This window comes from Gymnogyps californianus, chromosome 3 (genome assembly GCF_018139145.2).
Source record: "Gymnogyps californianus isolate 813 chromosome 3, ASM1813914v2, whole genome shotgun sequence".
NCBI classification, from domain to species: Eukaryota; Metazoa; Chordata; class Aves; order Accipitriformes; family Cathartidae; genus Gymnogyps; species Gymnogyps californianus.
In genome coordinates, this window is record NC_059473.1 from 8818354 (window position 1) to 9106711 (window position 288358).

The window sequence follows — 288358 nt, forward strand, 5'->3', positions numbered from 1 at the left end:
AAAGAAACCCCACCCTCATTTAATTTTGCTGCATAATGGATCTGAGTGAGACGCTTCATACAACAAGAAACACGCCATTTGGTTTTGAGACTTCAGGAAACATCATGAAAAATATTCACCAGAACTGGGAGCCTGATGCTTTTATGCAAAGGGTCCCGTCCGATCCCTCCCGGCCAGCCATTCCCAGGCTGTTACTCAACGAAGGCGAAGGGACAAGCTGCTGCCCAGCCACAAGAAGGGTTTGGGGTTTCTCCGGTGAGGCAAGCGCTCAGCCCCACGGAGGTTCTTTCTGCACCTCCTAACCCTCAAGTGGTCCCTAATGTCCCTCGCAGTGGCCAGAGAAGACCACCCTGGGCACTAATAATATACCCCAAATGCCCCAGCCCCACTCACTGCGTCAGGGCAATGCACTTTCTTGCCATCACATGAAGCCGAGTGCTGTGCATGGGGAGCGGGTCCTGGATTGCCAAGGTAACACGCTGTCATCAGCCTGCAAATCCTTCCCAGCAACACTTTTATATCCCAAGCCATGTTTTTATTTAGCACCAAGAATGAACCCGTCTCCCAGCCGCCTTTCCCCACCGCAGAAGCCAAAGTTCAGCCAAAGGGCCACAAGATACAGCTACACAACAGAGGAAACACCACAAAGGAGTATGTTTGAGCAACATGATAGTTAGTGAATACTCTCTAATTATGCCGACAAGAGAGACAAAAAGCACATACCAGCTGACACTTGGCTGCATCTCCGCTGTGCTAACTGGCTGCAATTAATGAGATGGCGGCACTGAAGCTAGAAAGAACCCAAGCCAGAACGGAACCTCACTGATTAATTAAAAACTAAGAGAGACCCAGAAGAAAATCTCCCCCCACTCCATCCACTCTGCAGCCAGCCTTGGAAAAGCTTGCCAGGGGAGGGGCAGGAGAAATCTGAAAGGAAAGCAAGCCCCAAAATTCAAAGCGATGCTTCAAAACTGGCCAAAGAACTCACAGGTTGTCCATCAACTTCATGCAAATCATAAAACCCAGTGGCAGGTGGCCAGTGATGGCCTGAAAATGAATAGCGCATCCACGCTGTTAACATTGTAGGAGACAACTTGCATAGATTTATGCTCTGCTAATGTTTGTAAGGTGTTGCAAAGCAGTGAGGATCGATAATACCTTTGATGAGCCAAGAGCTGGAGCAGGTTGGGACCTGTGCAGAGAGTAAGAAGGATCCATAAGGGAGAAGCGGCACACAGCCAGCATAGCTTCCCAGCTTCACCAAAACCCTTGTCCTGTGAGAAGCAAACCCTTGGCCGGGAGCTGGGATACAGAGGAGGATGAGCAGCCTTAGCTCAGCTCTGATTCTTATCAGGTCCTTTACTGAATCAAACCCAAAAAGAACCATAAACCAGAAAGGAACGTAACATAAATGGCATTGAACTGTCACACAAATTGTCTCCCAGAAAATATTAGGGTCTGATCCAAGGCTCAGCAGTCAGTGGTCATCTTTTCACTGTTTCCAACAGCCTTTGGATCTGATCACTGTGTAACGTATCTTGTTCATTTCTTGCCAACACAGAAAGCTATAAAAAAGCCAAGAGAAATCCATTCGTTTTAAACAACAATAGGGCAATAATGCTCACTGACTTCACAGCTGTTGCAGAGACTAGTAGTATTTTCAGTGCATTAAAAGACATAAAGCCTGTTTTAACCACAAAGTACTACTAGTAAAAATACTCGGACATCAGAAATAATTTGCATTTGTATAACTCTAACCTCTTTCAGCTCAGACATTAAGGTCCCAACCTCCTTAGTATGTCAGATTCATACAGGAGTCGTATATACATATATATGTCAATATATATGTAGAAAAAATATACATATTACAAAAGAAACCAAAATCCTAACCAACTAGTCAAAGCTCTCCTGTATTAAAAGATAATGGCTTGATTTCCTCCTCAATTTGCACTAGTACAAATGCAGTAACTAATCACCCACTCACTGAGTGAGCCCTGGTTGCATATTGAGTGTATCTTATTGCCTGTCCTGGGATAACCACATCACACAAATTTAGGTGCATGTGTGTGTGCCTGGGGGCAGGAAGGCATCCAGATGAGAACAGAACTAAACAATGGTTTCATCTCCTGCCTCTTTTCCTCTTTCACCGCGTTGGCACCGCCACACAGCCTAACAGCTCTGTGCTCTGTCCTGTATCAGGCTTGGGAAGGCGGAGGAGAGCAGTTTGGGGTGCAGGGGGAACACAAGTAGGGTAACCACACTTTGCTGGGTCACTTCAGCTCATGCAGCTGTTGCCACGCACAAATAGGCTCTGCAAGGGGGATATACGCTGTATGCGTTGGCTGATGTACACCTCAGATAGGTAAAATTAAAGGGTCACTAAGGTAAGCATTAATGCGCCCAACGCCCCCAGTAAGATGCCCTGCAAACCTTTGGCAGTTGGAGATCTCCAGGCTGGCGGGGCAGCAGATGTGGAGCTTGGCACTACTGTCTCGCTTGACCTGCAGCCTGCGGTGCAAGAGCTCTGGTCACCACGGAAATGATGGACCAGCATCTTTTTTCCACATACGTGGGCCGGAAAAAAAGCAAATTCTGACATTAGAGTTCATTTTTTCATAAGTCAGTCAAAATTCATCCTCTGTATGGTTTGACTATGCAGTCCACTTTCACCCAGTATGCACCACTTCAGCTTATCCCACCTAATTTATTAACAGAATTAGTATAAAGATTTACACAATCTTCAGAAGACTTTCTGCCATAAACTTAATTTGCCTTCTGTGTCACTCATGGGAAATCAAGGACTGAGATAATCAATGAAGTTCACAGGACTTCCTGAATCAAAAAAGTCTTGAGAGAACAGACTTTCTGTGTCAGGATGCACTTAGGTGTTAATTCAGGCAAATACATTATTTTCTTCAATCGTGCTAACCCACACGCTCGGTGATAATAACCTTCATGTTAGATTGCTTTGACCCATCACCACTGCTCAGGATTTGGAGAACGATAGATTCCAGTCCTGGCTTTTTGCCACATCAAATAAAATGAAAAAGCAATTTATACAGCCTCTTGGAGGAAAATGACAGCGCTCAAAGGAAAGGTGCTCAAGATATAATTTAATTTAGGTGTGATGAGCTTCACACATCTCTCCTGGGTAAGTCAGTCAATGAAGTTTCCATCTCATCCATTAGATGGGTTAGACTATTTCAAACTTTTTTTTTCGACTCTTACAGAGCAGGCCAGGAGATAAGGTCAAAGATATTAATAAAGATGGTTAAAACAACGTAACACCTAAAAAAATTGTGAGGTACCATCAGCCTGGGGCACATCCAGAGGGATTCTGTACCAGAGACCAACCGAGATTTCCAAAGAGCTGAGAGGTGCCATTGATGCAAGGGAGCTGGAGGTGGGCTCCTTCACCACCCCCAGGATCTGCTCCCCTTTTGCTGACTCTCTACCGGATGCCACTTCATGCTTTCATAGCCTTCCTCAGCTTGGTGCAGCCCTTCTCACGTAACTGCGGGATCTGGAAGCAGATATGTACAGTCGGTATGAGGGGAACAGGCCAGAGTTGTATAAGAAAGCACCTGAAGCCAAGGCGTAGCAGTGACTATATATCTCATATTCATATATGACGCAAAGATACTGCTGTCAGCTGCAGGCTTTTATATACTGAAGTACTTCTGGTCGGCGCGTGGACTGTGGCCAACTCTGTGAACAGGAGAAAGGACACAAAACGCATGGGGCAAAACAACAACAGACACCATTAACTTCTCTTTCTTCAGGGTTAGAGCAGTAGAATACAAATAAAATATATTTCGTTTGTATTTAGGTCCCCACCCACCATTTCTGCTTCCTCCTGCTGGCCCCTCCAACACGAATGCTGCCTTTACTCGATGTGAAGTTCAGTATATACCTGTATCCTTACAGGGACCAGTGTCTGAACAGGGGGGAGAAAAAAAGCATCCCAGCAAAGCCCACTTGTGATTACTGCTGCCAGAGGAGGCCCATATAAAATGTTTGCTCAGCTAATAAATCTTTCCTTGCAACAAAATGCCTCGAAAGTGTAGAAGCAAAACAGCAATTTGACCCTGTTGAGATCCTCCATGGCAGTAGGTGACAGTAAAATATGAGGTGCTACCTCGTTCTTCACCTTTCCCCGTCTCCTCCGCCCACAGGGGACTCTGCAGCTTCTCTGTATCTTGCGATATTGAGCTGAAGATAAGGTCTGCTTGGGGAGGATGAATAATTAATGGTAAGCGCTTAGTGCAAACATTTCCGTGCAGCTCTTGCATTGGGCGTTAATCAATCAGTTCCCTGATCTCCAATTGCCACATCAGCTGGGGTTTTCCCTCTTTGTATGAATGCAAGGCTGACATCGCTCCAGTCCCTGCTTGTTGTGTTTTTACAGCTGGAATCAAAAGAAATCCAACCTGTTCAGTGCAGATGAACTTAAAAAGAGACAAGGAGGCAGCAAGGTTAGCTACTGTCAGCTTATGTGTGGAGAGAAAGAAGACAGTTTGGGGGGGGGGAAAAGAGGGATGTTATTCAAAGAGATTTCGGAGAAAGAGAGAAACGGGTGGAGCAGACAAAATGAGAAAGCACCTGTTATAGTGGGGGAAAAGCGGTAACATCACCAAGGTACCAGGAGTGCCTTGGAAAGCAGCCTCCCTTGGCCGAAAATGCCATTTTGAGAAAGACACTTGGAGAATTAGAAAACCAGGAAGGGTAAGTAAAGCCTCTGCTGCAAAAGCGTACTTGGGAAATTTGAGCATATGCTACCCAGTGATAAACATCCCTCAGCATGCAGCGAATTAACTGAGGAGCTCGCTACACCCAGACACTTAATTAACCAAACTCTGGACAAGCCACTTAGGGTGGATAACAGAGCAGAGCGGCCTAAACACGGCAGTAACTGACAAAGCACCTTGCTACAAGAGAGGGGTCACCGAACGCTATGGGTCATTGCTGGGCCAGCGCCGCAGGCTCTTTGCCATGGATTGGAAGGTAGCAGGACCGGCAGGTGAAAGGGGAAAGGTGCCTGGGTGGTTTCTGCCCAGGACACTGCACTGCCAGAGCCCTGAAGTAGAAAAGCTTGTACCTGGTTTTGAAAGCGAGCAAGTGATAAAAGGCTTTCCAATGCTCTGCATGATCAGAGCCCAAACTAGAGCGAGCTAAGTCTAGAGCTCGCAGACTAACGTCCCTTCAGGATGAGACAGGTCAATAGGCAAAGGTCTGAAAGCTCCTTCCCACACCTCTGCTGGCACAAATGGGCTTTTCTCCTCATCTCACTCGGCCTCCAGCAACTTCCAGGTCTTCCAGTTGTATATTTAAGACAGCCTTTGCTCTGTCAGTCCCTGGCAAGGGCCAAAGGTCAAGCACTTCCTCTGGCTGGTCCATGCCACACTGGGAAACCCAAACATAGTAAAGAAATAGGACTTGAAGACTCATAGCAAGCAAAAATTCATGTCCCCTCTTTGAATTTCAGGGCCATTATCTGACTGAATCAAATTGCAGTGCAGTTTGGTTAAGTAATTAATTTCTTCACATGCACACAAAATAAGAAAGAAAACGCTACTGATATCCTGGGTTTCAGGAGGCTCGAGGGATTGCCTGTTCTCCATCCCACTGGTTGGTGTTCAACGCTTCAGCCATGAGCTTGGCTATCCCCATGCTCTGGGGAAGTGTTACATTCTCACAAACACGATTTTCTCCTATTTATATTCTTAGGAACAACCTAGAATTCTAAAAAGCCAATCCGCCAAGTGTCCAGAGGGGCAACAAATGCCTGCCTAGAGGCGTGCAGCATTCCTCAAAGATTCTGGCAATTTCCCAGGAGATAGTGACTAAACAAATTCAGCCTTTCATCTGCAGCCTCCAGTTAAATCGCCTTCAACACGTAAACTTGGGAAAGCAGCCTGTAGTCTTATCTTCCTTGTTTTTCCACAGCAGGCTCAGCTACGCAGCAAAGCAAAGCCCTCTTTCAGAAGTACCTGTCCTAAACCAAGAACTTGGCTTCAAAACCTCCATATTCCTGCAAGGGAGGAGATTCTGACCATGTCGGCTTTGGAGCTGGGTCAACTTCTTGGAAGATTCAGCTTCAGCTTCCAGGCTTACCTGCACTTACCGCTGCAATCTCTCTAAGGTGTAACAAGGACAAGACTTGGGTCAAACCCTTAAGCTCCTAAATGAAAGTCATTTAGGACCCCATAATAAACTCCTGGAGAAGATCTCTAATTTTTTAAGAACTTTAAAGAAAAACCTCACAGGCTAATTAAGCCTCCCCTCCTGAGCTCTCTGACTTCTGATTTTTATCAGTCCCCGTGCTGGATTCCTCGCTGTGCATGTTAATGGTCTTCTCGCGAAAGTGTGGTTAATTCTCTTGACACTAATTCCAAAGCATTATTTTTGAGTTAAACGTACATAACTGCAATAATGAGATGATCTAAGAAACTGAAAAAATAAAAAGGCAACCTAAAGAAAGCCTAGCTGATACAACAGGACAGGAGAAAATATAAATGTCTGTAATGGTTTCCAATCCTGGCAGTGTGAATGCCGCTGCAGTGATTTACAGTCCTGCTGTACAGAGCAAGGACACGGTTACATCCCCGGAGGTAAGCAACACCGACAGCACAGCCGTGAAAAATCTTAGCTCCTGTCCGCAGGGCAAAGAAGGGATTCAGAGCGTCTCAATAAACCTAAGTCAGGTTTCTGACCAAATCATTAGGAAATATTAAGAGGAACGCATTCGCCTTCCTCCACACGCCTCCCAGCGCCAAGGCTAGCGTGACAAGGTGGACACAGACCGTGGCACTGCGCTTCTAGCGGGACAGCAAAGCCTTTTACCACCCTCACACTTAATAGCACTGATTCGGTGTTCACACCGCCTGCACAGACACATCCCTTCTCCTTTTCTTGTCTCAGAGTCATTTGCATGGGCTTTTCAAGCACCAGCATCGCTTATTTTTCAGACCCTCCTAATTTTGCTTTTAGGTGAAAGGCTTGGCTGCGCTGTCAATCCCACTTTCATTCCTGTGGTCCTGGTGAGGGAAACCTGCTGCATTTTAATAGGCTCAGGTAAATCTTCCAAAGTCTGAGGATTTTATCAACTTCTGCGCTTCATCTGCTCACTGATCTCACCCTTTCATGTCATCCCATTCATTCGCTGGGAGGAGAACTCCAGCCTTCAACTCTGCTGCTCCCATCTTTCCCGCGGCTGTGCCGCTTGCTCTGCTGTTTTCTCTAATCTGATTTGGTTAGTGATATTGTTCACCTCGGATGTGTGGGCAAATCACAGCTTAATCTCAGCAGATAAAGGGAGGTTTGCCCAGCTCCCACCGTCTCTGCCTTGTGCTTTTATCCAGGAGGAGGTTCAGAGAGGCGCAGAGAGGCGGTAATCGGAGCGCTCTCCCGAGTTGATTTTGCAGACTGAATCTGCTTTAATTATGCTCGCACATGAATTAAATATCACCCCTTCCCCCAAGCACATCCTGGGCTCGGTTTGCCAGGTGGGTGTGGGGAGCGAGCGCAGCCGATTACAGCTGTGACTCACATTCGGTTGCAAAGGGATACACCTTGCACTCCTGCAAAACCTTTGCACGCAACTCCCTGTTGCATGCACAGTTATTAATGGCCTTGCATTTCCATGGTGGAGCACACATACAGGCACACACATGAACCCAGCCCTGGGAGCATAAGTAATGTATTCAAACATACACACATGTTGTTCTTTGTTTTTTAAAAGCATGTTCTCATAAATCAGTTTGGTTTCTTTCATATGCTCGGAGGCGGGTTGATTCTAAGCATAATCCTAAAACCTGACAAACATACTTCATATTTCTCAAACACATGCTCAGAGCATCGCTGCATAAATCCCCCGGCAGCTTCCCAGTGCATATTTCCCTTATCCCCTCCCCAGTGCCTGTATCTGGGACACTTGAGGGACAGGTGGAGGCAACAGGGTTTGCTCAACAGACATAATATCCATAGGGAAAGTAAGATATGAACTGCAAATCAGAGGCTTTATCAATATAGAGGTGGATCATAGCATTAAACGGGAAGAACTAGAAAACCTTGAGGAGCTGGGAAAAATTGAAGTGGAATGAAGCTCAATATTGCAGAGAGAGGGTCACACATTTGGGGATTATTGAAACATTTACTCTGTTGGGGGTGCACAAGGCGAGTGGGTGTTGGGGGCTGGTAACGCAAAGCAAAAGACGACAAGATTTTGGCAAGGGTGCTCTGCTGAACCACCATCAGCTCATGGCTATGCAGGAGGGAAATTTCCTCCTAAATGGTCATAGGAAAAATATTTACAGTGGAGTCAGAGATGCCAATATCAGTGTACAAGCAACTGGTGCTACACTTACCATACAGCAGTGAGATTTCTGGGGTATATTGCTTAGCTCTTACTACTGCTGTGAGCTTGTCTGCCCTATAAATTATCTCTCAGTGGAAAATTATGCCTGCTTTTTCTGAGCAAGTGGGGAAAGGAGAGCTACGTGATGAGACGCTAAGAGAGTCTGGCCGGGGGATTAGCTGCGAGGCTGGGTTTGCTCGCTTCCAAGCCTTCCTGGGCCAGCTAATTCATGGTGACCACCCCAACCTCCCCTAATAGGTGCTTATTCATACACAAATGTGAACATGGAAGCTCTCTTTAGAGTTTACATAGAAAAAGACAGGAACAAAAAAAAGGCTGGTTTTGTGCAGTTTGATTTAGTCCAGCCCGATCAAGACAAGAGGTGAGTTCCGAGTGCTTCCAGCTGAAAGGCTCTGAGGCACAGGGAAGGCATTGCCAATCCATCCTAACGTATCAGCTGAAGAAAGGCAGAGGCTTTCACCAACACCGACTGGTTGTGCAGTCACTGGTCCTTTGAGCGTCCTTTGACTGCGGAGCCCACTCCTCGCCTCAGCACACAGAGAAAGCTCATGGCAAAGACAAGAACAATCCTGCATCACCCTCTGCCATGTACCGCCAGCATTTCCCCAAATTTCTCTTGCAAATAACATTTTATTCCTATATATGCTTACCTCGAAGCAGCTTGGCACTACTCAAGCAAAGATCATTTTTAAAAGCTAGCAGAAGAAAGGCACTCTGTTTTGCTTCCAAGCTGGGTATATTCTTGAAGACCTATGAGCTAATTCAGCTGGGGAATACATGGAGCTGCTCTGCTTCCTGGGGGATTTTCTTGCTAGGTTTTCTTAATATCACCTCTCAGTTGTCAGTTCTTTTCTGTACACATGCCCTTCTCTAGATTAACTTTCGGGCAGGTGAAGTCTCCAGCCAGATAATTTTGTGGTGAAATCACTGGATGTTGCAGGTTTCTATAGATCCCAGTGAGAGCAACGCGTACGTACAGCCCATCACTCATGGAGAAGTGAGACAGAATTAAGAAAAATCACCATAGAAAAACGAGACCGAATTAGCCGAAATTCACAGTAACAATCTATCACAAGTATATCACAAGGGACAGAGTTTCACATCTGAAAGGGCTTTTCAATCCACATCTGAAGGGTAGTATATAAATGCTACAGGTTATTTAAGTCAACCTTTCAAGTAGTATAAATTGGTGAGTCAGCCCCAATATTAATCATGAGATAAATGTTAAGTCAACCCGAGTTCTTTTTGTTGGGTTTTTGAGCCTGCAGGGTCACATTTGTGACCATTTTTCTTAAGTCATGAGGACTAAAGAAAAAAATAAAATGCTTTTTTGATGAAAGCTGATATTCACAGAGAACTGAAGAATTCCCAATGCTGGGGTGTTTTGTAACCCCCAACACCATGAGACACGCAGCAGGAGCTCACAGCACCGAAACCGCTACAAGGCTGCGTCTCTACTCGCAGGCAGAGCCCTCTCACCTTGGACTGCTTCTTTCAGAAATGCTCTTCTGTAAGATCTCATGCCATTCCCTTTGAATGCTCACTAGTCAACCTTAGGTTTGTGCGGTATACCATGATAACTAAATGCAGCTGGGTTTTTTTTCTCCCCAGAAAGCAGCTTTTTAACAAGAGCATAATAAATTATTTACAAGATAACAACAAAGCAAATTCATTCTTAGATACATACTCAAACATACAGAAAAGGAACTCTTTGAGCATAGTGAGTGTTGGTATGAATCACCCTTCTCCGCAGCCATTTAATTACTCCAGGATTAGGAGTGCATAAGCTATGGTCTGCACTTTTATTAATGAAAACATCCATTATTATTCTTTTATGTGGAGCAGTGGAGCACCTGGAGGCCTTCTGCAGCTGAGCCCTTTATGCTTGCACTCAGGCTTAGGAAAAATATACCCTCAAACACCTTTGGATCATGACAGATTTGACTGCTAGTGATCTTGGTCTAATCATAAAGCAACTTTGAAATACTATATATTTAAAAAAAAAAAAAAAAAAAAGTCCTGCAGGAAACTGGCTTTGGGCACATTTGAGTGATAGGGGTGAACGTGTCTTGCTGAGAAACAGCACTTTGAAGTCGCTCCCAACTGGATAATGAACGATTAAAAGAACAAATGAGTTAAGCCAAGTAAAATGCATGGGTGTGCCCACAGCACCCTTCATCTCGGGAGCACACTGACTTTGTAAGACTATTTCAAAAGGGAGGTAGCATCTCCATGCAAAGGAGCGCTATATACCAGATCTGCACAGCACCTGACTACTGACAGTGCTCAAAAAAGCCCACGTCAGCTTGCAACCAAAACGCTGCGCTGCCTGACAAACTCAATGCCAGATGGATGACATGCATCAGATACGTAGCCCTAGGTTAGGAGATGCATCGTGTTCAGGTAGGAAAAAGGCACCTAAAGACTCATCTCAGCCTCATGGGCACTACGTGGGAAGTATCACGACATCTGATACCACTTGCCTAATGGAAGAAAGGTTTAGCCCAAGCCCTTCTCCTGTCCCTCAACACCAAGAGGTGCTTTTCCAGGTGGTGCTGCAGAGCAGCAAACAGGGACACTCTCTGGTCCCCAGTTTAACTGTTCTGTTAATTCCCATCTCCCTTGCAAGGCTGTCACCAATGTGGTAATTGCCGTTGCATCCTATTTCCAGGCGGTGCATCGCGCACCCAGCTCTGTGCCTGCATGATGGCAGTGCTGGGAAGGCTTCTGGGCTTCTCTTTCCACCCCACGCAGGTAGGGCAAAGCCATAGCTCATTCCCCTCAGGGCAATCAGGGAAGGGATTTCCACTTGGGAAAACCTCCCTGAGTTACACAGCCCCTGATGGGGCAACCTATGCAGCACCCCGAATAGATAATTAATTACACCAGAGGAAAGACAGACACTGCTCAGACATATGGGCTTTTCTTTTTTAAAATCAAGGGGACTGCAGTAAGGGGGGGGGGAAAGAACTGAGGACAGAAATGGTAAATAATGCCTGCTGAGCCCCTCTGAGCTGTGTTGATGACACCCAGGAGCTAAGAGATTCCCGAGTCACCTGCAGAAATGCCGCCCGAGAGAAAAGCACAGACAGGAACCAAAAGCAAAGATGTTTAGCCCAAGAGGAACTGGATGCAAGCTACAGGCACGCCAATCTGAAAAGCATCCCTTGAAAAAGGGTACCAACGGCTAAATCCTCTATTTTCAATTTGACATCCCAACTTCCAAGTGAGAGCGTGTCCAGAAAAACACCACACTGAACTTAGAGCAACGGAGGAGCCGTAGAAGCCCACGACATCCATTTTTTAGCTCTGGACATTACTGTGCAACTGTGAGCAGCAGCAGGGGAGGTTTAAGGAGATGGCATAATGCTTGTTTGCAGAACTTTTATTGCTAATTGACATTCCTGCAGAAGTCCCCAGACAGTCGCAGGCAGCGCTGGTTGGCTGGGCCATGGAAAGCAGTCTAACGCCGCATCCTGTGTGGTACAAAATGGGGGCTATATTTCTGACGGAGACTCCAGCAAAGAAGTAATGGATATAAACATGCCCAAATGTGCTAAATCTGAGCAAAGGCACTTGTAGCCAATCTTTGTTCAAACAATATGATTGTCTTACAAATTGCATACTTCCTTCAATTTCCACATTTATTGTGAGATGAGCTAAATCCCTCAGGGACCATCAAAGCATCTCATTTAAGAAATATCAACATATAAAAAGGAAAGCTTCCCTTTCAACCAGCAAGAACAGCTTCAGAAGCTCATGAAGGGCTTTTTCTGGTTTTGTTATTCTCTGCGTTTAGCTCATCCATCTAGGGAAGTAACAAGGTGTGAAGACAAACTTTGCAATCGCAGAGGAACATTGCTAATGATTTCCCTTTCAACTGCTTGCTCAGCTTTACCTTTGCTAGAAAGGATTACCTGTTGCTGACAAAAGGTGTCATCTCCACTCAAATTAATTGCACTCACATTAATTACTGGCATGGACCAAGGCTCACTATGTGTAACATTATTTCAATGCATTAAATCTAACAAGCTTTAAGTAGAGCTTGCTGTAATGGGACAGCACATGGTTCTTCCAGTTAGATATAGAATTGCTGACCCTGTTATTCACAACCAAATAATCCTTTTAGTGTGACTCGAACCATGATGGTTGGGTTTTCAAGCCTTTTCTCTCTCATTACTTCTTCTCCTTTTATGTCCGCTTTTCCTCCCCTCCATCATGGAACATCATGGCATGTTGCCCCGAGCTTTATTAGGTGACTTGTGGCAGCCCATTTCCCAGCTAAGAGCCCTGCAGGAGCAACGCTCTGCTCTGCTGAAATTGCATCCCCTAACATACGCCACTTTCAGGATTATATTTCCCCACAGCACACAGCAAGTGCCTCAGACTCCATAAAACATCATAGCGCTGCTGACTTCGACTGAGCCCCAGCAGCAGGCGCAGGCTGAGGATTTGAGTCAGCCTCGACAGTCCTGCTGACAATTTTGCCGATGCAATGAGGACAACAAACCTGTCCAGCTACCAAAGCGTCCAAGCAAATTCGTGTATGTCGTGCTGGTTGCAGCCTTCGGCTGACACACATCAGCCTTAGGAAGGATGAGCCGGCGCCATGCCAAGAGGGAGGCGACCACAATTTGGTCTCCAAGGTTTCCTAACGCTGGAGGTGGGGTTAGTGCTAGCCGTGCCATCAGTAAATTTTTACTTGGTTCAGCACCTGCTTAATTAGCTATGAAAGAACATGACAAGTGGAGATAAGAAATCTAAGAGAACCTGTACCTTAAACACTTCACTCTATCCGTAGCCAAACTCGACACTGCAGCGGTGTAGCAAGAGTTCGTTTGCCACCAGCCCGAGGGAGCATGCCGAGCCAAAGCCCTGCAGGAGGTACTCCCCTTCCCAGCGAGGTTCAACCCGGAGATCAGAAGAGCAGAGAGAAGGAATCAGCTTTCCTCATCTCCAGCTGCACTCTGCTTTTAGAGGCACAGCACCACTGAGCCCGGCCAAAGCTCTTTACAGGCTAAACCAGCAGTCCTGAGCCTAAGAGCAATGCTTACAGAGGGGTTTAAAAGGACTTCTTCCACTAGAGCTGAGCTCGATGTTTGGTAGGACAAAACCAAGAGCTGAGTTCACGGCAGGCAGATTATCTTCCAAACAGGGAGCTTGTAAACTTAAATGATTTCTCATATAGCCACAGGGCAAGACATGGGGATTAGACTAAACAGCTTGGCATTTTCTCTTCTCATCTTTTTCTATCTTAATGAGTCATTAACTTGCAGTGCCAAAAGTATGGCTGGCCATTGTCAGACACCCTGCGGGGACCCTGCCTCTGGCCGCGTCCTGGGCCGTCTCACCACTGGGAGCTGAGCAGGACACAACCGCGTGGCTGCTCTGCAGAGCCCCAGACTCCAAACACAACCACGGGGCGCTCCCACTCGTGGTTCTGAGCAAAACCCATCCATACACAGCTCTTCCTAGGACCAGTCCCGGAGAACAGTTAATAAAACAAAAAGCCAAGCCTGCCATCTTTATGCAGGGCTTACTAAGGCAAAGCTCTCTTACATACCATATGTTCTGAAAGGTCTGGGGTGTCTCACAAGTACAAGCCTCCCCAAGCCCCCAGGAGAAGACATCTGTGGGGCGGAAGGAAGCTGGCAGGATCTGCTCCGCACCCCCCATGATCCCCCGTGAGCTTCTTCCCCTGCGCTGCCACCAGAAGTCCAAAAAAACCCAAACCCCCCAACGCCCAACCCCACATCACTCAGTTGCTTTGTAATGTCCATGCAGCCCCGTTACAAAAGGTTTTGTCAATACACTGGTAAGTAGCAAGAAGGTTAAATTAGTTCAGTTCATACATATTTAAGTACCACGACCTGCATTATCAAGCTCAGGCTCAAAATATTTGTAATGGCACAATTAGCCTCAGGCACATTATCTCACTAGTATCAGCAACTGTATGTATTTATTTACAAATGATACAGGGGGGAATTAAATGTTGCTGTCGCTGTTGTCAGGGAAACAATCTACTTCTAAATTTTTAATTTTTTAATTTAAAATGTTGTATTCTAAGCAGGGATAGTCATTAAAATTGTATGAGGAAAAGGGGAAAAAACCCCTGGTGTATCTACCTATGGTGGAATTGATGTACACTGTAATTACAGCAGGTTACGGAGGCAAAAAAATGTAGCTTTCATGTACGACCACAGTTATGAATGTTTCCGCACATTACTTACGATTACTGTTGCTTAAGAAGGAGAAAATAATTTATTCTGTATGTGTAAATCCTTGGCAAAAATTGCAGGTCGGAATACATAATTTACCTTGTGTACTGCAATTTTTATGTAAATACTAGGATCATCACCATAAAAATGGTTGCTCAGTAGAGATAGATTTATAATGATATAAATGGTAATTTTTGTAGTCAAATTTAATAACTAATATCCTAATTTAGTACTTTCACAGAATTGGTGGTACTGGGAACGCACTCTCCTTGAGCAAATACCTTCTAAAGCCTCCACGGTAGAGATGGACTAGCAGATCTGTTGGGAAAATTTCTGCAGTATCTTGTCAATTTCTGTAGAAGAAAAACCAGGCGACGGTAAGAGGCAAACAGCATATTTTGAATAACATAAGGCAAGACTGCCAGTCTTCAGCCTTACGGACCTTAGAATTACTTGTAATAAGTGTTTCACCAAGAAGAAACAATGCATGTAAATCTTTTTTTGAGCCCACTCCTCCAACAACCTGAATGCCTGAAGATTTACCATCCTCTGCAAATCTAAACTCACTCGCCCGTTCCCTCCCCTCCCCTGCCCATCTCCCTGTTACCTCACATTCACATTTTGCCTTTTAAACGACTGTGTTATTTGTGTGGCCAGAAAACAATGCTGTTCCCAGTCCGTACCTGAGCGGTGCGGGGAACGAGCCAAATCACGTTGTGGAGCTGGGAGCAGGGGCGGGCAGCGCTCATCCCAGGGCTGCCTGCATCCTCGGGGTCCTCCTCGCCGTCTGGCCACGGCTCTCGCTCCCATCCCACGCGCCGCAGGGAAGGAGCGTTTGGTGATGGAGTCAGATGGAAAGCTCTTTTTTTTGCTCCCTGGGCTATTTGCGTTACCTGAGCTAATAGCTGGCGAGGAGGGGCTCTCCGGGGTAACCCACGCGTCTGCAGAAATCCTGGCTTTGATTTCTCAAACATGTAAACCATCTGTCGGCAGCTTCAGCGCTGGGAACAGGGGCCAGGGGATGCCTTGGAGCCCTCCTCCACTCTCATGTCCTGGCATGGCCCTCTGGAGCATCCACGTGCCCTTACCGAGAGCAGCGCCTGTGCTCGTCCCGGCGGTCCCATGTACACGCAGTCACGCAGCTGGACTGGCTTTTGGGGGAAACGTGCCCGGAGCCTAGAGATTTGCGACACAGCTCGGCCAAACCCAACAGCCCTCCTACAGGCAGCCACTCCAGACCAGTCTGCCCAGTCCGCTCCAGCCCCCATGGTGCCACGGGTACCACACACACCATCCCACCACAGCTGCACTGAGATTAGAAACCCAGAGGAATTTTTTATAATTAACAGTTGGTTTTGCCCCAAGGCCTGTTAACATGGGATGCATCTCTCTCTAATTACTGCTGGTTTCCACTCCCAGGCCCTTTATTAATTTTCGTTTACAGCTATGAAGTTGTTTGGTTTTCTCCCAAGTCTCTCCTCGAATAAAAGACCTAATAACACCAGTTCTTGGACATTTTTGTGGCAGGGTTAGTAAGTCACAGCACTAGCTGTGATTCTGTAGATTTAACCCCTTGGTGTCAATAGGTTCCCAGCTTCAGTGACTTCCATTTGATGGAGTTGGAAAACCCTTGACGTTTTGCACCAAGGGGTTAAATTTGAAAAGGGATGAGAGTTCAGTTTCAGTTACAAGCTTAGGTTTAATAATAAGGGAATGAAAAATTTAGGTTACCTGGAGACCAACCAGAGTGTAAAATTGTCCTTGAAGGTGCATTTCTATGCGAAGGTGAAAACAGGGGGGTTTGAACGCCATAAAGCTGGAAGAACAGAAAGGAAATACAAAAACAAATGGGTACTTCAGCTTTCTCCCAAAATCTCCCCCAAATCTCTGGCAATATGTAAGGGCACAGTAAAAAAATTACACCAAGGGAGCGAAAAGGGATCAACACAACACATGCATTTAATCTCCAAAACAACTGCAACTGAAACGTGATTTACTTTAAAAAGGGCTTGGGCAAAGGAACCAGAGGAACTGAATGTCATTGGAAACCCACAGAGAAACCAGAGAGCAGCTCCTTCGCCGCAACTTGTGGGAACTCGTAGGAAGTAAACAGTGAGTCCTGAGCTTCGTCAGGCAGGTTAACCTGGGGAAGGGGTGTTAGACTTGGCTCCTGAGGTGCCCAAGTGGCACCAGCACCTTTCTTGGTCCCCTTCTGCCTCTACCCTCTTGCCACCACTAGTTTCCTGCATTTTGAATGGGCACATACGACAAGAAGGAAAGTTGCCACCTGAACAGCGAATATTGGCCAAAGTGCAGACAAATCACAGGCTCACAAAACAAATGAGTTACTGTAAGTTCAGTGTATCTCCAAGGAGAGAGATACTGACCACGAAATTTCCAGCAGAGAGCTCTGTGCAGTCTCAATAACCACAGCCCAACCCCCTCCTACCTGGATAATAAATCACTCAACCCAAGAAAGTCCTGTTCTCACTGATTTTCCAGAATATCATCGACGCAGTTTCATTTACCAGCCTTGTCAAGTTCTTGCTGGAAAGGTACTACAACAGCCTTCATAATGGTATCGCGAAAATTATTACATGCCTTTCGTCCTGCAATGTGCAGGTGTTAATAAAGCAGCCAAAACTTGCCCTGTAAAATCTCATCCCAAATTTAAAGGCCAGACTACTTAGTACGAATTTCAAATGCCACCCTTGATTTAATTCACGAAGAATGGAATACATGTTGCCAATACACCCTAACAGAGTCCCAGTTAAGACTGCAAGCCTCTCAGCATTTCTCACTGACACACTAAAACCTCGCTCCACCACTACAAGAGAATGGAGGAAGTGAAATCCTCTTGCATATGAGATGAGCTGTGCTGAAGGATGCTCTCATTTGCTGGTGGACTTGCCACATTTGAGCAATTCTGGTTCCATTCAGTAGATAATGCTATGCAAATGTTATTGTTACCACAGATCAAGAAATTTGTGATACATGTTTTTAGAACAAGCACTTGGTTTTGTTTGGTTTGTTTTTTTAATTTTCTTGCAATTTTTCTGGCATGCTTCCATTCTCCATCGCCTTTCCTAACAACACCCAGTGCTACTCACACAACAGATAAAGCCAAAGTCTGGCATATAATTAAGATGTTAAGAGGTAACTTCATCTGGACACATAAACCTGAGCACCTGCTTATGAAAGCAGGTGCCAGAATCAATACACTCAGGCAGCTTGGAAGCTTGTCCAAGACTCTCATTTCACACGCTGTTGAGCAACCTTTTCGTGTCGGAGCACAGAGGGCGTCTGCCGTACCTTCTGTAAGCGCTTGCTTCCCAGAACTGGCAATTTCTTTTATCCACACTGCACTAATGAACATTCCCAAGCTCAAAACCGGACAGATTGGAATACAGGACAAACTGAGATACGTATCTAATTGCTCACACAGTCTTATGCTAACCTTTCAGAGGGCTGTATTGCCCCTACATTGTCCAGCACTCTTCCCCTGTTGCTCAGCTCTAAAATGATGAGAATTAGAGATGGTTATGGATGGCAATGTACCACGGCTCGTTTTTTCAGTAGTAGAACATTATCTTGTCTCCTGTTGAACTCAATGGAACAACAGTGATTTGACACACAGATGGTTTCAGATTCAGCATAAAAGACAACCGTGATGCAGAAGTCCTGAAAACACACTGAGATTTCCCAGGTCACACAATAATAATAATCTCTTCCCCCCCCGCCATTTTTGAGATTCTGATTTCTGATGTAGTTCACAATACCAAAAAGCAAGAACATTGATTTTTGCAGAACGAGACTAAAACCTGGTTTTAATCTGTGATCTCTGATCCATATCTTAAGGAAAAACAGATTACCGTAGAGGCAACCCCTGTCTCAAGGCAACATTAAAACAGGTTAACATGAAGAAAATACACTGTCGGGCAAGGATGGTAACAAAAGGCAGAATCCCACAAAGACCTCCTGACCTAAACACAGAGGTATCATTAAGTAGAAGGCTCCCTCTCCTCGAACACATTGTTTGAAGAAAGGCTCATGTCAAATGTTAATTACAATGGAAAAGAATATAGGAATGATCATGAAAAAGTACAATAATGCTCCCAAAAGCTGTAGCATATGAGACCTTTGAAGGTTCAGAAGTTCAAAATATGTAAAAAGATCAAAAACTCGTGTTCTACTTTGCTAGATCAGAAGATGATAACTACCTCTTTTCAAATAATAAAGGGTTTTCTTTTTCTTCAACTCTTCCCAGCACATTCTTCTAAACCATCTGTAAAACAAGAAAACAGAAAGGAAATAATCGAAAACTTATGAAGAATGAGAATAAGCCATTCGGACAAAACTGTTACGAGAAGATAGAAGAAGCTATCAAAAGAAACCGAGAAGGACTTTGAAAAAGTCTGTAGACTTTTTTCTTAAACCTATTTCTTTTTCTAAGACCGATTTCTTAAAAACAACAACAAAAACGCTGCCAAAACTCTGTGTGAGCACACAAGCTGTGCTACGGGGAGCTGACACTTCAGTTGTCAGCATGACATCGGAGAAAAATGTCAGTGTTTATAAAGAAAATAAAGCTATAAAAAAGAACATAGAAACAGGGCTTCCCATGCTACCGCTAGCATTTTTTGCTGCTAAGGCTTATTACGCACTGGAGACATGAGGCTAAAGCCTCTAGTCCAAAATCTTGCCTCCATTTTCTCAAACATTAATGTGATCCCTTAATAAGGCTTCCCCCCCCACACGCTCCTTTTAAAATTGTTTTAAAACTCAATCTTAAGACAACAAAAGAACAGTATCTTTTGTGATCTGGTATTTTTGTCCAGTTGGACAAGCTCTTTTACTGATTTAACCACAGTAGACAGGACAGCATCATGGAAGTTTACCTATTTCCCACAAAAAAGCATATTCAGGTCACAGCTCACTTTCCCTACCTGTTTTGTTTTGGGCTTTCTTTTCTGATTAACTTTGTTGTCATTGTTTTGACAAAAATGCATCCACAATAGCATTCTGGTCTGCAACCAATTACAATGAAACACTCTCTTAAAATAATAAAACAACAATTAAAAAAAAAAAGTGGCAGGATCCAGTATATAAAAAATTCACTTCACAGGTCCGCCAAGAAAATACATCCGGACTTCAGCCCTTTAACTGGATCTCAGGGCCTATGCAACTCCATAGATCTTCGTCGCTCATGAAGACTTTCCTGCAAAGGAACATCTTCTATTCCCCATGACCAGGTTGGAAGCCAACAAATTTTTGCTTTTCAGCTTATCAAACTTTTTTTTTCCCCCCAGGATCTAATAAAACACAGAGAAAACAAACCCGGGGTGGACATAAGAACCTTCCTAAGTTAAAAATAATTCATTTCTTCCAATTTTGGGGCTTCAGTGAGCTGGCAGCATACAAAATTTCAAGCTTTATCACAGTGTGGTACAAACGTATTTCTTATTCTCATATACAGGATAGGTCGCATGGACAGTAGACAGGAAATTCTGCAATAGCTTTTAAAGGCCCACTGATTAAACTGGAAAGATTGGGTCCGATTGTCTGGAGCAACACATTTAGTGTCCCACTTTTTTTCTTTTTTTTTTTTTTTAAATGTACGTATTTCAGTTCCTCATTTTATTTGCAACAACCGCAAGAACTTGAAGTAACCAGCCAAGCTCTACACAGGTGGTATTTTTCCCTCACATTTTTAGGGCAATTCCGAAGACCCTCATCTCTAACATCATCTCCAACAGCGGCAGCTGAGCATCGGTTTTAGGACTGACCCTGCGGGCTCTCAGGACCTCACTGTGGAGTGAGGGGACTAGCAGGAGCCATTTAGCGTCAGGGCTTTGGGGGCTGTTCTACCTCTTTCCTACGAGAAGCAGCATATTCAGAGGAAAAGCACTTCCAGTTAAAGGAGTGGAGGGTCAAGACCAACAAGAAGGCTTTGCCCAAAGGTTTTTTGCATCTTGATCAAGTTGTCATGCAGAAAAATAGCCTAGCACCATCTCCAGTGTGCCTTTTGGCCTTTTTTGTGCATCCCTGCTGATGAAAAATTGCTGTAGGGTCAGCAAGGATATGAGCCAAATGGTTTGGTGACTTAAAATGGAGGCACAACTTCAGTTGCATAGGTAAGAACGATGGCCCCAGTATAGTAAAGCACTTAAATACACACTTCACTTGAAATATATATAGTCCTGATACAGAAGTCAAGGTTTCGTTTAAGGACTTCACTGATGCAAAGCCCACAAGCCAAATTACAGAGGCACTTTGAAAAAAACAAAACAAAACTGTACCAGCCCTGGAAATAACTTTCACAATGTTTTTGACAGTGACAATATTTTGAAAATAAAATTCATGGAGAATTCTAGAGCCTGAGGATATCTTCACAGAAACGCAGTTGGAACATCTTGAAAATGGCTAATAATTTCAACATGCATCTCAGCTTCTATTGAAAATTTCTTATGAAGTCTGGGTTTAAAGACTGTAGGTTATAAAGAGCCATCATACTTCTTACTGATGAAATTATTAAAAGATGCCTCTTAGTCTAGCCTAAGCTTGCAGTCATTGATTAAACTCTGGATACCATTGAAAGATAGATGAGAAGGTGGGAAAAGCTGGTAGCCTGGGGTTGTGGTCCTAATTGCATGCTTACACTTGCATTTCTGTAGCTTTTAACTTGATGACATTTTAAATGGAGTGATTAATCGGCCTTTACTTTGTTATTTGCAATGTACACATTTAACGCTGCAGGCCAAAAACTAGCCAACATAAATTAGCCACCTTATTGGCAGGTTTATACCACTAGAGCATCTGGTCCTCCCTGAATTAATTTGTACTGTAGACAGGAACCGAGTACATGCCTTCTTTTAAATTCATGTGAAAAATACAAATATTCATATTTTTCACTCGACTTAACTGTCTGTCTAGTTGTGTTTTTCTTAAACAGGTTTTCCAAATCCAAAGTGACACGAAGCACGGGACTTACCTCTGGGAGTCCTGCGCGCTCAACCCTTCTCACAGACTAGCATTTACTCTGCGGCACGACGGAGTTTTCCTTGTCAGGCTCTGTGCTGCTTGCCACAGGAAAGCGCTTGGCACCACGGGTGGTTTTCCAGGTAGGACATCTGCAGAAACCGGGTTTGTGCAGCAGATAAAGCAGCTTGCCATTTCTTGGCCTGCCAGGTCCTTTCACAGAAGTGGCACACAGGAATAATGCTCTACAGTTATGTAAAATTCATTTCTTAAAGCTCTGAAGCATTAATTCTTTATCATACTGCATTGCAATGAGGTAGGAGGGGGAGCAGGCCAAGGGGGAAGGAGAAACAGAAAAGGCACTCTGGTTTTGAAGTGAGATTTAGGGTCAAATACGAAAACTAGCAATACCACGCCTAATTTCTGCCTCTGAAGCACTCATATGGGCATCAGGGTAATACAGCCAAGTGAAGTTACCAATCTCCCATTAACGTGTGAAGCAACATCAAACTCCAGTTACTCAGCTCACCGTAGGAACCCAGCAAGCACCCAACCTCCACTTTCTGATTCAGGAAGCACAAGCAAAGCCCAACGGTGGGGTGAAGAAGGAAGGGAGGACACGGGCTCCTGGTCAGGGGGATGATGTGTGCACAGAAAGGCCCCGGGAGAGATCAGAGAGGTGCAATACAGGCACAGGGCACGGTAAGGATCATGAGGTCGGGTCCCTGTCGGTGATGAAGCGCAGGTGAAGTTAGCACTCCAGTGCAGAAGTGCACGAGGGAGACTGGGAACGGCTGGCACATGGTGTAAAACCAGTTTGGGAATCAACAGGTTTGACTGGAACGCTTAGCTTAAAAACCTGGCTCCCAACTGAAGGTATTCAGGTACCTAAGTCAGATAGAGTCAGATACAGTCAGACATATCCAAAGACATTAACGTCTACCCTGCTGATAATAGGGCTCCGGTGGTTTAGAAATTTTACCCTAACTTTTGTCATCACTGAAATGAATCAAAATAATAAAAAATTTAAGTGATCCATCAAAATTTAAATGATCCATTCTAATTTTTTTTTTTTTTTAATTAGAAATGCTTATTGTAGCAGGCTAGGCTTAGTAATGGAACCCAATTATCTTTATACATCATATTAAACGTAAAACATTGCTGTTCCTGTAATTTAGGTCATGAAATAAAAATGTCACCAGTGTTGTTACTTTAGGTTTTAATAATCATTTTCTACAACATGAAATAGTTTGATTACCAAGACCTACCGGTGGTGGCAACTCACAAATAATGCTTCACACTCCCAACAAATGGCACACAAAACTTACCTTTCATTATGCATTTTAATAACTGAAGTTGTTCAATTCTGATTTTTATACAACCAATTATATATTAACACGTACACGTACTCAGTTCCAGTCACAGTGTATATATATTTTTGGATCCGCAGCAATATAAAATGAGTTCTACCTGTATATACATGTGCAAGTCTGAATGAGTCCTGAGTAATTTTAAAGTACTATTAGTCAAATCCTGTAAATTTTAACTGATGCAAATAAAACTCAGGTTTTACAGTGTTATGCTATTGTGAAGAAGCTATTTTTCAAAAAAAAAGAAATATAGCACTTTGCATTAGCTTTATGCATAGCTATGAGCTCTGTACAGTGCAGAGTATCCACTTACAGTCTGGGTAATTAGAAAATCTGAAAAGATGCTGACCGCATTCTTCGGTAACTATTGCTTCCTCTGCTTCTTAATTAATGGCGAGTGATTCGTTCTGCTTCAAAACAACCAAGTGTGGAAGACTTTTACAGGGTTTAAATTATATTCTTTCTGCTGCATATATTTTTGTAAACATTCAAGTTACCCAGGCCCTTTAATTCTTCTGAGGAAAACTATACAATTATACAATGAAATAGTTAAAGCGTGTGTCTGGGAGGGAAAAAAGAAACAACAGTGGAGTATGAGCGTTACCTTAAACACCACAGTATGCTATAAGGAAACAAAAGAGGAAGTGTTCTTTAAGGAACAGCTTGGACAGAAACCAAAAGGCTGCTCAGAAACCCTCTGTCAGCATGACACACCGCCACGGTAAACACGAGATGCTCTTGCACCACCAGAACAAATTGTCTGAGCAAATGGGAAGGAAGCACTCCCGCTAAGGAGCGGATCCAAACACAGCACGAGAGTCAGAATCTTTGTACAGTATTAACAGAGCAACTTACACAAAAATGTCTGTATACCCCATGCCAGGAAAATGCAGGCACTAATATGAGAGCTGGTAAAGGACACAGGCTAGCGTCAGGGCGTAGCTGTCTTTAAATGGAGTTGTTTTGATGCAGCTTCCCAGGTATGGAGGAAGGTACCCTTTTTCCTTCCCCCCATTTCTCTCGCACCGCAAAACTGAAGGCACCACTCCGACTGCTCTCCACCAGCAGAAGGGTCCTGGCCCAAAAGTTAGCTGGTCCCATGGCTGCTATAGTCAAAAACGCCTTTCCTGAAGAAGGGTGAGAATTCGCAGATGGTGTGTTTTGACAGAGTTAGCCCCACTTTATCAATGTGCAGTGGAGACGATGGAGATTTCAGCATTGCAGAGAAAAAGCTCCTGAGGTATTTCTGTGGAAGAGAATGAAAAATGTCATGAGGTTTACTTGATCAAATTGATTACGACCACTTTGAAGAATTAAATGAACAGCAGTATAAAAAAAAAGAAACAAGATCTTCATGGACTGTGAAAAGTCCTTTTAATAACCATCAGCATTTAAATCCATCCATAAAACAGGTCTACTGAAATGTTTGCATTAAGCTCAGGAAAAGCAGGAAAGAAGTATTTTCCACTTTCTTCCCCTGCCAAGCTTAGTAACTGTTTTATTCTGTGCTTGTGTGATGCTTGCTGGTTTAGTCTGTAGTCGTGTAATGCTTTCTGCTAATCGTGACCTGCTAATACTGCTGTCTAGCATTACCAAACACTATAGCAGGTGCAAACCTCCAATGTATTCTGCGGGAATTTCACTACATATGGACACAAAAGGACTTCAGAAATCTTTCCCTCATCAAGACTCCACAATCCTTGCATCGAAAAGGATTTGTTTTGATCAAGGCCATCTGCACAAAGACTGCATGACTTCCATATTGTCTCAGAACCCACCAGCATCTTTTCACTGAGCTGCCCTCTAAATTTTTTTTTTTTTTTTTAAGTCTTACACATAAGAAGCGTTCCCCTTCCCAAAAGTTAATATTCATCAACCGCTGTGCAACTTGCATCCATTTGTATCTAGAGAAATGGTGACAGATGTACATTAACACAAAGTTAGTTTTCACAAACCTGATGGGGTTTCCTTCACATATGGGTTGAATTATTATAAACATTGAGCATGATTTAATAAGTCATATTTATAACTTCTGAATGAAACACAGTAGGTATAATGTTGATCAGACCGGTGCTAAAGAAGTACCCAATGTCACTGAAACAGCTGTAAGGGAGATCTCATCTGGAGCACAGGGATAAACTCCTTTACTCTGCTATAGCCTGACCACAGAAAAAGATAACTCGAGAAATTATTCACAAAACTCGGACGCAGTGGGAAATATATCTGCAAGACAGAACAGCACAATCTCCTCTGAAGACCACAAGCTTTAGTTATTTGAATGCAGCAGCTTTTGGGTCATGGAAGCGGGTCCATGTTCGGGAAGCAGTCCTAATTATTCACTCTTCTCAAGGAGAATTCCTCTATAGTATAACAACCTGTTATCTATTTAAGTGCCTTGGAAACCAGCTGTATTAATGTCACAGAAAAGCAGGATAACAAAAAACAACAACAAAAAGCAGCTGACAGACACATAAGCTATTCTTTTGGCAGGACTGGTGAATTTTCTTTTTATATTCAGATCTCCCACAGGTTGTATTAATGTTCATGAAAAAAAAATTTCATTACAAAAATGCCTTCAAGATGAATTCCAACAGACTAAGAGGTAATTTAAAGTGAGCAACAGATGTCATATCAGCATTTGTCATAATTAGCTCACAAAGTAGGGCCTTTTAAAAAAAGTTCCAATCTAGTAATGCCTGAAGGATGAATACGGTAGAAAATCAAATGTAAAACATGGCATCCTGTTAGAGTTTTAGCACTGTGCTGAAAAGTTACTACAGTAATTCCAGTTTATGGCTACTGAAGGCTCAAAGCTACCAAAATTTCTCACCGGAGACATTACAAGGCCTATTGTGTTCACCTTGGTATGTATGGTCAGATAACTGACTGTCATGCCTTTCCTGTGGAGCCGTTATTCATTGTTTTGGCATGATAGGCCTAATGGCGGAGCAAAAAATCCCTCTGCTATAAGCGTATGCTTATCTGACAGGGAAACACTAGGAACAGTAGGTACACTTATTTTCCCAGATCTGCGCACAGGAGTTGCTAAGCGAATATCACAGATTCTTTGAACATGAAAAAGATCCTTGGGAAAATGGTAACAAGCAGACCCTACCAGATTATGATGGAATTCATTTTGTACGAAGGTTTCCAGCCATATGGCTTGGCATTGTGTGCTCTTCAACAACCACTTCTGAGCAAATTAGCCCTCTTTTAAATCCCATATCTGCATTTGCCCTTGTTTGCAATGCTGATGTGTTAGCATAGCACAGAGCTGATGTGCCCTTGACACAAAGAAGCTGTTGCTTCAATGAAATAAAGGCTGCTCTGCCCAGATATGCTGGCTAGGAGTTAAGTCCCATAGCGAGGGAAACTGTGATTGTTGGCAGAAGTGTTTGCTCACACCACAAGCATACGCCTCGATTAAAAAGCTGTGGCTAGGCAGTAAGGGGGAAGATCGTTCTGTCCTGTTGGCTGCAACGGGGATGACGAAGCGGAAGAAAGTGGTAGGAGAAAAGGAAGAGTGCTCCTTATCAGTGTGCGGAAAGATGCTTCCCAAATTCAGATGGGATAGGGAGAGGATGAAGGTCACAGTAAGCTGAGAGAGGGGCAGGAACACATCAACACCAAGTGCCAGAGAGATGATGGAAAGAAAATTTTCTTAGAGATCCAGAAGGGACTCGACATGGACTTTGTTGCAACCCAGGAGGCCGCTGCAAGCTGCTGGAGTGGGAGCAAGGCTAGATGAAAGGAGCTTCTCTGTCAGGACTTGGTGGGCAGAGGGAGAGTTGTTTTCAAAGCTTTTATATTAAATCCATTTCCAGCAGCAGATACGATTTTTCTCTATTTACAGAATAGTGTTATTTGTGCTGAGTTAAAACTAGGTGGGAAGCACTCTGGTATCTTTTGATGTGCTCGTTCAGAAAAAAATTTCTTAGCAGAGACTGGCAAGCTCAGGGTGCCTTCATAGCAACATATCTAAATTTTATACAAATTAGTGTTGTGAATTCCTACCAGCACTTCACCGATAGCATCTAAATCATCGTCCCTAGTATGCAAAGCACTATGTTATAGCAATCCTACTTTTGCTAGGTTTGCATGATTACCTTGGAAAGAAAAAACTAGGTAACTGCTACAAATATTCCAAGAGACTTGGTTTTATTACTCATTTTCGTTCGTTAGCCTTTCAAAACTCTAGCCATTTGTTCTGGATTATTTAGTCTGGTAATCAGTGTTCCTCCAAATGCACTTAGGAGTTTCATTTCACTAATAGCGTTCAACCTGCTATGTTGCTGGTTTGCTGGAAAATATCCTAATTATAAATTTGTAAACGTCCCAATGTGAGGGCACAGGACCCCGGCACTGTAACAGGGATGTAAAATGGGTAACTTACACATCAATCATGTTGGTTGCTCAGTCTAAACATACATTCAGGAACACCAGTTTAGAGAATGGAAATACTCTTCACATGTACAAAACATTTAAAGATAGAAAGCCAGGTTAAAAAAAAAATCCAAAATAGGAGAAGTAGTGGTTTTGCCCTCTTGGTACGCATTACAACCTTCATGACCTTTAACTTAAAATTTATGACAGCCGTATCTGCAAGTTTTAACTTTGCATTCCAAGGGTTTGCAAGTGAAACGAGACTGGAGAAAGTGTTGTGAGGCCCGAAGGTTTTTCTTTACTTACCAGTTTGAGTAGCTTTCCCTCCCTTTTAATTATGTGAATAGCAAAATGACAACCACTTTAAAAGCTTGTTAAAAATCATTTTAATAGGGTTCACCTTTTTAGCAGTAGGCCAGCTTTCATCTCGTGCTTGATCCATCGGCACAGCAAAGTAATTCTAATGATTTTTGCACTACTTCGTGATGTGGGGACCTCATAATTTTATACATTTTAATATAAATCCGTAACTTAATTTAAAGTTATTAAAGTTATTACAATCAAAAAGCTTTCTGGAATGTGAAAGTGTTCTTATCATCCTTTCAATTGTGGCATATTAAAGAGGAATTCAGTTCAATGACATTGTTCTCATAATCCATTAGAAACAGCAACAGCCTCAGAGACCAATAGCAGAGCTTAGCAAGAATTGGATTTTTTCATTAAACTTTGGTGTGCTTAAAAACTCATCAACTCTGGTACTTCCAGAAAGTGAAGAAACTTTGAGCTTTCTCTCTCCTACTGCTGTTTCTAGCAATTTCCTCAAAAAAGTCAGTGTTTTAAATTCTTTAAATATAACACTTTACAATTAACATTATAAATATCACCTGCTAATATCTGACAGAGCTGAAAGCACCACAAACTTTAATAAGATAAAGCCCCTTAGAAGGCTTTGGGGATTTTTGAAACAATAGCCTTTCTTCTTTGAAACAATACCCCCCTTTCAACACCTACACATCAACGTGACAGTCAAAAACTTTACCACAAGGTCACAGAAGGTCATCGGTGGCAGAGGCAGGACTAATTAACTTGCTCATCCACCTTCTAACGTTGGCCTCTCTCTCCCTTTAATATAGATGCTAGTTTCTCTCAGCACCAATCACATAATTATTCTGTTGACTACTGTTAAGTGCTGCAAGCTTTAAATCAAATCTTGATTTGAATTATTCATAGAGCAAAGCATACGCAGGTATCAACAGTCGTTTTCTATAGGATAGGAATCTGATTACAAAAAAAAAGAGACAGATTGAAGCATATTCCCTGATTCTGAAAAGCCACATTATGCTGCAATTAGGTATTTGCAAAGTAAGATCTTCCGAGGAAGACTGCCCAAAATAAGCAGACAGGAACATGCTTCGCTTCCAATCTGTGATCACAAAAATAAGGATCTGTTTAGAAGACAACGCAGACAAAGGGAGCCTGCTGTAATGCAGAAATGTGTAATGCAGATGGGAGTGCATCTTCTGCCTTTGTCTCCTAGAAAGAAATTGTTGGGCATATGCAAAGGAAAATAAACATTTGGGGATCCTCTCCCAAATTAACCAACTTTCTCTATTTTGGACCTTTCCATTGGTGTCTTGAAGAGAAAGAAATGACTTCCAGGGTGGTTTTTCAAATATGAAACACTGCAGAAATGCCAGCTATCGTCACTAACTACAGTCTCTACTGACAAAAAAAAAAAGCTCAGCTTAAATGGCACTGACAGACGACGGTGCCCCACAGAGACTTCAGGCTGGCAAAGGGCCCTGTCTGGGGTGATGCTATATACAGAATCTGATGAGAAGAGATCGTACGTCTTCCCAAGAAAAATAGGATTCAAACTTCTCATTGGATCTGCTTCTTCCTTGTGTTTTTTTCTTACTGGCAAAAGTCAGAGGGAATTAACACGCTGTATGGGGAGGTAGGCTGGGGTCGCAGCCTGTGATACCACTGGGAGAGCACAGAAGACAGGAACCCTTAGGGAAAGGGCTACAAGCTAAGCTAGCTCTGCCTCATCCGGGACACGCACCACATCTCAAACATCACGCAGGACTGGGTTATTTGGGGCAGATGCAGAGGACAAGAAAAGCCATTAGCCACAACAGAAGAAGTTTCTTTGTGAACCGAGTTCCAAGTGGTCAGGCTCTCTTGTGCCAAACATCCCAACATTACACAGCGAGGGGTATTCAAGCTGTCCAAACCAAGGCGTTTCGTCCAGGCAGTGGTCCCAACAGGCTCCTCTTGCGGTCTGCAAGGATAGCTCAGCCCTCCATGTCACGATTCGGTTCAACACAGTTAAGCTTCCGCCCTGTGCCTGCCACTAAAACCATCTCCCCTTCCCTTGGGGACCACCTGAGGCTAAACTGGCTGATTAGGAGTGAGTAATTGCCAGTATAATGTTCTGATAGCTCTCTAAAAGTAGTTTCAGATCTATTTCTGGATTTATTAAATTTGAGCAAAACAGGGAAAGAATTGGCAGATAGCAAGAATATAAAATACGAGGTGGCATTGCTTTGGAGTACAGCAGCTTGAAAGGATGGGGGACCGTACACAGACTATGACTAATATCTTCACCTCCAGCCATTCAAGATTAGGATCAGCTCTCCACTCACCAGATATAACTAGCTCAGAAACATTTTGGTCTTCTGTGGGGTTTTCTTTTTATTTTATTTTTTTTAATAACGAAAACATGAGGCTTCAATTCTTTTCCCCAACACCTTGACATATTGCAAGATATCATAAAGCAGATCTGAGCAGAATATGTGAGCAGGACAGCATGTGATATTCAATATCTCAAGTGATATTTCAGGCCCTTCGGGAAGTACCTAATGTCACCTCTGGATCCGTACACATTTATCTCCTGCACACACCCTTAGGTCATTACGGGCAGCTGTGATTTCATAGCAATGAGAAAAAGACTTACTGCCTGGGAGACTACCTGGTGCCTGAAGGATCTTATTTCTGTGAAAAATTTGGAGAGAAAGCTTCTAAAATTATGACATGATCACCTGGGCTGATATCTTTTGCAGAAACACCAGGATGGCTGGGTTCTCCTTACAAAAAACTACAGTATTAGACACTGTCAAAGTTTTGCAAAGCTTCCTTGAGGAGTCAGAGGTAACAAACGCCTCCAGAACACGTCTATGCCATAGGTACCAGAGACCTTGCTCTGGTCGCACACGACTTGTGTGAGCGCAAAGAGATTTTTCAGGAGAATAAAGGCAGATTCACATGTTTGAAAATGACAAGTCACCACCACGTTAGTCGTAATATTAAAGCGGGGGGTTATTTGCTTCAGATTGGCAGACATTAATTAGGGTCGAGGCTGGATTAACTGGCTTCACATTACACAAGCCAAGAATAAAGGATTGACTCGTTTTAATCAAATCCTTCCTGTTCACTTTGATTAGGCCTAATCAGAAGCAAGGCTGTTTACAGATAATGCCTAGTAGTCACCAAATAAATAAATAAATAAATAAAATCAAGAACTTCCCAATCAGTATCACCTTACATGATCTTTCCATCCAAAACAAATTCTACATATAGCCAGGCACAACACACATCGCCGGCTCTCCCGAAGCACACCTATGTTGAACTTCCAGCTGTCTCACCGACAGACTTTGCCTGCACGAACGTCCTCTTTACAATGGAGGAAAGCGAGCCTGACACCGCAGGAACCAGTACTGCTGAGGATGCAGCAGCTAGGCACAGCTTTGGGGGGAGCAGAGCGTTTGCTGCAGGGTCCAGCTGCCTGTGCCGTGGGCTGGCTATGTTTCCTAAGAAACCAGGATTTACGGGTTTCCCTTAATAGAAATAATACAAGTATGGCAAATTATGCTAGGTTGGGGTTTTTTAATTTACTAGTAAATAATATCTTGCCAATCCGACTGTGATACACATATGTAAACTCTTAACTTGTTAGACTGAACTTGTTTGCTAAGGAGCTAGATAGGAGGAGATGGGGTTGAAAGCTCCTACCAAAAATGTAATGTAGCTCTCTTGTTAGTGAACAGATTTACCTATATAGCTCCCAAATGTTAACATGGCTGTAAATGCTGGATCTATAAAAACAGAATTTTACTTTGATAGCAAAGAATTTAGCCTTTGCTTTTGTTGGAGCTACAAAACCGAACTATGGAGACTTGTGTTCTTGCCACTGCAGTGGCACTAACACTGCAGCAGTCTGTGTTGGTGGTGGACTTAACCCAAAGAGAGAGAGAAGCAGCAATACCATACACACCACTCCTTTGGGCATGTTTAGAGGTACCTAAATGACTTTGGAACTAAGCATGTAAGAATCAAGCTCTTTAAGCAGCTAAATTCCATTAAAAAAACAGGACTTACATCTTTAGCCCCTTGGGAAACTCTCCCTATGTTTTTTATGCACAGTGTAATGCAGATTCCTTGAATCAGGGTTAGTTTCCTCCACAGCTATACAGGTGAAAGCAGATTTTACCACTACATCTCCTGAAGTGCTTGAGCGCCACTAAAATTTAATTTTACCCAGGGTGGTACTGAAATTTACTTGAATTCATACACCTTTTCGAATTTTCGTAATGTACAAGCATTCTGAGAGATGCCAGTTATGATTCAAGGTGAAATTGCTCTCCTAGGTTTTCAAAATCCAAACTATTCATTATAGCTATTTAGAGCATTTTTCTGTGCAAGTCTAATGGCATGAGCACATTATGTTGAATTACTATTATGCTGCATCAATTGAATTAACCTCTAAAGTCAGTCTACAACCCAAATTACAATCTTATTCTGCCTGAAATTCATTTAAAATCCACAGGACTTAATATTTCTTACAATGCCTGAATGCTAAAAGCCTATATTCATTGGCTGTAAGTAGCTCCAATGAAAACTGAATTGTAGGCTGGCAGGCAAAAAAAAAAAAAAAAAAAGAAAAAAAAAAAAGGGCAGCAAGGTTGATTTACACCCTGATAGGGCAGCACCCTATGATTTACAGGTGCTTTATCAGTATGAGTCCTCTTTTGGAAGTGAATGGCCATATTAAGAGAGATCAAAACAGACCTGACTAGTGAAGGAAACCAATCTTTTCTCCGGAGCACAAGTCAAAACAAGTCCTGTCAAAACCTATTCAGAAAGAACAACAGGATTGAATTTACCACGCACCCCTGGGCCAGCAGCGACAGCGTGTCATCTGCTGGAGTGGCCTTGGCAAACAGCTACCAAACCACTTGACATGCATCACCCTCTACCTCCTTTGGTGAAATCAGATGCCGGAGGATGACTGATACGCTTGCTTTGAAAAGGGATAGCATCGAGTTCAACCCAGCGTCCTTGGTTGAGTGCTCCCTTTATTCATCTGCTCACATCTGAATGTGGAGAGCCATTATTGGAGACCGATAAAGGTAAACAACTTCAAAACTTGATTTGTAGGAGGATGTTTGTAAATTTATTCTGAACTGACAGCAAAACACATTAGGAAGTAGAGCTAAACTGGAGTTCAAACTATATGCTGTCACATATTCTGAACTTAGTAAATCATGATAAACGTACCTCCTTATTTTCTGATACTCTGAAATCTCTAAAAAGGAAAGAAAAAAAAAGGCCTCCGAATTGCACATCCTATTTAATTCTTCAGTTGTAACGGAGATAAACATTTTATCACAAAAGATCCAGTTTTTGAGGTAGGGATCTGAAGTTATACACCTAAAGAAACACCAGAATTATTGTAAAGGGGTATGTATATTATGTAAAGTTACCTCTTTAGCAAGAAGCAAACTCTGCAAAACAGGGTTTCAGACCTGATCTTGAATTAGGCACTGAGTTTGAGCAAATGAGACCAAGGGGCTGCTTACGCTCACTGTTCCTTCTGTATCCAGTAGCCTGTTGGACCAGAGCTTAAAATTAACTCACCCAGAAAATGACCCCAGGCTTTCACTCCTTCTGAACAACCATCTTTATTGTCTATTGCTATTGTAAGAATAACGTCTTGCATTTGCTGTGGGCCTGGCTGAGCGTCTACGGTATTTAATCAAAGTAACATTTTATTGGTATGGGATCAACTGCTGATGTACACAAAGTCCCGATTTCTACTTATTTGTATCTAGTGACTGTAATCAATAAGTAAAATTAATTTTATTTATTCACTTTTTGAAGCCAACAGGGCCTCACATGAGAAGCAGCACCACCCAAAAAAAGATGAAATGCTTCACTGCTGAGAGCTGCTACAACTCCTCTTTGAGGGCTGCCGCTTCAAAGAAGAAAAGCCAGGTGCCTTGGATAGCCCCGATGATGCACTGAAGGCTGGGAACCTGACGTGTGAAATTGCTCTCAGACGGCTAACTGCAAAGTCTTACTGTCTGCAGGCAAGGCAAGACTTTAGCGTTGTTGCTGAAAAGCAGTTATTTTTGTTCTTAAATTTTTTAAACCGTTACTAGAGGTTATGAAAGGCACTTGGTGCAGTCTAACTATACCTAATCTAGAAAATGATCCGAGACATGGATTTCACGTAACTGATATTCACAACATGACCCAACCACACATGCTCTTCTCTTGTCTTTGTGGATGTGTCTATGCTCTTTCCTTCTGTGCTCCCGTTGCACCCCTATTCCTCTAGTGGGAAATTAAAACCATCACTCCAAGATGCTGCATTCTGTAGTTCAGACTATGGGTATGAAACAATCTTCTCTAGGATTATCAGATACTGACATTTGCAGCGGTTTACTTTTGCACTAGCAGGCATACCTGGCGTGCATTCATGTCTGTAACAAAAGGAAAAGCTTCCTTTTACCTTTCAATGATTATCAAATGTATTCTGAATGCTTTCCGAAGTCCATCTCACCGAGATGCTTCTAGGAACAGTATTTACAACCACCCTGTCAGAGGCAAACATTCAACCTGCAAGAGTCAGGCTGGTGAGCAGCTGGCTCTAAAGCTCTTCTTAAAAAGCTTTGGTATTAGGGATGTTGTTGTAAGCTGATACTGGAGTCTAATAATTTCCTTTTAATAATCACTTTGAACAGACACGTAATCAGTAGCTTTGAAGGGTCTTTGTGACTGGCATCAGAGTCAGGAAAAAAATCAAACATAAATGCTAACTCTGACCCCACTCGACAGGGGTTTTGCAATAGAAACATCAATTCACCTGTAACTAGCATGAAGCAGGGCTCAGTTAAATATATTAAGGGATGGGGCTGTGAAACAAAGGCTGGTGGGATGTATTCATGAAGTTCATACTGAATATTCAGATGATGAATCATCTAAAATCTCATTAAAATGTGTCTGCCCTCATAACTTCAAGGAAAACCTGAAGAAATGAGGTCTCAGACAGACTCAAACATTCTGTTTGCCCAAATTTGTCAACAAATATTTTGAGATTTTTTTTCCTCAGATGTTTCTTTTGGTGATTGCCACCAAGGTGTTAATTCTGAAACTAATAACACATTTAAATAACAAGAGTGAATTCAAGTTCAAGGAAAGGTGCTATTCCCATTATTTCACGTCTTCCTTAAGAATGAGATTCCTGGAGCCATGCAAAACCAACAGAATCTCACTTTTAAAGGGGAAAGTCGGAGTGGTTAGCTTTAGAGCCCTATACCAAAAAAAACCCTAGAAATTATCACCTCCAAAGGAACTCAAGTGAGAATACAAACTAAAAAAAAAAACCAAAGCATTTGGCTTTTAAGTTAAAGAATCTTATTTTGGAAGCGTAATTTTGACTGTAGGTAACAGCAATATTTTAGTCAGTTCAGTGTCTACGATGCTTTGCCCAGCCAGTTCTACAGATTCAAGAGCAAAATTGAATTATGCAGTTCATACAAGATTTATTTCTGCCTCTTGCATTAACACCTATCATTGAAAACCTCATCATCATACATTAGGAAGTGAGGAGGTTAAGGACAATTGTATTATTAATTTTAAATAAATTGAGTGTGTCTATCTTTTAAAGAGGTTCAAAGTACCAAGAAAAAAGAAGAGCAGAGACAATGCCAGGAAGATGTATGTGCTCCTACAAAACTTGACGTAGGCTCGCCTTACCATACTGTTACAGGTTGACTTTCTTTCATTCCCTGAGCTCTGTAAGTACAGCAAAAGGAAACACACGACTTCTACCGACCGTTGAGCTATCGGTGCATCCCCGATCAGGGATTTTGCTTGTTCCCCTTTGCTGTCCACAAACAAACCTGAGGAAATGCAGCAGTGGGAATAGGGAACAGGAAACAGGGAACAGAGACAAGGAGACAGGCTGAGGCTTGGGGGAGTTTTAGTTTTCCTTTAAGGAACAACATGTTGGGATTTTGTCAGCATAACAATTGTTTTTTCCTAAGCACATTGGTGACAGCAAGAGCAGAAAAGAAAGCCTAGTGGGTCTATAACTGCAAGGCTTCTGACCAAGGAGTCAAGAAACACAACTCGATCTGCTATGTCAGCTTAGACTCCTGCCCAGCTTTTCCGGCTGCACAACGGGAAAATGGGGCTGCTAATAATCTTCATTACTACAACAAAGCATGAGTCTAAGAGAAGAAGAAAAATAATCAGGGGAATGATATGATACAGAAATGCAGTATCCAAAGAAGCTGGGATTTCAGGAAAACTTTTTTACTGTCATCCACAGATCTAGCAACTCACCAAGGAATAAAAGATATTTTGCAGTTAAAATGGGAACAGATACCTTCACTGAATCACGTATCCCTTGTGACATGGGTTTCCTTTGCAAAGTTTTTGCTTAAAAAAATAAAAAAAGGAATATACATCATCTGATTTCATTTAAAAAAAGGATCCTATACTCTTATCTACTGATTTCTAATTGCATGAAAGGATAGATACACACTAACTTCTATTCATTAACTTTAATCAAAAGAATTCTTGGCTGTTTCATTTAAGGTGGATTTAATCAAGCAAGGTTGGCTCTGAAATTACAGTCTTTAGACTGCAGAACAATTAGAGTTTTGCCCTGCAACAGGTCCCTGATGAAATACTAAATTAATAGATTGCAATAGGGCATTTTGGATAGGTAAATTTAAATATAATTTAAGTGTTTCTCTTAAGATGTATAGGCGAAACCTTTGTGCAAACTTGCACGTTATTTTTCCAAACCTCTATGGAAATGTAAGATATTGCTCAAAAGACTTATATTATACCAACAAACACCAAAGCAAAAGTGTTTACATTGCAATGACATATCACGCTGGAGATCAAAGACTTCTCCTCAGGTTCATCTCACACAAAAATAGTACACATAATGTGCTTTCCTACCAACAAGGTATTGGGAAGCTTTTGGTTATTAAGCATTTGTACCAGCTAGGATAAATAAAAAAACTTAATGTTTTACATAAACTTTGCATTTATTGTGATTTTAAATCATAATCGTCATAATTTGGGGCTCTCTGGAGTCTTTTACTCCAAGTAATTTCATCTCCATTATGATGAAATATGCCCACTTCTAATCTCAAACTGAAATAAGGTAACTCTACATGACAATCTTAAAACAAAGCAAACCCTACAGCCAGCCCCCCTGATTCTAGTTGCCTTGAAAGGTACCACAAACCCCTCTGTTGTCCTCAGCACTTCTGCTGCTGTGGCACGAATCCAAGAGGTGATGCCTAGGAAAAAACCAAACTCTTCCTAAACTGTCCCACAAAGGATGTTTTGGACAAGTCTTTTTATAATTAGGTGCAAGGAAAATTTCCCTGACTAAAGCCAAAGTGAGTCAAATAAAATAACAGTTTAGATATCTGCACTAGAACCAGCTCTCTGATTGTTGTACGTTTAGTTAATTGGAAGAGTAGTTTTGCCCCTACAATGACTCCCAGTCGATCTGCTTCATTTTCCTAGATCAGACTGAGAGCTGCAATTTAGTTTTGATGTAAAGAAAAGAGCCCGAAAGGCCATTTCAGTAACCAACTGCTAATTCCAGCAAATACTCTAGTCAGGCTGTTTGACTGAAACAACAGCTTAAGTTGTCTTATCCCTCACACAGGTGTACATTGGAGTTTGAATGTTAATTTGTTATGTGCATACTTAAAAAAGAAAAAAATGTAAATTAGGAAAAGAAACTGCTGTTGCTTAGAGATGACCTGCGGAAAGCACTGGACTAGCCAAATTTGTACTGCCCCGCTTCAATCCAAAAAGTTCAGGAAAAACAATGTGAAGCCACAGCCTATTCAAGATGTATAAATACCTAATGTAAAAACTGGAAGAGCAGAGTAACTTCTTTGTCATCCACCACCAGGATGACAGCTCTACTAATGATCTTGCAATACAGAATATTTGTTCAGAAAACTTACCAGACTGATATTTGTCAGGCTGTCATCTATTTTTAGTCAACAAAATCAGCTCAGACATTGCATAAGAATATACATTTTTGTTGGCCTGGAAGCTGGGCTTTGCTTTTTCTAAAAATGCTGTATTAGCTCATTAGCTCTTGACTAACCATGTGGAACAATCAAATAAGCTTTTATACCATACTACAGCTATAACAACACATCACCTGCAAGGCTTGAAAGAGATTGCAAAGGGTTTTCAGCAAATCAAGGTACAGGATCAGGTATGAAAGTCAACTGAATACAAGCCATGTTTCTGCTTGTTACCAAGATCTAACGCCCTCCCCTTTTACCTGATCAAATTCCCAGGTGAGAAACGCGCTATGGTCAAAAGGCCAAGAAACCACACCCCTTACACAGGCAATCCATCCATTTACTACTTTCCAGTTAGCCCACTGAAGTGTGCTCAAGCTTCATACCAGATTGAAAGCCACGAGGCAGTAACAGCCAGTATTTTAAATAGAACTGGCGCCTGTGCCATCTTCCACTATCGCACTTTTTCTGCCTGCCAAATACTTTCCCAGCATAACTCAAGATGTGCTTTGAGCCTTCAAAGCATTATGTGACTTTGGAAGCCATCATTACTTAGGTGGTTTCTCTCACTCTTCACCAAGGAGGCTGCAGCTAGGTTAGCTGAAACTCTCCAGCCGTTGGCAAAGCCAGAGCAAACCACTGCAAACTATGTAGAGAAAAGAAAATACCACGATTAGAGATCCAGACATGAGGGGGTTTTGATCAGCTTGTTGCATGCAATTCCTCATGGCAAGCATGGTAACATTTGCTTGGCTCCTTGTCCTCTTTACCTAGCTTTTCCTTAGCCACAGGGGATCTTCAGTTTCTCCAACACTGAGTGATTTGTCAGGATTATTGAGTGGCATGGCCAAGCGTGCTATCTGGCATATAGCAAAACATATTCATGTGAACAGTGGTCGTATATTATTATTATTATTGTTTGCAAAATATATAGGTAATAAATTTTTAATGACTTAATTTTGTTAAAATAGATACAATTTAATTTTAAGCTAAAAACTGGCTATACAGAGAGCTGTAAGTACTATATGACCATGATCAAAGCATCACTATACACAGAAGTTTTAACATGTAGAAACATTACAATAAAATATGTTAGTAAATCAATGAAAGGTCAGAAAGATTAAGGGATTCAATTTCTTACTGGTACAAAAATATGCAAATTGAGTACTAGACTGGAACGTGGCCATGCCTTTATGCCCTCTATAGAGGACATGAAACAAAAAAAATAGATTACATTTTGCGCTATATGTAAGACAGCCTCACATCAAAAGTCAGTGGAAGGATATTTTGTTGGTAGATCAAAGAAAAGGTGAAGTATGTAGAAAAAAAAATTCAAAACATGCAAGAAAAGATTCCAGTTGGAAGCAATCTACTTTTATATTCATTTCTCTAAAGCTCGACTTAATGGTCCTTTAGCTCTACAAAGAATATAATTCTTAATGACTTGCATGATCAGGTAATCCCCATGTGGCTACAATATAGTTGCGGGGTGTATGGTTTAGTCTTTGTTCACTCCTGCTCTTCTTTCCTAAAACCCCACCTCCTGCCCCTGGGCTACAATAACACATGCATTAATAGAGAAATATAAAGACTTAACGTGTGATAGGAGTCAAAATTATGCCATCCACATGGCACTGCAGAACAAGCAAAAAAACCCAAACCCTCATAAACTCAGTAACCTTGTGTCCACAATAGAATTAATTTTCAAAATTAATTGAAAGAAATAATACATTCAGAAAGCTGGGTTACAAAATAAAGCTCAAAGATGCCTAAATATCGCTTTCCTTCTGTCATGAGATATTTGGATATAGTAACTATGATAAAATAGTAAATCTTCAGCTAGCAAATTGCATTTAAAGTAGCAATATTTTTTTTAATCTTGTCTTGCACAGAGACCATCTGTCTACAGTGAACACTTACCTCACCCACAACCTTTCCCCTTTAAATAAATGTACCTCCTATGAATATCTCTAAAGAGATGCTTTTTTTCCTAGACTAGGATTATTTTTTTTTTTTAAGGCATGTTTCATTACTTTGCAATCTACTGCTGCCATCTCCTGTGTTAAATGAGGCAGCAAGTAACTTCATACTTACAAGCAGACTATTTAACTTTGACCATATGGGAATGGTTTCTGTTGGTCAAGCAGAGAATACTCCACCTAAATACACCACAGAAGCCTGTTAAAAAGTTGGCATTACCTCTAAGTGGCTCCGTCGTTCTGCAATCACTCGTTCATCCTTGTTTCCAAAGAGCTTCTTTGGAGGGAATTCTAAAGTGGCAAGCTGGAAGACATTAAAGGATGAATCGGCATCAGAAGTGACAAGCTCAAATGAGAAAATTCTCTTTAAACTACGAAGCAACCGGGAAGAAGAAAATGCCAAATATTCATGAGCTACACTATATGCTATTAGCAAATATCACATTATACATTTCTACTGACGTTATTACGATCAGGTCTGTAGTACCGCTAAGATAACAATGCATTTTATCATAAATGAGTGACAGAAAGCAAATTTAGGAATTAGACTGCCACTGTTTGCCCACTTAAAGATTACAAAGTTGCAAACTGAATCTGATGTGATAGCACCAACTAAGAAGTAAGAAATATCTCTTCAGGAATTCTGTGTGTCTTAAAAGATTGCATTCAGTCTCTTAAAAACTGTGGTCTCCAACCGTACTGTCATGTAATTTGTTTGTCTTTTCTTATGTTGTATCGTAAATGTAAGATCATTGGATCTAAGAACTATCACTGAAGGTATGCTGTGGAAGATGGCATTGCTGGACTCCAGCTGACACCTAGGCTGGACTTGAGTGACCCTTCATTGTGCCTTGAACTATGACATCTTACTTCACAGTGGGAACAGGCTAAGAGCATGGATGTACGCTGCAATGGTAGCTAAGATGATGGGAAGTGAGACTTCTTGAGCTGTAACCCAGCTGTAGCTCAACCACATTCAAATGTGTGTCCACGCTGGAAGCTCATAGCTTTAATTTCTGAAAAGAATCCACGGGAGCAGGCAAAATCCCATTTATCACACTGAAAGTGAAAACAAGGCAGCGGCACAACTCCTAAAAACAACTATTCAGATCTGTCCTTTTAGGAGTTCTTCCACAGAGGCGTTCAAAGCTATCTTCTAATTTCTTTTTCATCCTGTAGGAACTGTGACAAGTTACACTGGTAAGGGAGAGAGCGAGGGAACTGTCTTCCTTTCTTGTACACCAGCTAATAAAATGCTTGAACAAATTCCAGCCAGCTGTATCTGGAAAACACACAAAAGACTCAAGAGTTGGTAACAAGTACCGATGAACTTGGTCTGCTAAGCCACTGCTGCTGGGAACGATGCACAAGAAAGCAAGTCCTCTCCACGTAGTTTGTGTTTGCACTTGAAGACACATCAAAACCAATTGCTTCCTAGCTCTCACTGTATGAGCCAGAAATATGCAACCTCCCATTGGCATTGCTGGAGTTGTTGTGCAGGCGAAAGCCCTGTGTAAAAATGCCTCCTGCATGAACTCCCCTGGCTATTTGATGATATTGAACTAATAAACAAGATGCATCATCTTCTAGCATATCAGCACATACAGGAGGACTGTAGAGAATTTATGGCTGGTTACAAGGAGCAGCAATATACTGAATTAAATGAGGAGCTTCATTATTAACATTGAATGTAAGCATCTTTAAAATACAGAGGAATTCTGCAATACAAATAATTTATTCCCATTCTCTGGTTCAACTCTAACTCGGACAATTTTAAGGCAATGCCCAGACATCTTCAAATGAGCGATATCAAGTGATGTGGGGCACCAGAGGAGATGGAAGAGATGTCTGCTCTGCATCAGTGTCGCCAGCACGCCCCAATTATATTCCTCAAATTTCTCCAACCATATTCTTCTCGGTGTTCCTGCTTCTTCATGCTGGCAGGACAAGGAGTACACAGCCAAACAGTATCCTATAATTACATCCTTGGGACTTATTTTCACTGCATTACGTGCTTCTTAACCTATACAGGATTATAAGTGCTAATATTTTCAAGGACTTCAAAATCCCACCCCTGCAGAAACTGTATTTTATTAAATACTACTGCATCATGTCACTGCCAGAAACAAGCAAGGTAAAACAACTACCACCACAATCCCCTCCTGGCCCTAGGGAGATTGTTTTTATATTTATTTTCTAATAAATACTTTCATTATAGAATTTTAAAGTAGTGTTTGTTAAAAAACAATTTGCACAAATAAAAAAACCCTACTGCTACAATGTCCTCAGACACACTCTGTAGAGTCAAAGCAAGGTATTACAGCTAAAATCAGGAATGACTTCTTTATGTAAATTAAGTTTGATTTTAACAGGCATTTGGGGACTGATTCTACAAAACTTTGGGATGGGCAAGTTATTTTCCTAATCTGTTAACTTTCTGGATACATCTTAGAAGAAAAACAGTTGCATTTTCTAAAGCCAGTAAGTTTTGCTAAACTTACTCAAACCGAAGTAGCTACTCACATAGTTTTAACATTTCTTAACTCCCAAAACACTACAATGCACAAATCTTTGAAACAAAGCCAATGAAAGTCCATTATTACAGTCATGAATTTCATATGCAAGAGAAAGGCGTCAGCCAGTGAACTTGGCTCTGAAATGTTCGAAGTCACAACATGTACCTAAACGAAAAACCTGATTTCATTGCTGGTCAAGACCTGGATCTGAATACTTTGGACTTAGAGAACTATATTAACAAAAATCTTCATCCAGATCAGAACAGCAATGTGCCGAACTATACTTGGCACGCATATATACGTTACTTATGTTTGTAATACACGCGTGTACAGAATATACCTATACATACACACGTTACTTGGAAGAATTTTGCATCCTGCAGAGGGTACGTTATAAAGGACTGATCATCTACTGCAGTCACCATCTCTACGGGGCTGGATGCAGAAGGCGCAAAACCTTGGGCCTGCTGGAACATTTCTGTGGTGTCCCACTCTTTCCCAAGGGTCCCTGGGATCCTCTTTTAGCCAAATGATTGGCAGATGTCCATCTCACAAATAAAAAAATGGAGACCATTTCTGTCACACAACGGATGACCACCCAGCTATATGACAGAAAAATCTCCAGCCATGGATTTCACCGTCATTTCAGCAACTCTTGGAAACCCTGAATTATTCCAATGTGTTCTACCCCACTACATGCCAAGAGTCTAATCCCCACCAAAATGAAAAAAAGAAGAGACTTGAGTTTCAGGCTGTCCAAACACTTAATGCAGACATGACAGCACCAGTTTCCACCCAGTTCACAGCTTGAAAATCATCTTTGCAACATGAGAACTAGAACCATTCATGCGGCAATGTGAATTATGCAGTCCTCTATGTGACTGTGGAATTTCACCGTAATAGGAAGCTGGACCATTGTAGTATATTTATATAAAAATACAATATTAGTATATTTACCAGAGGTAGTGTGCTTATATATAAACACAGCATTGATCTCTATCACTCTGACTTACAAAGTTACTCCTTTAGTGAGGGGAAAAATACGTTGGTGCAAGAGTTCCACAAATATGCAGAGTGACAATAAAATGTTCTCATCTTGTCATAATTTTGGTTTATAAAAAAAAGAAGAGAAAAAAAGCCCAGCAATACAAATATACTGAAGTAATGATAAATGTTACGATAATTGTCTATAAAGATCCTCTGTCCTGATGTATCATTTGACATACAGACTCTGAATGTAATTGTATGCGATTCAGAAACGAAACGAGTCGAGAGAATTTTGAGATTTAAAATACCTTACCCATTTAAGCCAAATTGCAGTAGCAAATATTTCAATAAATTCATTAAATTTTGTTATTAGTAGTGCTACAATGCCTTTAAGAAACTGCACAGTAACTTCAGATGAGATTACCACTGCTACATGTTAATGCACACAGCACAGTATGTGACTGAGCCGCATTTGTTCTGTCACTTAAATATGTAAGAGATCTGCAGGTGTAGATTTTGCATCGAGATGTTTGCCTTGGCTCAAACACTATAAGAGTATTTCACACTATCCAGATTCAGAAGTATAAATTATTCTTTTAGAATTAAATGGCTGTGTACCATCTGGCTCAAATTAATTCTTCAAGGGTCACACCTTGACCACGAGACAAGCGTTTTGCAGCAATACAAGGCATAGCAGTCGGATTCTACAGGTAACAAGGTAAATTATTGTACTTTCCTGAAATTTCTGAAGCATGCCCCTCCTCTCCCTGTCCCCCTTGTTGCAGTGGCAGTGAAAGCGTCTGGCAGTCAGTCTTTTTCGGCGGGGATGTTTTGTCGGTTTTTAGGGCTGCTGATGAGCTGATATGTTTTCTGTCAGGGGAAATTAAGAGGCATATTCCCCAGCCTGACAGAAAGAGTGAGCTCGAATGATTTCCTGAGAAGCTTCTGCATGCAGCATGCAAGATTTCTAATTTTTATTTTGGCTGCAGAAGCCTTTCCCTACTATACATAATTATAGCATTGCTGCAATACAAACTCCATTACATACGTACGAGTGTGCACACGCATGCATACACATACCACGGGCAGGGCTCGGACTACTCTTAGACCAAAATGCAAAGCCAGATAATATTTTAAAATAGTACGGAGACACCTCAAGACTGCATATCAGCATTCCTAATGTCTTTTAGGCATTAAACTTTTTACAGTTAATGACGTTTATCCTATCCGGCAATTGTTGCTAGGCAGTAGCAGTCTTAGGGAGAGACAAACAGTCATTTGCAATTTACTCCCTAATTTCTTTATAATAAATAAAAGCTGTGTTTTATTTCTGGGTCTTGTATTACTTGGGGGCATGTTATTTGTCTGTGTCTCAGCAACCGTATCTGTAAGAAACTATACTTACCTACCACGATACAGTATTTGTGAGATTAGTGTGATCAAGCTTAGACAGTACTAGGTCCAGTCCTCAAGGGGAAGGTGCTTCATACCTAGGAAGTATTATTCTACTAAATTTTAAACAGCTTAATGGATTCCTATACTTCTCTCACCTTTCAGCCAGGTGACTGGTTTTAACAAGGTTATCGGCAGGTGTTTAATGCTGGTAAGAGTAGATGGCAGAATAGTAAGTGACCCTTTTTTCAGTCACCTATTTTATCTTACATACAACTCTTTGACCTTGAGATTCACCTGCTTCTGGAAACAGCATATATCCAACAACATCTACATGGAAGCATACTCTTTTAAAGTGAAACCATCCATCTTCATAGCCTTCAACTACTGAGCCCCAGGAAGAGATGCAAATTTGGACACTGGCCTTTTGGAAGCCAAAAGAGTGCAAATGAAGGCTCCAATACCACGAAAGGCTCTGCCTGGGACGGGGTGCACTCTCATTTCAAGACCTTTAGAAAACGAAGCCGTCTGCATTTGAAGGGTGTCCTTTAAATTCTATCATATTCAGTTGGAGACTCTTCACTGACATTAATTGAAGTTTGCTAGGGACCTGCTGGATTTAATTCAGTTCAGGGGTTTTATGGTACAGTGGAACATAACGTGTTAATAAAAAGTCTTGTACAGTGCTTCGCAGATGATATTTCAATATATAGTGGACCAAAGTAAAATACCACATAATACAGTCATGTAGGCTTGTCACTTCTGAAGCGTGAAATTGTTCGAAGTGTTATGCTCCCTAAACATTAAAAAAAGTGCCATTTTCCAACATCAAGCAAAAATCTACAGGATTGAAACATCTCATTATTTCTGGTGGGTAAAATCTATGTTTTAGTGCCTACAATATGGTAAAAGATTTTTTTTTTTTAAGAAGAAAAACAGGGCAGACATTGATGGAGGCTGAGTCATCTTTAATCTTTCATCCCAAATTCTCTTTGTACTTCAATGTTTTGATATATTTAAATGGGGGGGAAAAGGGGAAAAAAGAAAATTAAGGAAATGCCAACTATTAAATTAAAAAGTCAAGTCTTCTTTAACGCTCATGTTACTTTTACAACTCTGAATTTTCTCATTTTTCAAAGGGCATGTCTGACTTTTGATCCTTTGTACCAGAAATCTCTGTCACAGATGAGAAAAATCAAAGAGAAGAGTGTGGCACAGTTTTACAGCCGGTGTGGCTGCACCTGACTTGATTTGGCAGAGAGTAATGAAAGAAAAAACTGTCCTACTTTTAGTTTTTGAAGTTTAAACAAAGTAACTTAAGCCTCAACTTCTCAAGATGTACTAAGACTCCCAGACTCTAAAGAAATTGGACAAAAGCTGTATTCTTAACTAGGAACTTGCACTATATATTTAGGGATTTGACAACAAGGTAAAAAAACAAAACAAACCAAAACAACTTCTATATTTTTACTAGTATTTTGCCTGAAATAAACCTCCTATTCTACACAATTTCATAAGAGAGCCTTAGGCAAAGGGGAAAAGTTAACACTTAATGAACAGATACAAGGCTACTTTGTAAATTCTGAAAAAAAAAATCAAATAAGGATCAAAGATAAATCATTTGAACATATACTATCCACTAAAAAAGAAACTAACAAAATAACTTTAAAAGCACCTAAGTCACATTTCCAGGCAATATAGCTCAAACTATTTAAAGTTCAAATGATGTTTTCCCAAATATGAGTGAATAAAACCCTAAACTTATTCTCCTTTAAAAAAAAAAATAACATAGTCCTCCGTCATGTAAACCCTGCAGTGCTTCCCCGATACATATGCTATAGGTAAGTGATGCCCTCAGAGGACTTTCCATTATCAACTAATCGAGGAGAGGGAATATCCAGGAGATTATTTTCTGGATATTCAGTTTGTCACCTACTTTTCTTCTTCCATTTCTAATATTCTCTCATTACTTCTTTTTTCCATCTCTTCCAACGTTCTCCCCCACTCTCCAGCTTCCCGGCTTGTCTCTATTTTATTGCTATGCTTCGCCCCCCAACCCCCCATGACCTACCTAATTCTTTTTCTTACTCCACTGTCCGTTTGCCGTATCATATTTCCTGTTCCCGCACCGTCCTCCCTACTATCTGCCAGAAGGGAGAGGGATTTTATATTCTCAGAGGCAGGATATCCGAGCAACTAAGGATCAGCTAAAGTTCTGAGGTGGACCCTTGTCAACCTTCTAATGTAGTGAACTCCTTGGAGAAGACTGAACAGCTTTTAAACAGCAACAAAAGCCACAATTTATTATAACAAACAAACAAGGATAATTAATCTCCTAAACCAAGGAAAACCCAAGTGACCAGGGAACAGAACTGGAAAAAGGTTATACGTAACCTTCCTCCTATGCACAGGGTCCCTGCAGAGGATTCTCCGCAGAAGGTCGCTGATACCAGCCTAACACAGTCAGTTCTTCACCAGCTTTGAGGGAAGCAGACTCTGCTCCAGCCCCTCTGCTCCCCAGGTCTTTGCAGTGTTTCTGAGACCCGAAGAACTGCTCTAGGCTCATCCCTGCTGTCTCTCAGTTCCTCCATCAGAGCTGCAGGCTGCCAGCTTTCTGTTGTTGTCTCTCCTCGCTGCTACAGGCTGCAGTGCCTGGATCTCGCTCAAACGTACACAAAGGAACGAGCATCCCCCTCCTTCCTTGAGGGAATCTACTCTGAAAAATCCTAAATAAATCGGTCAGCAAATATCTCCCTTCTGACAAATACAAGAGAGACGATATTGCAGAGTGATATACTGGAGTTTTGTTTTTTGAGGGTTTTGGGGTTAGTTTTTTTCCTGGTATCTCCTGAATACAATTTATGCCACCGCTTGGTTTCCCGTCCCTTTAAAGCACAGCCTTTTCTCAGAGAGGAAACTGTTTTGCCCCATGTACATGAGAACACTCTTTTCTTGCTGTTCTCCATCCTTTTTGCTCTGTGCCAAAGGTTTACCTGCCCAAAGAACTGGTTTAACCTTTGCATTTCTGGCTGGCAGGAGCAACTCCTGGTTTGCATGTTGCTTTTTGTCTGGCCCCTAGCGCAGGCAGCCCGGTGAGCCAGGTCTACTTTATCCCCTCCAGAACACATCTCATTGAGGGCAGAGTGTATTGGAGATCCTGCTAGGTTAACCTGCTGGGCAAGCAATTCTGCAACTTCCCTGCTGTACTCAGACTGGCTACAATTCCTTGCCTTTTTCCTACTTACCTCTCTGGAGCATCACTCATATAAATAGGTACCTCCTCTACACCATTCCCCTGCAATACTGGCACTACGACATGCCAAGAAGCACAAGCAATTACATCTCCACCCATAAATATGTGCAGTTTTGTTGCGAGTCCCCTCAACGTCTGGATGCTGTGACTAACCCCCACAGATCATCTTCTCTGGATTCACCAATACAAAAGCATCTTCTCAGGATGCACAAGTTCTCGCAGCTCTGCTGTCTCTAATTCTGGGTAACTCTCTTTGAACTTTTAAGATCTTCCTGGCATGCTTGCCAGTTACCTTCCTCAAATACAGGTATAACTGTTTCTCCAAAGAACATTTCAACTTCATCTGTCACTGAAGAGGGATAAGAACACAAAAAAGAAATTTTCCTCCTGTGAACCTCCCTGAAACCTCCCTGTGACGACACAAAATTAGCAAGCAGGATTGGATACCAAAGATTTCTCTCTCGCATTTCACTAACTGTGCCTCACTGCCTTTGAATTGTGTCCATCTGCCTATCAAACAATCATCTGTAATTATCAAAAAGGTTTGAGAGTTCTCATATCCAAGTTTCTCCTTTAAACAAGCAGGCTGACCTAGACTCAGTATGCATTTTTGGAGCTATGGTGAGATGCGGAGGCCACTGTTTATTGCATTATTGTAACTCCATTTAGTCTGCCTCTTGCTATTGAGAAAAATCAAATGAGCTGCAGCCAAAGAAGCTACCTTGCATTACAGGGGTGTTTTTCTTTTCCTTAAAGCAATTTCTAGACTAGTCAGAATAATAACATACCAAAATAGAGCCATAAACAATGGTCAATATAATATTTAACAAACTACTTCATCGTTTTGTTCATTAAAAGCAGTACAATAGCATTTAAATACAGAATAACTACAAAAATGAACGATAGGATGTATCAAAGTTCACGCAAACCTTTCACAGTTCTATAAAATTATGCAGCTTTCGGATTTTAATCTCTCTTATGAAAACCAGAAACTAATATAGCCAGGGCATCTTTCTAAATATAAACCACTACCTGCATAGCTCAGGATTATCAACTAAGGAAAGAGGGACAAAAATTGGCCCAAATGACAAAGAAAATATATTTAAGTTCTCCATGCAGGCTGTAGAAAGGCAGAATAAGATGGTTCAGAAACAGCATACACCAACCCAAAGGATATAATTATCTTACCTGTAAACCACTCAAAAACAAATACAAAAAATTAAATATGATTCGTAGATGTATTTGGAAAATAAGCATGAAAAAATTGGAACGTACCATGTCCTTGCAACCTTGATTTTGCTCCCTTGTTCATCTATCCCTTGCCCCAACATAGAAGTCTCTGGGGGAAAAATACCAGTACCACGTGGCAGACCATGGTCTAAGACAAGGGTACGTGCTGACCTAGAAATCTATGGACAAGTTTAACACATATTCTCTACGCTTTTAGCTCGTGATTTTGCAAACTAAACATTAATTTTTTTCATATAGTCTCAGGTCATGGTGCTCGGTTATTGCTTTAAAGAAATGGCAACAACTGCTGGGTTTGCAAGGTCATGTCTTCAAAGCTCAGCACTTTAATCAATCTTCATCAACGCGCGGCTCAAATCCCACTTCTCAAAAAGAAGGTAAAAAAGGAGTTTTATGGTGCTTTCTGTGGGGTTTATTTTCCTTTCAAAAATGATTTGGGATTTGATTCATTATCTTCCCACTGGGATTTCTAGCAAGGTTAAGGAAGTGTCCCTGCAATAGTACAAGGCGGGCCACACAGCAGACACCATCTTTGCTGTGGCTGCGTACAGCCTTGCCCCACTCCACACCGTGTTACTGCTGATGCCACGTTGGCTATCAGGCCACTTCGATTGCACTCCGAGAAGTCACAATACCGTCTGACTTAAGCAACAGTAATAGGTTTAGAGAGGAGAATTCACCATAGCAGTTTTAACAGCTCTTCCCAAAAAGATTTGCTTGTTGCATACAAGCTCATCTCAGTGACATCTGGCAGCATTTATGAAACATCCCCGTCTCATGTGGCCAACTGATGCCATAAATTTCAGTCACCCTTGCCTTTGAGAAATGCTAATAATGAAAACTCATCAAAGAGCAGCAATAATTTCTACCGCTGACTAGATGGATGCCTTTCTGACTACTCAAAATTAATGGCAGATCTCAGGGTCTTAAAGAACAGCTGTCACAGAGAAATACACCTGCAAACAAATACGCAGTATGCCTCTAAGTTTGATTTGTTATAGATATAAAGCGGCACTCTCACAACAAACTGGGCTGATTACAAGGAGAAGTTAGCTAGCCTTCTGTGTCATTTGAAATGATAAAACCAAAGAAACCACAGTACAAGTATGCAAATGGGAAGCTTAAAAGGAACTAACAGTCCCCCCTCCAACAGTAAGTGATTGATAGTCACATAGGTTATACATAAATTTTCACCTATGTCTGGTCTTACAGACATTATAGAACTAGCTGCTTTATCACAGGATTAAAAACTAGCTGTAAGCCTCATACAAATTTGGTATTTTCCTCCCACTATCACTGTTGTCACTAGGGAAAGCTTAAAGTGACAAATAACTAATTAAATATAATAAACTTAAAAGATACATTTTCAGGAGCTTGCTTGGCAAAGGATTTTGAATCTGCAGGACAGAAAAAGCAACTATGGGGACCAGAAAGATCACTGTTACTATCAGTTTCACGAGCAATACCCTATTTAGTACTGCTCTTGAGATCCTACAGTCATGGTGGTGGGTGAGAATAGATATCTGTTTCCAAGTATAATAAAATTTTTTGATCAAGCACTTGAAGATAAATGCTTAGAAAGCAAGATCCATGTATATACTACATATACATGGAAAACTCAAAGACACGCTCAATTAAAACGCCATTGTATCGAAGTCAACATCATTATTTGGGGCAGGGGAGAAAACAGGGATGTGTGTAACTATTGCAAGTATTTGGGTTTGGATTACACGTCAGTAATTTCACAATTACTGTCTGTCAGGTGCTTTCTAGAAGGTTATAATATTTCTGTCCCCAACAAGCACTACATCACTGAGTCCGTGTACGAGTGATGCTCCACCTACACAAGTTATAGTAACCCAGGAAAGCAGGGGAAAGCTAAAAGACCACATGAATGATTTTTTTTTTTTTTTTTTACAGCATCCTTACAATGAGTTATAGCACATAAGAGCCTTCGGGTACAATCAGAATGGAAATTATGCTACTCTACATACGTAAATAAACCCCTGCAATACAGTAGTTTGCAATTTCTTTAACAATACTGGTACTATTCAAAAATTGAACTGAACTTAAAAGTAAATGTATTCTTATTTATTCCCTGATTTAAAAAAAAATTGGAATTAGAATTGAATGTACAGTGAGTAATTTAAGGATTTAAAATACTGCTAAAGCTTTGCTGTAATTTTTTCCAAAAAAGACATAGCAAGACTAGGACATGCAGTGTTCAGATGCAGTTTTGAAAGAAATTCAAAGTATTTCATAGAAAATACAGAGCGTACACTCAAACAGCCTCAGAGCGCCCACATTGCCAACAGCACTGCACAACACAAATCATTAAAGTATCATTAATACCCAGTAGCACCTACAACTAAGTATGACAGAAATTAATAGATTTAATACAGAAGAAACTGGCCAAACAGAACCGTAGCTTTGATTCTTTTTATCATTCACAGCATCATAAGCATTTACAGATAACCATGAATTAATTGAATGCTTTAACACTGGCTCCCTGGCACCCATGAAAAGTGTGCTTTTTCATCTCACTCACACTCACATCACCAACATCCCCATAACGAATTTTCTTTTTCCAACATGGCCAGACACTATTATTCCTGGCTTTGGTTCTGAAATATGCCCTACAGTAAACTGGACAACATCCTCCACTTTCAGTCTTCTCCTCTTGACATTTTCAATTCAATACCTGCAGCTCAATATTTTTCCTGAAAGCCACTGCTTCTTTATGTTTATTTTCATATTAAACCACAAGAGATTGTATTTTATTGATTTTTGTCATGCACGGATGTCTAATAAATTTTACTGCTTGGGCTTTCTTGCTTTGGGCTCTGTAGTGGGATAGACAATTCTCTCTTGTAAGATGGAGCCTTCTGTATGTTCTCTGTTGCAGAGACAGATGGTAAAAGACCCTTCCAGATTTATTTTTTTTAATGTATTTACATTATAGCAGTCAAGAAAATATCCTGAGAGCCTTACGGGAAGATCTCATTGTGAATACAAAATCAAAGGCTTTTAGAAACTATACTATCAGCTGCACAGGTCTGAGAAATTTGTTTTCTTCCTTTCTTCTAAAGTCAACCCATTTTTAATTAAGAAACACTATTATTTTCACCATATCATGTCTGAAAGCTCATTAGCAGGAACATGATAAACTAATATTTATAAAGGACCCTTAGATAAAAAGCGTCTCTTGTAGATTGGAACACTGCTAACCATAAGGTTGGTTTTGGTGGGCGTTTTTTTGGTTTGGGGTTTTTTTAAAGCAAATTCACCATTTAACCGACCTAACTTACATTAAAAAGGGGGATATTTACAACAGAACACTGCAGTTACAATTCGTGGCTCTCAATGTTTCACTAGTAATTGGTCTCTCTCAGATGGACCCTGGACCGGGCTCGTCACCTCACCTTGCCAGCTGATCCCTGACTGTCAACCAGAGTGGTTACTATCACCGTCCTGGCCCTGCTAAGGCACTGCTGGACTATCCCCTGGCCACCGAGGTCCCCACTGCGACCTGTGCTGCAGCCACCCTCAGCTCCCAGCTTGTCTTCCCTTGTGGAACAGCCCCGACCTTGCTGCTCCCTGGCAGCTGTGTAGGATCCTCCAGTGGGAAGTTCGGGGCAGGAGACTCACCTCAGATGCTTTGAAATGCCATGTGAAGGCATTGATCTCTCTATAGTAAATGCAAATGGGGCCTGTGAAGCACGGTTCCTTGTCTCCGATTTCACCTTTACACCCCAACAACTGTTGTCAAATACAGAGGCAGAAGACTGTTTTTCAGGAGCTTTTCCTTCTTGCAGACTACATCAATCTTATCTGAATGGGGCCTCCATCAGTTAACAGTCATCTGTATCTCAATCCCATTTAGATAAGAAGTCACTCATTTGCTTAATACAGCAATGCCAAAATAAACAGCTGAATATTCTTACCGCGCTGCAAAATCTGCAACCTATATTTCCCTGTTCATCCTCCCAGTGATTCCAAAGAGAGGACAACCCTGTAATATTCTGCTCAGAAGCTGCCACGTGAAGCTCAAGAGAAGCTTGGTATAATTTTCCAGATTAGGCAGTGAATAAAGTTTATCATCACAGCTTCACATCTGCAGTTGTGTCAGTAATACCGTCTAAATGTGTAAGGAAAAAATGCAACAGGCAGCATTTTGCTCCCATCTATGCTATTTGTTCAAAATTAACCTGGGCATTTTCACAAAAACTAGATTTAGAGCTGGGTCATCATATCCTAAATCAACTGAAACCAAAGGATTCTACTTGAAAAGTCTACTTAATCTAGCAGCATATCCCTGACCACCACAGTGAGAACAAGTTGTTCTTCACAAAACCCTTAGAAGACAGCAAGACTGTGAATAACAGCTAATGATTAATGGAGCACAAGTCTTAAAGTCCTCCAAAGCAAGGCAACCATTAAAAAAAGAAAAAAATAGCAAAAACTCCAATCCTCCCCTTCACTTTCACTAAGCAGAAAGAAAATAGAGACAAAGGGTTGCAGCCTAAGGCATTCCCAAGTCAGGAGCAGCTAAGAAACGGCTGAACCTCAGTGAGCACCTAAACCTCAAGTTAATTGTCTAGGAATTGTTCTTCTCAGAGGCATTCCTCTCTCGCAGATAGCTATTATCCATTTGAAACTATTTTACTGATAAAACAACATGAATATTTTGATATCATGCAAATTCACTAGATAATTGAGCAGAGCCTTGAAAATCAGATTATCAAATAATCAAAGCAATTATTCTGTCAAATGGTTCATGAATTATGAGATGAAGGACTCACCCCTCTCCAAATGCTTCTTTTTTCAATTTCTACATCACTAATGTATAAGACTTTTGCACAGCACAATCAATGAAACCTGGCATTTGATGTCTGCCTGCAGGTTAATCTTGTCTCGTGCTGAATTTATCAGAAGACCTAGAAAGCTAATGGTATTTTCCCAGAGAACCATTTGGAAATTCACAGGTTTCATTAGCTGCTCAGGTCAGACCAAAAAAAACCAGGTCTCATCATCGACCAAAACACAGGAGGCAGGAAAAGGAAGGAGAGACAGAAACTGTATTTTTGCAGAATCACTTGTACCAAGCCAAGAACACTGTGCTGCACAAATCTAGTACTCGAAACAACAATAATCACAAATTAATCCCAAAGCCAGGCTTTCACAAGGCTCTTATACATTCAGATTCAGTTTTATGATAAGAAATTCACACACCTAATTCATTTTCCCACTAGAAATAGATTGGGAATTGCGTATTACGCTAGAAGCAAATACACCAGGGGATTTGCTGTGTCTGAGATGCTCCAGTCCTGGTTAGCAACTATGAATTCAGAGGGACCACATGGAATAAATACACTTCCCCATAATCAGACTTGCACTGAACTATATGATATGGTTAGCAGCGATGTTTTTCACACTTTACTTACGGGAACAAATTCTCCTGTTCATTTGCAGACTGATGTACTGAGCAAAGTCCTAAAATTTCTTTTAAAATTAGCAGCAGCCGTAAGTCTCATGCTGCAGAAAGGCCAGATGAAGCATTGAAGGATTTACCTCTTAAATCACTTCTGTAGCTAGTGGCAAACTAAAGCTGATATGAAGCACTACGTATATAAACCTGCAGGCTTTCAGAATGCTCTGAACATAAAATAATTAGGAACGGGAGCTGGAAACGTGTATGTGACAAAATATGCTTCCTGTGTATGTACTTCCTGGCTGTTACAGGTGACAAGAATATGGATGTTAACATTATCTATACCATAATTACTGTAATTTGTACTAAATAAAGGTGAAGGCTATAATCACGTTTGTATAATAGTATTATAAGGTTTACAAACAGATATGTCTTCTAAAAACTACTACTTTATTTTTCTTTCAATATTTATGGAAAGATACATTACTAAGGCTAGCAAAGTTCCAGGCTAGAAAGTAAAAATTAAGGTCTGCCATTAGTTTAGGATTTATATTTCAAAAACTATTTTCTAAATGTTTTTCTATATACTTATAATTCTGCCAGAGGTATTATTTTAATACACATCATGGCATTTGCTAGTTACAAGCACATCAATGTTGCATACAATTTTCATTTTAATCTGTGCCCAAATATACAGTTTCCGGGGGGGAAAAAAAAAAAAAAAAAAAAGCTTTTAGACTGTTTATGCATTCTTGGTGTTTGTCCTAAGGTTGTCATATTAAATTTGTTACTCCTATTATGTTGTTCCATTGTATAAAAAAAAGCTACAGTACATATTCTTGATTATTTAAAAAAAAAAAATAAAAAATCCAAATTCGCTAGTTAATATCCAGAAACATCCTTCCAGTCCAGGCAGAACACATCAACAAGTTTATTTCTTCACTGGATCAAATTTTCAAATACAGAAATAAATCTCAAAATCTTGTCATAGACTATGCTCACTAAGGGTCATGCAGTTCCTAGAGGCTGAAAGAACCTGAATTAAGAATCCATATACAGACAAACCTAAACTTTCTAAAATAATGAGATAGCATTTGTAGCAAGATTTGTACCATCATGTTCGTTACTATATGCTACACCCTGCTCTCTCTAGTACATGTAACCCATGATTTTTAATTGCTTCTTAGTCACAAGAGTTTCTAAACATCAATCTCAACCATCATTGAACTTGTGAATGGATTGGGACTTCGGTCACCGCAGGATCAAGGCTTTGGCATAAGCATTGCAGGTTTCAGAACAAACTCATTTAAAATATTGTCTTAGAAGTTTTTAGTTAGTTACTTACAGCTATAGTGCTTTACACTACTTACAATTGAACACTAGAAGCATCCAAATGTCCAGAATTTCGCGTTCAATGTGAGCATACTACCTAAATCTTATATATTCATTAAATATACAGTCACTGATGCCAGTAAATGAGAAAATCCAATGGTAAAACCAGCAGAGCTTCAGGCCGGCCAGCTCTGATGCAACAAGCTTTTGACTTCTGCTGCCAAAGCAACTCCTAAGCTCCAGGAGCTCACTAGTTACATGGCAACTGGCTCACCAGCCCTGCAAACCAAGTACCTCAAAGTTATTGCTTCCTCATCCTTTTCCCTTTCAAAGTAATCCCAGGAGATTTACATAAATTTTACATTTAATGAAACGCTACAGCTGCACAGTTACAAACCAGAATCAGAGCAGTCAGACAGCCAAGATCCCAGCCGAAATGCTGCCCTAAGTGCTCTGCACAAGTCTGCTGCCTTACTGTTTCTGGTTTAATTTCTCTACTTGTATTCTTCCTTAGGAGGGAGAACTCTGCATCTCTGATAAGACTTTAAAAAATAATTTAATAATTATATAAATACACAGAAATTGCCTAATTATCCTTGAGACTATTGGGGGGGGGGGGGAGAATAAAAATCCCCAAATCTCCACCAACCATGTCTTGAAAGTTAGTCAAAAATCGCATTTCTGGGTCAGTGATCCTGGACAGCGATCCTGGAGAGAATCTCCTCCAGAATCCAAGGCTGCTCTCCTAAAATTAATGGCTTCACCTCAAACTCATCCCCTCACCATTATCTGTGCCAGCATTTCGTGTTGAAGATTTCTTCCACTTATTACTTATCAAGAGCACCAGATGTATGGACTACTTAAGAAGAAAATGGAGATCCTTCCCTGGCAGTCACTCAAAAGAGGAATATGGAGGCAAAAGAAAAGGACAGTGAGATCAGTCAGTGGTGGTTACGTGAACAGTTCATGCCTCTTCATTCATCATTACAGAGCTGAATTACTCCTAAACAATAAGTAGTACTAGTAAAGAGTCTAAAAAGAACTTAAGAAAGGATTACAGAACTGGTGTCTGTTCTATTTTAAAAGCAAACATATATATAATATATTGGGTGGTCGCGGGCAGTATGGATGGATGAAACAAGAACTGGCTTCACTGAGATACAAAACATTTCCTGTCTCTCTTGTCTGAGATGCAAAATACTCCCAGTAAAAAATGGACAGACTACTTTTGAGTTTTGAAAAATGTTAAATATTTAAAAAGATTTTTTAAATAAGCTTGCAACAGATGTTTTGAATTCAATATATTTTCAAAAACATTCACATACTATTTCTGAAAAACTTGAGAAATATTTTCTGCTCTAAGTTTCATGCAATTCTTACAGGTATGCAAAGCAAAGAGCAGCTTGTGAACTCCTTCAGTTGACAAGAGCCTCGAGTTCACTCCAACAGAATGATACTCTGTCAAACAAAGAGATTTCTGATAAGCAGAGGATATTATCTTCAGAAATAAAAAGAAGGAATATATAACTCTCATTGACACTACTGATGAGAGCCTTTCCTCCAGAACACTATACTAAAAAAAAAAAAAAAAAAAAAAAGGAAGCCAGACAGCATTGTTTCCTAACGGCTATAAAATACAATCTTAACTGTCCCATACTTAATGTACCTGAAAAACCCTGTCATCCAAGCAACAGTCTCTAATCCTCCAAGATTCATGATATTGATGTGTTACTGCAATATATCGTGCGCACTCATTTCCCTGGTGGGAAGAGCAGATGGGGGTAGAGGCAGATCACATGGTAACTTTGGCTTGAAGGTTTAAGTTTACGTAGACGTTCCTTCTGTTTCAGATATGGATATTATGCATCCATTCAGTCATGTAAGACGACAAAAACCAGACCGGCGGAAGGGGAAGCTGGCTCAATTACGACCTAAAATTCTTTAAAAATTATAAACGGTCCTTTTGTGCTTTAGACTGTGAAAGATACAAATAGGTATTTATATACAGACCTCCATACATCAAATACAAATACACAAATTCTTACATTCTGTTAAATAAGCTAGAAGTCAATAGCTTTGGCACTCCTGCAGAAATCTTGCCTACACACATATGTCCTTATCTCCATGAATGAATCTATAAATGCAAGCATACCTTTTAGCTTCTCCTTGGCAGCTCTCTATGGACTTACTAATATTTTAAGTCGAGAATCACTATTAGTAATAAAAATGCCTCAATAGTAGGTGCTTCTCTTAACACCATGTAGAGATTTTTTTGCACACGGAAAGAGGTTTCAAGAAGACTGACAGGCAACTCCACAAGCAGAGCCTACAGCGAAAGCCCCACAAAACCTGGTCTAGATACCTGGATGCAAGTAGGAATTAAGGACATCCACATGCATGAGAGACTTCATAAACTTTGGGTTTGGGTAGGGAAAGAAAAATATACAACTGTTCCTCTGCTCTCCTTTGAAACAGGGAAGAGACAAGAAAGTGGCAAGGAGAGCACTGGCCATTACAACAGTGCATCACTCACACTTGCTGAACTAACAGAGATGGGAGAGTGAGTTTTCCCTCACAGCAAGACGGGGATCAGGAAGGGAAGGTTTACTGCAGAAACCAGCAGCCCAGTAATATTTCAAAACCATGAACTGATACAAAAAGATGAAGGAGGAGGGAAAAAAGGAGAATCTTACTCCGAAAGTTTTCACTTCTCTATTAAAGAGCCCATTTGCTCCTGTTTCTGACTAATGACAAACAAAAAGTATATTCATTACAGAGACTACTGCAACTGAAAGCCAAGTATGGTCTTAATTAAAATTCCAAAAATACTAAGAGAGTCATTAACAATCTAGCAGCGTAAGAAAGCTGAAGCCGGGCAAATGACAATCATGTAGACCTAAAAAAACCAGACACTGTAAAATGCTTGGTATTTATCTGCCACTGGCACAATCTCACCCTGCTGCAGTTTCTTCAGTCTTTCAAAATTTGCATGTGACACATTTCAATTAGATATCCAGTTGTCAGCAGCCACTTAATTACATTCGAAGAAATGGGCAGGTATATAAAATATATGCCATATTGTAAGACTGGAAGACATTAGATAGTTTCTGCTTCTGAAAGAGATACTCTTTTTTAAAAAAAAAAAAAAAAAAAAAAAAAACACCAAAACCTTCCTAATAAATCAGTTTGCCAATACATTCCTTCGGGAATTCAGTGGCAGCAACGTGAAATGCAAGATCATCAAATTATTAAAATATTGATGTAGTAACTCAGAGCTGAGCAACTAATGAGCTGTAAAGTTCACTTCTAAAAGCAGGACACTCATACATTAAACACGTCCACAGTATTTTCGCTGTTCATTATAAATATTAATTTAGAGTTGGAAGGTGAACTATGCAAAATAAAATTCAACTCTGATGGATTCTGATAACATTGCTTTTAAGGATCAAGTTTCTTTGGAATAATATACAGTAACTAAGGATGCAACTTTGCCAAGTTTGGTATTAAAATGCATTTTAGCATCATGGTGAATCCCAAATTAGGTCAATGACAGCTGAGCAGAAGCAGACAGATGATTTTCAATTTACCATACAAACTGAACTCCTACTCACGTTGCAAAACTAATCCAAAATTACCATAATTAAGACTATTTTAAATAAAGGTAAAAATCTGGGAAGCCATCGATCATTCACATACGTAACCCTGATAATGAAATTCCTTCAAAGAAAGCAAACACCAAATCTTTACTACAGCACACGATATGTGTTTCATCCATCACAATGTGCTCTTCCCCTCTGATAAACAAGGACACAGTAGTTTGTAGAAATGCTGACAAGTAGGAGAAACCAACTGCCCATTAGCTAGGTTTCTTCTGCCCACAAACTTGCCATTTTCTTGTGGTGCCCTAAGTCTCAAAGCAGGAGTGGACACAACAGCCTGTACTATGTAAAATAGAGAAGACAACATCAGTGCTGCAAGGGTTTCCAAAACAGATACTTAAGTGACAATACCTATCTAAAAGCAGTAGATGACATGATCAAACGCTTATCTCGCTTCTCCTGAACTTTTGTGTGCTTTGTACTTAGCAAAGATACGCATACTTGAACCTCACTGATAATTTATTGAACTTTGTTGTGAAGCGGAGGCTCAATAAAGGCTGGAAGAAAATACAACTAAAGCTATAGATCTATTGTTTCAGAAAGTAACATGACTAAACATTTCTTTCAAGTATATTAGAAGCCAAAACACGTTACTATGTTTCTCCAAAGAGTATCACATTTTAGGGAAAGTTATATTGGCAAACTTGTAAGACTTGGTATTTGCCCTGACTTACAAAAATTGTTGAGAAGGGAACAAATAACTTAATAAAATATACTATAATGCGTTTCATATGTGGAAATTAGAAATTTATTCATCTGCATAGTTAAACCAATATTCCCGTTAATGTACTATATGTGAATCTCAATAAGTTTACCTAAGACACTGACATATGGCAACACAGAAGTGTCAATAAGAAACAAACTGGCACATTAAACTAGAGAATGTATTGACCTTGCAAGCGTGGCCGCAAACAGAGGGAAGAAGGTAAAAAAAAAAAAAAAAAAAAGGCAGCAAAAGAAAACCGCCTATAAGATACCTATAAAGTGAGTGGTGTAGAGAATGGAAAATATAGATAAAATCCACAGGAAAAACATGAACTATTAACTACAACAAAAACAACTTCAGCTGGGAAGACTCCAAGATGAAGAAAACTATGTACCTTTGCTCTAGGCTGGGATTTTTTCTCAGTTGTATGCTCTGGGATGCTGGACTTTATTTTGACCTAGTAATACCACTCCTATGTTCTCAGGGTTCTTCAAAACAAACAAACAAAAAACAAAAAACCCCCCACTCCCTCCTGTAACACTGAAAAAGTCTGAATTTGTACTGTGAATCACAAATGCTTGATTGAAAAAGGTGACATTAATATGCTGCAGCACATGGGACATTTTAATAGTGGTTTTAAGAACATCGGATTCCTCCTGTATCTGATTACTACATACAAGAAAGAAGTTGATCTCCCTCTGACATAACTGTAAAAGCCAAATTCAATTGGTCCTCAATGTACTGTCAGGACCGATAACGGACTCTGAAAAAGACTACTCAAACACATTTTCCTAAATGGGGAAGATCATTCTGCAGAGGGATTCAGGTGGCCCTTTTCTATTTCAACTGGATGACTGTCTAGCTGTTTTTTCAAGAGTTAGATGCAATTAGGATATTACTGTTGACAGACGATAACTCTAACATCCAAGAGGAAATGGCAATTCATTCAAACCAAAAATATGATACTGATGTTCATTCACAAGTAATATTTTTAAAGGCATTTGTGGAAAGACACCATTTCAATTTTCCATTCAAAACTAATTTTTACCTTTAAAAATTTTCTGAAAAATCAGAAAAGATGACCTAATTTTCTTTTTCTTTTCTCTCTTTTTTTTTTAAAAAAAGCCCTTTTCCTTAGATATTTGGTGCGTGGTAGTTTCAATTTCTGGTTTTCATACTGTTTTGGAATGGGAATGATCTTAAGACCCAGAATCTCCACAAAACACTGATCTACATATTTTACTCTTTAAAACTCAAGGTTGTTCCATGTTCAATTAGTTTTTAGCTTAAAGAATATGTCAATGAAGACCAAGAAAGCATTTGTAAACTATTGCATTTCTCTCTTTCTTGAACATATTAATGTTTTTTAATGTATTGCTCATGAATATATGGCCCAGGATTCTTTACTTGTGCCAACTCTCAAATCAGGATCACTTCCATTGCTTGAATGATATATTTCTTCTAATATCCAAAGGCACAAGTAGAAAGGAAGCAAAATATTAATAAGTAAAAGTTAGATGTGGAAACCAAGAACTGTAATTCTACAAACGCTCACTCCAATGAACTAAAGCTCTGTCAGGCACAGCTCCTCATATCCTGAATGCCCAGAGTCTCTGAGGTGGTCAGAAAGATCAATTTTCCATTTTGCAGAAACCTGGAAGCCACTATTACAAAGGGTATCTGTGGAACAACACTGCTCTTTTAAATGAGGAGCTGTCAGGATGACATGATCTGACTGCAAGTATCTTGCAATGAACAAAACAGCAACCTCCAGGGAACGATGCCAGTCAGTAGTAAAGGGAATTAATGGCTAGAGGCAACAGACAGAGTCACAGTTTCACTGCAACATCCATCCTGTATCCAGCAGCCTTGGAGCTTTAAACTGCTGAAGGGCTTGCCAATCTTACTGGAAGCATATGGCCGAGACGAATAGTAGAACAGTTTGGGCTGGAAGGGACCTTTAAAGGTCATCTCGTCCAAAACCCCTTGCGATGAGCAGGGACATCTTCAACTAGATCAGGTTGCTCACAGACCTGTCCGACCTGACCTTGAATGTTTCCAGGGATGGGGCATCTACCACCTCTCTGGGCAACCTGTGCCAGTGTTTCACCACCCTCATTGTAAAAAATTTCTTCCTTCTATCTAGTCTAAATCTACCCTCTTCTAGTTTAAAACCATCACCCCTTGTCCTATTGCAACAGGCCCTGCTAAAAAGTTTGTCCCCATCTTTCTTATAAGCCCCTTTTAGGTATTGAAAGGCTGCAATAAGGTTTCCCCGGAGCCTCCTCTTCTCCAGGCTGAATAACCCCAACTCTCTCAGCCTTTCCTCATAGGAACACCTCATAGGAGAGGTGTTCCATCCCTCTGATCGTTTTCCCTTTGATCCCTCCTCCGGACCCGCTCCAACAGGTCCATGTCTTTCCTGTGCTAAGGGCTCCAGAGCCGGACGCAGTACTCCAGGTGCAGGTCTCATCAGAGCGGAGCAGAGGGGCAGAATCACCTCCCTCGACCTGCTGGCCACGCTTCTTTTGACGCAGCCCAGGATACGGTCGGCCTTCTGGGCTGCGAGCGCACGTTGCCGCCTCACGTCCGGCTTTTCATCCACCAGTACCCCCAGGCCCTTCTCGGCAGGGCTGCTCTCGATCCCTTCATGCCCCAGCCTGTATTGATACCGGGGCTTGCCCTGACCCAGGTGCAGGACCCTGCAGCACTTGGCCTTGTTGAACCTCATGAGGTTCACAGGGGCCCGCTTCTCAAGCTTGTCCAGGTCCCTCTGGATGGCATCCTGTCCCTCAGGCATGTCAACCGCACCACTCAGCCTGGTGTCGTCTGCAAATTTGCTGAGGGTGCACTGGATCCCACTGTCTATGTCATTGATGAAGATATGAAACAGTACTCATCCCAACATGGACCCCTGAGGGACACCACTTGTCACCGATCTCCATCTGGACATTGAGCCATTGACCGCTACCCTCTGGATGCGACCATCCAACCACTTCCTCATCCACTGAACAGTCCACCCATCAAATCCATCTCTCTCCAATTTAGAGAGAAGGATGTTGTGGGGGACCGTGTCAAAGTCCTTACAGAAGTCCAGATAGATGACGTCCATAGCTCTTCCCTTGTCCACTGATGTAGTCACACCATCACAGAAGGCCACTAGGTTGGTCAGGCAGGACTTGCCCTTGGTGAAGCCATGCAGGCTGTCTCAAATCACCTCCCTTTTTAAGCAAACACCTTTCAAAAACCTTATTTTCAAGTCTCTGCCTCCGCCCTTTTCTGCAAAAGAAGTTTTACCATAACTTACCTCTGGGTACTTCAGTTTTAAAGTTCTATGCATTTCTCGAAAACGACTGTACCGCCTGAATACTGTCCATGTGTCATCCAGGACTGTTATCTATATCAGACAATATAAAAAGAAGAAACAGAAGTAAAACCACACAACGCACAACACTAAAAACCATGCAGTATACAAGGTTATCAAATTAAAACGGGCAATTCTTAGTTCCCTTAAATCTGCAAGCTTTTATAGGCTTACTTAATTTTTCTTTCATTACAGTGACAGAACTGTATTTAATAAGGAGCACTGATTGCAAAGCAAAAAAACTGAACACGTTTATTCCTTATTCCGGAGTGGTTTGACAAGGCTGTAAACACATTAAAATATCCCCAATCCCCAGTCATTCCTTGGTGCAGCTCTGCAGCTCTCAGCATTACAATCAGTGGGTGTTCCATTAACGAACGAGTAACATCCAGCACAAGTGTAGCGTAGCCTCTCTATACATTCATAGAAATGTATATTCTCATATACTCACACACATATACATAGATATACACAATTAATAAATACACGTTCCTCGGACACAGAGAGTTCATTACCACGTAAAAAGGGATTCCTATTTGTAGGGTAAAAAAATTACATATGCCAGCTTTCAGTAGAAGATACTCCTTTAAAATACTCCTGGTCTGTGTCATCAATATGTTGATGAACATCCCGTTTATACAGGAAGTTTCATTAAAATCAACAGAATTACTCCTGTGAATAAAGCGCATAGCAACAGGAGCTAAGAGGGAGGGTAAGCCAACCTTACCATCAGTTATTCACAAAATCCTCACTGGAACTGAGAAACCAACAAAAATTTCAGGGAAAGAAAATTTTTCACTGTCTGAAATTAGGTGAAATGAAAGACATTTGTAAGTGGGTCATAAAAGTGCTGAGACTGGAGCCTTTGATTTTACAACCAAGTCTTTCTGTAGCTCTGGTGATCCAAGGCTACCAAGAAGCAATGCTGCAGGGAGAGGTGGGCATTCTTCTACATCGACTACTACAGCTGGAGAAAGCCATCTGGCATTGCCTAAACCTGAAAAGACTGTTGCTTTTTTAATCTAACAGGCCTAATACATGATATTACCTCCGCCTAGCTATGATTTTATGCACGAAGATCAAAAATAAGCATTTTCATAGAACACACTTCACAAAGACAGGGACTTTTTAATCTTAAAGTGACTCCTAAAATTAACAAGGAGTTCCCTCACTATTGAGCGTATCAGAAAGTTACGGAGGCAAAGAAAGTTGCAATGGAGCAGGATAACAGAGTAGGAGAAAAAGAAACCAGAGCAATAAAGTCAGGGGAAGTCAGCATCCAAGCACCATTGTTGACAACTGCTACCTCACGCTCGCAACAAACTCATCTCTGGCCCACCCTTCCCCATCCCGGCTGCCTTTGCTGCTGTATACAGAACAGGAAAACTGGGGGAAGTGTTTTGGAAACCAAAAATTACTGTGTGTCTTATGACATCAGGAACCCGGTTTTGGGTTTGGTTTTTTTTTTTTTCCTATTTTTACCTCTATTTTTAACTAAAATATGTAAGTAAAAAAACCCCTAGCCTTCTCAAAACTTTTCACAAACCTTAAAACATAGGTTCTTCTAGCACATCTCCACAATGCAAATTCATTTTTTCTGATAAAATTCATCTGTCATGTCACCAATAAGCTTGACTACTACTATTAGGACGCCTGCATGATGGACTATATTCTCTCAATACATTGTTAACAGTGGCTCAAACTTTATAAATCAGGTGAATGGATTTAACATGCATAGGCAGGTTTAACTAAAAAAGTAACTATTCAGGAATATGCATGTTACACTGATCTCAATTAACCAATTAACCATTTTGTTCTGAATAATTACTTTAAAGTAAAGGGCTTTGTGATTTCAATGTTCAAGTAACCTTTAGAGTGTAGCGGGTAATCATAAAATAAAGATGTTACTCATTCCTGCTTTCTTTTTGCTTTAATTCTGTATTTTAATATTTCTGAGTCGTGAAATTTTGCTGTGATAATTTCATTTGTACACGATCTTTATTCAGAAGTGACCTCTTTTTTCCCCTAAGATTTTCACAGAAGCATGCCTTTAGGGGAGCAACCCAGCACAAAGCATCCAGGACTCTTCCAGCTACACAGCCTGGGGAAGAGCGTGTATGTCAGCTTGCCAGTGATGTTGATGGCTGTGCATCTGACAGCTGTCCAGGTGATAGGGTGGTACCAAACTTACCCAAATCAAATTGCCCACAGCCAATTATTTATTAGCTTTCTTCTACAAAGTTTAACAAACAACTTGTTAGAGACGGACAGGAAGAAAAACAGCAAAGCCATATATCTGTGCTGCCTAAAAACTGAAGCATTTTCTCTAGAGTGTTCTCCGGTGGCTTGGCTTGACCTGACTTGCTCCCTGTCATCCTCTTCGTTTACTTTCCTAATTCTTGTAATGAAACTAGCAGGTAATGCATTGCAAAATGTTATTGTTGTTACTGCTGGTGTTATTGGAAAATTAATTTCAAAGCTAAACAAAATCTTAATCGGTCCCCAAAGCTCAACAATAACGTCATTAGGACAGACAGGATCAAAATCCACTCATATAAAGAGGAGCATTACAGTGCACCTAGCACAGCAATAGCATTTCTACAACAGGGCCTTTTACTCCTACAGCTGATCTAACCAGTTTGGGCTGGGATTCTTTTCCCCTATTTAAAAAAAGCTGTATGACAGACTATATACAGTCTGTAAGTATGGGACGGGGACATTTGCAGATCTTTTGAACAAAACACACGAAAAAGCCAGTTTTGAAAGAATATCAAACAGGATAAATAACATGAGAGAACTCAGAACAACAAGGGAAAGCTGAATAAAAACGAGAAGGCTTATCTACAACTTCTCCTCTTGTCAGAGGATCCCCTGTAGGGCTGTGCCCGATTCCAGGCTTTGCTTCCATCGCTTGCTCTCAGGAGACCCTGCGTGCCTTGATGTGAGCTGGAGTTCCCCCTTCCCTGCTGCCTCACTGCTCCTTCTGCCCTCCATCGGTACTGTCTGCAACCACAGGCACTGCCTGTAACAGATGCCAACAGTCTCATCGATGCAAAAGCTCTTCCCACATGCTGTTTCTAGCACAGCCTTGTCTGAATATTCTGCGTATCACAACAACATGAAAGGAAGGGGAGAATACAAGAATAGTTTTCTGGTATTCTAATTCAGCTCTAACGTAAGTATGTTTAGACCTGATTAAGTTACTACTGTTTCATCATGTCTTTAAAGACAACATATAAAACCGTCGCTCAAATGGAAGGTTTTTTTGGAAACGCATCTATTCATACTAAATACTTAATAGCAGACCAGCACAAACAGCTCCGTGACATCTCTTGCTGCAAAAGGAGAAGGTGCTATCTTAACTCTAACGGAGTATGGTTTTGTTTCTATTTTGAACTCTCTCCAACAGGTTCTCATGGGAGCCACTCAACATCTTAAAGTAGGATCTGTATCCAGTGGAAGAACCTGAGCGGACAGACCATCTTGCTGGCCCATTGCCAAATGTTACATATGTCCAGATGGACAAGATGCTGAACCTGCACTAAAAGAAAATCTTTTTGGATGGTATGTTAGTGTTGAAAGACTTATGAACTGACCGTGATGCTGCCAAGAAAAGTGGAACTCACTCTCTTTTGGCATATAAAGGAAATAACCTTTGCTATTGCATGTCACCAAAATAAATTTATATTTATATATTTGTTTGTACACAGAAATTTGTTACATTTGTTCCTCTATACAGCAATATGCCAGGACTTAACTACAAATACTATGACTAGAAACATCTGCTGAAGAAAATATTTCTGAGATACCTAGGATTCAAAGGTTTACAATTCAACCCAATTATCCCTTGTCCCTTTGTGAGATTTCAAAGTGCCGTTATGCGCAAATAGGTCAGCTACCCATTTTCCCAAGAGCAAGAGGAACTTTGGTGAAGAAAGCTTATTTGGGAGTTGGCAAAGGAAATGAGATTAACAACACCCCAGCCACTCCCCAAGACTGACACATGTTCTGGTATCAGATCACCTGAAAATAAACTTCAACAAAGTAAAGTAAGGCTGAAATAAGGAATTATTTCAACAGCTGACATTGTATCCTGACCATCAAGAAGGGATGAAATAAACAGGTACACGTTCTCTCCTCCCTGCCCTGTCTTCCTACTTTCCTGATTTTTAAGGCAAAAAAAAAAAAAAAAAAAAAAAAAATCACTATACCATGTATCTTGATTTCCCATAGAATAAAAGTAACAGCAGCTGAAGATTAACACAGATCAAATTAGAGCTGGGAGCTCTGCAGGGGAAAGGTTTAAAATAGAAAAGTTTGTGGAAGGTCTGTGGATTGTAGCTTGGAGCCAAACCCTGACCACAGCAAAAGCAGCCCACTGTGACATAGAGACCTGGAGGCAAAGGAAAAAGCATAAACAGTTGATGGGTTTGTGTAAGGGAATGACTGTAAGAAACATCCCAAAGACAGCCAAACTAAGGTCCATAGGAGCTTCAATAAAAATATTTAGTGCTCCAAGGAAGTTGACAGCAACGGAATACAATTATTAAAGTGATAGGCCATTCCCTACCCCATATGTCATCCATTTCTTTGCTTTGAACTTCATCAAAGCAGCTATTTAAGCAGCAGTTTGTTTCAGAGGCAGCCTAGAAATGGCACAGGAGACAGAGAAAAGATGGTACTGGCAAGTATGACAGAAGAGAACAGCCATTCCATATACACCACTCTTAGCCAGAGCATTCGCTCATTCCATGCCATTACTGAGGTCAGGTTGCAAGCCTTGCTTCTCACAGAAACAAAATACAAGCAACAGAACTGCTGGAGCCCAGTTTCATATGCATTTGTATCTCTCCTTGATATATCCTCCTGTTCTTTCCTGGTTACGAATCCCACTCCTTTCCAACATTTTTCTTCTATTACATTTCCTTCCAGGTAAGTCCAAGTCTTCCTGCACATACTCTTTAGCTGTCCCTTCATCCTAAGATCTTGCAGCTGCTTACATGGCTTTTAGAGATGAAGGGAGAATACTTGGAAAAGAAATCCACCAACTTACTAAAAAGAGAAAATACCTTTTTACTGTATTTACCTTCACTAACCATTACCCAGTTTAGTAAATCCTGTGTGCTGAAAACAGCTGGCAGCTAGAACAGTCCTTGGGGAAGTTTTGTATGCGCTTACTCTTCTCCCAGCGTCTCTACGGCTCTGGGCTTTCACTGGCTCCAGGAAAGTCAAAGTTCAAAAGGCAAAAGGAAGTGTTCCTCCACAAATTGTGCCATATGTTTCGAGGTGAAAATGTAATTAGTTCAAACAGAGCTAAGACTGCCCATCTTAATAAAAGCCTTTGTAAAAGAGAATGTGAGCATAGTTCAAAAATGGTTCTGCACACCGTGAGGGCAGGTCACTCCTCCAACTTACACCAGCTAACGAAGCATCTGGCAGTACATTCGGTGAAGAAGGCTGCCAATTCTGTCTTTGATGCCATGTATATCAGTTATGCTACATGTCCACATGCACTGAGAGCACATTTCCAATTAGACTTCACATCTTGCTTTGAAAAAACACTGGCTTAGTACCAGAGGAAACATAATGTATATTTCTGCATTTTTTCCAGCATTTCTGCACAGAAGATCAACTGAGGAAGCCACTAGAAAAAACAGGGTGGAAAGAATCAGAACAAAGAGAGCCTGAAACGAATCAAGCCTTTGTTGTGGATATGTGCAAAATACTTTAATTATGCTTTCATTACTACAGGTAAATATTTCAAGTCTAATCATTTTCTATACCTGACACTTGCGTCTCAATAAAGGGCTTTCCTATAACCAATATGCATTTAATCCTCATCTCTGCAGCACTTTCAACTGAATTATTTGACTTTGGATCTGGAACTGTTCACCCCAAGTGTCTGACCACCAACCTCCTGTGTACAATCAATCCACTTGGAAAATACTTATCTTTATAGTGTCCCGTATTGTGCATGCCTTCTCACAACCTCTCTTATTTAACAGTACTGAGGCCGCTTAGACAACAGAAAGAGAACCAAAAATTGCACTTAGTGGAACAAAAGCTACATTTCATTGGTGTTAGTAAGGTGATTTCTGGAATCTGCAGATCCTCAGGTGCATTTCCAGCTGCCGTTTCCATCTTCGCTAACTGTGACGCTGTCACAGTGAACGCCGACGGTTGGACAGAGCAAACTAGGAACTATTTGGTTTTAAACAAAAGGCATTGTTCTATTATTATTGTTACTATGATGCTACTGTTGTACAAATGCAAGCAACATGTGTACAGAGACTCCAAACATTAAGGAGAAGCAACTGAAAAGCACTTACCTTTATTTCAAACTCATAGTGTTCATCCTTTCCCTGCCCACACAGGACGTAGCGTGGAATACTAATTTTAATTGGGTCCTTTAGATCGTCTGGATTTGCTCCCAGTGAACGACAGACCATCCGCTTTCATGTGCATACCAAATAGGGAGAACAAAGGAAAACCAAAATCACTACATAAGGAAAAAAAGAGAAGAACTTCACTAAAAATGAGAAAGTGTTCTTGGCCAGAAGAGCAGGGAAAGAGAGCATGGAGGAGGCAGAAATTACTTCTAAAATGAAGGAATTACTTGAAACCAAAGTGGATCTCCTTTTATAAGCAAGCGCTAGCATTTTGTTATGCATGAAAAAATTAAGGTGAAGTGTCTTCAAAAATTTTGCTTTTTCTTTGAAAAGGCATTTTCAGCTTGGATATCAAAAACAAGGGAAAGCAGAAGACTTTGTATTAACCCTTTTAAAAAAAAAAATAAATATATTAATCAAGCCATCACAGCCGTATTTTTTGTATGTCTTTATATAACAAACCTGTTTACAATATCATGCAAAGCTGCAGGGGATCTAGGCAATTCAGAAAGCTCTTAGACTTTAAAAATCCAAACTCGTTTTATAATTAAGGTAAAAATAACATAGCAGTCCACTGTCAGAACAGTTTCCTACTATTTTCTTTATATCATATTTAAATGATAAATTAGAAGTTAAATCAATTAACAGAAAACTCAACTGTGATAAATTTGCATGGTCTGGACAAAACGATCTAAAAAGGTATTTGTAATGAGGGCACATTCCCCTGACTAACAGCCAGATGGAATCTGTAACTCTGAAGTTACATCAAAAATAAAATATTTTTGCAACTGAAAAGATTAATGCTTTGCAGTGACTGTGTCCAAAAGTAGCCTAAGCATTTACAGTGAATAAGTATGGAAACTGCCTTTTAGGAAGTCCTCCACTTTCTCAATTGAATGTATTTGATCTGAAAACCTTAATGAACTTGTACTTAAAAAATAACAGCACCGTGACAAATATAAGTTAACACTAACAAAAAAGATTGAAAAACTATCACTTTAAAGTTACAACCATGTTATATATTCAGTGATGCTATCCATCACTTGATCTGTAACTGTATTCTCAACATTCATTTTCAATCCTTTAGCAACTACCACGAGACACGTTGCTTGGTCAAAATTCTTCAATCTTGACCAACATATCTCCAAACATGAACACGGCTCACACTTCTGCTCACTGACACTTGGCTTCTTTGTAGCAGCTCCTGATGACTTCCAGTACATGTGATACTGTGTAGCAGCTGGAGGGAAGTTTGAAACTCATTCATAAACACCTCTCTAAATGCTGCCTGTTACAGAGAGCTTTTCGGCAGCCTCACCTGGCTCTCCAGAAGGGGAGGCTGTTATTTCATTACCAGTCCATTATAAATGCCAATGTCATTTCCCTTAACATTAGCATTAAGAGTAGTGAAAAAGAAAATACAAAGAAAGTGAATTTTAGTTCCAATTAACTGACTTTATCTAGAAGGTGTTTTCCGCAAACTTTCTTTTTTTTGTGAAAATATAAAAAAGTTTGTGTTTGAATGGAAAAATATTTTTAGTGATCTTTGTTTACACAACAAATATTTTCTCCTCTCCATTTTGCCCTTCTTTCTCTTCTCCCCACGTTACTAGCTTTTCAACTAAAACTCATTTCTGGAGCGCAGAAAATGTAAGCAATTCTTTCCTTAGGGGAAAGACGAGTTCATTGCCTTGACAACAATATCATCTGTTTTAAAACAACAATAAAACCATGAAGTTATTCTTACAGCCACATCTGTCAACACGTAATTTATTGGTAGTTATTTCCAGAGAACTATTACAAATAGCTAATAGTCAGAGAGGAAAATAATCTCAAATGCAAAGTGTTGTGAAAAACGCGCCCTAATACATTAAATAATGTTTTGATACTCATAAACATCGATCATTATGTTATGTTTAATTTACAGTAGAATAAAAGATATTGCTGTGAAGTAATTTTTTCATAAAAGTGCAGAATATTCAACGAGTTAGATTTGGAAACAAACACAAGAGGAAAATCATGTTATTGGGAACATGAGATGCACAAACATTTAACTTTGGGGTATAATCTGAAAAGGAATGAGTTGCAGAAATTGTTGTCCTTTAACAGCCTTGATTAAGACAGTCCTCCCACATAGTGCCACTCAATGTTAACTTTCGGCAAGGCTCAGAAGAAGTGCCTTGGTGATGTCAATGAGGGAGCCACTCTTGAACTGGACTGACACAAGGTTACGCTCCAACTCATAACTACTCTGTCTACTCCATATTCTGTGAGATATTTGTGTATACTTTTTTCATTAAAAACAAAAACCATACCTCAAAATAACGTGACACATTTTGCTCATCTTTGGACTTCCTTAAGGTAGGAGAAAGTTTTGTTATGATTAAAAAACATAATTCTCCAAACCAGTGTTCATCCTTCCAGACGTAACTTCCTCATCCAATGCAACTTACTACTTTTTAAATCCTACGTGAGTTACGTTATCATGTCTTAACATATGGTAAGAACAAATGGGAAATGGTCTTATACTAGTAGAGAGACTGAAGTCTAACTCTGTCTAGTGGAAGATTGCACCTCTACTGGCAATATGCTTACAGAATTTAGAATTTCAGATTAGATACCACTGGTTTTTCTGCCAAGGACCATCTTCCTCAAACAAGGCAGATGGCACATTCAAGCAACAGGATTCAAAAGGTATTCAGCTCCCTTTACAAGGGAAGAAACAAAAGATGGGAGACAACAGCTTATTTATTATTTGAACATCTGACAGGGGTAACAGGCAAAGAATAACCTTGTACTAAGCTAAAGGCAAGCCTCAACTACTGGAAACCCTTTACTAATGTTCAATAGTTCCATTATTTCTTGGAATTTAATATTAAAGAGACTATAAGAGATGCAATCTCACAGCATCAACAACCCCATTAGTAAGCAAGCCGAAAAAGAGGAAAGTTAGGCCAGGCACATTACCTGGAGAGAACTCTAGAGTTAAACTTACTCCATCCGTCAGGCAGTATCCCCAGTTGCTAACTATCCATTTAACAGCATGACAAACATGTACACAGATGATAAACCCCAAAACGTTTGTCTTACCGCAGGTATAGTAGCATGACCAAAGGTCAAAATGCTATTTAAAGCACAATCAATGTCTGTTTACACCCTTTAACCAGGTTCATTTTCACATCACATTTTCCTTAAACACTCACATCAAAGGAACATAGAGACTTATTCTATTGCAGGGGAGTACAAGTTAACTACTTGGACAAAATAAATAGAAATGACTTAACGCCATGCTTTGCTTGCCTGCAAGAAAAGGAAGGAAGGGGGAATCTAAAAAGAGTATTGGATGTTATCTGCATTTTTCTTGTTCTGTTTCACTGCTTCCACGTAGCCTACACTCTCTTGGCTCTAGGCAAAGGGGGCAAACCCAGGGAAAAAGAGACATAGCAAATCCATCAATTCCTGGTAACTCAGCCAACACGCTTCGAATAAGGCAAACACAACTCCTTTTGCACTTGTGACAAACTTTAATGCAAGAGTGCAACAATCCTTAATGCAAAACTCCGAAGCAGAAGAGAATTGTCCATGCTATTCTTCCCACAATTGTAAGTATAAAAGCTATAAACATCCTTAGCACTAAGAGCATACAGTGAATGTACCATAGGAACCTAAATGCACCTTACAGTTCAGACAAAAAAAATATTGCTGATGTTTTGAAATATTGAGATCAAGGGCATGAAACAGATGAGAAGCAGGAGAAACAAAGATACTTAGAAAGATTAAGGAAAAGGCAATCCAGGAGGAATGGAGAAGGCATTAATGAAGACAGATAGGAGATGGAGGGAGCCAGAAACAACAGCCAAAATGGAAATCAGAAGACACAGTTGTAATTATAGTTTTGATCCACCTACTACATAAAAGATAGAAACATTTAATTTCCTCACTTTCCCAAGGAAATTTATGTACAGCAGTATTGCCTTACAGGCTCAAAGGACTCTTCTGCCTATTGATTAAAAAAAAAAAAAAAAAGGATTTTATCAATATTCATTAGCCTCTTATTTTGAATGTATCTAAACGTATTTGGATTTCAACACCTAGTCAGATGCATAATTAGCCAAATGGCTTCTTCACTTGAACCGAATGTTAATTTCCAGATTTCTGAAGGGATATGCAAACTGCTTTGAAAAATTGATGGGATGACTGTCAGTTGAGTATTTATTTCTTTTTCACAGTATTTCGAAAAACCAATTCCTGAATCAGATCCAAACTTGCTCCTTCTAGAAAACACAAGCTCAATTTTTGTGAAATTCTCTTTGTCTGGCAAAACTACACATCGGATATCATTCAAACTGTACAACTGAAGGCTGTCAAATTGCGATCGCTGGCACGAAGCATCCAAAAAGTTAGGTGCAGGATAAAAGACATTATTTTCCCTTAAGAGACCTATATGAGTAGTTGTAAGAACTAGAGATCTATACACAGTCTGCTTAGCACAGTCTGTTTTCACTGTGGTATATAGCAGTACATGAACGTCACCTAATGAAGGTTTAATACATCCCATATTTTCATGGAGTAAGTAAACCAGATCAGCTAAGACAGTTCTGAATTTACAGGACAATCGTACTCCATTTGAAAAAACTACATCATTTACTTCTGATGTCCAGTCAAGTGAAATCCGCATCAAATCATCTTTCAAGAGCTGGTGATTTAAATAAACAGCATCATCCATTGTAGAAATCAAAACGCTCATTATGTCATGGCAGATTCTTTGAGTGAAGTGTCTGTTATAGGTAAATATTGTGACTAAGCCATCTTCAGCAGAACACAGAAGACTAATACTCTGTCCAGCAAAGCCAACTTGAATCTCCTTTATCGTGACGAGGGGAACCTCAGGAAACATTGCCAAGGAACCGTGGCAGACGTCTTGCTTGACTGATGAAACAACAACATACAGAACGGAGCTGAACAAAAGCAAGCAAGCAGGTTCTGGATCAGGTTTTTTGCAATTGCCAACAGCGAGCCAATATATACCTTTCAATTCCTCCATTTTAATACAAATTTGAGGTAAGGCACAGGTCAAAAATTCCAGCACTTCTTCCAGAGAACAGACCTGAAGCTTCAAAAAGACATCAGGGAAATGCACAAATTTCTGTCTTAAGACAAGACTGCTTTCCAGCTCTTCATTTTCACAACAGCATGCAAATCCTTCAGAGGGCTTTCTCGCACAGGCATCGGAGATTCCTGTGCTTACATACATCGTGATAGCCTCTTGCACAGGGGATGATTCAGGCTGAATGACATTTTCAGTATGAGCTTTGGCGTCATCAGTAGAGAGGGACATGTCTTGATTCATATCTGACTTGAACAATCCTTTTACTTGCAAGTTTCTTATAAAGGGCAGATTTTTTATTAATGATACCGCTTGTGCACATCTCTCGCTCCTGTCACACAAACTTCCAAACTCCTTAATTTGTTTAGAAATGACCGTACTGTTGAGCAGCTGACTACTGGTATCTTTGTAAAGGCAGGAAAGCTTACTGAAAAGATATCCCAAACCATAAGTGTGTCCTGGTCTCACATCAAAACGAGAAGCTATTGACTTAAAAGAAATCAAATCAGAGGCTTTTTGTGTTGGAAGCTGAGAATTACTCGACTGGTCTTCAATTGTTGGGTGCACTGTCTTAAATGGGCTGTTTTCTTTACAAGTTATTATTTCAGAATGCACATTAGACGGAGAAAAGAGAAGGCACGATATGCTGTTAAAGCCAGCCTGCTCATTAGCACCCATTAAGGATCCTACAGGAGACAGCTGTTTCAAGTGGGAACAATCAGATTCAGTTCTTGAGCTGTCACAATCCAGAGAAGTAATTATTTTATCGTCAAAATGATTGAAATTTTCAACCTTACAGAGCGAATAAGCCACATTATTTAAGTCATGACTTTGTAAAGAAGTAGATAAAACATTCTGATAAGGAACATTCTTACTCTTTAAAGTATTAATATTTTTAGAGTTAATTAAACTACTTTCAATGTCACAACGACAAGCAAAGCTCTCCTGTTCTGAAATACTCCTTTCATTCTCAAATGCCTTGTCTGACGTAAAAGGGGAGGAGATTCTTCCAGAACGGGAAAATAAGTGCCACATCTCTGTACATTCCTTTTGTCTTTTATGGTCTCTTACTCCTGCGTTTTCTCCACACAACTCAGAAGCACAAATGCCATCTTTAGACATAAATGGAAAGCCATAACGTGGCTGCCACTGTTGACTTTTCTGTCAAAAATTTCAAAAGAAGAAAATAGAAACGTCTTTATAAAACCTTCCGATTTGAACATTTCTTAAATTGAGGATTGATTTTGATTAGGTTTGTACAATCATTCAAAATTGGTACAATCATTGCAGAATCTCTCAAAATTAGAGAGAGAAAATCCAACAGAAGTGATTTGAGGTCTGATTCAGGAATGGTTGATCTTCCCAGCCCACCACTGCTTTTTCTTTGTACAGTATCCATTTCACTTGGTTTATATTTGCTTTACGCGAAAACCACGGGAAAGTCAAAGGGCGACGCAGAAATTTATAAGCCCTTTAGTATTTTTCCACACACGCACAAAAAAGTAATCCTATACTATCTAAGATAGCACAAAAAGTCCAACACAGTTTAAAAATAACAGTGTAAAAGTCAAAAAAAGTCCAAGTTAGAAGCGTTGCAGCCCTCCTACTATTGAGGTCTAAATCCATAAAGGTATTTAGGATTTACTCACCAAGACAAGTAATTAACCATAGTTCAAGCAAAAGTTAGGCAACCAAATACAGTGGGAGAGGTCTAAGACTCAGTTTAAAAATACATGTATGAATCACAGAATCGTTTAGGTTGGAAAAGACCTTTAAGATCATCAAGTCTAACTGTTAACCTAACACTGCCAAGTCCGTCACTAGACCATGTCCTTAAGTGCCACATCTACGCATCTTTTAAATACTTCCAGGGATGGTGACTCAACCCACTTCCCTGGGCAGCCTGTTCCAGGGCTTGACAACCCTTCCGGTGAAGAAATTTTTCCCAATATCCAATCTAAACCTCCCCTGGCGCAACTTGAGGCCATTTCCTCCCTTCCTATCACTTGTTACCTGGGGAAAGAGACAGACACCCACCTCGCTACAACCTCCTTTCAAGGTAGTTGTAGAGACCGATAAGGTCTCCCCTGAGCTTCCCTTTCTCCAGACTAAACAACCCCAGTTCCCTCAGCCACTCCTCCTAAGACCTGTTCTCTAGACCCTTCATCAGTTTCGTTGCTCCTCTTTGGACACGCTCTAGCACCTCAATGTCTTTCTCGTAGTGAGGGGCCCAAAACTGAACACAGAATTCATGGCATCGGCAAATTTGCCCGATGCTAATTGCTAATATTATAGACACCCTTAGAGTAGTTCATTGTGAGTCAAAAATGTGAAGTGGTATTCTGAATTCAGACAATCTCTCCTCATTAAATGCTTTTACCCTCTGAAAATCAGGAAAGGGATACTGTTCCAAATTAAGAATCATGACAAAACAAGGAAGAAAGATCCACAATAACACCACACCTTTCCTTTTAAATAAGGAAAAAGCTATGCCCAATCTGAAAAAAAATCACTTTAATTCCAGCTGGCAAAACGCATTGCTATCTCTATTAGCCATTAATCTTTCTGTGAATTCAAAATTCTAATTATGCAGCTAAACATTAAGAAATTTAATTACAGGGCATGCCATAATTTAAGACAACCATTTCATTCTGACAAATTATGACCTACCTCATACTTCAGCTTGCGTTGAACAGTGCCATTATTAAGCCTCTCATTATCCTAAGAACAAAAAAGGTACAAGTAATTATTAAAAAGAGTGCCTTTCTTGTATAAGTTCATTTAAAAGTATTCATAGGAAGAGACGTTCTTTTTAATAGCCAAAAATAACTATTTTCTTATTGATATTTATTAAACCACTGGCTGAGAAGTCAATCCACCCAGTCTTTGGGTTAATTAGGTCACCAGTTTTTAAATGAGCATTTGTTTGCAAGTATAAACAATTACCATTCTTCTGGACAGAGTTTTACCAATGTATTTTACAGACATAAAATGAAGATTTTTATTTTATCTGCAAGCTTCCTATTGCCATCTACACACTCTTCCCTGAAAAAAATGTAATACAACACAAAACAGCCACTGGAAAAAAAAAAGACGATCAAAATCTAAAACTGATATCTCTGTTTTCCTGTTTCCTTTTTTGGTAAATTAAAATTAAATAAACATAGGAAAACATGAAAATTATTGAACAAAACTAAATCAGTGGTTACACACGGTGCATTGAAGGTCAGGATTTCTTACCCATGTCTCCTCACCTTTAAACTTTCTGTAGACCAGGACAGGCTAACATCGTTATCCTCAGCTTTATGATGAATATTCTGGAGCCTTCTCTGCACTTCTTGTTCAATAAAGGCATTTATCCTTCAAGATACAGAAGGGGGGGGGGGGGGGGGGGGGAAGTATATTCTTAGATAAAAATAAAGACAGGCAAGACATCAAGAAAGGGCTCTTTGAAATGAACCCTAAGTACCGCACAGCTCTTAACTGGCAGGCTTAACGTTAGACCAGTTTTATCCCTCCTTAAGGAACATGGACTTTTAAGCAAGTGTTCATTTAGCAGGCAAAGGTTAACAATTTGTTATCACAATTAGACAATTTAATGGACCACAGGTTAAGCCACTGCTATGCGTACAGCTCTACATACGAGTGGCAGTGAGGGTAAGAGCAATGAAGAAGAGATAGAAGGCTGGGGTTGCATCTTCAGTTACTTAACGGTTTGCTTTTATCACTTTTGCGATATCGGCAACTTGGGGTAACAAAACATTTGGTCTTCAAACAGAAGGAGTGTTCCAAGAGTCGATACTAACAACTGCATGTATAAGTGTAAAAATAACAGAGATGCAACAGATTTTAAGTGATACCAGGCAGCTGCCCTATTAAAAAAGGCTTAAGAAAACTTCATTTACTTTGTTGCTTTAAGTGTATATAAAGCAATACCATATAGACAAGTAACTGTAAACACAAAAACAATTTAAATACATTTTAGCCTACAGTTTCCCAACCCTCTATGCTAAAACACACTGCACAGGAGCAACACATTAGGCCGTTGTTTATTTAAAGTAAAATACAGAAAATTGATTTTATTTCCAGACTAGTCTTTAAGCGCAATTACAGTATTTAATTAAAATCCAACCCTGGCAGAACCATCTTTCAAAATATTTCTTTTCTAAAGCTATTATTTGCATTCCTACCAAAACATTGCAGAAATGCAGGTTACCTACCTATCATCAACTAGCGGAGCAGCAGGTGGCTGTGGCTTTGTTGGGCTGGTAGGGGAAGTGGTATGGGAGAGTCTCTCTTCTAACGTTCCATGATTTCCTTTCTGACCACCATCACCCTCGTATATTTTTTGCTTCAGCTGCTGAATTTCCTGGTCCAGGCTACAAAGAGATCTTAAAATGTAATTCGTTCTGGTTTAGAGTTGATTCTCATAATTCTTATGGGAAGCACCGTACTTACACTGGGATACATGTATGTAAGATTGTAGGTATGAATATTGATGAAGATATAAAAATCATAATGTTCTTCAAGCATATTTAGATAGGAAGATAAAGACAGCTCAAAACCACATTACAACAGCAGTATTAAGTTAAATAAAACAACTTCAATAACTTCCAATGCAAAAGGTATCTAACTCAGCACATTAAATATTAATTCAGAAGACTTAACCTATCTATTAGGATCACTTGAATAAACTTTCCTCACTACAGAACTCTATCAATGACCTCAGTTATTAGCTTCCAATGTGAAGTAAATGAATAAATGGGGGGGGAGAAATTAAAAACTCAAAATACAGCACTAATCCAAAAAAACAAAGGCAACCTAAAACAATGATGTGGCTAATAAAATCTTTAAATTGTGTACTATACATATAAATCTCATTTTCCAGTTATTCCTTTGGTCTGTATATATATTTTTGAAAATCTACTTAGAAAATAAAACATGTAGTATTTATTTTATATATACCTAATAAATCATCTTTTGAAATGGAAACCTCCTCGCTTTCTTTAACAAATAATTTCATACCAGCCAGATTTATGCACAGAAGAGAAAATGTAAAATTGGATACTGCATTTTTGACTGAAAATGCCTGAGGCATCTAGTATAAAATAAGAAGCACTTCTTGCAATATTTATCACTTAGTCAAATTAAACTATATTATAACAAAGTAATCTGCAGAAACACTTTTCACTTGTAATGTAGCTGAGATTAGATTAGTAACACAGTAATAATCTTCCCCGTTTCCATTACAATTTTTGTCTCTAAAGGTAATTGTTCTTCTAGAGGTTACTTGAAAATTAAAGAATAAAAGAAAAGAAGTTCCTGCAAAAGCAGGGGATACTATGCAAAGTTGGGATTCTACCACTTATCCTACAATTGCATACATCTAAATTGAAGTACAACGCTACAACTACTTTATTCCATCCTGGAGGTTAAAACAGAAAATTAAAGAGATGACGGATGCTGAGGCTTAGGCTGGAGTAAAAGCAGGCTGAATTGTTACTTAATTTTTAGAGCACTTTTTGCAGCACTGCCAGAAGCCATCTGTTTCTTTTGATTAGCAGCAAAACAATCTTGCATCCTGAGGGAAAGTGGAGAGGAAATGGCTGATGGATATAGGAGAGTGTTTGCATCTATGGAAAATCAATTTAACCACAAAAATCAGACTTACATTAAAGGAACAAAGCTTATCTCTTGATTTGTAAACATCCTACTATCAAGAGATATCACTTCCTATAGCTATAAACTCATCCAGCTGTGTGATGCATCCACCATTAAGTACAGTAAACTGCACCTTGCCACTTGTGAGCGATACATCCCATTGTCTCAAAGACGACTCTAAAGTTGCTTTATGTTCATTCTATTGCCACAAACCTCTGCCAGTAAAGACAAAACGTGTATGCATTATTCCAGTATAAGTTAACTTCAAATTATCGTTTTGGGGGTCATCCCTGTAGGTGAAAGAATTTGAGCTAACGTATTATTCAAACTGGAAAAAACATTTTATCCAGTTACGATGGACTCATACAGCATTTCAAATGAATATTGCATTTAAACATTTTCAGAGAGTTAACACTGATCTGAAGCAGAGCACATCATCATATAATGGTATCTACATAAACAATAAGAAACATACACAATTCATATGCTTACTATAGTACCCAAGACATTGTGTACTGTGAAGTGTAAACTCAAACACAAGAGCAATAAGCAGTCTGCAACATTTAACACGCTATCGTGTATCTTAAGATTTTCTTCTGCCTCAACATTCATAAAAACATTCTGAATGGAACTATTCAGGCCCCTGGGCGATTCACTGAAAGACTTCAAAGTTTTATTTAGTTTGTGCAAAAGGACTTTAAAATAAACAAGAAGAAAACCAAGGGGGGGGGGGGAGGGAAGAGAGACCTTTTCACTTCCTTGGTATCTTTTCCAAACCTCAGTCTTCTAGCCGACAACATATTTTTTTCACTTATCACACAACCCAGCAATCTCTTGAGGGCTAAGCTGTCTATTTTTGTGGAAACTCCAGTTGTTTATAGCTGACTTTAGTCAAGTGAGATGCTTAGTGTAGAAAACAAGATTTTATGTTCAAGACAATTATGAAAAATAATGGCAATATACACAACAAAATGATAAATCAGTATTGAAAATGCTTAACTAAAATCCACACAACGTAGCTCTAAATGTTGAAAAAGTGACCTCTACACAGGGCATAGAAAGGAACTATTCTGTTAATGGTTTAAAAGGAAAAGGATACAGAAGAGCTCTTCAATTTGGCTATAGGCAAGGGTTTTTTTAGGTGTTTTTCTAATCAAGCATCTGTTTGAAGGGCTTATGAAAGAAGTCATATAATTAGCGGAACATTAAAAAACCAAATGGCAAATCCTACCTCAAGAAAAAACACTTCATTGTTTCACCAATAATCACAGGTTTTAAAGCTCTAGTATTAGCAAATCAGACAACACACTTAATAATGGCAATTTTGCCCTTTTTCCATACTGCATGGATTAAATGCATTAATCCAGTGGATTTTTGCTCAGGCCAAAAATAAAACAAAAGATTTTTTCCTCTTCTTCCACATAGAAAGATCCTTCCTTACCTGAATCACTTTCCTCTGAGCCTCCCATACTTAGGCTGAATGTTATGCTACCAGATATCATGTGTATAACTGATGACATTGCTTCCGTACCTAAAAGGGTTTGCCATCACACAGGGCTGTATTAAGGCCTCTGTATATTTTCCAATAAGCTTAAAAATCACCATCAAATTTTACATGGATATATGGCTAGTCTATTTTATTTAGCCCTGAAACCAATAACAAAAAATTAAACATTACATCTGTTTACTTTGAATACCAGAAGTGTTCAGCACATCATCAGCTGAGAGACAGTTGGCAGTCTACGGTAACTATCAAGTCTCCAAATCTTGAACAAACATCTAGCTTGTTACTAATAAAGAAACAAAATGTTATACATTGATATTTTAAGAGAAAAAAGTTGTTAGACAGTACATGTTTTTGTAAGGGCAGAACATAAGGTTGGCTGAGCTTTCTAAATAGGTAAAACAATTTATTTAAGTACTGTGACGGCTAATGCAAATACTATATGGCTGAGGATGGGATAAGATGGGGTAAGTATCCGAACAAAACAGAAATGAATGACTGAGCAAGAACCCTTTAAAAAGCAATACAGAGTTTCAATTCTGGGTAAACTACTTGAAATTCATCAAGAGACTCAAACACTGGGACTCAGAACAAGTCGCTCTCTCAACATCTAAGGTATAAAATTATTCACTTTTTGTGGATAGGTTCTAATAAATGGAAGGTACCACAACACGTACCGTTCTCGGTCTTGTTCGAGGGCTTTCTGCTCAGCTTCTAGACTAGCCTGCAGACCTGCCTGTTCGCTGCAGCTGTTGTTCAAGGTGGCAAGCTTCTGTTTCTGCTCTTCAATTTCAAAGTCTATCGTCGAACGACGTTGCAAAGCTGAGTGCCTCCTTTCTAACTTTGCAACAGCTTGCTCCAGCGCCTCTCTCTGCTGTTTTTCCCTTGATTCAAGGATTTCTTTTTCCTTTTTCCGAACCTTTTCTTCCTGACGAGCTACATTGGCTGTGAATTCAAAGGTTTCTTGAAGCTGCTGCAGCTGATTTGTGCTAGCTCTATACTGGGCGAGCTGTTCCTCTTTTTCTTCTATTTCTTTCTCTATTTGATAGAGAGTATTATCTAACCCTAACAAGCCCCTGTCAAGGACTTCAGAAGCTCTTTGTTTTTCTTCCAGCAGAGCTGGCAAATGATTACTCTTCAGGTACTCAAGCTGGCGTACTTTAGATTGGAGCCTGTACTCTGCTGGCTTTATCTTGTCAACTTCTTCAGCCTTGAGTACAGCATCCACAAAGTTTTCATCATCTCTCTTGAGATTTAAATGTTCTTCGTGTGCAAATTTTAAGTGTTCCAGAGCTCTTTTTTCATCTGTTATTTCCTTTTCTAGGTGATCCATTTGTTGAACTAAATCTTTTTCCAAAATAGTCAACTGTTCCAGTTGTTTCCTTTTAAACTCTACAAAATCATGCTGTGCTTTTTCTAACTCTTCGTGGTTTTCATCACCTTCAGATCGGGCTTCCTTGACTTTCAAAAGAGATTCTCTAATATCTTCAAGATCTCTTTTCTCTTCTTCAACTCTTTGTACATCCCCTCTCTTCAGGAGCTCTATCATGACCTGCTTCTCTCGAAGCTGTTCTTCTAGATGAGCCACCAGCATCACCTGCTCCCTTTCTTGTTCTTCGAGTCTCTTTTTTTCTGATTCCAGCTTAATATACTGTTCATCTTTTTCCTTTTTAAGCTTTTCTAGTTCACGGAAAATCTGCATTTTCTCTGCTTTTTCATTATGATTAAGTTCCTGTAGTCGCTGCAACTCCTCTTTGACCCGGGCAAAAATTTCTTCCTGCTGCTTTTTCTTTTGAAGCTCTATCTCCTGTTGTTCCCGTAATCTCTCTTCTTCAAATTTTTCTTTTTCAGCCAGCAAATCCTTTAACCTGCTCTCAATGTGAACACTCCTCCGTTTCAGACTCTCTTCCTGTTTTCGAATTTGCAGCTGTACTATTTCTGTTTCTTTGCGCTGTGACTCTACTTCTTGCTGCATTCTTACAAGTTCTGCTTTGTCAGATCTTTGTTTTTCTTCCATCTCTTCTATTTGTTTCCTACAGTAAAACATTTACATGCAATATTTCAAACTTTTCTTTCTTTCCAAAAGACAACATATCCCTTAGAAGTTAAAAAGGTTTGGACAAGGATTTTGCAGAATATATAATGGTTTCTTTTTTTAAGTTTTGTTCTGCCACAGGTTAAGATCTTACATTGCTTGGAAGTGACTCAATGCATGAGACAAATGGTAAAGAGATTCATATAGTCTATTTCAACATAAAAAGTTGTGGATATATGAAATTACAGGAAGACATGTTATATAGTATTTATGTTAGCAGAAAATTAGACTGTATTAGTTCTGTCAAATCCAATAAAAATATTGATAGAACACATCAGTGCACACAGGGAAGCATAAATATATGTATTTTTATGTATACACACATTCTCATATACAAAACTTGTATAAAAGGACTTTATTCGAAATTTGCCTCACCAAATTTAAGCCAACAGATGAATTAAAACAATGTCTTCTCTTTAGGTGAACCTAACTGGATTATTGATAAACAGGATTATAAACTTAGGAACAGATGTATTTGAGAGAGAAATTACTTTAAGACAAATTATTATGTCCTGTGCAGTCTCTCTTTTAAAGGTTCTAGTGGATTCCATATGAGGACAGACCGAGACTTGAGGGTCACCATTATCCCCATAATACAGTCGCTTGAATACATGTAGAGACAACCTCCAAGTCAGTTGGTTATTTTGCAAGAAGTTAAAGTCAGATAGATTAAAGCACAAGCAAAGCAACTTCAGCGCAATCTGAATTCAAACCCTATCAACATAACAAAGAGGATAAATATCAATGATTCTGTTGCATCATTTTCTGAATAACATCTAATGCTTTGGAGTTTCAAGGGTCTTCTGAGTTTACTTAACTTAGTCCAGCTATATAAACAGCTCTTTCAAAATGGAGCAAGCAGTCTAAAGCTGAGATGGCAGAAAGTGTGTTTCAGCTTATGAATCTAATCAATGCTGTGATCTGCAACAAGGTGAGAGCTATTACTTCTAAAATCTTAGCAGGTACGATGAGCCAGAACAGCCAGCTCAGTTTGCCAGCTGACGGCAATACTGTCTTTTGTACTTCAAACTGATTTCTAAATAACATTCTGATAAGTATGACTGGTATGCCCATACCAGCACTACAGTTATATTTAACAGAAGCAGAGTTTATAGCATTAGTTTTTCCAATTAAGATTCATTCCAAAGGCAACTAAATCATAAAAAAGGTCTGAATAAAGAATATAATTTGCCATCTTTTAAAATAATACCATGAAAATTAAGAGCAAGAGTAATATTACATTTGTATGATCTACCATCCTCGTACCTTTCTGTTTGTTATTTCCTTTGCTAAAGATCGCATTTAGCTACAATTCAGCTTGTCTATCTGTTACTAATCAATAAGAACGAACACTTCAAGATAAGAACCAAAATCTTCACAGAAGATAAAACAAGATAAAATTATTTATATCAGGATCCTCTGCTTGCTGAGTAACACCGTGATTCCAAATTATATCATTTAAATGAGTCTACAGTGTGCATGTATATTCACACACATATACATAAAGACCACAGAGAATAATGTTACCTTTTACTTTCTAATTTTTCAAGCTCCTCTCGTTGTTGTCTCTCAAATTCTAGCCTGATTAAAAAAAAGAACACAGTAAAAAGGTTATTATTTCCTGAATATCACAAAAAATAGGAAGATATGACGCAATTCAGTGTCTGTTTAGAAGATTATAACAATGGTACAAATCAGAAGTTTTATAAAACTACTGTCTACAATAACAGAAAATATTTCCTTCATTAGGGGTTACAAATTAGGTATCATGCTGTCTGACGCGCGCACAAACAGAAAAGTAAATGAATTTCTGCGGAAAAAAAAAAGAACTATTTAAAAAGTAAAGTTAAACAACACAGATAAACAATTAGCATAGCCTCTGCAAGTTAACTACACGCGGACATGGCAATCAATACATAAAAACTGAATTTCTCTACCTTAGACAGATTGGTCCTTTTACAGGGAAAAGACTGCCATGGGAGGCAGAGGGAAACAGAGAGATCAATTAAGAAAGGAATTGATAGAAAAAACATATTAGTGGTACAGAATATTTTCAAGTCAACAACAGTTTGTTTTATTAGAGGTTAAATTGGTTAGATTCATAGAACATTCGTCACATTACTATTCAAAAGTAAAATTTAAATAAATGTTCTTTCCAAACATGTTTTTCAAATGTCAGTGATAGTTAAATTGATGCTCATCTTCCTATGGTTTATTAACTTGGCCACTTCTGAGAAGTGAAAGAGCTACAAAACTACGCTACAGCATGCTCGTAGCTCTTCCTTTTCCTCCCAAGGGAAAAAAAAAAAAAACCAAACCACAAAACCAAAAACCACCACCACACCAAACATTACTATGATGTCATCAGCGGGGTTGAAAAACCTCAAATTCCTGCAAAATGAAACATTCAAGCACAGAACACAATCCAAATCCATTCATCTAAAATATTTTGAGGTTTTAATGTATTTAGTTTGATAAGGTTCTGAATAATTATGGGACAGTATTTTATGTCATTTTTAATATCAGCTTTTACTACAGTTGCACAGAAGTCCTTCTCTTTAATTTCCTTTGAAAGTTTTATATTTTTTAAGGAAGTTTCTCAAAATAAATATTTTATTTTAAATATTAAACCTATATATAGACTAAAATATTCAACCAAATACACAAATATCCAGTTATTTCAGACCTGCTACAGCTTAAGAAGTTTGCAGGTCAGTGAGATAGGTTCACAAACACTGAAAAAATGAAGACTGCACCACAAGTTAACTTACAGTATGTGAGAAACTGCAGTTTAAGATGTCATGACCACAATTATATAATCAAGTTTTTTAAAAATAAGGTATGTTTAATATTTCTTTCTAAAATCATACAAATGCCTATTAGAAAAAGGAATTGCCCTTGGAAACATGCAAAAAAATACACCAATAATCTAATGTTTATAAAGCAATTTAAGTGAACTTTGATTCCTACATGCTCAAGAAGCATCTTTAACCACTGCAATAGTGGAGAAAAACTGGTTTTACAAATTTCATTTTTCTCTATTTCTCACAAATTCGTTTTAAAAAAAATGCCTTCTACAACTTCTAAGAGATTAGCAAATGTAGATTTTTATACACAACTCCAGACATCCAGAGTCTTCATGTAAATGTCTCACCAAGAGCCCCTTCACGTTTGCATTAAGACTATGTCTAGGACAGGCACTATCTCAACATTACAGCACAAGGAGAGATGACAACAACTTAGTATTTTTAATTTGATTACAATTTCTGTTGCAGCAATGCAAAATCCACAAAGTTATGCAAAAGAACAAAAAGCAATCTGAAGGGACCTTCAGAAAGCAAAAGCTTAATTCAATTGTTACCATGAGCTTCCTCCCCCTCCCCCCCCCCTTTTTTTTTTAAGCTATATCTCAAAAAGTGCTTGCTTTGGCTATGGTCTACTACCTCTGGAATTCATAGCTGTTAGTTATCACTTCTTACCTAGGGCTTGGCTGACAAATGCCACTATATTCATCGTTACTTCAGTCCAAAATAATATAGACCCTGGGGAATATAGCTCTGGTCTGTGGAAATGCAGATGTCCGTTGGGCGCTGTCAGATGTAGACCATCTTTGCTTAGACAGTTGGCAAAGATGATTTCCAAGTATTCCCATGCTTGGTTAGGCCATAATGAAGTAAAACATTTCAGATTGGCTAACATAATGTGCAAAACCCAGAGCAAAAATCTTTGGATATTTTAACTGTCCTATAAAACACATAATTTGGCAAACACATTTTATATAAGTATAAAGATGGTAACTAGCTTTTGATTGAGATCTGATACAAGGGAAATGAGCCATCACAGCAATCAGTCTGATATAAAAACAGGTCAGCGGTGAAAACTCCGGGATTTTCTCTTTGAGGATGTCCCTCTAATACCTTCAACAGTGGTGTCACGACAATCAGTTTTACCTTACACTGAAATGAAGCTGGTGGTGCTCAAAAGGTTGTTCAGGAAAGAGGAATGAACTATGCAGAAGTGGTTCTTTCTTCAGTGAAAATGGCTATTTCCCAAACCCAAATATGAATCATCATCAACACCCCAATCAACAGCTTCCAAACGCTACACCTAGCTGTTTTAAAAATGCACGTTTAATGCATTTTAGACAAGTAAATACTCCTATGAAGAGAAGGGCTAACACAGCCTGGTGTTTTGCTGCTACGTAGATTCGGTGGTGCCTAAGAAGGTCTGAGCTCCACTGAAGGCTCTCCTACCAAGGGGTTATCTAATCTCTCTCAAAGGCGCTCACGCTGCAGCCCTTATTTCTGCAGGGGTAACAACGATGCCTGTCTTCCTTAGCTAGCTGCCTAGTTTCTCAATATATTTAGGAATTCACCACTTCTGAGACCATTACCTCTGCAATATTTGCTTCAAACTGGTTATGGGCTCAAAGTTATTTCAGGACAGGAGAGAATCTGGGGAGGCAGGACAGGCGGTCAATGATTGCGGATACGTTGTTTCTTTAAGAAGCTAGTAAAAAAAAAATCTCAGCATCACCAAAAAAAAAAAAAAATCAACAGCTATAACAAATCACTGCCAGTTTTACAAAGCACAGATACAAGACTGATTTTTTCCGGTTTAGTCTATCCATAATAAAAATCTTTTTCACATAACCTCTATTTCCTTTATTAATGTGAGCACTACTGTGAATAGGAAAAAATATTAGCTTGAAATTAAAAAGAAAGAAACATACAGATATTAAAGACTAGAATCCACTCTTTCTTCTTTTGTAGATCTACCACAAAGGACCTTAATCTGATCAGTATTGAATTAAAGAGACACCATTTTCCTGGAAAACGTGGCATATGTAGTGATAAGAGCAGTGTAGATAAGCTGCAGAGAAAGGAAGTCAGTTCTGCTAGCACTGTACTACAATAGCTTCATTTACACAGCACAAAAGTTCGATCTGGTACTACATCTGTTAGGAAAGACTGAGTACTGGCAGGACTACAAAGATGTTACAATGCTGTTCTGTAGCCCAATTTATGAGATTAATTTAAAAAACAAAACAAAAAACCCCATGCTAAATCCATGACAAGACCAAGGTTATTCATGAGTGGTTTTAGAGTTACAGTATAATGTAGCTTACAAAAGGCCCACAAATGAAATCTTCAGCATAAATCTATGTGCAAAATTCTATTTTATCCAAAGCTTATTATCCGAAGCAGTGTTCCATGACACCAGATTAAAGACAGAGACTCGGAAGAAGCAGAACAAAGAATTTTGCATGTTAAGCCAAAATTTTATGCAACTATCTCCACATATGGGAAATCAACAGCCAAACAAAAAACACACATACAACAAAAGCCACACACAAAGACCACCCATCTGCAAACACAAAGATAACACTGATTTTCACATGGGAAAGATACAGATACAGTAAGCAAGAACCATCATTTATCTGCTTTCACAACAACTGAAGGTAATACCCCACAGGCTCTTCTGCCATTGATTGCTAAAGATACTAGATCTTACAAGCTGTTTATTGCAACCTATAGAACTTGCAAATTTAGCTACCAGTCTTTAGGTTATCAACAGTGAAACTGGAAGAAAAGGTGGTCTTGAAAGTACTAAATTAACAATAGGCAGAATGCTAGTCAGCTCCAGAAGTCGGACAAAACACAAACAAACAAGAAAACCCACCAGAGGGCCAGCTACTGAATCTAGATCTACACTGCTGGTGGGCAGTATACCATTATGTCATGAGAAACTGATACTATAATCTATTGTAATAAAGGGTCATACCAAAGGACCACATCCTACATTATTCCTGCTGGGGGTGGGGGGGGTGGGGGGGAAATCCAAACCAAATTTAGTGTAGGATATTCTTTTCCATCTGCACTTTTCCAGGAAGCGAGATGCTTCTTCCACCTAATGTCTTGGGTACAATTACCCTGCCTTTGATACCCAGAGATCAGACTTATTGAATGTTTTACCCAGGCTGAACACTCAGAAGAATAACCACTGCAGCACTGTACCTGCTAAGCAGCATTCCTAGCTGGAAGTACAGGCTCAAGCATTCTGCAAGCCGTCTAACTCTTTACGACTACGATGCCATTGGCTTTGAATTATTACTAAGGCCTAAATGCCTGGGGTCTGTTTTATTCAAAACATATTCTTTTCTTTAACTTACATTTACCCCAGCCACTTGTTCCCCTTAAAGTAACACTTTCTGCAGAATCACCTGTTTGGGACAAGCTCACCACATGATCAGAAAAACTCCAGTGCTGCCACAAAGGAGGAGATGGAAAGAAAACAGTGTCAGCATCAACATAAATAAATTTAAAATTCTCATGGAACCCCAGCCTAAGCTGAAAAGCTGCTCTTGCCAAATGGCTGTCCATAAAGATGCACCAATTATGGAAGATGCTTTCTTCTACCGATTTGTAAGACCAGGGCTCAGTTAAACTGCCGTGCAAACTTCAGATCCTACCTTCTCTTTGCAGCAGTCATAAAAGCAGTAAAAACAGTCACATTTGAAGTTTGTTGGGTGTGGAGTTTGGTTTTTGTTTTTTTTTAAATCGCTGAGCTATTAGCGATAGTGCAGACCCGCCTCAGCACTGCATAGGCAATATGTATTATTAGGTATGGCATCTATTGTTTTAAACATTGTTAAAGCATCTGAAGATGGGGTAAGAGTTTAAATTATGAATACACAACCATTGGGACCGGTACTGTTTCATATCTTCATCAATAACATAGACAGTGGGATCCAGTGCACCCTCAGCAAATTTGCAGACGACACCAGGCTGAGTGGTGCGGTTGACATGCCTGAGGGACAGGATGCCATCCAGAGGGACCTGGACAAGCTTGAGAAGTGGGCCCGTGTGAACCTCATGAGGTTCAACAAGGCCAAGTGCTGCAGGGTCCTGCACCTGGGTCAGGGCAAGCCCCGGTATCAATACAGGCTGGGGCATGAAGGGATCGAGAGCAGCCCTGCCGAGAAGGGCTTGAGGGTACCGGTGGATGAAAAGCCGGACGTGAGGCGGCAACGTGCGCTCGCAGCCCAGAAGGCCGACCGTATCCTGGGCTGCGTCAAAAGAAGCGTGGCCAGCAGGTCGAGGGAGGTGATTCTGCCCCTCTCCTCCGCTCTGATGAGACCTGCACCTGGAGTACTGCGTCCGGCTCTGGAGCCCTTAGCACAGGAAAGACGTGGACCTGTTGGAGCAGGTCCAGAGGAGGGATCAAAGGGAAAACGATCAGAGGGATGGAACACCTCTCCTATGAGGTGTTCCTATGAGGAAAGGCTGAGAGAGTTGGGGTTATTCAGCCTGGAGAAGAGGAGGCTCCGGGGAAACCTTATTGCAGCCTTTCAATACCTAAAAGGGGCTTATAAGAAAGATGGGGACAAACTTTTTAGCAGGGCCTGTTGCAATAGGACAAGGGGTGACGGTTTTAAACTAAAAGAGGGTAGATTTAGACTAGATAGAAGGAAGAAATTTTTTACATTGAGGGTGGTGAAACACCGGCACAGGTTGCCCAGAGAGGTGGTAGATGCCCCATCCCTGGAAACATTCAAGGTCAGGTCAGACAGGTCTGTGAGCAACCTGATTTAGTTGAAGATGTCCCTGCTCATCGCAAGGGGTTTTGGACAAGATGACCTTTAAAGGTCCATTCCAGCCCAAACTATTCTATGATCCTATGATTCATGAGCTTCCTTGCTTAGAAAAACCTATGTACATAACAGTGACTATGTAACAACCTCAGATAGGTTTTATTGCTCACTAACAAGTGACAGTCATGCAGACCTGCATTCCTCCTGTAGTGTAATCCTTAAGCATAATCCCTTCTTGCGTTTACAAATCAAGCAGGACAAAATATCTATTCCTGCAAGTCAGTTCACAAAGATTAATTGAATGCAGACTAGCAGGAGAATATCAATAATTAACCCTCTGCTCATAGTTTACAGTCTAATAAAACACAGGCATGGAAGTGTTCAGGAATATAAAGAGTATTTCACCTAATCTTATCGTCAATTTCAACAGCAACAATGCTCTGGTAATCATACCCGAGAAAGGAAAATAAAAGTTACAAGAAGTGTTACACAGGAAAAATGGCAGCATTTCTAAAAACTGCTGCATGCATTGATAATTTAGTTATATTATTCATACTGTTCGATTTCCAGGAAAGCAAGGCAAGATGTTTGAAGAACTGATAAGCAAAAAAGAAGCTATATTCCACAAAACACACCAGGGAAAAAGAAGAATTTGCTGCAATCTGCTCCATCAGAGACAATCAAGTAACTCTCCAGACTTTCTCTCTCTCTCTTTTTTTTTCTTTTTTTTTTTTTTAAACAAGGGTTACAGGAAAAATCCTCTCTCTAAGACACGATTTTGCATTATCTGAAGGCAGTACGAACTCCTTGGGCAGGGAAATCATTCTTAAGCCCACCTTCAACTGGGCCTTGCCCATGACATTATATTTTGCCGCAAGTCTGAAAGACTAAAAGTAAGGCAATGCTGGAAATAATCTGTCCTACTCTATGCTGACTGCAAAGTCAAGGTCAGTACTGTGCAGTATGATGTAATTATTCATAACAGTATTGTAGCAGAGTAACATTATTAGTCAGGGAAAAGCCCATGGTAGCTGATCAATAACCAGAGGCAACAAACAACAGCCAGGAACTTTCTCCAGCCCACAGAAAATATAATACTAGCAACTGTCACTAGAAGCTTTTAGATCGAACTATTTGAAAAGGTAAAGAAACAGAAAAATATACATATACTTTTCTGATCGTCTCTTTCATCTGCCTGAAAAAAAAGATGTAATTCATCAGCAACTAGCTCACTATCTTGAGATCTCTGTAAGTACTCAGTAGCAGAAGAGCAACAGTTACATTTGAAGCAATGTTATTACACATACTCTATATTTAAGACATTGTTTAACTTGAAGTTGTTATTACCTGTCCAATCTTCCTCAATTCTAATGGATAAAGAGCAACTCCACAGTAAAACTCGGGAATAAAGCTGCGCTATCCAAGCCTATAATTCAATTTACAGCCATTTTTTCAAAAAGCGCATAGGTGGTTAAAGTGCCTCATCTCACACTCAATTCAAAACCCAGGCACTAGCTATTGAAAAAAAAAAAATTAGAACAAAACACCATCAATTCTCTGTAAGTCACTTTAAGAACACTGGTGAAAACATTAAAAACAGCTTCTCTACAATAAGCAGTCTATGTCATTGTTACTGTATACTAAAACTGTTTTCCGCATCCTAACTTGGCCACCTACTAGGACGTATATAGGTGAGAATACATGACATTCATTTCCCAGCCTTTTTATGCTTGTATTGGTATTATATAAACCCAAGAAACCTTAATTTTCATTTTACAACGTATTTTTCTCAGGAAAAATAGTTAACTTTTAATTCTGAAGAAAGCATAAACGTAAAATTTGCCACGTGATTATTGTGCTGAACTACCTTGGTTACAATGCAAATGTTGTCTCCCAGACTCCAGGTACTACAACTTTCTTTGTGTCAGATCTATCCCTGTGGCTGTTTGCTGGTGCAGTTACACTTCTTGCATTTGAGCAGAGAAATCCCAGGTAAAAGCAAGTTTTAAGCAGGATGGAAAGCTCCTCGGTGTCCCTTCACCCCATTTTCTAGCATGGACCAGTTCAAATAACATTTCTGAAAAGTTCTGGCTTCATTCGGAAGCCCATTATTCAACAAGGATAACCTGAGAACAACATATTTTCTATTACTGCCATTTGGAACATTCAAACTGCTAAAATGAAGAACGGTTGGAATTTTAACAACCGCGTTTTAGAATATACTCACCCTGGATTATAAAGCATAACCGCTGACAGGTTCTCACAAGATTTTGAAAGATCTGTCATAGACAAGCTGAAGGAAGACAGCAGTCCACTCTAACAACAGACCATAAAATAAATGTATTAGACAAACACTGATGTGCTTACAAACTCTTACTTTGTTTCACTTGATGAAATATTAACTAAAGTATGTGAAGCAAATAAAAAAAAAGTGTTCTACAACAATCAAGGTATACCTATATTAGCAAGAAAATTGTGAAAAGGTTTGAATTTACCAAACACTGATTTACTCTACCTTTCTTTTCTCCCTTAGCTTAGCAGCTTCTTTGGGGTGGTTAAAGCGAAACATATTGGTTCTTCCAAGTAATATAACAGCACCTGATGAGAAAAACACACACCATTCACGGACGACATTCTGTACCTGAAAATGCCACGTAATTTTTCAGACACACAATATGTAAGCAAAGACTTCCATTAAGCAAGAACAAAATGAAAATGCATTTTGACAATTCAAGTGTACAACTACCTTCCTACTCTTAAACTTCTACTCTACTACTTTAAAAAAAAAAAAAAACAAAAAACAACCCACACATGTTCACACACACAAAGGTCAATCATGTTCATGCAGTTCAGTTAAAGAATAAATCTAGGTAGAGGAAGCAGTGGAAGCAGCTGCCCCAATTTGATCTATACACTGTTCAAGGGTGCTACACTGGAAGCCACCAGTAGGTACCAGCTACAATGGGAACATCCATAAATGTGACTAAGAACAAACCTGTCCATCCACTACTGATCGCAGGCAGGTTTGAATCCACCTACACTGAAAGGTCCAGATCTCCATAATTTGTACTCTCACTTACCTTTTTCTTCTCTATGTGGAACAACACTGAAGTTTATCATCACTCAAAACAGGATTATTAGACTTTTATACCCAATAGCTATTTTCTAAGGGAAGAACCTTGAATAATTCATATTGCTCAATGCACATCCATTACTGTATTTAATCATTTAAGGTACAGGTCACAAATAATGAGATTCTGGGCAATTCTTATCGTATTTTAAAGACAATGGCACCAAGATTAATACTTTCCTACTAAGAAATATATTGTCAGTGATGTCTCACTACTGTCATAACATGGAAGTCTTCCAAGTTAACCACCACAAAATCAAGCATTTATCCCTCAGTTGGTATGAGGCATTTTCAAAAAGAAAAAAGGACTCCACTACACTCACGGTATGAAAAAATTGCACTGAGACTGTTCACTACAAACAAATTCTTACCATCTGAGAATGAAATGCTGTCCTTAATAAGGAACACCCCTCTTAAAATTAGCTTAATTAGGAATATCAACCCAAATAAGGTCATCCAGTCTTGGCAAATGAACGGCAAAAACTACTATAGTCACAACATTGCTTCTTGCTGTCTACACAACACCTTAATTTTGGACCATACGAACTGTTTACCTCAGTCTGATCTTAAAAAGAATTACCTTTCATAAATCTGTACGTAGGTTTGTATTGCAAAGTCATTTTGATACCACCTCTAATTTATATGATGACCTTTCCTTTGAGAAGCGCGCTGGGCATACTTTTTATGTAAGCACATTAAAAGGGATCTCTGACAGTCATGACTGCTGTAGCGAAAGGGCTAAAACTGGTTTTAGTCTACCACGGCTTCATATGCTCACAGTTGTCCCAAACATTTATCTGTTCCACTCTTGCTGGCTACCCGGAGGAAGATTTTGTGACAGTGAGGATTTCTACGAAATTCCTTCAGTTGCTTTCAAATGAAGACAAAAATAATTAATAGGAAACATTTTTGGCCACTTTACTAGGTGGAAGCAACTTAAATAAATTAATCAAAATCAGAATGAATACAGTTATAGATATGTGTCCCTAACTTCATGAATTTAAAGGAAAACAGGAAAGAGAAGCTTAACAGCAAGCACATGACAGTCAAACCCAGATGGCGGATCATATGAACAACTCCTAGGTTTCTTTTTTAGTACTTCTCTGAATCCTATGATCATTTTTGTACTATTGTATTATTAAGGAAAAACTCTACAATCTTAATTTCCACTTGACAGAACTTAGATAAGCATCAACATCAAAGCCTCTTTAGGAAAAAAAAGTCTGGACAAAACCATGCAGTCAAATATTGCCTAAGCACCGGGTTCGATTGTCCGCTGTTGTACAATGCAGCTCTCCATCAGAATGTAAGTATGCAAAGTGCAGCATAAATGTCATCATGGAAACATAACTGGATTTGCTGTGGGGTTTGCTTCCCATTTATTTACTGTAAGCAACAATTCTTATTCTCCTTGAATGTTAAATGGCAAAGAAAAAAGGTTTGTCAAATACATCAACAGTACTAAGAACAACAACAACAAAAACTAAGCAAATTCTTTATCATTTGTGGAGCTCTGATCTCGCAATTTAACTGGTTGACTCCAACACATAAATGACCAAAGAGCGGGGGGGGGGGGGGGGGGGGGGGGGGGGGGGGGGGGGGGGGGGGGGGGATAAAAAAAAAAATATATATATAAAAAAATAAAAGAAGAATGCCTGTTGTATGTCATCAAGCATCTCTGACCTACACAGAGCAATATTTTGGAACTATGCAAACAAATGTATCTATAATTAAGATCTTACCAACTTCTAAAAGTCACTTTTTTTTTTTTTTAATTAACAAACTATAAAAAACAAGCAGTGGGAGGTTACATTAAGTACAGAAGGGCTGGCAGTTTGGCCTAAAAAACTGAAAACTTGGTTTAAGTTGAGGATATATTTAAGGTAAAGGACAAACTCTAATTGTGAATATTAATTCAGTTACCTCTAGAAATCCTACCATATGTTCTTAAGAATAAAAAATATTGTAGTAAGTTACATTTACGCAAAAAGGACACATTAGCCAGAATTCACAAATACTGGAAGTAATCTGTAGAAGGAAGTGGTAATTAATTACTATGCCTCTTTTTTTTTTAAACTCCATGACAGTCTAAAAACTTAACACATTTTCAAATGAACAATTACTAATGATGAACGGAAACATTTAAATATATCAGCAGTTAATCAGCGTTACCTAAAGTGCATATTTAAGGAGGCTGGCACTTCACGCTGTGAGACTAAATGCTAACACAGCTAGGATACATGGATTGTGCACGAGTCGTTAAACCAGTTATTTCATCAGTTTTGCCCACCTGATGTCATAGCTGCCACCTTTCTCAGACTCAGTCTGGTTACACAGTCTACAGGTCAGCTTATGGAGCTGTTTTTTACAAATTTAGTAACTCTAAGCAACCCTTTCCCCTTCTTTTGAGTTGCAAATTTCTTTGGACAGAAATTTGGGAGGCAAAAAGTCATGTTTCCACTCTTCACAGTACAAAAATCAAGTTGTTACATATGCCCGGAAGAGGGAAATAGCATCCAAACTCCTACTTTCTTCTGAGGCACATCAAACCTTTACTGCCTTTGAAACGCAGTAGGCTAAAGTAAAGATGAGTCATTGCAACTCATTTTTTATTGTTTACAGTGTTATTTGCCATTAATGTCAATGTTTCTGTTGCTAACAATTTATCAATGGGATTTACTCAAACATAAGACAAAGGGGGCTGGGCTTTCTTTTTTTCCCCCCAGTATCTGTAACAGAAACAAGTGCATATGCCTCTCATTTTGCATGAAGAAATAGACACTTTACAAAATCAATGTCCCCTCTCTACACCAAAACTCCTTACTTTCTGAAAGCAGACTTTTGAAGCACTTTTTTGAGTTCAGAAAAGATGCAAGGCTTTCCTTGTGTCACAGCCTCGCTCCTAAACACGTCTTCAGCTCATTGCTAAATGGGAAGATATTCTGGGTGCTCCTGGAAGGTAAAACATCCCAAACTTCTGCTGCAGCACCCACCAGCTTGTTAGCCAGTCCTTTCCAGGCCAACACAATACACCTTTATTCCCAGCTGTCCCGGCTGCTTTTTCATTTCCAGATTTTAAAGCTTTTATATTAAAATTATAATTCTCTAAACTTCCTCCATAAGGGTTAGCCTCCCTCTTTTTGTCATTTCCCTACAGCTGCAGTGAACAGATACTCCAGCTGAATCTCCCGCTATACAAGAGAATTTGGCAACAGAGCGTTAAGTAGGACCGGTCTGAAGCTTGGGGAGGGGACAGGAGTGTCTCTGATATTATTTTAGTCCTATATTCTTTTTCTTAATATTACAGCAATCGAAGCAATCTTGCATGGAGTTCACTTTATGTATAAACATTGAACAAAATCAAAGGGTAACTATCAAATCATACTCAAGATTATGAAGTGGCTTAAATTAGTAAAGAATTCTCTTTCCACCACATGGCAATTCTTTGACAGAACAAAAACTCCATGGCTCTCCTCATGGTTTTGGGCTGTAGTTGAGAAGACATAGAATTAAAATGAATTGAATGAAACAATAACCCCTTTATATACACACAGATTTTTTTTTCAGTGCTGTTGCCAGAAAGAAACAAAGATGCTGTACCAAAAATTACACTGTGCTGGGTAATACCTTGGTTTAGGTGCGTGGCCTCTGTAATCTGAATACCATTCACAGAACACTGCGCTCCATTCAGTGGTATTAGATTCACAGTACCGTTGAGATTTTCAAAGATGCAATGCTCACTTTCCAAATCAAGGCCATGAAGAACTAAATACAAAGATTAAATAACATAATTAGTGTCTTAACTACTAGTAAGATTAGCATACTGATATCAATTTATTAAGGACATATTGCACTACATATCTGAGAGTATCTTTTCTCTTTATTCTGAACAATATTTTTTTCCTTCCTTCACATCCTGCACGCCTTAAGCGTCGACACTGTTTATTGTTTTATTGTAGTGGAAAAAGAAGTGTGTTGGGTTGCTTGGGTTTTTTTCATGTAATGTTCTTTCCGCCTGTGTTTTAGCACCAGATTAGTAAATGCTTCTTTCCTTCTGATAGCAAACAGGAAAGTAAAATTTACATATTTGTAGAGACAAGGGTTTTTTGACTGGTTTCCGGGAAATAATGAAAGCTTCTTGACCTTAAAGCAACCATGCTTAAATCTGAAAAGACAGGATATAATCTGTGACTGTAGACTAACAAGGATGGCTAAAATAAGGTTCTTATGTTCTATTATATTCAGGCCTTTTATCAATCAGTTATGCTACTTTCTGCCTCTTCTTCAACTAATGTATGATTATCTCTACCTGTATTGTTTAATACCACAAAGCAACGCAAGGTTACTAGTTTAATGAAATTTATATAGAATTTTTAATCCAGGCATCTTTTGACCCACAAAAATATACCAAACTAAGTTATTTGACTCTCAGTCTCTCACCTCAGAATAAAAGGATGCAGTTTATTTAACGAAACTGCCTGCAAGCAACATATGTGACGGGGCAGTCCAGGTCTGGCAGTTAGTTGCTTTGATAAGAAGTGAATATCAGTACAAGAAGCCCACCTACTTTTTATCAACTTCCAGAATTTTCTTCAACTCAAATCTAAAGTCCAAAGACTGCTTTAGGTATAACAATATAACAATACTGTCATTATACAAAGGTTAAGAGAATGACTGTGCAGTAATTGTGACAGGTGCTGTATGAAAAAGGATGGTATTTTTACATGATGCTATTTCAAAAGAAGCAAGAAATAAATTAGTAACAAGTACATGAATATGAATAAATTTTAAGCCCATAAACTATTCTAGAAGTCATGCTCCTTGAAGCAAATCCCACGTAATTCAGCTCTCAAATTTTCTAGAAATTAAAATATGCAAGAACATAAAGACAACTAACTGAAAAAGGGAAAAAAATTATGAAGCTTTGTTCACATATTGGGATGTCAGAAGAAGGAAAAACAACTGAAGAAAGAACGTAAAAAAATGCCGAATTCCATACCAATATCCTGTTCTGTCACAGCATCTTCTCTGCCAACATATGTTTGGCCCTCCTAATTAAGAGAGAAACACACATTGTTTTCAGTTGAAATCTCCCTTCCTCCTCCACAAAGATATGTTATCCTTCCACTTTCTCAGAGTAACCTGAACGAAATATATGTTTAAACATAAATGAAGAAAAAAAATCGGGTAGCATTTTTAGAATGCTTTCACAGTCATTATTATACAATATTATTAGCAAATTCAAGTTTCAACTTTCCTGATGCAAGTTTGTAGTTTTGAGGCAATTAACCTAGATTTGGATTTCAAGTCAAGCTTTACAATGAGACAAACGAAAAACCAATATACATGGGTAGGAATATTAAACATCTATCTCTGGCTAACCAGTTGACCCTCAGGATAAACCTAAACAGTAAATTAACAGATATTGTAATTGAATCAGTTGCAACCTCTTAAGAGCTTTCCTTACTCTAGCAGAGAAACATAATGAGCTTTTCTTACTATGCTGGAGGAATGTAATGAGCACTATATTTAGATAGCAAATTAATACTACAATTTGTCTACTGAAAAAAAAAAAAAAAAATCACAAGGCATATAAAGGCTATGGAAACACAGACGTGTATTTACCTTCAAGTGGTACAAGATGATACCAGTACTGAGCAGATCATCATCAATGCCAATGAGATGAGGCAGTTCAGAATCTAACACAACACCTATCCCTTCTTTCCTCAGAGCCAAGGTTTGTTCCTGTAAAGGACAGAAGCCTATTTATTAGGATATGCAAGAAATACCGCTCTTCCTTCTCTTTCTAAACCAAGTTTGATGTAACTTATTCTTTGTAATATCACCCCCAAAAAAGCTTTTTTTTTTTTTTTTTTTTTTTTTTTAATGTTTTTCTACATTTTCAATGCGATTGTTGTATTTCCATTGAGCATTCCAAGCTTGCTGTTCAGGAAATCTGTGAAGGTGTTATTTGAAAGAAACCAGACAAACAGCTGAATTATACCAGATAAGGAAGATCAATCAAGAGTATAACAAGGCAATGTTGTCTAAAAGCAAGCTACGTACCACCTTGCATAAACGTAAGGAGAATTTAAAACTCCTCAGAATTCAGTATGGCTAAGGTACAGAAAACTGAAAACTCTTTGGCAATCCTTTAAATAAATTGAACTTTGCACAATAAAAACCCCAGACATTTGAAAACTCGGTAAGCCTAAGCAGTTAAAACATCATCCAATGTAAGGGAAGCACTGACAACAGTAAATAAATATAGGAAATATTTGTGGCATATAATTTCAATTCTTCAAAATTCCTTTGGGCCACATTGTACAGCCACCTGTAGGACGAAGCACCATTCAGCAGGACTACAAGCGGGACACTTCAACCTTGCATAAAATATCACGCGACGTAGTACTGATCAGGCAGTCTATGCAATAAATAAGAAATTAATTGTAGCTTTGAAATAAGTTTTAGTATTTATGAAGTTTATTTTTCAAGTTGAAACCAAATCCTATTGGTTTCTAGGCCTGGAAGATAACAGCAACAGAGACTGTGAATGTGTACACACACCGCCTTTCAAAATGAATGCATTTTTCTACGTAAAACAGCTAAGCCCTTACAAGCCAAGGAAGACTAACAACCCAGGAAGGAGAGGCAACATCAGCAAGTATCGCTTCTGTGTATTATAAGGCGCACACTTTTCTCCTGGTGCTAGTAAACACGGAAAATAAGGTTTCTGACAGCAGCGTGACTACTCCTTTTCCAAGTCATCAATATGCTTTCTCTGGAGCCAACCAAAACACTACACTGTTTGTAAGAAAAAACAACAGATAGATTGTTAATTTTCCCAAGTACAGCAACTTGCAAATCTGAAGGAAGAAAACAGATGTCATATCTCATTTCCCTGCACAGTACACAACATCATCAATATTGATACTGTTTAAAAAGTTCTAAGTATGGATACACCTGGGCAAGACAAGATAAAGACACAACATACAAAAGACACTGCAAAACAAAACCGGGAAATCCCACTCTGGTCATTGATGAATTAAAAAGTTCTCAAGCATTCAGAAAGCAAGAAAGCAGCTGTGATTCATGTTGCCCTGGAGCTCTCTGACATTCAAACTGCACCCAGCTATTCCTTGGTATTATAAAAGTGTCACCTCATAAAACCAAAAAACACAGCTTAAATTATCGTTCGAGTGAAAAAGTAATTTCAGTCAAAGATACTTATCACGTATTAAATACTTATTGAGTGGCATCTACTGTTATACATAATCTATAATGTTCCCTGAAGACTTAAAACACTGAGGACTGGTGGCCGTTTACACAACTCCTGGCACCTTCGGCCCAATGGAACTGATAAAATATTAAGAGCTGAACACTTTTTCCCCAGCATAACAAAGCGTTTGCCAACATCCCTGACTGAGAAAAAACCAGACATCCCAGGAGGCAAAGAAATTATCACTGGGTGAGAAAAATATCTCACAAATAATTAAGAATAAAGGAAAAAATCCTTCTTCAATTTCCAGTCTTTAATACTTTACACATTTTTACTATATTCAGAAATAAAGCATGTAAAATTGTGATTTTAAATTGATGTGTTGCTTATTTATTCAGATCTAAAATTAAAGAACACAAATTAATTGAGTTTCTAAACCCCTATTTTGTAAATGACTACCATTCACACACAGAATGCATCCTGTTGATAAAAGCATTATAATAAATGCAGCGGACAGTAGCTGCGATTAACTATAATATTTTTTCTTTAATACTTGCTGTAAATTAGCTTTTATCTTCAGATACGTAATTAAGATTCAGGATTTTTAGTAAATTGTATCTGCAGTAACTGCTAAACTTTAATTGTTTGGCTTAAAATTTAATTCCAGATTCAAAAGCTTCTGCAAGGATGCCTCCAAACGCCAAACTGTGCCCCTTTTGCCCCAAACCGAAATCACAGAAACCTCATCAACAATAGATCTTTATTACTCTGTTCTCCCACAGTGAGAGAAAGAGAAGAAAAAGGCCAGAAGGAAGTAGCCAAATTGCCTCTCTTTCATCCTCGACGGCGTAGGAAGGATGTTTCTGAAGGAGGACGGACCTCTTTTGAAATAAATTGAAGGTCTGTAAGCTATTATAAGGCAGAGAAATTATTAGGTTTGAGCCATGATTTGATTCACTTTCATTTGTGCAACACAATTTTAAGAAGCAGTGAATCCATAAGTCAAATGACAAGAGCAGGAAAGGTCACTGTCCCCATTAAAAAAACACTAATTCAGCAAATGTACAAAAACCTCAACGTACAGTTTAAGAAAGCTGCATGTACTGCAGGCATCTTAGCTTGAATTATCCTTGAACAGAAAAGCCTACACATACTCCCTCCGTATTTAAGATGCGTTCATAAACTGTGGAATATAAAGAAAGCCAAGTATTATCCACAAAGGAGCACTCCAGTTAATATAAATGGCTACTGTGTGAGGAGAAAAGAAAAAAAAAAAAACCAACACAACAAGGTTTTCTGGTCTTCTTCTTTAGGAGCCACTAGATCAAATAGGCTCATTTGAAGAGTAGAAACTCAGAAAGTAATTCTGAGTCAGTACATAAGAAAACACTTCTTGAGTCAAAGTTAAAATAAGGGGATTATATTGTATATTTAAATGATGGTCTCTCTGAATTCAGCTCTGACTCGGCAGTCAGAAATATCCTGATACAGTAAATTCATTAATACTTCTGAGAGAGATATAAGAGCTACCGTGAAATCTCATTCCTTCTGCACTGATGTAGCAGCCTTCTTACTCCAGCTACAGGAGGCATCACGCTCGCAGGCTCTCGGCCTGCTGGGGGACTTCAATCACCCCGACATCTGCTGGAAAAGTAGCATGACAAGCTGTAGGCAATCCAGGAGACTCCTGGAGCGCATCGAGGATAAATTCTTAAGCCAGGTAATAGACAGCCCTAGAAAAGGGGTTGCGATACTGGACCTGATGGTCACCAACGCAAGTGAGCTAATCGGTGATGTCAAGATTAGAGGCAGCCTGGGCTACAGTGATCAGGCACCGGTGGAGTTCGCAGTCCTGATGTATATGGGTCAGGCAAAGAGTAAAGTCAGGACCTGGAATCTTAGGAAAGCAAAATTCCAGCTGTTCAAGGAGTTAGTCAATAGGACCCTGTCGTGGTTTAACCCCAGCCAGCAACTGAGCACCATGCAGCTGCTCCCTCGCTCCCCTCCCCTGCTCCCAGTGGGATGGGGAGGAGAATCGGGAAAGAAGGTAGAACTTGTGGGTTGAGATCAGAACGGTTTAATAACTAAAGTAAAATATAATACTAACAATAATGAAATATAATAATAATAGTAATGAAAAGGAATATAAAAAAATAAAAAAGAAGAGGGAAAAAAAAAGAAAAAAAAAACCCAGTGATGCCCAATGCAATTGGTCACCACCCGCTGACCGATGCCTGAGCCGCAATCCGCACCTCCTGGCCAACTCCCCCCTGTTTATATACTGGGCATGATGTTTCATGGTATGGAATATCCCTTTGGCTAGTTCAAGTCAGCTGTCCTGGCTGCGCTCCCTCCCAGCTTCTTGCACACCTGCTTGCTGGCAGAGCATGGGAAACTGAAAAAATCCTTGGCTTAAGATAAGCACTACTTAGCAACAACTACAACATCAGTGCGTTATCAACAGTATTCTCACACTAAATGCAAAACACAGCACTGTACCAGCTACTAAGAAGAGAATTAACTCTATCCCAGCTGAAACCAGGACAGAGCCCCTGGGAAACTGTCCTCAGGAGAAGGGAGCGGAACAGAGCTGACAGATCTTGCAATGGGGGGTCGGACTAGGTGACCTTTAAAGGTCCCTTCCAACCCAACCTATTCTATGATTAAGTTTGCTGTATTAACCGATATAGAGGCATCTCCAAGCTCGCAGCTAAGATATGTTCCAGCAGTTTAGCAACAAAATGTTTGTGTAAAGAACTTATTTGAGCCTATGAGTTAATCAATCTTTACCATATACAACTGCCCATGATAAAGAACATCTTTATGATATATAGGATTTCTTTAAATGTATTTATATACATACAAACACACACGAAAATGGAACCACGCAGGTTTACTTTTTTAGCCAACAGCATATTGAATTAAATTTAAAAAAGAAAATGAGCCCAAAAGACATCTGTAACATTCCTTGACCAATCCACCAGTAGAGCGAAAACATATGCTGCTACTGGCCCAGCACATATTAAAAAGTACATGTAATTAGCACACTGCCCTTTTAATGAACAGAACCTCTTGGAGGAGTTTAATTTCTGTCACACTTTCCAATGCAAAAACTCAATTCTTTTATTTACATATTGAACGGTTAGCTGCTGGCACACAGTCTTGAGAATACAACGTGCAGACGCTTTCAGTAAAACATAACATTATGCTGGCTAAGTAAATTGTCCAACTGTCTATATTTAAATTATGCAAAAACATATAATACCAAATTAAAGAAATTATGGGTAAAAATGTGCAACGGCAAAAGTCTTTGCATTAATATTTAACTAGACTATACTAGAGCAGATTCTTATGCTAACAGGTACTTAGGGTGCATTTGATTTCATTGAAAATATGCTATTATATCCCAAGTTCACAAAAATGCCTGAAGATACTCAGTGGCCCAGCACTAACACTAAGCTCTCTATAAAATATATAGATGTAAACTGTACACAGGGGAAGTTCTTAATTCTAAATTAGTTTTCCTCCAGTTATGTATTCAGTACACTTTGTGTTCCCCTTAAATCACTGGAAACAAATGTTTCATACCTACAGCAAAAAACATTCCACACTACTCAGAATTCAAAGGCACCTAAAAATGTTGATTTCCAAACCCAGCAGATACACGGCATTAAAGAGGCTATGCAAACAGAATAAGAAATATGGATGAAGCAGCCTCAGTTGGTCACTCCATAATCAAGGCGGGTGAAAAACCCAGGACTTCACTCACTGAAGTCAGAAATTTATATATTTTCCATTCCAGAATGGTGAAAGATTAGGTGACTTAAAATTACAGTTCCATTGCAGAAGTTTTGGACAAATCCAGGAAGCTGAGGTTTGTACTACTGAATTACAACAAAAAAAGATATACCTATACCAGGCAAACCCAGTTCATGCATGTGTGCTCTAAGAGGGCTACACTGCTCTTGCATTTCCAGAGTTACTCCTTTCAAAAAAGAGAAAACGAGGCGTAACTGCAGGGCAGGACCATGATGAATGTGTTCAAAACCTGAGCGAGGGAATTCCCAAACAAGCAGTGCTCACTTGCTGTTTCTTATACAAGGGAGTAGAAAAGAAAATTATTCAGCAGGAGTTCAAAACCAAAACGCAACCCCTTGTTAAAATGAAGGACACTGCAGACATCAATAATTTACATAGATGCAAGAAATGAACTGGAGAAATGGCGAGAAAAGGAAAGGAGGTACTTGTGGAAAAAGGCTCAGGGTATCCATCACCTGTGGTTCCGTAACTCCAAGAACCGCAGACACAGAAAGCATGGGAAGTTTTCTGGGGAAGGATTGCTATCCGCTTGCCCTCTTTTATATTCCAAAATCCAGTACTGTTGAATAAACCCTGCTTCACCTACAGGGGTATTTAATCTGAGCCAGTATAATTTTTCTTTAACAAGGGCACAAAGGATAAGAATGTTTGAAGTTTGATTTAAAACCAGATTTCCTAGTGTCTTAATTTATATTATCAGTAAATATACCTTAGATATTTGTATTATCAATACAAATTCTCAGTCTCTTTGACTCCTGCTAATTCTTCACTTTAAAAAATTCTTACAGCAATGAGTTCTTTAGATACTATGCATAAAAATCAACATAAGAAAACATTTCTCATTCACATTTACTGCTTTTTTGAGACAATGAATTGCTTTGACACCCTAACTAAATCATCCAATAATCAGGAACTCAGATCAACAAAATATTATCTTATTGTATGCATCATCTGTGCATTCCACAGCAGTCTAATTTATCTTTAGAGTTACAAAATTTTCCAGATATGTCATTGGGATATGTGAGGCTTTTGTTATTCCTGTATCAACCTCCATACAGTGGTACATTTATGCATTTATCCACACTAATCAAATAGTCTTGTGAAACATGAAAGCTTCTAGTGCAAATGAAAAAATACTGTTTATCATCATGTTTCCCCTCCTTCTTTTTCTTTTTAAAGAGGGGAATATTTTGCCTACTTAGGTAAGACAGATGATCCTCCAGCATGCAATTCCCTTCTTATGTAAGCTTTAAATACGTTGTTTGCAAATACATTAAATTCCATATTGCATTGGTAAACAATAACTGTCCTTCATGAAAACACCTCTCTAACTTTGGTCTCGGACTTCAACTTGCACGCAATTCTGCATGACTCATGGAATTGTTAAAGCCTCAAGTCTGATGCAAAACCCGCAAAGCATTTCTATTGTGTGTTCTTTGATGTTTGAGCAAATGTTTGCAAAACAGCAGCCTGTGACTAAGTCAAAAGTCTACATAAGAGCTCTGACAAAAGCTAGTCTTGTAAACTCAGCTATGCAACAAGATCATGACCCTTGTACAAAACAGCTGTAGACCATGGCCCAGTTCCACCTCTACATTATTTCTTTTCCCTTCTAAATACAAACTTTCTAACTGTTATTTTCCACTCAAAGCTTATTCCCATTATTTGGGTGGTACAGTCCTAATGTTTGGAGATGTTTCTAATAGATTAAAAATAGCAGGATTTAAGAGGAAAACACTGCAGAGAGACTTCTGTTCCTATTTACAGAAATTATCTGAATAATTTTAGATATAATTCTTCTGAAAGAAAAGTGCTACATAAACAGATGGATGACTATTCTGAATTTTCAACTGCATTGCATGCTAATTATTATATTTATAAAGAAGACACAGCCAACTATTGAAGTTGCACTCACAATATTAAGAGGCAAGCATACTAAAAATTTAGTAAAAGTTGCTAGTCAGCCCTACAAAGCACAAGAAAGCTTACTCGATTAGTTCGTAATTTAAGCAAAATTTCAGGAATTTTACCTCTGCTTAAAATGCCAGCAACGTTTCTCCTACCTGAGGGGAAAGAACTGAAAGTGACCTCCTATGTTACCAAGTGCAGTTCCCAAATACCATAATAAATCATTTAATAGATTACACTCAGGCTCTCATCCATTATATAAATGTAAATTTTTTTCAAACGTTTGGTCTGAACTTACTAATAGTCAGTTCATACTTCTGTGTTTTGCATCACTATTGACATTCAGCTGAAATAATTATATTTCTTCCCCAGCATTTATTCACTGATACAGTTACTGACAGCAGGCGTATCCACTCTCCTTACTGTGGTGACACCAGGTCAAACTCCAAGCATCTCCTTTCATATGACCGGGCTCGCCATACCCTGGCATTTAACGCATCCTCTCTCAAGGTCATCTTCCTCAACCTTGATGACTTACATGCCACGTTCCCACTGTATATGCAATTTTGCCAGCACCAGGTACAATGGCACCCTATTTTCCACTCACTGCACAAAACACCTATCTGATCCTTCCAAGATTCATTTGTCTTTCTTGCGGGCATACTGTCTCATGACAGTAAAGTCTCATGCCATCCTCCTCCCCTTCCATGGTGTATTAAGTTCTTATTAGTCCCAATGCTTTTGCACTGCAAACTATTTATCATCAATCACCCTTCTATTATTCTAATCCTTAGAGCCATCCCATCCTCTGTGAGATGCTCTGCTAGACAAATTACGTCTCCCAGCTTTAATATCTAACTTCACCAGTTAACACACCTAAAGAAATCACTAAACATGATCAAGCCCAAAAATGAGCTCCAACACCACCTCCCAAAAAACCCACTACTACCAACTTCCCTCCCCACACCACTGCTTCCATCACATCCTCTGTATAACTCTTTTTATTTTATTTAAATTCTAATCTCCACACTACCTAAAAAAGGAAATAGTTTCCTATGTGTCCCATGGTCACATGCCTTATCAACATCCACAGAGATGAGAACCAGTCCTACAGCTGTTTCTAGCAGGGATCACTGACGGACAGAACCAGATCCAGCACATACTGAGCAGACAAACCAGGACCAGCTAGCTTTTGAAACGATCACAGACTACAGACATCATCATAAATATTAATTAAACAGGAAATTACTATTTAAAAAACAACTGATTTACAGGGAAGAAGGTAGTTATGATTGCTCCAATTTTTGAAAGACATACGGCAGAAAAAAATATACCATTTTAAAGAAGCCTTCACGAGAAAAGCATTCCTTAAAATTAAAGCCTTCTTACTAGTTCAGCAAATATAAGCCATGCAGGAAGCAATATTAGTCAAGGTTTTGAGTCCCTCCACAATTGACTTCAGCATAATGAACATAGGTCAGAGTAGCAATTCCGAATTTAACATTTGCATTTAGCTTTAAATGTTTATTTCCGCTAGGTAGTATTTTAGCAGACTATTTTTCTTTCATTTCATTTTGAGAACAGAGTTTATCGTGACTTTTCTGGTAATTGACGAAGGTATAATCACCTTACTTTTTTCCCCAGAAATAATGTGCTAGGTTTTACTAGGTCAGTGACAGCAAATACGAGTTGTCAAGTTTTCAATGCAAATTAAAGGACCATTAAAAGGTCAGAAATCGCAAAAAATATACTCCCTTTGATCTCAAGGCAAACATTTGAGGATGCTACAGAAAGACAGAATAAAGTGCCCTTTAAAAACTATCAGTTTGATTTTGTGTACCCAAAGCATAAAATAATTGGTGCTTTAAGCTGGCACAAATGGCATTAGCAACTGGTTGTACGTCAGGAAGTGACTAGGATTGTTGATACTCTTCTTTTGTAAAGCTGATAAACTCGGTTGGGAAACCAAACTTTTCTTAGCAACTACACACATCTTCCCTTAACTCAAATTCCAGTGAAATAAACCCTATCTAAAACCAAACTCAAATTGTATCATTAACACTATACAAGATACATATATGTACATATAAATATAAATAAAAACTGTATACATACACATAGTATACTGTCAATTGATTTGAATTCTCTAAATTGCAGCATTTTCAGTACAATGATTGAAAGCCAGGAGAAGAGACACAGGAAATGCCCATGCCCTTTAATTACATTTAATGAAACTACAGTTTATTTCACAATTTTAACAATGAAATAAAAACGAACAAGTCATCATAATTTGCAATAGCCCAATATAGTAATTTAACTGCTTTAAAGAACAGCATAAGGGGACGCCAAATGCTTGAACTGTAATCGTAACAGAAGGACCTCAATTTTAATTAGAAACAATAATGAATCACATGTATAGATGCCAAACAAGATCAAAGCATCCATGAAAAAAAAAAAAAAGTAGGTCAAACAAAGAGGATAAACGCACATAAAATAAGGGGAAAGGGCAAGATGACAGGAGCATAATTCACAAAACATAGTCACAATAAACAAGTATTATTTGTATCAAAGGGAAGTGTCCTTTAAAAATTAATTAAATAAAAACAACCTATACTGAGAAATCTATAATCTGGCATCAGTCCCTAACACCAAGGCCAAAAGAACTATCATCTCTAATTTAAAAAAAAAAACAAAAACAAAACAAAAAAACTTAAACCATATTTCATAGCCAAGACAGACATTCCAAATATTGACTGAAGGGTAAAGTTCCCATCACATTTTTGCTAAGTTCAACTAAAATCAAATGGAAAAAAATCAAAAGGGAGGAACCTCTTGCACTGTATGTAATCTAGACTACCGTATATTATGGCATTCTTGGCAGACTGCAGTTTTGCCAGACTTGAGTATTTTTAAAATTTAGGGCCCATTTAGCCAATGAGAGTAAACTAGCGCAGCTTTGCCAACTACCAACAGAAAATAACACTTCCTTCAAAGACACAAGCCCGCTGTATCTTTAGGGAGAAAATGCAAAGCAAGCTACCCAAACCTCAAGAAGCAATCACTGACCTTTGCACTATGCTGACTGATCTGAACCCTAACTTGGATAGCTGTCATCTTTTTTGCATTCTCAGAAAAACCTCCAGGGGACTACTTTTTGCCAGCTAATACAAAATAATAAAAAAGAAAGTCATGTTCACCAAAGGAGGTATAACATTTGTTATATTTACATACTGTAAAAAATGAGGCGAGTTTTTCTTCTTCAGTGGCAAAGCTTTATGTTATTTTTATAACCCTACTGAGATTTGAAAACATTAGTGCACAAATGCTGCGTATCATGGCAGCCTTGCCTCTCACCTGAATTCTCAGCAACTCCTGACAGGTACTACTGCACCTCAGAATTATAGATCTAGTGGAGGTAATTCATCCCACTGTGTAAATGAACTCAAAATAAAAGATTAATGTACTGATACGGAGTACAATGTAGCCCTTTTCAATTACTTATAATGACTGGCAAGTAAATATCACCAACCACAACAGAGGGAAGGCAAATCCACTCTTTCAATCCTAAGCCTTTGAGGCAGCCAAGACACTAAGAGTTTCATATTTTCAGAAGTTAAATAAGACCTCATAATGGGTCTAATTTTAACTATTTCAATCCAAAGCAGACTAGGTGTTTGAAATACTCATTTAAATGCTTCATTAACATAAACGTCAGGAGCACATTTGTATTGGGTTTGCGTGGCAAGGTTTTGGTAGCGGGGGGGCTATAGGGTGGCTTCTGTGAGAAGCTGCTAGAAGCTTCCCCTATGTCTGATAAAGTTAATGCTAGCGGGTTCCAGGACGGACCCGCCGCTGGCCAAGGCCAAGCCAATCAGTAACAGTGGTAGCGCCTCTGTGATAACATATTTAAGAAAAGCAAAAAAAGTTACAGTGGCAGTTGCAGCCAGAGAGAGCGGAGTGAGAAGATGTGAGAGAAACAACTCTGCAGACACCAAGGTCAGTGAAGAAGGAGGGGGAGGAGGTGCTCCAGGCGCCGGAGCAGAGAGAGAGATTCCCCTGCAGCCCGTGGTGAAGACCCTGGTGAGGCAGGCTGTCCCCCTGCAGCCCATGGAGGTCCATGGTGGAGCAGATATCCACCTGCAGGCCGTGGAGGACCCCACGCCAGAGCAGGTGGATGCCTGAAGGACGCTGTGACCCCGTGGGAAGCCCGCGCTGGAGCAGGCTCCTGGCAGGACCTACGGACCCGTGGCCCCATGGAGAGAGGAGCCCACGCTGGAGCAGGTTGGCTGGCAGGACTTGTGACCCCGCGGGGGACCCACGCTGGAGCAGTCTGTTCCTGAAGGACTGCACCCCGTGGATGGGACCCACGCTGGAGCAGTTCGTGAAGAACTGTAGCCCGTGGGAAGGACTCACGTTGGAGAAGTTTGTGAAGGACTGTCTCCCGTGGAAGGGACCCCACGCTGGAGCAGGGGAAGAGTGTGAGGAGTCCTCCCCCTGAGGAGGAAGGAGCGGCAGAAACAACATGTGATGAACTGACCCAAACCCCCATTCCCCGTCCCCCTGTGCCGCTCGGGGGGAGGAGGTAGAGAAAATAAGGAGTAAAGTTAAGCCTGGGAAGAAGGGAGGGGTGGGGGGAAGGTGTTTTAAGATTTGGTTTTATTTCTCATTATCCTGCTCTAATTTGACTAGCAATAAATTAAACTAATTTTTCCCCAAGTTGAGTCTGTTTTGCCCGTGACGGTAATTGGTGAGTGATCTCCCTGTCCTTATCTCGACCCACGAGCCTTTCGTTTTATTTTCTCCCCCTGTCCAGTTGAGGAGGGGGAGTGATAGAGCGGCTTTGGTGGCACCTGGCCTCCAGCCAGGGTCAACCCACTACAACATTCAAAATATCTTTTTAAAATGTTGCCAACCAGGACTATGTGACATTGAAGTCAGCTTGAATTTAACATGTACAATGTCCTTTCTTAATGAAAACCAGTTAACAGGTGGATTAGGACCAAAAAGATCACTGGTAAACAAAAGCTTATGACCTCTGAATACTACTTGTTGAGTTCAGGACAAACTTCGATATTGCTTTACCCAAAGCAATCTATGGTATTAAACATTTAAATATGTTATTTTAAAAATAGAGAAAACTTTTAGATTTCCTATCTAAAGCAGCTTATACTTGGACAAAACTACAGAGATTTAAACATAAAACCAAATATAACCAAATTCTCTCCCAGGCATATTTCAATTAAGTGTCTTAATGAGTGTCTTAAATTCAGCTAATCAATTTAGGTCTTAAGAGGCTGACAACTTTAAAGGAAAACGCCAAAAGAAAATTCCTCAGGAAGAAACACTCTCAGATTTCCCTCGGTTAGGGATACAATAAGATACAATTTCCCTGGGTTAAATGAATCTTCAACCTTAAAATCCTCCTTTGCCTTTCTGCTACGCTCCCTATATATGATCCTAACTCTGAAACCAATCAAGGTCCATCAGACGACGGCCTCCTTCCCTCCACATCTCAGAACTCCGTGTTGGATTTTGCAGCCATCTCTCCATTGACTGAAACCAGAGAAAGGAATAATGAGAGACCACGATGTGACCACATAATTAAAGACTGTGTAAATAGAGGTAAATGGCAGGGGGATTACTGTAATTCAGCTAGGCACTTTAAACATGTACATTTCAGCTGCCCAAAAGTGTGACTTTATATTTGCCATATTATCAGCTGCATTTCTCAATGGAAAAAGCTTTCCTTGCAAACATTGAGTAAGTTGGTATATGTAACCAAAAAGACAAATGGATCTGTGCTTTCCTACAGGGGCCAATTAACAACTCAAATGAACACCAGAAAACCGAAACTATATGCTCCTCCTCTTTAATACAGATAATTCTTGGTTATGTGATAGTCACTCTGCCTGAGTATAAGATTTACTGTTTTCCCGAAAATTCAGAGTGTCCCTGCAGCATGTAATCAGTAAATAAATTAATATTGCAGAGCAATTGCCATATCAATATTCCAAACTCTAGTTTTCTCAGAGTTCCCATTAAAAAGCTGTCACCACAGAAGCTGCAGAAGCACAAATGACAGATGGATCCCACTGGGAAAAAAAAAAAAAAAAAAACAAAAACAAACAAAAAACCCCACCAACTAAGCACATGTCATTCCTTCATGCAAAACATAATCCACAATTAGGTATCCTGACTTTTTTTAAAAGCTTCTGGACAGCTTATCTTGTTCCTTAGAGCAATCAAGCTTCCCATGACGACTAGGGTATGGGATTTTGAATTGTTTCCCTCGACCAGAAATTCTTCTTCAAAACAAACATCCCCACATTCAACTGAAAAAAACAGCAGAGAAAAAAACAGGCATTGCTTTTTCCAAAGATTCAAATATGGTATTTCCTTGAGTCACGTCAGCACTCTCCTTGGCCTACCATCACCTTGTCAAACCCTCGTGCTGACCATGCCTCTATCCAATGGAAATTAGAGGTCTGATACTGTAGCCTGAGCTCAGAAATGGAAGTGAAGGAGGATGGCAAGAAGCTTCTAAGGGCAGGTAACAAACCAATTTCACTCCTTATAGCATCAGACTGCTTCTTCACGTAATTAAGGTCTGAGCACCTCTGGACTGCTACAAAACATCAGAAGTTGAAACACTGTTCTTTATGTTTTGAAATGTAACCCATCTCCAGATTTGTTTCCTTATGCTGTGTGAACACAGCCACAAAATGAGAACACAAGGAGAAACGAAAAACAGTTGAAAACAAAAATAAACTTCCAACCTTTGACAATCAAAGATTTGGAGAAGTGCTCATGCAGGAAGATACTTTTTAACAGAAATGTGCCATACAGAAAATCCAACAATTTAATGAAACACATTCAGAACAAATCCTTCAGCAACAGTTTGTTCAGATTTGCAAATCAGACTTTTAAAGAAATTAAATGTAAATATTTAACAAAAAGCTCTACAGAAGTTGACATTTTGAGATGAGTAAGTCCTTAACTGGTCTGTTGTGGATTAGTTGGTCTTAATTATGTCTTCTGGATTTACCTAAGGGTAAAAACTCCAGACGTAGAAACGATTATATTCATGGATGAACTATTACTAGGTCAGAAGCTGCCTGAAATCACAAATCTTTTGCTGAAAAAGTTCCTGCAAAACAATGAGACTTCTTTCACACAGGAGGAAGCTGTGCTGGGGAAAAGAAAAAATTAACTACCCCACAGCATTTTGTCTAAATCCTGTGTTTTTAAGATATTCATACAGCCAAATCCAACTGAAAACAAATGGGAATGAGGCACCTAAAATACCTTCAAGCACTAACTGATGTTTCAGTACCTAAAATACGGATAACCTGAAACACTAGCACATTACCCTCCAACAAATAAAACTGAACTTGCACTCTCTTTAACAAGACTCTATTGGATGAGTCAATCACTGCTGACAAAATTTTTTATTTCCTTCTGGGAAGACTGGAGTGGAAAGAGAAGGACATTAAGTTATGTTAGATTGTCAGGGCTCAGTATTCTCTATACTGTATGTCTCAGTAACATCCTCATACTTGGAGGGGAAAATATGTAAGTGTACCAGAAAAAAATATTCTGCATAATAAAGCAATCTTGCTATGGACCAACCAGAAAAACCTACAACAGAGTCAGAAAAATGATTTGGAAACAAACACAGGTATGTTCACAGAGCTTTTCATGTTCGCACTGATGGGTTAAACTATCCAAACTACATGCTCAAGAGATGGAACAGACCCACTCCTTACTTTTTTGAGTGCCTCCTGCAAGACAGGCAGACATTTCATCAACAGTTTTCCAGACAACTAGCATATACGTAGTCATCCTGCCAATATTAGGCAATATTGGAAATGTATGCCAGGAAACATTAGAAATGCAAGCATTAGGAAAGTTATTGATACGATGGTTTAGAATGTAAAAAGGTTTCTCAAAGGACTAAAAGAGGAACAAGGAACTTCCATTGCAAAGCACAAGAAAACATTTACTGTAAGGATGAGAGGAAGAAGAGGTAGGTGAGGAGAAAAGATTTCAAAAGATTGTGAAATCTGGTTTGGGCTTGCTAGTAATAATTCCTTAAAAGATGAAGGGAGAAGCAGAGCTCAGTATTTAGCTTGTTATGTTTTGGATGGGAACTGGTTACATGGACACCCTTCTTGCTCTGCAGGCTGGCTCCCTTATGAGATACTTATCACAAAGAGATCAGCCAAGACAAAACACTGAGCAGCAGCTGAAAGAAATTCGATTGTGTCTAATTGTGATTGACAAGACAATTCCAGGGTAAAAAAAAAAAAAAAAAATCTGTTCCAAGAAAACAACTTTGAAATATTTGAGATTCCCATTAAAGTGACAGCCTACACATTAACTAGGAAAAGCTGTTTTGTTCCATATTGTATCAGTGAAGCTGCTCCTCTTCTTAGTGGGTGTCTGTTAAACAAGCTTTTCTTGTATTCTATAAAGCTGCATATACAATATCAACTTTCTGTCCTATGTTTTACCACGTTCAGCTTGACACAGGTACGGTTTCTGGAATAACAAAATAAATTTGGAATCACCAGCCACAAAAGTAGTAGGTGCTATTTGGGAGGCAAGGGGAAGAGAGGAGGAAATACGGAACACACCATCAGTGAGGAGGTGTATGCTTTATAATCTGTGGACATGCCAAAGCTACTTTTTGTACTATCCTAGGACTTCAATAAAATGCTTTTGAAAATTAAAAATACGCTCTTCCTTGATAAGCAATAAATTAATTATTATATAATCGTCAATTATGAAAGGGAATATTGATTCCCTCATGCATACATATGTTAGATAAGGCACAAATTCCTACTATATCGTCTTCTAGTCAATGGGACAAAGAAATAACACTATCCTGCTGGCTGCCAGAGTCAGTTTCAGTACAATTAAACAAAAAGTTTAGTACAATTAAGACACTTTTAGTCTCCCGAGAGGAAGAAACTTCTACTATCCCAAGCCACAAAGAAAACCACAACTGAGAAGAAACTTCCTAAGCAGGTTTTCCCCTGTCTCCTAGAGCATTAGACCATACCACCCTCATCAATCAAGAAAAGCCATTAAAGAGTCTGCAACAAGCAAGATCAGAAAACTGTAGTTTTGTTGTGAACGGCTTACTGTGGAAGTGCCGGTGCTCCAGCAGCAGCCCACACAGGCATCAATAGCTCTCTGAAACGAATGTCAATTCAAAAGGCAGAGGCAGAATGCAGAACTGCTCAAATGAGCAACTGCTAAGATAGTGAAGGTAAAATGATGGAAAATTAATGATGCTATTCCTTTAAAAATTAAGGGAATTACAGGAGCAGTTCTTAGTCTCATGAGGTCAGCTTACCTTTTCCATTTTTCATTGTTTCTCTTTCCCCTCCGAACTGATTGCCACGTGCTCGCTGCTGACATGCAGCTGTCTATTAATACACAGAAACCCTATTATTGTAGTGGCAGCCCAAAGCACCACTATACTTAACGTGCTGCACAGATTTCAATCAGAAGCCTTGGCAGATTCAAAGTAATTTTTCAGGAAATTTGGCCTTCACTCCTAGAATTACAAGGACAAACTTAAGAAGTTGAAATGCCTGCTCCTTGACACTTTAGACCTTCTACAGACAGAACTACTATTGACATCTGAGAAAAATTCCCTGAATAGAACTACAGAATTTGGCTAATTGTAAGTAGAGGTGCCTGTTTGGCTGCTCAAGCTTCCTGGACACTAGCCTGTAAAATCCTGTTTTCCAGTGACTTATAAAACTTAAACCATCAAAGCTGCCATCTTCCATGATGGAGCATCTGCTGCAGGCTGGTTTCTAACCCCACTAGCTTGGGTTTAAGGGAAAACTATTCTTCTATTTCAAAAAATGAGGCACACAGAGCATTTTACTATGTCTCGAGTGGAGCAGGCTTCACCCCTTCACAGCTTCCTATGTGTGACCACACAGAGCATACATTAGTCTCAAAGGAAAAATAAGTCTACGTATTGCCGCACTGACATTTGGGGCAGAGAACAAGACTTTTCTTGTCATTAGTGATCCTTCCTAGCAGGAGGTACTATACCTTCCAGCTAAAAGACAGCAACTCTGCCCTCGGTATTCTTCATGCTGGTATCTGAAAGAGGGAAAGGGCCTGGCTGGAAGAGAAAGAAATAGGCTATCTTAATTCATCCTCTTCTCCCATATGCATTACAATACAGTCTTTAATTACATGATCATATATTTTCTACAGGACCTGTGAATAATTCATTCCATAGACTGTACTCTGGGAATGAATCAAGAGAATGCAGTGAACTAGACTATTATCTACAGGACTCCTACCTCATTTGTTGCTAAAGCTGGATGATGAATGAGTCATGGAATTGTAGAGGAAAAAAACCTAGTCTCATAGCTAATACATTTATTCATTTTAAAAGCTACTTCATTTTTTGTGTGTTTCTTGGGGGATGGGAGAATTAAGAAGCGTTTCACTTATCTGGAGTTCTGTTTTGTTTATCATTTACCTAGAAATTCATCTCTACTTCTGTAGAGATGAATCTAAAGTAACAGATTACTTTAAATCTATTAGTCCCTCCTCAGGGCCAACATGTAACCCTTGCTATTGAAAGAAATTGAAGAAAAGAGTAGGACTGTGCATACTAGTAACAACTACAAAGGAGAAAAAACAGACTTCAGGACTAGCAACACAATAGCAAAGTCTTTTGCAGAGGAAGATGCATAGGCTTGGTTGCCAGCACGTTCTTGTCCCTCACAGCCCAGCTACTGAGGTATACAGTGAATGAACCTGGAGAGACACATGGCAGTCAGAAACTGGACCTGCCCTTTCCTTTGTTCAGGAATACAGCCTGATTGCAACAGCGGCAGATTTGTGCTGCCATCTGTGTTTAAGACATCTCTTAGTGGATTTCATTAAAAATATCATCTCCGTAGTTGGGAAGAACAAAGAACAAGCACACCACTCCAGCAGCACTTCTACCACAGTATGGCTGTATGAATCAAGGCTATGCTCAGTTGCCAATTAAGACATTAAGTCAAGTGCACAACAGTACCATGTACTCAAAGCTATCAGAATCATGCAGTAAAACACTCCTAAATATACTGCTAAAAACACCAGCAGAATAAAATGGTTCTAGTATTTCATATCCAATACACATTGCCATTAGAAACAGTTCCTTTGTGAGGGACTCAAGATAAATCTATGTTTTTCGTCTAAAATGTTGATGTTGGAACACTTCTCTACCCTCCCATAACAAAGTCCAACGAGAAATTTACATGCTGTCTTTTCTCCTTCTCACTACTTCTCTGCTGATCCTTTAGAAGAAACAGCTTTCAGGGGATATTTCTTCTTCTTCTTTTTTCTACAGGCTAAATCAGGAGCTTCCACTGCTTTCAATTTAGCTCCCCTTCCTGCCACAAGAAAATTAATAGAAAAGCAGATCAAATGCCCAGGAGGAATTGTTGAACAAGTGGCATCTGAGCTGTAGAAAGGATTTCAAAAGCAACTCACTCTGTCTGACTCCCTCTCATTTGAAAACCGCCTACAAGCCCTAGGGATGGATTAAAGCTAAGCATGGCCTGGATAACTTACAAATGCAGGGCCCCAGTTGTAAGGAAGACAGCAGCGAAATACTTGGGAGTATGGTTATTCCTAGAAACCGGAGGGCCTCCTTTGGAATGCACAGCCTGGATCAACCAAACTATTCAACCCTGCCTTAATCCGTGGTTGGTGACCTCAGAAACAGCAGCCCTCGACCGTGCTTCTCTGATGGTCCAGGTGGTTTCAAGTGGGAAAAACAGTTTAAAACTGAAATAAAAACCAATCAGTAGCATTAGGCATCTCTTGATCGCAACTTTCTAGCAGAAACTGAAAGCTAGAAGCGGTCAGTCCACAGCAGAGGCATCGCAAGCAGCTAAAGAGGCTGCAAGAGAGAAAGAAGGTTTCTTAATCAGATGAACACAGGTGGCAGGCAGACTGGAAATCAGACAACTATTTCTTTTGAAATCTACTTTTGACTGCTGCATTCAGCATTCCCCAGGTGGCTGGGACCCTTTCAATAGTGTTTCTATTAGAAAAAAAGCTACAGTAGAGCAGTAGCACCAGTTCCCAATTTAGTATTTTTTCTTCCTCTGACAACAGCAAGCCAATGTTGAGAGTGGACAAAGCAATGAAAAAAATCATTAGTGAGCGAAGAGCAATGAGAGCTGCTCTCCTGAAGAAAAAGCAATGTGTGTCTCAGGACAACCATATAACCCCTTAAAAAGTTTCTGTTTTTTTGCTTTTATAGAAAATTCTCTCCACTGTATTTTCTTTCTTCTCAGTTTGCATTGACCTAGGCATACTTACCAGACTGAAGCAAGGGGGATAATCAGGTAAAGTAATGATCATCATTTAATAATGGCATCTGTTCAGTAATATAGTATGAAAAAACAATATCTATTTAAGGTAAAACAAATCATGTTTGGATGATCTCTGTCCAAACTCAAATTCCAAAGCAGAAATCTGTGTGCTGGCCAATAGCATAAAGATGCCGGGATGAAAATACATTCATTTTATCTTAATAACCAACGAAAAAAAAAAGGGGGGGGGGGGGGGGAAATATAATGTTATGTTTTCATGAACCAACCCCCAAAGAACAAAAAGTCCATCTGTAGAGGCTTTGGAGGAGGGAAGCTATGTGACATTTAGTAATGACAATTTATCCCAACTTTAAGTCTTCTGACCAGAATAGACGATTTTATGGACTACAACCACTGCCAGTAACTGCTGCACTTCGGAAATAAATAAATAATGCACAAGGCCAGGTATAAGAAAACAAACCCTAATAAAAACAAGAGCTAAACTAGATATTACTTGTCATTGCTCAGGAGGCAGGAGTTGTGGGTAAATACTGTACAAGGATTGAGAACAGTAAACATTCCCTTGTTGTCAGACAACTTTCTCACAAAAAGATGGAAAAAACCCAATAAACTTATTAAATTTTAATGTACTGAAATTCAATTATAAACCTACACAAGTGATTAATGAAGAGAAAAATGTTAAAAGAAACTGTTATAAATAGAAGCTGCATATCATTGCCACTGGCTTTTCAACTGCAAGATCCGTTAAAAGAGAAAGCAAATAGCAGAAGTGGCCTGGTGAAAGATCTGTAAGTCCAAAAGCCTGTTTGCTTTCTCAACTATATTACCTGGTCAAATAAAAGATACTACCTCTCCCAGAAACTGTTCTTTTATATCCCTAAAATATCAGAGCTACAACAAAGTTAAGAAAACAAATACCTTTTAAAGGCTTTAGCTAAAGTAACTTGTCAAATGTTCTAGATATACAGTCATTTGAAAAAGAGAGTTGAAAAATGTACTGACAAATAACTGCAATAATTTTGAATGTACATAATCACTTTACAGTGCATCCCACCTGCGAATTGTTGTTCAGAAGCATTTCTGTCAAAACAGTTACTCAGGTTCTTCGGGTCTTGCTCCTAAACCAACATTTTGGCATTCTCACAAATTTATTTTAGTAGATCCGAACAGCAATGAAAGTCAAGATACTGCAAATCATTTTGTCTTAAAATATCTGAATTAAATCTGAATTAAGCATGCAGAAGAACCTGATTTTTGTATCGGCAGTGACATCTAGCGCAAGAAACCAAAACCACATTTAAACAGGCTTCTAGAGAAAGAGAAGCTATTATCATTTATTGTGTGATTTCTGACCGAGATAAACAAGAATAATTAACATCAGCGCTTTTAAAACTTCCTTAGTATCATCTTCTGCACAACATTCACAAGCCAGCCGAAGGGAATCCTATTAAGCATAATATGTTAATAAGAGACTACTTAATGCAAATGTGCATTTTCCCTTTCCATACAAATTCAGTTTGATAAATGTACATACATTACATAATTGTTGGAGGGCAAACAATTGTTGAGAAAGCAAACATCCCTAGGAACAGAGTTGTTATTCTATTTATTCTATCAACTTTTCTAAAAGAAAACAAATTCAGCAGCAACATCTGACTTAAATTCTTTCTGCCAGCTCCATAGATATGCAATCCTATTTTAATTTTGCAGTGGTTTTTAAACCTTTCTTAAAAATGCAAGCAGAAGACATAGCTTGTAGAAAGGAAAAAAACTGGAAGCGTGCAATGAGTGTTGTCTAATACAGATCACAAATAGAAGAAGTTATAAAATAACAAATAAAATTTGTTCAAATGAAAGTACAAATTTAAGTCTCCCATTAAAAGTATAGTTATGCTTCAAACACAGCCAACAACAGACATTCTAATGAAAATGCAACACCAACATGTCTAACTAGCAACAATTTTAGAAAAATGATTCATTTACTGAAAAGTGAAAAAAACCTTAGAAACAAGTGTTATTCCTGCCAAACATACAAATAAACACATATGCCAAAGCTGAAAATGAACAGTTTAAATACAGTATCGTGCATACATCGTTTTGTATATAAATACACATCACTCCTGTAACTCCCTTTTTTTCATTTGACCTGTAAATACAACCATTTTAGGACCTGTGTTCCAAAGGTATGTGTCCAGAAGCCTTAAAAAGTCACATGTACTTTTTAAGGGCAGGATTAAAGCCTACGTTGGTGTCTTTTGTAAAAACTTCATAATACGCAATTTTCCAATATCTAATTTGCCCAACGCTAAAATGATTAGCTTGATACAAATAATCACAAATATCAAGATGTATTTTTGTTCATCAGATAGTTTTATATAATTTATATATTTCTAAATTAAAAAAAAAAAAAAACCAAAAAAACCCAAAAAAACCCAGCTATTCATTAGCGATCTAGGACAACTACATTATGCATTAGGTTCCTAACGCTCTAGTAATCTTACTATGGAATACGCACAAAACCCACAAGATTTTGTTGGTTACTAAAGGGGAAGTGTCACAAGCAGTGGTTTTTGGACAAGAAGCGCATGCCATGGTTAATGGACTATCATCACTACTAGTGATGCAACAAGTACTTTTAAAAAGTTCCACACTTTGTTCTTCACAAACCCAACAGCTTGCACAACTTCTCTACCCTACAGCCATCAAAAAGAGGATTTAGTAGACACAAGAATTTTATGTGAAAGTAGCAGGTGTTAATTGAGAGCACTTTTCACCTGAGTTGTTAAACACCTGAGTGTTAAAACAAAGACATGAAATGCTCATCGAGGGACAAGGTACTGAGGTAGAACACAAAACAAGAGAGAAGAGGAAAAGGAGACAAGCCAGTCAAGGTTAATAGTAAGTAACAAACAGGCATAAAACAGGAAAATGGTTATGTATGCCCAGCCTTACAGGCATAAGAACTGAGATAATGGTGTTCAAATACCATTCAGCAACTGTAGTTTAAAAGTTATCTGGAAATGCAAATAAATGTAGACTAATGCAGCATTTATATAGAAGACAACAAACTGCTCTTGACAGAGTTCACTACGGTATACAAGCCAGCATGGAAAGGAAATGATTAAAATCAAAATCTATTAGCTTCTGCCACCCTAATCAGCACCTCATAAAGAGCAACACAATTACTTTGAGTTTTGGTCTCCTGTGTCTTTGCTGTGTATAGCCAAGATTCCTAAAGAAAGAAAATTCCCCTGTTGAGATGAGTATGTCTACCAAGGTAACTGTTTGGTATTAGTCTGTATTTATTCATCATGGCAAGTCAAGAGTATTTCACCTCCCCCAAAAAGAGGCATGATATATTAAAAAAAAAAAAAAAAAATTATAGATGTTAATGCTTGAAGATACACATACAGTTTTCTTCCCCAGGTAGGAACAACCATTGCCAAGGCATAAAAACGTACTGTGAATCAGTACTCAACCAAAGGGCACAAAAAAGAAAAAGATCAAATAAACAGTGTTCAATAACATATTTACACAACACGGGGTAAAATGCTGCAGCAGAATTAGTATTATTGATGAAAGTGAGGCTGTGTTACTAAATCCAACAGGACAAAGCCAGTTGAAGCAGCTACTAGTTAAACTATTGATCGTGACAATTAGACATACACACACACAAAAAAGACCCTGTCCTTTAATAGACTCTGTGAAGACAGATCTCTCTGCATCCTTTGACATCAGTTGAGCTCTGCCACACAAAGCTAGTGACATGATTAGAATCAAACAACAGGATAATAAAATAAAAGGTAACTCTAAATCTACTTAAAACTGGGGGGGGGAGAAGGGGGGGAACAGCATCTAAATACCTTAATGCTAGGTACAAATGACATACATCAAAAAGGCAAAAGCTAAAAGTCAAACCAATTTCTACACAAACAGTAAAGGCGAGAAAAAATATAAAAGAAAGTTGGGAAAAAAAACCAGCAGTAAATTATATAAAGGAGTACACATTCTATAAAGATTAATATAAAAGCTGCTAAAGGTTAGAGAAAGAAATTGGAACATGCACAAAAGATGACAAAAATAAGATGCCAGTAAAAGAAAAAAAGATCTCTAGGAGAATGACAACACATGCAGTGAAATATAGCAGCCACATCAAAAGAAGTTTTGTACCAATTAAAGCCTCAAAGAAAGAGAAAAATCCAAAGTTGGGTAAGTTACTCTAACATCTTAGAAAGCATCCAAAGAAATTACAGACCTCGGGATTGATCTTTAACAGAACAATACAAAAAGGACTAAACTAAGGAAAAGAGCAAACAGTTTTTCTTCCCTCCTCCTCCTCTTTTTGGGGATGTGTATGGGGGAACATTAACAGAAGGAAAAAAAAAATACTCCATAGAAAGATTCAATGAGAGTGAGACGAAAGCAAAATCCTAAAGTTAAGTGCTGAGGTTGCAAGACACCTGAAGACAGAGCAGCAATATAAAGCAGTGCTGTTTTGTAAAGTGCAATTCTTTTGACAGCTGGTGACATTTGAGGAAATAACCCAAAGCCTGTGGACTTCAAATCAAACACTATCGCTTTGGTTTTCGATGCAGTATTTTACCCAATGCTGAAGCACCATTCCGCATATTTATTAAGTTTATTAAGCATTAAAATATCCTCCCTTTGATTAAAAAGGGGGACAGGACAGATTGTAATACTAGGTTAGTAAGGTTAGAGTATCATGTTGTATTATAGTGAGGAGGTCAAGGATGAAAACAATCACCACCACCGGAAACAATGCTTGTCACTTCAGACAGATTAACAACGCCAAGAAGTTGCCATGCTACGCAATAAAGAATACTTCATATGGAGTCAGCACAAAGTTAAAACCCTGATGTATGCAGTGTCCTAATCTTTGCATAAGGAAAACAGGAGGATTTCGGCTTTAGGTGTGAGTTGACAGTAATTCAGACTCCAGAGGAACCCAGACAGTCACCCTACAAAAGGGCTTCTTCCAAATGCATGAAAGAAAGAGAGCACGCTATCAATACTACCATCACCAGTCCAAGATATGTCCATTCTGACAACAGTATATATGAAGGATTATACAAGATGTTCACAGGTGATAATGGCATTCAGCCATACAGACTCCGCACCAAATCCAGAACTGACAACATTTATAGACAGGATAGTTCAACATACTCAATCTAAAGATGTACACTGTGATGGAAAACCATAACTTCGGGTGAACTACACAGAGACAAATGTCAAAGGCGACAAAAGCTACAAGCAGAAATAAGGAAGAACAGTGGGATGTACATGTCAGCTGCACACATGGCACTGTGCCAACTGAAATAATTGAATTTTAAGCTGCCAAATACTTTTTATCAAAAACTTGCCTTCACACGATATTCTCTCTTCCTCAGTATTTTCTAGCTGGATAGTATTTTCCATTCCCTATGAATTATTTTCAAGGTAGCATTTAGACGTTGCTGGTCTAATTTAAAAAAAGGTTCGAAATAACTGGCATGGGTGAACGAGTTTGAGGAACATCTTCCCTGCAAAACAGTATGCATCACTTCTTTGTCAGGCCTGATGAAAGCACTGTATTCAGTAAAAGCTAGGTAACTTTCCAGCAGTATCTGTTGATCTAGAAGAAGACACCAGCATGCCCTATGAATCTGGCATCCTGTATTTCACAAGGCTTATGCAAAATCCTTTCAATTATTTTGGATTTAAACATTAACAGATTTTCCCATCAGCCTGTGAGAACAATTCAAAACCATGTGAACTCTGATATTTAGAACTTAGTATGAAAAAGCATAACTACATATAATAGAGTAGGAAATCCCATTCAGATACTAGCAAGTGCACTTGCATCTGGCAAGCATATATGAATAGGTAATAGGTAGCTGTTTATATGAATTTTCAAAATCAACTGCCTAAAAGATTTGGAGCAAAAGGTGTCAGGGACTGAAAAGCAAAAGGTTTTTAATTCTCCAAGCCTGCTGCAGGGCAGGAACTGAAAAGCAGCAACTATCTCAGGACTGCAAGCCCAGGGGGAGGCAAGAGGAAGCAGGTTTTAGAACTTCACATTTGTATTTATGTTTAAGTACCTTAATGAAGAATGTCCTGGAAGTTACTGAATTATGGCATGGAAAAAGTTGCAGTTGTGACTGCAGCGAGGTGGACATACGAAGACAGTCTCATTTCTCCAAGGGCGCCGAGACATTCTAGTTTTACAAATGAACAACGTGTACGGTCTCTGTGTGCAAGAGGGGGGTACATCAATAACGAAACAAAAAAGCCAGTGAACTTACAGGGAGTCCATTACAACAAACACCGCTGCTCGCCATAGTTTAAAATGTGCTTTCAGGCAACTCAGCCTGGCAAACTTCCAAAAAGCTCTTTTCCACTCGTATGCTGGCAGTGATTTCAGGAATCGTTAAACAAGAAGTGAATAAAAATATGGATGGCTTTGGTAAAATGGTGTAAAATAAAACAATACAAACAAGAAATCTTTTGCAGATTTGCAGTTTTCTGGGGCCAAGAAAGTTTTATCAACTGCTTTTAACCCAAAAGTGAAATATAAGCTATGTTCACGTACTCAAATATCAGCATATAAAAGTGCAAAATACAGAAGCTGTATGATAACAAAAGCTCAGTACCAGAAAAGTAGCATTACAGCTTCTGTGTTTAAGTCCTTTATACTCAGCTATTTAACAAATGCAGCTTTCCCTTGTTTATATGAATTGTTCGGTTAACACCTCCTACAATTCTGTAATTTCTGTGTAAGAATCAGTGCATTTCCAACATAAAGCTTTAAAAACTTCCCATATGCTACATCATGTTCACTTCCACAATTGACCAAAATTCACAAATTCTCCATCTGACAATGAACTCCCCAATCCAGACGCGAGTAAAGAGAGGATTAATAAAGTTCTACGTACACATAGATGCTTCAAAATAACAAAATAACACAGAAATAATGTAAGATTGGACCCAAACCATCTCTGAGGAATATACAAATGATAATTCCCAGTTCAGTATCTAGACAGATATTAAACAGTCCATTCTGTCATGTCATCTGCTAGGCAATTACCAACCCTGCTCTGTTCTCTATGCTATTTGTGCTTCATTTTCATTTTTAAGCATGGAGCCACTCAACTTATTTGGAAGTCAGATAAAAGACACGGTGATGAACTTAAATTAAAGGAATCAAAAAGTGATACACAGCAAAAAATCAACTACAAAAATCAAGTTTCAGATCAGTGATAAGGAGAATTAAAAAATTACTTCTAAATGCTTGCTTAAATTGCACTCCAAACAAGTTTATGTTCAGCATATACAGCAAGTCATGAAAGCTTAAGCTTTGTTTTCAAAATTTTTATTTAACAGAATAGTTAAAACATTTGGCAAAAAAATGTTAAGTCTACATTCTGGAAAAGAAATTGTGGGAATTACTCCTGTGTGTGTGTATGTGCGCACATGTGTGCTTGTATGCATGTATGGAACAAAGTGGCCCATTAAAATATCGCTTCAGACTATCACCCTGATCACAAGCCAAATGCTAATGTAAAATCTTACCAGTACAACTGGACAGCAGGAAAGCAAAGATACATGCAGAGAACACAAAAGCGTCAGTCTACGTCACACAAAAAACACAGTATGGAAATCACCAAGTTGCCCTCTTGGATCTGTACTACATGTACAAAGCGCAAGAGAGCACTGTGTGGATTTAACTGCTCCAGAAGTAGTCTGGAGTCATATAAAGAGTGCAACGCAGGCCAGCTTATGTGAATCAGTTGCAAAAATCCCTGTGCTTGGTACTCCAGAGTATGCTTAGGCCAGATGCATCTGTTTGGTTTGATGAAGACCTACTGGAGGAGATTCAACTGCAGAAATCCCATCGAAAGTTGTTTTTCAAGTTTACAAACCATTTCTGACTGAAATTTGAATCTGAAGGCCCACGCAAAAAATCTGTTTCCACTATGCGCCGCATTCACTGAGATACCCAATGTAACATAAAAGGTGATTATTCACAGGTCTTGTTGATACAACACAAATACCAACGGGATGAGGGATCCACTTGCCCCTGCCCCAGGTTTTCTTCACTTGCAACTCAAAAAGAAACATGCAGTAATTTAAAGGTTTGTTAGAGATAAGCTGTCCTGCACTGTGAGGTCACTATGGTGAAGAAAAGAAAGAGTTGTGCTTTTATTAATATTATTTTAAATCTTATTCAAAAATACCACTGTGCCTGAATATTTACTCTTAAAAGCCCTCAAAAACTAATTATTTGGAATAAGCTAAAACAAGACTGAGAAAATTTTGTGTTATTAAAAAAAGCCAAAGAAGGTAACTTAGAACAGGAACTTTTTTTTTTTTTTAAAGGAAAAAGGCTAATGCTAGTTCAAATGCCAAGTTGAATATTTATTTGCCTTACTTTCAGAATATCTTGAGTTTCATTCCACTTGTTTGTCCACTCTTTGGTCAGTTCTTGTACCTATGAAAGAAAACAAATATTGAAAAAAAATCACATCTCTTCTAAAGTCCTTGATAATGCATTCTCAGAGAAGTACTAAATATTTGCGCAATTCTTTGTGAAGTTTAATACTTAAACACTTAGAAGAGCACTGTTGCTCCTGCAATAAGTGGCCATAACTACAATAGCTCTCTCTCCAAAAGGGGGTAAAAAAAAAAAAAAAAAAAAAAAAAAAAAAAAAAAAAAAAAAAAATCACAGAATTCTTATTTACAGTATAAAACGAAACAAAGGACAGGGATAGCCACTTCAAATAATGGCAGGCATTTTGAAAGAAATGGAATAATTCCATGAAGTGCTTCATCAGTCCTACAAAGTCTACTGCCACAGATTGATCCCTTAGCTGTAATAAGACAACAGCTCCTTTCCTATGGCACAGGTAGGCACGTTCAGGCTAAAATACCCTCCAGAGGATGGCATGCAGAGAGCACCCTTTAGGAGAGAATCAGAGCAAAGTTTGCTGCAACTTCGAAATCACACGCTTGGTTGAAATCAGCACAGAAGTGAGAAGCTGCTTGCAAAGGCATTACAGACAGGGAGTGCGTTGGGTATAGAATCATAGAATCATATAGGTTGGAAAAGACCTTTAAGATCATCAAGTCTAACTGTTAACCTAACACTGCCAAGTCCATCACTAGACCATGTCCCTAAGCACCACATCTACACGTCTTTTAAATACCTCCAGGGATGGTGACACAACCCACTTCCCTGGGCAGCCTGTTCCAGGGCTTGACAACCCTTTCGGTGAAGAAATTTTTCCCAATATCCAATCTAAACCTCCCCTGGCACAACTTGAGGCCATTTCCTCCCTTCCTATCACTTGTTACCTGGGGAAAGAGACAGACACCCACCTTGCTACAACCTCCTTTCAAGGTAGTTGTAGAGAGCGATAAGGTCTCCCCTGAGCTTCCCTTTCTCCAGACTAAACAACCCCAGTTCCCTCAGCCACTCCTCCTAAGACCTGTTCTCTAGACCCTTCCCCAGCTTCATTGCTCCTCTTTGGACACGCTCTAGCACCTCAATGTCTTTCTCGTAGTGAGGGGCCCAAAACTGAACACAGAATTCGAGATGCGGCCTCACCAGTGCCAAGTACAGGGGGACGATCACTTCCCTAGTCCTGCTGGCCACACTATTTCTGATACAAGCCAGGATGCTATTGGCCGCCTTGGCTACCTGGGCACGCTGCTGGCTCACATTCAGCTGGCTGTCGACCAACACCCCCAGGTCCCTTTCCGCTGGGCAGCTTTCCAGCCACTCTTCCCCAAGCCTGTAGCGTTGCATGGGGTTGTTGTGACCCAAGTGCAGAACCCAACACTTTGCCTTGTTGAACCTCATACAATTGGCCTCAGCCCATCGACCCAGCCTGTCCAGATCCCTCTGTAGAGCCTTCCTACCCTCAAGCAGATCAACACTCCCGCCCAACTTGGTGTCATCTGCAAACTTACTGAGGGTGCACTCGATCCCTTCGTCCAGATCATTGATAAAGATATGAAACAGAACTGGCCCCAATACCGAGCCCTGGGGAACACCACTTGTGGCCGGCCACCAACTGGATTTAACTCCATTCACCACAACTCTTTGGGCCCAGCCATCCAGCCAGTTTTTTACCCAGCTAAGAGTATGCCCTTCCAAGCCATGAGCAGCCAGTTTCTCCAGGAGAATGCTGTGGGAAACAGTGTCAAAGGCTTTACTAAAGTCCAGGTAAACAACATCCACAGCCTTTCCCTCATCCACTAAGTGGGTTACTTTGTCATAGAAGGAGATCAAGTTAGTCAAGCAGGACCTGCCTTTCATGAATCCGTGCTGACTGAGCCTGATCACCTGGTTGTCCTGGATGTGCCGCGTGACGGCACTCAAGATGATCTGCTCCATAACCTTCCCCAGCACCGAGGCCAGACTGACAGAACGCTTAGGTTTTGTCCTGCCTTTCCTACTCATCCAGTTGTCCGTCTCATAAGTTAACTTTCATAGCTTCCATATCGGTAAAGGTTCTTTTCATTTCAGAGCCTTTCAGACTTTTTAGAAACCAGTGCATAGAGGGTGCTTCAGGCAGATCCACCTCAAAGCTCTGGCTGACTTGGAATTATAATTACATTAAATAAAAATATATATCTACACACAGACACACACACACTTTCATTTTTTACAACACCAGATTTCTGTGCAGGAATTAAATACGTAGACTTTTAAAAACATACACAAACTTTTATTATTTGAATTCACTTCATCTGCAGAAAAGCTGGGGGGGGGGGAAACAGCTATGTCCCTTTATTACTTTACATATAAAAGCACTGTCAAAAAAAAAAAAAGTCTTCAATGCAGTTCCTCCAAGCATCTCTACACTCGCCACCTGCAGCCTACTTTCCTAGTTGTCTTTGCAGATCAGCTGCAAATTAATCAATGAGAACTAAAGAAACTTCTCTCATCTTTACCTGTATGTCAAGATTTCAACAAAGAAAAGTAAGCACATTTTTCGTTGCATCATTATCATTCCTAGTGGTAATTGGAATGTTAAAACAAAAAAAAAAAAATTGAAAAGATTAAAGGAAAACATGAAGAAGGTCTATCGTAACTCTATTCACCATACCAAAACAATTTTTATTCCTCAGAAACAATTTAAAAATTTTTCTCATATAAGGCAAATCAACTCATTAAAGAAAGCCACCATATATTTGTCAGATAATTTAAATATGGTGATAAAGTCTTTAGATCTGTATAAACAAATTAATTATTGCACTCATTCAATTATAAAAAAGCTATAACCACTGCAATATCTACTAAGAATTTTCAGTAATTATGTCTGTTGTAATTATCATGAATAGTAATCACATAACCTTCTAATGAGGCTGACAAAAGATAATAAAATATGCTCGATACACTCCCCACACAGGGGGCCAACACTTCTGAGCAGGACAAGCAGTGATTACTGTCAGAGAATGAATAACACACTCTAATTAGCAAACAGTCAGCAGTTTATATTACTCAGCTACTTTTTGATAAAAAGCTTTTTGTTTGTGCACAAAAATAAAAGCATACTACACGTACTAACAATATTATCATTCACCTCTGATTGAGCTAAAAACTTCTTAAAACCTAGTATGAATATGAAAAAAAAAAAGTCTGCAACTGAGGGCTCAAACTACAGTTACGCAGGTCCTACTTTAATTATTGACTACAACACAGTAAGGATTCCTGCATATACTACAGAGTTGTAAAATACATTCCTAGCAGAAACTTGGCTTATGGAGAAGCCTGGAGTCTACTTTGCAGCTATGGTTCATACTAATACACATATTTTGTCCATTTTTGTCATGAAGTTTATTTTTGAGGTATCATTTCACTGAAAAGTATTTCATCATGCCTTTAAAATTGGTACTACCAATGGGAATCCTGAAAAGCGCAGACATATACTGTACCAATTACTTAGGTCAAAACAGGATTCTCAAAGCAATGCATTCATTCTCTAATTGTAAAGGTCTAAGCAGCACCAGTGTAAACTTTACAATTTAAACCAGCTAAGAAGCCCCTATTTTTTAAAGGCATCATATCTACATTTGATTGGCATCTTGTTGACAATATTCAGAACTAAATATTTGCTGCCATGTAGCTGAATGATTCCAAATACTTTCCTCTCTCCTCTTCCAAAGTCCGAGTAATACTATTTGTTTAAAACAGTTTGCAGTAGCTTTAAAAACAGACAAGTATATAAAGAATGAAAGATTGCAAATTAGAGAAATGAGAGTGCCATTATATCTACGTTCTTTTGGACCCTATGAGTATATCTAAAGTGTCTGGGCATTTTTCCCAGCCTTTACGCTGCGCTGGATTATTAAAACAACTTGGTGTGAGGCACACTATGAAGTACACCTAGATCTTAGACCCTCCTCAAATTAGGCACTGAACATATTTGTACATACCAGATTTAAAGACTGAAATTTTCTGAAAACCTACCCCACAACACAAGTTATTGATTGCTTGAAAACACAGAAGAGTTGACCATTTTCCCCATAAATCTTTTACTGTATTTTCTATACACTGAATGCTTTGTAACTGTGATTACTGGTTACTGATTACTCTGATTTAGTGGCTTTTCCCTCTCTATTCTATTTACAAACATACTTTTTTATTAAGGCAAGCTGGCCTGGGAACAAATACTTTCATTAAATAGAACAGTTATATAAATATCAAAGATATACTTTGTTCTTAGTTATAATGTTCTCTTACATTAGTAGGATAACAAAATTACAAGTTCACACATAGGGGGGTTTTTTAAAAAAAAGCACCAAGACAATGCTGTTTGGTGGGAGAAAGTTTAGTTGTATATCAAAAAAAAAAAATCCTGAATATTACCAACACTCTTGCATCCAGACCCCCCCCCTTTCCTTTTTTTTTGTTTAAAAACTGTTTTATGAAATTATAACTCACCCTTGCTTCATTCTGCTGAAGCTTTTCTTCCATACTTAAAGCTGTTGGAGAATCCAAGAGTGCAATCTAAAATTGTAAAAAGTAAACATCATCGAGTTAAAAAAAAGGAAGAAAAAAGTAACAATTTCTGGCAGAATCAAATGAAAGAAACGCGAGTGTTCAACTTTTTTGATTATTTAGGATGAAGTATTTTAAACTGCAATATACATCATTTTACCTTGAAATATTGTAAACAGAGTAATCAAAATCTTGTCAAAGCAGATATTTCAAATACATATCATCAGTTTGAGAGTACTATTTTCATTCACTATGTGACTGAAATGGTCACACACGTGCAGACACTGAAACCGGACACAAGTTTATAACGGCTAATTCCTGATACATCTATCTTCATATTTCTGTTAAACATGCAAATTTATTATGCATCAATCGTTAACCATTTTGCTATAATACATATGTATGTTGCTTATCTTTAATAAATATATATTGAGGTAACTGGCCTTAGAAAAGGAAAACTACTATACAATAAGCACACACGCAAGCAATACTCATTGTTATGTGACCCTTCTACACTGGATCTAGCAGTATATTTTGGTAACCAGCATCTTCAGTGATCTACAGAAGCATTTGCAATACAGTATTCTGGGAATATAAAGGAAAACCACAAAAGAAATTATAGAGAGATTTATATTCTACTGTGCATACATAACACCACCTGCTGTTTTACCAACCATGACAAATTCAATTAACTTAAGCAAGTTCTCTATTGTCTCCCACACAGACATCTATCACATCCTACAACTGAACCAGATTTATTTTGTGATATCCACTGTTTTACAGCTTGGAATTAGGTCAAAGCATTAGATCTTCAAAGGGGTCCAAGTTACATTTACTTTGCTAACTCTCACGCAAACCATATTTTGAAAATAAATTAATTTTCACCTCCTAAAGAATACAGGAGAAACACAAGTATAATAAATGAACCCCATAAAGAGTTTTCCAATTGTTTGTAACAAAGCAGAGCTCTCCGCTTCAATCATCTACAATACCTATTACTGCTTCCAACTGTGGTCCCATCCCCTTTTTCAGCAAACGTTTTATAGCACGAAATCTAGCTGAAGTACTAGCCTTGTATTAAAAAAAAGTCTATGCTGAACTGACATTTCACATTACGCAGCCGATCTGAAATAAAATTAGATTGTTCTAGATATAAATCTGAAGTATCATTTCAGATACTTCCAAATCGTATTTGCTCAACTATGAAAGCTAGCAGTCCCAAGTGGCATTATTTAGAAGAGACGACTGGCCTGAGCCAATTGCATATTCTTTATTGTTAGCTTGATTTCACCATCCTGGAAACAGAGAAGAAATTAAGCCTAACTGAGCTTGTGCAGCAAATCTTTATAGTGGCTAATACTGACAGAAGAACAAGAAAGAGAATCATGCAAAAGGGAAGTATAGCATGACACGTTTTCTTACATCACCACTGAAAATACTTTCACGTATTTAGCATGTTACATGCTTTCTGATGTACTGTGGAGCCAAACACAAATAAAATGTATTGTTTAAACCCGCCCATACTCCTACATTTTTATATTTATGCATCTTAAATACTTTATACCTTCTACTTCTTTTAGGATACTAGATAAAGTACTTCTTCAGTCCATCAGGCTAGACCCAGGAAATATGTTACTGCTCAGTCTCCTTATGCTGTGGTGACTACCTGTTCCACAGCACACTGCAATCAAGCTCTCATTATATTAAGAGAAAGCTAAAAGTTTTGGGATGACAGTTTTTCCCTCCTTATGTTAAAAGGGGTAATCTACTGGCCATATGGAACCTGATTCAATCAGGAAAATAATATTCATTCATAGCCTCCTAGAGCTTGTTTACTCAAATCAATATAATGAAAGATAATTATCTCATTACATTCTAGAAATAGATGTTATAACTCAAGGAAAATTACACATAAATTTCAAGTAAAGCTAACCTGATTCCCTTGAGCAAGCAGGGCTTTTAACCGGGCTATTTCAGCTCTCAGCTCACGGATCAGTTTGACGTTAGGATCCTCATTAATAGTAGGCTTGTTGATGATGTTTTTGGCTCTATTTGCATAGCGAAGTGTACTTAAAGTTTCTCCATAATTGACATCAGCAGGTGAAATAGCTAAGGAGATGAAATCAGGAACAGTTTATCCAGCACCATATGTTTCATTTAGTAAAGTTAGTTTATATTTTAAAAAAATCAGATAAACTTAATGTGGATGAAGAGACAGAAATATATGACTAACTAGTATGGCTACAATTTGTTCCAATTCTTCACCTAGCTCCACTGCTTTCATGTCACTGTCACCTTGCTTAAGTAAACATTGTATTAGAATCGTGTATTAGAATAATCAGGTCCAACAATCAAGCGTTGTAAAGAAATCTTGCTCTCAATCTACTTAACATTTACATTTCTCTGGTAAGCATAAATGTCCTATATGAATAGTTTACAGGCTTTTTTGCAAATTTCTTACAAGAACAGTGGGAAAAACGGTGAGTATTTTGTAAGTATCAATGTAATCATTGAATGGAAAAGTCATTTCAGGTAAAAACACAGTCGATTCAGTCCAAGTTTTGAAGGGAAATTAAACAGCATTCAAACAAAAAGCAGACATGAAAACCAAAACAAGAGAAGAGCTTCTATAATTTACAAACCTAGCTGTTCTGCTGAGCTGCAGGCACCTGGCAGCACACAGAACTGCTACCTATCTGATGCATCAAGACAAACCAGTATTATTTTTACAGGCAACTTAACCAGGAAAAACAATGCAGTTTAAATGAAAATGCTAATGCTATCCTTTACTTAATTTTCCTAACAATATACAAGATATTCCCAATTAGAAAGATAATTACCACATCCAAATAGATGAGCAAAAACAGAAGAGAACACCATGCAGAAATGATGAGGGACCAGAAATCTCAATAATCAAACTGAACAAGAGACCCAGAGAATCAGACAATGAAAACACCTGAAAAAATAATCACGTAACCAAAATATTCTGCCCTTCCTCATTCTCTCAACAGTAATATATATTCTTTTTGTGGTAGAGACTCCCTGAATTAGGCGAGATGCACTTGGCAACAGACTAACAACTAGCTTCCTCTAGCTCACACTATCACTTCTCTATTTTATCTACTGTCTCTGCTCCACTACTCACTTATTCTCTTCTGGAAGGATGTTACAATACATTACAGAAACATGACAAATCAGAATTGGATGTATTTTTATAAGAGCCTTTCCTACAATTTGAGGTGATCTTCCTGCTTTTTTTGTGTTTAGTTACAGAAAAGGCAGGCCAAATGTATCCGGACAGCTTGTCAGGCTCTGTTAGGCAATTCAGCCACATTACCAGTAGAGTTACTGTTGGAGCAAAGATCAACCATCAGGGCTCTGCCTAGCAGAAGCATCGTTAATAGATGAGGAAGTAGCTGAAAAAGCAGCTGGGCACTGTAATCATTAGTATAGGCACTGAAAGCTCACTGTGTTTCTAAAACTTCTCTTTCCAATCACTCTGTCAAAAAAAAAAAAACAAACAAAAACCAAACCCAAACAAACAAAACAAAAAAAACCCCCCATGTTACTCAACCATGCAACTGAAAGAAAGCATCAAGAAGAAAGATGCCAGCAGTGTGTTACTTAAAAAGTCAGAAAAACAAAGCAGAGTCTGGTCCAAGATCATCTCTCGGTACTACTATGATCAGCCTGAGGAAAAAAAGTGGCATGGATTCCAAAAACATCCCCAACAAAGGAACTGCTATCCAGAGAATTTGACGGTAACAAAGCGATTGAAGAACCAGAATTTGACCCAATGCATTTTACTCCCTCGATTCTGCTCTCCCACCATTCCCAAGAGAGGACTGCATCAGTTAGACTGCATTTCATTTGAGCAGGAAAGAGTGAGAGAAATTTCAGAGCTGCTCTTCTCTTCACTCCTTACACCTCCGACATCCAAAATCCTCCCCTTCCCTTAAACATCCTCCCGGCTTCACTTGTTTTTTTTGGGAATGGAATTCCCATTCCAATTTGTTGAAAAACCCACAATACATATGCCATAAGTAGGTTTTTAAAACAAGTGATCCTTACAGAGCTTCCTACGGGTAAAAAGGAAACTGTAAGAAAAGTTTGCAAGATGACTGATCATAAATAATTAAATTTAGACAAAAAGTTAAAACGCTGTGTGCATTCAAAAAGTAGGTTAAATAAAAATGACAGTCTTACCCACTGAATGTCAAAAGAGACCAGGTTGTTTCTGCTACTAATGCAACAAAAAACACCACAGTTTTGGAAAAGCAAACTGATTCACACATCAGTATTGACTAGATGCACAAAGCTGGATTTTTTTTTTTTTTTTTCTGGGGATTAAAGTCTGCAACCTGGGGAGGAGAGGTGTAAGGGGAGAGAAGTACAAGACTACCTAGGTCCAGGTTTGAGCATTTACCATGAGTAACAGAGCTGTCTGGAATGCAAATGAACCTCAAGATTAAACAGGAACTATTACTTAAAGTTTAACGGGTCAGATTAGCTAATCATTACACTGTGCACATGTCAAAGAAACACAGCAGTGAGGTAGATGTCAGAGCAAATGCAAACAATTAGGCACATACATTTGGATGATCCTTCCTTATGCAAACAAATGTCTAATGACTGTACATACACAATCTGGATGCCTTGTTACTTTTGTGACCAAATACTCAGCCAGTGATATATGCACCCAAACAGATAATCTGCAGATGAAAATGAAGCTCCCAAATTTGGGAGGCATACCTGCTATTGTTCATGACATTACTGAACAACTAGACTGTCCCCATATACAGAATGAGACCCTATATAGTTCTATTGCTGGAAGAGATGTTGGGCAGGATGTAGGTAAAGGCAGAGTGTTACCAGAAAACTCAGAAACAAAGAAATCATTAATATGTGTAAACAATGTTCTGCCTTAACAAAGCATCTGGAATCTAAATATTTATAGCCACACCTATTAAGCATGAACTGTTCAGGATGCAAAAAAGTAATTTAAAAACACTTACTGGCAATCATTATAGTTTTAGAGTTTCCTCCTAGGCTATCTTTTAACAGCCAAGTCAACACAGAGTCCCTGTAAGGCACAAATACTTGTTTCTTCTTTGAAAGTGGATTTGTTGCATCCTGAGATAAATCAGCTGCGATGTGGAGGTAGGAAAAAAAAAAGGCAATTATGTATTTTCATTCATTTTCAAAAACGGTATACATTAGGCCGCTATTTGTGTAAGTAAAAACAAACAGAAGTGTAAGTAAACAGAAAGGTATTTAATGACTAAAAAAAACCCCCAAAACAAACAAGCACAAAAACCAGAGACTTACCTAAGGCAGAAATTACATTTCCCAGAGTAACTAGAGATTTGTTAATATTTCCTCCTTCCTTTAATCTAACCCCTGTGGCACCGGTGGCATCTGCTCTCTCACTTCCAGCAAGATCTACCAAATGAATCTTGCTAACAGTTTCACAAGGCATTTCAGAATCAAATTTAGCCTACAGGAAAAAAAAAAAAAAAACACCACCAAACAAAGCAAAGTATGTTAAGCTACGAAATTCTGAAATTTTACTGAATCCAACTTCGTGGCCTTTTTCACATCATGACAGAATTTAACTTGTTCACAATAGCAGAGCTTCAGAAGACAGGTGTATTAAAAGTGCCACAGAAAGGCATTTGATCATGAATTGCTGCATAACTCCCACGCAAGTAGTTACTTCTCTAAACTGTAATATTTGCAACTTTCTAGCCACTTACGCACATGCACGGACAATTGTGAACTGGTATTTACATGATGCACAGTGAACATGTGCTGCATTCATTTTATTAAGCTTTCAATATTTATATTATATTTAGCTTTCCACAAGTTATAGCATACACAGACACAGGCTCAATTTCTCCCCCTGCCTCAAAGTTCAAGTAAGTAGCAATTGCAATTTTACTCTATGACTTTAACTGAGGCTTCCTCCCAATTTTTATCTTAATTCATATAAATCAACTCAGATTGCCCTGTTTCAAACTTCCTTCTACTTTTACAGTACAACAGTAGAACAAAACCTTTTGCTGCCTGCCTCTCATCCTCTTCTGAAAGCTTTGCAATGAGCAATTCATCATTAGTGAACAGCTGGTGCACGGGATTGTGTGTGTGTGTGTGTTTTTGCGGGGAGACATGCAAAGTTTTGTCAGGAGAGCGAACCACCTCTACGCTAACTTCTCTTCATCTAGCAGGTTATCTGTGGACTGTCTAAAAAGCCCCCCAAAAACAACGATTAAGAGCAGGAGTCATTAGAAAAGGAGTTTACTACACATAAACAAAAAGATCACTATGCTCTGAGAAAACGTGTTAAATCTCTCCATTATTCCATCAGTAAATCAAGGAATATAAATAGGTTTCCAATAGTAACAGATGAAGAGTCAGCAAGAAAGCACTCAGAAAACATTTCTACACTCTACGATTTGGACCACGGAGACAGGTTTTTTTGTAAACCTTGAGTAACCTCAGAGCATAAAAGGTAGCCCATGTTCAACACTGGCTGAAGTCTCACCCAACATGCTCCTCACCCACTCCTGTCACAGCAGCATCGTGAAACATGCCAGCACTGGTCACTGTTACTCAGCCTGAACTCCCAATAATTATCTCCTCAAAAATCTATTAAATATAATTTTAAGTAATCACATTACACTGTAAGTTTTAAAGATTACAATCACCGATAAACATATTTATAATTCTCAAAACAGTATTTTCACACTTTTAACTTTCCTTATCACAAGACAACAACATAGTCATTATCTACCCATACTTGCTTATTTGACCACCTTATTTTTTAATTATCATATGAATTATTGAATGTAAAGACATATTAAGATAGGGGGTTTTGTCTTCTTACCTGAGTGAAGTTGATCGTGAAAATGGCATGCGACCTGCTACTGACATCATTCATTCCAGTTGCAGCCGTCGTTCTATTTATATTTCCTGCGTCCATAAGTTCCTCTACATCAGTATAATTTTGTACTAAATGTTTAGACAAATCTAAAGAAAAGCAGACTGTTACAGTATGCTCATACGTGCGCTTGATTTTCTTTACAAAAAGATTCAGATTACCCTCACTACTGCAAAGTATTGCTGCAATTAGCGTTTATTGTCATACTTGTTTATCACTTAAGGAAAGGAATGAGGCCTCGTGAACAATAGAGAACTTACACATTTACAGTAAATTAAGAAAAAATATGCAATCTTACTAAAGTATTTAGTGCAATAACATAAGCATAATCCCTCAAGAGACATGAACCTTCCCTGGTAGAGGACAGATTAAGACAATTAGATCCTAATAGGTTCTTTGCATCTAAACATTAAAGATTTATAAATTATAGTCAACAAATTCTTAAAACCAATTGCATCTCTCAACATTATTTAAAAATGTGTTATAAATTTACAGATAAAAACTGTATATGTATAATAATCTTAGAACTGGGAAAGCGAGTGAGGATATAAAATGAGAGGCTATTCTCCTTTAATGCTTTTATATCAAAGGAAAGCACTGTATCCATCATCATTTATATTTTAAAATATAAAAATGCCCTATGCAATCAGACATGACATTTTAGAATATATTAAGGTTATAAAATATCCAGTACAAAACACTGAAAGTGTTTTTACCCTCAACATACGGCCCTTCTTTTGGATGTTCTCGTATTCGTAAATTATTAGTTTTTGATGACTTCCGTCTGAGAAGATCTCTCACTCGTTCATTATAAATTTCCAGATAACTGAAAGAAAAAGATTAGAAAACTACTGACTGATTCAAGAGTCTTTAAAAAAAGGAAAGCCACGTTAACACTGTGTTTGAAGGCAAGATGCCTGGAGAAGCAAATGGATCCAAAGTTGGCTTAAGATAGTAATGACTACAGTGTACTTGTATCACAAGGAAAAAAAGCAAGAAGCAAGTAGAAAGGAAGCAGACATTAGCAAGATCAAGATCTCCTAATGTCAGCCTGAAATAAAGGGTGAAAATAAGGAAGATGCTGTGCAGTAGCAAAGGCATTTTCACTATCATTTAAATAAAGCAAAATGCGCAGCTGTTGGATTGAAGTTGGAAGTATTGCGCATTTTGAGTACGACTGCCAACAAAAATCAATTATAGGACTGAGGCCAAGCATGGAAAGTTATCTGAAAAACAGACACTTTCCTCAGAGATAAAGTGAAACTGGGTGGTTGTAACTGAAACAAGTTTGATAACCAACAAACTATGACACTCCAAGACCTACCTGACTTCTGTTCGAAAAGATGCCTCATTCCGCTTTGTTTTTTCACTTATTTTGCTGAATAATCCTTCACAAATTCGAGGTATTAAACCTGCATCACCCTGCAATAACAACAATTCTTATTTCCAAGGCTATATATGCATGCACAATATATTTTGAAAAATAAAACCCAAGATCACTAGTTGAGAGTTCCAACACCCAGAAAAAGGAGAAGAAAAAAAAAAAATTCAAAACTTTTCAGCAAATACTCTCTTGCCCTTTATTTAACTGCAGTCACCTTGCCACTTTATTCTTCGTGTGTGTGTTGGAACGTACATACTAGCTCCAATTCTTTGCTATTGGGATATATTTTGCCCCTCATGTAGTTCGAATAATCCCAACTGCTTAAGGCAGAAACTGGCTCCTCAGAGCGACATAAGAACTGCCTTATCTCAATACTATCTTTTCTAACTTCTTCCATCTCATTTCACTATGGACTTGGCAACATCTGCAGAGAATGGGACAAGAGCCATACACATGCATCCATGAGCCATTCTCATTCAAACCCCCAATCCCCAGCTTAGTCCTTCCTGTCTGGAAAGCTGCAGCAGGTCTTCTGGATAAATTAGCATGCAATAACAAAATTAAAACTACATTCACTGTATCCCACAATGCAGCCAAATTAAATTTGATATTTAACTTCTGAATGCTCAACTCTGCAGATAAAGAGGTTTTATGCATAGAGTGCTCGGTTGGTTTAATAAAGCAAACTGAAAAAACATGTTCCTTCTCACAGATCCTACAAACTACGTGTTTTACTAGCAGGGTTGCAACTATCCATTACAGAGTCCTTGCCACTTCAGCTAACACAGCAGCGAGTAGCAGCAGGATGTCACCTTCTCGGTTAAGCTGGCACTTGAGAACTGAGCCTCATTCCAGTGAGGCTGCTGCTCCACCACTGATGTCAAACACATGTCAGACTGCAAGGCAGCTGCTAACACTGCTGAGGAGATATCCAGAGACTTAGCATGCAGCTCCCCTCTTCCCGTTGCTCCAGGGAGACCCCTTTCCAGCCCAGCAGTGAGACAGTAAGTCAAAGCCAGGGTTTTCCCCAGCAGCAGAGAGGAGCAGGAGAGTGCCATGCAGCTCTGGTCTCAGCTGACAAGTGGCTGCTTGCTCCCAGCTGCCCCATTCCCACCGAGTCTGATGAGGTAGATGACCAACTACATCCCGAGCACACCTCTTCCCCACCACTTCAGGAAGACAGCAGCTAACACTCCTTCAGAGCTGAAATGAGTGAACATGGCTTCCAGGAATAAAGGGAGAAGACATATACATACAGATGAGCTTTGGGCTTGGAGCTGCAAACTCAGAAGCAGCTTACAAAATAGTCTGTCAGCTACAATTTGCCTCCAGTCCAAAAATACCTAAGAGATCTTATGCGATGGACTAATTCTAATTCTATGCACCGCTGAGGCAAGAAATGTTCTTGCTTAGAGTTAGGGGCCTTGTAATTAAACAGGAGACAAATTAGGACAAACCAGACCAAACATCCAACGTGAGCATAGCCCAGGCACTCCAGGCACCCAAGAGTTTGCCTGGTGGGATTCTACAGATACCTGTAGCAGGAAAACACGAAGACAGTGGACTCCCCTGCACCAGACTCTGACAGGGCGAGTGCTCTGTGGGCAAAGATTTCTCTTCTGCTCGGACCCCGACATACAATCTGGCCCTTTTTGCCCAAGCTCTCTCCAGTCTGCTCCCATGCTGGTCCCCTCTGTCCTCATTCTTCAGCTTCCCCCTGCATTCTCTGTCCCAACAATCTTCTTCCAGGTGCCATCTCTGAGCTCTTCTTCCTCTTTCCTTTGCCCAGATATAATTCCCAATTCATCATCCAGTCTTTTTTTTTTTTAATCATACTCTGTCCCTCCATTTTGCCCTTTTCCATCTTCTTCCTCCTCTTAATCAGAGCCTCTCTGTCCTTCTCAAACCAGGCTCCATTCTTTGAAATAATAATCTATTCTCTCCTCCTATCATACCTAGCCCTTCACCTGACTGTGCCTTGGTTTAAAAAAAAAAAATAACCCCTAGATAAAGGGAGAAACTTGCAGCTTAATCAGGCTTTTTTTGAGACAGTTGCCTTTGGTAAGGGAGGAGCAACCTTTCCCAATATGTATCAATCTCTACCTCCAGATAAAGTTTCAGACTTCAGTGTTGGAGATTCCCACACGCATTTTATTTTTTTTTTTAAACACGGGAAAAGGAAAAAGACTTTTCTTTCGTCTCATGCTTGGAAACACCTGAACAGTTTTAATTAAAGCTTAAGGAAAAAACATGAAAGATCCATCACAAAGTTTTAGGCAAGTCATTAGTGTCTGACATAATTTAGCAACTGCAAAGAGAATCATAAAATAGGAAATATTAGCTCTAATTAAGTAACTTCAACCATAGCAAAGTAGTGATGAGAAAGGAAGAGCACACAGTTCCCAGCATATTTCATCAGTAAAATGTACATCTTACAGAATGTACACGCTTTCTTCGAAACTATATTTACACATTTTCTCCCTTTTCACCCACTGCAGCTCCAGGGCAGGATCAACTACATCTTTGACAGTTTTTTTCTGGGTTACGGAGTTTCCAGTCATGGAAATCTGTAGAACTAAAATAGGTAGTTCACTCCAGAGCTGAATTTTCTCATTAAAAGCCTGTTTTCCTTCTGTGCTATCTAACCAGAAAACTCCTTATTGCAATTTAAATGTACTGTTTCTTACCCATCTACCTTGGATACAGGGAACAAATTATTCCCTTCCTTTCTGCAGCAGCCTTTCATGTCTTGGAAGACTTTTGTTCCTCCAGTCTTCCTTTCTCTGCGTACGCAAGTCTGACTTTCCTGATAGATCATATTTTATAGATCTCTGATCATTTCAGTATCTCCGCTCAAGACTTATTCTAACTGGCCCACATATTTCTTGAAATGATTGCTGCACACAGTATTGCAGAAGAAGCTTTCCAGAGCAAAGAACAGCAGATATTGAAAGCAAAATGAGAATAGAATTCATACTTTTAAGGAGAAGTAGGGAAAAAAAGAAAATTTATTTCTAATTCAAGTTTTCTTATAGCACTGTAGTCTCTCTGACAGGGCCATCAATTTTCAAGCATTTAACTTGGCGGCTGAGTATATTTTATACATGATCTGTACAAAGCCAGATTAAAGTATTTATGTATTATGGCAAGAAGATTAGACCTTTATTATTGAATAGTGTCAAACAAACTTCAGCACCTATTCATTTGCAAAACGTCTTGATGATTACGGTCATTACAGATAGTGAGGCAGTCTCATAAAAATGTCACTTTTATAAATTTCTGAAACAGAAATCCACATCTAGGTCATAAGATCTTTTCTGGTTACAAAAGTCTTTTCTGCTTACCTTACTGAAGTTAAATATAAAGCTACTTATTCTGTGACAGCTGAAAGAAAAAGATTTACAGCTAATTTACTCTCCTAAGCTAAAGGAGGGGCAAAGTGGCCAATCTTACTACATTTCAAAAGAGTCATCTATCTAAGGAGGACAAGGGTAACATTCCACTTTTCAATTCTGCTGGGAGAAGACATGATGTATTTTTTTCTCCCAAGGATTAAAGAATGAAACCTGTAGAGGCTGCCTGGCAAACAGGCTTCATCACTCGGCCCTTTTAAACTGCTCCACTCCCAACAGTTTAGTGGGTTCTTTCTGTCCTTGGACAGTCACAGAGGCAACTGCAAGAAACTACTCGCATTCTTTACTCACAAACTGCCAAATACTCCTCCTATCACACCTTCCTCTTTCCAGGGTCTTCACTGCAGTGCTCAACAGGACTTAATCCTTAAAATTAAAGTTACTGTATCATCTCATAATGGTTTGCTGAAACTTACGTTTAGCTACTCTCATCCCCAGTTTCTACTCCTCACTTGATAGCCTTCTCTAAACAGGGGTCAAGGACCTATTTTAATCTTCTGACCCTTTAAAAGAGGTCTAAAAACCAGATCTCTTATGAAAGAGCTGATCATTCATGTTCTCAAAATCAGTACCTTCTTTTTTTGTCTCCAGTTGGGCACAGAAAATCAGCGGTAACATTTGAAATTTTTGGTTTTGTTACTGCACAGAAATTACTGCTTTTTGTCCAACATAACAGAGCATCACTTAAAGACACTTCTTCCAACTGTAAATATCTACCTATAAAAGAAACAGCTTCTAAAACCTCTGATTACTACTAGGAGGTATGATACATGGGGTTCAGTAGCATACAAACAGAATCAGTAATAATAATTCCACAAAAACATGCTCTTGCAATAGCATAATTTCAATGCATTGCTACAGAATAAAAAAAACACCTGCTCAGTCGATGTGGGGCGAGCAGCGGACATTGTCTACCTGGATTTCTCCAAGGCTTTCAATATGGTTTCCCACAGCCTCCTCCTAAAGAAACTGATGCATTACAGTCTAGACAAGTGGTCTGTGCAGTGGGTGGGGAATTGTCTGACAGGCCGCACCCAGAGGGTGGTGGTAAATAGTTCCTTTTCAAACTGGAAACGTGTCACAAGTGGGGTTCCCCAGGGATCGATATTGGGCCCAACGCTGTTTAAAATCTTCGTAAGTGATCTGGATGATGGGATCAAGTGTACCCCGACGACGTTTGACGATGACACCGAATTGAGTGGGGAAGTGGACACTTCAGAAGGGAGATCCACCCTGCAGGAAGGCCTGGGTAGGCTGGAAGAGTGGGCTAACAAGAACCTTATCAAGTTCAGCAATGACAAATGTAAGGTCTTGCACCTGAGAAAACATAACTCAGGAGTGCAGCACAGGCTGGGATCTACCCAGCTGGGGGAGCAGCTCTGTGGAAAGGGACCTGGGGGTCCTGGTGGACAACAAACTCAATATGAATGAACAGTGTACTGCTGCAGCAAAGAAAGCCAACAGGATGCTGGGTTGCATCGACAAGGGCATCACCAGCAGAGATAAAGAAGTCATTATCCCACTCTACTCAGCGCTTGTCAGGCCACACCTGGAATAGTGTGTTCAGTTTTGGCCCCCGCTTTACAGAAAAGATGTGGACAGGCTGGAGAGGGTCCAGAGAAGGGCCACAAAGATGATCAAAGGACTGGGAAGCCTGTCATATGAGGAAAGGCTGAGAGAACTAGGTTTGTTCAGCCTTGAGAAAAGAAGGCTTAGGGGAGACTTTATCACCATGTTCCAGTATTTAAAGGGTGGCTACAAAGAAGATGGAGACTCCCCCTTTACAAGTCACATGGAAAAGATGAGGGGTAGTGCATACAAGTTACTCCTGGGGAGATTCGACTGGACACAAGAGGACAATTTTTCACAATGAGAACAATCAGCCATTGGAATAATCTCCCCAAGGAAGTGGCGGATTCCTCAACATTGGACACTTTTAAGATTCGGCTGAACAGGGTGCTGGGCCATCTTGTCTAGACAGTGCTTTTGCCAAGAAAGGTTGGACCAGATGATCCTTGAGGTCCTTCCAACCTGGTATTCTATGATTCTATGAAAATACAACATACCGCATTTCCCATCATGGTGTAGGACTTCCCAGATCCAGTCTGTCCATATGCAAAAACACAAGCGTTATAACCTTCAAAAGCAGATTTAAGCACGTCTGTGCCAAGATTTTTGAAAACCTAAAAACAAAGAAAATTTTTTTTAAGACAACAGAAGCTTGGAGAAAAAAGCTGTCATCAGTCGAGCATGGCAAATATTAAACAATAAACTACCACAATATAAGCTATTGGCATCAACCAATGATATTTACTATAGGACAGGAAATTAGTACTTCAAATAAAATACCAGATTTTACTACCATATTTAGTTTACAGCACTGCAACAGTATATTTTCTACTTCTTCTTCTGTCAGAGATCTACTTGATGTGTAGAAGAACAAAAAACACTACCTTCTCTATAGCTCCAGTTTCTTTCAGCAATCTCAGATACTTCATTCACTTTTCCTTATTGTTAATATCTACTCACTTTTTGTATCTTTGCCAGCTCTCCATGTTCTGCAAATATCCAGCCCCCTCTCAAAAGGAAATGTTTCAGTGATCCTGTCAGTTTCTTGGTTTGTGTTTTTGGAGGTTTTTGTTCATTTGGTTTTTTTGCTTTAACCAAGTGTAAGAAAATGGCCCATTATTTTCTCCGTATTTCCTCCCTAACTGGCTTTTACATACCAATACTTTTTAGGCTGGCAAACATGGAAACATGTTTTCTATACGGTAAGTGACCCTCTTTCATCAGCTAGCCCCTTCTCTTTTGCCCTCAACATTTACAAACTGGTAACGATCCCTCCTCCACATCCCATCATATGGGAGTTGGTTCTCGCCTAATAACTTCAGCTCCCACCAAATGCCTTCACTACCTTCCTCTGCAATACTGTCTCCAGTATCCCTCCCAGATTCCTGACCTTTTATTATCATTACCCCTCATTTCCATCCATACCCCCACTGGCCCACTGGGCAAGGAGTGCAGCATTTCTCTCACTGAAACTATTAATCTGGGTCTCCCAATCCAGACGTGATTTTCAAAAACCTCATAGATGCTTCACATAATTTGGCTACTAGGCCACAGTATATGTGATTTAAATTAACCGAGGCGTACAAGTCATTATTAATAGTGAATGGCACACGCACAGTATAATCATGCTACTCCTCCCTTGAAGGAGTGCTGGGTAATTTCTTTAATCATTAATGCTCAGTTGCAAGTATGCCTTTGGAATACTTAACTTGACCTTCCCTTGAGCAAAGGGGTTACAATGCTGTAATCAGTTATACTTCTCAAAGAGTATAAAGATCAGCCAAAGCACAATTTCCCTTTCGCTTGTCATTTGAAAATCAGCATCTTAGTTGAATTCTCCCTCCTGAGTAACTGCTCCTTTCCGCCCCCCCCCGCCCCTCTTTTCCCTTTCTCCATGTCCAAGTTTTTAACTCACCACCTGGACCAAGCCTTTATGCACTACTGTTTTGACTGCATCTTCCCTCTTAAAAATTTGTGTATATCTTGCAAAGTGATTTGAGGTAGTACATAGGACAGCTATAGTCAGCATAGTCTGAACACAGAGGCTTAACACACAGGTTACAAGACATAGTTAGGATGGGACTTTGTCAGAAGCAAATGGCTGGGACGCCGGTTTGTCACAGAAGGGCAGTACACATCAAAATTCTACTTGTTTCTCTTCCAGGAACACAAACTAAGTAGCTTGATGGTAAATTGCCACGCCCACTAATTTTTTAATACTAAAGCATATTTTGCATCTACAAGGCACATTAATGGGGCATGTAGTATTAGACAGACTTCCATTTATTATTTTTCTGCCTTTCAAATGGAAAAATATAACCATCATGAACAAAGCACACTAGGCAACCACATTACCAACAATCAAGATCAATTTTATTCCATGGCAAGATGAATGTGAATGAAAGACGGCCTTCTTCTATGCCACTGGTGCAGTAAACTGGAAATTCTGCAGCAACTTGATAAGAGCTTAACTACAAAGTCTTCCAATTAAATATGAAATTAGTAACACAAGCAAAACAATAGCTTGTAAGGCATTTGTTTAGGAATTGCACTCCCATGGTTTGAAAACACCTTTTGTTTTCAATGTGCTGCACACATTGTAATTAAAACAACACTTGACACAGGGACAACAATATTTTTCTGGCTGAGCAAGAGAAGTTCGCATTCTTGCCAGTAAGGATGAAGGAGGCAGTCTGGGGTTGTGGGGCACACCGTAATAGCAGAATATTGAACATGGACATCTAAGCCATTTTTAGGATTTATTGTTAGCATCCTATTACTACGAACCATAAAGCTCACAGCTTTAAAAAAAAAATCATTGCTCAAGGCTGCTGCAGTGATCCCTATATGGGCATTTTAATTTTTTTTTTTTTCTATAAGCTCCCGACATGGGCAAGTTATACTGATCTTGCCTCAACCTGACCCACTCTGAAACAGAGGCAAAATGGCATCATTAAGGAAAAACCTAAAATAAGGAAAACTTAATTTATCACAGTGTGGAAATTGGAATCACACAGGATACAACTTGGATATCTATTTATATTAATTCAAGTTTCCTTTGCAAATGGCTGTTTTAACAAGAATCAACTTCATTATTTCACAGCACATTCAGATTCTGGAAAAAAACCTGCATTGTAACAGCAACAGCCTAACAACACAATGGACTTTCTTCCTGGGATTCTTCTAATGAGGTCTTGTCTAACATAGCTTTCCAGAAGTATCTAAAGTCAGGTAAAGAAACAGCTGCTTAAAGGATCCAAGAATTAAATATCCATAAACCTAAGCCACAATTGGTGCTTAAGAAGAATTTCTATAACTACTTTTTATAGTATATTTTGCAGGTTTTTCCAAATACATCATTAATACTGTTTTATGGAGATGTACTCATCTATATCAGGAAGAACTGAGAATATGGTAATCAGTTATCACTGAGAATTACAGGCATTTTCATGAAACTAAGTAATATTAAACTGAGACCCTAATCAATTTGTATGAGCAAACTGAAGGCAATCATTTGTTGTGTCTGCAGAACCACAACCAAAAATCTCAAGCTTCAGTTAGAATCGGAGCAGAAAAATACCTGATCAAAGCTGCTTTAATTAAAATAAATAAATAACTTTCTGCATGCTCAACTTAAAGCATTTGCTAAAGTTCTAATAAAGCCATATGGCCTGAACCGCCTGCTTAAAAACATCCACTAGAAACTAGGGTTCCAATTATTGCGCTCAAACACACTACTTCTTGAATTTGCCACAGTGCTAGAGTAATTAGGGTATTTCTACATCAACACTCAAATAAATGTATACTTCTTGATATTTCAGAAAGTATATCAAAAACTGTGTTACTTAAAAGAACATCATCAAGAAATAACAATGCAGAAAGTTTAAGAATATACATGATCAAATGTGTGGATTAAACACTAACTAATAACTTGGTGGAATAAAGGAAGAAGCTTTCAGAAAAAAAAGAGGACCTACCGCTTACACTGATGGTTAAACAGAAATCACAAGTATAAATTCCCTATCAAACAATTATAGTCATTATGCATAATGGCAAAGCTTGTCCTTCTCATAAATATTTAAATTGGCTTCAACTTTTTGTTTCTTCTTATTAGTTTTAATTCTGAAGGCCTTTTAGGATTAGCCATACCAGTATCCCTGATTTTGGGGGTTACAGAATAGAGGAGGTACATACCAAAAAGGTACGTATCCAACTGGCTTACAGTATATTCAGCAAACCCTTGCACTATTTTATGGGGAAAGAAATACTCTTACTTTGAGCTTACAGCATCCCAAGTTCCACAAAACCAAAAGAGAAGAGAGCAATCACAAAACACTTGAATTTTACTTTGTCCTGGTTTCGGCTGGGATAGAGTTAATTTTCTTCTTAGTGACTGGTACAGTGCTGTGTTTTGGATTATTGTGAGAATAATGCTGATAACGCACTGATGTTTTAGTTGTTGCTAAGTAGCACTCGTCTCAAGTTAAGGACTTTTCAGTTTCCCATGCTCTGCCAGCAAGCAGGTGGGCAAGAAGCTGGGAGGGAGCATAGCCAGGACAGCTGACCCGAACTAGCCAAAGGGTATTCTATACCATAGAACATCATGCCCAGTATATAAATGGGAGGGAGTTGGCCAGGAGGGGCGGATCGCGGCTCAGACATCGGTCAGCGGGTGGTGACCAATTGCATTGGGCATCACTGGTTTTTTTTTCCTTTTTTTTTCCCCTCTTCTTTTTTTGCTATATTCCTTTTTATTACTATTATTATTATATTTCATTATTGTTGTTGTTAGCATTATATTTTACTTCAGTTATCAACTCACGAGTTCTACCTTCTTTCCCGATTCTCCTCCCCATCCCACTGGGGGCGGGGGAGTGAGGGAGCAGCTGCATGGTGCTTAGCTGCTGGCTGGGGTTAAACCACAACAACTTAATAAATTTATTTGGGAATGTGGAATAGCAAAAAGGTTCAATGTTCACATGAAATGCAAGGTTAGGGAGGGCCTATCTGTTCATCTAAATAATGCCTATAGCTCCAAGTTTGATTTTCTGTTCTGAGTGTGCAGGAAGAAAGGCAGTTTTGTCCTTTCCTAAGCTGAATGCTCAAGGGAGGAGAAAGAAGAATCTTCTTCAATGGGTACCAAGACTTTTGGACAAAAAAACCCGCTTCAACCAGATAAGAAGAATGTTTCTGTCTAAGTGGATTAAAGATATATGCTTGTTTCTCAAAAGTGATTTTTTTCAAAAAAGCTTTTCAAAAACAAATTCAGTGCTCAGAGAAGTTTTCTAACTTGACCTTACAAGACAAATCAGACAAGAGAACTAGAAAGAAGGCATTTAGCCTGCTGTATTAGAAAACATAGCACTTACAATGTTAGATAAGTTTAAAAAAAAAAAAAAAAGGAGAAAACAAAACAAAATTCAAATTCTCAGGTACCTAGGGAATTTCTAAATTACAGAAGAAGCACTTTCAATGGAAAGAAGTTTTAAAGAATGCTTTCAAGCCAAAGAAAAGGGAAAGGAAAAAAAATCAATTATTAACATTCAGAAATCCTACCATTTCTTGACAAACAAAGCTGGGACTTTTACTGTCTGCTGAGAAATAGGAAAAATCATAGGTAAATGTCTTGGTTCTTTCTCGTCCTGTGTCTCCACTACCCCCCTCTGGTACCTATTTAAAAAAAAAAAAAAAAAAAGAAAAAAAAAGAGAGAGAGAGAGGTGGTACAATACATCTTGATGAAGTAATTAAAAACATTTTACAATAAATAATCAGAATGCAAATTTAACATAAGGCTATACACATTTAGAAATGTATAATGACAGGTTAGCCTATTATTCCAACAGTGAAAAAATTAGCAACAGATATACCCTTCAGCAAGAAGGACAGTCACGTTACAGGACAGCACAGCAGGAATTATTTGGATTTTAGCTTACTGCTCCTAACACATTTTTGTCACAATACTAATGTTCCGTTAAATCACTCCTGTATATGAAATTCAGATCATAATAAGGGATTATACTACATAAAATAGGAGCCAGAGAGACCTTTGCACTGTGAACAGCATTTCAATGTGGAGTCGTAATTAAAATGGTGTTACATACCTGCTGCTTAAGGCTATCATCATGTGCAAGACATGACACTTAGCGCTATACTTCAGCAATATTCACTGCTATTTGAATCAGTCTAAACAAACTACACACTGAAATTCCTTTTCATATATTTGTCATTGGAAACTATCTTGCAAAAAACTATTTGCTGTACATGATTTCTCTCGCTGAGAGAAATGTTAAAATATACCACAAAAATATTATAGCAAGTGATGGGTACTTTGGGTTTAGTTCATTCTCATGGGAATTCCTGAAGACTACTTCTACAGATGAAGCAAAGGTTTAATAGCTACCAGGCACACACCTCTCTTCTATTGTTGGCTTTCATCTTCCAGCTAAGTAATGACCAGAGTGATAAACCTTAGACAAACCTATGAGATACAGCCTGTAGGGTTTTTCAGAAAACCACGGTGCAGCACATTAACAGTTTAACCTGTTTCCCAAAGGATTACTTCAACACTGTATTTTAAAAACTAAGGGCTGTTCTCCACAGTGCAGTGAGCACCACTATTTTGTCCAGTCATATTTTGGCAGCTATTCAGTTAAGACTTCCTTTTTTAAATTGTGTTTACTCACCTTTAAGTTTGTGATTGTTGTTTTATTTTTTTCCATTGAAATAATAAACTTTGCATTAAGGTCTTTCTCCCTGAAAAAAAAAACAAGACTTGAGTATGTTAAATAAAACATATCACCATCATCCACAGTCATATTTCCACTCAACAGGTTGCTTGCCACAGTTAATTATCAAGTAAATTCATTTTTATTTAATTTTTTAATTGTTGTGACCAATGTTTATTTATTGCTACGGGATATATTTGAAGTACTTGGGCTTGCCTCCAAATCCCTTCATCTAGAAACAGAGCAGCAGCTTGGGGAAACCTGCTTCAGAAGTTTGACTCTGCAAGTCAATTAAGGGGTTTGTTCTTAATTCGAAGTACTCTGATACAAAGCCCAGCGAAGCCAATTATGTGGCTCTAAGGAACTGCAAAACAGAATGTTACAAGATAAGCCCCAGCCTCTTACCACCATCCTAGTAGCAGCAGTTCCCATCTACCCCTATAGCCTAGGTAACAGAGACTAAATATTTAAACCACAAAACCCCAGTATTTTAAAACTCTCTTAGAAATGAGATACCCAACATACTTTTTGAGCTGTGATGCACTATGGCAGTGTAGGAGAGAGGCTCCGCTACCAAGGGAGTGTTACACAGGTTTGTTGCTTCCCAGAGCACAACGATTCCAGGAGGAAAAAAAGTCCGGTTCTGCAGCAGTGTTTTCATGCACCCGCATCTATTTCACATCAGTTGTTTCTGACTGTTCTCAAAACTATCGTAAAAAATCATTAGCTTAGTGTCCAAAACCAGCAGGTATCAACCTGCTTGCTAGAGATGGGATTTCATTATAGTTAGTCACAAGAGTAATACAGGCTGCTCTTGTTATGCTCAAGGTTGTCATTCATCTCCTGTGTTATTAAAAACATGCACATGAAAAAAAGAGCCAGAAGAGGAAGACTGCTATATACACCATACAAAACCTCGCTCCCCAAATGTTAACAGACACTCCTGTTCCAAAACCATCTGCTAAGTCACCTGACAAACTGGTGTGCCCGACTGGTGCAAAGGAAAGCAGAGGGCTTTAAAGCAATAAAGTGCTGCTTTACCATATTGCATGGTATCTCAGCGATTACTGGATATCCGCTTGCACCAACCAAAAATGAAAAAGAAAAACTTCTTCCTAGTAACAGGAGACCCGAGTTCAGGATTTTAGTGTGACATTTTCTTCCTCGTGGTGCACTGGATCACCCAACTCTATGTTCCTCAGCTGACTGTGCAGCTACCCTCTAGTCACATTCAGTTTTCCAGTAGAAATTCTAAAGAAAAGCAAAACCCATTTTAAAATCCACATTAATGAATAAAGATTAGGCAAATAAAAGTGCTTATTTAAAAATCAATACATTAAGTTATTTTCTAAGCTAATAAAATATATAATTGTAATAATTACAGCATTAATTATACAACTGAACTTAGAGGTACCATAGAAAAACATTAGAGGCATGCCTTAAGAGGTGCCTCAGTCATTTCCGTGTCACCCTTAGTAGCTTTTACTAGGTCTACACTTAAGAGACTGAAATACTAAAATACAGCTACGGGTAATAAACAGGGAAACGGAGGAGAAGTTTCCAATGGTATTTTTTAGCAGGAAATAGATTTTGGCATCGCAGTAATGCAGCCTGTGGATGGCTACCATTCATCCTGCTTCCTCAACAGTTTCTACCTGTCTGTACCTATTTGCTCAGTGAAGGTGTAATAAATTAAGTGGCCCAATTAAATGGTCTATCTTACTATGAAAATTTGTTTCAAATATGATTTGTAATCTGCTTCCTCTAGGAAGTTTGGAAGGACTCTAGGTGGGAAGAAGTTTGAGCCAGAATCACTGCTTTTTTGTCTGGATTTCTTCATGCTTGAGGTATATGAGAGGAAATAATAAAACATGTTGGTGCTTTCTTTCCCAGATGTAGCCAGCTCTCCATATTACAAAACCTAAAGCTACTCAATAATGGAAAACTGATACAAAATGTTTAAAGTCTAACACCCATATATGAACTACAAAAAATTCTGAGAAGCCAACAGTCGTTAATTTTTGTGATAACACTGATAATAATATTACTAAACATTATTAAAGAATGAGGATTTCAAAGTAAAAAAAAAAAAAAAAAACAACCAGGCCTTGTAAAGCACTAGCCAATAAAAAAATTCATAAATAGAATTTTGCATTTTTGTAGGGGAAGGGATAGGGAGAGGACAACCCGAAACAGGAACACTATGATCAGAATCAATAAGCCAACTGAGAGAAGTGAAAAGAATTAACAGGAATCAAATGCTAAAATTTCATTTTAATATGAGACAGCCGAGTATAATTTATTGTACACATACAAGAGTTTCAGAGGATCTCATAAAAAACAATTGCTTGCATGATGTCAGTTATTTCCAGGCACTCATTTAATGCAGTTCAGCAGGGGCTGAGTCCCTTTCAAAAAGTTTTGATTGCAAGTTCCACCTTAATTAAAGGTTCAGGCTGCTGTATTGCAGTGTTGGGTACCCTTCTGAGAACCTTCAGGGCTAGGAGAACCCTACTGCAACCAGCTACTCCTCCAGCATCCATAGGAACCACTAGCCCTGCCTCACCCAGAGACAAGCCCCAGCCACTAAGCAAAGACTCTGCCCCCGCAAATTCCACCCCTCTCATTACAAAGTACCGTAAAGGGGCTGGCTGCCAAAACTAGTTCACAATTAACGCTTTGATGATTTAAGAAAGCTTGCTTCCTCCCAAGCCCCAAGTGCTCACACAGCAGTGTTTAGGGCCAGCCTCCAGGCTGTTCTCACTGCTGTTTCATACACCACGTGGAGTTCCAGGATCACAAGGGAAGGAAACTTATAACCCGTGATCCCGTGGCCCCTAACCAAACTACCAAGTGATCAAGCAGGCAAGTTTCTTGGCACAGACACCGGGAAATACATCAGCCTAGTGCTGTTATTAACCTTCTACTATTGCTAAATTCAGCTAGTCATCTAGCAACTAATTGCAAGGAGGAGAGGGGAAAGGAAAAAAAAAAAAAGGAAAAAATAATCAGAAAAACTACTTCAAATAATACTGGCACTTTATTTTAATATAAACAATATCAGTATTAGTACCAAGATACGCTTAAAAGAACTAGTATTCTTGTCTTGTAATGGGATAACTTGATAAATGGCTTGCTTGGGCAAAGTTTTAATAGTTTCTCTTCGTCACAAGGGGTATGTGGGTTATGAAGAACTGCCCCAAACTGAAGATGACTCAGCAGCTATATCAAAACACGGCAGCTTCATGAACAGGGGTCATGGAAGTTGCCTTGAAATCTGGAGATACTGCTAACGTTTGGCTGCCTGTAGTATGATTTTGAGTAGATGCACATGGAGGTGCAAAAACTGCTCTGGTCTTTGCCCTGAAAATAAGCAGGGAATATAAGGGAAGGAGACAAAGCAGCTTGACATAGAAATATCTACATTGGAGCTTCTTCCATGAAGCTGCCGTGTTTTGATATAGCTGCTGAATCATCTTCAGTTTGGGGCAGTTCTTCATAACCCACATGCCCCTTGTGATGAAGAGAAACTATTAAAAGCTCCAACGTAGATATCTCTATGTCAAGCTTCTTTCTCTCCTTCCCTTATATTCCCTGCTTATTTTCAGGGCAAAGACCAGAGCAGTTTTTGCACCTCCATATGCATCTACTCAAAATCATACTACAGGCAGCCAGATGTTAGCAGTATCTCCAGATTTCAAGGCAACTTTCCATGACCCCTGTTCATTATGTCACTTACCCAGTCCTCCACAAGACTTTCTGAAGATCCTCCCACAGAGAGAAGAGCATGGAAAAAGAACTGTGACCTCAAATACAAATCAACAAGGGAAGCTTTAGAAAAATACCTATTACAAACATTCAAAAGGTGTTTGGTCTTTTTCCAAGTTCATCTTTAAGTTCCTTCCTTCAAAGTCCTTCAATGGAAGGTTCAGTTATTTAAACAGTGGCTTTTTATTAATCCATTCTGTATTATTCAGACACTAGAGCATTTATTATAGCTTATCCCATTAGAAAATCAAGATATTATGTTTTCCATTAAATTGATACTATGGGAATCGGGTGTGATTACCATAGTACCTTGTCAGACATGACCCTGAGAACAGAAAGAGACGCGTTTCATCTTGGGGGTGGGAAGGGAAAACCAAAAAGGACAGGACAGAAAGTGCAATCAGTTTTCCCAAATAGTGTCTCAAAAGACCACTTCAGCAAACCTCCAAGGCTGCACAGACAAGGACACACGCGCCACCTGAACTGCCTGCGGAGCACCTCTGTGTCAAAACAGAAAGAAAGTTGTAAAATATACTCTTGGAAATTCACTTAACTGTAGACATCTAATGGAACATCTATTGGAAAAGGATTATACTGAAGAGCAGATGTGCGATTTTGTTTTTCAACTACTCAAAGACATAGTCTGAGCACTTGTAAAAGCAACTCAACTGTGCTCAATGGCTTTTCTTTTCAGCAAAGCGCCTGCTGCTACTTATGTTCACATTTTAGGCACAATGTTACGGATTTCCTGTTTTATCACTCTGCTTGTTCACTACCCAGGTTTATTTCTGGGGTCACAAAGTGAAAGCATGAGGGTTGCTTAACAGCCAGGAGAATTCAGGGTAGATTTAACTGAAAAATAAGCACCAAGCGTGTCACAGAAAGAACATGGCCTTTTCTTGTAGCTTGGTAACATACTAACTGTACATTTGCCCTGATGTCCCATTGAATTACACAGACCAACAGCACTTTCCTTTGTCTGAGGAACTCTTAAAAGGGGAACATTCAATTCAACCATATGCTTTAAAAAGTCAAACAAAAACCCTCCTACACAAGAAATTCTTTGTTACTTTCTGTAACTACAGGAAAAGTAAAGTTGGTGCAATCTGAACTATCACACAATTTCTCTTTCCTATCCAGAGGTTTTAGTTTGGGTTTGTGTTTTTGGTTTTTCAACTTCTTCAATGCTTATCGAATCATTTTGTAGAAAGTACTTTTTTTTTTTTTTAACATGTGATTCCATTTTTTAAAAAATGTGATTCCATATCTAGGTGCAGTTAAAAGCATAAATCTGGTGGCCACATATAAAACAACTTGATTACCCTTTGGGTTAAAGTAATTTTTTGCATAAACATCAATTACAAGTAGTTTCAATATAATGTTGGCTAAGACCTAAAATCAGAACAAGTCAAGCAATCTGATTTAATCACAAGATTCCGGGAATCCACTGTGGCTCGAGTCACCGGTACTACACGACTATACTGTATAAAAATCACAGTTGTCTCCATAGCAGGGCAATAGCCCAGCATATCCTGAGCTCAAAATGACCCCATGCTGTTGACTGACATGGCTACAAGCCCATAATTAAATGACTGAAGCCATGTTTACACTAATATAGTCTAAAAGTTAACAACTACACATTGTACATCAATCAGCACAACTGCAATCAGATGTCCTTCGGACTCGGTTTGAGGGGAGGTTCCTAGGTGGATCCTCTGACAGCTGGTAAGGGCTGCAGCCTCCCCCTCATTCAGGAGAGCTCTGCAGACCCTTTTATAGCCGCTCATTTTCTCTGAACAGCACATCTTCATTATCTTTGAGACCTCTACCAAACTGTCCAATCTGTCTGACATCAGCCAACAGATTCAAAAGCTGCTAGATGAGACCAGACTGGCTGACAACAGGCTGCACCATCTCTCAAGTTTCACCTCAAGAAGCCAGACAAGAAAACAGCAAAAAAAATTCTTGCGGACTGAAGTTAAAAGAAACAGCTTCCTATGGATATGACTGCGATTGTGTCTCAGTAAGAGAAATAAACTGTGCACATACTTGATACTTTTAAAGAGAGTTTTGTCGTAAAGCACATTTTGTGTGGGCATAAGCTTTTCTGTGATCCATATAATCTTAATAATTTGCTAGTGCAGACTTACAACGATACCCACATTCCCTTTTGCGATACCGGTTTTATAAAAAGCATTGGCAAACTTTGCAAACAGTTAAATGAGAGAGTTCTGCTACTCCCAGAACTTTCTTCACAGTGCAGCTGAAACCAGGATAATAAACCCAGTGACAGAGAATGCAGAAACAGGGGATATCTTGTACATCTCATGAAACAGAAATATTCCCTAAGTTTATATACTAGTACACATATATCAGTTCTTGTACGAAGGACAACCTAGATTAAATGCCTTTAGCCATAAGAATAAATTTTACCAACAACACTGAAAGGCAGTAGTTTAATCTACAGCAGTAAGGCTCTCCTGGAAAATGAACGTACAGGTGTCCTTGTGCTGTCTTCTGTCAACCGATATCTAGCTTTTGGGGGGAAACTATGCATGCTCATGGTAACACATACAAACTGGTCACTACATTAAATCAGGTACGGAACCTGCTTTTTAAATTTGTATTTTTAGTAATATTATAGGTAGACTTCACCACCCAACAACTCATATCAGGTCTGGTGGGTAGCCACATAAGCAAATTTTTAAATCATCAGCAACACCTAACTTAAAAACAAAGTTACTGGATTACCCACATGCCATGGTCAACAATCGCATAATAACCTGAAAAATATTTAATCTTCAATTAGCAGACTACCTTGACAGCAACTTTTCTGCTTTGCCTGCGTACATGGAGCGTCAGACCAGGCTCCGTAATGGTCTTAGCAGTAGGAACTAGTCCTGCATAGCTAAGTTTTAAGATATCCACATGTGAAACCCCTCTTACACATTTCTGATGTCAGCCTTTAAGAAAATGTAGCAAGTGCCCATCTTTGGCAGAAGCAACATAAAATAAAACCTCAGACACAACCAAGTTGATTTGAATGGCATTCTGGAGTTTTGTTGTAACTATTATGACACTAGGAAGTTTCTCTAGGACTCCTGGATTTTAGTCCACATGATATTTTGCTTTTAATATCTTGTTTCTTCTGATTTGTTCTTTTACTCCTGCTATCCCAAGTCATAAAGACAGTATTGACTTAACCTCTTGTGTACAGCAAAGCGCAATTCAAAGAAATCACAGTTTCCCTGCAGTGCCCTTGTCTTTTGGGGCAGGAGGTCCTCAAATTAGAAATTCAGAAAAAAAAAACAAACTGTGCCTGACTTCACAGATCTATTAGCCCCTCAAGTAATCCATAAGGCTGTTCTTCTGTCGTTCTTTTCCTCTACTGAGACACATACAAACAATCTGGACTGAACAACAAATGACTTCAGTTATCTAAGTACAAATATCTTTCACATGTATAAGCACACAGAAAAGAGATGGGTGTACTCCAGGTTTCTGTATCTCACTATTGCTTTGTATTTACAATATAAACTCTTTGGAGAAGAGCCTTCATAAAGCCAATATTTGAAGTGTCTGAGTCTTCAACAATAAGAACTTCAGCCCATCAGCAATTAAGATGTCGAGTGCAATGTACGCCCTCCTTCTGTTAGATAACGCTGAAAAAAACCCTCTCAATAAATAACACTGGCTTTGTATTCATAGCTACTGCAAAATAGAGGACTTTGCTCTTCAATTCAGTCAGCTGTTCTTACCAACAATACCTGCCTTTCAGATACTCAGACTTCTAAGAGTCTTCAAGTCCAAGAGCTCAGTTAGGTTAAAACAGCTGAGTGCTAATCCCATTTATTTCAAAACCGGCCTTAATTTCAAATAAACAAAGCCTGAGAAACCACAGACTCACCCTTCTCTCACTTTGTTTCATCAGGAAAGCTACAATACAGAGAGACTCATTACCTTTTCCTCTGCTGGTCTCAGGGTGCCCTCAACAAAAAGCAGAGTTTGAAAGTATTTTATCCATCATTTTAGTGATATAACATGCATAGGTAACCTGGCAATGTGCTTGATAATACTGAAATAAATGAACTAGGAAACGCTATTCTAAAGCTAGGTTTTTAAGTTCAGAAGGCTTAAGATCGTAAAGTTTTGGGGATTAGAAATTGTAAATGAGGCCAGTCAAATTACGTTGCCCCACACGTGCCCACGCTGCCACTGTGCTCTGGCCCCACTGGCACTGGAAGGTCTTTGTTCTTCAATGCTAGGGAGGATGACAGAGGAAACAAGGTAGCGATTGTGACAAATCCCACAGGCTTGAAAAACTTTTGAAGCATTTGCATTAAAGCACTAAAAAGGACAGAAAAATAAGCACATGCAAACAGAGGCTATACGTGGGCTTCCCAGTCTCTCATGGTTTATGCAAGATTAACTGTCAGTCCCAGCCATTAACTCTTCAGTTAATGGGAACCCAGTATTTTGCTGAAACTCCTTAGAGCTCCTTCTGCAGCAGTCAAGTCTGCTCACCGACACAAGGATAAAGCTCTGCACTTAGGACTCTCCCTCCCTGATACATCTTGCTTGATACATGAAAATGGCAAGATCCCATTTTAAAGACCACATACCCCGTTTTTTCTCTCTCCTGTGTATAAAGCTGTGCAAAAACCACTGCAGAGGAGGTTGAAGGTAGAACAGCAAGCGCAGGAGCTACTTAAAAGTCACCCAGGTCTGGTCTCACTTTCCCATTGAAGCAAGATTGTTTCCTGTAATGGCTTTCTTCAAAGGAATTAGCTCTTCCCAACCGCCTGGGCTTTCATTCCCCTTGGGAGACTCTTCCACAACCTGCACTATCTCATTAGCAGTAATTCCTTAGATACTGTTTAAGCTGATCCATTATTAGCTTCATTCCATTACTCCTGAGATATTATGAAGGAGCCATAACTAAATATTTAATTCCTCTTTTCAACATTTAAGCCCTGCAAATATTTCTAGATTTGCATCTCCTAACCTATTCTGGTAGTCATAACACATAGAGTACACATGTAGCTCAATATCTTTGAATCTAAGATTCCTGTAATTTTTGTTAATTTTTTCCAACATAATTCAGATAATGAGGTTCCAGAAACAGGACTTTATGAGATCTTGACGCGGGGGCTTGCTGGGGGAAGCACCAACCACACCTTCAGTGTTTGGCTCTGCAATAAATTTGCAAACAAGAACTGCACTGTGATTGTAGCACACTTCTAAGTTCAAATTCATCGCTTCTAAGCGGAAAAATTTCAAAGAATAACCACAGAGGAAAAGGGCACAGAAAGAAGAGGAAAACAAGCCACTGATGTTCAAAGACGGCGCACTTTAGCACAGGTGAGAAACTCTAGAGAAACAAACCACCAGAGGGTGCTGGCATTGCCTATTGCTTGTACCCCTAAGTTTCAGCTTGCTGCAGCGCTGCTGACATTTGCTATTGTGGAAAAGCCTAAGGAGAGTCCAACAAGTTTTTCTAGAATATCCTGACCTGTGGCATCCAAATTCCCAGCCAACTATCATCCTTGGCGTTGGCTTCTCTATTTGGCTTTAACTTCTCATTTTAGCAAAGGCCATACTCTCATTAGACCCCAGTCCTTAACACAGCTGTCCAATACTGCATTTTACCACCCCTTAGGAAACACATGGCTAGACCATTTGCAACTGAAATGCTTCAGCAGAGCGACTGTTCTGCTTTAGATTTGCAATGTTCTCTTTAAACTACTGAGTAAAATAACTTCGGCATTTTTTCTCCCCACCTCATGGCTGCTGCTTCTTCCATTCCTACGTAACCAGGCCTGAACTACTCATCTGCTACTTATTACCCTTATGCCAAAAAAAAACTTAAAACTTAAAAACCAACGATCTCTCGTGCCACTATATTGATTACAAGATTTCCGTCACCTCTTACTTATTCCTGCCACTGACAACCAAGACTTTTCTGTAAGCCCACTAGGCTCTTCTCTATTTTTTTTTCTTTTCTAGTCCTTACAAGTTTGAGTCAACACTCTGCTGTGAGCAAGCTGTCGCTTCTACTTCATTCGCTTCAACGGCAAGTTCTCCAGCCTTTCCTCAATTTTTAAATGGTCTGCTTGCAGCCTTATAACACAGCTTACTACATCCCTTTCTCAAATATATGATTCGCATAGATACCATTCAGAGGAGCCCCACAATACATAGCACCTATGTTTCCTAGCAAACACTGCTAGCTCAATTGCATCTTCATTCCAGAACTACAGAGAGCAATAACGACAGCCATAAACTACCATCACTGAGACTTTTATAATCTTTGAGGGCATTTTTACATAATTACAAACGTTTACGTCACAATTTATTGTTGGCACCCATGCTCAAAGAACACACGTTCTCGCCATGTCTAACAAGCAGAGCCCTCCTTAGAGCTGGTCAGGTACCATCAAAACCAGGGACCAACAGCCCCTTCAGAACAGGCACACCTGTGTGTCCTACCCACCTCTCCTTTCCTCTCTCTCAAAGTCCTACACCTTAAACATGTGGCCATACAACGATCATTTCATTTCACCTATAGGGAAACACGGATCAGATTCTACACTTCTTTCTCACAACTGAACAAGTACTAGATTTTTTTGTGCTTTCTCATGTCTGGCAGCCTCACTGTGCTGAGCTGCCAAGGCCAAATGAAAGAGGCAGCCCACTGCTCTTAACCCCACCCAAGAACCTGGCCATACCCGCTGGGTATCACCAAACCATTGCCAACCATAACCCATCTGTTAAGCACATCTTCACTCAGGTCAGGTAAAAGGTAGCGATTATTAAGGAGAGATGACGTGTACATTGTCATGCTGATGCTCACTTCTCTGGTCCTCCCTGTACTACAGGGCCTGTCCTGAGAAGGTGTGCATGACCATATTGTAGAATAAAACTCCTCCTACTTTTTGCCTTTTGAAGAGGTGAGAGATACTAAATAGAAAATAAAACCATTTCTTAATGTACCTTACAAAACTAAAAACATTTTTAATTTCAGACTTCAAGTTCTCTTCATATCAACTTTACATGATCCAAGAACTCGGATCAGAGTCTACACCTTTATGCACTGGTCCAATGCTAACAACAGAAGTAGCACACCGATGAAAGTCCTTATATATACATATATGCATAGCTTACTTCCAGGGAGAGAAGTTTATCTACTCTGAACACTCTTCCAAAGGGAAAAATTTGCTGGAAGTCATTAAATGGGTTCAAGCTTTTGGACACAAAATATGGCAAGGTGAAAAAGTTACATTCAGAACAGTTAGTTTATCTTGCCAACTCAGCATCGAAGTAGATTTTTATTGGATTCAGACTCACCCACAGATAAAGGCAGAGGCAAGAGACAGGTACGCTCACCCCAGGCACACCAGAGCCTCACCTATCCTTACAGATCTTTCAACTTCTTTTTATAGTAGAGAAATTGTCCATGACTATAAATCAAATCACAAGCACCACTATTAAAATGGAAGTTCAAAGAGTTGACATAACGAATAGCAAACTCAGCTTGCTGATAAATGGCTTATCCTCATCGGTACTGTAGTTCAGAAAGTGACAGTATTGCAACACTTGGCCATATTTAAGCTCCGAGTTATGTTTCTGCTATCACTCTGGACTCCTCTTAAGAGCAACAAGCAACACTCAGTGCTCAGAAACAGACGCAGCAAAAATTTCACCATGCACTTCAGAGACAAATATGATATTTAACTATGGGTGTCCTTGCTTGTAATCACTCCATCTTTTCTCACTCTACCTGTGTTACACTGATGTTATACACATTTTGTCAAAACACTCTTATTTTTATCAATTCATGTAAATGAAAAATATACACAGTAACCTATATTTTAGACACAGCAATTCATCATGAGACACCAATTCATTCCCCTCTTCCCTGCATTGGAAATTCTATAATATATTCTCCATGTATGCCTTTTGCTTCTCTTCTCAATTCTAAAAAGCATAGATAGTTAATTATAACTTTCATACTCCCAGTAAGCTTCTACCTAAATCACTTGTAGACATTCGGAATGGAAATTAAGATTTCAGCTGGCTCTTCACTGTTTACTTGTTTATCTCTTTTTGCTGCTACAAAAACACTCTTATCACATGTTCCTTGTAAAATGAAACAGCTTATTTTAAATCTCTGTCCTTTGCATTGCTATATTAATTTGAGCTGTTGAAAACTCTGCTATTGATACTAAGGCTTGGATTGTGCAAGCAGTTATTTTTAAAGATAATATAATGTCGGTCCTAAATTTCCCAAGGTACTCTGACTCCAGCTCTGCACGCAGAGGAGTTACTTAGACTTACAAGCATAACTGAGAGGTGTAATAATGTAAAACCAAGAGGGCCAGCCTTACGTCTAATGAATAATCATGCAGAATGTATTTGTGGATTAAAGTATCGGCATCAGCATAGCTTTTAATCCAAACAAATCCCAGAGTCACACAAAAGCCTTCTCTAAGCAATAAAACCTATTTTCTCTGTCTCCCCACTATCAAACATAAAAGCTGTTAATCTTCGTGTGGTAATTGTGAATGACTGTATAACCACGTAGAGCCCTATAGCCACTGACACACATTTCTGCCGTCCCCATCAGTCACCTCTGTTCGGAGAGCAAATCTAAGGAGTGTGTGCATGCAGGGTTAAAAACTGATCATTTAAAAATTAAATCAAATTGGAATTTCTATTTCATTCTATTGGAAATAAGAACAGAGCTGTGGGAAAGTCTACACAGCTCATTTAAATAAACATTTAAAACCACTGAGAGCACTGGATAAGCACAGGGAAGAACTTACTGCAGTACAAAGCCACATTCTGATCTCAGCTGCATCTTCTGCAGGTAAGGACAGCATATGAGCCTCGTTTAGTTTGTTCAACCAGTTAAATACAATAATTAGTTTATACAAATGCAATAAACAGATGAAAAAGGTTAAAAATCAGAAGAACCTTGTTCTCCTCTATTACTTCATGAATTAAAAGCCAAATAGAACAGAGCTATCAGGCGTAAGAAATTGAGGGGCACAAGAATTAGTGATAGTATCTGAAAGAATCAAGTTGGTATTTCCTTTATTAAATATCAAAACATTTTTTTCTTATTTAGCATACTTCAGATGGTTTTATTTAACTGACAAAAAACTATAAAAGTGGTTTTCCTGAACACTAATTGAATTCTAGTTTTCATGCAGAGAAAACGTGACATAAAATGGAAGTAAGAAAAGATTACCCCCTCATTCTTCTTGAAAGACTGAACAGATGAATATAAAGCAATGTATTTATTTGAACTGTGCAGATGCAGTGCATAATACAAAACAGAGAGCTGGAATTAGGTTAGCTTAACAGGATCCCAAATATCTCACGCTATGCAGAAGACAGTGACTAGTAACCAGTAACCCAGAGTTGTCTGTTCAGTAAGTGAACACAAAAGTGCCTCAAAGCTGATTACACTTCTCTAGAATCCCATAATTTTGCCCGGGAAACGGCCATTCTGAGGAACTGAACTCTTGATGGGAAACTGCATTTTGTGGGACCAGATATGGGATTCTCCAGTCAAGTCCTCCAAATTATAAGACAATAAATGAATGCTTCTAGTGACTGTTTTGGAAAATGAACCTTAGAAATAATGGTGACCAAAACCATTAACTTGCCAGAGCAAAATACACCAACCACCCAACTTTACCTCGCTGCAGATTTCTACTTGAGGAAGAAAACCTAGCCTTCTGCCAGCTGGCAGGTTTTCAGCCACTTTACAGAAATGCTAAAATATAAGCACAGACTGAAAGGCTGTCCTTGCAATTCAGCGTTGAATGAGGGAAACCAAAGGATAGGCAGAGACTCACCACGTGACTGAACTTTCTAAGCTCACACTCACAACTGGTTTCAAAGCAGTAACTGTAAAGCCATTAGACATCATTTTTATTATGTTATTCAGAGATATAGTCAAAAACCTCTAGTGTAACCTCTGTGTAACACAATTTGGGATGTTAACTACTTTAAGAAGAATGGTCAAGGGCTTTGACAACAGCACTGAAATGAACAAATTCCTTCCAGGTCAAGTCAGAGAACGAGAAGACTAAAAATAAATCACAGCAGAAGAAAAAAAAAAAAAAAAACAGTTTGTCATCTAAGCAATGGAACTGCAACTAATCCTTAAACAACAACCCCCTCCCTATCACATGATTCATTCCAAGATCCATGTTCATGACTTATTACACAATTAGCAGTGCTATGACACCACACAGCGCAACTGCTCCATAATGCAGGAGTCTTACCAATAACCATTCATTAACTCTGTCTTCTCTAATTAAAAGTGACTCACGAAATAAGCTGCATTATATGATTAAGCTTCGAACAAACCAAAGCAAATTTAGAGACACACACGAAATTAAATTTAACTCTATACAGTATCATGTTAAAGATTTTGAAAATAAGTGCTGCAGAATGAACACCCGATTGGAAAGTTCCTTTGAACGGGCAGAAATGCCCTTCCTCCATAAAACACTGCAGCGACCCATAAAGGGGAAGGGAGCGCGGCTGAGAGAAGACACGTACAAGGGAAACTGATATAAGTAAAATATGATTACTGCTCCTGGCTTATGGTTCACCATACCTTCACTGTTGCAACAGGAAAAGCTATTGGATCTTCTAAGGCTTAGGTTCTCAGGTTTAGAATATACAGCACGAGTCCAGCACTGACTGAAGGAGAGGAGCACCACCAACCCCAGCACTGTTCCAGCGCTGCAGTACTGGGTGCCACACCAAACAGCAACTGTGCCTCTGAAAAAATCAAGACTTAGAAGCAACATCCCATCACATTGAATCCAGCTTCCTGATAATGTTTTATAAACATCAAGTACCATTCCATGAACAGCAAGGCTTTAACAACTTGAACTGGAAAGCTCTTCACAGTTTGCTTATTTCCAGTCAGACACTTGTCAGTTTTCAGAATAAGTTTATTCACAGCCTACTCATTGCCACTCAGTATGCTGTGTCAAAGACGATGTCAATCACACCAGGCCTCCGCCTGCACTGCTCTTAGGCTCCTTCTTTCCCATTGTATCACAATTCTCATCATTTTCTAAGTATGCTCTGATCTAGCCCCATCCCATGTGTATTCTAGACACGAGATCCAGAGTCATTGTCTGCAATATTCTTTTGCCACAACACTTGCAAACTTCTGCTCACACTTTATCAGTTGGTGTTTCCACTGCCTATCACAATTACCAGCCCTTTTCCCTTCTGCCATATGTTTTCCATTTCCGTCTCTCTTCTGTCTCTTAGCAGATCACGGTTCTAGTCCACAAATAACACTTCTCCGTGCTACCAAAACACTACAAATAACAAGTCTTATCAATACTTTAAAGACCTATGCTACCTGTTGTCAGAGATTCTTGAAGGAAAAGTGAAGTGTATATATAGAATAATTTTAAAAATTTATAAGAACCATACATTAAACTCAGGGGAGGGAGGTGGGGGGAAGCAGGAGGGTGTGACAAGATTATTCACCAGCTCTGACCTCTAACTACTCAGCTCTATCAAACTGCCCAAACTACTTGAAACCAACCTGCAGTATTTTCCCCTTCCAACCTTCATCAACTTTATTTTGGTAAGGTTTGTTTTTCCCCCACTGAAAATGACAAGATATTGACTGACTTTCAGAAGTTGGCAATTTTTTTTTTTTTAAATGCCCGAATCAGATCAAGTGAAAGGCAGGGTGGGAGCCTGACTGGCTGCCTATGCTTTTACAATACTTTTCTTTTTAACTGGCTACATCATTCCAGAACAAGGGAAGAAGTAAGAGCGCTGCCAGTAGAATCTGATCATTTTCTACATATGGTTCTTAAATTATATCATTAAAAGTTAACTCCATCGCGCATATTATGCACTTATTTCACCAAAGAAAACAGTGTTTATTTCCTGGACACATCTCAGGAAGTGGGTGATAAACTCTTGTCAATATAGTAAATGGGGTGGACTGCCTCTTTTATACTTCCATCTTAAGTAGCCAACTAATAACTTTTACCATAGTGGCTCCTCCACAAAAACTGGTGTTACAAATGAACTAGACAACAATCTCTCCCTTTCAAGTAGGTAGAAGAGGTTGCAGTTTCTAGATGAAGTAGCTTTCTTTCACACTTTAGAAACCTGGTTCTACACCCTTGGCAGGCCCTTGCCTCTCAACAGTTTCCTATCTTCACCAAAGTAACCTTTTCCTCATTATAAAAGGATCAGACAAACCACTGCTTAAGATCATGACAGACTGAACTTTCCGGGAAAGGCCCCACACCTTCCAGCACCACGGGGGAGCTACTTCCCAGCCTGCCGGGGAGGAGAGGCGCTCCCAGCAGTTGCTCCTGCGATGCAGAGCCACTCAGCCGAGCGCCAAGAAACCCCTCAAGTGCCAGGCAGAGCTCCCCCTCAACCTCCACCGCTGTAATGGCTGTCACCGCCTGCACAGGTGGGACAGGAAATTTCACGCATCCTCTGCGAGCGGCGGCGCACGGGTCGCACCCCTGCGCCCGGGCCCGCGCAGCCCCTCAGGAGCGGGGGCGCGGGAAAGGCCGGGGCGGCCCCGCCGCCGGGCCGCACTCACCTGCGGTTCATGGGCCGCACTCGCACGGCCACCTTCACCGAAGCCATGGCTCATCCCCGCCGGGCCGCTCGGGCCCACACCTGCTCCAGCCGCCGCCGCCGCCGGCCCGGCGTCGCCCCGCCCGGCCTGGCCTTCGCCGCCGACCCGCGCCCCGCCCGCCCACCGGGGCCGAGCGCAGGCCGCCCCCCGGCCTAGGCCATGTCGCTATGGCAACCCCCGCCCGCCCCCTGCAGCCTCCTTCCCCAGCGGGCGGCTACGGGGGCAGCGCAGGGACAAACAACGTCGCAAGGCGTTGCTCCTCCCGGCCGCGCGGCCCCGCCCTCGGCCGCGGCGGGGGAGGGCGGGGGAGGAAGAGGAGGAGGAAGGCCGGGAGGGGAGGGGGCGTACGGGGGTAGCGACAGTTACCGTGGGTGGGTGGGTGCGTGGGTGGCAGGTTCTCCACAGGGCCGTCCTCCGAGGTGTGTGCGTGTATATATATATTTATAGGGAGATGTGTGTATATGCCTATACATATGTATATATACACACACACCACCTATAAATATATATCTCCCCATTATATATAGGGCGAGATATATATATAGGGTTGTAGGTAGAAGTGTCTATATATATGCACATCTATATATACACCCCTATATACACCCCATATATCTCTCTCCCTATATATATACACACCCTCTGTATATATATACACCCCTATACATATACACCTATATATACCTATATATGGGGGAGAGAGATGTCTATATAGATATCTATGTCCATATATATCTATACGTATCTACATACATATCTATATCTATCTATCTTTTTTCATCCTTGGTTATATATATGTACATATGTACATACGTGTTTAAGAGAAGGTGTTAAAGCAAAGCTGTGTGTGCAATCCCTGTGGCACTCGGCCAGGCTGGCACGCGTGAGATGGCGGCGAGACCAGGCTGCCACCGCGCTGGTACCGCGGGGCTGGGGACAGGACCCGGACCCGGCACCCCACCACGTCGCGCTGCCCGGAGGGACGGGCTCGGCAAAGCACGGCCGCAGACGGCACTCTCTCAGCAAAAGAAGGAAGCGTTTCCAGGAGATAGAAATGGTTAAGCAGTGGGCGTCACAACCAAATAATAATATTTATGTATATAACGTGATAAATCTGGGTTACGATTTTTTTACTGCTTATAATAGGGCACACAGCAGCTCTCCCAATAGGTATCAGCACTTTTGCATATAACAAGCAAAAGCTGATTGTGGTCAGCTTGGAGAAAAGCGGAAGAAAAAAAGGGTAAATTCAAATATACATTAAGGTGCGGTGTATGATGGACAGCCATGCCCTCATCTACGTTTGCAGAAACCCAGCCTGGGCGTCCGTGCAGGATGCCCGGGACGTCGTGAGGCTAGGCAGCGCGGGCAGTGGGCATGAACCCCCATCCCAGGGGATGCATCCTGCACGGGGAGCTGGAGATCTCACACCAAACCTACGCCAAAGCTGGCGGCAGAGCTCCCGTGGGGAACACCGCCGTCTTCACTGCCTTCGGAGAAGCAGCCGGAGCCTGGACCAGCCTGAGGCAGGACCCCTCGCGCCATGCTTAACTAATGAGAAACCCTAACAAGGTCTCGGAAACGGCTGCAGTGCCGGTGCCATGGGAGGAGATAACCGCTCCGCTGGCACCAGCCAGGCATGTCCTCCCCTGGGGAGCAGCCAAACATCTGGCTCGTAAGGAGTAACTGTGAAGAAGACAGCGTAAAAAAGCAGGATAAGTAATATTATCATAGATAATAAATATTTGTGTTTGTTTGGAGTTGTCAGTGCCTGGAAACTACACCCAGGATGGAGACACCATTTAAAAAGCTGTACTAACATCGTTGCATTCAAGTCATTAAGGTGTCACTGGCTTGACAAGTCAAAAAAAACCAGTTGCCAAGACACAGAAGAGGGTTTCAGACCCAAATACCTCATCTTTAGCGGTGACTCCTACTGACAACTTAGCATCTCCAAAAAGGAGGAGGAATGAGGAAGGGGAGGTGACAGTAAAAACATCAGCTGACGAGCAATTAGCATCGGTGGCAACCGGGATCACGTAGATGAATGAGATGACCTGGGAAAAGGAGGAGAGCAGAGAAGGGAAAGTGAGAGACAGAAGGACCCCATGTTTACACCCCAGAGATGTAGGGGAAGCACTACGAGGAGGGTCAGAGGAACACAGCCAGGACAGAAGAGATTTGAAGGGTGCCTGACTGCTGGAGGTGGCCAAAGGGGATGGGGTGGAAGCCCACCAGACATGGAAACACCGCTGAAAACCAGGGCAAAAAGAGATGCCACGGGGTGGAGAAAGGAGAGGATGAAGAAAGAAGCCAGAAAAGTGATGTCCCTGGCAGTGCATCCGATCAACTGAGAGACAAGGTGACGTTTGAAGAGAGAGGTCAGGTCCAAGGGGTGGTTTTATAGCAAAAGAGAAACTATTATGTGTTCAATTTGCTCGAGAAAGAGAAGAGGAGGGATGAGAACAAGAGGGGTCTGGGGCAAGGGGTTAGAAAGTCACTGGTGCAGCAGCTTAAAAGAGAAGAAAGGAGGAAGAAATGTAGGGCTGGTAATAGGGAAGAAGGAGGAAGGAACAATATATGGAGAGAGAGAGAGAGAGAGATGAGCACATTGTTGGAGACCCAGGAGGCTTTCAACAGCCAGACAGGACCTCTGGCCTGAGAGTCAGAGATTAAAAACAGTTTTGAAGGTTTGGAGATGGAAGAGAAAGTAGTGGATTCATAACATGGATTTTTCCTGAGGTTTTCAGCGATGTGAGAGGACAAGCACGGGGGAAAGATGCAAGGAGGGAGCTGGAGTTTGTGGTGCTGAGACAAACTCCAAGGGTAAGAGAAAAGGGTCGGGAGAAGTTTTGGCACCAGTGTCAGAGTATCGCGGACCAGAGGTCACAGGAGCACTAAAGAAGAAGGGAAGGGATCAACTGTGCTATGCCAGAGAGGTGTTACAGTGGGAGAGAAAGAACTGGGGCGTTGGGAAATCACAGAAGGAGCAGTATTTGCTTAAAGATCAGCCAAGGACCGAGTCACCCTGGCGAGCGTGGGAGCTGACACACTGCAGCAGCCAAACGTGCAGGCGGGGGGACCCCTGCCAAGGCATCAGGCAAATTGATTAAAGCATATTGAAAGCTTTAAAGACGATCCGGGAGACATGCGACAAGCTGACAGGGAATAGCACAAACACATTAGAAAGATAAGAATGAGCTAAAAAGTGTATAAGAAAAAAATAGACAAGTACACGCATGCATAATAGGATAAAAGAATAAAAAGCATTGGTAAAAAATACAATAAAATGTAACGATTTTCAGCACCAGTTAGGGGTCCTAGAAAAGCCAACCAATATGTAGCCTAATTTGTAGAGCATCTACTAACTCCTCTCAGACAGTCATGCTTCCCCTCTCGCTGATTAGCAAAGCTATTGAAGAAATACATCTAGTTCAGTTAGCATGTCTCCGCATGCCGTGGTTTGAGACATCCAGCCATTAGGGGATCCCATGAGCTTCTCCACCAGCACAGATCCTCCCATGAAATGGAAAACACTTTTCCACTTCCGTAGTGAGTGCCCATTGCAGATGGGAGCTGGACCAGCTAACGCACCCGCAGCACGCCCGGCATGAAGCAGCAAAACATCCCCAGGCTCTCCTGTCCTCCCGCAATTCTCGGTGTCTTACTAGTTCAGAAATTTCTTTCCTTCACCAGGCCAGGACACGAATGCTGCAGGCAGTCTATGGAGAGTAAAGCCAGACCTGGTTTTGTCCAGCAGCATTGATGAACCCTTGTCCGTGGGTTGTAACCGGCATCGAGCGCTTGGGTGGTTGCAGCGCGACCCAGCAGCAGGGTCAGAGGGGGGGGCTCCGCTCGGTTGTAATTCAATACAATGCAAATTATAGCCAGGAAAGTGGAGTAAATTACTCCGCTCAGTAAAACTAAGCAGAACTTAGTTCAATATTGCTCGAGTTAGACACATTCAGCATCAGCACTATTTGCCCGGCTTTAATATACATCCACTGGCAGCACAGGTTTGCTCCTTTGACCCATTTCTGTCTCGGTGTACCTCTCTCTTCTGCCCCTTGGTTCAGCAATGAGTTAATACTTTGCTCGAAGCTCTCATCGATTCAGTCTGCCACATTAAATTATTACACACCGCATGTAACGCCTCCTGCAATTTCAGTACGGAACAAGTAAGTTTTACAAGAGGAGGACCCAGGAGGAAGGCTGCTTTCTTAGGGCTGCGTCCTGTAGTTAAGCTGCTCGGCGGATGTTCAAAGGATTGAGGCTGTAGGAAAGTCACTCTGTTCTCAGCCTGGCTTCTACAAAACTTGCCAGAAAGGGATATTTTGAGACTTCTATACATAGGTCATAGTTTGTAGACATCAACCCAAAAAAAGCAAATATAAAGGTATGTAAATATACATACTCACACCAAGCACCTCAACCTCCTTTCCTTAAGAATCTGGTGGAAAACACAGCTGTCAGTGTCTAAATACTAAATATTTTACACTCAGAAACACCTGGCAAAGTTTGCAAACCCAAATCCAAACGAAACCCAAAGCACACATGTTCCCAAATACTCCTCTACTCCTTTGGTATAAGTGTCTTTAATAAACACATGGTTCAGATATGGTTAACGAAACATTTCCAAGGTTTTTCCATGCGTTATCAGAAAGAGCCTCTCTGCTACCCTTCACTCAGAGCTGGGAAAGCCAGTTCCACCTGCGATAGAAATGATCCTCAGACTCAGAGGTGGGATCTCTGGAGCTTCTGTGAGTCTCCAGCCTGCTAGCAAGGAGACAAGCAGCACTGCACCTGACTGACTCCTGAGCATCGTCTTCTGCACTTCCTTCTTGCTCCTAATTGACCTCTTGCAATGGACCTGCTCGTTCAGAAATGCACATACCATCGTTTCCTGGGGTTGCAAAACAGGTCCCAAGCCCAGGAGATGACAGGCTGGACCTTACTAATAACGAGTGGTGCGAAGTCTTTCATTCAGGCCCTTCCGATGCACACTTCCCTGTGACGATGACCAGTTGCCTTTCCTTGCGTTCATATGCAAATAGCCTGGCGGGGCAGGAATTAACGACTTGGCTAATGGTTACATCTTACCTGCTATAATCCTCTTTTCCCACAGCAGTGTGAAATATGTTTCCGAGAAGGAGACATTGACCAGGACCTCTACCTGAGCGTCCTGAGATACCCTTCCAGTTGGCAGACGATGGAGGGGACAGATGGACGGGCATCTCCCCATCCCGCTGTCGGGCCAGAGCTCGTCATCAGCCCCGGTTCAATTTGCTGATAAGCAAATCAGCATTTGCTAATTTGATGCAGAAAGCTCAACGCTTGCTGCTAAAGAGATTAAGAGGGTCCTCCGTGGCCAATATTTGGGAGAAGGTATTATCTTGTCACAGATCAATCCATCAGGAAAGTTATCCTTCTCTCCACTCCCGGGAATCCTTTGGGGAAAACACTTGCTCAGCATTGTCCTCCAGCCTGCTTCTGTGGGGCTTTTCACACTTGACGTGCCACGCGGAGTCAGATGTCATTTCTGCTGTCCCCGCCGAGACGTGTCGTGAACCCCTTTATCTCAGCCAAGGGAATCCTCCTCCTCCTCGGGCTGCTCTGATTTTCCAATCTGTCAAAATCATGAGGAATAAACAGCATTGCCCATTCCCAGCAGCACACAAACACAGTCCTTTTAATCCATACACACAGTTTGCTTTCCTGAGCTCATTCCCAAGCCAAGTTTCAGGTCTATATTCATACCCACTTTGCACGAAATGCATCTGTACATCTCCGGTTTGAACTTACACTTGTATTCAGATGGAGGAGCTTGCTGTGGATAACTTCTCAAGGGGATGAGTGCCCCTCTGCTAGCCCCAGGGAGTGCCAGGGCTTCACTACAGCTTCCCGATGGAAGGTCCAAACAGAGCCGCCTGATGGCTGAAAAATAAAGGATGTCACTGTATTAAGAATTAAACCGAGTGCTGCGTGAATCCACACTAAACAAGGAGAATTATCCAATTTCCAGCAGGTCTCAGCATGCAGTTTCAAGTAAGTAAGAATCAAGCTGGCAGCTCGAAATTTTCCTTGGGAGCTGTGTGGTTTTAATGAGCTACCATTGGTGCCGGGTTTTGGTATTTCCCCCTCTGCTCGTTCCTGCAGTTGCCTTTTTCTTTTTAATGAAATGCCATGGACATCGAGCCAGTCCACCTGCCAGGGTGCTGCCGGCAGCTCAGGGTGGGAGTAATGAATTTGGAGCAGCTCAGGAGGGTTGCCTGGAGCCGGCACTGCCAGCACCACCCTCGGCAGTGGCTCGGGGAGAGCAGCAGCAGGAACCGCAGAAGACATGGCAGGACTTAGTGCCTTTGGCAGCAGCAGCAGCAACCACTGCTATGCCAGGCTGTGTGCCAGCGCTCTGCTTGCCACAATTTGGGAAATTAGCTTAAACTAAATGGTAGCGGGTCCGTTTCCCTCGCATCTTTGTCATCTGCATCCAGCCCTCTTGTTGACCTTCATGGTTATACGGTGATAATATAAACCAGAACGTGACCATTCCTCCCGCGCTTGGCAGAGGGACCATCAGCAGCTCATCCGGCAGCTGAATGTCATGGTCGGTGAATGCTGCCCGTCTTTCCAGGTGCATCCCTTCCTGGAGAGCCTTGTGCCCATCACAAGCATTTGGAGGCTGCATCATGAGAGGTTTGTACAGGAGATGGTGGACACGGAGACTGTTTCCAGTGCAGACAGCCCACGTGCAGGGATCCTCCAAATTCCTGGCCGGAGGATATAGGGAGATAACTAGCTGGGTTGAAGGGTGCCCTCACTGGCACCCCCTTACACAGACCTTCGTTTGAGACATGAGGGAGGACACAAAGGGTTTACAGCCATACTGGCTCTCGCATTGGGATGGGGAAGCAGACACAGCTCCTCACCCCGCCACGGAGGGATCCGAGAAGCCGCCGCAGTGCAGCTGTGGCAGGATGAGGAAACATCAAAGTCCACACTAAAAGTTTCCTGTGGTCTGCTGGACCACACAAAAGAAGAAACAGTTTGTAAATAGCCTTTGAGTTTGATCACCTGGGGGAATTAATCAAGCAAAGATTCAAACCGCTGGGTACACATCATCGTTTTCAAGTTGTTGTGTTAGGCTTGATGCAGAACTGAACCAGAACAGCTTCAGCCAAAGCTTAGTTAGAACTGAACCACAATCACCAGCCTGACTCTCTGCGGCTTTGATCTACTGCTAATTGCTTAATTAATTCTTCTGTGAGCTGATTTTCCTTTTGCTGTGCTTTCCACCTCCGTTTAGTTTCAAAGCATTTTAAACATACTTCACGTGGGAATAAGCAAATAAGGTATATAACAACAGAGAAACAAATGTACTGCTTATATTCGTATATATATTCCATAGGAGATGACTTTCTTTGACACACAATTGTCACCTTGAGCTCTAACTGTGAAAACACAGCCACTTAATTTCTATTTTAAAATATTAATGGGAGATGGCTTTGCACAATAGAAGTTTGCCCTACACAGCAACTTTTCTCATTACGAAGAGCGCTCATGAGTTTCAAAGAGTATGCTCTAGCATTTTAAATGTGTTGTTGGCTTCTTAGAAATGAGGTTGTTTTTGTCCCCTCTCCTGCTTCACTTTCAGTTAAAGAGCCTGACAAGGAAAAGTATGGTACAGGGAAGCGGAAATGAAGAATAAGTGGTTGTAGTTGACATTTAATTTCTGCACAGTTGGAAAGAGAAATGAGACTGTCTATTGTTCAACTCATTATTTTTCCCAACCATCCAAGAACACAGCAATTTGTTGTTTCTTTATTAAATATAATAGGGAGATGTTCTGATTATTTTTCCTTATAGCATTCTTACTATTTACAATTCATGGACGGTGGCAGCCTCTGAGCTCTCTCATTTGCTCTGTTTTCTGGTGTATCATTCAATTAACACAGAGGCAATCTTTTATGTCCAAGCAAGCAGCAGAAAGATCTAACAACATTTAACGAATTATCGCAGTGCCGTGTTTGGAGATGTTCTCTCGGCAGCATCCTGGGATTTACACAACACATCAACATGTCACTACTCGGGATCAAGAATAGCCATATATTTTGAGGCTATGTCAGGGCCAAGTTCTTGGGCATGCCGATGTAGTTTTATCCACGAGCCCAAGGAAATGCCTTGCATACAGCACTGCCATTTACTCCTGGCTTTTTAAAACACAGGCAGTGTGTTCCCCCTTACTCCTCACTCCGGGACCCCTTTTATCGCCTTTATTGGCATTAAAGATGGAGGAGGTTTGGGGCTGCAAACTCTCTTCCAGAGAAGTCTCTTCCAGACTTTCCAGTGAGACATGTGATCGAGCACCTACCTGTCGCCATCTCGCATCCCCAGCCATGCCGCACCTCAACAAGCAACAGTGCTGGAGGGACCACAGAGTTTAGCAGCGAGAACCGTGTCTTCACTCTGCATCCAGAGAAGCAAAACAGATGATGCTGATGCTGACATCCTCACCAAGCAAGAGATAAAGGCTGTGAAGGGCATCTGTCTGGCATGTTAAACCCAGGAGCTCAGCTATGGTTGCTGTCAGGGTATCTAGGTTTAAGGCAGGAAAGTGTCCTTCAGGTATCCACCTCGGAGGACATCAGGCTGCAGAGCAAGGCCATCAGTTGTGTGAAAGAAATTAAAACGCATGAGAAGCTTTCCTGGAGGCCAGAGAAGGTTTGGTTGATGGCATACGGGAAAGGAATAATAATTAACCTTTCTTTCTGTATTTCCAATGTTATTTCTGTTCCTTCTTGTGGCAGAAAGTCCCTTTGCCTTTGCCTAGAGAGGTTCAGGGTGGGAATTAGTGAGCGATTTATACTGTACCTGATAATGAATGACAGCTTGAGGCTGGACACTGGAAAGTCGTGGGCACAAAAAGTATCGCTGCGTGTATTTTACACTCAGTTTGTTCCCTGATCTTTAGCAGTTCCTGGATTTCCAATGGAAACGAAGGTTAGTGTTATAGTCAAGCTCAGAATAAAATAAGAACAACCTGGGAAAATATAAATTGATGCAAAGCCGAAGGTAAAACACTGAAAATCATTGAGAAATCTTGTACTGACTTCCGCGCAATTTGATCAATATCTACAGGGAAAAGCAGACAAATATATTCTTGGAATAATGTTCCCTGAGAAAACGCTTAGAGGATTTGGATAAGCCAAATTTGGAGAGAAATAAAGAGATTACTCTGAGTTAGTATAGAGCACATTTATGTCCTAATACACTGCTTCTACGTGAAATCTTGTTGTATTTAATGTTAAGATTAGGATCAGCGGAAAAATAGACTGGAGTACGGGTCAGCCTTCTTAATAAGATAAGGCTTTATCTGTAATCCCCAGGGAAAAAGACGGTGTAGGTCTGAGCTGCTGAATATGGTAATATCCATAAGAAAACTATTTTAGGAGGTACTTGAAAGGCGGCATACACATCTTCAAAGGATCTACAGATTCCTCTCGACTGGAATGAAATATTTAGGCAGTCTGGAAAGCCATTTTTCTGATACTTGCTCATGAAAATAAACACAACCTTCTTTCTAGTAAGCCAAGTCTACCACCCAGCGTGCCAGCGTACGCGTCCCACTGAGAATTTCAAGGGGCAAAAGAGACGGCAAGAAAAGAAACAGCAAACAGAAGCAAGGGTGCGATGAGAGATTGCTGCCTGGGGCTGGGGAGGGCAGGCAGGCGCTTGCTGAAGGAAGGAGCCCATGGGAAGCATCGGTGCAAAGAGAATAACTGACTGATGAATACAAGCTGTGTTTCTGCACAGGGTGGACAAGGGAGGATTCAGCCCATTGGGGAAACATCACGAGAAGCCCACTGCTTACGTCCATCCCTGCAGTTCCTGCCCATCCCCTGGAGATCTATTGAACTGACTCCGCTTTTGTTGTCCAAAAGATAAAATAAGCTTCATCATTGGCTTCAAAGGCCGGTTTTGTCTGAATAAGGAGTAAGAACTGCAGGACTTGGCCTCTTCTGAAAGGCAGCTGGATAGGTAGATTTGGTGTGCTCTCCAAAATCGCTGTCAGTGTTGCTCCAGCTGCAGAGCAGCCTCCACGAAGAGGGTATCCCTTTATGGCGTGCCAGGGTACCAAGCCTGTGAAACACACTCCCAAGCATGGCCCTTAGCAGACAGCTTTAGATGACTCCCTTCATTCAGTGATGCAAAATATAGTGTCCATCAGCAGAAAGGGGATGTTCAGACAAGGTCATTGAACAGACCACCCAAAAAAACCCCCAGATTTGGGGAGTGGTGTATATTTAAAAAAGCATTTTAGGGAGAATTTAGCAAGAAACTAAACACCATCAGAAAGATTTTTTTCTTCCAAGTTGCCAGTGTTACCTGGTCCTAGCTCCTTTCAGAAAGAACCCTTACTAATAAGAAATTACTCGTTTATTATTAAGTAATCTTTCAACTTGCAACATTATTTCTTTTTCAATAATATCCGCAAAGGGCATTAGGCAATGCTCACTGCAATTTACACTCAAATCAAGCCAAGCGAAGTATTTTAATAAAAGTACAGCTTGTCATTCTTACTTCATTGTGTTTCTTCAATGAGATAAAATTAGATTAGGATCACACAAACCAGAACAAGAAAAACAGGTTTTATGTGTCAGTAACTGCATATAGAAGATGTATTTAACATGAATAAAAAGTCTGCATGTCCCAAACAAACGCATAACCTATTCTCCCTCTAGTGGCCACTGCTGCTTCTTAAAAAAAAAAAACCCGGCATGGAGATAAATCATACCGTCCTGGAAAAAGAAAGAAGAGTGAAAAAGACTTGAAACAGCTTTTCATTTCAAGTGTCTACTTTTGTGCTTAGCAATGTCTCACTAACAGATCTGATGTTGGTGGTCAAAGGCAGCACACTGAGATCTTGCACATCCTCCTGCATGAGCGACAGGGAGAATCATCTGTTTTAAAACCACAGTTGAAATTATTTTGTTGGAGAGGGGCCAGCTGCCTTTCAATTGCTGAATTACTGATCCAGCAAAAAGGCACAAAACCCATGTCTCATCTGCCATAAAACGATTACATTAAAAAGTCGCCGCTCTTCGTTAGAGTTCAAAATAGAAGAAACACTAAGATACGAACGCATTTTTGCTAAGTTTTTCAACTGATACAGTTTCCTATATTTGATATGAGGTATAACCAGTATTACAATTATTTAAAGTAATACCACTTTCTCATTGGCAAAAAATTGTGCGTGTAAACACATAAAACACTAATACAGTATTTCACCGATACTTAACTGCATTAAAAAAACTGATAGTATTTATGTTGGCTGTGAGAAGCATCATTGCTGCTATAATGATGATGGCATATTTAGAAAATTTACATAGGATATTGTTGTACACATACTTTCAGATGATAAGCATTGCCGGAAAGAATTTATGTTTCCCCTCCTTGCCTTGGGATAAATATGGTAATATTATTATTGGCAATAACAATTTATATTGCTATATAAAATGTCTGGAGTATCCACTCAGTCAAGCCAGAAAGCCCATGGTAGCAGATATGCTGCAGCATAGCCGCTTCCGTGCCAGGAATTTGCCGCCTGAATAGTGAAGACAGGTAAAAAAGCATGGGAAGAAAGAAGGGAAAGGAGATGCACGGGGTCCCACAAGAAGTCAATGAGCACCTAAGAACAGAGATGTTATGAACAGAGGTTTTATGAACCATATGCTCACAGCCCAACACCTGGGTCACACGGACTTGATGGAAAGGGCACAGCCAGAGCTCACTGTACGTCATGTTAGAAAACCAAGGAACAGCCCCCTGCATCCCCCCATCTAGTCCTTCCACTGCTTAAAAAGAAGCAAAAGACTAACAATCTAATGTTGTGTATGCATTTTATCTCGTATACCTGCCCAATCTGGCAGGTCACAGAGAAATGGGCCCTGCCTCTAAACAAAACCCAACCTGTTCATGTATGAAATTGAGTCTAGTAAATCAATAAAGTCCTGAAATCTAAGTCAGTGCAATTTCAAGGTGTATTTACCATTCAAAGGCTGAAATGAAACACCTCATAACACTGTTTAGTCAGAAGACACGTTGCTAATCCCACATGGAAAAGCAGTGGTAATCAGTATGTTCCTGCACACCGATAGCAAAGGAGAAGCAGCCCTGGACAGTGAAGGTTCTTGCAGGCTAAATATGGATCACAGTTTTCAGCCATTATGTTTGTAATGTAGCCCTCAATCATCTGTGAACTAACAGAGTCCCAAAAGATGTCCCTTTGACTAAGGGTAGCTTGCTTGGTCGCTCCATGACGGACATCTTCCAGGTGTCTACCCACCACCAAGCCAGTGCAAGGTCAGCGTTCATCTTGCTGAAGAAAGGCATCTTCCTAAAGGCAGGGCAGCAGGCACTTGCCATTAGAGAGAAGCAGCCATATCCATTACATCTGTTTCACAGGGCTGTAGGTCTTCCGGGGAACCATCTCACTTCTCACTTTCTCCCTGAACCCATTTAGAGGAGGCCTCTAACACAAAGGCAAACACAGTGCTTTGGGACTCTCTTTTGTTCTGCTTTGTCCTCTCTCAGAAGCTCCCCTCCGGTGAACGAGCTCTGCCTCTTTAATCTCCCCATTTTCACGTCCCATCGGCTGGAAAAGTCAAAATGACAGGCGTGTTTACCAAGGCTCCTTCCTTCAGAAGCCAGGTAATACCTTTCACAAGATTGCTTTTGCTTCTCTCAAGAGATATATTTACCAGAGGTTAGTGCACTTTTTTTCTTTGGAGATGATTGCTATCAGTACTGGAAGAGCTGCCCAAGATTGCTAAAAGGAAATGTCATATCACGGTATCTAATTTCCAAAGTGATGGTACCAGTGTGAGGTACAAAACAGCCTCTCCGCATGCGACCCCAGAGCAGCGCTCAGGAGTTCTGCATCACTTTCCATCATGGGAAGTTTTGAGTATTATTACGAATTTCAACATTTCTCAAAAAGTGCTGTTTGAATAATTAAGAACAAGATATAGGTTTGCTGCTTTCACGATGATTGCAATTGAAGACATATAAATGGCAGTCTGGCTGTCGGAAGACGAGCAAGCTTTCCAGGGTGATTGGCACTGTTGATGGCAAGGAGACGTGCCGCTGCTGCTGACGCCTACGTCCTTATCCCCAACGTTGTTTCAGCTGAGCTATACGTTGCACTGAGCATTTATAAAACACATATGGAGTCATTTTAGAAGAGCCATACATACAAAGATTGCTTTTCTTGAAGATTAAAGAACAGAAGGACTAAAAGCAGGCTCGGACTTTCATTATAATCAGCCTCCTGACTTGCAAGAAGTCTCCTGTATGAGAGTCCAGCAGAGCTCAAGGGCACTGAGATTTTCCCCGCTATTTCATGGGGCTTTTCCTTGCCTTGGAAATTCCAGCGTAATGACAAGCGATCAGTCAGAGTGAAAAATAGCTCTTGCTTTAAAAAAAGAAAATTATTCTCAACTTCTCTGAAGACTTCGCTATAGTTCACTATATTCCTGTTACACACATTTAAAGAAACTATTCTGAAGGAGTGGTAAAAACCAAAGAAGCAGAATCATAAAACTTTACAAGGTTTCATTACCCTTACTTGGAACTGATGCTAATCCCTTGAAAGGCAGCAGGACAACATAAAGTGCCCTGTATGGGACAAACCTTTAAGAAACTCTACCATTTTATGAATGCACAAATATAAACCTTATGTCTTTCCCACTGAGCGAACACTAGAAGATATTGCACGCACGAAACAAAAATAAAAGCCCTCAAATTTAGGTAAAATCCTGACCACTGCATCCCCACCCTTGCGACTTACCAAAGGCCTTAAATTCTGCTCACAGGAAAGCCTCTCTAGAAAAGCCCTGTCTTAATTTAGCAGGTTCTTTCTTTGCCTTTTGCAGTAAAAATATGAGCATCCCTCTGCTTATTAACTAACAACAACACTCAACGGTCCCTGATCCTTGCAGAGGCAAGTCACCTTAGTTATACTCTCCTTACCTAAAAAGCAAACAGCACAAATACTTTACGCCCGAGTATAATATCCCATAAAACTGTATTCTACGGGGTAGAGGAGGTTTTTCAGAGCTCTAACATGATGCTGTTGTTGGCTTAGGCTTTTCTAACGTTCCGCATTTCTACAAAACCCTTAGCCAAATGACCTTCCGAAATTTCCAACAGCCTGCGCAGGCATTCATGTTTGCAAATGATAGAGATCTCGTGTCTGCAAAGCACGGGATTAATGCCGCCCGCCCTGTATCCCTATCATCAAGCTGGCATCCCTATACTTTCACTACCGTTTCCTGGCAACAAAGCACCGAGGCACTTTCATGAATGCTAACAATCCGTACTCATCCCACCCGGCAGACCTTTCCGGAGAGCCCTGCCGAAATGAATGAGTGGATCAGTGGTATCTGCTCCTGCAATATCAGACTCAAACACAAAATCATTTTTTTTTCTGCACAGGGAAAGCATTATTAAGTGATTTTTTTTAATCTAAAAATCTCTTTTATTTTTCTTTCTAGGCATTTATTTTTGGAGTCATACCATATTATTTCACCCCAAAATATAACAATCCCATTTCTGTTCATATTGAGTAGAACAAGCCTGATTTATCAGTTTGGTTTTATCAGCTGGGCAGTTTGATGGTTGGGGTGTTTTTTTCCAGTTTGCAGGATCAATGTGTGGTAATGTGACAAATCTAATACTGGGCATATATATATTTTTATTTTAAAAAGGAAGATATTTAGCGTTTCCATTTTTAAGCAGAGAGATTGTTTCATTAATACCAAGACTAAAAGACAAAGAGCCGCGTCATGAGGATCTTACGCGTTCTCCTATTTGAGTGATATGACTCTTGAGCCGCCTTAGCACTAAACTAAGGCAGAAGTAACTAACGGCAGAAAAGCAGGAAAAGGAGATGCTTTTTGTATCTCATACTGTTGTGAATGCACAAGGAGAGAGGGCTGCTCCCTCCAAGAGCAAGTCTTCCTTGATGTCCAAGCAGGCATCAAGGGTGCGAAAGTTGTTGGTGAGAAAGGCAATGCAGAAAGAGCGACTCTGACAAGTGTTTTCAAATAAAAAAATATTTGCCCTTCTTTTACCCTCCTCCCCATAGTCAGCCGCTGTTTTGGAGGCTCTGAACTGAACCGAAGGGAAGGGAAGGGAAGGGAAGGGAAGGGAAGGGAAGGAAGGGAAGGGAAGGGAAGGGAAGGGAAGGGAAGGGAAGGGGCAGGATCCTCCCACACCACTGCAACGCTACCTCAGGGGGCTGCACGTCACACTCCTGCCTCTCTGCTGTGCTGGGGACTTTGCTGTCCACCAGCAGCTTTTCTCAGCCGCACTTGCATCTGAAATGGTACCCGCTAGCAAGCATCTTTTTCAGTCTAGAGGAAACTTGGACTGGTTAAAAAAAAAAACAAACAACGAACCAAAAATACTTCTGCTGAATTAGGATTAGGACAGGTTTTAAAGTATATGGAAAGAGAAAGGAAAAGACTATTATTCCCTGTTGTTGGTTACCGAGAACTTCCACCAGTATTCTGATACCAGGCGGCTTCTCTCTTTCATTTCCATTATGTTGGTTATATTAGATTATGCAGGGTATCTGCAGTCCTCTGATGAACACCTCATTTGACTCTCACTCCTTACAACCTCCCTCCCCAGCCCTGGTGAGGCTTTAGTTAATGTTGCCGTGTTTAACAAATGAGCGGAGCCTTATGCACTGTGCCTACCTTCCCCAAGGGCTTGCTCATGCTGAAATGCTGTCAGCTTCACAGCATGTGGATACAGAGAAGATATATTGCATGGTCTTATCGTCAAGAAAAAACACTGTATTGACAAAGAATCAATACTCAGCTTTGTACTGATGCTGCCAATATTGTTAATACTTTAATGTCCTAAGGCAAAATTTGTTTGACTTGAAAAAGATCTGAGCGTACCCTGGAACAGTTCATTTTCTGTGCTTTTCCCTCTGGCAGCTGGCTCTGGTTTGAAGTCAGGGCGAAGAAACCTTTTGGATCATTAACATTGCTCTATGACCGTCTGCATAGCGAGTTTTTTCCCCCAACGATTGTTTTCTTGGATAAAACTGTCCAGGTAGTGAGAAAGTGAGTAATGTGTTTCAATCACACTTAGCAGATCTAAAGGGTTAGCTGCCCCTTTCTGTAATATACGGCTCTGACTGTGTTAGCCTAAAATGAGTTTAAGATGGATTCCCTGAAGAAACGGTTCATGGCATATAATCTGGCTGCTGAGCAGTATTTCTTAGGGTGACAGCATCCCCACCTGACTCGCTTAAAGGCTGTGGCTGTTGAACAAAGTCAGCACGGGGACGTTCCCTGTGTATAAGCAGATGTCCCACAAAAAAATTAACATTTTTGAAGGACTCACTGAAGAAGGAAAATACAACCCCTGACGTACGAGCTGTGACAAAATCCACAGCTGTGGTCCTTTATACACGTGTGGTCTCAGTACGCAGGGGCAAGAGGCGACACCGTTACGGCCACGATGGACTGGGGAAAGTCACACAGGGTGCACAGACGTGAGCACCGAGCACTGAGGAACGATATTCAGCAAGCCTTGTTTGCTGCTTAGCTATAAAGAGCAAGCACGGATGCAGCATGATGAAGTCCAAACGCAACCGATTAGCCGACTCTCCCTCAGACATGTTTTAGATGCCAGTTCCCGCTCACAGTCCCCGTTTTTAGGAGATTAGAGGCCAATTTGCCAGAGCTGAGAAGCTAGGGGCTGTCCCTCGCAGGGCTGTCTGCAGAGCAGCAGCTGCTGCTTGGACGGAGACTGAGGCAGAAGGAATCTTTACTGGGAACACCCAAATCCAGAATAGGAGAATGGGATCAGAAGTAGATTTGTGCCTTTATTTGATATTATAATATTGCCTAGGACAGGCTACAGAAATTTCTTCTCTTTCACAGAAAAAGCATTTTCAACCACCGAATTTCGATTTGTCGTTACTTGTGAATGGTTAACACTGCTTTATTGCTAACACAGTGTTAGGAAGGACTAAATTCACAGTGACTGATGGACTAATTGAAACCTAGACAAAAAAAAAAAAAAACCAAACTCCAAAAATATTTTGCAATCAGCAAACAGAAAGAGACTACACCTTCTCTACATTGTTTAGCTGAGATTTTATATAATGTGGAAAAGGCAGGATTATATTTCTAACACTTTACTGCAGGTTTGGGAGAGGGGAGTCGAGAAGGCGGCACTGTATTTTAAGGCAACGCTACCCAATAGGTGCATCTTGATTGACAAACTCACAGAAGCTGGCTCTGCCCTGCTGGTCCTGCCCCATGCTCTCGGATGGAGGAGACATGGGGAGATCGCTTTTCTCGTCTGCTTTACGGCTGCACTTCTCCACGCATTCTTAGATGGTTTCAATACGTACCTGAATCAAGCAGGGGAGGGAAGAGCAGTGAAATGCTGCCATCCAAGTACCTGAGATCACCAGTGGTTTTGCAGAAGTCATCCTTCTGAGCTTTTTTCACCTTGATGCTGTTGCTACACGAGCTAGCTAAATTACTGTTAAAGCAGAAATGTCTCCCTGCGCTGGAAATCACACCTTCGGCAGCAACGCAGACTTACCTTCGGATAGCGACCACAAGATCACATTTTCACATTTATCTGAAAAACGACTAACCTCCAAGTAATGAAGTTGTATCCGTTGACTGGGATTCTCCAGGATAAACTATCACTTCACACAGAATTAAGGAGGCAGAAGGAGGAGTACGGGGAGACTTCATAGTTCCTCTGTCTTGCAAGAAAAGAACAAAATACCTTTTTTAATAAAACTTTTCAGTGCTTGAAAATGTTCAAGTGTTTTATCCATTTTATGAAGAACAAAAACCTTTTATAAAAATTTAATATAATTTATAAAAATATTCTTAAATGAGTTTTTGTCATGACTAGTTTCCTCTTGAAAAATTACAACCAGCTGTATGTGAAATTGCCTTTCAGGCCGAAAACAGGAAATTTTTATTTGATTTAGGATGTTGACTGTTTAGTATCATATAGCCTTACTTTGTAACCAGAAGTGCGGTGGAAAGGATTGTCTTAATCCACCTGCGCACTTCATTTTAAGCCAGCAGATTCATATGTTCATATATCCAAGCACCTGTTCTCATTTCACTCTTTGGAGGTGGGAAATTTATTCACTCAGAGGTAAGATCTCATCTCACGGAGCTGAGATTTATTTTTACATTACTGAAGGCAAGATAGTGTAAATCATAGTCGGAACGGAGTCTTTTAGAAAGCCAACGTGCGCAGAGCTGCTCTGCGTGGAATTCTGATGGAGATTGAAGCCACGTTCGATGTTGCTCTTGACCTACGCTATTTGTTGATGTAGGGGTTTTTTTAAGAGGATGGCACAGGAGAACCCTAACACTTGGAAGGGGCTCTACCACACTGAGGTTAAATGAGAAATAAGCACTGAAAGGCTCTCTGGCTCCCAGCACGGCTGCAAACATAAGGCAGCACAACACATGCAGTCTTTTCCACAGCCAGCCAAGCTTTAGGAGCACTAAAAGAATTTATAGCCAGCTCGAGTCTACCAGATATGGTAAATTTACAGCCAACTCAAGTACCAGAGATGGTATGATTTACCATCAGCTCCCCAGTGTCTGCTGTGACTGAGAACTAAATGATTTAAATCAATAAATGTTTGAAGGAATGAGACAATCAAAATAACTCATGAGCTTTATTAGTATCCATATGGGGAACTGGCAGAGCTTCAACACAAGCCCAGGCAGAACTTGTTAAAGGGGCTTACTACTGCTGTTCGCCCAAACTGCAGTAATTATTAACCATAAGACTAGTAATAAACAAGCTTATTTATGGCTTCCTAGCTTGATGCTGGCATGGGTCTTAGCAATTTCAAGGCTGAGCTGGCTTGAGAAAGAAGCTTTTGGAAATCTAAGAGCTTCTTTATAGGATCTTATTGTTCACGGAGCCCCATACTTGATGCTGATGGCAAGCTGCCAGTAAGCGCTGTATAAACCCTCAGCTAGGCAGACCTTCCTCCTCAGGTAGGATTGGTGTAACCAACTCTCTGCTCTTGAGGTCCTCCTTCTGGGCAAACCTGTCTCTGTTTCCCTATCAGTCTGTGTTTTCAAGGGCAGGTTTGCCCTTCCATCGAGGACATACTCTTCCCTCCCCATCTGGGGAGGGGGTTCCTCAGCTCCACAGTGGTGCCACCAGCTACTTGAGACCACCATGCCCACCCGCTGCCCTGGCTTCCAGCCCAGCGATGCTGCTTGAAGCAGGCTGAGCTTCCCACTCACCTCTGCCACAGTTTATCTGGGCTGTTGCAAGCATCACCTCTAGCCTCCTATTTCCCAGCTGCTTTGAGCTCAGAGATACAGGTAACATTCCCAGCGCCCATCTCCACCTTCAGCAGTCCTTCAGGTGTCTGTAGTTTGCATCAGGTCCCCTAGCCCATCCTTCCCAGGTGTCTGGCTGCCCCTCTGTCTCCCTTTCCCTGTTAACAGACACCGATGCCTTCTCCTGCTGTTTTACCAAATGTTGTTGGCTTTGTGGATCACCTAGGCTTGTTCTTCTAGCAGGTCATGCTCTGCTCCAGATAGGGCTTCATGCCCTGTGAGACCCCATCCCTCTTGCGCCCAGTGCCCCCTGTGAGCATGTTGCACAGAGCACTGCTCCACTTCTTTTCCCGGCTTCGCAGCCAGGACACCCCTGGTGTGCTGAGAACTCGTGCACCGGGGAGATGCTGCAAGAGCTGCAGCTAAAACAGGTTTGTGTTGATGGGGGTGAAGATGTTCACAATGGGGAACTGGCAGTCTGTGAGATTTAAAGAGAAGAAGTGATGGAAACAACTGGGCAATTTTATACAACTAAGCAGGTAAGTCTTGATTTCATTATAATGCCATGTATCACATGTATTAGGACTGAAAAGTATTAAATTTCAAACGCTCAAGGTAAGTCACGTCACTTACGCTACATTAGTATGCCGATTCCATTAAAACTAAAAAATTAACCCAGACTGAAAGAAAAAGGGAAGGAAGGCAGGTATTCTTGCACAACAATAAATCAAACCAGTGTGCTGCTATTCTTCCCAGCAAAGAGTCAACAGTGTGGACAGATGGCACTGCCACCAAGCAATACTAATAAAAGGACAACCCCAGCACCCTGAACTAATTTGGAACCATCTGTGTGAAATTAAAAACGCTACTCATATTTCATTTTTTGCACTATATTAGCACACCCAAACTAATTGGGAATCACCACGATGATAAATATAGCGAATACGAGGAGTTCTCCATTAAGGGCAGCGTTCAGCATACTTGCAATTTCAGATGATCTGTTGCCCCAGGGGATTGAAGTAGCAGTGTAACGTAAGAGACACAAGGCCCTACGAGTGTCAGCGGCAGCAACTGGTCTGAGAAGGAAGAGGCTCCCCCATAAAGGAAAGGCCAGTCTACGAGCAGGGTATGACCGCAGGGGGAACTGAACTAGGGGGTCTGCTAAGGGTTTGGCATGTTCTCTGGGGCGCAGACCCTTCCCTTCTCGGGTTTGGGGGTTTTTTTAGGGCGGGGAAGGGAGGTGGTCTGTTACTGGCTTCCAAAAGCCCTGATGTTAATTGAAACTTTTAGGTATTAATAGAGCAGTGATAGTTGCTGTCATCTGGTGAGCACTAAAATTGAAGAAACCCCACTGAGATGGGAAAGGGAGTAATTCACTAGTGAACTCGGATGGCTTCTGTTGAACAAGTTTGTTATGTGACCTGTGGAGTCCCCCTCAAAGTTCTATTGATTTTTATTTTCTTCCTAGCATGCTTGATAAAACACAAAAATGAAATACACTCATTTCACAGTTTATGCTGGATATAACTAATTAACTATGAATGTCAGGTATCTAAAATGTAATTCTGGTTCACTTAACAATGGTGGTAGTGTGGGGGTTTTTTTAAACAATGCAACTGTTTTTTGTTGACATAAACTAGATGCGTGTCCAAAGAAATAAAGTGCTTTGCTGTTTTTTCCTGTGGACTTGGCAAGAGAGAAAGGTGATTTGGTCAAGAGAACAAGGAAATAGCTGTATTAATCACGATAGAACGATTTTCCTCTGAAACAATAGTAATAAATAATGGGTTGTGATAGTGTACTCTTCCCTTGGTTGGTGAAGCTCCCTTAACTAAATTACATTGTCTACCTGAAAGGTCTGTCAGGCAGTGTATTTAACAATTAAAAGTATAAATGGCCAATAATAAATGTGCGTGGAGGGGTTTTTTTTGTTTTAGATCAAGCAGTAATACATTCAAGCATCTTTTTAGAGATTACGAAACAGCCTTATTAAAGGAACTTCAGTACGTTTTTTCCCTTCCGCATGGTGTTTTTGTTTGCCCCTCTCCCTACCACTGGGTGTTTTACTGTCCCCCAAAGGGGGTCAGCTAGGTCCTCTTTCTGAGTGGTTACAGTTCATTCAGGTGGTTCAAATGATGCTTTTCCGAGTGCTTTGCCATGCATTTGTCAATACTGAATTTCTCCTGTCATCACGTTGTCCACTCGCTCTGCTTTGTTAGTTTGCGGAGATCACATATCCGAGCCTGCGAACAATCATCTGTAAATCACTGCAGCCTCCTCAGCTCCTTCTGGCAATTTACACTGGTGGATGGCAGTCAGTACAAGTGCCCAGCAACCACTGATTTATAGGACGCAATTCCTTCTCTTTGGCACCTTCCAATTGAATATAGATCCCTAAGCTGTTCATCCTTCAAAGAACCTTTTCTGTCTTAAATGTGAGGTTTCATGTATATTGACTTTGCAAGTGCTCACAGCACCACTGTTCGTACTTGCTACGGAATTTCCCTATTTCCTGTCATTTTGTTCATTGTCTCTGTGTTCCAGTGTTTAGTGATGTATTATCATATTCCTTGACACAGCAGAACACATCAGTCAAAGGGAAGAACCAAAATACTGAAGACCAATCCAGCCATATCACAAAGCATTCACACTCGTGTTTCTTTCTAGCATGTGATTTTGATGACACACACACACAGGTGAGATGAAAATATTTCTATACTGATAAATTAGAGTAACTTCACTTATCCCACAATCTTCATACAGGAAGATAACTGTGAAAAGTGTGAAGCGTCATTATGATGTGTATGTGGACCAGATCAAAGCTGTGAGGATTGCACGGTGTTCTGAAGCTTCCGCTGTATGCAGCTCTTGCTTATTGTCCTGGTTTAGTTCAGAGAATTGCATCGAATTTAGAAAAGGAAGATAAAAGAAAAAACCCTCGATTTTTATTACAGGTTTCATAACAAACAGCAGCAATAATAATGAAATGCTAGGTTTCCTTGACCTTGAGCAAAGGGCAGGAAGGGGGAAGAGCAGTGGCTACAAAGATATTTTCAAGAACCCTGTGCTCTTCGTTTTGTTTCTCCAACACTGTTTGGCAATCTCGGACGCAAGCAGCTACCTGTTCAAGCTGGAAGTGTGTTTCCAGCCCCTTATATTGGTGATGAATTATAATTGCTTACTAAGTTGCTACAGGCATTCTTGCTAAGAAACTTGAAATAATTTTTACAATATTTCAAGCTTTCAGGGACTTTTAAACAAATGACCATTTTAGTGAGTATGAGGGCACCGTACCTCTCTGGGGATTAAGAAAACAAAAGTAATCGAAATAAACCCTGGGGGAGGGGGAAGCCAACCTGAGGAATGAATGGCACTTCCATTGAACTGGCAGGCAGAGTGTGAAATCACACCTGAGGAGCAAGACACAGCTTTTCTGCTTTACTGCATTCAAATTCTGCATGAATAAATCAGCTGTGCTTAAAGTGACTCTGAGCAAGTATAAGTGTGGCATGCTGCACTGGAAGAATTACAGAAGCCATGAATTCTTCCTTACTTTGTGTCAGGTTGAGGTTTTTCGTGTGTTTGTTTTCTTTAGAGTGTCTTTTCTATGAACAGTTGTCGTGGTTTAACCCCAGCCAGCAAGCAGCCACTCGCTCACTGCCCCCCCACCCCTGGGATGGGGGAGAGAATCAGGAAAAAAAAACCTCCTGAGTTGAAATAAAGACAGTTTAATAGGACAGAAAGGAATGAAAAACAATGATAATGAATAATATGACAATAGTAATACTAAAAGAATTAAACTATACAAAGCAAGTGGTGCACAATGTAATTGCTCACCACTCATTGACCCGATGCCCAGTTAGTTCCTGAGCAGCGATCCGCCCCTCCCAGCCAACTCCCCCAGTTTATATACTGGGCATGATGTCATATGGTATGAAATATCCCTTTGGCCAGTTTGGGTCAGCTGTCCTGGCGGTGTCCCCTCCCAGCTTCTTGTGCCCCTCCAGCCTTCTTGCTGGCTGGGCATGAGAAGCTGAAAAAGCCTTGACTTAGTATAAACACTACTTAGCTACAACTAAAAACATCAGAGTGTTATCAACATTATTGTCCTACTAAATCCAAAACACAGCACTATACCAGCTACTACGAACAAAATTAACTCTATCCCAGCTGAAACCAGGACAACAGTTTAAGGACCTTATTTTTAAAATAATTTATAATATGTCAATATTTTTGACTCTATGAGTCAAATTCCCTTAGCTATGTTGAATTAATAACAAATAAGTAGTTTTGAACATTGTTACTAAATTATGAAGTTACGTGGACTATACTGCTGATCAACGCATAAAATGGCACAGTCAGCCTTTCTGAAAAAGTGTTTTAATGTATTGTTCATGCTTGGCTTTCAATGTTATGCTTTATCTTAACAACTACTTCTAAGACAATAATCAAAGAAAAATAAACAGGACCCTAAAACTTGACTGGAACTGCTGCCTATCATTTGAATTTGGGGCATGTATATATTCCATATGGCATCGTACTGGCACACCATTTCCTATACCATACCAATGCTATAAACAACTGAAGAACACACTGTTCTCTTCCAGCAGTAAATAATCTCTCAAGCAACAGCTTTTTTTTTTTTTTGCTTTTATATTCAACTCACTTTAACCCATGTTGTTCTTTATAGGCTTCCTCAATACCAGATTTTCTTTTTACTCAAGCAAACTCAACAAATGGCTTTTTTCCTGAAATGTAACTGAATCAAGAACTCTCTACCTAGCATTCCTGCCTCTTTACAAGAGATGAACTATCCAAACATAGTTCATAGTTTCACTAAGAACTACCTTATTACGTTTCCCCCCCAAGAACTTTTTTGATATGCAACTAGGTTAAACCTTCGCAACCGACAATTGTTCCTGAAAAAGCCTGCGTAATTATTCACAGAAATGAAGGTATGCAGCCTGCAAAATTATTCCAAAAATTCAAAGGCTGCGACCTCAATCTCTGCTCTGTTTATTTATCCTGAGCTACCACTACCACAAGGGATTTTCAAAGTGCCTTCAAGAAGTTACATGCTCAGATATATTGCCTTTTCAATATTGAAACTAAAATCAAATGTTAGCTAATAAATGTCTACAGGCATTTTCAAGCTAATGCTTCATTCTCTGCAAGCTGTTGTCAGGTATTAATTGTGAAGACACAAAAATCACAGCTGACTTCGCTTATTGCTCTATTGGAACCAGGCAGAGCTAAATCCTGGGGCACGAAATACCCATTTTGGTCAGCTTCAAGCCTCGCTGTGATTTCCGCGAAGGCCCAGCTACAACCTTCTCTCACCCTGGGGCTAATCCAAAGACAGACCGAGCTCCCCGAGGTGTCTCTCCGGGCTTCACCAGACCGCAGAGCGGGCACGACACCTCTCCAGCCCGCGCAGAGGCGCCCGGCGAGACCCGCTGGGGCTCCGTGCCTTGAGGCCGCCGACGGGGCCGGGCCTGCCCGCAGGCTACTTTGCCTCTGAAGTGAGGGCCGGGAACAAATAACCGACATAGTTTGCTAACCCGTGTTACTTAAATCGAGCGGCTTTATGACCCGCTTCCCCCTTTATCTCGCTGCCTTGAGGGCGTGAGGACGCGCCAGCAGCAGCGGCAGGGCTTCAGTACCTCAACCAACATGGCGCCACCAAACCAACCCCTGTGTAGGGCGGCGGACGGTACTGCGCAGGCGCTGTTCGGCATCGGCGCGCCGGTGCTCGGCACATCGATTGCTGCGGGAGCGGCTCTGCCCCCTGCGCTCCGTCGCCGTGCGCGCGGGGCGGGGCGGGCCGGCCGCTCTCTCGGCGGGAGGAGGTGAGCGGGCGGTGGCGTGGGGCTTGGGCCTAGGCGGGCGGGCGGGCGGGCGGGAGGGGGAATGGCGGGCTGCCTCGGGCTGCCTCGGGGCTGCCTCCCGGGAGCGCCCGTCCCGCCGTGCTGCGGACCCGCCCGCGCGGGGAGGGTAGGAGAGGGGTGTGCATGCGGCCTGTGGGAGGGCGGGCAGCCCCCCGGGGCCCGTCCCAGATCGAGCGGCGCCGGCAGGCGCACGCTGCGCTGCCGGGGGCTGAGGTGTTGCCGGCGCTGGCAGCTCTTCTCCCCGGGGGCTCGGACCGCGCCTCGGCCGCCGGTAACGGCTCCCGCGTGTGCTTTGCCCGCAGGCAGGTGTGCAGCCGGCCCAGAGGATGGACATCAGGCCGAACCACACCATCTACATCAACAACATCAACGACAAGATTAAGAAAGAAGGTATCGGTGTCAGTGACTCGCCTTTAGAAAGCGGACGTTGTCACATGGGGCTGGCTTCCACCCCCGGTCAGGCACTCGGCGCTGCTCCAGCAGCTGGCGTTTTGGCGGTGCCGTGGCTTCAGGGGCTCCCTGAGGCGCCGTACGGCTGGTGATCGTGCACCGAGCGTCTCGGCAAACGGCTGCGTGTAACGAAGCAGCAGCTGAAGTCAACAAGAGTAACACAATGTTTAAGTCTTTTTGTAAAGCAGGGCTCTTGCTTCTAAGGGAACTTCCGATTGTCTCTCTGCTGTCGTTCTGTAGCTAATTGCGTAGGTTAGGTTTGCTTCTCGGTGAGTAACTGTAACAACAGCAGTAATGAGAATATCCGATGGATGCTGACAGGCGTGTTGGCACACGCTTCGGCGGTCAGCAGTCCCCTCTTGCTGAAGTGTGGGAACGTCTGTGTGCTTCTCATTTGTTTTGGCACCATGCGAAAGCAGCAAGCATGGCATGAGCTTTGCATCACTGTGTTAGAAACACTGCCTTGCGGTTACTGCAGCCCTCTCTAGAGAGAGATGACTTTGTGCTGAGGAATTTTAGCTCCTTGCAGTGTGCTAAAAAAAAATCTCTTGCTCTTATCTGGCTATATCGTCCATGTCTGCATAGAACCATCCACTTAATACTCGTGCTTAGCTTGTAATCTAAAGTGATCGAGGTGATTTATTTGTTATTGTTTGTGAACTGAGTGGCTGGATCAGACTAGCACTACTTAAATGTTTCTTCAGGGTGCTTCAGAGAGAGATCTGAAAGTAGAAACAGCTTTGCTGAGAAATTATTTATTAACTTGTCAAGATGGTTCTGCTGGATAAATTTAACTTGGGCCTTTGTAGCATGTTAAGTGCCCTATAGTGAGTCTCCATTATGAAATTGCATGGTTATAATTTTTAAATGTAGGATTTCAAATTACCTGTAAAGCTTACAAATGTGATTTATTTTTTTCAATACAGTTTTTGAAGTTATTTTTAAGGAAAGTGTTTTGATAAGAAAACTTTTTTAAAAAAATATATAGCCCTGCAGTTGGTCAAGAGCAGCTGGAGAAAGTGACAGTGGGCTGGTATTACCAAGTCTCAACAGCATTAAACAAGAGGCAGTGCTCTTATATTGCTGAAAGATTTCAAATGTAAGATTTGTGAGTTAGAATAATCACGCAATACAGAGGATTTATTTAGCCTGATTGGATAAGATTAAGGTTTAATTTGCCACGTAGTCAGGTCATTTTAAATACTGAAAATAAATCCATTGCAGTTGTAAGGTACAGTGTGATCATACAAAAACACACTTGGATCCAGAATATGAAAAAATATTTCATGTGCGTGAGAGAACTCATTAAACAGTTACAAACAAAATCTCCAAATTAAATTAGCCTTTAAGTAGTTACTGGTTTGCCGTATTCTTGTTTTAAGTCATACCTCTTTACTATTGCATGTTACAGTATTGATTTTCCGATCAGTCTTCGATGGCTGTCATACATCATACTTGAATGTGTGAGAGTGTGTGTATATGTATGTATATGAAAAAATGTATATACATACCCTTGTGTAATTTTTACTCTCTTAGAATGGTAGAATGAATGGCGGCACAACTTTTTTACTAGCTGAATACTTGAGGTGTGAAACCAAGCATTGTACACCAACTTACAAAAACTGGGCAAATAAACTTGTGCTCATGCAACAGTTTTGACTAAACTCATGTAACATATCGCCGTGTGAGCTAAAGCTGGTAAAAAAACATTGTCCCTGAAGGACAGCAGACTCTGTAGAAGAGGACATTTGCATGTAAGCTGTTATAATCTCTTTTTCCTATGGTCAACAGAACTGAAGAGGTCCCTGTATGCGTTATTCTCACAGTTTGGTCATGTGGTTGACATCGTGGCTTTAAAGACTATGAAGATGAGAGGACAGGCTTTTGTTATATTTAAAGAACTTGGATCGTCTACCAATGCTTTGAGACAACTACAAGGCTTTCCATTTTATGGGAAACCAATGGTAAGTTTTATTTTGTTAGCTTTTTAAAGAAAAAAAAATTGCCATGGTACGATACCGTGTTTTGGTACTTGCACCTTGTGAATTAACTATCATGTATACTTGTAATTGTACTGTTACTCAGTCATGTCACGTCCTGATGAATATATGTGTTTATGCAAGCTAGAGGGATGCCGGAAAGACTGTAGTTAAAACACACACAGAGGTTGAACTTGGGATATTGGTTTCCTAAGTGATGGCTTCATTTTTCTCTATGCTGGATTAAAGTTCTTAAGATCTTAAATACTTCCATTTTACTCATCATGTCTTCAGTTGAACCGATTAAATTCATTCTGTAATGTTATTGGAATTAGGTGCTTTCAGTTAATTTATCTAGTGTAACCTTAATTGCTATTATATTCGTAATAAATAGGTAGAATATGATGCTTCCTTTTTGAAGTAACAGTGAGTAGGGTGAAGATCTCTGTGGTTTTACTTTCCAGAAATCAAGAGATGTGACCAATGATTTATTTTTTTAAATCGATGGCTAGTGCTGCTTGTGCATGCCTCGTATCACCAAACCAAATAACAATTTCAGTATAACTTCAGTGAGGCAAATGCACTGCTGGTTGATAGAACGTGCTTTAATAATGTACTTGATAACGTGCAGAATAGCACAACAATTGACACGTTGTTGCCTGCTTGGATAATTAGGCATCTCTTAATTCTGCAACTATTTGTGAGGCGTAATGATACATGCAAATGGCCCGCTTGACTTCAGTGATGGATGGATATATTAATACTGGCTTTCAGCTCATGGCTTTGATCATTAAGGAGAGCACAGACAGTTCTTGTGTTGCTGAGCCACGAGCTTTTTTCATTCGTTAATACTTTCAGATTCTCTGATGAAATCCTTAACAAGGAATGGTGCAAGCTCAGTTTTGTCGTTTACCCTTAAAGAGTTTTGTGCTCAGTAAAACTCAATAGGAAATAAAACGATTAAGGCTTCATAAGCTTTCAGGTGTATTTCCGTCTTTGAATATTGCGTGCAGCATGCATTATCTAAGCACTAAACAAAAGCATTAAAAAAAAAAATCTTCAACTGCTGTGTAATTTTGTATTGAGGTAGTCTCTGATAGTAAAAGCAATAGGATTGTGTGCATATATAATGTTGCACACCTGTGTAGTCATAGCTGAATCTGCTTAGCCCCCTGACTACTGCATTGGGCAGCCTTTGTCAGAAAACCTGCGCCATTCTGCTGCTGACACAATTTATGCAATCCGATTTGGATTAAGGCAGGTACTTGCCTTTCTGTTTAAGAAGTCTGAGTTTTGCTGAACTCAATTTTCTGCAGAGATCTGAGAAATCACTGTAAAATTTTAACTCCCCTTAAAATGGGGTTAAAAAACCCTCTCAGTTTTTTTAATAGAAGCTAGTGCCAATTTTGTCAAATGTCCTTATATCGCTTTGTACATCTGTTACCTTGACAGATGTTAAAAAGATGCTGTTAGATGAAGAGTTCCAGTTTCAATGAGTTAAAATTAGTAATTGCTATCTTAGGGGTTTTTTTTTTTAGAGTTCTGTCGTTGTGCTCAGAATTAATTATGAGGATTAGATACTCTGCAAGCATACCTACGGTTTATAACAATGTTTTTAATATAAGAAGTTCCTGCAAAAAAATGTGTAAATGCCCAGTAGAACACAGTTAATGAAAGTGGTGTGAAATGTTCAGTATTATTAACTGCAAAATGTCCTGTTTTTTTTCCTTTTAAAAAGCGTATTCAGTATGCAAAAACAGACTCTGATATCATCTCTAAAATGCGTGGTACTTTTGCTGATAAGGAGAAAAGGAAGGAAAAGAAGAAGGCTAAATCTCTGGAGCAGTCAGCAAATGCAGCAAATAAAAAGGTTATCCAGGTAAGGTGCTTCTCTCTTTAAAAAAAGAAAAACAAATACAAAAGCTATTTTAAATTCTTTTTTTTTTTAGGACTAAGTATTGTCTTTTGGTACTTCTCAATTCCCTAAATTGTGGTCTATTGATATCTAGTGCTCTTGAGCACTTGCTAGAAGTTGAAGGAGAGGGGGCTGATTAGCTCCTTTCCTATTACCAAATGAAAAGAAAGATGTAGGGCAAAGGTACAATAAGCCAAAGTAGAAACTAACCTCTTTTTAAAAAAGGAAAAAAGGGAGTGGTGTGTGCTTATCTTTAATGCCAGCTTCAAGTGCTCAACCAGCTTTTCCCTTCGGTGTTTTAATGCCCTATTTGCTCTATAAGCACTGAAGAATGGTAAATGGGGTCGAGATAATTCATTTACAGTTAGATGAAAAGGAGTTGGCTTGGAATGTATCTCCGCTAAGGGTTGGTCTGGCCTAAACTAACAACATTTAGTAATTTATGTGCTGAAGTATAGCAGAAAACATCAAGGCACAGAGTTTGAACATTGTGTTATTTAACTACACTTCCTGCTAAGGCACAAACTGGTATCAAGGAGAGATAAGAGTGTTCATAGAAAGCAACGTTTTCTAGGTAGAATATTCAGATTTCTCAGGATTTATTAAAAAAAATCAATTGTTATATACAAATCTCTTCAGAAGAAGTAATTGTTACTAGCTATAATGGTAAGAGCTTTAGTTATCCTTGCTAAACTGGAGTCCCTAGTGGAAACACCTATTTTTCTCCTATGAGGTATGTCCTGTCTAGGTCTTCATTTTCAAAACTACTTCCTTCCTGTCTCTTAAACTAAATTTTATAATGTGGAGAAATAGTGATTTGCTGTATCTGCCAGCTCAGTCATTAGTCAGATCAGATACTACTGATGTTTTTTCTTTGCCTGGTTTTGGAGTTCAGCAAAATTCCCATGCTTTGTGTTTCCCTTCGGGAAGTATCTCATAAGCAACAGATGTTCCTTGGATTGTAGCTTAAAAAAACCTTAACATACTTCTGGAGTTGTACAGAAACATGGTGATGTGCGCTTATATATTTCTAACGGAACACCTTTGTAAAACTATTTTGTACTTATTTACTAGGGAGCAACACAAAATTCAGCCAATGCCCCCGGGACTGCAGCACAGAATCAGCAGGTAATGCTTTTTTTTTTTTTTTGTGACTAAAAGCACTAATGTTTAAAATTATAAATAATAGTTTGTTACATGTGGAAACTTGAGGATATATTTTACAGCTTCCTTTGTGTTCTGTGAGACATTTGTCTAACAGCTAAATCACAGTAAACAAGCAAAAGAAATCCCACTTTTACTATACCTGGTTGACATGAAATGAAAATCTGCAGTTTCTCATTATTATACAGAAAACTGCACTACTATCAAATCGTACTTGATTCTTAAATTTGGACTGTGCTTAGTGTCAGTTGAAGGATTCTTGATTTTTTTTTCATTGTTAATAAATACCTCTTAACTTATTTTGTTCTAGTAGTAGAAAAGGAGACGGAAGACTACACAGGGTGCCAGAATATCTGCCTAAAAGCTTCCTTTCAGGAGTTTGGGGGTCCTTTGCTCACTTTTTCTTTTTTCTCCTAAGTGTCTTATTTTCCAAAGGATTGTGTGGAGGTGTAGCAACAACTCCCTACACTTCACTCATCTTGTCTGCTCAGTGACCTTCTGAATGATTCATGTGTGTTAGAAGTGGAAGTACTAAAGAGCCAGGATTTGCAGGAGGGGAAATACTATAGAAGAATATCTTTGCCTGCCTTGCATCTCTTTCTTGAGTACTGTCGTTGAGAATTGCGTGCATAATCCACAGGGGAAAATGTCTTGCTCCTAGTCTGGGTTTTCTTTCGGATATCATTTGTAACAAAGCACAGTATGTGTATGTCAGTTTGCATCGAAGCACAACACTGAGTATTTATGTATTTGTTTGAACTTCAGAAGTTTATTTTCTAATGGCACTGCCTTGAATATTTCCATCAGCTGAAGGAAATTGTTCTGCTGAGGCATTAACTTACTTGGCACCATTATTAGGACATTTGAAGTTGTGGTCTCCAGTTTCTTTTTATTTTTGTAATCTCCTTGATGGCTTAGGGAGATTCCAGCCTTTCAGTCCAGTGTCAGCAAACTGACTACTCAGCCTTGTGTCTGATGGGTTCCTACAAATTCGTATTAGCGGGAAAATCTGTTACAAACTCTAAAGCATTAAATCTAATGGGGTTTCTAATTACTGAATTTGGATAGAGCACTGTAGCAAAACCATGTGGGTTTCAATTGCCCAAAGATGTTCAGTATTTCGGTAGTACTGCAGATGAACAGGGTATTTATCTTGGCCTCCCACTGCTCTGCCGGAAGGCTGCGAGTCTTTCGTAGGTTCTTCCATTGCCATAGAGGTGTCTTGGACAGCGCTACAGCCAGTGCTCACGCATCTGGGTCCCACCCCTGACAGTGCTGAGAGTACTGCAGTATCAGCTGTTGAGCTGTCGAATTTAAGTATGACTTCTAAAACAATATGTTATTGTGATTTTTAAGAGCCTCTCCAAATTAATATATCCTTGTAAAAGAACCAAGGGGTTCTGTCTGCATATTGCATGAAGGTATACTGAGGTCCAGCTACCAGTGTTACGAACAAAACTAAGGATATGTGAGTCTTGGTTCAAATAATCATGCAGACAGATGTAGAGGAAGAGATAGCTGTGTGTAATCTTCTGAGCTTTGATGTTCTGTTGTTGCAGGTGCCTGATAACCCACCAAACTATATCCTTTTCCTTAATAACTTGCCTGAGGAAACAAATGAGATGATGCTGTCCATGTTATTCAATCAGTAAGTTTTGAATAGAAAGGACTTCTCCTTTGAATTCTTCTGTTACCTGTATGCTTTTTCTCAGTTGGCAAGCTGACTTTTTAGAAATTAGAGTTTCTTCTGAAGGTATTTCATTTTTTTGTCTTACTCCCAAGATTACAGATGTCAGTTCTGATGACTTGGTGCAGAAAGCAAATCCGATTTTTTCGTAGCTGGTTTTGATTATGTAAGTTATCTACTATCAATCTGCACCGGATTTAAGCTGGTGACTGTAATATTAAAGGCTTTACGACAGCAGGAGCAGTTTTAAGACTAGCTTTAGTTGCTTCCGTATGTGCACAAGACTGATTAAATTGCTTCCACATAATGATCATTAATTGAGGCATGGTTCTAAGGACTGGACATGTAAAACCCTTCAATTTAAATCTTTCATTAATAGTAACTATTATACTAGTAGATGCTTATGATAAGGTCTTAGGGCTACTGAAGAGAGATGTGTTATCAAACTAGGAGATATTATCTGACTCTTTCACCTTATTTTAAAGGTTTCCTGGATTCAAAGAAGTACGCTTAGTGCCTGGGCGCCATGACATTGCATTTGTGGAGTTTGAAAATGAGAATCAAGCAGGAGCTGCTCGAGATGCTCTCCAAGGATTCAAGATTACTCCATCTCATGCCATGAAAATCACTTATGCGAAGAAATAACCGGATGCTCCTATAAAGGACTTCTGTGGATAGTTGTTTTTTTAATACGGTGATACTTTGATCAGCTAGCATGTTTGCTGTTGTCTGCAGAAAACTTAAGACTTGTGTAAAATTGCCATGATGGCCGGGACAGACTTAGGATTTCCGCGGATCTACTGGATAGTAAATTTTTGTGTTGAAATACTAATTTTTATAAAATAAATTCAGTTTATGCTGTTTTCAAGCCATGTTTTTCCTCGAGTCTGTCTTATTATTGATCTGTTAGGCTTGCTGGGCTTATTCAGTATAGTGGTTTAACTACTTTTAAGGTGACACTCATTTCTCAGAAGTGAGTGCTGGAAAAATAGCTGTCTTTCCAGAGCAAAAAGCGTGAGCAGGAATGCTAAATGTCAGCATATTCCGAATAAATGCAACACTCAATCTTCAGCCTCATTAGCAAGGGGACAGCTGCTTTTCAGCAAGAGCAATTTTGTCACTTAAGAAAAACAACTTATCATTAGTGGGTTTTTTCCAGGTATGGGTAGAAATTGATTACAGTTTGACAGCACTGTTGTTCAACTTGGTTTTGTCTTTATAATGATGGCTGGTAGTAGAAGCAGGTCCACAGAGGAAACATAAAAGTTTATCTGTTGTCTTCTCTTCTGCTCTTTCCAGCCCTATTACCAGTGATTTTAATAAACGATTTAGGAAGAGCTTTCTGGCTCTTTACAAAGATAATGCAGATGAGCCTGATGGTCCGTTTTTAGGCAGGTTTTTCCAAAATACATGTCCTAAAGCTTCTGGGCTTGTTTTTTGTTTGGTTTGGGTTTTTTTTTTTTTTTCCATTTGTCAAAAACCTTTACAGGTCTTGTGTGACATGAAATACACTGAAGGCAGTGAAGTAATCAGATGTAGTATTGTGAGTTGTAACTGTTCTAAATATTTGGGTGCAAAAATCACTTCAAAAGCTGAAGTGTTTTGCTCAGGTGATGGAAGACCTACAAAGATATTTTAGGTTAAGAGAATAATGAAATTTACTTAAAATATGACTAGATTTTTGGTGAATCTTGCAGTAGCTGTTGCGTGGTGTTGGCTAGGAGGATTGCAATCAGACCCTTGAAGATTAATGTTTGAGAGGAAGTGGTCACGCAGTGCTTGTCACGTTGCACCATTCCTCACCTCTTGAACACTTTCTCTGTGAGGCCACTAACTACCCTTTCAGACAAAGAAGTAATGGGATAGAGTTAGCATGATTTCCTTTAGAAGTAGTTCAGGCGAGTATTAGAGTAGCTGATGCTTAGGCAAGAAACTACACGGAAGAATACTTTGCGTTGTAGCTACATTGCAAGCATTGAAGTTTTTTCTGTTTCCCAAGTAATTTTTGTCAATGGGGGTGGGAGGAAGGATGCTGGAGCCCATAGCCTTTCCTCTATGACCGTGGCTTGGTGCAGTCCCTTCTTCCTGTGTTGTGTAGGCTCAGCTGTCGCTGCAGAGCATCCATTTCCCCCGGTTTGTATTCTGAAACATTTGAGATCTGACTTAAAACTGTTCTCTGGACAAAGTGCTGCACCTTCAGGGAAGCATGATTGCTTTTTATAAAATCTTGGTATACTTCGTAGTTCTGGCATGTCCACTCAATTTCTGAGCAAGTGTTGTTATCTATAAGCATAAAACTAGCTACACAAACCACCCTTTTTGCACAAGACCTGAAAAATCTTTCATCTTCTGCTCCCAGAGTACATTGTAAGATGATGCCTCTTCCACAGTCCTCTCTATTACTGTCCTACCTCCATATACGTATTTTTTCATTCTTTTTAATGATATTTTTGTGTGTATGATTTCGCAAGTATTCTAATACTTGGGAGTGAAAATCGTTTCAATGCGCCTGTAAGGGAGCAAAAGTGACTACGTTATTCCATCATGAACCTTATGTTTTTCCTTCTGCAGTGATAATTTTATAGGTATTAATTATGCTGTCCTTGCATCCCACTAGTCTGTGTACGTGAGACCACCATTGCGTACCACCGCTCTTCACCTTTATTCACTTAGAAGGGTTTCTGTGGAGCTGTCTTGCAAAGGAAGTTAGACACTACATATGGGAGGCTGGAGGAAGGAGTAATGGGCTGGAAGATTAGAGAATGTGTTGAAGTCATCTCTAATAGGAAGGTGATGCTAGAAATTGCAAGATGCTCTTTCTTTAAAAGAGAGTGTGGGATTTTTGATGACAGTTGACAGCTTCCTCTGTTCTGCTCGTGGACTGAAAGCTGGTACAGCCAGCAGCTCTTCAGGCCTCCTCGTGAATCGGGAAGCACTGGTTCTCTGGAGTGCCGTTTTGGGAACTTCCAAACTTGCTCTTGGTCGCTTTTAAGGATTGATCCAGACCAGCCTTCTGTAGCCTGACAGCTGTGATGTGAATTGCTTACAGTGCAGTAACTCCAGTGCTTGTTCCTTTTGTGCATGTGTGCGCATCTATTTTAATTAAAATATTCCCTGCGAGTCTTGCCTCAGGTATGCTAGGACAAGATTTTGGGAAGTTAGATGAATTCTAGATGTCCTCTCCAAGGCATAAAGAGGACCTTTTAAGTCAGCCTGTGGCACTGTACGTTGTTCAGGGTCTTGCATCTGCAAACTCTCAACTGAGTTCAGCTATGTAAATAAAAGTGAAATGGTTGCTGTCCTGGCGTAACCTGTGTGTTTTGCTCTCGACTGCATCTCCTGTGGAAGGGATCTTGTCTATAAAAGTATGCAGTGCTTGAACCTTTTAGAGTTCAAATTTCCGTTGCTGACCTGCAACGCCTTTTTACTGGGTTTCAACTCCCTAATGGTTTGTTTACATTTGCGTCCATGTGTTAGGGTCCTAGTAGGTCCTTTCTGTAGACCGTAACAGGGGAACCTCTGCCACTGAGGGTTCACGGTCCAGTGAAGATTACGCTTGTCAGTGAGCATTTGTGAAAATGAAGAACTTGAGGATTTGGAAGGATGTAATTTCCTTTGCTGCTGCTTACCAGGGTCTGACTTAATTTTCATTCTCAAACTTTGCTTGAGGTAAGATTAAGACTATGGACAACTACAGGAAGGCTTAAAACGTTTAAATAACACAGGGGCTGATTGAAATGTTAATGCAGAAAGGCTTTGGGAAGGGATTCGGTTTCGTGAGTGAACCCTGAGGTCTTCATCCGGCCTGCGGCTCCTCTGGTGGGGTGGAATGTTGCTCCGACCCCTTCCCATTGGCCCGGCATGTTTGTCCAGGTGTCTGCCTCTTCCATAAAAGACGGGGATCGCTGGACCTGGTGCGCATTCGGCAAGCGCTGCAGCAAAGAAAAATGACACAACGTGTTTATTTGGTTGTTTTACTTTTGTGTCTCGGATTAATGTGTCCTCTTGTAACTGGAATTTTTATGGACAAGCTTGCCAGCAAGAAGCTGTGTGCTGATGACGACTGTGTCTGTAAGTAATTTTCCTTTAATTTTGAGGACAAAATAGTCTCAAACATGACTGCGGAGTTTGGATGCGGTAGTGCGAGGGAAAACTATTCTGCTTATTTAGCTCTGTTATATTTGCATTGGCTTGTCAACGTTAAAAGCAGAGTGGAAGGCTTTATGTGGAATGTCACGTGCAGTTTTACTGCAAAAAGGGTTTTGTAAAGGACGCTTTTCACTCAAGTGAAAGGTAAGTGTGGAGAGAAGGATTGTAACTTCCACTGTGATGAAATGGCACATTCTTAAGCTGTTACTTTGCTTACTGGAGAATAGAAAAATGAGCAGAACAAATTCTTGAAGACTTTTATTAATTTCAGGATAACCTACTTTTATCTGTAGAAATAGTTTTACATGTGTGCATACAAGCACACAGGTATTTATATTTCTCTTTCTAAAAGTACATATGTATTTAAATTTGTCCACCTCATTCTTTTTTTTTTTTTTTTTCCTAGACACCATTTCCCTTGCCAGAGCAGAAGAGGATTATAATGCTCCAGACTGCAGATTCATTAATATTAAAAAAGGGCAGTTGATTTATGTTTACTCAAAACTAGTGAAAGAAAAAGACTCTGGAGAATTCTGGGCTGGAAGTGTAAGAGGAGATTCTTGTGTATATGAGCAAACCAGAAGTAGATTAACATGCATTTCTGTCAAGAAATGGATGCTGATACTGAGCTATTGTGGCTTTTAAAGCAGCAACTTAGTTTCCAATATGAATGTTTAAACTTAAACTGATTGAGTCGTCTTGAGGGTTTTAATTTTTTTTTTTAATGAAATATCTTCAATAACTGCATGGTAATTATGAACTGAACCTTAACAGAAGGGCTCAACGGTTCTTTTCTGTGGCTGTTTGCTGAAACTATGGAGGAGAAAGCTTTTATCACAGTTGGTCATAAAACTCTTAAATTTAAGGGAAGCTAAGATAAGTATTAGTTGCATTTGTAAAAAAAATTCCAGATAAACTATAGGCCGTATTACTTTACTCCAGAAAATGTATGCTTGTATCAGAACTTGTGTTAATGGTTCGTTTCATGTGCCAGCTAATTGGAAACTAGGAAATCTGAAACCAGAGTAACAAACACTATTAGTAACTGCTTTTGACTAAATTATGAACTAGCTCAAACCAGATTAGGACTGTTTTAAGGTATCTAATTATACATCTCCTTGCTTGAAGGTTTATGGAGAACAGTATGAAGACCATATGGGGACAGTTGGTTATTTCCCTAGCAGTTTAGTCTCAGAACAACATGTCTATCAAGAAGCAAATAAGACTGTTCCTACAACGGTAAGGAATTTGCAAAAGCCCAGCTGGCTACATAATTATACTTGGCTGTGTAATGCTAATTTGCTGTAAAAACAAATCATAATTGTGGCAGTTGATTGTAGCATATCACAGATGCTTAGGGATCCAATCTTTGGGCCTTTATACAGGCAAATAGCCTCAATAAAATCCCTAACATAAGCTCTGATATTGCAGGCATTACAAATGCTGCATTGAGGGCTTGATCCCGTTAGAGTTCCTATTGATTTGAATAGTATTCCTTCAAGGCCACGTAAGTTTTACCCAAAGCTTTCTTTTTTAGAGTCTGGATATTGTGCTGCGTACTTTAGTACTGTGTACAAGTGCGCTTTCTATTAATTGTATAAATAGATGTACACTGTCATACAGAACTCCTGATTTACTGAAAGCAGACTTGCTTTCTCATAACAAAGTTATTCGTACGTCAAAAAGCTGAATTAAAAAGCTCGTGGAAACATGTTAGTGTTGTGAGTAAGTAGGCTGTATTTCTGAAAGGGTGATTGTCCCTGATTATGTACAGTAGTGTCTCATACACCAGACCATTCGTAATTTTACTAAAGATCTGTAACACTTCACGGAAGAGTGGAAGAGGAGGGTCCTTTCTCAGAGGCTGGTATGGTTTGGCTTACAACTAACGCTCACTGGTAGCTTATTTCTATGCTTAAAAACAAATTGAGTGGTAGGTTTCTAGTAATTACCTTCACCAATATTGAACATTTAGCTATATGCCATTTTGAAGTGTATGGCAAAATACGATTAGTGTGTCAATCTTGAAATAGTATCTGGACTCTTTAATCATAGGTCCAGATTATGAGATGGGTTTCATTAACACAGAGGAAATAAGTGAAAGGAAGAATTTTGTTTCATGTTAATAGTTGCTAGGATTTGCATTATAATGTGTCAGACCAGCTTTATTTGAGGAAATGCGAATCTCAGATAAGTGATTGTTTTTCTTGACACTACGTTAGGTTATTCTGAATTTGACCCAGAAGCATTGCAGCAATTAGTCACAGAACATGAAAGAATGGCTAAAATATGTTTCTAAGCTCTTTTCTCAACAATGACAGCCAGTCTGCTGCACGGCAAGCTGAACTGGAAGCAGAGGTAGGTTAAGGCGATTGGCAGCATAAAGGTGAATTATTTCTGGCTCGGTGGGCCCATGACAAGCCTGCAGGCTGACTTGGGGTCCAGAATGGGCTGTTGTCAGGCTGCAATGCAGAACTTTATTTGGAAAGTAATTTTCTTTTGCAAAACTAGCAACACAGACTTTCACAGTCGTTTCACCCTTACTTCACTTTCTTGCTGTGCAGGAGCTTTGCAACGAAAACGAAGGGCGATACAGATACATTCTTTTCCGTGTTCTACGGCTCTCAGCTGTATGTTGCAAATGTGACCTTAAGGATTTGACTCTTTCTAAGTTCACTTTTAAAACAGTCTACAGCACATCTTGACCAATCTGTGTATGGGCATGCTGCTTGCTCCAGAAATATCTCTTAAAGGTGCTGTTTTATACAGAGTGAGTGTTGCGCACTGACATAGACGCCTCTAATGCCACCAGCCTCCCACCTGCAAGTCAGAAGCCAGTCTCTCGCTCGCAGCTCTGTAACCTTCCCCCAAGCCACTGGCAATGTTTTTGCCTTGCTTTCCTGGCCTTGCACCTGCAAAGCCCAATATTGGTGTTACGATGGGTTCTCTTGGGAAGGGGTTGCCATTTATTAGGGGACCCGATGATGCCCAAAGCTTAACGATTAATCAGCATGCCGCACCCGCCCCTGATTGAAGCACGGGGTGGCACACATAAATGGCTTTGCATGGAGGAACAACTGATAGGGAACTTGATGGGGAAAAGTATTGGGGGGGGGCACCTGCTGCACTGCAGAGAAGCCTGAAAGAGGACATTAGCCTGGGGGCCTCTGTGTCTCTGACTCCTTTTATTATTTCCACACACACCCCACCCCCCCCGCCAAAAGTAACTTTCCCTGTTGGAGTCAATGTGTGCCATCAGCTACAGACCCTGCTAATAAATATGTCTGCCTGTGGATTTCTCTCAGCATCCTTTTGTGCAGCTCTGGGTAATCCATGCCTGTTGGTTGCTGTTTGAGCAATAAATCTTAGGAGATTTTTTTTCCCCAGTGCTACTGCTTCTGAACCATTGAATCACACTGAATACAATAGACTCAACACAGTAGACTGTGTGTACTACAAAGCGGTGTTGGATTGCCTGCCTCGCCTCCGTCACTTAAAATTGGCCATTTGCTGGCTAAGATGAGAGTACTTTCATTACCAGTAAGCATCTGCTCTGAAACAGCTCCCTGTCTTCTGCTTCCAGTGGACAGCTATATGTGATACGCTGGTCCGCTGTCAATGTCGTATAGTTTGAGCACCGCAGTGTGATAATTCCCTGCAGCAGAATCAAGATCTACATAGCCATATAAGATAATAGCAGGAAGTTAGATGAAAGCAATATGCTGTGGAAGCCTATCGCATCCTGGAAGTTTTCAAGCAGAATACTGGCATTTATTTTCTAGTCTCATTTCTCCGTAGCAAGTGTATCGCATAGCCTCAGTCTGTTTAAGGCATCCTTTTCATATGTGATTAGGAACTGTTTAAGGATAAAGGGTTACATATGACTAATAAATCCAGCTATGGATGTGGGAATACAAAACAAAAAAGGAAGATAAAGGAATAATTTGAAACGAAGAGAAGGTGGTATTGCCTAATTCACTTTAAAAATTTATGGCAGGAACAAATCATCCCAGCTATGCAAAAGGAATCAAAAGACCTTTTTCTTTTCCAGAATACTTTGAGTATATTATGGTGTACTTTGAGTACATTATAGTCTATTCTGTGTTTGCATCTACTCATGTACCTTTGGGGGGTGATAAAGGGATGTTAATCCTTCAGTAATCTCAGCACATCTTTCCTTTTAACTCTCTTTTTCAGGACATTGATTTCTTCTGTGAATAGCACTGAAAGCGGTCAGGTAATTTCTCTGCTACTACCGGGGAAAGCTGACAGGAGGAAACCTGGACACCCTCCCTGAACACACGGCCCTTCCTGTAATAGATGTTTGTGAAACAAGTAATCTTTCTTCAAAACAAGAAAGTTTTCATTTAAAGGGAGTGATTTGGAATGGGGAAATAGTCCCACACAGGATTTGTTCTTTAGAATTTTTTTATGTGTGTGTACTTTGTTACTTGTTAATAAAGCTAATAGCCTTTGAATTGCTGTAAGTCTGTGTGGTATAAATATACTATGTATGGGATTAGATGTGTGATCTTGACCTGTATTTTCCTGCCATAACCTTATACCATGTATTAGATATTAAAAATACCTTCCTTAGGTGAGCCATCAGTGACTCACTGGAATAAATCATTTTTGTTGTAAGAGCCATCCATAGTTACCAGTAACTAAACAGAGGCTTTAGCAGTGTGTCAAAAAGCGTACCTCACCCGTTGTGTGTGCTGGTACAGGGCACGTTCAAGCTGAAACCGCGGCTCAGAGCTACGGTCTGAAACAGGAGGCTGGGGATGGTGCCTGCCGAGGGCCTCCCCCGGCTTGGATGCAGCACTGTGCGCGGTTGCTCCCCTGAGCGCTGGTACAGAAGTCGTTTAGCCTCTGCTAAATGTTCAAAGCACGAGAATTGGAGGAGGTATCCTGCTGATCCCTTTCTGGCTCTAACAGTCGGACTGCCAGCCCTGGGATGCCTGCTACGTCGTGGAGAGCCTCACTGATGGAATCGGGTGAAGAATTAGCAGATTAAATTGTCTACGAACAAGGAGGGTACTCCGCCTCAGCAACTAAAGTTAAATGCGACTCCGAGTGCCCTCTTGTGGCAGCCCGACACCGGGTGAAGCTCGGTCTGCCCTCAGAGAGGTCCTGTGCCTCAGCGCCTCAGCCGGCAGAGAACCTTCCAGAAGGGCGGGACCGAGCGCCCGCCAGCGCGGCAGCCAATCGGAATCGGGCATTTTCTGCCCCCTCGCGCCCCCAGCTCGCGGGTCTGGGAGGGGGAAAGGGCCGCCTGAGGCATAATGGCCGTGAGGGTGCTGGTCCCGGGTTGGTCATCGCCTGCTCGGCCCTCTGCTGCCTCCACCCGGGACAGAGGGATATGTGGGGAGCTGTTGGGCTGAGCCTCCTGCCCCCAAAGCGGGAGGTTGTGTCACTCAATGTTAAACATGCCTGTGGCTGAAAGCGGTCGTGGTATTCAGCGTCTGTGCTGCCAGTTCGGCCTCAAAAAGTGAGTTCTTTGGGTAAAATTTCATGGGTTTCCAGGGGTTGAATGACAGAACGTTTTAGGACTAGCAGTACTTTCATTTGTCAAAGACCTCTGGCAGGGTTGTCTGTGAGCAAACAGTTACTTTTTAACCAGCAAAGTGTAATTTTTTAGCTGAATGGTTCCCACTCAGCATAGCTTTCCAAGATGAGGTGTTTGCAATTGCATGCATTCATTTTAGATAGGCCTGCTGCTTGGTGGAAATGTATCCTACACCTGGGCACACTTTAGAAGCTGCGAGTACCAGAATAGTACATGTAGCAGTAGGTGTTTGCAAACAACACACAAAATACATCAAACTGCCCTGTGGATATGAATAAAAATTGTGAGGTGAGGTTTAGCACTTGCTATTGGAAAATACGAGTTTTTCCTGAAATCATCATCTCATATAATTGCTTACAGTTATTAACATACCCAGTTCTACATGGATGTGTAAGAGACAGATGTAAAAAGCATTACATGCATTTCTCCTCAAAGATACCATCCTTTCCTCTTCATTTACAGTGCAGGAGCTCTAGACCAGAACTGGACATTCTGTGGTATAAGGTGAGACCAGTGTTTATAGTCCTTGACATTGCGCTTAATCCTTAACCCATGTCCTTGTAAAGCAAAGCTTGCAGACATAACTGGTTTCAGCTCCTGTTTGGTCTTTAACCAGCTTGTGTGAGCTATGGATACCTAAGGACAGCAAAACAACAACTAAGAGGAGAATACTTGCAGTGCAAGATGCATACAACAGGGAGTAGGTATACATATATTGTCCTTTTTGAGCTTGCACAAAGGGCAACATTAGGAGTATCGGTGAAAAACAGCCTGCTACGACTTCTTTGGCAGTTATAGCAAGTCTGGGGCCACCGTGGCAGAATGTGGGCAGTATGTATTTATTTCTTTCTGCCTTTTCCCTGGCTGCCATCAAAGGCCCTGTTCTGTGGTGATCTCTTCTGTGCAGAAAATAACTCAGAAGGCTTTCAAGGGGCATCAAAGTCTGTCTTTGCTACTTGAAAATCTAATTCTGAGGAAAGTAAGATAAGGGTTCACTTTGTGGTATTCATAAAGCATCTGGCTGTGAAGAAGCATTGTACTGGCAAAGCTACTTGTCTACTGAATTCAGTCTCTAATGTGCAACTGTTGGATGGTTTCCAATCTAATGAAGCTTTATAGCACCTTTCGTCTGCACAATGTCATAGGTACTTGTTTTATACAACCACATTGTGTAAAGCTGTCATCTCACAAGCACTGGTGACCTATGCTACAATCTGAACTCTGATACGATAGACTAGATAAACTTACAGCTTCATTATGTGACTTATTGGTAGGATCCTGTTTTCAGTTGTCCAAAGGAGAATTGTGATTTCATTCGTTAGTCACCAGGGACGTGATACAACGAATGCAGCAATTCCTGATCTCTATGGCCATTGCCTCTCTGAGGGCAATCTCTTCACTGTGTAAATGTTGCACTGAGAAGGCATGTTGGGTAGATTCACTTTGCAAGGGATGGTGTGTGTGCTCAGAAGAGTGGAGATGTTGCAGTCTGACGTGGTCTTCTCACTCTAGAGAAGATGCACAATATGCCTCAAATGTCATTATTTTATCGCAAGTTTCACGGTGTTTGATTAATTTAAAATTCCCATTGCTGAGGCTTGATTATTACTTGAGAATCTCTTGGGTTTAGAGGAAAGTCTAAGTTTCTACCCTTTAGAAATGCAGAGAAGCGTGACAACCTTAATCTTAACAGCACTAGCACCAAAGGTAAACAAAATGATCCCAGACTTCTACGATGAAATCTGGGGGAAGCGGGGAAGGCAGAAATGGCAGGGGAGCACAGGATGTCTGTAGAAAACTTTTGAGTGCTCGCACTTGGCAGCACTATTAATGTGAAGTTGACAGTTAAAGATCAATAGTTTTGACACTGAACACAGAGCTGCTTTCTGCATTTCACATTCTTAGGTGAAGCTCGTTTCAGAACAACACAGTTTGCCGTTCAGACCCCTAAGTGTTCATGCTGTAGCGTACCTGGCTGAAATAAACAGGAACTGACTTTCAGGAGAAGGAGAGGAGAATCAATATTATGCTAGCAGGCAGTGGAGGGTGCTTTTGATTTTCTAGTTTCTTTCTTTTTCCCCTACAGTGATTATTGTCCTTGCAGTTTCTTTCTAGAAATCACAGCAGTTTCACTGTTATTGTTTTAGTAATATGTACACAATATCTTACATGCAGCATGTGCTATTTATATGACAAGATCTTACAGTCTGTCTCGGTTCATTTTATCCCAGCATAGAGGAAATATACGCACAGCTTGATGTGTATTTCAGTTTTGCATTTAAACAAGGCTGCGTAGGACTCTTGATGTGGCCTTGAACTGCACTCTTAACTTGCGATCTCATGGTATCTACTTGGCTGAAGCTAGCATTAAGTTTTCAACCTTAGGTGGGGATTCCGAAGCTTTTAAACTAAACCATTGTGTATTTTTCAACAAGGTTGGCTTTGAAGAAGTGTAATACTCCTAAGTCATTACCTGAAGTAAAAAGCTTGTAATTAGAAAGCCTTCCCGCTGCAATGGGATTTGAGCCTTTGTTTGCTGGTGGGAGCAGCGTTGTTCGGTGAGCGCAGGGTGACATCCAGTGGCGGGCTTCTGCCTGGCTGTGGGAAGGACTGGGCTGGTTAGTAGCATCACAGGGACACCCCAACCGGGAGGGCCTTCGGGGGTCTCCCACCCAAAGCAGGGTCACACTGAATCCACATCAGAGTGCTCACGGATTTGCCCAGTCTTGAAAACCTCCAAGGACTCCGGGTAACTCATTCCTTAATTATTCTCATACTGAAAATTACTTTCTTTATCTAAAACCTGTTTTTTTTCAATTTATGTCCATTGTCCCTCTTCCTCCACAGAGCACCTCAATAAAGAGCCCAGATCCATCTTCTCAATAAACGCCTTGTAGTTACTGGGGGGCTGGTTTTGTGTCCCCAGGCTGAACAAGTCCAGCTCCCACAGCTTCTCCTCTCAGGGCTGGTGACCCCTGCCCATCTCACTGTCTCTCCACAGCACATGCTCAAATTGCACAGCAGCAGGCCAGGTTTCTAATTTGGCTTGTTGGTAACAATAAGGATGACTGAGTTTATGAAGGATTCACACATGCTTATCTAATTCTTACTTGTGATGGCACTAACATTTTACACCAGAGACTTTCTCCTAATTACATACACTGCTGTAAGCATCTTGTTATCTATTCTACTAACAATAAACATGCCTCAGGGCTTATGAAAGATGACAGAGTTCACTCAGGGCTTTCCTGCAATGTGTTTCTTCCACAGAAAACGTGTTCTTGCCACCACAACTTTGTCATGCCAATGCACTCTGACAACGCGAGCGCTGCGTGTTCCTGAAATGCGCTGGCCCTGTGGCGAAGAGGCAGTGCATGAGGTGCCTGTACCCACAGTGGGGTGGTGTTACCAGCGCGTGGGCCAACTCCATACAACAAACTCCAGTGACAAGAAAACAGCAGGCAGATGGTAGGTGCTGAGTTCCTTTCCACACACGGGCTGCAGCATGAGGGCTTTGGAGGAGGGAAACAACATCCCCAGCTGCCCTGGTGCAGGACTAATGAAGGGCTAATTGCAGCCCTGACTGGGATCAAGGCGGGGGGGGGGAATGAGCAACAGCTGCTATAAAAATCACCACCTCAGCAGTATGAGGGGGAAGTTGGGGGTTGCAAAGGCAGATTGAGGGAGGAGGCCAGCAGATGCAGTGACCTCTCATCTGAAATGTGGTGGTCTGTGGCCTCCTATTCTCTCGCCCAGAGTGCTTTATTTGAGCTGGCTGTTGCAAGAAGAAGATACCTTTCTGATATGAATCTAAACCTCTTATGACCTTGAGATTTAGGAACCCTTGTTATGGAGTAGCCAGGTAAGGAAAAGAATAACTGGAGAATATTATTGTTAACCTTGGGCCTGAGTTGATTCTTAAAATAGTGCTTGCTATTAAACTATTCCTGATTTATGTTTATTTACTGGAAATACCTCATTTAAGCTGAAAGATAGTTTGTCTTTCTTTCCTTTTCTCTGGCAAAGGAGAGATGCTTTATCTTATGTTGGCTGACACTGACCTGTCTGCAGGGTTTTCTTCCCTTACAGCCTCCCACCCCTGCTTGGTTTTCTTGAACCGATGTGGTATGGCTGTGTCACCAGCCTTCAGAGGTGACTGATGGGTTTGTGGAACAAAATGGCTTTCAGGTTTAGAAATAGCTGTTTTTTCAGGGGTGGGTGGAAAAAAACTGCTTTGGGATGGGTGAATAGTGTTATGTCAATACAGATCACAAGGAACCAGTGTGAGGCTGATTGTTCTTCCTGCTCAGACTGAAATTACACTGCCAGCCCATAAAAAGCAGGAGCTCAAAATATATGGTATTAGGTAAAACTGCCTGAGTACTTAGTAAATAGCTATACATGTAATGCTTGAGTTTCTCAGCGTTGCTTAAACAAAGGTGTGAATGTCTCTGAAGAGTGTAAAATGCAAAAGAACACTTAGTCTTGAACAAGTACACAAACCATAAAGCTTGTCTTACGTGATAGTGCGGTGAGAATGCAGCTTAAAGACAGCTCTCCTGTCTGTATTTTAATGCTTGTTTTCATATACGCTATAGCAAAGCATTGCCTATGGTCAGGCCCTCAAACAGTGGCAGTGAGGTTAAGATTTGTTAGAGTTTCACTGAAGACTTTTTTTTTTTCAGATGGGGGGGAATTCCTGTAAAAGGAGACTGGGCTGCACTACTGTGTTTTTGCCACAAGAGTGTGTAAAATTGCTTAAGGGGTGGACTAAGTTTGGGGGTGTAGTACGCAGCTCTAATCAGATCAGATTTTTTCCTCCCATGTGGCATACCCTTTGAACAGCAGCATGGAAGAGAAGAGCTGCTAGTCCATCTGCTAGTGGCTGTGTTGGAGTATAGCCCATGCCAGTCAGTATTCTGTTATGAATCTACCAGTTTCGGAACTGTTTAGTTGGCTGAAGGTTCCTCAAGTCCCAGGCAGACTTTCTGGAAGCCAGAGGTGGAGAAATTCCTCTGCGTGCATAATAACCCAGGGGGCTGGACACTCAGCTGTGATACAGGGAACTCCTATTTCTAGTTCCTGGTGGTTGAAAGTCTGACTAACTGCCTCCTACTTGTCTTCCTTTCTGAAGGTTAGTGGGGCAGTTATTGGTGACAGAAGGGGATGGTTCCCAGTTCTGGTGCAGAATAGAGAAATTCCTCAGTAAGAAAGTTTCACAGGAGAAAAACTCCTACTTCCTTCTGGGTTCTAATGGATTTTGAAAGTCTTTGAGTGAAATGTGTGTTAGCTGTTCCAATGAATGGCTTCTTGTAGGTGGTGTAACTGCCAATGCACTCTTGTTTCTTTTTGGAAACGGTGATGTAGCTTTGTGTGAACTAAATGCAGCTAGCTTGATGTGTGGGTTCTTCTTTAGGCAGTCTCCAGCCCTTTGAGCTACAAAGGGTAAAATTGCTAGCGCTGGTCTGATGTAGAGTCAGGCTAGTTAATATACTGTGCAGCATGTATTGATCATGATGCCAGCCAAAGCATTAAACTTCCTTGTATCTTCTTTGATATGCAAATAGCTCTCTGCAATATTCCACACGCAATGCCTTGAAATCTCTAGAAGGAGATGTAATAGAGAAATGATAAGCTGTCTGCTTTAAGGATATCTGTAAATATCCTCATCATTTTATATTGCCCCTTAAAAATAATAATTGCCAGTGATTCAAAAGGCAAGGCAGTTCTGAGAAGAGGGATGAAGTAATAATCCCTGGGGAAAGTTGAGAATAAAGGACTGTAGCAGTGTGCAAAATAATAGGGAAAGCAGAAGATGCAAAGTCACTAAGAGGTCTCTAATGTGTCATTTCACTACACTGTACAATGGGGAACTGTAGAGAGTTGGCAAAACTTCTTCATTTGGGCTGTAGCTCCTTCTCAAGACTGTGCAAGTAGAGAGGTTAAGCAATGCCTGGAGGAGCAGACCTTACCCAAGTAGCTGAGATCTGTAACTGTTTTCCAGTTCTGCTGTAGACCTGTTTCTCATGTCTTTTGCTGTATAGTAAATCTGGCCTCTTACTGTCATGTTGCCCTTTCCCCTTGGCATATAACTCATCTTGCTAAAATTTGTATTTTAGCCTGGATTTTGTAGGAGGAGACAGTGAATATTAGTACCTGGGCTCTGTTTTCAGGGGGCATGGGACATTTGGTTGCAAAGATACAATAGTAATGTTTGAAATAAATCACAGTCATGAGGGGTACTCTGTCCACCATGGTCATGGTCTGAGAAAAGCTCTCAGAGATCACTGCTGTAAATCAAAGCAAGAACAGTATTGTAAATGTAGGAGTGTACTAACGGGTAAAGTCTCCTAGCTAAAATGATACCAATGGGGCTGAAAGAACTGTGGACTGAAAGGAAGCAGTGAGAGACTGGGTAGAGGACGGGGGCAGAGAGATGCCTGGAACCTCAAAAGAGCTGAGAGGCAGACCTGACATGGGAGATAGCCCAAGCAGAGGGAACGAGGCACAGATGTTGCAGCTTGGGCATTCAAGAATGCAACCATCCTGTGTTAGATGACAGATTCATCTCCACGCTCCCTGGACCAGAGGTGATGTCTTTACATTTAGTAACTCTGGATGGATTCTTCTTTCACAAGCTTGCTTGGTTGCTTTGTGAAACTCATCCGAGCCACCGTAGCTTAGTCTACTTAGTGTACCTGCCTAGTTCCATCTTCTGTGTTGCAAGGATACTCAACATGCGTTAGATTTAGTTATATCCACGCATTGCAAAATCACATTGTTCCAGTCTATGGATGGGGCTCCTGAAAGCTGCTTGGCCATGTGAGTGTGACATTGTACCTGGCGTAAATTAGCCCTGTCTTTTAGCTCAATAAATAGCTTTTGCAGTGCACCACAGTGTTGTAACTCTAATGCTTGCAGCTTCTTTTCAGCTAGCTCAAGGCTCTCCTCCTTATACTGCTTTTTGCAGTGTAGACAGACTTGTACATCTTGCTGTTAACTCGGAAGAAAAGGTCAGTGTTGTGGCCCAAGTAGTGTGCTTTTCAACAGGAAAAGCTGCATGTACAGAAAAAGCCTTATGTCATTGAACCTAATCAATAGAGGGAAGACAGCAAAATCTGTGTCCCTAAGGCATTACCACCACCTCCTTCCCTGGGGGAGACATGGTTTTCTGCCAGAACAAGTTCAATGTGCTTTCACTAGCTTGTGGTTTGTTTGTACTGAAGAATTGTAAGCAGATGCTACGTGTTCTTAAGGGTTTGAACTGCCACCTTGTGTTCCAATTACAGAGCTCTGTTCAAAACACTATGCTTTTTTTTCTTTTGTTTTAAGAGTGAGAGGAAAGTGCAGAAAGAAGTAGCTATTCGAGGATACTCAGAACAGCCATGGCAAAAAATTAATACTTCTGTGGTTCAGGCTGCTAAGCTAGGTCATCCTTTGCTATTTGCAGCATACATGTATGTAAAGTGAAAGTCATAATATGCTGCTGAGCAAATTCTTCTGTTTAGTTTGTGTTTTCATTTGTGTGGGTTAGACACACTTGGACACTAGGAAAATATTGAGTTGTTTGCAAGCTCATACAGTTTCTGAGTAAGCATTAGCATGTGTTGACACTTTCTGGAGTTGCTTCAAATTGCCTGAATATGACCAGTGAACATAGAGTCTTGCAGGCCAGCTCTGTAGCTTTCTCAGAATAATGATGTTGCACAAGTATCTAGCTAGTAGAGTTTATGGAGAGGAAAAAAATGTAGTAGAAAAATGCTTACTTTGACTCTTTCTGCAAACATACATCCTGATAGTTTCCCACCCTCTACGTGTCAACTAAATACTACTGTAACTATGTTTGTTGCACCATGAGTGGTGGATATGCTTCTTTAAGTATTCCTCATGTTGTGAATTCTGCAGCTCTACTCTGTTCTACCTTGAGCTGATTGTGGCCCTTTGGCTCTAGCTGTGCTGAAGCTTAAATCTGGCAGTGGCAAGGCTCCTGACTGCAGGGTGCAGGCAGTGGCTTTCTCATTCTGTTCAAATTGGTAGCTGCTGATGGCTGGTTGTGTGTGAAGAGCAGCTGGTGGGATTGGGACGATGGACAGCTTTTAAAGCATTTCTCTTTGTGGGAGGCACAGTGCAGCATGGATTAGATGTCTCCATGATGTAATGGAGCTCACTGCTCTGGTTTTCAGTTGGTGTTGCAATGCAACTTAAAGCAGCAGAGTTCTGTGTGCTTAATGCGTGACACTATGGTCATCTCAGTGTGACCATCATGAGGTTCCCACTCATAAGCCAGCCTTGTTGGTTTGTTCATCCGCTTGCAGACACAGCCTGATCTGTGTTCTCTGAAATTCTGAAGTCAACTTCTTTGGGTTTTTTTTTCCTCTCCTCTTTCAGGTAACTTTTTTTATAAACAAGATGAAGCTACTTGCAGCCATCCATTTCTATTGATAGCCTGGGGAACAAACATGCAAAAATCAACCCGTGCTGGTTTTGGCACAGTCTTCTGGGGAGTGGGAATCTCACACAACTCCTACAGTGGGGTTGCCATGATCCACTCGGAACAAACAACTATTGCTACTCTGTCTCTAATTCAACCACTAACGTGAATGATGGTAACCCTAAATAGTTCTGCTAGCTTATGCTTTAAAGACTTTGAATTTGTACCCCTCTTATCATATTTGACACCACCATCAAATTCCTTCTCTGGTAATGTTAGACGAAGTGTTGTAAGTGAATCCCCTATTGTTCTAGTATTTAAGAACATCTTGCATAGTCTCTGAGATCTGCAGGCGAGGAGAGGTTGTTGGCCTCTTGTCATATCCCACAGCAGTTTCTTCGCTGAAGCACTACTGAGATTCACAGAATCATCCTAAGTCCCCTTACCATGCAGAGAACTAGTTTTCTTCAAGGTATAGCTTGTTCCGCACGTACCGTGAACACTTTTCCTACCAACCCCTTCTTTGGCAGCATGGGTATCACTGGCATGCCACAGGAGTACAGACTGCAGAACCTACAGAAATACAATAGTCAGCCTCGTTTTCTAACCCCAAATGTATCCTCAAATAGATTTGTTTTAACTTTTTCTACTGCTGGCACTTTCTCCAAACTGGAAGTGCCAAGATGGATGTGTACATAAGCTGACCTCTTCCACTTTTTTCATAAACCACTGCAGGGAAGAGATTCTAAGTGATTGTACCACCAATCAGAAAACTAAATGCCTTTGCAGAGCTGGCTGCAAGCCCAACATTAGGAAGCTTTGACAGGTAGTGTCAGCCACCCCCTCTAATTTTGGGGGAGAATGCTTTTGTTTTAATCCTGCCAGGCACCTTTTTTAATAAATTGCTCTTTCCCTTCCTTCTGATCTTAACTGATGAAGGAGAAAGAACTGTTTGAAGGTAAAAGCTATTAATCCTTCAAGGGGAAAAAGTCTGCTTCATCCACTTTGAAATGGCTCTGTTTTCTATGTATCAGCCAGCATGGCTGAACCAGGGGAGTTGGACAATCAGCTCTGAGTAAGAGGAAGGTGTGGAATAGGTTGTTCTCCTGTGTGGAGGCATGGGTTACTCATGATCCTCTTACAGAGACTGCACTGTGAACTGCTAATCCAGTCCTTCAGAGACTAAGCCTTAGAGTAGCCTTAGTCTTTACTTCTAGAGTACAGGATGTGCCTTTTGGGCAGCCGTTCCTCATCTCCTTTGAGGAAAATGGGTAGAGGCCCCATCCTGCACAAACCTCCTGCTCAGTCTCTCGGTTACCACAAAAGGTTGCCAGTAATACACAATTAGGAGAAGATTTTTGGTTACTGGTGACTAAAATGGGTTGTTTTGGAGGCTTTAGTCTTGAGGGAAACTCAGTCCAGGAATATATTGTTAAAATTTTTTTGTGATCTGTTCTGTGACACATGCTGCCACCATTATCCGGCTGTGAACAAGCTCAAGGACTTCTTCAAGGCATAGAATTAGGCTGTTAGATCAATGCTTAAGTTCTGTTTTGCACACCTGGTGTTATTGTCCTCCTTGTGCTGGAGAGTCGCAATAACTTATTAAACAGGCTGTTTATTTCTCTGAATTGTACATGGTGTGAGGTGCCTTAAAGATGCATTTTGTAGGCTCTGGTTTTTTTTATTTCTAAGGCTTTTAATGTGACAGTTGATGAATTTCTGCCTTGTACTGCTGCTGTAGGTGGCTGCAGAGGCTGTTCTAGTAAAACTTGTGAGTACCTCAACATAAGAACGTTCTGGTTTCCCACTGTCACAAGCTACCTAGCTACAAAGATAATGAATGCTTCATTTTGCTCAGGTAAACTCTCAGCCATGCTGCCTGCACTCTACCCGCTACAGAGTAACACTGTAACAACTTTAGAAGTTACATTTGCATATCACATCGGCTCTAATTAAAGTAGCTGTGTTTAGTACTTGCCTTGCACTCAAGGTGTCCTTGCTGTTTAAGTTTAGAGGCTTAAGTATCTTCCCTGGTGCAACTGAGGGTCTGAGCCTTGTAGACTTGCTGCAGGTGATAGTGCAGTAACTATCATCTTAATTTGAGTAACTGACTCAACTGCTTTTGGAAAATGCTGACAGCACGCTGGTTTTGTTTTGTAAATCCAAGTGATGTTTTATTAACTGAGTTACACTGTTGAGGCACTCCCATTTTAAATTCTTCAGGAGCCAGAAGTGATTATGTGAACTTTTGAAACTACAGTTTATGAATTTGAGTAAGTATGGCCCAAGCATGGGGAAAGAGTTTGCACCGCAACCGGCGGTTCACTTGGATTGTTGACCCATGGATTCCTGATTGAGAAGACTGGGAATCTGCAGATATAGGGCGACTGGTCACATTTGGTCTTTCTGTGTATTAGACAAGGCCAGACCCACCACACCTAAATGTTATCTCTGTTTTCATCATTCCTGCCATTGGTCTGACACTCCTGTTTCAAAGATCTGTCAAAGGCAGATCAATGTTAAGGGTAACTGCAGATTTCCCAGGAGATGTACCGGCAAGAGCTGCAATAGAAGGGCTTGCAGCAGCATCAGAGCTGTGTTGGTAATGTGAATCTCAGTGATTTGTTGATATATGCGGCTTAAAATATCTTCCTGGAGGCTTCCCCATAACTTACTTCCCACTAGGCTTATATTGTTCCTAGGTTCAGTAGAATTTCATGGAGCTGAAGAGACAATTTTCTCTGAGAAAACGGAAGTGGCTGTTGCTGAAGCCTTTTGAGACAATGGAACAGATTTCTGTTTGAACTGGTATTTGAGAACAGAGACAAGATTTCTTTGGACACACACCCTACTAGCAAAGTGTTTTGTTTGGGTTTTTTAGCCTTACAGTAGGCAGGCCGCTGAAGATTCATAGTTACTTTGCTTTAACCTGTGGGTGCTCAAGAAAGGCACTTTGCAGGCTATTGTAATGTTAGTGGCTCCATAATTCTTAGCATCTGATGCACTAGTTTACTGCCTGTAAAACTCGAAGTCTATCTCATTCATGTGCAGGTCTGCCTCCTCCAGCATACTGGGGGGGGTGGTATGGGGTGGGGGGGATGTGCCTGGAGATCTTCAATGTAAAGGAATTAGGCTTAAGGTATCTGCAACTTTCTTCTATATTCTGGCTGTACTTGTCTTGTGTGAATTTTTTCCTTTTCAGCCTATACTTCCCTTTCAGCCTGTATCCATTATGTCATAGCATCAGTCTCAGCTGCAGTATTGATTTAATTCAAGGAGATTAATTTGGGCTCTGCAGTATTACGAGCTGATAAGCTTCTTATAGATGGAACAATCTCTTAACAAGCTTTCCATCAAATACCTGATAAAGAGGAAGGAAAGCCTGTTGGGTGATACAGCGAAATAATAGCTGGATCTATTTGGGCACCCTTTCATAAAATGATGAACTTGCCCATGACCAGCCCTGTACAGCACCATTCCTGGCTCATCTCGGGGAGTGTGGGACTGACTAGGGTTAGACCTCTGTGAGCTGAGGCCTCTTCAGAACAAGGGAAGTAGGTGTTTAGACTTAAAACAACAGATCATAGAATTGGATATTGGCCTTACTGCTCAGTTTCTTTTTTCTGTAAAAGGGGATTAGGAGAGGGGAATGAAAACTATGAATGCTCCATTGACTGGCCGGAGCAGCTGGGGATGCTGCTGGGCAGGGTGTAGGAGACTGGTAAATCCTGATGAAGAGCTCTGGGCTTGTAAGGCTTGAGTGAAGCCTTAGATATTTGTTTTGTTTTTATTATCCTGAATGCATGGAATTTTTTCCACTTCTGTTTAGCTAGTCCAGAGTCTCCTCTCTGCCTATACAACTGAGATTAAAGAAATTGTTGTTAAGGGCTATTTGCATTTGATTTAGCAAAACAAGGAGTTATTGGAGGATGAAAAGCCAGCTGCTTTTTTGATAATATGCATCATCTTATTAAATCATTCTTTGTAATGATCTGCATTTGTTGTGTCATGTTTTTATGCAGGACTTTTTCTGTTGATGAGGTTTCTATCTGAGAGCTGGTGGTCATATATCAAAATCCTTTTCTATTTCATTTGTAGTTGTTTGAGGTTCTGCATACACAAGCAACGTTATTTTTATTGCTGTTGTTGCATGTCAGTTAAATGGAAATTGTTTTCCCAAAGGGACAGTCTGTAGATGCTGGGGAGCTAAAGTGCGTGAGGAAAAATCGCTGAAGTCATTTTACAAATCGCTTGCATCCTGTTTTTAGAAGGCTCCAATTTAAATTTCAGTAAAGGATAGCTTATACTTACTGATCTTCGTATATACACTTAATCCGAGATTATGTTGTATTCAGATTAAAAAAAAGAAAAATCAAGATTTTAATGCATTATTGTATACTGGCTACAATGATTGAAAACTGTGTCTTTACCCTGATTCATTTTAAACATGAAGCAGGTAATAGCAGATTAAAAGCACTCATTTAGCCCTTTTGGGGAGGGGGAAGATTGCTTGCAAGAAAGAGAGTGATTATTAAGCCTGGCTCAAGGGAAGATGCAGTGAAAGGGAAACACAGAAGCAAGTTTGTAGGGTCAGAGAAACACAAGGAAACAAAACTGAAGATAATAAAAGGAGACCAACAAAGGGAAAGAGAAGATATTCTTCTGAATTAGCAGGTACCGTGAAGAGAAAATGTGTTACAAAAGGAAACCCTCCTTTGCTTTTATTATTCATTAATAATTGTTTTGGTGTTTTTAAGGCTGGAGCTTGAAATTCCCAAACAGGCTTTAAAGTTTGTGCTTTTCGAAGTACGTAGCAATTGCATCTGGAGGAGTAATGCTGCACTGTAATTCCATAGAAAAATGGATTGATCTTGGTGTTGTCAAAGTCCTATGAATGTAGGCAGAGAAGACAGTATTTCTTTCACAGTAGTTCTAGGGTTGGCTGGTTTGTTTGTTATCTAAGCTATAATTTGGAGTAACACATTGAGAGGATTGGTTTTTTTATTTTACTTAGTGCAAAATATTTACAGTTAAATGAAGGGAGATAACACTAAGGTTTTGATTGTTTTTCTTTTTTTTTCTTTTCTGAGAACACATCGGCCAGATCGTTACAGTATACTGACAAGTAGTTGTGCTGCTGGACGACAGCTTCGGGTGCTTAAGCAGCCGAGGTGGGCCCTCTAGTGCTGGGTGAGGTGAGGGTGTTCTGGTCTTGTAAAGAATCACTGCAGATAGAGCTGGCATTTCAAGTCCCAAGTGTCACTGTGTGAAGTTCATTAGTCTCAAGCAGTGTAAGACTTGCAAGGCATCTTTTTCCACACCAGGAGTGCCGCAAAATGCAAATAATCTTTTAAAAAAGAATCGGAAAAAGTCCTAGATGTCCTTGGCTTTATTAAAACTCTTGAGTTCTTCAGGCTCTTCTCTTTTAACTGCATGTAGCAGTATCCCCAAGCAGCATTACTCCCTCTTAAATGCAAGCTTAATAGCATTATGATTTCCAAAAAGAACAACAATTCTGTTAGGAGATCTTTGTATAGAAGACTGATTCTATAATTATGAGTGAAAATGGCAAATTTTTGGTTTTATGACACTGGAGAAACTAAAGTACACTTGGCTGCAGTGTGCTGAAGTTTGTTTACTTATTTTTAAAAGGATTCAACAGCAAGTTTAACAATATGTGCCCTAGGGTAGAGTGAAAGGGTTTTTTTTTTCTTGTTTTGTTTTTTAATCTAATGCTAGATTTTAGAGTTGTTTTGTCTGACATCTATTCTTAAGGCTTGGTAGCTGTGATAGGCCATGTTTTTCATGTGGGACCTACTGTTGTGCACTCATGCTACAAGTTGCGGTTTTCAATGGGCAGTCCGTGTGCTACTTGCATGATTTGTAGATAACGAAATACAGTGAAATGATGACTGCTATCTTGCAAGGCTTTCCAATGCCTCTCATCCTTATTTTGTTCAACTTCAGAGCCTGAGATACAGCTAATCTTCATGCAGCTTTTTTTGTTGTTGCTTGACTGCCCTTCTGGACCCCTTTGGAATAAGTTTTGCTTGATTTATTTGGCAAATAAAATATCACTGTGAATGTGTGAGCGTAGCATTTTGTGTTCACCACTTAAGGGCACTGGTACAGTGCCTGTTATTTTTCTCCTCTATGCTTTTAAAAGCTTTTTTGGTGAAGTTACTACTTCCATTTTCTTCCATGAGTGGACTACAGACGTTCCTATAAACAAGTCTCTCTTTTAACCAAAGAAAATCCTAGGGATTCACCCAAAATGGGGGGAACACAGCTGGACTGTCTGGCAACAATAAATAAAGGCAAGTGCTTTGAATAGAAGGGCTGCAATACTCGCTGCGTGGAGTGCCTCCTTGTACCTTCTTTTCCTTCTTTCTCCGTTTGAAAAAGGTTCATTTGCACCTTCTCTCTTTCTTCCTCCCCCTCTAATTTCTTGAGGTTACCACCACCAGGGAATAGCAGCAAAGGGGATAAGGTAAAAGGGCAGGAATTTTGAGAGTTTCTGGCTCTGACTTCAGCACCTGGGAAGGAGAAGAAAGAGGCTGGACTCTGTCCCTATCTCTCTTCCGTGCAGAAGCATGTACAATGTTGTATGGAGAGAGGGTTCCTGGGGCTGCGAGCTGGATGTGTGCTTTGTTACTTCCTGCTCCCATCCCGGTGACTTAACAAGGTTTTGCTGTCTGTTGACTTTGACACAATTAATTACTGTGTCTCTAGAACGCTGGACTCATTTTCAGGGAAGAGCTTGTTTTGCTCAGTCTAATTCATCGCTTGTCAGTAGTGCACTAGATAGAAGAGGCCTTATAACAAACTCAAGTTTGTTTCTGCAGTGACTCAGCTGAAATCAGTAATTGTATCTGGGGGAAGAACTTTCTTTTGCAGATGCAGAGTATCTCTGGTATTGGAAGAGCTTCTTTGTCTTGCACCTCCACAGATATTTTCTATGTAACACTGCGAGCTGCTGCCCTTCAGTGTTGAAATACCTCAGCCATGTGCCCAGAAGCCTTTGCTGAAAGGGCATGATTTGTCTTGGACTTAACGTTCTACCAATCATACGGGTTTAAAAACAAGCAATGTCAACAGTTGTGAACAAAACTCCATAGACCTTTGAAGGCAAAGGCAGTGTTGGACTGTCTCTGTTTTACACGAACAGTTAAAATGGTCCTCATGAGCAAAAGCATGAAACTGAGGAGATGAGAAACTTGCTGCTGCTGCTTAGTTTTGAGGTTTTTTTCCTGAGCTGCTACTTGCATGTAGGGGAAAAAAGGGCTGTCAAGGATTGTTAGAGGAGGCAATGCCAAATAAGTCAGCAATGTGGAGCTGAGTGGGTGGCTAGTTGCTTTCCATCCAGTGCTGATGGGCCTTGACAGCTCATATAGTCTTAGGTAAACAAACCTGACAATTAAAATGTGCTCATTGATCTAGTTGAAAGAAATGCAGTGTAGGTTTTCTGAAGTTTAAGTTTTCTGAAGTCTGAAACAACAGTTTCCTTACATGATTTCTTTTCCTGGAAGTGGGTCTGTGCCCCCCCCTTTCTAAACAAGAGAGGCTAAAGCAGTAATTATGAGGCAGAGAATTCTTACTTGCCTGACAACCTGGTTAATGGGCCCGTTCTTCTTACTTCAGGATTGATTTTTTGTTTTTCCTCTTGCCTAAGTATGCACTCATTTTTAAGGTGTAGGTGTGACTACAGATCCTAACTGAGCAGCATTGTCTTGACAGTTCAACCGGTTGAACAGTTGGGAAAGGAGAAAGGGGAGAGTTACTTTGTGAATGGTGCCTAAAATTGGGCATAATGTACAGTTTTCAACTGACCAGGAGAAGACGAGTTTATGGTATGGAATATCAGCAGCCTTCAGGGGAGATGAAAGATTCCTTGTACCTGCTTGCACTTTACAGCTGAAAACTGAGAAGGTAAAGCAAGGCATGGCAAAATGCAGTACGTACCACTTGAGTAGTTTGGGAACAGGGCTGAGCACAGAGACCAGGTCACCCAGTAACTGTAACATCTCATACAAATGGTTCCCTGAGGCTTTAAAAGATGGTTCTTCAAGTATATACTGTAGCTACTGAAGATGAATTGCAGTCAGTAAAAATACCTGGGTTTTGGTGACTTGACCTTCCCCAGAATGAAACCCAGAATCTCAAAGTAGATTTCTACTTGCGTCTTCTCAGTAGACCTTGGAGATATAAGCAGTTCAAGCAGTATTAACCAAACAAAAAAACCCCAATGTGTCAAGGGTGGGAAGTAGGAATTTGAAAATGGGGGGGACAAGAAAGCCAGTGGAAGGGATTCAAAGACCAGTGTAACTAGAAGTAAAAAAAAAAAAGTCAGTATGCGGTTTTTTTTGTTAATTAAGGGAGGGAAATGGTTATTTAGAAGCTGAGTGGAGAACTAACTGGATTGGGATTCTGTGGCGGGGATGGAAAGTTGAAATGTAGAGTGAAACGTAAGGGATGAGGAAGATTCAGAGACAATGGTGTATATTGTATCTGGGTTTATCATGAAGAGGGAATAGAGCTGTTAGCAGGTGAGGCAAGGCATTAGTGTTGGTCATACTGAGTCAAAAGCTGTGAGGCAGGGGAAAAAAGGCTGAAAATAGAGGTGGCCACATCAGGATGGAAGTGGGGGAAATTGTGTTTAGACAGAACTATTTGTATAGAATTTACCTGCTGCAGTCTCTATAGGAACTACTTTTAACACGTTACAGATGAGAAACAAATTGCACTGTGTGATCTAAACGAGTGGGTTTAATTTCTGTTTTTGCTACCATGGGCAGGTATTAGGGGGAACGTATGAAGCCATTTTAGAATTTGGAAGCATAGATATCTGGGAGAATTGCCCTTGCTAGTCTGCAGAGATCCTCACTGTGTGTCTCTGTGGCATGGCCTGGAGAAGAGGGAGGTAACTACTGAGCCCTGCACAACCTGTGAAGCGGGGAGGTTGTTGAAGATGTGAGCTATGTCAGAAAGGGATCTTTGTCGCCTTTCATCGGGAAGGTGAATGCTAATCAAGGATCACATAAAGCTATGTTTCTAGCTATTCTTGCTCTTGAAGCCAAGCTCACTCTATTCAGTGCCAGTATCTTGCACCTTTTGGAAGTAGCAAAAATTAGGAAGGGGAGATGCATGGCAAATGGGAAAAAGAAATTAAGTTTTCTTGCAGTTTGTTTGCCATCAGAGTAACTATTGTTCCTGTGTCCATGGGGATGGGAACATCCCTACAGTCGTCTTTGTATAAAATTGAGCAATTGATCACACGCTGAATTTGGTCAGACTATTTTCTAGTGCCTGTACCCACTAAACTTGCCTGCTAAACATGGGTACATGAATTACACACATGGACAGCGTGGTGTTGATGGGGTTGATATGTATGTTATAGCTACTTTGTGCTATGTAAGTTTTTCTGTTGGAACTTGGCTAGTTTGCACAGCTGACTGATAAGTGCTAATTTGTGTATAAGTGAAATGTATATCTGCTTTGAAAATACAGGTTTTAAAAACCACACGAAAAATTATAGAGTACCTGACACTATTTTTTTTCTGTGGGCTGGTTTAGAAAACCCAGTTTGCAGTAGAAAAGCAGCTGTTATATATATAGCTACAAAATTCACTAATATGCAGTGAACCTTCTTTCTAACTTGGGAGTTCATGCATATGGATTAGATGGTGGCAGATGACTTCGTGTGCTAGCTCTTCTTCTCTGCCTCATTATTTGCAAATTGCAGCAGCTCATGTCACTTGCAGATTCAAGAGTCAGGGTAGCTTTTGTGCAACAAAATTGCTGGCCCCTTATTTCTTCCCTGTCTCTTTGCTACTCGTTAGGTTTTAGGTAGCTTGACTTTTCATCCATGAAGCAGTAATTTAATTTTAAGCACTGCATATGTATTTTCATCTTACTGACAATTTGCAACATGCTAATTTAGAGTGGAGCCTTTTCCCCCCACTTCTGTTTTCAAGGACCCTGGAGGTCGATTAAACTGTGTTTGTATCTGTATGAATGCAGCTACTTCATTAGCAAGAAGTGTTTAGAATACAATGTGAAAGGTCAAGTATACAAGGCTTTCCTGATAGCGTTTCAGGAAGGATGGGGTTTATTTGGAGGGGGAGAGAGAGAAAGGGATGGAACTGAAAAAGGAGTCTTTAAATGCTGAGTGTACAACCACAGCTGTAGAACATTCCTGTAGAACAAGAACGTGTTGGATAGGTAGGCTGCTCTTATAATACAACTGTACAAGTAGTTACTGCAATGCATTAAATCTACAGGCCAGATTACTGTTTTCTGTCAGAAGGTATGCTCACCAAACAAGCTACATAAGTCGAGGTCATCTGTACAGGTGGTCCTAACAATTGGTTACTTAGAGGAGGAGTTTTTCTACCTGCAAAAGCACTTCCCTGACACAAGAGGCATTATCTGTTGTGATCTGAGGGAGGTCAAAGAGAATAAAAAACAATCAAAATAAAATTAATATGGTGCATATCTATAGAGCCTTATTTAAGATGGTCAGAATGCGGTATAAGTTAAGTCTGGGACAAAGGTGCTGCTTCAAGTACTGGTTGGGAATTTTCTGGTAGGGAAGAACAACAACAATTTTTCTTCAAATTCTTTGTAACTCAAAAATCTGATTGAGTTCAAGTCACTTCTGGATGCAAGTAACACCTTCTAATGCTTTTGACAAAAAAACCAAACCCCAAACAAAACCCCAAACCCAAGTGTTCAAGACTTCTGTAGCTTGGGACTCCTGCCACGCTATTTGGAAGAAAGAGTTTCAGTCCTTGCTCCGCTTGCTTCAGGATTAAAACATATGGGGGGGGGAAACAGTCTTGGTGATTATGCTGAAGGCTATTCTGATTCCCTCAGACTTTAACTAGAATTTCCATCTTGATTATGAGAGGAGTGTTCACTGGAATTTGATAGTTTTTGAGGAAAGCTTTGTTTTGGGTGAAAGAACATCAGGAAAACCCCAAAAGTGCTTTTTGGCTTTACTTTGAGTGTGCTGAGAATACCAGGCCTTGGCTTTCTGCTATCACTGTACTCCATTGAGTTGACCCTCGTGTCTAGCAAAAATACGTTTACTCTGCGGAGCTTCACTGAAGGAGAAACTGAGTGTTGACAGGCTGCAGGACAGGCAGGAAGCCACCGGGTGGCAGATGAGACTAAACTACGCAACAGCTCAGCGAGTGGCATTGCTTGGTCTTGTGCTCACAACAGGTACAGGGAAAGAGATCAGACAAAATGTACCCGAGCTCCTTGCTGATAACTTCTAGTGGATTTGTCAGGAACTGGAAAAGCAGAGAGGAGGGGAAAGATTACTGTAGACCTAGTAATAGACCAAAGTATTCTGTGGTCCAGCTTGAATGGCTACACTAGAATTGCATTGAGAGTGAACATAATCTAATGCACAGTTATGGGGCGGGTTTTGAATAACATCTGTGTCCAAAAGCAGCATATGCTTTTAACCTTTGTCCTTTCTTTCTATTTGCTTCTTATCCAAAAGGTGAATTATTGGCTACTTTAAAGAAGGTGAAATGGGAAAAAGATCTCTGATTATTTTCCCTTCTCTGGTGTACTGAAAGCTTAAATATTGGTATTTTTCTTCAATAAGGTAGTAGCATATTCCTATTTTCTTGTGGTGTGTGTGAGGTGTCTCATACTCGGAACTCTACTGCCTCTCCCTTCACTGTTAATCTGTGACAAGGTTATGTTGGCACTTCAGGATTATAGCTTTAAAAAAAGTGAAAAAATAAATGTTGCAAGTTGCAGTGGTATTTCCTCCGATGGAACAGCTCTGCATTCACCTCATGCTTGGTTTGCTAGATTGGTTTCAATTAGGTTTTCCTTAATCTATAGTCAGTGATATTTGTGCTGCAGTTGACTCTGCAGTTTGTTACTTGAGGTCTCTGCATCGGTCTAGTGCCGGCAAATTCCCACCTAGCAGCTCAGTTGCCAACCACGAAGCAGGGAGATGCGGTGTGTGGCTGCAGCCCTGCGGGGGACCTGGACAAGGGTCCCACGTTGGTGGAGGAGCAGTGTTGTTTCCTCTCCTGCTCTCTGGGTGCTGTGGGGTGGGCTGGACCACCCAGCATACCACTCTTGAGTTGTGTTAAAGATGCCCCTTTAACTTACAATGAAGCTCTTCAGCACATCCTCTGTGAACGTTTACCTGTTAGTATAAAAAAACCCCAGAGCAGCAACTGGTAGGTGAGCAGCAGACAGCTTGTTGTAATGTCAATAATAAAGTCCAGTTATTCTCTTCCTAGTATCAATGAATAATCTAATTTCCTGCTATATTGAGGAATACTGTTAATTGGCTAAACCTGAAGTAGGGGGACTATGTGGCTGGTTAACAGCAGCTGCCTGGAGACTTGAGGCTTTGCAGGTTTGGCAGGAATAACACCTCTTTTTAAGACCACACAGATTCCTAGATGATAGCATACAGAAATCAAATAGCAGGGGAAACATAGGCAGCAGTAGTCACTGAAAAAGGAGGGTGTTACAAAAGAATTGTTTGCTTTGTGTTTTGAAACTCTTTCTGGTGTAAACTTCTTTTCTAAAGCAAGCAAGTGGGGGACAGTGTCAATGAGCCTATGTTCTCCTTTGCAGATAGTGCGTGGGACATGCATACGTTCTTGTTCTAGAAATGTAATTTATGGCTGAGACTGTTCTCTGATTCATAAAGAGCATGGAAATCATTCACCTAGGGCTTGAATGCTCTGCCATGGGAGTCCTTTCATGTTTAGAGTAAAGCTTATCTGCCATGTGCTAACCCTTCTTCTCTCCGTGCTGCAAATTGAAGTAATTAGCAAACAAAAGCCAGCTTGTAGACTTTCCATTGAAGCTGCAAAAGTACAAACAGACAAAGAAGCATCAAGGCACTTTTTCTTATTTAAACATTACAAATGTCATTGATCATTTTACAGAGTTAATCTTGGAAGGTTAAAAAAAAAATCTAATAGCAGAAAGAGTGAAAGGGTAGGCAGTGAAAAACTATTAGGGTGAATGTTAACGCAAGTACTCTGGTTGTCACTGGTAGTGATTCGAGCAAACAAGACACTTTGCTGCAGCTTGACTGAAGACTATTTCTATAATACAGAGAAATGAAGTGTGTAGCATAGTAAATGGACTCTGAAGAGCCATTTCATGGAAGCCATTTTCGTTTGTATCATAGCCCATCATTAAACAAAGTGTGGCTGCCCCTTCCTGTGCTTTTGCGCTGGCACTTTGCATTCTTTGCTGTGAGCTACAACAATGTGGGGTTCCTGTTGGAAGAGGAGACTTTCCAGGAAGGTGTAGATGCTAAAGAAAGCAAAGGGTTGCTTCTTTGCTTATGCAGAGTTTTGCTTGAAATAGCCCAGAAAACAGATTGTGGCTGCTCCTCCAGTGATGATTTAGGTTCAAATTTGTCTGGGAGAACAACTTGGTGACTGTTTGATTTTTCCCATTAGGAGCTGAGAGGTTTGTGGATGACTTCTTGTGGTAGATCAAAATCTGACAGGTTGTTTAAAGGTACTTCTCTTTAGTGACTTGTTTTGCTTGCTTTACTGCATTATGGACATCCGTACCGCTGTCTTTCATTTTCTGTAATTTTTTACTTATTTTCTTTTAGTGCCTCTTGTTCCTGGTTGGATTTAAAGGCTGTGATGCTCAGCCATGCTGAGCTCCCGCATCACGTTACAAAGAGCGGATACTGCAAAACTTCTGGGCTTCCTTTCTACCAGGAGCTGACTAGATGTTGAAGTGCCTTAAATGAGTTAGAGCTGCACTATCTCTGTGTTGGTCAGAGCAGGTTGTAGGAAACAGTCCAAGTGAACAGGGTGTGCTAACCCATGTGCTGTTACACCCCTCTTTTGAATTCTCCTGTGTTGTGCTGTAGAGATGGATCTGTTTGTGAAGGCCCTGTTATTTGGCTCATGACAGGCTGACTCACACGCCCCACAAGCTAGGATAAATGGCAAGATTCACAAATGTAAATCAATCGCCAGTGGGCCTAAAGATTGGGTTTCTCTCAAGATAGTGCGTGTTGCCATTTCCTTCAGTGCAAACAGTGCTGATTAAGCTCTGAAAAACTGAGTGTGGAAAGAATACAGTACTGGTGCTTTCTGCATGAATAAAACATGTTTTTATGCAACAACTGTTTTTATGCCTGAGCTGGAATTGAACTTGTTTTTTCAGGTCAGACTCTTACAAATGTCACAAAGACGGAAATTTGTGCACAATTTGTATATAACTACGTAAATAACCTAATTACCAGTCCAGATTTTCCCACTTTCTTTTGGCATAAAGGCAGCTATGAAATACAACTATTTTTCAGTGAATAAAAGTTCCTATTATATTTGTACTTGATGTTAAATGAGTCATGCAGTCAAGCAGTGGATAAAAGTTTGAGAGAAGGAGGCAAAACTATTTCTCCACAGTGTCATCCCTATCTTTATTGTATGAGTCATGACACAAAAAACCCCCATGAAACTGACTCCAGCTCTGCAGCAGGGGTTCTTCATCGGGAATAAAGATGTAGAAAACAATCCTACCCCACCGAGTTACAATCCAAATATTGCTGTGAGTGTAAACGTTTTAAAATCATCCTTTCCTGAGCTGCAGCTCAAACAATCTGTGCTCTAGCAATGATTTTTCAAACTCACCTCTGCTGATGAAATTTGCAGGATTTTGGATCTACCCGACCTCTTGTTCAATGATGTTTTGTTGTGGTTTTTTGGTTACTGAGTTGTTACTATTTGATGGGGAGATACTGAGAAGAAAGTGTTGAGACTAAAAACAAAACTGAAAGCCAAAATATTCTTCAGGTAGTTTAAACTGCCTTGTCTCCCTCTTAAGGATTGCCTCAGAAACAGGGTACTTTCTTGCTTCTCTAATCCTTACAGCTGATCGGCAAAGGCTGCAGTGTTTCAGAGGCCAGGATGCATCAGGACAATAAGAATTTGTGGAGGTTAAGAAGGGTTAGAACGATGAACTTGGCTGTGAGGAAAAGGAAGACATAATTAAAGCTGTTAACAGGCAAAGTGGAAATAAAATTCCAATAAGATCACAGTTTGAGAAGGGAAAAGGAAACAATGGCAAAAAAGTCCTTTCTGAAATGCTCAAGGTAGCTTCATTTGACAGGGAAGCTCCCTTTAGAATTGTACCTGAGGTGTCTCAGCGGTAGCTGGTCTGATCTTGCAGGGAGACTGTTCAGTTCATCTTCTGACCCTACTGTCCATTCTCCCATCAGATCTCCTGAGGCTATTTGCGGGGAAACGGTGTCTTCCTGTGTGCTACAGGCTCTCAACTCATCATTTTCCCCTCTTCCCTACACACCTTGTGGATACCCTTGCCCCAGTGTATTGCAGTGTGCTGCAAGAACGGCTCTGCTTTGCAGCCCTGGAAGTGGAATGCCATTCCTGCCACCTGGTCCCAGCTCACCCTTGGTCCCAAAGAGAAATGCAAGAGGAAATCTGTTCTTGTGTTCCTGTTTTTTAGCCTAGTAAATGTGATGTCCATACTTGAATTTCATGAAGGAAAACTGCACTAGTCCCACTTGCACTACCAGCTCCGAGGTATTTGTTTCTCTTTCTTTCTCTCTGTATCGTTCAGCTATTAAGGAGGTGTGAGGACGTCCTTAAAACAAAATTTCACACTAGGTGGAGTGTTAACAGAATGGTGGTCCTGTTTTGGGATGCATATTTCCTGACATACCCAGATGTTCTCTGAAATTCTGGTGTAGGTTCAGATCTCCTTCTCCCTGGTGTTTCTCATGACCCAAAGCTTAATTAGGATGTTTGTTTTAGCATCTAAATTTTTAGAAGTGTTAATTTCCCTTGGGCATGGTTTGTTGAAGCCATCTCCTGTCTAGATGGTAAACAGAAGCGTTAATGAAGTGTTAATGATTGCTCTAGTATTTAACTTGGTGATAAACAAATAGCTCATTTTGAAATAAATGCCTTTCCCTGGAGCAGAATGTGTGAGGGTGGGAAGGCTTGGGAAGGGGGTAAAAGGATTGTATGCAGCCCCTACTCTATAGATGTTCATCTTGCAGGACAGCTTTTTTATACTTACAATGCTTGATGCTACATGTTGCAGATACATGTAGTCTGCATATGCATGTTTGAGTAATGTCTGTAACTCATTACTGGCTTGTACGAAATACTGTCACAAGGAGAGCTAACTTCTCTGAGTTGATGGCGGGTTTGTGTTGCTGAGGTGGAATTTGGGGGATATTATGATAGCACGACGACACACGAATGGGAAATGAGGGTAAAAACATAGTCTGGATTACCAAAATGAGGTTGTTTCAGAAAACACTGCCACCTCTTATGTTTGAATTAAATTCACATTTGTCTGGATGTCACTTAGATTTGTAGTGCCACCTGAGAAAGGAACTATAGGGGGTTATTACAATGGTGTAATAACATCATTGTTATACGGGGGGGGGGGGGGGGGGGGGGGGGGCGGGGCAGGACACGGAAGGACAGAAAGAACCAGGGAAGAGAAAACTATCCAGAATTTTCTACTGTTGATTGTTAGTTTTTAAGAAATGTACTTCTGTAGGAGATACTACAAGAAGACAGACTGTACAAATTAAATCTGTTAGTGACAAAGTTAAACCAAAAAGTGTCATTGCGGAGAAGTACAGAAAAGTCACACAAGGGGTCTTGGATTGCTCTGAAGCCTTGAAAACAAACCTCTGCCTAGTCCAGGACCATGAATTTAGCAGCATATAATACAGCTCCTTCTCGGGGCAAATACTGTTGGGTTGGTTTTTTTTTTTTTTCAAAACTCTGGGCATAGTTAAAGAGGAGTGAAAGCAGCTTTAATGCCTTTGCAAACAGCGATGAAGCTGGTCCTCCACTGAATACAAACAGCAACCAGTTCAGAGATGACTCATGGGAATGGAGGAGATTGTCTAATTTGGGGTCTGAAAGAGCATGTGGAAGCTGGCAGATGGGTTTGAGTGACTGGGGAAGTGAGGAGACGTGGCCTCCACTGCTTCTTTTGAGGGGAAGGATAAATTTTCTATAAACATAATAACAAGTGTTGGGCCTCAGGGACTCTGTAGGACCTTTCCAATGGCATGATTTTATTCTATTGCTTTTTGTGACATGGTGCCCTCTTTGGAACAAAATCTCTGTGTGAGTTGTTTACTGCACCTGGCAAACTTGTATACAAATCTCATCACATCAGGCAAAAGCACCACTGAATCGGAGACCATGAGTGAGTCCTGCATGGACTGGGAACGGCCTACTTTTAAAAAGCTCTGAGCTAATGTACAGCCAAGTTAATCAAATACTATGATGGCAAATACATAAACATTTTACAGGTTGGGGGGAAAAAACTGGCAATTGCATATGGGCACAAAGCTTCGAAGGGGTGAGGGACAGTGTATTTCAAACAAGGTGCACTAACAGAATGGCAGGTGGGATGATTTAAACTCTTGCTGCTTTTCTTCCTAAGAGCGTTTTCCCTGAAATGTATTGCTCTGAGTACTTGGATGCATTAGGTGATTTGCAGGTGTGGTGGCCTGTGTCTGGATGTCTAAAGTCAGAATTTTTTTAGAGGGTCATCTCGCCTTTCTTTTCAGCATGGCCGGACAAGGTGTAATGATGTGAATGGTCTTTCTGCATTGTTTCTTGAAGTCTACTTTTGGTAAAATATTTTAAATAACACAAAATGTCTCATGGTTTAATATGCGACAATGAACAGCTCTTCAAAAAGCTGCTCGTTTCTAAAGATAGATAACGTGTCTAAAACTCACGTAGAGTTTCAGCCTTGGCACGTATGGAGATTATGCAACATCAGAAGGTAAATGAGTTGAAGATTTCCGTACATACTTGCAAGCTGGTGAGCAACAATTTGCTTAGAGGTGCTGGTTTTCCATCAGAGAGCAATAGAGCAGAAATACAGAATGGGTAAATGTTTGCAGGAGGAAGGTAAACTTGTTTGTGACGAGTGCTTATCATGAGCTGGGTGATGAGGGCAGCTAGCATATGTCATAGAAAATATTATTTCTGTTCTCTCTGCGGTTTGTGTACGTATCTTAGCTAAGTGCATCAGAGCCTTGATTCAGATACAATAACTCTGCCTCACATTGCTTCATGCTGGAAAAATAGACCGTTTCCAATGAACTAGAATAAACAGATGCAGTTGCAAATAGCTAGCAGATGTTAGAAGCAAGTGAGCAGGAATCAGCTTGAGGGGCCTGTCTGGGGGGAGCCAGCTCTCCCTGGAATTAGGAGACAGGGAAGGAGCTGAGGAGGTTTTCCCGGAAGAGATGGCAGACAATGCTGGAATGACACTTTTAGCTTAGGGGAACAAAGGCCCATTAAATTCCAGAAATATCTTCTATTGCCCCCCCCTCCTTTTTTTTTTTTTTTTTTTTTTTTGAGTCCAAGCATCTTGTGCTTGTTGTTTGGCAGCCCAGGTGAGACTGCTGTCTTGGATATATATTTAGGGCATGAGAATGGCCAATAATTATTATTCTTACTAGACAACTTGTGGAGACTATTAAAAAGAAAGTAGTGGCTTTTCTGTTATCTCTTTGCAGAACTGGAGTGAATGGGAGATGATAAATAGGAACAGGGCCGTGTGAAAGACAGTGGCAAGAGACACATAATTAGTCCCAACTTCTGTCTTTGCAGCTCTGAAAGAGCTGATTGCTCCCACCCACCAGTTTTGCAGAAGTTTTAAGCACTCTCTGTAAAGGGGTGGGCTACTGGATTAAAAGCTGAAAATTACTGTTGTGGGCAAGGTGCTTCCGATGATGCAGGTTACATGGTTTGTTATTTTATATAAAGTTTTACCCATGAAGCATTAAGAAACTTGGTAATTTACAGAAATCTATTTTCAATCTGCTTGTGAGACCATGCTGTGCTGTTGTGCTGCTGTTTCTTGGAAACAAGATGTTATGGAGAATCGTTACTCTTCTTTAAAAAAAAAAAAAGAACAAAATGCAGACCTCTGATGTTAATTAGGAAAATCTGACTGTGTAAAGTGGAAGTGCAGAATGGACTTTAAAGCAGGTAGTTTGCCTCTGCTATTAAATACAGATGGAGTGGGTGGAAAAGGCATTGAAAAGGAGAAGGTGGCTTAGAGCATGGGAGTTGTAACTCCCCACTGATTACAACAGAAATAGCACAATAGCTGGGGTTGGAAGGCACATGTATAGATTATCTAGTCCAACCCTGTGGTGAGTTGACCCTGACTGGATGCCAGGTGCCCACCAAAGCTGCTGTATCGCTCCCCCTCCTCAACTGGACAGGGGAGAGAAAAATATAACGAAAGGCTCGTGGGTCGACATAAGGACAGGGAGAGATCACTCAGCAACTACCATCACGGGCAAAACAGACTCGACTTGGGGGGAAAAAAAATCAATTTAACTTATTACCGGTGAAATCAGAGTAGGATAATGAGAAAAAAACAAATCTTAAAAACACCTTCCCCCCACCCCTCCCTTCTTCCCGGGCTTAACTTTGCTCTTGAGTTCTCTACCTCCTCCCCACTAGCGGCACAGGGGGATGGGGAATGGGGGTTGTGGTCAGTTCATCACACGTCGTTTCTGCCACTCCTTCCTCCTCAGGGGGAGGACTCTTCATGCTCTTCCCCTGTTCCAGTGTGGGGTCCCTCCCACGGGAGACAGTCCTCCACGAGCATCTCCAAAGTGAGTCCTTCCCACAGGCTACAGTTCTTCACGAACTGCTCCAGCGTGGGTCCCTTCCACGGGGTGCAGTCCTTCAGGAACAGACTGCTCCAGCGTGGGTCCCCCGCGGGGTCCCAAGTCCTGCCAGCAAACCTGCTCCAGCGTGGGCTCCTCTCTCCGGGGGTCCGCAGGTCCTGCCAGGAGCCTGCTCCAGCATGGGCTTCCCACGGGGTCACAGCCTCCTTTGGCCGCAATTGCTGTTGTGCAGTAACTTTTTCCCCCTTCTTAAATATGTTATCACAGAGGCGCTACAACTGTCACTGATTGGCTCTGCCTTGGCCAGCAGCAGGTCTGACTTGGAGCTGGCTGGCATTGCTTCTGTTGGACATAGGAGAAGCTTCTAGCAGCTTCTCACAAAGCCATCCCTGTAGCCCCCCTGCTACCAAAACCTTGCCACGCAAACCCAATAGAAACCCCCTCCTTCCAAGCAAGGTGAATTAGAGGTTTTTCAGGGCTGTGTCCAGTTGGGTATTGTCTATCTCTACGGGTGGAGATTTGACAGCCTCACTGGGCAACCTGTTCCAGTGTTCTGTCACCCTGAAAGCTTTTTTACTGTTTCCTGTTTAATACAGAATTTCCTGTGTTTCAGTTTGTGGCCGTCTGGTCCTGTCACTGGGCACCGCTGAGAAGAGTCTGGCTCCCTCTTGACTAACAATGCTGTCTGCCCTCCCGTCCTGTTTTTATATACACACTGATCCCCCTGAGCTGCCTTTTCTCCAGGCTGAACAAGCCCAGCTTTCTCAGCCTCTCCTCATGTGTCTGCTCCGAGCCCCTCACTTTTGTAGCCATCTGCTGGCCTCACTCCAGTATGTCCATGTCTCTCAGAATTAGACCTGGCACTGAAGATGTGTTTCACCAGTGCTGAACAGAGGGGAAGGATCATCTCCCTTGACTGCCTGGTGAGTCTAAAGAGAAATATATGCGATGATATAGGGTGGGTGAAGTGTCTCCAAGCCACCAGATTCCAGCCCCAACTTGGAGGAGCATGGTGCCTGAACGCTTCTTGGATCTCTGTGCAAATATGAATGTCAGGTGAAATGGATGTGATTTTGCAGCTCCCAAAAAGGTGCATCCTCTCCAGAAAGAGGTACTGTTTAGGGTATTTAATTTCATCAAGTTTTCTTACAGTCTGTGCTGACCTCCTCCCGAGTGTCCTGGCTCTTGTGAAGCACCTGGCTTTCCATGCACATTGTGTAGGAATGGAACCTAACTGAGGGCTGAGTGCCTCTCTTTTGGGGCTTAGGCATGCCTGCACCCCTGTAGGGGCAGGGACTCATCTTCGTTTCCCACCTTGAAAGAAGTGCAGTAGCCCTTCTATATATCGCTGCATTATTTTGAAGGTATGCTCATTAAATGAGCTCAGAGGAGAGAATCATGGCCATCATGTAAGTGTGTATTAGATGGGATAAAGGCTCAAAGAGTATGAAACATCAAGCAGCCCTTGCTGGGGCTGAGAATCTTCTAGTGAGTGAGCACTCTTATAAACGGTAGCATGGTATTTGACTGGAGGTTAGTTATTGTAAATAGAGAGGGAAAGAGAGGCTGATGATCAATATTATGCTTGCCATCAGTTAAAAGCAGTCAGCAGAAATAGAGGAGAGTACTATCTAATGGCAGCCTTACTTTATTTTTAAAATAGAAGTGTTAAGTCTAGAGAGTACACTGATGGTGTTATATTTTTATTAATGAGAAGGCGGGGAAATTATTCCTGCAGCAGGATCTAACATGAGCCTAGCTTCAGCACTGGTGTTTCATTTACGGCCAAAAAGCCGTTGTATGTCTCCGGAGTAATTGAAGTGACACTACTGGTCCTTAACACTGGAAAGAAAAATCCTGCGCAGCTCTCTGGGGGAGAACATATTAATGGTTTGGCATTAAATCTATAATGAGTCTAGTCCAGCTGCCCTGCTTGGACTTGTTGTTTTGGCTGATGTTAAGCTATTTAGCAGGGGTTTTACTATCACTTTATTGTAGTTGACTTTACAAATTCCTGATCCCATGCTATTTAATGCTGTCTATAACATAGCTTGATCCAATATGATCTGTGAAGTCCAGATGACTTTCATGAGATTGCCCCTACTCTCTTAAAAGCAGAGCGTAGTTTCCAGAGCAAAATTAAAAAGAACTAGATCTCTTCTAGGAGTTATACTTCTTGGCATGACTGGTTACTAGTAGATGGGGACTTTACGAGCTCTTAAGAATGTAGAGGTTGGGTCTGCCATACTGTCTGCATCCCACTGTAAATACTGTCCCTTGTGGGGTGGTAAGGAAAGGCATGGGGGTGGGAGATGCTACCGCTTCCTCTGAGTCACTGTTGTAAGGCCCATGCAACCTTTCTGACAGAGCTATTTCCTTCACTTAGGAGCAGACCTCTGCTCCACTTCCCTACCACCAGTCTAGGACAGAAGACATCCCTGCTATAATTGGTAATAGAGCATTTTTTTTTGAGTGGAGCTTTCCTATTGCATTTACAATTTGAGCACAAAATTGTTTTCTTCCAGAGCTCTTACTTTCTGTAACTAGCTTTGCAGGCTGCAGTGAAGCGGTATTTTGTAAAAGGGTAACATCTTTGTTTGGGGGATGATAGCAGTTTTGTGCACTTAGCTTTGCAACAACATAGAGAACTTGTCTCTAGTACGTGAGTGGGAAAGCAAACCATATACAAAATAGCTAATCCTGTTCACTGTCCTGCACTCTCTTTTCCCAGTGTTCCTGAAGGATGATTCCTTTTAATAAAGTTCAGTTCAAACATCGAACTCCTAAAAGTAAAAAATTGTTGAATACATTGTCTTTGTCGGCGATGGAATAAAAAAAATCATCTGTCTGTTAATCCAAGTGGAAGACTGTAGGCTGGCATACGGAGCGTTTCAGTATGTAACTTGATTTCCAAGCGTATGAGCGGAAACTTGTAACTAAATGCTTTTGGAGTTCTGCACTGTATTCAGCTAAGGCTTGCATCTGGGCTCTTTGCTATATTGGTTATCACAAGCTGTGGAAAGAAAGAACGATTTGATCGCTGATTGCATGTAATAATATACCAGGCATTCCTGATAGCTCGGATTTGTCTTGTGTAAAACTGCCAAATCTTCTTATTGTCAGCTTCTGTACTTCTGGACTCTGACAGAACGCTTTTAAGGAGTTACATACAATTGAATTAAAATCCACAGAAAAATCCAGGTTTTATTTCTGTCTGTGATCTTAACGATGTATTGCAAGATTGGCGAACATGCGTGTATTCCATGTATCTGTGTAATTCTTGTCTCCAGCTGTTAAGATATACCTTTGGGGAAAACTAAATATCCAAAATATTATCTCACCTTTTCATTTTATCTGGTATCTATTGATGACTCTTAGTATGGAAAAATGTGTGACAGTGCTGTCATCACAGTGTCTTGAGCAAAGATGAGCTATTACTGCAGCAACAACACATCTGTGAGTGTGATAAAGTATGCTTATTAAGTGAGCAGATGCTGTGAAACTGGGGGGAAAAAAACAATGTGTTTATATAGGATTGCTCTGTCTGTAACAGATGTGAGTAATGCCAGTCACTCATTCTGTCCTTACAAAGGTTACCATTTCCTTGGTTACGCTGATTCAAATGTGAGCCCTTCCTGAAACATAATCTGTGAAAAGATCAGGCTTAAAAAAAAAAAAAATCAAAATCAAACCAAGCAAACGTTCCTCCCCCTATCCAAAGAAAAGCTGTTCAAAGACAGTTTTGATTTGTTTTTAATTATGTATATGCCATATATACATTCATATAAAAATCCACATATAAACAAGAATAGGTAGATATGGTTTAAAAATTAGGTATATTCTTCTGATGGCAGATCTGCCAATGTGGTAACCCTTGGTAGGGCACAAGGATGATGCTGGGAAAAGAACTGTCAGCTTATGTTGGTGATAATTTACAGCAGTTCCCCTGCTGACAAAACAATTCATGTAATCTATGCTCTTGGTATCGATAAGGCTGCATTTAAAAAAAAAAAAAAAATCGAACCAAAAAACCCCACCCCCAAAAAACCACTGTAGGCCAGCGGAAAATTTCCTTCCAGACAGGGAAATCTTTTGGATGTTTGGTATCCCCAGGACATTCAGGTGAATGAAGCCTTCCCATGTAGGAAAGAAAGGATTAAGGGTCATTGTAGTTGGTTAAACGTAGAACAGATGGGGTCTTCTAACCTTGTGCTGGGACTAAAGTAGCTCTTAAGTTTTGGGTGTCAGGAAACTATAGAAGCTCTTGCCTTTCGCTGCCTCCTATTTTGGTCTCACACTGAGGAGATTAGGCTGAAAGATTGAGTGCTGGGAACAAATTTCTAGTACAGGATGCGTTGTTAGGATTGGATTTTGTTTCATACAGATGTAGTAGCTTTGACTTTTGAGAGCACAGGCTGATGCAGAAATATATGAAGAAACAATGAAAATAGATGTCTGCATAGCTAACCTGGCTTCAAGTTCATCCTTTATCTAATGCTAGTGCAAATCTGAAGCTCTCCTCCTTTTGGAGGAGAGAGGAGAAAAAAACATTAGAAGTAGCCATTAGAGATCATCCTTTCTGACTTTTGCGTAGTTTTGTTTCATCTCACAATATACTAGTATCAGGTTGCCTGTCATTCCTAGAAAAATTGAAACTTTGTTATGCGTCCTCTTTATATCTGTCTGTATCTGCTGTAATTTTGGAAACTGAAGAAAAATCGAAGTCCAAAGGAAATGGAGTTTGTGCTTCTACCAGGCAATTTTCTGGCCCTTATTTAATTTTAAATTACATACTATAAAATGAACTGTGATTTGTGTTTCTTCTTTCCTGTATAAGAACAAAAATCTACTACTAGTATTTAAGCTGTAGCTATGTTCTATGATTGCCTGTCATTCTGCAATTAGGAAAGGTACCAAACACAGAAAGAAACACAGAAACTGAATTCGGAGAAATGAAGGAAGATATTGGTGAAAGCTGCAAGCATTTTAGAGATGGGTATTTTGATGCGTTGTGAAACAAAGGCACCTTCCTGTGAACGAAAGAGAAGGGTCAGGAAACTGAAGAGTAAATAAATCTTTGCAGTGAACTTCCAAAGAGACTTGACAGTTTATCTTATTTTTGCCTTTGTAAGTCTAACACTGGTGGGCAGGAAGCAGTCAATTAAGAAGATTAAATCTTGAGCTTAATACCTCTAGTAGTGTTTACCAGTGGCTGTAGTGGAGTCAGGATTGTAACTGTGTTCCTACAGAGTCTTTCCTAAGATGGGTTAAAATACGTGGAGTGTAGATTATCACTAAAATAATACACTATCAAGTCACTCTGGTTTGCCTAGTTATTGATAAGATGAAGCATCAGTGACTGTTGTACAGTTGATAGGGCTTTCTGTGGTCTCATGGAGGTTCTGTATCATGCTGTGTCCTACCGTGAAGTCTAGGGAGGAATCCTAATTTTCCAGAAGGTATTGATCTTGGGTGGTAGCATGGGAGATCTCAGACTAAACAAAGACATTGAAACACTTAAGCATAATTACTATGTAGAATAAGTTTTCATTGTCTGTAAACATAAAGCTCTATAAATGATCTATATGGTGCCTTTTAAGGATAGATGAGTTGGAATTACGTTAATACTTCTTAAATAGAAAAGTCTTGACCAGGGAAATGTTGGGACATTTCTCTGCTGTACAGACACGGTGCTTGTTACAGAAGTACAAAACTTCTTATCCTCAAAAGCAGTAAACAAACTTCTTTAATGGGAGTTCTGGTATCTTTTGAAGAACAGTTTTTCAGCATTCTTAATATTTGTAAAACTATTAAAAATACCCACGTAACCTGTATCTGTTGTACCTTTAAAAACAACAGTGTCTGCCTTCGTAAAGCTTCCCGGCTTGGCTGTTACAGCATGCTCTGCATGCGGATGAGAAAGTGTAGTGAGTGATAGAAGGTATCTACCTGCTTAAGTTTGGAACTCCAAGAGAAACCCATCCATTTATTTTGGCCGAAATGCCACCTGATGCCCTTGTTTAGCACTCTGAATGCAATCTGGCCGGACAAAGGATTGGATTGATGCTCCTGAGGAGTCTGAGTGCCAAAGTAAACTGGCAGTGTTTCTCAAGAGCAGGAAGGTAATGTACCGTAATTACAGATTTAGTCTTATTTTGGATTCTCAAAGCTATTAATACTGTATAGCTGTGGCCAAGGGAAAAATGAATTCAGCGTGCTGCTGTAGATTTCTTTTACTGATTATATTCCCACTTTCACAAAAGCTGTCTCCTCCTTGATGTTTTTTCTTGTGCTTTCCTTCTTCCTTGTGGCTTCATTGAGACAAATTGGCACAATGCAAAAATACCCTTTGGATGTGATCAAATTATTGTTTGGTGGAGATGAGTCTAAATCAGTAACACTGTAATTCTGTAGATGTAGCCTTACTCTCCCGAGCTTCAAGGAGTGCAGAAATTCAATGGCTTATTAAGAGTGCTTTGATCTTGTTGTCTTATTAAATTTGTGGCAATATATGAGCCTTTACAAAGAGCTAAAAGGGCTTGTCTTTGCTACTTCGAGAGAGATGTCATCATTAGTCAAAGCTAAGAGTCTGCTTTTGAGTTGAACTTTCAGCATTCATTCCGTAAAAGAGTTCCCTGCCACAGTAATTTCTGTAAAAACGGCTAACCAGAAAGGTGGATTTTGTGTTTTCCAGATGCAGCATATTTTGTGCACAGTAGCAAACTAGAGAAAGAGTAATATAATTTATTTATTATTACAGGGACACTTTTAGAAAGTTAGGATGACATTCAGCCCTTTGAACTGGAAAGTCTGATCTTAAGTTTCAGTACTAGCAATTTCTGGCCCGGTGTCATGAGCAGCAGGCTCTGATGAGGGTACAAACAACCTGTAAGGAGTGTGTTTTTGTTTTCTTGGCAACTAATTTAAGACTCCTATGTGTTTTTAAGATATTTGTTGGATACAGCTTTTAGGCAAAACTGGAAATGGACCCTATTCAAGTTGAGATCTCAGCTGAGGACTGCATAACTTAAATGCTGGGTCAGAATCTGGTTATGGTCGGTATTAAAGATAGCTGAAAATAAAAAAACCAAATAAGCTCCATGTGTGTTTCTACCCATGGTCACCTGTAGAAGGGCCCTGGAACAGGAAATGAGGAGGAGGTTCAGTACAAAATATGGGTCTAACTGCATTAGCTGTAGTTTCCTCGAGGGTTATGGAGGCATGTGGATCAATGTATCAATGAAGAAATAGCAGGACATCTCCTGGGAGCTTTTTGTTGTTTAGATTCACTTTTAGTAGATTGAAGTGTTCCTGACTTTGCTCCCGTACACTGTGCGTAACCCAATGCTGTATTTAGATCTTATGATACTTATGAATCTTATTCTAGTGTGCCTCAGCTTTTACATCGTCTCTTTTAGCCAGTGCATATGCTCCGAGCTGGATATTACTGGTTTTGCATCTCTGGTTTATCTGGAGCTCAGCTAGAGCTCACTTGACACCCTGAGTGCTCTGAGTAGGGAGGCCCTGTTACAGGGGATTGGAAATCTCTGCGAAGGTTTTGAGAGTTGGGTTTTCTTTCTGTAAATGGAGAGCACTCATCTGCACCACTTTGCTAATTGTAGATTGTACTGTGATTAAAAGGATCAAGAAGGAGAAATTGGAAAGGAAATGAAGCTTAAAAACAAAACAACAACAAAAAGCCTGTAGGGTTCCCTAGCAACAGGGATTTATAGAGTTTTCTAGTGCGAGACTGCTTTTGAGAATTTGCCCAAAAACCGGAATCGATGCTCCTCTTTCCACTTGGGAGCATAGGAAAGACAAGTAAATGATTTTGCTGGCCCTGGGTGTGATGAGAAATGGAAGGCCAAGAGAGATGCTCTCTAGGGATCGTGTACTTTAGACTTCTGCTTCTGAACCTTCAAATGACCCTCTGGAAATGTGTTCACCTCTTAATTATCTTCTGTTATATATTGTCTTGTTTATTCTCGGTCTCTTTTCCCTTCTCAAATTTTGTTCTAAAACCTTACACTGAGGCCAAGCTAACCAACCTGTCATGCTCTGATCATTCTCTCCTTCTGCCCACTCCTCGGACAGGTTCAAATGTGATGTTCTTTACGCAGTGGCACAACCCTTTGCGTTGTGGGCATAATATGAAATCCTTCCTACCATTTTTGGGAATTCGTTTTATTTTCCATGACAAAAATCAGAAGAAAATATTTAAGTTGTGTAACTTTGTTTCTGTCTAATAACTTCAATTTTGAAATACTTACTGGCCACTCAGTTCTTGTTAATGTGTTTCACTTTATCCTCTTTCATGGCTAAGGGTTCACTTTGTTTTGTGGCTGTCCTTTGAGTAGCTTTTTTCCCCAGTCTTCCTTCAAGGGTGCAATGAGCCAACTAGAAACAAATAGTGAGCTACTGTGGGGCAACTGGAAATACTCGCAGTATGGAGCTCAAGCAAATGCCTCCTCACTTGCTGTAGTTAGTTGCTGGTGCTAAGCTTACATTGTCCACGGCTCCTGTCATGTTAGTCTTGAAAAGATATGACAGCTCATGTCCTCTTACAGAAGTGCCAGAGAAAAAAAAGGTTCCCTAATGTTTGCAGGATTTGGATTTCCAGTTCCAGGGTTTGTTTTATACTACTGAGATGAATTTTTACGGTGCCAGATACAAGTTTGGTTGGATCCCTAGGCTAAAACGTATCTGCTTCCCTTGAGCAGTATAATAAGGCAGCTGGGTTTTCAGGAGTATATTTTAAGGCTTTGCTCGTGGCCTTTTGTTTAGGTGCCTAGAGAGGAACTGTGCTCTTCCAGTTGTACGTACATAGAAGTCCTTGGCATCCCAATGAGGTTCATCCACAAATCCTTCCATTACAAATGGCAGTGTGATTACAATAGTTAAGAAAAAAGTAATCGGAAGTTTAAGTTGAGAGGTATGATTAATGTTTTTCCAACCCTGCGGCATTGCAAAAACACCTCCTTAGATAAATTGCCTTGGTACACGCTGTGCACATCTCCTTGTGCTCTAGATACGAGAGGCAGCCTGTGACTGCACTTTGTTAGCTGGCAGCACTGAATACTGACCTAAATTAAAACTTCATATGCATAGGGACAGTGCCACGTTCAGCTTTAGTTCATGTGACTCTGTAGGATAATGGGTTGCTATGGTAAAAATTGCGGTGATGACAGGCCATGTGACGTCAAGCTAATACAAGATGGCTTTAGCAAAATGAAGAAAATACATTGAGAGAAATATTAGGCAGATATTTTGGATGAATAATGCTCTTTATACTTAATGAAAGGAAATACTATTCTACCTGCATTACTTCTCTTTGGCCAGTGAATCCAAACCAGATGGGGCTCATGTAAACATCTGGCCATTTGTTCTGATCAGTCTGCTCAGAAAAATGGGATCTAATTGACAGAAGCATTGTCATTTCATTTCATCCAGGCAATTTATAAATTTCCTAAGATTAAGCTGAATCACAGATGCTCCTGCGAGTGGAAGAATAGTGTGTTTAGAAGAAAAACAAGTATGTCCAGGGAGATGTGTTGATCCTCATTTTTGTTATTCAACTTTCCGAAATCTGCTATTGCTGCTCTTTCGAGAAGTATGAGGTAGAATGTCCCTCAGTTTTCAAGGTTTGTAGAAGTTCAGTGAAGTCCAGTGGAGTCACACTAGGCTTTATTAGGCATTAAGCTGTAAAGAAGGGACATATGGGTCCTATATCTGTTTTTCAAGTAAGCTAAGATGAGCCTTATTTTTATTGTGGGATCTTTCGGTGCCTGATTGTTCATGTAGTAGCAATTTTTAAAAAATGTCATACTATTCTAGATAGGTACCCTTCTCACTGCTCATTTCATCGTGTTTACAAACTAAAGTTTTGTGAATATTTTATGGCTAATTTAGCTCTTTCAATACAGTTGTGAGTAAATGGCAAGAGAGACACTGCAGTAAATGAAAACAATTACTACTTTTAGTTCTGAGGCATGAAGATAATGGGAGATGTTGTTATCAAATAATCAAGTCACAACATAAAATTGCTTAGAAATACGCTAAGGAATTGGTAAAGTACCTGTTGAGAGGGCACCGTGACACTTAGGTGAGTTCTCTATATTTGAATTTGGCTTGAAGTTTTCACTTGCGGATGTTAAGCCATTTTCTATAAAGAGGATGCTAAAATGTTCTTCATGCCCTGGCACTGGTCAGCTTATAAAGTAATAAGTTAACAGCCGTAAAATGGGTATGTGGGCTGCAAAGTGGTAAATCTACCAGTTGTCTAAGGTGCTCAGCAGCAAATGGGTGTGAAACTTGCTCGAGTCTCTAAGAATAAGAGAAGCTTATTGGGATGCATAAAATGGAGAAAGAGCAGTAGAGCATTTAAAGGATACTTATTGTAATTGTCATTCACCTGGTAATAGCCTTTTTCTGAAGATAGCTACCCATAAGCTCAACGTATGATGTCCTTTTTTTATTTTCTTTTTAAAAGGATGAAAAAAACCTTGCACTTGACAGTTTGTTTACAGCCTGAGCTGATTTCCTGTCTTGTGAACTCTTAGCCTGCTGGGCTGAGAGAAATGGCTGCGGGTTTCCTTTAACACTTGACCTTATGTCCTTCCATTCATCACATCTTATTGATGGTGTCATTTTCATCCAGAAGTTATTTTCAAAGCTTCCTTTCAGCTTTTCTTCCTCTGGTTTCTGAAGGTTTTGTCCTGAATGGATTTTTCTCAACTCTGCTGCATGCTGGTTAAGGAATGAAACTTTTAAATCCAGAAGATAAGAGATGGCTGCTGTGTTGCCTCTTCTCAAAGCAATATTGAAGCACAAGAGCACTGGTGGTGGTGTGGTTTAACAACTACTGGGAACATCTCACTGATACTTCCTAGTGCCTACCCCTTCTCTGATGATATGCCTGCCCTTCCTTAGTCCCTCTGGGTCCTAAGGTTGGCTCAGGCTAGGGTGAAGGGTTTACAGGGAGTTATGACTGTCCCAAATAATCATCACTGGGAGGAACATGGTGTATTTTTTTAAGTGTTTTCTAATAAGCTTTTATACCTTGCTTTTTCTTGACTGTCTTGCACCTCCACATTACATCCAAATTTACTATATATATGGTGTGTATTTCATTTGTTGGATAACTGTTCTTTGTTTTCCTGTTACCCCCCCAAATGATTTTTACCCAGCTCCTGGCTTTGCATTTATTTTTATCTGCCTGTTGAGTTCTTTATAGCCTTGGGATCTCCAGTGTCAGCCATATCACCCCATGCCCGTATGGCTTACACCAGGGGATGTTCATGTGAGTGGTTTTGCTTGGGGTTTGTGTGTGTGTGGTGGTGTGGGTGGTTGTTTTTTCTTTTCTTTTCTCTTTTAAGAAAGAGTAGTCTCTTTCGAGATGTCTAAGATGCCTTCAGCTGAAGGGTGACATGTGGCCTTTGCAGAGCAGCTGCTGGGATGAGCCAGCAAATCTTCTAGTGCTTGGCGTTCCCAGCCCTGACCCCAAATGTTCCCAGTGGATGCCTGGAGCCACTTCTGAGTCACTCCATGCAGAAAAGACCCTGTACCCATCGGGGGAAATCCTGTGGCAGTTGCTACCGCAATAGGGATAGCAAAGATCAGCTAGTACTATTGAGGGATGTCATAGTGTAAAAGTCTCTTTAGTGACTTTATGGGCCATAATAGGTCAGAGGGCTGCATTTTTAGTTCCTCTCTTCTGAGCTACTAAGAAATCTGAGTAGCTTACGAAGAAAACTGTAGAATAATGCAGGCTAAGGCACAAAATCTACTTCTCTACTTGTGTTGCTATGATGGCAGCTTTAAAAAAATTAAAAAAGCTGTATCTGTATTCTTCTCATGTCAAAACAAAACCATCCTCTCTTCCCCCCAACTGCAACACCAAAAATACCTTCAGTAGAATTTTAACGCAGAATTTAACAGGATTGAATTGGGGGAGAATTAGGCTATCAAGCAAACTGACAGATGGCTTTTCTTCTACAAAGAAAGCAGTTAAGTACAGAATATTGTGCCAGCCTCTAGCTATTGAAATATCATCGATTGGATTTCCCTCCCTTTCCTTCTCTACCTCCTGTCTTTCCCACCCAGGCTGCCGGGTTAATTCCCTGGATACACACATCCTGGGCCACTGCCTTCAAAGTCAAAGAAGCTGGTTGGTGCCAGCTGGGGTTCAGTGCCCAGATGTGTAGGGACAAGTATGGCTTTTTGATTCATGACCTGGTAGAGATTTCATACCTGCTGCAGTACCCTGGTCTGTGGGAGGGTATCTTTCTGCCAGCTCGCTGCTATACAGCCAGCAGCGTCTGCTGCAGTTGCCCCATGCAACGTTTGAAACCAGTCCAGCGCTCAGTGCACCTTGCCCTGTTCTTGTCTCACGGGTGTACTACTGTCACAGTCTCCTCCTGCTCCACCTTCCATCTTCTCCGCTTTCTGCCATCAGCTGCTCTTTTTTCCTATCCCTCATAATCACTTTCTTATTCTCTTATTCCAATCAAGGGACTTTATTTATAAAGCTGAGAAGAGCAAGAACAAATTGGGAAGAGATGAGTATGAGAATGAAGACTCAACAATGTTTTCTCGATCAGGATTGAGAGGCATCATTGGAAATACAAGAAAGACCATTAGTTAGACTATGTATTCTTTTCATACAACTTTGTCTCTATTGTGCTGAGATGAGTCAGTGCAAAAAACCACAGGTTCTTTCTGCCCTCTAAAAAGACTCAATGAAGCCAAGTTCCTTAAGGAAGCTTGGAAGTAAAGGTGCTTTTTGCTTTATCTATTTATTTCTCATCTTCCACAAGCTTATGTGGAGCAGAGGTGCAGATTTCTGCAGTGGTGGGTGCTTGATCAAATAAAAACACTACAATCCAGTCTCCTTTTGATGAGCAAAATAAATGGATTTCTCTGTTCAGCCAGCATCATGTTGCATTTTTGAGGGCTTGGTAAACAGCATTGCCAAGTCTCATGTCTTAAAATTGTTGGAAACTAGAATATTGCTCTTAGAAGTGAGAGTGAAATATGTGGTTTAGATTTGTGCGTCATCCAAGTGTTTCATGGGCAGCTGAATTCATTCTTGCTTGTAGACTGCAATGTTTTAAATTTGTTTTCAGAATTTTATTTAAGTTATTCGCGGTCGAGTACCAAAGTGTTTCTTTATCAGTGCTGTGCTTCGTGTAAGCTTCCAAGAGAGAATATCTCCTTAGCTTTTAGCTCTTCCGATCAGAAACGTGACCTGCTGTTCACATTTTCCAAGATGTAAACCCCTAGTTTTTAGCACTTTTCCTAGGAATCTATTCAAATGGGCTCCCTTAGCAGTGGTTTGAGGAAATGGACAATTCCAGGTAGGGGGTGTCGTGGCAAGCTGTGGTGGTTTAAGCCCAGCTGGCAACTAGGCACCACACAGCTGCTTGCTCACTCCTCTCCTCCCCGTTGGGATGGGGAGGAGAATCGGAAGAAAAAGGTAAAACCTCGTGGGTTGAGATAAGGACGGTTTAATAGGACAACACATGGAGAGAAGAAGTAATAATAACAATAACACTAATAAAAGAATGTATGAAGCGAGTGATACGCAATGCAATGGCTCACCACCCGGAACCTGATGCTCAGCTCGTTTACAAGCTGTGATCCCTCCTTTCCCCCCGCCCCCCCCCCCCCCCCCCCCCCCACCAGCTCCCCCAGCTATATACTGAGCATGATGTCATATGGTATCGAATATCCCCTTGGCTAGTTGTGCCCCCTCCCAGCTTCTGGTGAAAATTAACGCTATCCTAGCTGAACCCAGGACATAACTATTAGCTGGTGTCTGTCTCTACTATTAAAAGAAAACAAAGGAGAGAGAATGAGAGCTGCTAAGGCTTGACCTTGTGTTGACAGACCCCTGGTGAGTGACTATTTCAAAGTTGAATGTCACAGCCAATCCATTCCAGTTTCTTCAGAGGAAAAGACATGAGGGAGCTGCCTCACAAAGAACACAGTCTTATTTGCAGGGTTGGGGGAAGGTGTAAATGGCCCAGAGAACTTGTGAGTCAGTCCCTTGGGTGCTGTTTTGAAGGCTGCAAATAAAGATAGCTTCAGAAAAGTCAGTGTTTGCCAGGAAGTTGGTGAGAAAGCTCAGGTACATGCAGAGAAGCAAACACTTTCAAGTGGAGGTCAAAACTTGAACCTGGCTTTTGGTTTAGTTAATTTTTTTGTTCTGCTTGTTTCAGCAGCCCACGTAGCCATTATTCCCCAAGTAGAAGATGTATTTGAAGCCTGGAAGTAAATGATGCATGTCAATGATGGCAGATACTGTGATTATCATGATTGTAGGTAAAGCCTGGTGCCCAATGAAATCAGTGGGCTCCCTTGGACTTCAGTGAACTCTGCTTCATGGAGGCAGAAGGGAATACATCTTCATGCCTCTGATTTGACTCAAGAAGTCTTATACTTTAAATCACTAGCTATACTTCTGTGCACAGGCCTGTATTTATAAGTGCCCTTTCCCATAATAGCTTATATTTTTATATCCTTCTGTGCCAGTGCAAAATTGGAGTGAAAAGAAAGGTTTAGGTTGAAAGCGATTGCACAGATATATAGTATTGCACATTAGATTCTTTCAAACCACTGGAGCTTTCTGAATTTTTTTCCCTCAGCATTTGTCCTCTGGATGTTTTTTTCCCCCTCACTGAGTGTTTTGTGGTGTTTTGGTTTTTTTTTTTTTTCCCCACCTTCCTCAAAACACTTTTACTTTTTATCAGATTCCTTTAGCATTTCATTAGGTACTCTTTTGTCCTTGCTTAGATCTGGAAGACATGACCATAATCAGAATTTGCACTGGGAATAGAGGCAGGGAATAGCTGTTTTAAGTGGATATTTTTGTTTTCTGTACCAAAGTCCCTTCTTCCCCATATGACCTGACATGAGCTTGAATGTTAGCAGTCAAAATTATATGAACCAATGTGTGTCTAATCTGAAATAGAGAAATCTCATACTCTTTTTTTTTTTCCTCCCTTTCCAGGGCCGATAATCTAGTTCTAGATTGCATTTATTTAAAAAGACTTTTTAATTTTATTTTTTCCTTCTTTAATCTTAAAAATAAACTACTTTCAGGAAAGCAAACAGACTAGGTGAAGCTTGTATGATTTGGTAATTTATCAAGTGTGGCTGCCAGGCAATGGGACCCAAGACTTTTGTCAGCTGCTTTGAAAAATGTATGTTTGCTTTCATAATGGAGCTGGAGTGTAGGCGAGTGCATGAGGTAGGGAGCTAGCTTATCTCTTTACACAGAAAATGTTCTTAAGAAAACATGCTGATATGTGCACAATCATAATTAGCAATTATAGCAATTTCTGAAAAGGGGGGGGGGGGGGGTCAAATGTAACTGGAAGGACTGCAATTTTTTTCCTCTCCTGTAGAAAGCAATACCTCAGACCTAAGCTAGTAAGGAGAACAAGAGAAAATTAGCCAAACAGGAATATGAAGTGAGTTGAGGCAACAGCTTTTGTTTAGCACCCTAAATTATTTTCAGTTCTAGCATGAAAAATGCTAGACCTTGGTCCATTGCTAATATAAATTGATTTAGCTCCTGTTCTGACCTTCTCTGTGGGCTAGGTCAAATTTTTACCACAGGAGAATCTGACCTAATGTAAAAAGCTTGTGTTAGTATGACATTAGGAGCTCTTGTGGCAGTTGTCAAACTTAATTCAGCAAAATGCAATGTGGATTTGTGGTGGAGGATAATGTGGAAGTGGTGGAGGACACTGCAAACTTGTCATTCAAGCTATTGCAAGAAGTAAAGCTATTTTCTGAAAATGCAAGTTCTCAGACTGAAAGTTGACATAGCAGGGTATGTACAGCTCTGGGAAGGTCTGTGCTGGGCATTGGTAGAACAGCTCCTAAATATCACCTTAACAGGATAACACAATGTACTGTTATTGCACCTGCACAGATTATTAATGCTCTTCTTGCTGCTATTTCTTCCCTCTAATTCATATCCCATCTTACATGGGGGTCTTATTTTGCAAATAGTTGTTTGTGGTGAAACTGCAAGTAAGTAGCTCTCTTCTACACTACACTGCAGAAATTGGGGCAAATAACAGTGTTTGAGTCTTTCCTGAATTTAGCATTTACAGACATTGCTCTGCTCTCTGTATACTTTTTGAAGTTTTGTAACAAGACACATCATCTCTGCCCATTCCTGTCCCACTCAGTTGATGCTCCTTAGTGAAGGAGCACACTCTGCGGTGCAAAGCCGCAGCCTTTTTCTGCAAACTACTTTAAACTTGCCTGTATATGAGAGCCTATGATACTCATACAGGGTTTTTTTGGTTAGGAAACCTGTGTGGGAGGGGGTGAGGGGAGTGTAGATTTTTGTTGTGGCAGATATGTTGTCTAGAAAAACTTCCTGTTGAATATAAACACTTAATTTCTCTGGGTAAGTATCTTCAGAAGAATCTTGAATCTCAAAATATAGTAATAAGGATAGGTAGCATTATTGATGAAAACTATTTTTTGTCTATTCATTTCAATTTTAGATTGTACTGTAAAACTTTTGACAAACAGAAGGTAGAACAGAGGTGTCAAAAAAAAGCTGAACATTCTCTTCAATACAAGTCTGCATCTGCTCCATTTCACTTTTTTATTTCGGTGTAAATATAGATCAGGCATTTTGTCTGTCTAGCCCTTAAGTGAGACCTCCTTAAACTTATTCATGCAACAAATATTCCTTTTATTTGAAAGCAAATGATAGACAAAGTTCATCTTTATAGCATTCAAATTTCCATTTATGGTTCTTTAGCAAGATTGAAGCTACAGGTCATTATGACACAGCATGCAAATACTGTATTATTCTTACTGAAGTTAAGGAGATGTGAAATGTTTTTGACATTTTCCAGAATAGCTGCGGTTATGCTGTCTGAAAGATCAAATCTGGATGGGAGCTGTAGTGCCATAAGATGAGTAGGAAGAAGTAAAATCACAAAGATTTTTATGTTGTGGGGTTTTAATGATTTACAGAAACTTTGATGTCTAATACGCCAATTTGGGAGTAGATACCCATTTTTCCAATCCCGAACAACACCTTTCTAGCTAATTGTGGAATTACTCAGCATTATCTACCAGTATAGATCGTTATAGACCAAAAATCTGGTACCCTAGCTTTATGTCAGCTCAGGTACAGCTTGTGCTTGCAAGATGCATTGCTTTTATTTTGGAAGGCAAGCTCTTGAGACAAAGCAAGTCTTCAGTGACCTTTGACTGTACTGATTAATGCAACCTCTGTAATCTGCTGTACTACGGGAAGGTGGGGTGAGATTTTTTTTTTATTGCTCGTCATTGACTCTAAGCTCAACACACAAAAGAAACCAGCTAACTGATTTGCTATAGAAATAACTGGTATATTAACATTTGCCTTCAGCTGTGATTTGCTGTTGGTTATTTAGTTAGGCTATGGGTTGTCTGTCTCAAGAAAATATTTATTACCATGTGTTTGTTTATGTGTGTAGGACAGTCACCTCCCCTTCTTTCTCCCACACTACAGCATCAGTATTCAGAGCTCAGCATTGCAAGATCGGAAATTCAGAGTTGAAAGTAAATTCCCTGCAAACATGGCTGTGCCCTTACCAGGGGTGTTGCTGTATGCCACGTGAGCTTTGCCAGACTTTGCCATGTTGTTGTGAGTGCTGGTATCCCCCAGAAGTGCGGCAAGCAGTGGCAGCAGCATGTGCCTCTGTATGGTGCTACTGATCATGCTCGTAGCTGGATGCTGCATGATATTGCCTCGTGCTGTGTGATCAAAGTTGCTGAAACAGACTGGGCGGGGGTATTACTGTATTTTCAATCTACAGTCTACCACCTGCACACCCAGGCACTTTGCTTCCTTTAAAAATACAGGTATTGAAAAAGTCTTAGTTATTCCTCACATAACTAGTAATAAAGCCAAGAGAGTCACTGGGAGTTGGGGAGGAAGTAGACCATGAAGTACTCCTAATGGAAGATAGGTGAGAGATTAGAGGTAGCAGAGCTATGGGAGGAAAGGGGGCTTTGCATAAACTTCCTTTGTCTTAGCTTTGCTGCTGAGTTGCAGGCAATTTAAGAAATACGCTGCAAGCTTCGCATAGTAAAATGTGATAACTGTGGGTACAGTGACTAAGACATGAATTCCTGTTTGGGGCACACGTGCCCTTTATGTGAAAGTAAAGCGTTGCTTTGTGCAAATAATAAATTTGTAGAATGTTACGTAAAAGGCAGCTTTATAATACTTAGCATTATTTCCGTCAGTAGGTCTCAATGTACTTTGCAGAGGAGAGGTAGACCAACTCTTTTCTTCCCCACACACCTAGTTTTTGGAAACAGAGCAATGGTGTCATATCAGTAACTTGCAAAAGATGTCACGACCCAGGAGCTACTCTGTGCATGTTGGACCCCGGGGCAGGGCTCTGTCCTTCTCCTGTCCACACAGATCTACATGTAGAAACATACACTATGTATGACAGCTTCAGATACTTTACATAAAAACAGACACTGGGGGGTTTTTCTCTTTACCCTTTTGCATGGCTAGAACCCTCTACTGATAGAGCAAGAGGAATGAAAATTTGGGCACTAGTATGAGTGAACAAATAGTACGTGGAGATATGCTTTGAGATTGTCAAAGCAAGATACAATCATTGCTTTGACAGTTTTGTCGTATCAATGGGACCTTAGCCTGGATACTAAGACCATTGTGTTTTATTGTGATACGACATTTGAAGTTGGAACTGCTCACGGCTAAAATATTCCCATCCTCTCGAGCCCACTGAGGCTTTCGTCATCTAATTGTTCATTGTGTCTGGAAAATTCAGGCAGGTCCCCAAAGGTGCCTCTGCTCTCCCAGGTACACATGGCAATCCTGCAGGTAGAAGGAAGGCAGAAAGCTGTGCATGCCTAAGTACTCTTTTTTTTTTTTTTTTTTTTTTTTTTTGGTGTGTGTGAGCGTGCTGACGAGCACAGGGAGAGATGCGTGCCAGGGATACAGGGCAGAGAGGAGCGGGATGGATGAAGTGAAAGCTCTTAAGATGAGCATTGCCATGGAAACCACTGCCTTTCCTCTGTGTGTGCAGAGGTATGTTGGATGCTTACCTCTTGGGAAGTCAAGCTCATATCTCGAATCTGTGATGCAAAGTGCCTCAGAGGTCCCTGGGGCTGCGCCTGCAGGAAGTCAGCACTACCTGGATCGGGCTACTGCCATCTCAGCAGCTGAGGAGCTGGCCTGCGGTTTGGTAGTCTAACCAATGTCTGCCCCAGCTCTCATGGTTTGTTGTGAGAGGGAGCAAGTGTGGTGCCTTGTCAGGCCTGCTCTGATCCCTACCTGAACGCGTGACCGAGCCTCGTGGGACAGGGAATCTGTATCCTGTTCTCAACCCTGGACCCAAGTCCCCTTTTGTGCCTTGATTTATCCATCTCTAAAATAGTATAGATCTCTTTTTTACAAGTACAAAAAGATCAGGCCAACAACATTTGTGATCCAAACTGATAAGAAACCTTCCATAAAAAGCCCTTTAAGTTAACTAAAGAATGGGCACAACACCTTAAGTTGCTACATATGCTGAAGAGGCATCTGGTATCTCCTTCTGTGCCCCTGCAGTTAAGGAGGGTTTGCATGGCAGGATTCCTCCTCATAATCCAAGTGCTAGCTTATTTGCCAAAGAAATCTTAAAATTCTGATCTTCTATGCAGATGTTTTAATTCTTTTTTTTTTTTTTTTTTTGTCTTGCAATGCCAGGACACAGGACACATGGGGGGGGGGGGGGTGGGGTGTAAGAAGGCACTGGAAGCTGAGGTAAGGAGCCTCTGGGTGGATTGCCAGTCATAAACATCCCTCCTGGAGATGTCTGGACCTTGTGACAGGGCAAATCAGTGTGGCATAAAGCTGGGCAGAGAGGACCTGTGCCCGCCTCAGAGGGGCAAGGAAGAGTCAGGGACTTGAGTTCACGTTGTGTGTCCCACAGGATGCATACACTGAAGTGTAAGTGATTAAAATTATACCTATAGCTCTTCGGTCAGATTTCCAGGTCCTGTTTTGTTAATTTTGCAGGTGCTGGAAGGTGATCTGTATTTATGAACTGATGTTTGTACCTGCATCATGATGCATGTAAATGTACCTGAAAAGTGTCTCAATTTTTCTGGGTTTCATTTGTTCTACCTACACAGTACTATGTTATCTCTGTATTTTGCTCTCCTGAATTTGTCTTTGAATCTTTAAATGATTGATCATTTTTTCTTGTTGAGGTTCAAGTCTTGTTCGTTCTTCTTCTGTTAAAGAAAATATCAAAGTGACCAAATCAATGTTTCTGTCTACAAAGCTGGAATAGCGCTTGCACCTTTCTAATGTTGTGTGGCATGCCTCCTTTGTTTTAACCTGATGCAGGTTTAAAAAAAAAAAATCAGACTGAAAACATGATTAAGTGTTGTGATCATATTTTACTTTCTATGTTTACCGACACTTCAGAGTTCCCCGTTTTAAAGACTTATATTCTATAGAGAAAATGAAAGCTGGGAGTCTGAGGGAAGAATTGGACTCCAAGAGCTGGAATTTCAGGAGAAACTTTGGTTCTTGGATGCAGAATGTGTTAGTGTACTGGATCTACAAAACTTTACAACTTCTACAGAGAATCCCTCCTTTTGGAAGGTATTTCTTGGACTCTGCTCCCTGTGTTTATGAAATGGAGATGTGGTGCCTTTCTTTCATCACACTAGAGGCAGTCAGCCTCTTGGAAGGATAACGAAAGGTTGTTTGTAATTACTGTTTGCTTCATGCTAATACTGCTTTCAGATGTTGCTAATGATACAGCAATAGTTTTGAACCATCCTTTTGGTTTTTTTGTGACCCTTGTGTGCTTCCTTATTGCCTTCTGGTGTTAGTTTATTACATTTAAAGATACAGGGAAAACAAGAGACCAGAAACCATTGATTTTAAAGACTCGGATTCCTCTGGGAACAGAGCGGAGCAGTTTGGTGACTGACATTTACAATAAGCCCCAATACGCAAGTCTTAAAGTTCTCCCAGCTCAGAGTAGGTGTAAATGAGGGAGGCGTGACAACTGTGAGATAATTTAGTCTGTTGGCACCCTTCTGTGATCGACGTAAAAACTGTTATGAAATATTCTAGTTGAATTTATATTAAAAAGTGGGGCTGTGGATGTAAATTTGGAGAGTCTGTGTGCAGAAATTTAGGACCCATGTATTCCTTTAATAGGCATCATACTACTTAGGGGTTGCCCTTGGGAATACTCTGGAAAAGTAATAATTGCTCACTGTTTCTGTATAATAAAGGATGTTTAATCTCCTTTATACACTGTATATTACATCATTGTAGAAAATCTTTCAGAAAGCTAGTATTTTAGATGGATTCATAGTAGTGAGGGTACAAAACCGTAATTAGCATGTGTTGACTTAATTGTTCTGGAGTATGATAGGGGTTCAGATGGGAACTTCAGTCGTTGCTGCTTGAAACGAGGTTAGATAATTGTTTTTTCTGGAAAAGTACAAAGCTTGCAAGATTGGATATTTAACATGAAGATTTTCATTGTCTGGGGAGATAAGGTTATTATGTAAAAGTGAATCTGCCGAGGAGAATAAAGCAGCTAGTGTGCTACCATTCTGAAATGCAGAGATGTTTTTTAATAGAGGAAGCAGAAAACAACTAGGTTTTATCAGGGTGGAGGTTGCTGAGAGTTGTAGACGATGGCAGAGGCAGTTTTATTGTGTTCCAGCTTAATGATGCAGTGCAGGAAAGTTAGTGCTGAATCAGAGCTACTCTGTAATCGTTCATCAAGGTCAGGAGAAGAGTGTTCTCTGCAGTGGGAACATGCTGTGCTCGAGCTCCAGGGGGGATGTTACCGGCCAATATATGAGTGTTCTTCCAGGATGATGCTGCGTAAGAAACGGGAAGAAGGGATAAACAGTTTGCCGCTCTTGGGGCTTGGGTTCCTGCTGAAAGGGGTTTGAAAGACACCATTTCATTGCACGAACGTCTGTCTTCCCAGTGCAACTTGTTTACTTTAGCACACTGACAAATACATCTCAATAAAGATGCTGAAGCAATATGTAGGTTATTCCCTTTTCCTAAGAATCCCAGACAGTGTGTAATTTTGAGGAAGCACCTTAGTTCTCAATAAATTCCATGAATTGGAAATCTAGACACATAAAAACCCTGGGCTGTGGCATCACACCTGCCCTGCTGCAGGCCCTTGGTGGTATTTGTCATAATTAAGGAGAAAAAAAAAAGGAATGCAAATGATGTAAGTTCAAGTGTAGTAGCAATAGCTAAGAAAACTACACTGGGACAAATTTTACACGGAGGAAAAACAAATGGCCAAAACATTACTGTACTATTAGAAGTAACAAAGAGAAGCGTTGAGGCTGGTACTTTAAAGTCTTTAGAGTAGGGGTCTAGAAAAAGGAAACCATGCTGGCTCTGACAATAAATTGTTCTGTGACCTTGAGTGAGTGTCAGTGAACACAAAAAAAAAATTGCAAAGACATTTGGATCACTCAGATTTTCAAAGAGATTGGATGGTTATACCTGGCCTTAGAGATTCCCACTGATCTCTCATCAAAGGAAAAATGGGGGATTTAGCACTCCTGTATTTTGAGGAAAAGTAACTAGTAAAATAATGCTAGAGCTTGGCTCTGTGGAGACTTGCCTATGGGGAGTGACAAGATCCACCAAGTAAATGACATGGGAAGTTAAGAGGCTAATGACTTGCTGCCATTTGCAGGAGTGAGTATTCAGCAATTGTTTTCTCTTTGGTAGAATTTCTTCCAAGTCAGGAAAGTTTTTCTGAGAGACAAAGTACTCGCTCCTATTATCTGAATTCAAGGCTATGATCTGAAGCCTTATGCTAGTCCAGAACACAGTATTTGCCAGCTGATTTTTGTGGGGTTGTCTTTTTCACATTGTAGTATGAATTTTTCATTGCGGTAATGGAGCATATGAGTAGGGTGAGCTGAATACAGTGAAGGGCTATGGTATTTTGTGGAGCTCCCCTTGCCTGTTGTGCAGAGAGGGAGACTCAGGGAATGGTCTGCTCCTGTAAATGAACCTGGGTGCAGTGATTTTTGGCACTGCTGTACTGATTCTGGGTTGGTCAAGAGGCATTTGTTTGTAAGAGACCTGAATTTGTGTTCCAGGGGAGGATAGGTGGTCACACAGAGAATATTTTTTGGAGTGAGGGACCACAACTTAAGTTCTCCTAGCAAAGGTCCTGTGGCCTCCCTCTCCGCCTGTAAAGCCTTGCAGAGTGGCATGTATGCGAAGAGATGGGAGACATGGGGTCAAACCTCCCCAGGAGGAGCAGAGATTTGAACTCAGACTGCCCATGGCTGTGATGAATGGGAGCAGGGAACAGGAGCAGACATGCACCTGGGTGCTATGTGCCATGTCACTGACTAGTACTTCTCTCTAATGGCACTGTAAAGCAGCAGCATAGTAGTGTGTTATAGGTTAAAGGCACTATTAACCCCAGATTTTACTACCTGCCAGTGTCCTATTATCCAGCTGTGTTAACACCAGAAACACATGATGGAGTTGACTTTAACACCATCTGGGGGCTAGTTTCATGACCACAAGACAGATATGTAGAAGAGAAAGCTTCTATGGCCATAAGGAATATTCAACAGAAGCCTAGTAAATAGCTTGCTAAAATGCTTGTGACATCCTAAATATATTTCAGGGAAGAAGACTGATAAAGTACAATGGGTCATGGCTAAAAAGTACCCTTCCATGCAACATGTAAAACTCTAAAATCAATTAAAAAGCCTTTATAAGAACTTGTCCCATGTCAGAAAGGCTAGGCTGAAACCTGTCAGGAAGCAAGTTGTAGGGCTCAGTCTCAGATGCGTCCGAGGAATAATAATAGCTGTTAGGAACTCCAGGGAAATAAAGAACTGCACTAATTCAGCCCCCAGAGGAATACAAAAAAGGGAGGGGGAAGGAAGAAAAGAAAAAAAATATACATCCTTTGTCCTGAGGGGCAATTCTTCCAGGCAATGTCATGCAGATGATAAATTTATGCTTTGCAAATTGTTCTGGAGACCATTGTCCCTTTTAAAGAGAGATCCCATTCCAGGCATTTCCTTCCACAAAAGTACAGCTTGTGCAAATGAAGAAATCTTTGCTTTTTTTAGTGGAACCTGGGGAGCCCGTTTTGTAACTGGAACAAATGCAGGAGGGAATCCCTAATGCTCACTACACTAGTTATTCAGTACAGAGCTTTCTCTGTTACCAAAATATCCATGTCTGACTTCTTCTGAATCTTGGGGAAGGGGCTGAGCATCTGCTCAGCACTGGTGGGAAGAGAGGTATCCTGAAGGTAAGGTCGTGTACGGTTGCGTCAGTCTGGAACGCCGTTCTGTTTCTGTGGTAGGTTTCTAAGATGACTTGAGGCAGGTTAATTGGTGCCCTCTGACTTACCCTAATAGCAAACAGCGGTGATAAAAAGCTACTTTCCTCACAAGGGTACTATAATGACTAAGGCTTTCTGAAGTATTTAGATATGATAAAGGTGAGGAGTACCAAAGAAAAATAGATGCCTGCTGGTTTGAAATGTGTTGCATATAGTCTGTGCTTATCTAGCTGTGGTAAATGAGCTGTTGCATATAATAGAAGACCTGAAACTAGATCTTTTTCATTATTAAAGTTTATGTGTTTCTGGCATTTCCCCCCCCCCCTTCTAATATGCTGTTGTTATGGCAACAGTGTTTCTATCAAGAGATTCATGTGAACTACTAAACCCTCCTTGCACTTTTACCTGTTTTGGCACACTTAAGATACTTAAATGCTTATGTTCTTGAGTTTGTTTTTTCTTCATTAGAAGGAATTTAATCATAATTTTGAGCAGAACTTCACTTGCTCAAAGAGGGCTTTGACAAAGTCGTCATATCTGCTGTTAAGTACTAGGGTTTTTAACACAATCTATATTTAAAAAATGCAGTCCTCTTCAATGTCCTAGAGTTGGACAAAGAGGCCTCCACAGCAACCTCCTTGCAACTTTTAATAATCATGGATGAGTGGAACTGATATCATCAAGTTCACGCATAATTTACTGCAAAGGATTGTATTTCATTTTAGTTTTGCACACCCCATTTACGAGCTCCCATGTTCCTCTAACAAGAGCTTCTGGAGCGAGATGTCTCAGATATCACAGGATGTGCAGCTACACACATAGCAATGTCAGAGCTAGCAGTTCATCCCCCATAATAAACAATAACAGCAAAGTGGCGTTCTGACAGGATCATGAAATAGTCATGAGGAGTCCCAAAATAACAGATGGCAGTAAAGTGTTATTGGGTCTCCTAACCAAAAGGAATGGAGATGTGTAATATTACAAGCTTCCAGATGGCACAATATGGAAAAGACAGCTTCATAATCTGCTCTTATGAATCCTAACCACTGCATGTCACTGATGAATGAAAGGTATAATTATTTAGAGAGGGAAGGTGTTTTTCATTTCTTTGAGTGATATTTCACTAGTTGGACATGTTAACTCAAGCTGCCTTATGAAATATTTTCTGGGCAGGTAGAGTAGAAGCTTATGCACAGCTCTGTTGTTCAAGTGCTTGGTGTGTTCAGTTACTTTCCTTAATTGTGCCTCAAATCTTAGTTTTTATTGGTATGTTCAGGGTAGTAACTTATTTCCTTCCTGTAAAAATGGCTAGAAAGCACCTCATGAACAAATATGAAATAAACAATGATCAAAACTTGACACATCTTAGTAACACTTTATACTGAGTTGCGCCTTTAACTTTCTTATGTTTGTTTGGGGAACGTTCCTCAAGATGGATTTCTTTGAAGCAACATTTCAGATGTGACAATCCCAGAGGGCTGTGACTGGAAATCCTAATCTTTCTACTAATTAATTGTTTACTACAAGGGTCTTGGGCAGTACCTGCTTCTCTGATACGAAAAATATAAACTACATCCTGATGTTGGATAGATATATTTATGATCTTAGTCTTAACATAAATCTTAATGAAAGGGTAATCTTGGACTGCCTTCATTGCATGTTGCTTGAAACACAGCTTGCAATTGTAGTGTTCTAGGTGTGCTGAAATATTCATGTATGTGTTTGGGTTTTGGAGGGGAAATGAGGGCACGTTGATGTTTGGTTTAATTAAAAAAAATTTGCTACCACTCTAAGCAAATGCATCTGAAGACATTTACCTGCTCTTTGTTTCATGAGGTGTATAATTTTTAGTCTCTACATTGGCTTTGGCAGTTAGCAAGCTGTTACTAGCACTGGTCTCAATAACCAGCTTCTATGTGACTTTTGTGTATAATTTCAACCTGCAGGAAGCCCTCTGAGAGAACTTATTTTCTTTGCCTGTTGCTCTTAGGCTATATCTATATATGCTAGTAATTTGGTGCGCTAGCAGTGAACCAGTAGATGAAAACAGTTGGTGCTGTGGCTCTTACGTCTGCATTGTGTGTTGCTTGTCAGGTTTGTTTGGGACTAGATTTAGCCTGGTCTTCTGGACTGAGTGCCGCCATCAAATGGGCTTCAAAGCTGACTGAAGGGTCAGTCATTGATTCGAACTCTTCAGTACCAGCGAGGCTTAGGAATGCAGTCACTGAGTATTTTTAGAGGCGGTGCTGTTGTTGCCCTCATGCTCTGTAGGGTTCTGGGCAGCTCTGCAGGCCTGAGATGGGAACAGTGACCTTTAAGGCAGTGCAAATATCTCAACTTGTATTTATTAAATGTTCAGTATCTATGGATAATTGTTAGGGGGGGAGATGAGAAGGTGATTGATCTTGATGGTGTTTCTAACTCTTAGCGTGCTCTCTTTCTGAGGTATCTGCACTCCAGTGTTTGCATGGTAAGCTGTTTACCTGATCACTTACTCATTGGTTTTTTGCTCCTCTGTCCCCCACTATCTGTCTCCACTGATATACCTCGTACTTTTGAGGTACCTCATACACCTTGGACCCTGTGCTTTGTCCTCCATCACATGCCAGTGGAAGAACCTTCATTAAGGTGCTCTCGGATACATTAAACATAGAAATGGCAAAAGACAGGAAGGTGGAGAAAGGAAGATGAGTTTTTCTTTCAGTCATCATTGGGCTGCCTCTTACTGTATTGAAATGCCACCAGGAAAATTCCTCCTCCGCACAATGATGTCTTTTTTTAAATAGATATGAACAAGCTGCAACTGACTGTAGTGCATTTTGCCCAGCTTCCACATTTTTTAACCACTTTTTCTAAGGTTTTTTGTTTGTTTGTTCGTTAAGCTAATCCTTGTTTGTCTAAAAGGAAATACAAAGATCATAACCTGCTCTGATCGGTTTTTCCCCCGTACTGGTGTCTTTACCAGTTGCACAGTGACATTAGAAAATCTTTAGAGTGTGCAATAAGCACTTACCAAAAAAGTAAGCTTTTTAAAGCCAATTAAATATGGTTCTGTCACTAGCGGTGTTCTTCAGTCATTGGCATTTGTTAGCTGATCCAGTTGGTTTGCATTGCAAATTAATTTAATTTTCCATGGATGGCTATAAATGTGTAACAAGCGATATTATTCATATGTAAATATTCTTTTGATTACATCCATCTTCACTTGCTAATGCCCTAAAATGCTTTGATGTTTGTTCTTCTACAAGCTTATGGACCAGGATTTCAGCCATGCTGTGGTTTTTTTTTCAGTGGCTTATGTCCGCTCCCACAGTCTCTTATTTTTCACTCATTAAAAGTAACTATTGCAACACTTCCTGTGACTAACTAGCAAAATTGGTTCCCTATGTATCAGAGTTCATCATCTGTTTGATCAAAAATGCTGTTTTGGTGGACTTCTTAAAATTAATTGGAACGCTTTTTCCTAGGTTAAAACTGAGATGAAGATAAGAACTTCTGAATTCTGGCAAGAGAGCTTTTTCACACTCTTACATGCTGTTCCCAAGCCTCTCATTAGTGGGCTGTCAGTTTTATAGCCAGAAGGTAGCCTCCTCCCAAAAGAAAACTGTGGGAATTCTGTTTGAAATGATCATGCTAGTTTTATTTCTATACCTAGTTATTATAAAGATAAACTTTTCATGTTAAGCAGTACAGATGACTTAGAGGCTAATTGCCATCACTTTACAAAAGCCCTTTAGTTTTCTACTGCCTTTGGGACCTAGTCTTTAACAGCTGGCCTGAAGAATACAAATCCTCATGAACAGGTTTCCTTACACAGCAATGTTGTTGTGTGTCGTGTCATCTAAGACCAAGCTGTAGTTTAGATGCTAGCCATAGTGCTAGTGATTCAGGGACTGGACAAATCAATTGTTACTGTTAATGTCTATTGGATCTTGCCCTGTATCTTAATCAAGGAGGCTGGTTCATCTCGGATCCTAGTGGCAATGTGCTACAGACATACAAGTGTCTCGGCTATCTAAGGCAAAAGGACATGCGTGCTTTTGTGTAATAGACCACCAGAAGGCATAAAGGCTAAGAATATAATTCTTCTGATCTCAGAAGAAACTCATCCTGATTTACATCCATGTAACTGAGAACAAAATCAGACTCTGAATGTCTTAGGAGACATTATCCAATTAGAGAAAAGGTCAGGTTTGCACATTTACTGTCTATAATAGTATTTCTCTTCCTCAGTTACTGTTGGTCAGACCTGTGTGTGAAATGCAAATGGGCATGTGGGGGAGTGAGAGAGAATGTCATCTCAGAGCAAATTTGAGCAGGAATAGAAAGTTTCCACAGAGAATATATTCAGAGCAAATTCGTCCATTAGTCACCCTTATTGCTTTTCCAGCTGCCTTTTATCTCCTTACTTGCATCTTCTAAACATTTTTCCTTATGTGTGTAACTGTAAAAAGGATAAACTTAGGCTATCGGTAATGCCTTGTTGAGAACAACAACACTTAATCAGAATTAATCCATGATTCCGAAAGAAGAGGAAGCAATAAATGTGCTATCTTCCCGTCTGAGAAATGGACATAACTATGTGGCAATGGATCCAGTGTTATTAAGAGACACTTAACAAAACTGTGATGGTTTATCTTGTGAAGGCATGAGGAGCACACTTTAGATAGAATTAGCTCTCAAAGTCCTCATTTAGAAAGAAACAGGTAGAGCAATTTTTATCTTCCTGAAGACCTTTCCAGCTCAAGCTTTTCACAGGGAAAGAAATTAAGAAATTGGGTGTAGAGTCCTAGATACACCAATGAAATATTGTTTTTACATTTATGTAATATAATTTATGTTAGTACAACTGGAACAGACTGGTAAAGAACTTGTATTTTCCAGCCTAAGAGATGGGGGAGAATAATGGCAAATGAAACTAGCATTTCCACAGCAGTGTAATTTAAGAGCTGTGACAAAGACTCCTGGGAGAAAGGGTGCAAAGCTAGCAGTGTCCCCTCTGCTGCTAGCACTACCCAATGTCTATGATTGTAGCCACGTGATGGAGAGAAAACTCCCCTTTCCGCCCCCCGCCTCTTTGTATTGTCTCCCTGACGGTACCAAGACTGTGGGAAGCCTGAGTAAGACGAGCCCTGCACATATACAGGAATCTAATCTGACTGGAAAAAAAGCATTGCATGTTAATTAGGAATAGCTAAGTACAAGACTAAAGAGAAAATTGTTGCTAGTGAAAATCACAGATGATGGATAATGCTGGAAAGCAGCTTGCTTTTTAGGTATTAATTGAAGATGTATATCTGGGACAATAACATTAGTTGGAGCCTTCTTTCTGGGCAGTTATTTCAGTTATGGTCTGTTAAAGGACTTTCTTGCTTTATTATTTAAACTCTCAGGTCAGGACTACAGTGTGATGTGGGACTAGATGAAGTACTCAGCTGAAGTTCTATATTAGCTTGGATATGTGCTGCTCAGTGCAAAGCAGTGCTGCTTTAGAAATCCCCTTAGCCTAGCTTTAGTCCTGATATGTTTACATGACAGAGTAATAACATCTCAAGTACATAAACCAGTCTACTACCAAACTGCAAAGTACAGGAAATGGAACAGCTATGTCGGTGAAGTGCCGTGACCTGTGGTTTCACTCTGGTGTGGGTGGGGGGTGTTGAGGTGAGTTGTTAGCATCTGCAGTCCTTCACCAGGAGGAATAGGATTTTTCTGTTGATGGTTGTTTCTTCATTACCCTAGGATATACTCTTGAAAGTAGAAAGTCTCTCGATCAGGCTATGTTTAAGAAACATACCAAAATGAACAGGAGAACCTAGCCTGTTGAGGAGAAGAAGAGGGGAAAAAAAACCACCACCAAAACAAACTACTACCTTACTACTGCCTTCATGGGGATCAACTGATATTACCATTTGGCTTGCCTGGGACCAAAGTAGCAACGTTGGGGGAAAGATTTTCCGATGTTCAGCAGTTTATACGTGTCTCCAACCAGAAAGACATGCTTTTATCTACTCTTCTTGACCCTATTTAAGCTATATGAGAACAGTGCCTAAGCAAATCCTTGATGCCCATGTAACATTAACTGACCTGATGAACAGCTTTGAAGTATAGAGTTGACCTGCATTTTGGGGCCTGCTAGATGGAAAACTCTGAAGAAGTTACTTTCTTTGTTTTGAGTTAGTTTTACAGCTGAATGTTTACGACAATAAAATCTGGCAGTATCCTAGGTATCTGTTCCCTGCAGCATTGTTGTAAGCAAGGACGTATCTGTTTTATGTTGAGATGCTAGCTTCGCTCGCATAAGATATGAAAATGACCATTGGGATATCCTGTTGAAGGAGAGAAGATTATTCAGCTTATCCAAATTGTGTGTGGAGCCTGAAACTGCTGCTCTGTGATCATGTGAGAGCTCTTAAATGGCAAAGACTGTGTTACAGACCATCCTGAGCAAGCTTCAGCTTCTGGTAAACCTGTTTTCTGCAACCAGTTCTGCAATAACCACGTGTCAGGGAAAAAGTGAGGTTACTGTTCTGTCTCACTGTCACAGCATCCTAAATTTGTGGGGGCTCTCCCAAAGGATCCCACGTGGCATGGCTAAGCCTTTTTTGGAACAGCATGTAGGTCTTTACCTATAGGTCTCTTACTCTGATTTCTGAAGGCAACTTCATGCCTGACACATGTGCTTCTTTTGTGTTGATTAGTAACACAAAATGGCACTTTGAATTTTTCTTTTCCTTTCAGGCTGGGGTGTATTCATGGGATCAGGAAAACATAGCAATGTCTGCAATATGAGTAATTAGGAAGAGTTCTTATTTTTGTTTTGGCTTACTGCAGCCAAAGACTAAATCTATTAGTTTATTGTCCCTATACTTATTCCCACCCTACCCCAGGTAAGTGACAACATCCTGGTATGAATTCCTGTTAGAGATGTTAGAGGAATGGACCAGGTGAGTATCATACACTGGAATGAATATTTTTACATAACTTTTTGCCAACTCAGTACCCCCAGTGACTGATGATTTTGTTTAGAAATAGAAGTGACTGGGACTCTAGCTAATATTTCAAAACCTTTCACAGCACTTTTGAAATATTGGGAAGGGGGGAATGCTAGAAGCTGCCGTTTTAGCCGTGGGATGTGTTCAGTATTGAACTTCAAAGTTATGCAAGTGCACTGAAGGAACGTTATTTGTAACAAATGCCCTTAAGAGGGCGCTTATTCACCACTGCATTTGTTTTGAACATCATCTGTTATAGTAACGTGATTTTAAAAATAGTTTTCTACTGCACTAGGTTAACATTTGACTGCAATGACTGTGTTTGGGCCAGTTATGGTTACTGACATCAATAGATACAAAGTATACAACAATATTGCATTAAGGAGGCTTAATTTGTGTAATAATTTTGTCAATGTACAGGAGTGCAATTTCCACCCAAAACAGCAGGTGCAAAGCAGTTCCACACATCTTAAAAGCAACAGCTTTCCCTTACGCAACTGGATTCTGGTTTGATTTGGGGTTTTCTTTGGCTCTGCCTTTGCTTTTCTGTGACAGTCATCAGCTGTAATAAACTTCCATGCTTCATCCTCTGTAGTCATCTTCCTTTGAGTAAATGATCACGTAACTAGGGGTGTGGTAGAAGACTCTGAAGGATACAGAACAGCTCTGGTAACAAAATTGGGCTATCAAATGCCTATTTTTTTCGAAGCCAACCACTGAGAAATTATGTTCTGTTTTCTTAGAAAGGATCTTTCTGATAAGAAGTTCTGCCAGAAAGTGCTTGTTTATAATGATCGTGGCAGCTGGATGGATGTGCCAATGGTGTCATCTGATCATTTTCTGCCATGTTTCCAGTGTCTTCATTTTCAGTTCGGCTAAATCAGCTAAGGTACCTTTTCATCCATCTTGATGCTGTTCCCATAAGGGACAGCTGCCAGCAATAACTTGGGGAAATTTCTCTTGGCAGAGAGCAACCCACTGCCTACGGGCAATGCTGACCACTTTCATATTATCTCTTACCCCTTTAACACAGCATAAAGCAGTACTGCATAGATGGGACATGTGACAAATCTCCCTACACTGGATTGCTTATGTATGAATATGGCTCCTTCTTCATAGCCCCTCATCTTTGCGGTTTCTGTAGCTGTCTGTTGAGAATGTGAACCACCTGAGTGGAGACAAGCTACAGAATATGATGCATGTCCTGTGTTTAGAAAGACAGGATTGGCAGTGTGTATTAAAGCAAAGCTCTAGGGAATTAATCTCTGCTTTTGCTGTATTACTTGTAAATTAATGCTTGTTCAGAAATAAAATAGGATTTGCCAAAAGATCTCCATTGGTCCAGACCTAGATCTTAGTGTCACAGTTTGCTTCTTTCCACATAGAACACTGGAAAATTAAAGTGGTTGGTATAAACTTGGCATCACTGTAATTGGATTATGCCGTATAACACTAGCAATAATTTCAAAGTAAATACATATGTAACTCTTCTGTCACATAAATGAACACAAAGCTTACTTGTGGCATTGTCTGTTTGGAATGAAAGGAGAGCTAATTTCCCCTCCCCTTCCTTTCAGATTTGGTATTTTTATGTGGACTTGAAAGGTTGCTTAACTGGAGACAGCTAAACTGTATCACCAGAGCTGAGCTCTTCCATGCCTGTTGAAGAGCTGACCTTCTGCTTCAATTTTAAAGCCTTAATTTTCCGTCTATAATTCCTTTCATCTCAATTTGAAGGAGTCTGAACATGTCTCGGTGGCCTGTGCATAAACATTGTGTATAGGCCACAGACTGAATAACCAGATAATCACCTTGCAGATTCAATTCTGTAGCAACACGAGATCTTATGGTGACAGATATCCAAACTTCACATTGTGAATTTATGAGGCATCACTGGTTATCATTTCAAAACATGCTGAATGTGTGTGCTCTCAAAGCTTTGTGGTCATCCAGTTGTACAAGTAAAGGCAATTACTTCTAGGCAGCAATGGAAGCTGATTTTTTTTTTTATACTGCTTCATAAGTGAAATTCAGTCTGTACATTTGTTTCTCACAGATGTCTGTGTGGCATTTTTCAGCTGAAACCAGCTAATTTATTCCAGTGGTGTATAGGGGGATCTGGCTTTTTAATAGCTTTCCATATCTTGTTAGTTTTTGTTTAATATTCATCTAGACAGAGACCAGTGATATGAAGAAGCACATACCTCTAGGATAACATTTAATTTTTGTGTCACTAGACAGGATATAGCTTCTGATATTGGAATAATAAGGTCGTCTTTATGGAGATTATGAAATATTGCTTTGCGCGTATATCACCAGGTAAAACTGAGTCTCATGAAATAAGCGCTACCTTTTGTGCGTGAAGTTAATTGAGGGAGACATTTAATTACTTTACTTTTCCATGGACCTGTAGGACTGCTGTGCCTTTTTTAGGCCTTGAGCAGCTTATTGAATACTTCAGTAACAAAGCTGATGAGAGCAATTCCTTTTTTCTTTCAATAAAATAAAAATTTATCTGCTTTAATATATCAAACAAACTTTATTATATCTGTTCTGACTTGTTAAAGGAGGGCTCTTAGTTAGGGGTTTACAAGCTTATGGAAATGCTTTGACTTCCATGTCTTTCATAAGAGGTGGTTCTAGAGGTTTTGGCACAAAGCAACTTATGCATCCCTTGTCTCTATTTTGTTGCTAGTGCTGGGGAGATCTTGGGTCTTCAGGCATTCGGGTGTCGTTGTCCTACGTCCTTATGGATGCCACTGGGTGGAACTAGCGTAATAGGTACTTGGTGAACAATAGTGACAAAGCTGCTCCCTTCCTGCTACTAGGAAAAACAGTCAGTTTAGGAAACCACAGGTCTTCTAAGTGTACTGAGCTGACACCACTTATTTAACGTCTGAGAAATTCCTTCACTGGCTAGTGACTGTGCTAGTGTCCTAGGTGAACATTTAAAGCTATTGCCTATGTGCCATAGCAGGCATGCAGGAACAGAAGAGCTGTTTCAATGGGTGGCAGGGGAGACACTTGCCCTGAGACCTTCTCAGTTGTTTAGTAATTTTATTATTATTATTTTTGGCTATGTTTCAACTGCTCCCATTGAAATTTCCTCTGTTGCTTTCAGTGGAGTTTTAGGGGACTATTTCAGCCAAAAAGATCCTGCTGTTCACAAGTGGAATCCCTTCTAAAAGGAGAATAGGCTGGCTGCATCATATGGTCTCGTAGTCAATATGAAATGGTCCAGGCAGAGATGTTCCTGATGCAAGCTGCTGTAATTACCACTAGCAAGCATGAACTCCCATCACAACTCTAACTACTGCTAGAGTATTTTCTACCTATTGTAGCTGCTTTTGTTGTTAAAAGGCAAAACCGTCATCTTCTTAGGCAGGCTGACTTAAACCAATGTCTGAACCTGACCTTCTAGATCTCATGTTGTCTTGCATGAGAGCTACTTCACTTGTACAAGAGGCTGTTTGCAAAACTCTGGAGTAATACGTGTTTCAGCTTAGGCAAATTTTGCCTTTGAATATTGTTTATGGTGAAGAGTTTAGCAATACAGAGCATAAATAAATAACGTAATGATACTAATAATGGAGTTGCTCAGACATTGATTACAGCTTCATTAAGTGAGATTACTCACTGTGATCTCTGCACTACAAATTAGGTTTTGATAATTTGACCTATTCTCTATTTTAATTTAGTGAATTAGAAAAATAAATTGCCGGGGCAGAACACTTAGAAAAGAAAAATATTTTTCTAACTTTTTGTAAAATGTTTATTTAAAATGATAAAAATTACCCTCATGTCTGTCTTATTCAGGATAGGCAAGCTCATCTAAAATATTTTTGAAGGTAATATTTTTATATTAAAAGCTTTGGGAGCCTTTATTTTCTTTTAATTCCCTAGTCATAAGAAATCTCTCCCAATCACAGTTTTGGTGTCGTGTGGTGGTGGTTGTTTTTTGTGGGTGTTTTGGGGTCTTTTTTTTTCAGAATACATAACAAACAATGTTTTGATACAATAAATTTCTTGCTAATCTTTCTTCTATGCATGTCACGGAGTTGCAAGCCAGTCTGGTAATCAGCTCGAATTCTTCCTGAGGACCTCTATGCTTATAGAGATCTGTTTGCACACAGAATCGGAGATGCCAGATCTCTTGTATCCGCAAATGCAGAAGTGGAATTTGCCAGCATGTGTGATAAATTAACCTCAGAATGAATGAAGGGCTTCTGCTTTAAACATAAACCAAAACTTGAGCAACATATCCCCAGTGTTTAAAATTTTGTGGTCTGCAGTATAATCCAGAAGTGTGACCCGAAAGCCAGCATTTGTTATACAATTCAGTTTATACTACAGTGGGTGGAATGAAGGCTGTGTCCGCCTTTCGTGAGATTTTGCGCTCAGGTGGTGCGAAGGAATGAGTTATAAGCATTGTGCTTTGATGTTACGGTAACTGGACCAGCACTCCACAGGGCTCAGCTTTCTAAAAGATGTATCTCTTATTGCAAATGATGGAGCTAATTTTCAGAGTGCCTCTGGGAAACTGCATTGGGGTGATGCATTTGTTTTGTGGCTTTTTTTTTTTTTTGCTGTGATCCAAATGTTAACTTCTCTTGTGTAGTTCAGCTCCTTAAGGGCTTCATCTGAATAAGGGTATTTTGACAAGAGTCTGAAAGGTTTATTGTAATCATCTTTACGATGAATTAAAACATGTTGATTAATATGGTTACCATTAACTCTCAGGAGTGCTTAAAATGGATCTTGATTCATGGCTTGATTCATGGAAGGCTACTGTACAATTTAGAGTTTAACATAATTCTCTCAAGTTGGAGTCCTAGTTTTTAGGCTGTTCTGTATGTCATACTAACTAGTATCCTTTCCCTATCCTCCTTTCCCTATAAATAAGGAAATTTTGGGGATCACTCCAGCAAAAATTTACACAGGATTCTCCTCCTTCCAAATAGGATGCACGTTTCTTAATACTTAAACATGAACTACATTCCTAGTCTATTACTGTATAGGCAAAACTATCAATCTTCGATTATATAATTGACCAAATTATACTCATATGATACTTGAAAGCTACAGGAAGAAAATATGGCACAAGGTAGGATCCTGAATCTCAATTTTCCATTCCTCCCAGACCCGGTTATTAAATATATGGCCTTGAATAACTTGTAGAAATCTAACTTATTTTTTTGTATGCTTAGTTCAGCTTGTTTTAACATAGTTGTCTGCTGTTGTTTTTCCAGAGAGCAGTCAGAAAAGCCATCCTTTCTCAGTGAGAGTAGATTCACAGTGTCAGTCAAATGCCCCCAATCTGAGCTAGTCTTTATTTATAGTATTCTATCTGCTTTTTCATTCTGTCAGCCCTCAGTGTGTCAGCTGGGTATCAAACTGCTGATTTAATAGAAAAACTGTAGTAAAAAATACTAGCACAAAGGTGATAAACACCTCCACACAAATTACCCTCAGCACTAGTCACTTAGGCTTTGTGAGAAACAGTGCACTGAAATGTTCCTGAAATAACCTTACTCTGCCTTCAGCTTTTTAAAAATAGCCCCCAAAACATGCATAAACATCAGATGCTGTGAAACAGACCTCCCCTGCTAACTGTTTGTAGCTCTAATTAACAGATTTACACAGTTAGGGAATTTCAATGCCTGCTAGTATTATCTGTATTGTTTATAAATGTATGTTGTCAGATGTATATCGATAAACCTTTTCCTCCTAGTATTAGCATTTCTCCTTTTTCATCTGCTATGACAGAGGTGGAAGTTTTCATTATTGTGGCTGTTAGATTTGTTACAACAGACTGAGCCGTAATGTTTCAGGGCAAATACATTACGTTTAACGATAACTGGTGGTGTGCCTGCATACAAACACCAGAATAGAGCTCTTGTAGTATCAAGATGATGGGGAATCCTTCAGGAAACTAATTTATCTTTTTCAAAGATGCAATCCACTGAACATGCAGAGCAGAGCAATGGCCTTTATCATTCCTCTTCCCCCTTGCAGAAGTACATATTTCACAAGAAGTCAGAGAGAGACTGTCTTGGCATGTCTGTAAACGTGTGGGTGGGGCCCATGCACAGTGTCTAAAGGACGGATGAAAGATGCTTGAGTATCCCTGCCTTGGGCTTGACATTGGTGACCAGGCAAAGCTGGCTTTCTGTGTCTTACCGGTGACAGTGACTTTGCTTCTAGAGAATATCTGAGCCAGAAGCATGGTACCAAGAGCAACGGAGTCTGCAGCATCTCCAGTCCCAGTGCTGGTGGTCTGTCACCATAGTTATGTTTATGGTTCCTTTTATCTGTCCTGCAGGTTACAGGTGGTTCTTTTTGTTTGGGCCCACAGGTTACCCTTGGGGTTTGCCCAAGGTTTGAGCTTTTCCTTGCAAGAAACAATTTGAAATTCTTACACTGTCTCTTGTCTCAAGGAGCTTGATCTTGAAATCAAGCTCCAAGTATTGCAAGATACACAGTGAAAACCCCAAAGCCTGCAGTGGCAAGTGAGTAGCTTTTGTATGTCCTTTCGTATTTATATCAGCTTTGTTAACTGTAACCATCTGTTTCCCAGAATCCCGAATTTACATAAGTACGTTTTTCCTCCTTCCCTTTTAACCCAAGTTCATACTGTACTCAAGATCCTTTTTTCCTTCCAAGTTTTCTAGCCTTATTTCTATGCAATGTTGTGGCTAGATGTAGATTCATACATTTCGGTATGTAGTAGGATTCTCTAGCTTCCTTAACCTGTGTACCATGACAAATCCGGCCCTTGCGCTGAGTTTCTTCAATGCTGCAAAATTCAGATCTGATCAGCTAATGGGTAGTTTAATGCACCCAGTGGTGCAGAAGATTTTTGGTTATTGAAGTCAAGCCAAACTAGCGCAGAATGCATTATTTAATAGCTTTAAATAAACTATTTAATAGTTTGTCGCCTCAGTCTGTGATGGACTATCTGGTGTCACCTTGCTGTCCCAGGAGACAGGTCAGCTAAGACCTTTTCCTCTCTCTTATCCTCTGTCTGAAGGAATGGCTGAAGGCTGCAAGCCTAGCCCAAGCGTGCTGTTCTCAGAGTGGTACTGCAGAAGCCGTGGATGTGTGAGGGTACCCAAAACTCCTGTAACGTTGTATAATCGTTGCTCATTCCTTTGCTGTCGTTCAGAGGCTCTTAGTCTCTCGCAATGCTGACGTACACCCCCTGGGAGCCAGTGTCATACTGCTCAAACTCTTTCCCTTGTGCCTTGTCACTGAACAGCCAGCCCAGTAAAGGCTTTCGATCACTGTCGCTTTGGCTTGGGCTTAGAGGTTGAAAGCCTCTGCTCTCTATTGATTTATTTGTATAATAGCAGCAGGGATGAAATAAAGACCCGCTTTTCCATTTGCCCTTCTCACAGCTTCTTGCAGCTCAGCAGGAGTTGGTGGGATGTGGACTACCTGTTCTCAGTCCAGCTCCTCCCTGGAGTGGTGCTGCAGTGAATGCCCTTCTTGCACTGCCCCTGCTACAGCCAGCCGTAATAGCAGCGAGTCCCTGACACGCTCAGCAAATGATGTCTTTAACCTTTCAAAGCTGATGTAAAGAGCTGTCAAGAGGAAACCATTTTGCAGCATTCTGTCGTGATTTTTATTGGTCCAGCAAAACCATAGGACTTCATCTTTGAAAGCCACCTAGTAGTGTTTGTTTACCTGTTTGCCTCTGTACTGACACAGTGGTCCCCCAGAACACTTACCAAAGGCAAGAGACAGCCCCTGCAACAACTAAACTAGACAAAAGTAGCATTGTTCTCCTCTAACACCTGAAAAATCCATACAGGGAGAATAAGCTACTAATCCAGGTGCTATGCATCTGCCAGAACCAGAGCTCAAACACAGACTTATTCTTTTTTGACGTCTGGGCTAATGTCTACTAAAAGATATACTCTCTTTTTAGGTTATGTAATGGATTGCATGAACCTGCTGACATTCTTTCTAGCTTGCATTATTGAGAGGTGATGAATTAAGAGGAATATCCCTACAAACCCATTTATTTTGGTTAAGGTTTTAAATTGAGATACTGTCAGTAAAATATAGATATATTTTCTAATTTTTTTAACTTCCTTTCTACAAGCGGCTGCACCAGCCCCGAGCATTTTAAGACACAGCCTGTATTTGGCTGTCACATAACAGGACTTCCCTCTAAGAACTGAAATGATGCTCGTGTTTTGCTTACAAGCTGATCAGAACTGCAGCAGACAATGTTTAAAAATGGCATTTATTATGACGTCTTGCTAAACAGCAGATGTGTTTTTGCTCAAGCATGTAAATGTCAAGGAGCAGAGCACCTAGCAACCAGTTTGCAAGATATTTTCAGCATGCAAAGAAGGTTTGTGGAGCCTGTTGGCAGATGTACTTTCCTTAGTGCTCAATAACTGTCCCAGCTGCAGCCTCAGGTAGATAGGCTGTAGTCTTCACCATTTTTTAATAAGCAATCCACCTAAGGAAAGAATATTGCAGCATAAGTGTGCTCCAACCAGATGTTTTCTACTAGCCCAGGTCTCTGAAACCAGTCCAGAGACCTTTTATGCAGGGAGGGTGGTAGGCTAACAACCTTTCAATACTAAATCCTCATATCATAAGATGAGAGAAGGCCTGATGGTCATCCAGTCCATTCTTCTTTCCAAAGGCAGGATTTGTCACCCCTGACAAGAGTTTCTTTTGAAAAATCTTCCTGTGATGGAGATCCTGCCTTTTCTCTGAGCAGTCAGTTAGAAGAATCACTATCCTTATTGGTAGGGAGACATTTGGTTCTCCCTTTCTTCATAACCAACCTGAATTTTCCTTTGTGTAGACTTGAGCCTAATCGTTCTGTCTTCTACTTACCATGGGTGTGGAGTACACATAGGACTGCAAGAGCTGCTCTTGTGTCCAGAGCAAAGGTCTGTCTAACACCACAATCTGCCTCCAACAGCAGTTACAGCAAGATGCCTGAGGAAGAGTACAAACAGGATAAGCATATGTGATGCTATCATCTTAGAAAAGCATGGCCAGATCCATTTTTGCTCACAGGATTTTCTGAGCCTGTTGTGGCTTCTCTACTTAGTCGCTTGCAGTGGATTGCTCTTCCAAGTTCTCCATTTGATTCTTTCTCCCCTTGTGACAGTTTTTTCTATTTTTGAGTGCTTTTACATCTTGTCCTTTTTCAGCAGATACCTCTTTAGACTGCACATTCATTTCATCTTTTCTCTAGGTCATGTCTTCTAGACTTGTGTTCAGTTTCTAATTGATCTCTGCCTTTCTTATGGCATAGTTTCTTACACTGGCGATATTACATCAGCCAAGCCTTCACCCATGCTGAATATGTACCTTCTTTATGTCCCAGTTATATCTTATTGATCTCATTAACATGCTGTGTTTTCTGGGAAGCATGTTCTGTTACAGATAGCATAATCAGGATTTTTGGCTGTGATTTAAACAGGATCTGTGACTTGCTTTTAGGAGATGCTTCTGTTCTTATTGAACTAAATGGGACATGAGGGCACTCGCTCTTCAGATGGCTATGTTTGAAATCTGTAACCATGGAGAATATTTATACATCTCCCTCTGCATCTGAGACCCGTTCTAATTCTCACTGAGGTTATTGTTAGCAAGCCCTGATAATGCTTGCAGTAGTCTTAACTTATACTGAAAATGACCTTTTCTTTTGGACTAGGCAAAAGGTTTTTCCTAGCCACAAATTCCAGCCTGTCCCTGCAAGTTTGGAAGGGATGCTCTTCTCTTCCTTATGTAAAAAGAAGAGCTCATGCTTCCCCACCCTGCTGTCAACTAAGTGGTGTGTTCCCCGCAAGTGGTGTGTCCAACACGGGTGTCAATATAAGACAGTGCATTGCAATGCATTTAGTGTTGTGGCTAAAACAGGAGAAGGTAATCTATAAAACCCCACCTCCTCTTCATGTTTTTATGTTTTGTTGTGCGGGACATTCTGTGAGTCTCCAGATGAGTGAATGATTATATACATAACAATACTTCGATGTCTAACTCCTGCTTAGTTTCTTAAGCTTCCGTTGAGTAGATATGTTAGACTTCTGTGTCGTAATGGATAGAGCCTTGACACTATTAGACAAGCTGCAATCATATGAGGGCTAATGCTGAAAATCATACTTGCTCATGGATGCTGGCCAAATAAAGAGTGGAAGGGGAAAGGCAAATGACTGCAACATTCAAAGAAAGGTAAGTCTGGCTGAGTTCAAGGGAGCCCAAATAGGTGTGTGGGGCTGTTTCCCCTTTCTCCAAAGGACTTCTGCTGTTCTTTGCAGGAGTATTGAGAAGCTACACACAAAAGTCTGTGGCTCTCAGTGGTGCAATGATGGGAAGGATGGAGTGACGTAGATAATAGACAACAGAAAATGGGCTCAATCTGGGATGTTACGGTGTGCTCTGTCTTTGTCATTGAGACTATGTGAGATGTGAATGAGTCAATAGGGTTACTCTGATCTCTGAGTGTTGTTCAGGATTGGGACAGTGTTCAGTATCTCCAAGGACAGATATTTCACTGAATATCTGTGTGACTGAGAAAGCTTTGCCTCAGAGGAATGTAGTGAGGTGAAAGCAGTCGGAGCCAGGTGTCCTTGTTCTAAGTGGCTGCATAATTTAGTGGTTTGTTGCCTGTGCTGCTTTCTCAACAGCTGGCTGGTTTAAGGTGATATTTTTGTTTAGAGCTGTGTACAGATTGTCTGGTCTTATGTATCTCAGAGATTTTTTTTTTTTAAAGGACTACATTTATAGAAGAAAAAAAAAACGCTGCTTCCTCTTCAACCCCCTTCTTCCCCCTGCCCAAATGAAATCAGCAGTCAGAAAACTCTGACTTGGTTGCACTTAGAAAACATTGGCATTGTTCTGAATGCTGACAAAATCTTGTTTCTCAGCGAGCTGCAGCATTTTCCTTCCCTGTTACAAATCAGTTGGTAGGAAGGGGGGTAATACATGTGACAGTTTTGTGGGTCTTGGTCTTCAAGTACTCTATCCTGGCTCTTACAGCTGTCCCCTCAGCTGAGGGTCTGTCCCGGACATCAGAAACTCTTTATCACCACTCCTTTCAATCCCAATCTTAGTAGCTTTCACTTGCAGAGCGGTTGCCCTGACATGGCAAAGATCATGAGCTGTATTTTTCAGATGCTGTTACTGCATAGCAGCTGAGTTGGCCAATGTATCTTTAATTTCCTTTTGGCATCCAGCCTGAGGGAACATGCAATGAGCAATTTCCTCAAACATAGTATCAGTAGGAAATTCATATTGTTCTGAGCCAGCTACGTGATCTAAGCAGGGGACAGTATGATTTTGGGCTTTGATGCTCTGAAACAGAAACTGGAATACAAAATCATCCTCAGTACTTGAATGTCTGTTCTTCCCCAGGGGACATTTCAAGTGATACAACTGATTCCTTATTCTGACGTTTTCTTAGAATTTCCTTATACTGTAGCTATCAGTATGTTGTTTACAGAGTACTGTATAGTCTACCAAACCTGTGCAAATATTTTACTTCATGGTAAGGAGAGACAATTTAGAAAACAAAACCAAACCAGGCAGGATGGTATTATATTTTTGAGTGTTTAGAATAAGCTCCTCCATTATTAATTGACCTCCTTAGTTTCTAATCCGGATCTCTATAAAACCACACCTATTTTTTCAACATTTACTTCACCTGTCACTAAATTTTAGTGTTCTTATCTGGTTCTTATCTTTACCTCTATCTTCCCAGTTGCTAGATGTTTCAAAACCATTCCTCACCCTCAGTTCTTCCCATTGAGCTCTTTTTATGTGATGGAAAGCTGCATATGCATTACTTGTGATGCCTTGGATAGATTTTTCAAGATTTCTCCTGAGCTAAAGATTTTTGTATAACCTGCCACTCCACCTGCATAACTGTATTTCATAGTTCCCGTGGAATTTTTTTGTCTGATACCTGTTACTATTGTATTGCCACACTCTGTGAGTTCAAATATAGGGCTTCCTTTCCTGTAAGGAGTTTGCAGTAACTGCTACAGCAACTTAGCTGTTGTTCTAACCTCCTCCATCCATTTCTATCCTTTCAGGTCAGATTTTTGGGGCTGAGACTTGCTGCCCACGTGAATTCTTGAACCCATTATGTGTCAGGGACAGGAATGCAGGTCCTTATGATAAAAAATGAATTATCACTTTGCTGGTTTCATCTGATTTCTCTTTTCGTGACTGGCAGGTGCTCAGTACGTCAGTCCTCAGTCCTTCTCAGCTGGAGTATTTTGACTGTCTGTAATGCACAGGATGTTTCGGATACAGAGGCTTCAGTGTAGATTACTTGTTTCTTCTTCCACCTGTCTTTCTTTTTCCTCCCCTGGTGGGTTCACTTTGGTGGCAGTTTCTTGGGGATTTTCTGCTCCTTTGTCATTGCTTAGGCACCCACCTAGCTTTGAGTTAGGACAAGTTTCATTGTCTTTGCTTGCTTTGCATAAATGCACTTTGCTTTTCTTCATGATCAGCCTTGATCATTACAGTCTCCCTCCTTTATGACTCCCTCTGCTCTGCTCTTATCATATGTTAGTTCAGATGGTGCCTTCAGTTCCTGTTTTTTGAAACAATTTTCTGAAGTCTTGTTTGGCTTCCCAAGGCATCTGGCATTTGCAGTTACACAGTGATTGTAAGTGTGTGTGGATGTTGCAGTCTGTCGTCCTTTTTCCCTGATGATTTTCGAGTCAATCAACTTCAGCTACATTTGATGGAAGTAGTGGAGGAACTGGACATCTACAAAGAACGTGTTGTTGGTGTGTTGCCTGCAGACATGGAAACCGGCTCATGGCAGATATTTTTGTTCCTTCTTGATCTTGATTCAGGAGCACAGGTCATGCTTGCCTATCTAGTGTTTGTTATCTCTTCTCCTGCGTTATTTTACTTTCTAGGAACTTATTAATGTCGCTTTCTTGAAGGAGAAACTGTTAGAGCGCTCTCTTTGCTGCTTTCTTCATCTTTGCTCATAAATGGCTGACTTACAGATCCTTCTCTATTTGCCAATGGATTATACACTTTGAAGATGTTCACCAAGCCCACTTGTGCAAAGCCTCCATAGAGAGAAAGGTGAGCTTAGAATTATTCTCTAGTAACCTTTAATCTGAATTCAGTGTGACTTATTGTCACCATGCTAGAATCGATCTCTGACAGATGCAGGGGTGCACACTAAGTTGATGGTCAGTCTGTTCAGCTTCACCTGTACTGTCCCTAGCCTCTACCAGATGTTTCAGATGTATTCTGATGCAAAACTGCGTATTCATAAGTATGTTTTTAACCTCAGGCTGGTAGGAGTTGACTTAGTCTTTTTATTCCAGAAGTTGTAAATGCAAATCTTTTTGTTCGTGGAAAGTCTTAGTCCTCCGCTGAATTAAATTGTTTTTCTTGAGTAATTTTATGGTGACTTGTAAAATGAAGTATCATCAAGCCTATATAAATATATTTTTACTTGTAGCAACTGTAAATGTGTTGTCTTAATTTTTCAACAATGGATTTCTACTTAAGGAAGGTACCTGTTTTACTTTTTCCTCCTTCTTCCTTTGAAACAGCTGACTTGATTCTTCCATACTTATTTTATATTCTGCGTACATTTCCCAACCCAGAGGTAAACCCACATCTTTCTTTCATATCTTTTTGTAAAATTTTTGCAAGATTAATTAGAATCTTCATGATTGTCTCTGAATGTTGTATAAGTTTTTTGCGAAGGGATGTCTAAGTTAACCCAGAGCTCAAGGTGGGGCCAGGAACTAACTTATATTCATTCTCTTTCTCCCATCATAATAGTTTGAGGTTTTATATTTTGCTTTGTTTTCCTCTCTACCTACAATCAAGCCAGTTTTATTTGAGCGGTTTGGCTGCCCTTGCTTTGTTATGTTCTCTTATTATTTTGGAAATTGCGCCAGCTATTGTAGTTGTTGTTAATGACTTTGCTTCTTCAAAAGAGAGCACGAACTCAGTAACCGTGCAGACAGGGCTTCTCTCCATCTAGGATATGGTAGCTACTGACAATAAATGGCAGGCAGGGTGAAAATCAACACAAACAATCCAGCCCCTCTCTTTGGGTTAGAGTTATTTCAGTAGCTGTGGCACCTCTTCAGGGCAAGGGAAATCCTACCTCCCAGCAGGACCCTAATCACAAGCCATGAGGGAATAGGGAACAATAAGGAGTTTTGTGCTGCTGACAGTTTCCTTTAAATTCAGCTACTATTTAAGTACAAATATAGAGAGTGGGAAGCACTCTGGTTCAAATTCTCTGAGGAGTGGAGTAATTGTGTTTGTTTCTGCTCTTGCAACATAGTCAGTTGTGAGCAAACTTGTCAGTTTGCTTGGTTCCCAAGCAGGAATATCACATTGCATGTAACTTTTTTACATAACTACTTCTAGTCTACAGAACTTTCTTGTCAAGGGCAACGCATAGTTCTTCCATGGCTTTTGCTATTAATATCATGCTAGATAGGGCGTATGCCTTATCTCTTTCTCTCAGAATTTCTGGGGTTTGACTTGAACCAGGGAAAAAATACCAGAAAACATAAGTGCCACAAAAATCATTCAGGAAGCGGAAAAGATGAGGCTTGGGAAGCTTTCGGTCCTTTTTCCAATAGCCCAAACTTTGGACACTCAGTTCAGTCTTTCAACATTTGAGGTTTGCACATCTGCTTGAGCTTGCCAGTCATCTTGAATGTTTTAGCATCATGCTATATTACAAAGATGTTGTTTAAAGAAGATTTTGTAAAATGGTATTAGAAAAGGATAGGATTCCATTGAGTCACTAATCAGAATTAAATTGATGACTAATGTTTAAACTTTGTTACAAAATTAACTCTAAGCTCCAGGCAATAATTACTCATTATTTGGAATACGATACGGAACTCCATTTAATTTGTAGCCCTCAGTGCTGGAGTGTAGTGTTGATTCAAGATCAAAGCCACCCAACATGAGCTAGCTGGAAACCTATCACCCCGGTATATGTCTGTGGGACAGGGTGAGTGTTTTGTTCGTATCATTATAGCTCTTAACCTAAATTTTTGGTGAAATGGTTAGGAGATTAGGAGGAATGATGGAGAGAGGGTGCCTCTTTCAACACATCACTGAGCCAAAGCCTACCCTAGCTGAGGTTTGGTGGTTTTCACTTAAATGTATGCAAAGCAATTATTTGTTAGCACTTCAAATGATTTGTATCCATTTGCTGCCGCCTGCACTTAAGGTAGAGGAGATACACGAGAAGGTGGGAAGAACAGACTGCTCATATATATATATATATAATATAAATATAATAAAAATATATAAAAATAAAAAATATATATAATATACATATTGCAAACTGAATGTCAGTGATGGTGTCTGTGCCTTTAACCTCTTAGTTTATTAGTGTAGCAGCAAGGAAACAAGAGACATCTGCTTTCTCTGATTCAGAAATATCCCTATCACCCACCAACTGTGAGAAACTAGAAGAAAAATAAAAGTGGAAGTGAGGTCTTGCAGTCTTCAACTCCCAATATATAATAGTAGCAGTGACACTAAGGGATGCCTGGTAGAGCAAGCAGTGGTCTTTTCATTTCAAAGAAACCCAAACTGGCCCATGCTCTTTTCTCTTTTGCATGGTGCAATATAGTCCTGCTGGAGGTTGTAGTCCTTCCTTCACCTTCCCAGTCAAGTCAGTCTGGAAACTGGGTCAAAGCTAAGCCTGCCACAGGAGATTTAAGCGTGGAGCTATTTCCTCATGGCATCAAACAACTTTGGTCCAAGCCAGTAAAAAATGGAGAGATAGGAGAGAGGAGAAGCAATGATTTGCAAATAGCAATATCTCTCACAAAGTGTTACAGTGAGTCAGTATGTTTGACGGCAGTAATAGTCTTAAGCAAAACAGTGGGGAATCTCATTCCTCAGCATCACGAAAAATTAGGTGTGTGAATGTTTAAAGTGTATTCTAATGGTGCCCATCACTTCATTGTACACAAGCTATATGCTCTATTGTACACAAGCTGTGTGGCTGTGATAGGCCTTTTACTGTCTTGGTTTGGGCTGCTTAATGCAACATAATGAAAGGCTTGGGTTTTCATTTAAAAAAAAAAATCTGAGTTTAAGTTTTCAGACTAGAGAAAGTTGAAATCTGATGATATTCAAGGATCTTATCCACAATGTACATGCCGTAATGTATTTTCATCGATCATCTATATGATGAAAAGTATGTAAATAAAACAGTCACCCTACACTATCTTTGTCTACATGGGTTAGCTTAATTCACCACTGCCTGTTTTCTCTCTTCAGGAATATAGCAATACTCGCTATGGGAGTAAATGATATCTCTTATAAACCTTGTGTGTTGTGACTTCCATTCAGCCCTTTTCCCTACAAGTTTTTTGGTGTTTTTTTCTTCCCTCCTCATTGGTGTACAATTTGCTTAACAACCCTGATTTCTTTTTTTTTATACCACTGTAATTTTGCTTCGTAAATTTTATTGTCCTACAGTCACTTCATGAAAAAAAACCACTTGGCTTTTTAGCAAGGCCTTATGTTGTGTGTTGATATTGCTCTTGTTTACTGAATTCTGTTTGGCAGAATTATTGTCAACAAGTTTTCCTCATTCTCTCTCTTGCTGAGTTGAGAAGTGTTGTAGAAAAGCTTGAGCTCCAAGGGGTGGTCGTCATCGTCCTCCTCCCTGGAGCACAGGCATGGGGTGGTCTCCATACACTCTTTGGAAAACTTACCTTACTCATCCAGCTTGCGTTAAACCCAGCTAATATTTGCCTTGAATGTCATTAGTTGTATTACTGCTTTTTATATTATTTGCCTTCTCTGTTCTTGATATTTTCCCATGCATTTTTTAGTAATTTTTTTCATAGTCTGTGCTTTTTCTGCTATTCCCCTATGGCTGTTTCTTAT

General features: G+C 40.4%; 3 protein-coding genes and 1 long non-coding RNA gene across 6 annotated transcripts in view; 3 read left to right on the forward strand and 1 right to left on the reverse strand.

The window, feature by feature from the left end:
• Positions 1 to 22829: 22829 nt before the first annotated feature.
• On the reverse strand, positions 22830 to 169801 carry KIF16B (kinesin family member 16B). The gene is made up of 26 exons (XM_050893407.1): positions 169778 to 169801; positions 153349 to 153418; positions 152221 to 152334; positions 147162 to 147278; positions 141623 to 141720; positions 141015 to 141124; positions 140245 to 140387; positions 138687 to 138855; positions 138374 to 138505; positions 135292 to 135467; positions 133302 to 133367; positions 128780 to 128839; positions 100660 to 100779; positions 100034 to 100085; positions 98662 to 98799; positions 94420 to 94502; positions 94132 to 94220; positions 85838 to 85891; positions 82893 to 84248; positions 79271 to 79429; positions 78305 to 78410; positions 77721 to 77771; positions 69884 to 70006; positions 63498 to 63587; positions 39887 to 39970; positions 22830 to 24189 (listed from the first exon to the last, which is right to left on the reverse strand). The coding sequence occupies exons 1-26, from the start codon at positions 169786 to 169788 to the stop codon at positions 24031 to 24033; spliced, it is 3930 nt and encodes a 1309-aa protein (XP_050749364.1). The 5' UTR covers positions 169789 to 169801; the 3' UTR covers positions 22830 to 24030.
• A 25196-nt stretch (positions 169802 to 194997) lies between these two features.
• SNRPB2 (small nuclear ribonucleoprotein polypeptide B2) lies at positions 194998 to 203131 on the forward strand. 3 transcript variants are annotated; one of them, XM_050893417.1, is made up of 7 exons: positions 194998 to 195029; positions 195371 to 195458; positions 197310 to 197482; positions 199236 to 199376; positions 200487 to 200540; positions 202136 to 202224; positions 202749 to 203131. In XM_050893417.1, the coding sequence occupies exons 2-7, from the start codon at positions 195395 to 195397 to the stop codon at positions 202906 to 202908; spliced, it is 681 nt and encodes a 226-aa protein (XP_050749374.1). In that variant the 5' UTR covers positions 194998 to 195029; positions 195371 to 195394; the 3' UTR covers positions 202909 to 203131. The 3 variants fall into 3 exon arrangements, with proteins under 3 accessions (XP_050749374.1, XP_050749375.1, XP_050749373.1); XM_050893418.1 differs by lacking the exon at positions 194998 to 195029 and adding an exon at positions 195150 to 195174; XM_050893416.1 differs by lacking the exon at positions 194998 to 195029 and having other exon boundaries at positions 195316 to 195458.
• Positions 203132 to 206210: 3079 nt separating this feature from the next.
• On the forward strand, positions 206211 to 210633 carry OTOR (otoraplin). Its single transcript, XM_050893419.1, has 4 exons — positions 206211 to 206334; positions 206819 to 206958; positions 207541 to 207651; positions 210610 to 210633. The coding sequence occupies exons 1-4, from the start codon at positions 206211 to 206213 to the stop codon at positions 210631 to 210633; spliced, it is 399 nt and encodes a 132-aa protein (XP_050749376.1).
• A 5067-nt stretch (positions 210634 to 215700) lies between these two features.
• The window catches only part of LOC127014219 (uncharacterized), an 81509-nt gene continuing 8851 nt past the window's right edge, over positions 215701 to 288358 (forward strand). Inside the window, exon 1 of the long non-coding RNA XR_007766162.1 lies at positions 215701 to 215843. This is a non-coding gene — a long non-coding RNA (uncharacterized LOC127014219). The remainder of the gene's footprint in view (positions 215844 to 288358) is intronic.

Excerpts from the sequence above, each read along its gene's own strand:
- KIF16B (XM_050893407.1), bottom strand. Across the intron at positions 138,506-138,686 it reads AAATGTAATTTCTGCCTTAG|CTGATTTATCTCAGGATGCA; the intron begins GTAAGTCTCTGG and ends TCCACATCGCAG. Across the intron at positions 63,588-69,883 it reads ACTATGAGTTTGAAATAAAG|ATAACAGTCCTGGATGACAC; the intron begins GTAAGTGCTTTT and ends TGTCTGATATAG.
- SNRPB2 (XM_050893417.1), top strand. The coding sequence starts at position 195,395 with ATGGACATCAGGCCGAACCACACCATCTACATCAACAACATCAACGAC. Across the intron at positions 199,377-200,486 it reads CAAATAAAAAGGTTATCCAG|GGAGCAACACAAAATTCAGC; the intron begins GTAAGGTGCTTC and ends CTTATTTACTAG. Across the intron at positions 200,541-202,135 it reads CTGCAGCACAGAATCAGCAG|GTGCCTGATAACCCACCAAA; the intron begins GTAATGCTTTTT and ends CTGTTGTTGCAG.
- OTOR (XM_050893419.1), top strand. The coding sequence starts at position 206,211 with ATGACACAACGTGTTTATTTGGTTGTTTTACTTTTGTGTCTCGGATTA. Across the intron at positions 206,959-207,540 it reads GAGAATTCTGGGCTGGAAGT|GTTTATGGAGAACAGTATGA; the intron begins GTAAGAGGAGAT and ends CCTTGCTTGAAG. Across the intron at positions 207,652-210,609 it reads ATAAGACTGTTCCTACAACG|GACATTGATTTCTTCTGTGA; the intron begins GTAAGGAATTTG and ends TCTCTTTTTCAG.